This window comes from Sus scrofa, chromosome 13, assembly GCF_000003025.6.
Source record: "Sus scrofa isolate TJ Tabasco breed Duroc chromosome 13, Sscrofa11.1, whole genome shotgun sequence".
NCBI lineage: Eukaryota > Metazoa > Chordata > Mammalia > Artiodactyla > Suidae > Sus > Sus scrofa.
In genome coordinates, this window is record NC_010455.5 from 3,437,939 (window position 1) to 3,726,296 (window position 288,358).

At 44.8% G+C, this 288,358-nt stretch overlaps 1 protein-coding gene and 1 non-coding gene across 2 annotated transcripts; one reads left to right on the plus strand and one right to left on the minus strand.

Moving 5' to 3' along the window:
* On the minus strand, positions 16,510-237,134 carry RFTN1 (raftlin, lipid raft linker 1). The gene is made up of 10 exons (XM_021071357.1): positions 236,823-237,134; positions 217,994-218,146; positions 153,175-153,361; positions 120,356-120,464; positions 86,278-86,629; positions 76,549-76,752; positions 65,275-65,390; positions 29,282-29,385; positions 26,644-26,725; positions 16,510-17,857 (listed from the first exon to the last, which is right to left on the minus strand). Exons 2-10 carry the CDS (start codon positions 218,136-218,138, stop codon positions 17,456-17,458), a joined length of 1,701 nt encoding a protein of 566 aa, XP_020927016.1. The 5' UTR covers positions 218,139-218,146; positions 236,823-237,134; the 3' UTR covers positions 16,510-17,455.
* TRNAE-UUC lies at positions 132,645-132,716 on the plus strand. The gene has a single exon. It is a non-coding gene; the product is annotated as a tRNA-Glu (tRNA).

The following is a 288,358-nucleotide window of genomic DNA, read 5'->3' on the forward strand; positions in this document are numbered from 1 at the left end:
CTTCCATGTGCCACACCTGTGCCCTAAAAAGCAGAAAAAGGAGAAAGCAGGCTGGGGGGTTCCCATTGTGGCTCAGCAGAAATTGAACTCAGTGGGAGGACAGGGGGCCATCGAACTGACGGGAATATCAGAGTATGTTTAGGGAAGTGAACATCACCATTTCAGAGGGTAGGGGAATGTGAGAGGCTCTGGCCTCCTTACAGAGCCCTGGATCATCAGTTGGCCCCAGAGTGTCCAGGCTGGAGATTGGGCTCAAGGGCCGAGCGCTCAAGAGGCAGCGCATCGTAGTATGATGAAATTCAGGGATACGGGAGCAGCAGGGCCTTTCTGTGTTGGGAGTGGAGATGCAGGGGGAGCAGCATATGATGGGGGCCTGTGTGCCTGCTGTTGTCATAGAGCAAGGGCTACCTTTCCTGGAGATCCCAGCTCTGCCACCCGGCCAGCTACTCACTGTCACCAACTTCAGACTGCTGAGGGACCAGGTCATGACCTTTGGACCGTCGCTCCTTCCAGCTCTGTCCTTTCTGGGGCTGAGTGCTAAATGATATTTCTGGTCCATTGGTCAAGAATGTCCTTTGCCCTTGATTGCCCAGTCAGTCTTGATCTCTTTGGTCTTCACATTGAGTGCGGTCAGCCAGCGTGGCTTGGAATTTATAGAGTGGCGGCTGAGAATGTTAACTGGAGAGAGCCCCTGCTTGGTTCACATCTCAGCTCCAGTGCATACTGGGTAAATGCCCTGGAGCACATCACTGACCCTCATGATGCCTCAGTCTGTAATTACAGCCATGTGTGCACATACATCTGCATGTAAAGCAGGTAGCAGTACCACCTTCCCCTTCGGGCTGTTATGGGGATTAAAGGTCTCTGTGAAATGCTTGGCAGAGCAGCACCAGAATGTGAGTTTGTTATTAGTGTGCCGTTCCTTGTCCTGTTCAGAAAGGATTTAGGAGTTCCTGTCATAGTACAGCGGAAACGAATCCAACTAGCATCCATGAAGATGCAGGTTTGATTCCTGGCCTCGCTCAGTGGGTTAAGGATCTGGTGATGCCTCAAGCTGCGGTGTAGGTCACAGATGTGGCTCAGGTCTGGTGTTGCTGTGGCAGTGGTGTAGGCCAGCAGCTGCAGCTCCCATTCAACCCCTAGCCTGGGAACTTCCATATGCTGTGGGCGCACAAAAAAAAAAAAAAAAAAAAAGAAAAAAGAAAAAAGAAAGGATTTAAGCGACTGGATGGCACAGCTTTAGTCTGCCTGCCTGTGGCCTTCCCACTGGTAGGGCTTGTTCAGGCTTGCCTTGGCACATGGTTAGGTCCTTGGTAGATACTTTGTATGTAAGTGAAAGAGTCTGCCTAGAGCTGATAGCTGTTGCTGTGGTTTTCTTTTCTTTCTTTTTTTTTTTTTGGCCATGCCCTCATCATGTGGAAGTTCCCCAGCCTCACGCTTTAGCAGCAACTCAAGCCACTGCAGTGACAGTGCCAGATTGTCACCCTGCCGCACCACAAGGGAACTCTGCTGATGGGCTGTTTTAAAAAGGATCCTTCTGGCCTTATGATGAGTTTGTGAAAGAATGTCTCTTCTCGGAACATGAGACCCTCCCTTTCACAGTCTACTCAAAAGATAGATTAAGTTGGTAAGTGAGTCTTTTTCAAATTTTAAATGTTGGTATGAGCACTAGGGCTCACCAGAAAATGGGTCAAATACCAGTCTTTCCCATATAATGAGCCCCCATTCAGGGGGCTTTCTCTGAGGCACAGGGCACTTCTTCATCCACAGGGTTCCTGCAGGTGGATGTGGAGCTCTGGATGAGGATGTTCCCAGATCCTGGGACCCTGGTTCTGGTCAGTAGACCCAACCTTGGAAAAAGAAAAGTCTTACTATGAAAACTTCCAAGATAGATCAAAGTAAAGAGGACAGTAAAACTAACTCTTAGGGATCCATCACCCAGTTTCACTGATTATCAACTTTCTGCTGTTTGTTTTTGTTTGCCCTCAACCTCTTTGTGTTTTGATGTTGCAGGAGTATTTTGAAGCAAATCCTAGAAATCTTATGTTACCTGTAAATTCTTAAGTAAATAACAGCCCTATCACATCAACATGACCACAACGCCGTCATCATACTCAACACAAGTAACAATGATTCCTTGATATCATCTGAGACCCTTCTGTGTTGTTTCCCCCCCATTGCCCCAAAGTCCACATAGTGCATTCAGTTGAGATGTCTTTTGAGTTTCTTTAAATCCACAGTCCCCTCTCCCCACTCCACTCACATATCCTTAGACACTTTGTTGAAGAAACAGGGGCGTTTGTTCTGGAGATTCCCACGTTGTAAACCCAGCCTATCATATCCCCAAGGTGTCATTGGACATGACCCTTTATCCTCCGCATGTCACAAAAACTGGTAAGTAGATCTAGAGCTTATTTATATTCAAGACTCAAGATTTTGTTTTGCAGAACTGCATCCTAAGTGATGGTATGTTTTTCTGTTGCATCTTGAGGAGGTGCCTAATGTCTTACCCACTTTGAGTGTTTTTAAGATGGATCAAAGTGTTCAGCTTTTTATCAGCCACCTACTATTAAGGACTAATTGTCCATCTCTACCTTTTTTTTTTTTTTTTTTTTGCTTTTTAGGGCCACACTCACGGCATATGGAGGTTCCCAGGCTAGGGGTCTAATTGGAGCTACAGCTGCCCACCTACACCACAGACACAGCAAGGCAGGATCTGAGCCGCTTCTGTGACCTACACCACAGGCACAGCAAGGCAGGATCCGAGCTGCATCTGTGACCTACACCACAGCTCATGGCAACACCAGATCCTTAACCCAATGAGCAAGGCCAGGGATTGAACCCGCAACCTCGTGGTTACTAGTTGGATTGGTTTCTGCTGTGCCACAATGAGAACTCCTCTATCATTTTTTCCCTGCATTTATTACCTAAGATTCTCCTAAAATTAGCTTTCTCTCATTGGCCTTGCCCTGAAATGAATCTGAGTTGGAAAGATAGGATCAGTACTTGCTTCTTTCCCTTTATTTATCACTTAGCCAATTATGAGTTGGTTTCCTAGAAACCTCCAAAGATGACCAGTGAGGTTTTAAGTATCGTTATAACTCTCGTTTTTTTGTTCATTTGACTGTAGCCATTGTGGTCAAATTTTCAGTGTTCAGCTTCCAAATTTGAGGATGCCTCGGCTGTGTTACTGGGTCACACTGTCATAGGGCATTGATGAGGTTTGGGCTATTAGGTTGCAAAAAGTGCTCACATAAACAGGAAGGAGAAAGAGAAGAGGAGTGTGCTGTCAAAAAGCCAAATGAAAGTGTTTCAAGCAGGATGGACTGGTCAGCTGTGCCATGCTTGATACGACAGGAGAGATGGGTTCTCATGAGCAGCCATCGATGTAGCCATTGAAGGTCAGTGGCGATCTTGACAAGAGGGCTGTTAAGAGTGAAACATTGGAATGTGGGAACAACTGGAGGAAAAATTGTGAAGAGTGAGTATAAATCATAATTTTAAAGAATCTTACTGTAAAGGGAAGGAAAAAGACGGGATGGAAGCTGGAAAGGGAAGTGAGGTCAAGAGAACTCTGTTGCTAGTTTTTTTTTTTACTAATTTAAAAAATTTGAAATATCATTGATTTAGTATTATATTAATTTCAGCAAAGTGCTTCAGTGGTATATATATTCTTTTTCATATTCTTTTCCATTATGGTTTATCATGATACTGAATACCCTGTGCTGTACAGTAGGATCTTGTTGTGTATACATCCTGTATGTAACAGTTTAAAAAAACAAAACAAACAAACAAAAAACCCCAAACAATAGTTTGCATTTGCTAATCCCAGACTCCCCGTTCATCCCCAACCCTTGACAACCACAAGTCTGTTCTCTGTATCCGTGAATCTGTTTCTATTTCGTAGATATGTTCATCTGTGTGGTATTTTAGATTCTACATAAAAGTGATCTATGACATTTGTCTGACTTACTTCACCTAGTATGATAATCTCTAGGATCATTGATGTTGCAGATGGCATTATTTCATTCTTTTTATAGCTGAGTAATAGTCTATTGTATATATGTACAATTTTGGCAGGGTGTGGGGGCCACACCTGCAGCATACGGAAGTTCTGGGGCCAGGGATTGAACCCTTAACTCACTGTGCCACCTTGGAACTCCTGTACCACATCTTCTTTATCCATTCATCTCGTGATGGACATTGAGATTGCTTCCATATCTTGGCTATTGTGAATAGGGCTGCAGTGAACATAGGGGTACATGTATCTCTTTTGAATTACAGTTTTGTCTAGATACATGCCCAGGAGTAGGATTGCTGGATTGTACCGCAACTCTAGTTTTTTGAGGAACTTCCTTAATGTTTTCCTTAGTGGATGCATCAATGTACTTCCCCATGAATGGTGTAGGAGGGTTCCCTTTTCTCCACACCCTCTCTAGTATTTATTACTTGTAGATTTTTTTAATGATAGCCATGCTAACTGGTGTGAGGTGGTACTTCATTGTAGTTTTGATTTGCATTTCTCTTATAATTAGCAATATTAAGCATCTTTTCATGTGCCTGTTGGCCATCTGTATGTCTTCTTTAGAGAAATGTCTAGTTAAGTCTTCTGCCCATATTTTGATTGGGTTGGGGGTTTTTTTGGTTATTCAATTGTAAGAGCCGTTTGTATATTTTGGAAATTAGGCCCTTGTCAGTTGCATCATTTGTAAACATTGTCTCCATTCCAAAGGTTTTCTTTTCATTTTGTTTATGGTTTCCTTTACTGTGCAAAAGTTTAAGTTCGATTGGGTCCCATTTGTTTATTTTTGCTTTTATTTTTGTTTCCTTGGGAGACTGACTTAAGAAGATCTAGGTATGATTTATGCCAGAGAATGTTTTACCTATGTTTTCTCGTAGTAGTTTTTTGGTGTTGTGTCTTATGTTTAAGTCTTTAAGCTTTAAGCCATTTTGTGTTTATTTTTGTGTATGGTGTGAGGATGTGTGCTTAACTTCATTGATTTATATGCAGCTGTTCCCATGCAGTACAGTGGGTTACGGATGCAGTGTTGCCACAGCTGTGGTGCAGGTCACAGTTGTGGCATCGGTTTGATCCCTGGCCCAGGAACTTCCACAGGCCATGGATATAGCCCCCCAAAATTTAAAAATAAAATGATTTACATGTGACTGCCCAACTTTCCCAGCACCACTTGCTGAAGAGATTTTTCTGCATTGTATATTTTTGCCTCCTTTGTCAAAGATAGGTGTGTGGGTTTATTTTTGGGCTCTCCATTCTGTTCCATTGATCCATATGTCTCCCCCCCAATACCATGCTGTTTTAATTACTGTAGTTTTGTACTATTGTCTGAAGTCTGGGAGGGTTCTGTCTCCTGCTTTGTTCTTTTTCCTCAAGATAGTTTAGGCCGTTCTTGGTCTTTTATGGTTCCATATAAATTTTAGGATTATTTTTTCTAGTTCTGTGAAAAATACGATATGTGTTTTGATAGGGATCACTTAAATCTGCAGATTGCTTTGGGTAATATGGCCATTTTAACAATATTCTTCCAATCCAAGAGCACTGGGTTTGACTCATTTTTTAATATTTTTTTTAAAGCTTATTTTGAAATAATTTTAGATTTATAGAAGAGTTACAAAGACAGTACAATGTTCCCCTACATCCTTTACCCAGCTTCCCTGAGTGGTCACATCTTGCATAACCATGGTATATTTATCAAAGCTAAGGAATCAATAGCACAGTTAAATTGGTACAGTACTATTAACTAAATTACAGTTAATTTTTTTTTATGATGAGGGAAATAACAGCCTGATCATATGAAAAACTGAAAGAATAATCTAGCAGGGCTCTAGTTGGCTTTTTCTAGAGAATGCTAAATTTTCTAGACAATGCTGAACTTATTTATGGAGCATGTGAAGTCACTGGGCTAGGAATGCAGGATAGGAAAGTATAAGATAAAGGTTATCTGAGGAACAAGTTAAATACTTTGGGAATTTTTTTTTTTTTTTTTTTTTTGCTTTTTAGGGCCACACCTGCGGCATATGGAAGTTCCCAGGCTAAGGACTGAACTAGGGACTGAATTGGAGCTGCAGCTGCCACCCTATTCCACGTCTCACAGCAACACTAGATCCTTAACCCACTGGGCAAAGCCAGGGATCGAACCCACACCCTCATCGGTACTAGTCAGGTTCATAACCTGCTGAGCCACGATAGGGACTCCTGGGAAACTTTTTTGATGACTGAAAGGGGAAATACTTTGGAAAAAGCTGTTTTTTTATAGGTCTATCTGGTTGAAAGATGAACATGGCTGACAGGGCAAGCCACTGGCGTGATGGGGTGGTGGGACAGGGCAGTGAGGCAAGTGGTGTCCACTCTGGAGACCGTCACTGCAGCATGCAAAGCTGCAGGGAGGTATATGCGCGCACGTAGGCACCATTGTGTGGGCACATGCCATGATTCTCAAACAGCATCCAACGTCATGTACTTCTGCCTGAGGTGTTTTTTTTTTTTTTTTCCTTCTTTCTGAGTGGAAAAAAGCAATTTCCTTCATTCCTGGTTATTGCAGATGATCATGTCCTGATAATTCAACTTGAGAGCTGTTATTTAATATTATTTTAAATGAAACTCAAAGAAGCATATTGCTCTCATCTTTAGAGAAGTAGTCAGATGCCTTGTCTTTAATTTTACTCTTTCCTAATATGTGCAGATGCAGCAAGCATAGTGATGACATTTAAAGATAACCTAACCCACCATCAAATCAGGGTGTGCATCTTAAAATATTTTGTGTACAGGCACCCAGATCTTCTTGGTTGTTGAGCAGTTGTCTCCATCCAGTCTGAGCTCTTAGAAACCCTGCAACAGGCCCATTGTCCTAACCCAGTCTCTTCCATCTCATCCCCATATCCCATTTTGCTGTGCTTGAGCGTACCAAGATTCTGTCCATTTCTTTGTTCTTTGTTAATTACCTGATCAATATAATTGTAAAAAGTCAAATAATATAAAATTACATAAACTAAAATGCTGAAGTTTTCTCCCTGCCACCTCCCTTGCCACGCCCTCACCTAGAATGAACTTCTGTGTAAAAAGTTTGCTGGGTATCCTTTTAGACAGTTTATGGTGGATTAACATGGAATACATATGGAATACATTTCCTGTGGATTTCTTTTTTCTTTTCTTTTTTGTTTCTTTGCCTTTTTTTTTTTTTTTTTTTTTTTTTTTTTTTTTGCTTTTTAGGGCTGTACCCACGGCATATGGAGGTTCCCAGGCTAGGGGTCCAATTGGAGCTATAACTGCTGGCCTGTGCCACAGCCACAGCAACATGGGATCCAAGCCGCATCTGTGACCTACCCCACAGTTCATGGCAACACCGGATCCTTAACCCACAGAGTGAGGCCAGGTATCGAACCTGCATCCTCATGGATCCTAGTTGGGCTCATTAACTGCTGAGTCACGATGGGAACTCCTGGATTTCATCCTTTTAACACACTCAAAATTATGGATATATACCAGAATGTACTTAACTGTATCTCTATGACTGACATCTAGATAGTTCCCAATTTGGAATTATTAAAAACAATTCACAGTGAACAAACTTGTTCTTAGGGGTTTTGTTTACATAGTCCTATACAATTGCTAGAATTGTCATTTCTGGATCAAAAATTGACTGGTATTGTCAGATTGCCCTGTAAAATGCATATTTGATTTATAGTCTAACAGAATATGTAAGTGCTCATTTTCCTACCTTCTCAGAAGACCAGGTATTCTGTCTTTAAACTATTTTTCCTAGTCAATTGGCTGAAAGTTCCTGATTGCTCTCTTAGCATTTTTTCCCATTTAATGTTTTAGCCATTTATCTTTCTTAAACATGGTGTTTTCACACTTTCTATCCATTTTGATATCTAATTTGTAACTTTATAAAATAGAATGAATGCTAATACTTTGTTTCTCATTTATTTGTTATACTTATCCCTGAATTCTGTTTTTTATAACTTACACTGGCGTTTTAAATTTATATGTGATCAAATATGTCAGCCTTTTCTCTTGGTTTTTAATGGATATGTTTGGTTCTAATACTTTTGCAGGTCTTTAATCCACTGGGAAATAATTTTGTGCTGGATGAGGGATAGGGCTCTGACTTCTTCCATATGGTTCTCCAGTTACTCAAGTACCATTTATCAAAGATTCCACACTTTCCCCAATGATTTTAAATGCCTCCTTTATCACATACCAAATCCCCCTCATTACTCTGTTTCCTAAGTCTGTTTGTTTCTGCCCTGAAATCAGTCTTCATTACTCTAGCTTTTTACTATATTCTGCCTTGTCTTTACTGCATCTTTTTCATCTTCAGGTTACTTAAACAGAAATAGGTCTTATCCATAGCAACGTAACTACTCTCCCAGGTCAAGTTATAAAGGGAAGTGATGGGAAGCAGTTAACTCAGGGGTTAACTTGAATTTGGTGGTGGTCTGCATTTTGGTTGGAACCCTGTTACCAACTGAACGCTACAGAAGTATGTGGCATTTGATGAGTAGTTTGTTTCATTAATTTGCCCTGCAACCTTTCTGTCAAGTAGGCACTGTGCATGATGCTGTCCCATTTTGCCAACAAGGGAGATGAGGGCACGTGGTCAGATGGCTTGCCCAGGTTCACCTGGGTGGGCATAACCAAGCCAGCGTGTAGGGCTCCTTCCTCTTCCCTCAGAGGACTTGCCTCTCCATAGACTCCATTCTGCCTTGGGCTTGTTCCAAAATCCTCCCCTCTCCTCCATCTTTTTAGGGAGACTCAATTAACCAGACCACCCCATCACCAGAGCAGTCCAGTTTGGAGAGATTTTTTTTTTTATCCCACAAAGCCTCTCTGTTGTTAGGAGCCTAGAGAAAAGAAATGCAGAATGAGGCAGAGCTGGTTGGCTGTGTGGTCTGATGGAAAGAACATGGAGCCAGGCATCCAGAGACTCTGCTTCCTGTGCCACTCGAGCCCTCCCACCCCCCGTAACCTGCTTTCCTCACCTGTCAGGTAAGTGGGCCTATTCTTAAAATCCCTTTCAGCTTTATCGTCCTACAATTTTATGGCGGAAAAACAGGCCTTAAGGATTGGAGGGGGGGTGAGGTTGGCCATTCTGATGAGCAATGACCAAGGAGTGTCTTAAATGTCTTCAGATATTTGATTAATTGCCACAGTGACTGTTGTTTGCATCTCCACTGCTGACAGAATAAGGAGGAATTGCCTTGGACTGAAGCAAGGGAAAAGTTTGGTGTGATGTAGAGGACTTGTGCACTCTACTGCTGATTACATTCTGTAGTTGGGCTCAAGAGAAACGGTGGAATCACCATTAATAAGAAAGAAAACTGACAACATTTGCCTACTGGGGCTTCAGGTGGGCTGGACTGAGACAGAGGCTGAATTGATAGTTCCCCAGCTTCAAGAAAGGGAAGTTTTTAGACAGTAACTTCGGCATTTTGTGGATCCAGAAACCGGCGAACTTGTGGGTTTTCCTTCCTTTAGAGATGATTTTCTTGTTCTTTTTGTTGAAGAATCATATAAGATAGGAGGTACCCAGGACTGCAGGCTCACAAAGACCGAGGTCTATTACAAGAAGCATTTTAATATTCACCCTGAATAAGTGAAGTCTGCTTCCTAACCATCATTGAGGCTTTATATTATTTAGATGCAGCAGAGAAATCCAAAGCCACATTGAGTTTAATTAGTGAGCAACCCTTTTAAATACAGAAGTATAGGTTTTACTGCATTAGTTACAGGGTGAAAAACTTTTCTTTCACCTGTAACCAACATGAGATCTGCATTTTTAAACCATCTCTGGATCAAATGAGTCCCTCCATCCCATTTCTAAGACGCAGTTGCCAGCTGTGGCTGTAATTGCCAGCACCACCATTAAAATCGTTTTGGGGCAGAACTTGGCTCCATCACCAGACCCAGGACAAACAGTTCCCCTCGTACCACATGCCTTACCCGTGGTACCTTCCTACCAGCTGCTTCAGTTCCTTTCCAAAAATTAAAGAGACATTCTCTAGGTCTTAAATATCAAGATTTACATTTTAGTGACTTGTAGAATAATGTTGACTTAGGGGTTCAAATCCTGAAAACGAATCCAAAGAGGTTCTAGAAAAGTTCTAAACAGTCGCAGGATCAGTGTTTATTACTTTGAGGAAATGCCTTTGACAAGGGCAATACTCGCTTGTGTCCAGTGCGACGGGTTGCTTCAGCATCTCTTCATTCTCCCATCAACTGCAAAATCTGGTCAATGTTTGCTAAGTTACTCTCAAATCTGACCCCTCCTCTCCCTCTCTGCTGAGGTGTGAACCACCACACTCCCACCTGGACTAAGGCTCGCACTGCTGCACCCTCTGGGCGCCACTGCACAGCGTTCTCCTTTGACCAGAGAAATCTAAAAATGCAGAGCTGATGTCATTTCTCTGCCAAAGACAGATCAAAGGGCTCCCATTACATTTGCTGTGAGGACAACAATCCTACCTACCGTGGGTCCTGGGGCTTTGCCCAGCAGGCCCTTGTCCATCATCAGCTCATCTCTGTTGCTTTGCTGTCTCACTCATTCTCACACACACACACACACACACACACACACACTCTTGCTCTGCACACACACACACACACACACACACACACACACGAATGCTTTCTCTCGCTCTTCATATCTGCCTTTATGGACTTCTTTCACCTGTGTGAAACGACATTTCTTCCTTCAGCACCTGCGTTCAGATCCCTCCTCCTCAATGCTTGCTCCTCCTCATCCCTAACATTTATGTAGCACCTACTATGTGCCAGCCATTCCCTAAGCACTTTACATGCATTGATTTAAAGCTCACAGCTCTCATCCTTCTGTCACACAGGGTTAAGTAACTTGCCCAAGGCCTCATGGCTGGGAAGTGGCGGAGTCAGGCTTGGCTGACAGCATGGCCCCAGAGTCCATGCCCTTAACTTCCAGGCATGTTTCCTTCCTGGGGACTGCTCCCCTGACCTCAGCCTTCAGATGTTAGCTTCAACACTGATCTCCCCTGCAAAGCCTTCCCCAGCCAGGTGCACTCCACTATCCCACACCCACCTTCACGACACTCCAAGCTTCTTCAAGGTTGGTGTTGGCACAGTCACCACTCGTATGCAACTGCTCAGTGTCTCCTGTGAGCTCCAGGGGAGCCAGACTGGGTCTCTCTCCCCAGCACCAGTGCAGTGGGTAGGGGTTAAAACCTGGACAGTGAGTGAGCTGAGCCCTTGTGCCCATGTGAACACACTGGGGCTTGTTTTGCAGGCCCTGGGAAAGCCAGCACCCACTGAGTGCAGGGGCCAATGGCAGGCCGCCCATTAGCTTTGGTCTGGCCAGAGAAGTGATACTTGGCAACGAGGGCCTGTGGGGAACACCACCTTGCTTCTTACTCTGGTGATAGCCACCTCAGAAACCCAGTCAAAGATTTGTTTGGTCTTGTTCTTGGATCTGATGGGATGCTGTCACTCTGGGAACAGGCACTGGAAATGCAGGCTCCCCTTGTAAGCTGCCTCGCACTGCCCATGCAGTGCCAGCACCTCTAGCAGAGCTGCCGGAAACAGCCCTCCAGGCTGCCTCTTCCCCCAGCCTCTTCTCCCCTCATCAGCCCTCTCATGTTGTCTTTAATCCCAACTGCTGCCCTGGGCCTGCTCAGGTGAGCCCCGCAGGACAGCCCCCCCAGGCCCTGCAGTGGGTGTGGGCCATGTGCCCCTGCTCCCTCTGAGCCATGTGCCCCTGCTTGTCCTGAACTGGGATCATGTGTGATTTAGAATGAGCTGTGGTTAATATGTTTAGAGCACTGATAAAATGTGCTTCATAAAAAAAATGAATTAGAATGTCTCCTCCTATGCTTTCTTGAAGCATGCCCCATCAAGCCTAACTGTAGTGAAGTATGATCCATGTAGAGGTTTGAAAAAATTCAGACAAGGATTAGACTAACATTCACTTTTTGTTACTTCTAAACCCCCAACAAATATGCTGCAGCTTTATCAACATCATCATAATGTTTCTGTTAGTCGGATGGGATCTGCTCCACTTTGGTAACAAACTGTTGGGCGGCACAGTGGTGGTAGCAGGGCCTATGGCAGTTACTTGGGTCCCCACCTCTGTCACCCTCCAAACTCCTCATTCCTTCCAGACCTGCTGTGACAGCTGCAGCCCCCAAACGAACCACAACACACAAGCCTCACGCCAAACCCTGCGAGTCTTTGCAAATGTTACTGGTCACCAGGGCCTCGTCATTGCCAACGACGCCCTTTTCCCCTGTCAGCCACCATGGCAAAGTAAAATTTCCTTCAGGAATCCCCATGTTTACAAGGCATACACAGGATGTAGGGGTTGGGACTTAAGGTTTATTTACCTTCTGTAAAAAGCATTTCATTTCGCAAGGAACAAGCTGTGGTCTGATTCATGGCTGTCCTGTGGCTGTGGGTCTCACCCTTGGCTGTAGATTCCCAGGAGGGTTACAAATCCTGAGGCCCAGGCCACTCCCCAGGACAGCCACCCACAGTTGGGGGTTGGGGAGGGGACCCAGGTGACAGGATTTTTTTTAAACTCCCCCAGTGATTCTAAGGTACAGCCAATTATAGAACTCCATGAGATAGAACTCACCAGATGGCAGCTGGGGTGTGGAGATGCCAGGCAGAAACAGGACCTTCAGACATTTGTTACCTGGCACTGGAGCCACACTCCCTGAGAAATTCAAATCAGGTATGTTCACCTTTAATTTTTTTTCCATGAAAAATTCCGCCAGCATACATGTCATTTAATTATTGAAAAATATCCAACTCTGAGTGATGTAAAGCATCCACCTGAAGGGTGCACCTGGGATCCTGTGCTTTTCACAGTTGCGACTGATGGTTGCTGTTTTTGTCCCAGCCTGCTACTATGGAGCCTCTTTTTCAAGAGTCATGATCCTCTAAGATATGGGCTAAGAGATAATATTTGTATTGAGTCAATATGCTGTATAAATATTTCTGAGTATAACTCTGGAAATATCATTTAAAAATAACTTAAAAACCATCTTATTTACTATCTTCATTTTAAAAAAATATCTTCACAAAATGCCTAGAAATAAGCCAACCTAAGGTGACAAAAGAATTGTATTTGGAAAACTCTAAGAGGCTGATGAAAGAAATCGAGGATGACACAAAAAGATGGAAAGATGTACCATGTTCTTGGATTGGAAGAATCAGTATTGGCAAAATAACTATACCACCTAAAGCAATTAACAGAGTCAATTCAATCCTTATTAAATTACTAATAGCAATTTTCACAAAACTAGAACAAAATATTTTAAAATTTGTATGGAAACACAAAGGACCCCAAATAGCCAAAGCAATCCTGTGGAAGAAAAATGGAGCTGGAGGAATCAGGCTCCCTGACTTCAGAGTATACTGTAAAGCTACTGTCATCAAACAGTATGGTACTGGCACCAAAACCAGAAATACAGATCAGTGGAACAGGAAAGAAAGCCCAGAAATCAATCCACCCACTTATGATCAATTAATCTATGACAGAGGAGGCAAGAGTATACAATGGAGAAAAGACAGTCTCTTCAAAAAGTGATGCTGCGAAAACTGGACAGCTACATGTAAAAGAATGAAATTAGAACACTCTTAACACCACACACAAAAATAAACTCAAAGTGATTAAAACCTAAATGCAAGGCCAAATACTATAAAACTCCTAGAGGAAACATAGGTAGAATGCCCTTTAATATAAATTGCAGTAGTATCTTTTTTTGATCTGTATCCTAGAATAATGGGAGTAAAAATAAATGAATGAGATCTAGTTAAACTTAAAAGCTTTTCCACAGCAAAGGAGACTATAAAATGAAAAACCTACAGAATGGGAGAAAATATTTGCAAATGAGGCAACCAACAAGGGATTAAGTACCAAAATATATAAACAGCTTATACAGCTCCATATCAAAAAAGAAAAAAAAAATCAGCCTAATCAAAAAGTGGGCAGAAGACCTAAATAGGTATTTCTACAAAGAAATCATATAGATTCATATAATAGGTACATTATAGATAAGCCAAAGGCACACGAAAAGATGCTCAACATAACTAAGGTAGCAGGGCACTAAATTAACATACAGATAATGGCTATATTTCTTTACACTAACATGATATATCAGAAAGGGAATGTTAAAAAAAATCTTTTAAAATCACCCCCCAAAAGAAAACTTAGGAATAAGCCTGACCAAGGAGATGAAAGATTTATATGCTGAGAACTATAAAAAATAAAGGAAACTGAAGATGATTCAAAGAAATGGAAATATACCCGATGCTCTTGGGTTGAAAGAGGTAATATTCAAATGGTCATACTACCCAAAGCAATCTACAGAGTTAATGCAATCCCTATCAAATTACCATGACATTTTTCACAGAACCAGAACAGATAATCCTAAAATTTGTATGAAGCCATTAAAAAAAAAAAAAAAAAAAAAAACTGCCAAAGCAATCCTGAGGGAAAAAAAAATAAAGCTGGAAGCATAAGCCCCCAGGATTCAGACAAGACTACAAAACTACAATAATCAAAACAGTGTGGTATTGGCGCAAAACCAGATATGGATCAATGGACCAGAATAGAGAGCCCAGAAACAAACCCACACACCTGCAGTCAATTAATTTTTGACAAAGGAGGCAAAAATATACAATAGGGAAAAATCTCTTCAGCAAGTGGTATTGGGAAAGTAGGACAGCTGCAGGTAAATCAGTGAAGTTAGAACACCATCACACCATACACAAAAGTAAACTCAAAATGGCTTAAAGACTTAAATATTTAAGACAACACCATAAACTCCTAGAAGAGCATATAGGCAAAACATTCTTTCACATATATTGTACCACTGTTTTCTTAGGTCAGTCTGCCAAGGCAATAGAAATAAAAACAAATATAGACAAATGGGACTTAATCAAACTTATAAGCTTTTGCACAGCAAAGGAAACCATAAATAAAATAAGACAACCTACTGAATGGAGAAAATATTTGCAAATGATGTAACTGACAAAGGCTTAATTTCCAAAATAAAGAGCTTATACAACTCAACAACTGTTAAGACAACCCAATCGAAAAATGGGCAGAAGACCTAAATAGACATTTCTCTAAAGACGTATGGAATGACTAGTAGGTAAATGAAAAGATGTTCAACATCACTAATTATTAGAGAAATGCAAATCAAAGTTACAATGTAGTACCACCTCACACCAGTGAGAATGGCCATCATTAACAAGTCAATAAATGCTGGAGAGGATGTGGAGAAAAGGGAACCCTCCTTCACTGTTGGTGGGAAGGTAAATTGGTACAGCCACTTATGGAAAAGAGCATGAAGGTTCCTCAAACAACTAAAAATAGAATAACCGTATGACCCAGCAATCCCACTCCTGGGCAAATATCCGGACAAAACTTTCACTGAAAAAGATACATGCACCCCTAGGTTCACTGCAGCACTATTCACCATAGCCAAGACATGGAAGCCTAAATGTCCATCAAGAGATGAGTGGATAAAGATTTGGTGTGAGTGTACACACACACACACACACACACACACACACACACACACACACACACAGTAATACTACTCAGCCATATGAAATGATATCTTTTGCAGCAACATGGATGGACCTAGAGATTCTCATATTAAGGGAAGTAGGACAGAGAAATACAAATACCATGTGGTATCATTTATATGTGCAGTCTAAAATGTCACAGATGAGCATATCTATGAAAAAGAGACTCACAGGCAGAGAACATGCTTGTTGCCAAAGGGAAGGGAACGTGGGGGAGGGAAGGAGTGGGAGTTTGGGATTAGCGGATGCAAACTATCTACATACAAGGAAGGTCCTACTGTATATGTAAAGCACAGGGAACTATACTCAGTGTTTTGTAATAACCTATAAGGAAAAGAATCTGAACAAGAATACATATAACTGAAAACAAAAACACCTCTCTTCTCTTTGAACAAAGCCTTCAGCCTTTCCAGGTAAGCTCTGGGGCTTGGGTGGGAAGTTTGCTTAAAAATCCAAAGGAAAATGCCTGTAAAATATGACTGTATATAAGGGTTTTCAATTCTACCCTATAAACATGTATTAAAAATGTGTTTTATTTCAGAAAATTTGCAAATGGGAAAAGATACCATTAAATAATTTACTTAAAAGCTCGGAGACATGCTTAGAAATCGATGTGGACATTTTTGTTTTAGAAAGGTACTTGTCTCCACCATCCTGGGCCATGGGGGGTGGCTGCATCCTGACTTACCTGGTAGCTCCTGAATCCCACTTTCTTCTTTCTACAAATGCCAGCCAGGCAGGCAGAGCGTGTTGGGCTGGCTCCACCGTTCCCACAGGAGCCTCGATCACTCCTCCAGAGCCATCCTGCTGCTGCCAGGAGTCAGAAACTTAGGATACGTGAATTGAGGATGTAGGGTCGAGACCCAAGGCTAGAACTTTTCATTGTAGGACGTGACATATATACTCAGTACTCAATGCACTAAACTCAAAAATGATTTATTGCTTTAAGTAACTAAACAAGAAAGAGACAAGCTGTTGTTTGGTCAAGACAGTTGGCACTTTCTCCCCAAGGTCTGCCAGTTGCATCTACTTAAAGCCTCAACAGTACTTTCCAGACAACATAAACACGGGATAGCATACATGGGAAGTGACTTGGCCAAGGAGTCACTGATTAAAAGAGCATGTAACACGGGCTTCCCACCAGTTGGCTTGCCCTTATATGACAGTAAGAACGTGTGTTCATGTGATGAGCTGAATACAAAACCTTTAAAAAATTTGGGGGGGATTAATACTAACACAGAATACATTCTCAGACATTCTGCAGGAGTAGGTACACACACAGAATTACCTCTTCATTTCCAGATTACCAGGATCTATGGGAACACTTTGAGAAAAGCCAGGCAGCAGGGCACCCCTCCTCCCAATGTCATTTTCTTTGCCAAAGCAGCAGGGGCCTAGGTTGGGGTGTGGGGGTCAGGTGCAGAAGGGCAACTGACCAAGAGCCAGGGTTTGTTACAGTCACCAAGTAGCCACACAAGCAGCAGGGGCTGGACACTGCCCTCAAGGGGTGCGGGGATGGACAACTCAGCCTTGATTTGTAGCCAAGAATTTGGCCTGGAGGCCCCAGGGGTTGGGGGCTGACAGAGGCACTGGCTGGTCCATCCCCTCCCAGGAGGAGTGCTGGAGCCCGGGGAGGGCCTCCAACACCCAAGGTCTAGAAATAACCTGCCCTCTTGTATTTTAACACTGGGGCGTTAGGACACATTTCAAATGGATGTGCAGAAACCAAGTCAGGGACCTGATCCTCGTAGGGCCCAGGAAAGCTCACCAAGAGAGGTCAAGCCAAGCCAAAGGGTAACAGGTGACACCAGGGCAAACCAGCCTCCAGCCTGGCCACCAGCACCAGGCCCCAGGTTTACCAGCTCATCAGGCCTCTGCTGCCATGGGCTCTGCAGCCGCCGCCTCTGCACCACCCACTCCAGCATCCTCGCCAGGCTCAGGACCGGGGTGCCCCTCACAGCCTCCTGCTGGGGCCGGGCTGTGGCTGGAGGGACCGTTCTGCACGGCCCCGTCCTCCACACAGAGCTGGCTGTCAGGACACAGCTTTCCTGCTGGGACCTCTGCCTGGACAGGGACCTTCACCTCCTGAGGGGCGCCATCCTGCTGCATCCCTGGCACACAGTTGCCCATGTCTCCAGCTTTGAGCAACTGGTCTTCTAGATTCTTCTCATTTTCTTCTGCTTGCCGCTTGTCTCTGGCACCAAGCTTACTTCTGGGTTTCCGCCTCTGTCTGTTGTGCGTTTCGTTTCGGGAGAACCGCCACTGAAACTAGAAATTGGGGAAGATAGAGATAAATACATGAATCCAGAGATTCCCCTGGACCTTGGTTTGCTTTCACACCTTCACTTCTGGCAGCAAGACACACAACGCCTGGGATCCCTCACACCATGGCACTACTCAGCACCAATCCTAGTCACGACCCAAATATCACACTCACCAAGAGCCTGTCTGTCTCGCCATGGCATGTGTTTTAGATGTGGATTTCAGGGTTTTGTCGGGGGCGAGGGGTATTTCAGTTGGCGCCATACCAAAGGCCTGGAAAGGGAGGTGCTGAAACCCTACTGTTTGGAGAACCAAGATGGGTGAGGAGATGCAGGCCTGCTCTTCCTAAATGCCAGGGCTCTGGCCACTCCCATTCTGAGCAGCTGTGGACGTCACAGACTGGCCGCCCCCGAGTCAGGTCACCCAAGTCAGAAGGGCACACACCTGGGCACCAGGGCCCCTTCCAGGACTGCCAGGCTCACAACCCCTGCTGAGCTCCTCTCTGCTAGAGAGCCCTGCCACCTTGCCCAAGGTCACAGGCCCTTCCAGGGCAAACTGACCCACGACTGGCCCAGGCGGGACAATGACCCATCCTCCTGATTCCAACCTGGGGCAACTCTAAAAGGCCTTCCCCGCTACAGTGCCACCTGGAGCACTGGCTGAGGCCACTGCTGTGACTGCAGGACAGCCAGCATCTCCCTCTGCCCACCCCCCACCCGCCCTCCCCCACAGGTGTTGTTCCTGAGGGCACTCCCCCTGAGACCTCACGCAAATCCATCTCAAGATGCCACTTCCCAGGGAGCCACACCTGTAGCCAAGACAGGGAGTCACACAGCTCAGAAGCACCAAGGGCATGATCAGTAACAAAGCTCAGCAAGGATGGGATCTCATTGAAGCCAAGGAAGACCACTCAGCTGAAGAGTCCCAGCCCCACCCCTACTGGCCTGTGTTCTCATCTATACAGTGGGCAGAGGAACTCTGACTTCAATCAGGGTCAGTAACTTTCTTTTTTGTCTTTTTAGGGCTGCACCTGCAGCACATGGAAGTTCCCAGGCTAGGGGTCGAATTGGAGCTATAGCTGCCAGCCTACACCACAGCCAGAGGAGCAACAAGGGATCCAAGCCGCACCTGCAACCTATACCACAGCTCATGGCAACACTGGGTCTCCAACCCACTGAGCAAGGCCAGGGATCGAACCTGCGTCCTCATGGATGCTAGTTGGAGTCGTTTCCACTGCACCACAACTGGTCCCGTAATTTTAGTGTCAAAACAACTTGAGGCTTAGGAAGGAGGAGGCACTGGTATATCCACAGAGCAGGTCTGGCTGATCTCCAGAAAGAGAAATTGGTTTGAGGAAGAAAAAGAGGAGGAAAGGTTCAAAGTCCTGCTGGGTCTGCTGACAACAGACAGGAGCTGCCCTGGAGGAAGACAGCCTAGGAGCCTGTGTGCCTGGAATAAATCTGGGCAAATGAGCCAGAGCAGACGCGGCAACGTGAAGGGTGGTAAAGTGAAGACTCAAAGAAATGGGTCCCTGTGTTTACAGAAGAGGGATGAGCTCTAGGGCTAATAGCTCCGCAAGGCCTGATCCTCCTTCCACCCCTGAAATGTAAGGGGTCCCCCAGTCGTCCTGAACTTTGCCATCCTGCGTACTCAGGGTGACGGCAGCCTCGGGATGTGCCAGGCCTGGCTGTGAGAGGCACGGAGAACAAGAGTGATGCCACCAAGTATCGAGAGCTCAATGGGTGAAGGCCCAGGTCAGGAGGCCCCGCTGGAGAGACAGGTCTTGCTGGAAGAGAATTGGGGGCCTAGATCGCGGACAAGGGCCTCAGCTGCCCTGCAGGTATAGCTCCGGGCCCCTGGGACAGATGTGGTTGTACTTGAAGTTCCACTTCTTTCATTTCTTTCCACTTGAATTGCACCACACTGATTTCACCAAATATGGGCTTAAATTTAAGCCTTCTGTGACTGAAAGAAAAACAGAGGGAGCCTTCCGTTCGAATAACTTCTCAGGAACTCAGTGGAAAACCATTTTGTAATTTACCACATTGCTGGTAAATATGAGTGCTTTGTTAGGAGGAAACAAAAAGGTGCTATGTAAATTCATAAAGCTCTGCCACCTTTGTGGCATTTCCAGTGGTAAAGATCTACTTCCTCAAGTAACATATTTGCCTTAACATATCCTGGGGTTCATGCATTGAACTCCTTTTTTTGACAAGATAGATAAATTGAAATATTCCGTCAAAGAAGAGGAAAGGGAACAAAGTGCATGCCGAAGTTAGGATTTAGCATTTATCCTGTCTTCCTTTATCCTCCACCCCCCAAAGCCCAAATGAGTTCACCTACAAGGTCAACTGGGTTTCCCCTGGTCATTATTTTTGGGGATTCTCTTGTATGATGGCTGACAGGCTTCCCTCTGGAAGTTTGAGCCTTTTCTACCCAAGCTGTGAGTTTCCCACAATGGACCTCTCTGCAGGTGAAGTGGTGCCACAGACCCCACCCCAAAGGCACCCGTTGTAGCCAAGCACCTCAGGGCTCCACAATCATCAGTGTGGGACCAGGACCTCTGACCTCAGCATGGATGCTGCTGCTTCCAGTGCCAGCCCTGCATGGCTCCTGGGCACCATTCGACCATGGTTCATAACTGCTGCCTTGTCATGTGCAGCAGCTGCTGCATTTTAATTCCAGCCCACATGGAAGAACCTTGTTTGTTTTAAATGGATGTCTCCAGTCCTGCATTTTGCGTATTTTTTTAAAAAGGCCAGTTAAGCCATCCTCTATACAGCAATCTGAGAGGCAGTCAACTCTGAGAGAAGTTGAAGTTTTATTTTTGCCAAAAAAGTGGTGCGACTGCTTTGGCTGAAATGCTAAAACACCAAAGCATTACAAAGTATGGTGACTAAGACCCAGTTCAAAGCACTTGTTAGTTGCCTGTCCTAGGGCAAGTTATTAATCTCTGAAAGAGCTGTGCCCATCAGTGCTATGGGGCACACTGCAGGGGCCCATTCACACTGTAATGCATGGGACGAGCACCCTCTGTAGGTGGGTGGTGTACAGCTGTGACAATTCCACCTGTGCCAGTTTCCATCCTGGATCCTGGTTATTTTCTAATATAAACCTGACATCCCCTCAGAGGCTGCTCTTGCTCAGTAAGCAACAGCAATTCCATGGTTCCTCAGATGCCCAGCCATATTGATCTGATAAAATATGACAGAAGGACACAGGCTGGAAAGGGCCCGTGGCCGGCATGCCAGCCACTTTCTCCAGGACCCTGCTGGAGCTGCTGAGCAGAGATGGCTTTGGGACTGTCCATGCCAAGCTGGATGGGGACTTCTAGCCAACGTTTTTCTATCCTGAATCATTTCGGAAAAATCTGCCAAGCCAAATGCTTTCGAGCAGTTTTCTGTGTCCTCAGATGGGGAATGGTGATGTCACTGATTCCCATGCTGCCTGGGATCCCCAGTGGACCACAACTGGAGACTGCAACCAGGTCACCAGGAGGCTCTCACTTGAGTCTTCCTCTTTCCTTCTCTCCTTTGCAAGGAGGCATTCTCATGAAACAGGGACATACCAGTGGCTAAAACTCAGGGTCTATATAATCTAAAATTAAGCTCTTCCATTTCCCTCAATCCCCAAAGCAGCACTCTCACTAGGCAGCACCATTTTATGATGACCATGTAGAGGTTCAGAGAGGTTAAGTAACTTGCCCAAAGTGACACAGCTAGGAAATGGCAGAGCTAAAATTCAAACACAGGTTTCTCTGGCTCCATACTAACCTTCTATCGGCTTGTTCTTGGTGGGTAAAAGGCTTTAAGCTCATTTTCTGGAAGGAAGGGAGGAGAGGAGGCCAGAGGAGAGGGGCTGCACTTTTGGAATAGCTCTGTCACCTAAGTGCCTCAAGCTTTCAGACTTAACGCTGTTAGATTTCATCTGTTAGGCCAGGCGCTGGAGTCTGAAGCCAAGCGGTCAGCTAATGGAAGCCCAGATTTAACTGCTATGAAAGATGCTTTGGTTTGTCTTACTAAAAACAAATATCCACACTGAAGTCTCCTTGACAGGCCCATTTTTTTTTTTTAACAAAAATCAATAATGATAAAATTTGAATGGAGATTCACAAGGTGAGTCTGGAAGGGGCCCTAAACACGGGCGCTCAGACTTGAGCGGGCATTAGAATCACCTGGCGGGCTCCTTCAGACACAGGTCCCTCCACCCTGTCCTGCAGTTCCTGACTCAAGAGCCTGGGGCGGGGAGGGAGTTGGGCATTTTCAACAAGCTCCAGGGTGATGCTGATACTGCTGCTTCATGGACCACAATGTGAGAACCACTGTTCAGCTAAGAGCAATAGCTGGGCAGGGTTTTAGCGTGTGAAAAGTGTCTCAGGGAAATGAACACACCCCCAGCTCTCGCGAAGCCCCAGCCCTGTATCCACAAGAGAGCCTCCATCCTCGTGCCCGCCTCCCTTCACCAGCAGGCAGCCCTTCCTCTTTTGCTGGGACAGTCACAACATTTAAGGAACAACGAAAATTACAGTTGGCTCTCGGAAATGCAGGTTTGAACTGTGCACTTGTACGTGGAAGGTTATCAATAGTAAAAACCACCGTACTACACGGTCTGTGCCTGAGAACTGGGACCTTAGATAGGGAGGGTCCACTCTCAATTGATTATATTCAGATTAACCTCCGTGTTGTTCAAGGAGTGGCTGTACTTCAGACCCCAAGGTGACAGAGTTTCCTATGTGGAGGCTCTGAGGTCTGCAGCATCCACCTCCCCGAAGCAGGCAGTCCAGCCCAGGTGACGCGTTACGTCTTGCGTCATTGCAGGGCAAGCCTCGGAACTCAGCCAGCAAGCTGCGAGTCGAATAGGATTGATGGGTCTTCCCCAAGCCAGGGTGTCTGCCTTGTGGATGTGGTGCTGGTGTCTAAACTGAAAAAAAAATCCTAACCAGCCGTCCATGCCAGAAATACGTGCAAAAAAAAGGAAAAACTCTCCACTTCATTTAGAGCAGTGTGTGTGTCCAGAATTCCACATCAGCAGGATGAGTGGATTTAATTCACACATTTAAAAAAACTGTCCATACCTGCCTCCACTTCAAGTAGTTTAGCCAGAAGGCAGACTTCTCCTGTATTGTAGAAATCACCTCTTACCTTCCAAGGTTAATATTTGCTTTGAAAGTCACACTCAGAGGTATGCAGAAGGGTTTCTTTCTTTCAAGCTGAAAAGTCTTGATTGGAGAATTTTGTCCACTTGGCTGATCCAAAGAGAACTAAATATACTGCATCCTTGGCATTCCAATCTTGGAACCTCTTTTCTTTTTTTTTTTGTCCAGACCTGTGGCATGTGGAAGTTCCTGGGGGCCAGGGCTCAAACCTGAGCCACAGCATTGACCCAAGCCCCTTCCGTGACAATGCTAAGTCCTTAACTCACTGCACCACTAAGGAACCCCAGGATCTCTTTTCTTACATTTGAACACTAGGAGTTCCCGTCGTGGCTCAGTGGTTAACAAATCCGACTAGGAACCATGATGTTGCAGGTTCGATCCCTGGCCTTGCTGAGTGGGTTAAGGATCTGGTGTTGCCGTGAGCTGTGGTATAGGTCACAGATTCGGCACGGATCCCATGTTGCTGTGGCTGTGGTGTAGGCCAGCAGCTGTAGCTCCAACTGGACCCCTAGCCTGGGAACCTTCATATGCTGTGGGTACAGCCCTAGAAAAAGACAAAAAGACCAAAAAAAAAAAAAAATGAACGCTAGACATACTGTGAATATCCGGGCTCAGGGGTTTGATTAGCCACTCATCGATCCTATAGGTATCTGTTGAGTATCAGTTAAAAGCCAGGCACTGGGCAGACAACAGTGAGGGGGGAAAGGGTTCGTTCTCATGGAAGTAACGTCTGATTCTCTGAGTGGAGGATAAGTTACTGATCACAAAAAATTAGAAATGGAGAGGAGAGGAGTGTGGTTCCTCCCAGTGAATCGCAACAGAGCCTGGCCTGGCCTAAAAGGAGGGAACACCGGCCTGAGAAAATACAAAGGAAGAGAGCACCCCAGGCAGAGGAACCGGCCAAGCAAAGGCCCTGTGGCAGGGAGGGGGCCATGGAAGAGCGGGAAGGCTAGAGCGGCTGGAATACAGAAGTGGGGGCCGGATCCCGAAGGGCCAGGTGACCACAGAACAGGCTTCTACCTTTATCTTCAGAAGAACACAAAGCTTTAGAACCATGGTAATTGTGTCAGTGGGGTGACATGATACAATCTGTTTTTTTAAAAGATCACTTTGGCTCTGGGTGGATTTTTTTTTTTTTTAGGGCCGCAGGTGCTGCATATTGAAGTTCCCAGGCTAGGGTTGAATTGGAGCTGTAGTTGCTGGCTTATGTCACAGCCACAGCAACATGGGATCTGAGCTGCATCTGTGACCTATACTACAGCTCATGGCAACCTTCTGCCAGATCCTTAACCCTGTGATCAAGGCCAGGGATTGAACCCGCATCCTCATGGATACTAGCTGGGTTCGTTTCCGTTTAGCCACAAGGGGAACACCTGGAGAACGTATCTGAAGAAGAGACCTGTCATCAGGAGGCTGGAATAGTCCAGGCCGGAGATGATGGAGCGGAGAGGGGGGTTTCTAGAGTTTCTAGAACTTAAAAATTGACATGCCTGCAGGACAGAGTGCATATGGGGGGAAGGAGACAGGAAAGCCAAGGGTGACCTCTAGGTGGGTGTGAGTCTCGGGCCCCTGGAAGTGCTGTTCCTCTAGGTGGGGGGAAGGGCTATGTCAGGAGCTGCTCTGAGATTGTGGAGCAGCCACAGGGCACCTGGGAAGAGAAGGGAGGGCTGAATGTGCAGAGGTAAGATCTTCAGCACAGAGGTGGTGAGGCTTTCTCCCTCTGGGGGTGGGTGAGATTTTCTAAGGAAGAGGTAGGAGACAACGAGGAGAAATGGGGCTAGAAAACGAGGAAATTGGTGGGACAGGTGAAGGTGGCGGGACAGCCAAGAGGAAAAGGTGCTTAAAGGGGTGGAGGAGACAGACAGTATCACTGATGCAGCGGGGGTCGGGGGTGGAGGGAGGGCTAGGGCCTGATGAGGATGGAGCTACCGCCATCCCCATGGGAGACACAGTCTCCTGGGAGCGGGACAACCACCTGCTAGCTAGGGTGTGGACGATGAGAAGGATGAGATGGTACAGTCCCCTCTCTGGGGCTCCACCAGACAGGTGACCTCCCTAGGTCACACAGAACAGTCAGCCCCTGGAACGAGCAGCAATGAATAAGCAAACACTGTTGCAAGAAAGCCGGTGGCCAGGCGTGTGCCGCTGGCTGGGGGTGGATATTTCTACTGGCCAGAAAAAAACTGACTCCCACCTCTCTGGATTCTCCTTGAGGTATGATGCTTTACTTTCTTACAGCAGCTTTAAAGCCCTGCCTGAAAGTCCCCCGGCCCTCAAGTTTCCACTGGCTTGTCCCCTCGGTGAGATGCTTTGCCTAGACCAGAATTAAGTCACCCATCCATCCTTTGGATCTGCTGGGACCTCCTCCTTGTAAGGGCAGAAGCCGGGCTTCTCCTGGCATCTGGCAGGAGACCTCGCCCGCTTGCTGGAACGCACACGGTCCCGCAGCCCAGGCCAAACTGAGGCTGGTGGCAGCCCAGGGCCATCCGTCTTCCAGCTGGCGGCTGACTGCTCCTGGTGGGTAACAGTGGATTCTGCGGCTGCCTTATGGTCCTCTGCTGCTGTCACCTGTCACACTAGTGTCTCTGAGCCTGGAAAGACCCTCTTCTGCCCGCCACCCCATCTGGCTCTGGAGCCATTTCCTTGGCGTTCCTCCCATGAGTCTCCCCCTGCCCCCCGCATGGATTTGTTGGCCGCAGAGGAGCTGCTCCAATCTGTTCACTTGCTTGGTGCTCCTGTCCAGGCCCCATGTCCAGGGAACAGGAGGAACCTCGAGTGGGGAGCCCAGGGAAGGGGGCCAGGCGAGGGGCTGAATGGGCCTGGTGGGCTATGCCCCGCAGTGTAGCCTTGGTCATCAGAGGGCGAGTAAGCTGGCTCCAGGTGACACCTGACAGGCTTGGAAGGTCCCCTCCACTCACCGGCCTCTTTCTGAGTGACAGTGAGCACCCACAGGAGGAGCACCCATGGAGGCGAAGCGTAGGGCCGTGAAGCATCACAATCATCTCACACAAGGGGAGAGTTTGCGTGCAACCACAGGAAACACGGGGAAATTCTGAGAAGTCATGTCTCTCAGTGCACCTGTGTTTCTGTGTTCGTGTCACATCCAGGGAGGAGGAAAGGCCTCTGGCCATCTCAGGACAGCCTGGCCTGAGGACTCACTCCACAGGGGAGGGCTGCCTGGTGTCTACACCAGCCACTGTCACTCAGAGACCTGGGGGGCAGCGCCTGCAGGAAGCGATCTGACAGGTTCTCTCTGCCAACGTTCCCAAAGTTCCGAGGTCCCAAGGATTCATGGGCAGGCCAGTGCTTCAAGTGACTGGTAATGAGATGAAGGTACAGAGAAGCTGGGTATGAGCGCAACCATCCCAGCCTGGGTCTGAAAGCAGGTGCCTTCACGCCCTACCTTTAGCCTCTTGGGAAAGTGGGGCCTGAGCATCCTGGCAGGAGGAGACCAGGGACAAGGCCCTCCAGCGCCCTCACCCAGCCCACTGCCACAGCCTCAGGCATGATGCATTCTGCCAGGGGCTCAGGTGGCCTGGGCTTTGTGAATCTCCAGAAGTTGGAGCAGGCTGCCTGTCACCCCCGCCCAACCACTGTAGAAAACCCGCATGAAGCTGAAGCAACCGAGATCACTCACCTTTGATTCCTTCTTCTTGATTTTCTGAGGCAGACACGGTCTCTGAAGGAAGACTACCTGCTTCGTGGATACGCTCCCCTCCCTGTAACACACACGCGGGACTGACAATGAGTCATTTATACTCGAGGGAGCCCTGAACCTCACCTGGAGGCCGCCATCCTGAACTTCATCCAGGCTGGCTGCCACGGGAAAGGAAGTGTGCCACCAGAGAGAGGTCAGAGGTCAAGATGCTCCCCACCCTCCCACCCCCAGGCCATCCACCCCTTGCTTCTTGGGGAGCTAGCTCGGGGGCCCAAGAAAAGGTGCAGGTTCCAAGTGCTTCATGGCTGAAACCTCCCTCCCATGACGTGAAATGACAGCTAACACCTTGGCCAAATGAGGACAAAGCAGCCTCTTCAGTGAGTATCAGAGGGGTGGGAGGCCTCTTCCAAGTTGGCCTTTGGGAAAGAGACCATGGAAGGGCCTGGTTGGCTCGGGATGAGCGGGCAGTGAGGCCCTGCTTGATGAGCTCTCCTGTCACCATTACAGGAGCCCGGGCAGTGGGCAGGGACTGGCATTAACAAAGTGGGCTGGGGGCATGGAGGCATTTTTACGGCACAGGGAATGTACTTCCTTCCAGAAGGCAGGACCCCATGGAGCTGCCTTAAAGATGCTAGAAATACTAAGAAGGAGAAATACTAAGAAAGAGATCATTTTTTTCCCTCCCTCCTTTTTGTTTTAATGCTAGTATCTTTTTAAAATTAAAAAAATTTTTTTCACTTTTTTTTTTTTTTTTGGCTGCCCCATGGCACATGGAGTTCCCGGGCCAGGGATCAGATCCGAACTGTAGTCATAATATAAGCTGTGGTTGGGGCAATACCGGATCCTTAACCCACTGTGCCAGGCAAGGGATCAAACCAGTGTCCCAGTGCTCTAGAGAGGCCACCAATTCTGTTGTGCCACAGTGGGAACTCCTGTTTTCTCCCTTCTGATCACTTTCTTAAATCTCTATTTTGGGCACGTTTCTTCTGCCGAGCTGATGTGTCACTACACAGGATGTGAGCGGAGAAGGAGGGAGAGGGCGGACATGTCCTGCTTTGTGCCAGGCTGGGCAACTGCACTCTGTGCTCCAAGCAGTAGGACCACGGCTTTCACCAACCAGACAAGACAGCTCAGTCAAGGAGCAGGCTCAAGGTCACACAGCGGGGATTCAAGCCCAGGTCTGCTTGGTTCCACACGCCCTCCATTCCACTGCGAGGGGGTCATTTAAGGCCAGGAAGGTAGAGGATTGTGGAGGCTCATTTAGAAGGTGTGACAACCTGAGACACAGACAGAGACAGGCAGACCTGTCTGCACCCTTCAGGCTGAGAGCTCAGAGCCAGCTGGGGCTTCAGGTTCAAATACACTCTCACAGGGTTCTTATCATCCAGAGCTGAAGGGGGGCATCATTCTTAGTCACATGGACTAATTAGGAAACTGGCTCAAAGACGCTATGTGTGTACTTGATGAAGGTGCACAGTTAGCAGGCAGCAGACTCAGGATGTGGGTTCAAACCTTGAGGTCACAAGTCCGGGGGTCCCTCCACTGCACCACCTTGTGCCCACAGAAATCTTGGCCAAGAAACAATATGGAGGATCGGGAGGGGTGGGATGGGGGGGCACCACAGGGCGGCTGCAGACTGGTTGCTGGTGAGGGCGCAGAAGAGGCAGAGATGAGCACCAGCACTCATTACCCAGCCTGTGCTCTGGGGCTGCCTGCCATCCCCAGACCCCCAGCCCTGCCTCCTTCTGTCCATCATCCTGCAGGGTGAGCCAGCAGCAGGACCCGGGAGGGCAGGCGCTGAGGGCCCTGGGAGGGCGTCCCCATTGGTCAGCAAAGAGGCAGCCCACTGTCGGAGTGCCTGGGCCTGCAGACGGAGGGTCTAGTCCCAAGTGCTGCCCCTTACTGGCCGTGAGACCTCAAGGATGTGATGCAGCCTCTCTGAGCCTCAGTTTCTGCATCTATAAAATGGGAGCCCTATCTAGGCTCACCACCCCATAGGCAGTTAGGAGGACTAGTTTGATAACAAACTAGTCCTAAAGACAGATGCAAGGCCTTTTAGGGTGCTAAGACTGCAATGAGCTCAAGGGATGGTGAGCAGAGCCGAGTGTGGACAAACGACTCTGAACGTGGAAATGGAGGGAAGGCCTACAGCCTGGCCTCACGCCCCCTTTCGGGGCCACTGACCAGTGCCATGATCTCAGACGAGTCCTCTAACCTCCCTGGCCACACTTTCCTCAGCTGTAAAATCGATTAAATACAACAACAAAAATCCCACCTCAGAGGATTTTTTGAGAACTAAGTGAGACTTGGTCTGCACCATGCCTGCCTAGCCCAGTATGGGCCATACTGTGCACAGTTGTGTCTGAGAGCCCTGCAGCCCCTCCGCCCAGGTGACAGGCCAGGCACCAATGGCTGGCTGAGGGTCCCCACGTGGGGAGAGGGGTGCTAGGGGATGTGTTAAGAATCTGAAGTCCCGGCTCTGCCGCCTCCCAGGTGGAGAGTAGATATAAAAGCATCGGTCTCACACGCTTGTCATGAGGATCCAATAAGTTCCATACATAACGAGCTTATCGGAAACAGAGCAAGTATTCAGTGACAGCGATGATGGTGTTGTTACCTGGTTGTCTTGACAACAGGGGTCGGCAGTACACAGGTGAGCTGCCAGCCATAGGCAGCCAGGGAGTTCAGCAGGGGCACGTAGTCTGTCTGCACCTCGACACCCTGGGGAGAAAGGCCACGGTCAGGGCTGTGGCTGCCTCAAGCCAACGATGTCTAAAGGCAAGAGGGGACCATCCAATCGGCCTGCTCAACGAAGCAGAAAGGGATACCCTGCAGCCTGGGGACCCCACCCTGGCTCTGAAGATGCTTAAAGCCTCTGGAGCCCAATTGCCAACACAGGATTTCTGTACAGCCCTGACTCAGTCTTGTGCAGTCAGCAAGGAGTGAGAGCCAAAGGATTAATCCATTACTTTTGTTTTATTTTTGTCGAGACAAATAGCCTCCTGTGAGTTTCACTGAAGAAGCCTAGGGATTCAGAGCCTGTTCTGGGGAGTTAAATTACATTTGACAAAAGATCGAGTCATCTGCATCCAGTCACAGCGGCACCACACACACACACATACACACACACCCCATGCGTGTGCACACATGCAGGGAGCCTCACCTGTGTTACGTGTCTTGCCATAAAGGAGTGAATGAAAGCTGTTTCATTTCAAATCAGGGAAGGAGGGTGGGGAGGCACTGCCCCTTGCCTTTCAATTGGAAAACCCAGTCTTGCTCCTATGGGGAGGGAATGCAGCTGGGAGGCTGCTGCCGGGGCCTCATCCTGCTTTCTGGAGAGGCTGGCCTAACTTCTGACTCTTGCCCTCACTCTGCTCTGCGTAGACTCTGCACCCCCATCTCTGCTAGGTCAGCGGTCAGGGCGGGTTCCTGGGGCTCAGGGACTGGGCGGAGATGGAAGGCAGGACTGCGGAAGAGGCACTCCACAGGGGACTCCCACACACACAAGTTACGGACCAGATCTTGCTGGGCCTGGAACATCGGTTTGAGGGGGGCGGTGCTCAGCTGGGGAGCAGCACTGCTCCGAGGAGACGATCCATGGGGAGAGGCTGTCCTGCTGGAGGCCTTTTGAGGACAGAACCAGGGGCCAGAAGAGAGATGAGGGAACAACCAGCCCTGCCGCTTCCAACGCCTTGTAAAGCTTCTATCACTGGGCACCCGTCCCAGCATGGCTACTGGGCAACCAGCATACCAAGCGAGCCTCAACCATATGAAATAAGTCTGGGCCTATGTCAGTGGTTCGGTCCCCGGCCAGTGGCATCAACTGGGAATTTGTTAGAAATGAAGAGTCTCTGGACACCATCCAGACCTACACAATCAGAAACTCTGAGGTAGTGCCCAGAAACCTGCTTTTTTCTCCACTCCCTCCCTCCCTTTCCTGCCTTCCTTCTTTCTATTAGGGCAGAAGTTCCCAGGCTAGGGATTGAATCAGAGCTGCAGCTGCAGGCCTACAGCACAGCCGCAGCACCACCACATCTGATCTGCATCTGCAACCTACAGCACAGCTCGCAGCAATGCAGGATCCTTAACTCACTGGGCGAGGGCAGGGATCAAACCTGCATCCTCATAGTAACCAGCTGGGTTTGTTTCTGCTGAGCCATAATGGAAATTCCTTTTTTTTTTCAATTTTACTTTTTAAAAACCAATTATTTAATTTTTTGCCACACCACGGCATATGGGGGTACCAGGGATCAGAGCTGAGCTGCAGTTGTGACCTATGCCACAGCTTCAGCAATGCCAGATCCTGGACCCGCTGTGCCGGGGAAAAACCCACATCCCAGCACTCCCAAGATGCTGCCTATCAGTTGCGCCACAGTGGGAACTCCAGCTTTTTTCTTTAATTGTAGTTGATTTACAATATTATATTAATTTCATGTGTACAACATTCAATATTTTTATAGATTATACTCCATATAAAGTTATTATAAAACATTGGCTACATTCTCTGTGCTGTACATTATGTCTCTGTATCTTATTTATTTTATAACTAGTAATGTGTACCTCTTAATCCCATACCCCTATCTTGCCCACACTCCCACCCCCTCTCCCCACTGGTAACCATTAGTTTATTCTCTGTGAGTCTGTTTCTGTTTTGTTATATTCATTCTTTTTTTTTTAAAGATTCTACATATAAGTGAAAACACACAGCATTTGTCTTTCTCTGACTTACTTCATTTAGTATCATAATCTCTAGGTCCATCTATGTTGCTGCAAATGGCATTACTTTGTTCCTTTTTATGGCTGACCAATATTCTATTGTATCTATGTGCCACATCTTCTTAATCCAGTCATCTCTTGCTGTACATTTGGGTTGCTTCCATGTCTTAGCTATTGCAAATAGTGCTGCTATGAACACTGGGGTGCATGTATCTTTTATAATTAGTGTTTTTTCTCTTTTTTTTTTTTTTTTTTTTTTTTTTTTTCCTTTTTAGGGCCACATGTGGAAGTTCCTGAGCTAGGGGTTGAATCAGAACTGCAGCTACCAGCCTACACCATAGCCACAACAACACAGGATCTGAGCTGCATCTGCAACCCACACCACAGTTCATGGCAACCACCGATCCTTAGCCCACTGAGTGAGGCCAGGGATCAAACCTGCATTCTCATGGATACTAGTCCAGTTCTTAACCTGCTGAAGCACAATGGGAACTCCAAGTGTTTTTATTTCCTTCAGATATATACCCGGGAATGGAAGTGCTGGATGATGTGGTAGTTCTATTTTTTTTTAAAGAGTGCTTCCAATAGTTGAGATGCAGTTAAGTCTGAGAAGCACTGCCTAAGTAATCAATTAGGTTTCCTCTGATGACAGAAAAGAGTCTGCAATTTTGTAGTTGGAATCTATCAGCTGTTACCTCAGATCTAACCCTTCCTTTCATTCTCCATGAGAGGAGAAAAAGCCGAGTTACATATATTGGTGCAGCAGAAAGGAATGGAGGGGGGAAGAGGAGAAGTGGGGGAGAGGAGAAGGGGGGGCAGGAGGAGGAGGAGAGGAAGGAGCTTGGTAGGGGGAGCAGGAAGGGCGGGAGGAGAGCTGGGTACAAGTACAACCAACTGATAGGAGAGGGACAGGAGGGGACCCTATTCTGGCCCCATCCCCGAAGCCCTGACTCAGGGCAGAGATAGTGGTGGATGACCAGGGACCCCCATGTCTGCCGGCACCCTGGGCACACGGGAACCCCCTTTTAGACCAGCACCACCCGGTATCCCTCTCGCTGAGCAGGGTTCTCACCACCTGCTGTGGCTGCTTTATCTCGAGGACCTGTGCCCCCATCCCCACATTCCTGATTGAAAGAGAGGGAGAAAACGTTAAATCCACACTCCAGCTCTGCGAGGTTATGATTACTTGGGCCTATCAAGAATAACCTCCCCACTTTATCAAGCTCTGTGACAAACCCGCCACAATCAGACAATAGCCATGGCAACCAGGACAAGCACGGTGCGCTCACAAAGCCCGAGTGGCAGGATGGAGTCCTTTTATTGGTGCCTGTGCTCCGGCCGGGTTCTCTCCTCGGGCACCCAGTGAGCAGGACAATGGATACCCCGGCGGCAGCCTGACCCACCTGCCCAGATGGGCCTCGCAGGGCTGCTTCTGCTGGGCTCTATTTTATTTCGCTTATTCACCATCTTAAAGAGAAAGACGACAGGATTTCTCCCCAAAGGTATTTCCACCCCCCTCATCGTAGGGGATGTCAGCCAGAGGGTATGGAATCAAAAAGACCAAAAGGAAAAGAGAAAACACAACCAAACATGACCCTGCTTGAGAGAGGGTTCAATCACCGGGCTATCACAGGATGGATTGAAAAGCAAAACACAAATGGTAGGGGGTGAGGTGTTTCACTCTGCCAGACTCTCCCACTCCAACTACTTGGGCTGGTCTTGATTTAATTAACAGTAAATGTGATTTTCCACAAGCACCTATCAAAGCCGGTGTGCACAGTATCAATACAGTCAGAAGATGACATTTCCAAAATATGACATGAGCCCCACGCAGTAGGTGGAAAGAGGCTTTCAAGTCCATTAGCTAAGAAAGGTGGTTGGAAATGCACCGGCTGGAAGGCTCTCTTTGATCTGCTTTCCTGTGACACTACAGTGAGGAGAGAAAAAGCACAAACAGCACTCCAAAGCCAGCCTGCTCATCAAACGAAAAGACATTTCTTTCTGGGAACAGGAGCAGAAATTTTAATTAACTCTCCACTCTCCTGTGTGGCTATGCAATCTCCGATCACACCTGGAGTGTTAAAAAAAGAGAAAGAGAGAGAGAGAGAATGGCCTGTGGTTCTTTGACTTGTATAAAAGGGATTCATTTGTATTTATGGCTCTTTTTCTCTTTTGTTCCCTACAATTTCTCCGGTGGTCGCAAATCCACTAAAGAAACAGGTGTCCAAGACAACCTTCCTTTACCCTCCCAAAACAGGACAACACAAAGTAGAGTTTACTAAGACATGCGCTGGTTTTTTGATCCTTTTTAAGATCCTCTGTGCAGGGAGTATTACGAGGTAACTCACTGGCCCAGTGAGAAAGTTCGTATCCTGTATGTCAGTTTGCTCATTTTCTTCTCGTTTATGGAAGAATCTGGGAGAAAGGCAGTTTAAAAAACAAGACTGGAGTTCCTGTCGTGGCGCAGTGGTTAACGAATCCGACTAGGAACCATGAGGTTGCAGGTTCGGACCCTGCCCTTGCTCAGTGGGTTAACGATCCGGCGTTGCCGCGAGCTGTGGTGTAGGTTGCAGACGCGGCTCGGATCCCGCGTGGCTGTGGCTCTGGCGTAGGCCGGTGGCTGCAGCTCCGATTCGACCCCTAGCCTGGGAACCTCCATATGCCGCGGGAGCGGCCCAAGAAATAGCAACAACAACAACAACAAAAGACAAAAGACAAAAAACAAACAAACAAAAAAAAAAAACAAGACTTTGCTCTTTATTCATGACTGTAAATGAGAGGAATTTGATTTCCATGTCTGAAAAGTGTGCAGGACCTCTGGGTTGGCCTCTACTCCTGAAACAGTGCCGGAGACAGGATGTCTCTGCTCCCAAAAGCCACCAGCTGGGGCCTTCCCTGATTTCCCGAGAGCGCACCTGAAGCAAGAGCCCTGCAAGAGTCTTTTGTAAAATTGCCACCAATCCACTAGCGCCTAACACTTATTGGCAGGCCATGTTTATTACTACTTCCTTACTTATCAGTGTTAGGTATCTTTTGATTTCCCAGCATGGGAAATGAAAGCATAGCACTCCCTTACACATTTAATTTCCCTTTCCTGGTGCCCCAAATGGTTACCACATAATTTTAATTAATCAAGCGTCTGTGTTTATGTTATTACAACTTTGCAAATATTGTTTGTGGTTGGGTCAAGTAATGCCGATGACCACACCTTCGTTTTAAAATGTAACCCTTTATTTTTCCTGGAGTTAACTGTGGCTTCATTTCCCACCCCCCATCTCTCTGGCTGTCCATGAACCCATCACTAATGCATTCCACATATTCCAACGTCTCTATTTTATGCCTATCAATAAATAGCCCATACGCCTAAGTACATTAGTTCTATTTTTTTCCCACTTAGAGACACCATTTCTGGAGCTTCTGTACCTGTGCTCCAACCTGGTGTGGAGGTGTCCCAAGCCTAAGTTCTCCCTCCACTGCTGTCTATGGCTGGTGTTTTTTCTTTCTTGGTTCCTTTCTCATTTTGCTGGAGCACTTCCCTAGTGGCTCCCTAGGAAACAATGCCCTAGAAGTCATTTGTAACTTGAACTCCTAAAAAGTCTTTGTCTTCCCCCTTAGCTAATAGTTTGGGTGCAGAAGTCTAGGCTGAAATTTATTTTTTCTCTAACATTTTTAGAGTATTGCTCCACTAGCTTCTAGATGTCAGTGTCTCTCTTGCTATGTCTATTTGGATTACTAACACTTAGATTGCTTTGGAAAATTTTAGGATATTTTTCTCCATGAAGTTCCAGAATTTCACAATATGCCTCCATGGTTTTTTTTTTTTAATATAAACTTTATTTCATCACATTATAAGGGTGAAAGAACTTTTTTTGTTTGTGTGGGTTTTTTTGTGTGTGTGTGTCCTTTTAGGGTCACATCTTTGGCAGTTTTTTGTTTGTTTGTTTCTTTCCAACTCAAAGGGCTGTACACCTAATGGCTTCACCTCAAAGGATTCTTATCCTTTGGCTCTGAAAAGTGTCCCTTTTTTTTTCTTTGATAATTTTTCTTTCCTCAATTTCCGTTTTCCTTTTTTCTGGACTTCCTATTGGTTGCAATGTAGCATTGATATTTTAATTTTATTGCCTTTCCTTCTGTTTTTTTTTTTTTATTTTACCTTCTGAAAGATATCCTTTATTTTATTTTCCAGACGTTTCCTTATGTTTTAAGATGCTCTGCTGCCCTATTTTCAGACCCCAAAGTGCTTTCTTATCTTTTGACTATTTCTTATTTTTTTTTTTTTAAATAGCATCTTGTTTTTGTTTCATGGATACATATGTTCTGACTCTTTAAGTGGTTTCGTCTGATCCCTGCAGGATCTCCACAGTCACTGGATTACATGAGGCAGAGGTGAGAGTCAGGGATCTTACCACATTGTGTGAGCACTTCAAACCAATGCCCTGATTTTCAGCTCTGAGTTCACATGCCACCATCCTGGAGGGATTTGCTCTTTGAAGACAGGAGCTTCCTTGGTCCCTTCTACATCCAGGTGCAGCTTCCTCCACTTTGCTAAAGCAATCAGTCTTCCCCATGCACCTGCTGTCTTCTAAATAGTAGGTGGAATCACTCATCTTCCACTTTGTTTTCTTTCAATCTTGTTTTTGTGGGTATCTATCTATCTATCTATCTATCTATCTATCATTCTTTTAGTATCAGTTCACTGGGATTTTTCTTTTATTTTGGCCATGCCCAGAGCATGTGGAAGTTTCCAGGGCCAGGGATCAAACCAAACCCATGCCATAATCCTTAACCTACTGAGCCATCAGGGAGCTCCTGGGATGTTTCAGAAGAGAGAAGCAATAGATGCCTGTGTCCAAGCCCCCACATTTAATACAATTTTATTATTTTAATTTGTAAAGGGTTTATTGGAAACCATTTCTAAACAGTTTAGAATCCAGGAGCCATAATGTTAAAATATAATCTGGTGACATAAAACCCCTTCTGCATGGCAGAAGTCAAGGTAAGCAAAGTCAAAAGACAAGTGACATGATGGGAAAATATTTGTAGTTTGAATTATAGTCAAAAAAGAATTCCCAAAAAGTGCTAAGAAAAAAAATTCAGTAATCCCCATTTTAAAGATGGGATGAGGACAGGAAGAGAGTCACAGAAATAGAAACTTCTAAGGGCCATAAAGCACAGGACAATACGCCAAATCTCACAGTAAGAGAAGTGCAGATCCAAACTACCCTGAGATACTATAGTTTCGCCTCCAGTACTGGACAAACACCAGAGTTCGACAACTACTTAGGTGACAAAGCTGTGGGGAGGCAAGAATTCTCATACACGGCTGGCAGGAGGGCAGATTCAACCTTAGGCAGAACAACTGGACAGCAACTCTCAAAATTACAAATACATTTATTACCCTTTGACACAACAATCTCACTCCTTGGATGTGATCTGATATACAAAAAACGACAAGTTCACAAAGTTACTCACTGGAGAACTGTTTGCAATACCCTGAACACCACCTGTATCCATTGACGTTGGGCTTGTTAAAGGAATTGCGTTGTCTCCATCCAATGGCTGGGGAGGGTGTGGGGCGGGGTAATGGCTGTTTATGTGTTGAACCAAGGGATACAGGACAAGGACCAGACAAGAGGGAATGGTTCCATCTCCGACATGGAACCATTCTCAGGGAATGGTTTGAGGACCCTGAAGAAAAGGGTAGGATGGAGTTCCTGTTGTGGGTTAGCAGGTTAAGAACCTAATATAGTGTCCATGAGGATGTGGGTTCGATCCCTGGCCTTGCTCAGTGGGTTAAGAATGTGGCGCTGCCATGAGCTGCAGGGTAGCTCACAGATGCAGCTCAGATCCCTGTGCCTGTGCTGTAGGCTGGCATGTGGCTCCCATTCAACCCCTGGCAAGGAGTTATAGCTCTGCTCTGACCCCTAGCCTGGGAACTTCCATATGCCACAGGTACTGCCCTAAAAAGAAAAAAGGGGTGGGGGGGATGGTAGGAGAGAGCTAGATAAAACGGGGCCCACAGCAGAAAGCCTAATGCCCCCCTCACTCCTGCAAATAAGTCCACATTCTAATCCCTGGGGCCTGGGAAGCTGTTACCTCCTACAGTAAAAGGGATTTGGCAGGTCGACGAAGCTAAAGATCTTGCCGTGAGGAGACGGATCAGGAGGGCGCAGCATAAAATCAAAAGGGTCCTTAGAAGAGAGGCAGGAGGGGGTCAGAGTCAGGGAAGGAGACCTGAGGATGGGAGCAGAGGGCAGAGTGACGGACCACGCGCAGGTTTGGCCTCTAGAAACTGAAAGCAAGGAGCAGATTCCCCCAGACATACTGCACCTCGGCCAACACCGTGACTATAATCCCATTTTGGAATTCAAGCTGGTTTTCAGAACTGTTAAAGAGAACACATTTGTGTTGTCTTCAGCTGCTAGGTTTGTAGTAATTTGTTACAGCAGCGATAGGATGCTAATACACGGTCTAAAGTCAGGGAGAGGTCAGGATTAAAACAAAGACTTAGGGGCGTCGGCCAGCTCAGGGCAGGTGACAACTCAAGGAGTGGTGTGCCTGGCTCAGGCAGGGTCTCCTGGGGCAGGGGGAGCAGAAGATGGTAAAAAGCACTGAGCTGAGAGGAACTGGCCCTGGGGCAGCGCAGGGGAGGAAACAGGTTTAAGAGAAAGATCCACGGCATCTAGTGTCTTGAGAGGGAACCTGAAAAACCTTCTCTGGATGGACGGTGAGGACACTTCAGCAGGGAAGCCGTGAATGGCAAGAGGGCAAGCAAACACATTCGTGGGAAATCTGGGCTTCGTTGCGGTGACTTTTCCTGGGTTCTTAGGAGACCCTGGCCGTGATGGCACAAGAAGAGAGGCGTTCACGTGCTCAGGTGATGGGATAGTAGACCCCTAAGGTGGGGCAGGGGGAACACCAAGCTGGGGAGAAGGAGTGTCCCATCTCTATTATCAAGTGGAAAGTTGACGCAGTAACACTGGGGTGCGTGGTCTCACAGAAAACTCTGCGAGTCCCTCAGTCCCCCAAGGGCCAGGCTATAGTCAGTACCTCTATTCACTTACGAATCTCACTTTCAGTCAACCTGGCTCTGTGCTGGGCACCTGGCAAACACGTGTAAGCCTCTCCTGCTGCAGGAAGCCCTGGTCTAGGAGGGTGGGGGGAGCAAACAGATGGTCCCCCCCCAGGACGGAAGCCACGATGCTGTGTGCTGGAGGGAAGGAGGGAGGAAAGAATGACATGCCCCTCGTTCTCTCCAGGGCAAAGGCAAATCCTGCTGAAACCAGCGGCAGCCGGCGGCCCTGCCTTCCCGGCCCCCATCTTCCCCAGGCCTCCTGCAGGACCACAGGCTCTGCCAGGCGAGGGAGGGGCAACGCCGCTGAGGCCGGCTGGAGATGTTGTTTTCCTCTTTGTTTTACACACAATGCCCCAGAAAAACATTTTGCTGATATGTAATTAGGCCAACATAATAGAGTCTAAGGAAGCCGTCCATCTCATTTTAGACAACTTCAGCTTTCATAACGTTCAAAGAGAATACGTTAAAAAAAAAAAAAAAAAGGCTTAGTGCTCAGATGCAGAAAAGGGGGCAGATGAAAACACATGCAGTGTGTGGAAAGCTTCCTTTCCAGGACTCTTTACCCGCCCCTCTTCTGGTGAATTCACATCTTAGCCTGATTTCCTCTACCACGCAAGAAAGGCAACAAACTCTGTCGCCCTATGAGAGCCCAATAATAATAATGACTATTATCTGAGATCCATCATTTACCAAAAATGGCCTCAATGATTGTCTCCCGCACCCAGGCCTCTTTACAGGATAACTCTGCAGCCCCTCCCATGAAGAGGCAGGACCCATTTCTCCAGCCCCTGAATCCGGGCTGGGCTTGTGACTTGCTCTGACCAACAGATTCTGGTAGATGTGACATCACAGTTGTTCTCAGCCTAGACCTCCAGTGACCTTGCTGCTTGCACCTGCTCTCAGAAACCACACCTACTGTGTGAGCACAAGTCCAGGCTGGCCCGTGGATGGTAAGATCATGTAGCCTAATCAACTGGCAGAACTGAGAGACGCCATCTTCGACCAGTGAGCCACCAGGAGACCCGCCAGGGACACAGAGGCCCTGCTGAGATTAGAGATGCTTAGGCCAGATCAGCAGAATCACCCTGGCTGACCCATTCACTCAGTACAATAAGGGGTGACTATTTAAAATTTTTTTCCTCTTTTTAGGGCTGCACCTGTGGCATATGGAAGTTCCAGGGCTGGGTTGAATTGGAGCTGCAGCTGTAGGCTGACACCACAGCCACAACACCACCAGATCCAAGGCTTGTCTGTGACCTACACCACAGCCCATGGCTATGCTGGGGTCCTTAACGAGCAAGGCCAGGGATCAAACCCAGATGGATACCAGTTAGGTTCGTAACCCACTTAGCCACAACGGGAACTCCGAGGGGTGGTTATTTTAATTTACAAAGCTTTGGGGTGCCTTATTCCATAGCAGAAGCCAACTAATATGTTTTGATTGTTCTAGGAAGAGCCAAATGCCCAGGCAAATCTCTAGGAGAAAATCAGAACAAAAGTCACCTCATCTGATTTGAGGAAATGGAATGTAACAGTTCCTATTGCATGGCGTTCGAGGTTGCTCATTTCTCCCCACGCTCAAAGCTGGCACATCCAGCCCTCATCTCATCCAGGCCAGACACAGTGTGACCTGGCACAACACCTTGCAGTCTCATTTATGACAAGCTACCGTGAGGCCTAGCCTTGCCACCAGTGTACCCTGGGAGGGAGAGATAAAACCCCCGCAGGGGAAGAGCTTGGTCGCTCAAGATGCTTCTTCTCCCCAAGTACCACACACGCCAAGCTGGCAAGGAAACCAAACCTGCACTGCAAGATAACACTCTCCTGGATTCCAGGTTGGGAGGGTGAAGTGGTCCTGGGATGTGGGGCTTGGGGAGAGGGGTTAGGGGCTGTGGGCCAGGAGAGACAGGAAGTGCACGCACGCATCAGGGCTGGATGGAAGGGAGAACCATGCCGGGTGTATGACAACAAAGGGCTCCCAGATTTATACTGGAGGTAATGATGCCTCACGTTTCAAGGTGAAAGGGGCACAGCTGGAGCAGACTCTGACCATGGACAGGAGCAGACGCTGCTGCAGTTTTGAATGCAAACAGTTAAGCAACTAGAAGCCGTTACATCCTGTGGCTGCTCTGCAGGACCACATACCGAGACAGCACGAGGCATGCGTCCTCCAGAAGCTGACATTTCACACACACACTGGTGGCACCAGGGGTGAGCACGTCCTCTCCGGCAGAGTTGGAAAGAGCTTTGTTTGATAACAATTAAACAAGAAACATTTTCTCATCCAGGGGCTTGCCAAGTCCCTCCTACTTGCTTTGAGGATGGAGAGGAAACTCAACTTTCTGGAAGTAAATGGCATTTGTCACCCTATTACTCTCTTTAGATGAGATGAGGTGAATGAGGAATTCCCCACCAGCCCCCGTTTTCTTTTCTTTTCTTTTTTTTTCTTTTCAGGGCCTCATCTGCAGCATATGGAAGCTCCCAGGCTAGGGGTCTAATCAGAGCTTAGATGCCAGCCTACTCCACAACCACAGCGATGCCAGATCTGAGCCACATCTATGACTTACTCCACAGCTGGTGGCAACACCAGATCCTTAACCCACTGAGTGAGGCCAGGGATTGAACCCGCATCCTCACAGTAACTATGTTGGATTTTTAACCCTCTGAGCCACAATGGCAACGCCCCAGGAATCCTATTTTTAAACCTCCTTTCTTATTGTTTCACTTTATCTACCACCTAGAAAAGAGAGGATTTGAAAAGAGCTTTCCCAGTGTATATAATTAAAAGGGATTTACTTTGGAGTGGGAGGTGGGGAAGTTTGTCAGCAAAAATTTAAAACTACATCAAAGTTATCAACTTTAACGACAGGTGACTCCAGACTGCTTACCAATCATAAAATGCTAACCCAGGGGAGGTCCTTGAAGAATGGCTGGCTCCAAATCCTAGCAGAGGAGGAAATGGATGTTAAGGGTTATTCCACTGTCACAGGGCAGGCCAGCAGCAGAACTGCAAAGCACAGTCACTCTTCAAAGAAAGTAAGACTTCTGACACTGGGGAACACTCAACATGTTTTGCCTCCCTGACTTTCTCTACCTGGTAAGTTCAAGGGACCACATTCCCACTTCAGCATTCAGCCAATATTCTTTCCAGTCAATATCCTCTTGGTGGTGACCCAATTGTCAGCCTCTCGTTGCCATGGTTACCAGAATTCTACCTCAACCCTCTCCCTGGACTCAGATGATGTTGCACGAAACCCCAGCATGTGCTCTGAGGACCCAGCTCCTAGGAAAGGGGCTTCTACTAGGGCTCCCGAGGTGCTGGGGAACCACCACCAGGAATAGCCAGCCTTCAGGACAAGTGGGCTGCCAGTTCCCCCGTTCCCAGAGTCCTTTTCTTGTCTCTGGCTCCCTGCTCTCTACAGCCTGGAGATACGTGCACCACAGCCTGGAACAGATGCACTGCTGGGCTTCCATTAGCATCTGGGTTGTGACTCACCAAAGAAGAGGGCTGATGGAGAGACAACCAAAGTCAAGACAATGAGGAGTTCCCGTCATGGTGCAGCGGAAATGCATCCAACTAGGAACCATGAGGTTGAGGGTTTGATTCCTGACCTCACTCAGTGGGTTAAGGATCCGGCGTTGCCATGAGCTGTGGTGTAAGTTGCAGACACGGCTCAGATCTGGCATTGCTGTGGCTGTGGCATAGGCTGGAAGCTACAGCTCGATTAGACCCTTAGCCTGGGAACCTCCATATGCTGCTGGTCGGCCCTAAAAGACAAAGGAAAAAAAAAAAAGCATTGAAAATGGTCTCGGAGAGACTGGCCAACTCTGTGTGGAGGCCGGAAGAAAACCCTATGACCCCCTGTCCCCTGCTCTAGTGCTTCATCATATTGCTCACTACTCAGCACTGACCTGCTTATCTGTTTAGTACTCTCTCCTTTACTGGAATGCATCCTCCACAAAGGCAAGGAGTTTATCTTATTCCCAATGACTCCGAAGCAATGAGGGAAACGTCCGGCATGAAAACAGGTGAGTGAATGAATGAAGACATCTTTTCTAGCATTTCTGGGGTAGGTTCTGCCCCACTGTCTTATATTCTCAAACTCTTATCAAAACTGCCGGACATCACCAACACTAACGAGAAATGAGTCTGCCATTAAAAATGAGAGTTAGTCTGCCAGGATGCTCTGATACCATCCTTCTGACCTTTCTGGACATGGAAGTCAGAAATACATTCATGTATGAAATTTTTTTTACGGCCACGCCCAAAGCGCATGGAAGTTCCTTGGCCCAAGACTGATCCGAGCAGCCGTGACCCATGGCCTCAGCTGCAGCAATGCTGGATCCTTTAACCCACTGTGCTGGGCCAGGGAATAAACGTGCACCTCCACAGCCACCCGAGCCACTGCGATCAGATTCTTAATCCACTGCACCACAGCAGGAACCCTCATGTATGAAAATTAAATGCAGGGTCATGTGGGTCACCGACCACTAAGGCCATTGGTTGCTTTAGCAAAAATCGGTAAATTATTAATTGGTTATTAATTATTATTTGGTCACACGCAAACGTCTTCTTTCCCTGCATCTGTGCCACTGCACTGTGCTACAGATGCTTCTACCAAGCGGTGGTACGTAATTCTCTACCTCTGGAACTGGAACTTAGTTTTGTGACTTCTTTTGGATATGAATAGATATTAATGAGTCAATAGGGTATTTATAATATTTCAATAGGTTACTAACAAATGTGTTACAAACCAAAGCATGACATGAGCTAGCACACTGGGGCTCTTGTGGCTCCTATGACCGCCCTCCTGAGAAGAAGTCTGCGCTAGCATACTAGAGGTTAAGACACACAAGGCCCTGTGGCCCCAGCCAACAGCCAGTCAACTGTTAGACACACGAGTGAGGTCACCCTTCATCCTCTGGCCATCACTTGATGCAAAAGAGAGCCCAAGAGAGGTCAGCTAAGCTGCTCCAGAGCAGAAGAACTACTCAGCTGACCCAAAGAATCATCAGCTCAATAAATGGTTATTTGAAGCTGTGAAGTTTGTAGTAGTTTGTTATACAGCAAGCACGAACTGATACAGACTGTAAAACAACACATTTATCATTTAATAGACACAAGACTACCTGCTTCTTTCAAAGTGATTTTGTCTTCATATGGGAAAGTGACTCTGCACAATCTTGCGGCCTAAGTTTTATCTTTATGATGATACTCACTCCTCACATTCTTGTCCCAAGTCCTCTTCTGAAAAGCATTTTTAAGGGGAAATCAAAAGTAAAATTTGTTTCCATGGGATAAAAAGTAGCTAGCTTTAAAATGTATGGACCTTTAAGCCAAAATGTGATATGAAACACAACGATAAAGCTAAAGAAGAATCATGATTTATAAGAGCAAAAGATAGAAACCATCTAAAATCCAATAGAAAATAAAGTAGATTGTTCATATACCAACATATTCTACAGCATTTAAAATGATGAAATAGAAAGAGAATGAAAAATATAATCCCATTTTTAAAATATATGTAAATGTAGAGAATATATATTAGAAGAATACACACCAAGATATTATATCACTCCCTCATGTATACTGTAGCACAATTCATAGTAGCCAAAATACAGAAGCAACCTGAGTCCACCAACAGATGGATTGATAAAGAAGATGCGGTACATATATGCAATGGATATTACTCAGCCATAAAAAAGAATAAAATAATGCCATTTGCAGCAACATGGATGGATCTATAGATTATCCTACAAAGTGAAACAAGTCAGACAGAGAAAGACAAATATATGATATTGCTTGTATGTGGAATCTAAAAAAAGATACAAATAACTTGTTTACAAAACAGAAAGAGACCCACAGACTTAGAAAACAAACTTACGGTTACCAAAGGGGAAAGGAGGAAGAATAAATTAAGATTTTAGTATCAACAGATACACACTACTGTACATAAGATAGAAAACCAACAAGGACCCACTGTATAGCACAGGGAATTACACTCAATATCTTGCAATAATCTATAACAGAAAAGAATCGGAAAAAGAATATATGAACACTTGAAACTAACACATTATAAATCAACTATACATCTATAAAAATTAAAGTAAAAAAACTTTTTCAAAAATAGGTAAATAGAGGGATAGCTCTATAGATAGCTAAAGCATGATATATATGCTAAGAAGATTTTAATAAAAATTATTAAACAAGGAATTCCTGTTGCGGTACAGTGGTTAATGAATCCAACTAGGAACCATGAGGTTGCAGGTTCGGTCCCTGTCCTTGCTCAGTGGGTTAACGATCTGGCATTGCTGTGAGCTGTGGTGTAGGTCGCAGACGCAGCTCGGATCCCGCATTGCTGTGGCTCTGGCGTAGGCTGGCAGCTATGCTCTGATTTGACCCCTAGTCTGGGAACCTCCATATGCCGTGGGAGCAGCCCAAGAAATGACAAAAAGACCAAAAAAAAAATTATTAAACAAGTATAAAAAGATACTATGTGAATATCTTCTTAGTTATGATGAAAGTGGGATGATTTTTGCTTTCTTTTTCTTATTTGTATTTTCTAAACTTTCTTCAATTACATGTAACAATTTTTCACAACTTAAAATAGAATTGACATGTCTAAAAACTGACTCATTTATAGTACACGATTCAATGGTTTTTAATTTATTCACGAAGTTATGCAATCATCACCATGGTATAAATTTAGACTATTTTCATCACCTCCCACCAAATTCTTGTCCCCACTGTCAGTCATTCTCTTTCCTTCCACTTTACCTCTAGGCAACCACCAATCAACTTTCTACAGATTTGCCTAATTTGGACATTGCATATAAGCGGAATCATACAGCTTGTGGTCTTTTGTAACTGGCTAGTTTCATTTTAGCATAATGTTTTCAAGGTTCATCCACACCATATCATGCATTAGGACTTCATTCCTTTTTACCGCTGAATAATATTCCGCTGCATGCTAATATTCCATAATACATATTTTACTTATTCATCACATAATAGGTATCTGGATTGTCTCTACTTTTTGGATATTATGAATGATGCTGCTATGCAGGTTCACGTATAGGCTTTTTTTTTTTTCCTTTTTAGGGCCACACCTGTGAGATATGGAAGTTCCCCTGGCTAGGGATCAAATCAGAGCTACAGCTGCTGGCCTATACCACAGCAACTCGGGATCCCTGACCCATTGAGCGAGGTCTCATGGACACTGCTTGGATTAGTTTCCACTGTGCCACAACGGGAACTCCACGTATAGGCTTTTACGTAGACCCGTGCTTTCATTTCTCTTGGATATATGCCAGTGGAATTACTGGGTTGGTCATATAGTAACTATGCTTAATATTTTGAGGAACTGTGCATGCATCGTTTTTGCAATAAGAAAAAGAAAGTTACAAAAATTTAAGACCAGATGTCTTGGCCTCGTTAGACTAGCTTCCGAGCCTTCTTGTCTAATTTGCCAAGTGTATTCCTTTCACCTTGGCTGAAGGGGGTGTTTAAGAATTTTGCCTCAGAGTTCCCATCGTGGCTCAGGAGTTAACAAACCCGACTAGGATTCCTGAGGAAGTGGGTTAGCTCCCTGGCCTCGCTCAGTGAGTTGAGGATCCGGTGTTGCTGTGAGCTCTGGTGTAGGTCGCAGAGGTGGCTCGGATCTGGCTTTGCTATGGCTGTGGCACAGGCTGGCAGCTGTAGCTCTGATTTGATCCTATGGACTCATGTGCCACAGGTGTAGCCCTAAAAAGAAAAAAAAAAAAAAAAAAAGAATTGTGCCTCAAAAGGGCCTTAGTAGAGCTGGAAGGGATCGTGGTGGTTTTCTGTCCAGTGATGCCCTGCTGGTTGGATTTTTTTTGTTTGTTTTCATTTTTGGCCACCCTGCAGCATATGGCACTCCTGGGCCAGGGATCAGCTCTGAGCCACAGTTGAGACAACAGTGGATCCTTAACCCACTGTGCCAGGTTGGGGATCATACCCGTGTCCCAGTGCTCCCAAGACACCCCAATCCTGCTGCGCCACAGCAGGAGCTCGTTGGTTGGCTGGATTCTTAATATGCAGATCCCTAGTCCCCACCCCCAGACCTAACTCAGTCTGAATCCCCAGGGGTAACATCTGGGTCTGTGTATTCTCATCAAGTCCCCAGGTACCTCTGAGGATCAGCAAGGTTTGGGAACCGCTTCTCTAGTGCTTCCTGTCCAAAGCAGGAAGGCCATTTTCTGAGAGACAGTAACTAAACAGGAGAATCACTCTGGCACTTGGGAGTTAACAGCCTCATGCCCTAGCCTCTTCCACTGCCAGATAGTTCCACAAGAGCTTTCCAAAGGGACCTAGTTTCCCCCTTGTAATCAAGGAAAACAGAGTCTACCCCCTTTATCAGAGGTTTGCCCTTCAAAGGTGTGGAACCAGCTTCCTGACTGCCACTGTTTTTTCCTCCTCCAACATAAACATGCCCAATTGTTTTCAACCATTTCCAGGCATGTCCTCCACCACTGTCCACTCCCCTAAGCTGCCTGTGTTTCTCATCAAATACGGCAGCGTGGTGGGCACAAGACTCCTAGTCAGCCAGTATCACACTGAAGAACAGAAGGATAACAACCTGCCATGTGCATTTTCATAATATGGCCAGTTTTCTTTCATAGGCAGCAGTAACCTCATGTTGTTCTATATCCACCCAACCAATGTTTGATGAAAACTTGTAATACATAAGGAATTCACTTGGATCCAGGGAACATGAACGTCAGGAATGGCTAGTCTCTGATTTGAGAAGTGGGCAGAGCTATTAAAATATTAAATTAACTCTATGACATATGATGCAGCAATTCCATTCCTGAGCATACGTCTGGACAAAACCATAATTCAAACAGCTATGTACACTTCTGTGCTCATTGCAGCACTATTTACAATAGTCAAGACAAGGAAACAACTTAAATGTCCATTGGCAGATAAATGGATAAAGAAGATGTTGTACATATATACAATGGAATACTACTCAGCCATAAAAAAGAATAAAATAGGAGTTCCCATTGTGGCTCAGCAGAAATGAATCTGACTAGCATCCATGAGGATGCAGATTTGATGCCTTGCTCAGTGGGTTAAGGATCTGGCATTGCTGTGAGCTGTGGTATAGGTTGTAGACGTGGCTAGGATCCTGAGTTGCTGTGGCTGTGGTATAGGCCAGCAGCCATAGCTCCAGTTCAACCCCTAGCCTCGGAACTTCCACATGCCGCAGGTGCAGCCTTAAAAAGAAAAAAAGAAGAATGAAATAATGCCATTTGCATCAACCTGTATGGACCTAGAGATTATTACATTATGTCAGAAAGAGAAAGACAAATACCACACAATATCACTTATATGTGGAATCTAAAATATGACACAAACAAACTTATTTCCAAAATAGAAACAGACTCACAGACACAGAGGACAGATTTGAGGTTGCCAAGGAGTAGAGGAGACAAGGAAGGGATGGACTGGAAGTTTGGGCTTAGCAGGTGCAAACTATTACATATGTTCCACTGTATAGCACAGGGAACAATGCTCATTATCCTGTGATAGAACATAATGGAAAAGGATATGAAAAAGAATGTGAATATATGTATAACTGCATCACTTTGCTGTACAGCAGAAATTAACACACTGTAAATCAAATATATTTCAATAACATAAATTTACACACATTAAATAACCAAAGGAAGGTAGAGCACAGTAAGTGCCAAAAAAAAAAAAAAAAAAAAAAAAAGGGAGAGCAAATCCAGCCAATGGCATCAAAGACGACTTCACAAAGGGTTAGGCCATGAAGGGTAAGGGCCCAGAAGGTGAAGACTTGGGTGGAAAGGGGACTCAGCAGAGGGCAGGACAGAACAAAAATGGAGGGACAAGTAACCAGCGTGTGGTGTGGAAACCCCTCTCTGTCACAGCTCAGAGCACCCGGAGTGTTTGGAGAGGCGTAGTGGGTACGCACTTCACCTGAATTAAACTTATTAGCATTGTTTTCAAATCAAATCACTGCCATTCTGTGTCATTGATTTTTTGTTTTTTTTTTGCACTTAAATGCAATTGATTTTTTTGGATACTTAAATGTATCCTATTACATTGATTTGGGGGTGGTTTTGACTCAACCTTGATAAACTAGTAGATAATGAGATCAGAAGGAGTTTAAAAAGTCAAGGAAAACTACTCAAAAAAAAAAAAGCTGGATAAGATAAGTTCTTTTCAAGGTTTCTTGTTTTGTTTCTTTTCCTTCTTTTTTTCTTTTCTTTTTTTTTTTTTTTTTCCTTTTTTTAGGGCCGCACCTGTGGCATATGGAAGTTCCTAGGCTAGGGGCTGAATTGGAGTTGCAGCTGCCGGCCTACACCACAGCTAAAGCACAAGATCCGAGCCAAGTTTGCGACCTACACCAAAGCTCATGGCAACCCACTGAGTGAGGCCAGGGATCAAACCTGCCTCCTCTTGGATCCTAGGCAGATTCCTTAGCCACTGAGCCATGAAGGGAGCTCCTGTTTCTTTTCCTTAAACAAAAAAGGAGTAGCAGGCTTCCCACAAACATCAATTATAATCTTATTTAGAAGTCCCAAAAATAGGTGACAGCAGACAAAGATTCAGAAAAAGCAGCTCTGGTTACCACTGCCTTGGGTGATTTGTCCAGAATCACCGCGACTCCTCATTCTCAAACATGCCCTCCCCACCCCCCAGGCCCCCTGTGCCCAACTGAAATGTTTTTGTGGAATCCGGAGCATCCCTGTTCTCTGGATCCTGATGGCCAGCCAGCATACTCCACAGCCTCCCAGCTTTGGTCCTTCCACAGGTCCCTCAAGACACTGAGAAAGATGAGAATAGGCAAGGCACAGGACGGCATCACGGGGCCCCTGAAGACGGATCTCATCCCATTAAAAATGTTTTACGGAGTGTAGCCCCTCAACCAATTCACTCTGCCAATAGGCCCTTCGTTCTTATGTACTGTTACTAAAATTCTTGGCCAAATGAATTTAAAAAGAACAAATTCCAAGAAGCAGTGATGAATGACCACTTAACTAAGAACATCCTCCAACCCTTTATACTCGCTGATTTAATATACTAAGTTCTTGGAGAAGCATTTGCCCCATCCTCATCTGTGCCTCCCAGACTGTCTGTGCATTTAAAAAGTTCTTAGAGGAATTCCTATTGTGGCTCAGTGGTTAGTAATCCATGAGGATGTGGGTTCGATCCCTAGCCTTGCTCAGTGGGTTGGGGATCTGGCATTGCCGTGAACTGCAGTGTAGGTCACAGACTTGGCTCGGATCCACCATTGCTGTAGCTGTGGTATAGGTTGGCAGCTGTAGCTCCAATTCAACCCCTAGCCTGGGAACCTCCACATGTTGTGGGTGTGGCCCTAAAATGACAAAAAAAAAAAAAAAAGTTCTTGGACCACATGGAAAGCATGAGAAGGAATGCAAGCAGTTCCCAGGAGCAAAGACCACTCCTTGGCTGGCAGCCAGCGAGGACCTCAGTCCTACAACCGCAAGGAATTGGATTTGGCGAACAACCTAGATTGAGCCTGGGAACAGATTCTTCTCCCAGGGCCTCTAATAAGGGATGCAGCCCTGCCAACCCCTGATTTCAGTCTTCTGGGACCCAAAGTGGAAGACCCGGTTGAGCCCACCTGGACTTCTGACCTCTAGAAACTTAATAAATAGTGTATGTGTTTAAAGCTCTTATAGAATCACCTCCCACTCTAATCCCAAACACATTTGGAAAACCTAAAGATAAAGCTCTTCTTATCACACTGAGGGTTGCCTCCTTTTTGTCATCCTGTGGCATGCACTAGATACATCAAGGCACACTACTTTTAAAAAATGCATTTGTCCCACGATTCAGAAAATGTGATGCTTGATTTCCTTCACTCTTCCTTTGTCAGCAGCCAGGCTCTGAATTCACCAGAACGCACACTTGGCTCTCCCCTCTCATGAGCCTTAAAAGGTTCCTAGTGATTTAGGGCCCCTCGCTGCCCCTCAGGAAGCTTGACAAGGAAGAGATGTTATTTATGGGTGTGGAAAGGCCAAGGGGTGGGCATTCATTTTTAATGCCTGCACTTCTCCCCCATCCCTCCCAGTGAAAGGAATCAATCCTTCCTGCCTGGATTTCCTTCATTCATCATGTTTTCACAGTGGCTGATACATAGTAGGAACTCGATATTTATTTGTTGAATAAATTTTTAAAAGGTCTAACTTGTATAACTAAATTTTGCATAGGAAGTGAAATATGGGAGTCTGAGACAATAGGACCACTGAGTTTATGGAAGAAAAAAGTACAGATAGAGAATAGAAGTCCAATTCTTCCTTGTGTCACCCCACTGTCCGAGCTGCCACCAAGTCTAGTCTTCTTTAAAATACTTCTAGGAGCATCCACGCCTTCTGGCCCCATTCAGGGGCAGATGCTGTTGGCTACCAAAGGTCTCCTGGCCTGGCTGACACCCCCTGCAGCCCCCAACTCACCACGATCTTGACAGTGACGTCAGTCTGTGACCCAGCCCTGACCAATGGGACCAAGGGAAACTCTCCTTGGGAGGTCCTGGGAAAGGTCTTACTTGCTAATAAGAAAGGGCACATGGCAGGAAATGCCCCTGCTCTTCCCAGCTGTCATCATGTTCCCACGCGATGCTCAGACCCACTGCAGCCACCCTGGGACTAGGATCACACGAGGGGAGCAGGCAAACAAGTCAAGGATCAGCATCCCGAAGGTGACAGCCCCAGGGCCTTGCTGATGTCCTAAAGGTATTGAGAAAGAGGACTCTGCATCTTGCCCCCTGCCCAACTTCTGGCCCGGTGAGACGTGATGACAAATCCTTACTGTTGAAGCCATGGCCAGGTGGCTACTCTGCTTTGACAGTGGAAAGCCTCCTGATATTGAGGCCCATGACCGCCACTCTTACTCACTTCCCTTTGGGCCCTCTGCCCCAGGCTTCTACCTGCTTCCCCACCCCAGTCCAGCTCTCCAAACACACATCACTTCAGGGCCAACAGTCTGGGTGCACAGCTCTCTGAAGAGATCACCACACTTCTTTTAACCCACTGCCATGCTGCAAGCTCAGGCTCCCACCTGGACCACAAAGCCCTTTGCAGACCCTCTTCCCATGAGATATGCGGTCAAGTCCATGCCACAGGGTTCCCTTGGAGATACGTGCGGTATCCCTTTCCTAGGGCTGCTCTAACAAGTGACCACACACTTGGTGGCTTACAACACCAGGCGTCTATTCTCTCACAGTTCCAGCGGCCAAAAGCTCAAATTCAGCATCACTGCTCAGAATCAAGGTGCCAGCATGGCCGAGCTCCCTCTGGAGGTTCTAGGGGAGAATTTGATCTTTGCCTCTCCCACCTTTTGGTGGCTGCTGCCTTCCTTAGCTTGTGGCTGCATCCCTTCAACCTTCAGGGCCAGCCAGCATTTCAGGTCTCTCTCTGCTCTGTGTTCGCATCACTGCCTTCACATCTTGTGCGTGTAAAACCTGCCTCTCCGCCTTCTTCTCATAAGGATGCATGTGACTGCCTTAGGACCCACCATATAATCCGGGATCATCTCCCATCTCAGGGGCCTTACTTTAATCACATCTGCGAAGATCCTTTTTCCAAATAAGGTAACATTTACATGTTTCAGGGCTTAGAACCCGACACCTTTGCGGGGGGCGGGGGGGGCTTGTAACACACATGTCTGTGCATACCCACCTCTGTGTACCTCTGGGAGGAGCTGCCTCTGGGAAGGGGAACTGGAGAACGGATGGCCAGAAGTGGGAGAAAGGTTCATTTTTCAAATGTGTATACTTTTGGACTATGAGAATTTTGCTTCAAACGATTAGGAAACTCACAATAATGTTTTATCTCAATTTGCACCACAATTCTCATTATCATCTTTTTTAAAAGATGGCATTTTTAAAAAGACATGTTCTGTCTTAGGCCAGACTCTTCAGGCGCAGATGCTGAGGATTTGCATGTGAGTAACTTATGCAGGCAGGGCTCCTAGTGAGGGGGAAGGGAAGCTGGACAAAAAGCAGAAGCCGTCAAGCAAGGACAAAGGTTAATGCAACAGCCCCTGAACTGCAGCTCAGCCTCACCTGTGAAGCTCTGGAGGGTAGGTTATACTCAGGGGTGTCTCCAGCTGAGACAAGGGAGTCAGGCTCCAGAGCCCCACCCTCCGGTGATGGACAAAGACCCCCCCCCGGGGGGGCATCTAAACCTCTGGGCACTTCTGGCTCCCCCACATCCAAGCGCCAGGCTCTGCAGCCCAGGGGTAGGCATCAGCAAAGACACACAGGAAGTGAAAGCACATTGGTAAAAAGCATCTAAGGTCTAGAACACTGACACCATGCACTACGTCTTCTAATTGTGAAGAAAATGAATGGATGGGCTTTCTCCTCTGTGCTGCTTCTCCTCTTGCCCTTCCCACTAGCAGGAAGCCCTCTTCCGAATGGCTCACCCACATCTGTACCCCACCAGAGCCCACTGTATGCAGGGGGCCTTGGTCAGTCTCTGCTCTTTCCCAGGGCACCTCTTGTCAGCAAGACACCACTCCGTGCTGAACACCTTGCTTCCTATTTTGCAGGAAGTCTTCTTCCCTCCTGGGGGTGGGGAGTGGAGCTTGGTGTTCTTATCGCAAGGCGGCAAAGAACAGGTCACTCACTGGGACGCTCTGGGATTTCCCATTCCCTGAGTGCTCTCTGTTTTGTAACCAGGAATCCCCTTCACCTTCAATTATTTTTACTCTTATGTAATCTGCCACTGAGTGCCAGCCACCTCTTGGACAAGCCGGAGAGCTGGCTTTGATCCAGACCCCTGTCACCTCTGTGTCCTGTCATTGCTGCAATCCACATGACATTCATGACCCCCTCGCCAAGTGGCGGATGCCAAGGAGGAGGCAGAGGGAAAATTCTGACTGAAGAGGATGAAAGAGGGTCACACAGATATCCAGGGCTCCACCACCCCAGCACAGGGTCAGAGTCAGATCTGAAATCAGGTCTTGGGAGTTCACCTTGTGGCTTGGCAGGTTAAGGATCCAGCTAGTATCCATGAGAATGTGGGTTCAATTTCTGGCCTTGCTCAGTGGGTTAAGGATCTGGCATTGCCGTGAGCTGCCATGTAGGTCACAGACGAGGCTCAGATCTGGCGTGGCTGTGGCTGTGTTGAAGGCAAGCAGCTGCAGCTCCAATTCAGTCCCTAGCCTGGGAAACTCCATATGCCCTGGGTGTAGCCCTAAAAATACAAAGGAAGGAAGGAAGGAAGGAAGGGAAGGAGGAAGGAAGGAAGAAAGGAATCAGTTCTCAATGACCTGAGAGTAGCTTTTTAAGTTACAGTTTTAAAATACAATTTCCAATATTCAGGAAAGAGTAATAACTTACCCGGGAACACAGATTGTAAAACCTAAACTGTCCTCCACCAAGTTCCTAGTGGCCAAAGTGGCCCTTTCTAGAGACAAGAAGGATTTCAAAGGTTTAGGCAAGTTCAATACGGCCCCCTGTCTAGCAGCAAGCTGCCTCCAGGTGGAAGTGTTACTCTGGAGCAAAAGCTGGAGGCCACCAAGGAAATGAATGAGTCTGCAGAGATGGATGGGTGTGGATTTATTAGGGCAGAAGGGAGGTACCTGACCTCCCAGGGATGGTGACAGAAGTGAGGCAAAGCCAAAAAAGGGAGAAGGTTAAGTCTCCAATGAGATTAGGTGTACTTGACAACATACACATGCACACATACACACACTTTTTAATGTTATGTTCGATCTCAACGTTCATTGCAACACTATTTACAACAGCCAAGACATGGAAGCAACATAAGTGTCCACTGACAGATGAATGGATAAAGAAGATATGGCATATATGTGTGGCATACACATATATATATATACACACATACATACATATCCATTGGAATACTACTCAGCCATAAAAAAGAATTATGCTATTTGCAGCAACATGGATGCACCTAGAGATTATCTTACTAAGTGAAGCATGTCAGAAAGAGAAAGACAAATATCATATGATACCACTTATATGTGGAATCTAAAAAAAAAAAAAAAGATACAAATGAGCTTATTTCCAAAACAGAAAGACTTGCAGACATAGAAAACAAATTTATGGTTACTAAAGGGGAAAGGGTCGGGGAGGGTAAATTAGGAATTTGGGATTAGCAGACGCAAATTACTTTACAAAAAATAGATAACCAAGAAGGACCTACTGTATAGCACAGGGAACTATACTCAACATCTTGTAATAACTATAATGCAAAAGACTAAAAAAGTGTGTGTGAGTGTGTATAACTGAATCCCTTTGCTATACACCTGAAACACTGTAAATCCACTATACTTCAATAAAAAATTACGTTCAAAACAAGAAGCTGTACAAGAAAAGAATATACGGAAGACAACAGAAAGCGGAATTATTCAACTCTTATTTTACTTCCTTTTCCATAAGAGAAAATAAGTATGTCTGAAGCCTAAGAGAAGAAAGGCTACGAAGGAGACACAACCAGCTTACCTACTAAAACGTAACTTTTTTTTCTTTTTAGGGCCACACCTGTGGCATGTGGAAGCTCCCAGGCTAGGGGTCAAATCAGAGCTGCAGCTGCTGGCTTACACCACAGCCACAGCAATGCTGGATCCTTAACCCACTGGGTGGGGCCAGGGATCGAACCTGCATTCTCACGGACACTATGTAGAGTTCTCCCCCGAGCCACAATGGGAACTCCTAAAATCTAATTCTTAATTACTCTAGCAAAATGAATATTTCTCTATGTAATAATGAAAATGTTACAGACAAAACTGCCTACCCTCTCCCATTCCAAGTCATACGGTAACCACAGCCATCAGCTTGATGGCTGCCCTTCCAGGCCTTTTCCTGCATTTACATATTTCCACAGAATATACATCATCTTATTTTGTGAAGATTTTTTTTCCCCATTAATGGCATTACACTGATGTATTTCCATATTAGTCAGGATTCTCCTGGGTAACAGAACCAATAAATGAAGATATATATATACATGCATATACATATAAGTACATATATACATATATATACAAAACAGAGAGAGGTAGCCATTTATATATATAAAAGATTTATTTATATAGAGATTTACATATATATGAGGTTTTTATATATATAGACATATAGATTTTTATATATGAGATTACTTATATATAAATTTAGATATATGAAATTTACAGATTTTTATATTTGAGATTTATTTATATAGAGAGATATTTACATATATGAGAAATTTATAGAGAACTTTTATATATATGAGGATTTATTTATATAGAGTTATATACAGGGATTTATTTATATGTAGAGAGAAACATATATACAAGACAATATAGAGACATATATATGAGATTTATTTGTATGAAGTTTATATATATGAGATTTATTTGCATAATTTATCTATGAGATTTATTTATATAGAGATTTTTATACATGTGATTTATTTATATAGAGAAATTTTTATATATGAAATTTATTTGCATATATATTTATCTATAAGGTTTTATTTATATAGATATTTTTATACATGAGATTTATTTATATCTATATGTATATATAAAATATATAACAATATAAATAAATATATAAAATATATGCACACATACACATACATACATACATACATATATTTTATACATATATAAAGAGAGACAATAGATTGATTTAGAGGAACTGGTTCATGCCACTGTGGGGCTGGCAAGTCCAAAGTGTGCAGGGCAGGCCCTCTCTTGAGGTCCTTGACTGACTGGATGAGGCCCGCTCACATTATGGAGGACCAGTCATCTATTTCACTCAAAGTCTACTGATTTGAATGTTAATCACACCGAAAAATGCCTTTACTGCAACTTCTGGTGTTTGACAAACAACCGGGTACCATAACCATACCATACCAGGATGACCCATAACACTAACCCTCACAGTTAATCTACAATTTGTTTTTTCACTTACATTTGCTGGAGCTCCTTCTATGCTGCCAGGTGCTGAACGACCACACATCTGTTATTTCACCATTCCCCTCTGGATGGCCATGCACCTTGTTTCCCTTTTCCTAATGATGCTGAAACCACATCCTCTATCTATCTGCCTTCTTGTGAACAATACCCCTGTTTCTCTGGAGGAGATAAACATGAGGTCTGGACTTGCTGGGTCGTGGCAGGGGTGAGCACTGAAAAATTTTCAGAGAGGTTGGCAACCTGCCTTCCAAAGCAAACTTCATATATTTTTTTTTCTTTTAAGGCCGCACCTATGGCATATGTAAGTTCCCAGGCCAGGGGTCGGATCGGAGCTGTAGTTGCCAGCCTACGCCAGAACCACAGCAATGCAGGATACAAGCCGCGTCACAACCTACACCACAGCTCATGGCAATGCCAGATCCCTAACACACTGAGTGAGGCCAGGGATCGAACCCGTGTCCTCATGGATGCTAGTCAGGGTTGTTAACCACAGAGCCACGACCGGAACTCCCAAACTTCAAATTTTTCAATGATGAATTTAAAATCATCAAGCCTAGAAGAATTTCATATTAAGGAAAAGGTGATAAGTACCCTTGCTATCAAAGCTGAGCTGGACACAAGGAACTTGATCAAAGCAAAAGCTCTGAGAGCAGAACCCGGGTCGTTCCTGCCACTCCAGACTTACCTGATCTGGATCTGCTCTGGGTCAGGAGTGGAGTTACCCCCCCGCCCCCCCTGGAGGGAAGGCCTGGTCCTTTCAGGACAGTGATTATTCATGGGAAAACCTTTTATATCACCGGAGAAAGGCCGAGACCTGCTCTCTTTGGCACTAAAGGCTCTGATCTCAGAACCAAAATAATTATCTTGGAGAAAGAGTGGTAATGAAGAAAAAAAGAAAAAGGCCAGACGGTTTAAAAAGAGTAAATATTGGCTCCCTTACTGGAGCAGAAGGTAGTAAGTTTTAGCGATTGAAGCTATTGACGTTCCTCCCTGGCAAATCCCATTGTGATCCGTTACAGAGATGGTTGGGAGCCTTCTGGAAACAGAAGGCTGATTCCTAGAAAGCTGCAGAAGCCCATGCAGAACAAGGGGGAGGACCATGTGGTTGGACCGGGTTGGGGTGTGGAGTGTGCCCCTGAGTAGATTCCGACTACGGAGGTGCCTCTTATCAAGCTTCTCGCTGTTCCTTTTAGACAAGATGGTGACTATTGGGTGAAAAGATAGGGGCATCTGAAACCTCTGCAGAGGGGAACGGGACCACATCAGGATTTGGAGGGGAGATGCTCACAGGATGCCAAAGCGTCATGACACGACATCAGACAGAAGAAATCCTACACAGAAAATGCACAGGGAGGCCAAGGCTGGAGGAGAAAACCATCGTGATCACAAATGTCTCAGCAGGCTGGAGACATGGGCAAAACTAATAGGAGGAGAGGACGTGGAAGTCAGTTCAACAGCAGACTGAACAACACACAGGCAGAGGATGGAGGCAGCACCTGATGACAGTGCCTCATGGGACAAAGCCTAGGGGGATTCAGAGGCTGTAATGGGTGCCCCCAAGGCCCATTTACCTCCAGCTGCACTAGCAGAAGCCCAGGTCCAGCTGTAGGGAAACCAGGTCCTCACAAGAAGAGCAGGCTGCTCAGCACAAGGCCTGTGCCCTTTGGATCCCAGGATGCTGTGCAGGCGAACACATCAAAAATGAGTCTTGGAGCTCCCGTTGTGGCTCACTGGTAACCAACCTGACTAGTACCCATGAGGACATGGGTTTGATCCCTGGCCTCACTTGGTGGGTTAAGGATCCAGCATGGTCTTGAGCCGTGGCTTAGGTGGCAGCTACAGTTCTGATTCGACCCCTAGCCTGAGAACTTCCATACGCTGCAGGTGCTGCCCTAAAAGGACAAAAAAAAAAAAAAAAAAAAAAAAAAGGAAAAAGGAAAAAAAGAGTGAGTCTTCTATGTTCCCACACCTGTTCAGGTCAGTTACATCCACGATCACAGTTGCATGTCTTCATTTAAATTATTTAAAAGGATAAGAAGTGCAAAAGATGTTCTAGGAAAACTAGGTAGAATACTTTAAAGAGACTTGACAAAGGTGAGCAACTATTGCCATTGTGAGGACGTGGTGGTGGTGGGGTTTGCTGGAAAAGATCAGGAAAAAAAACCACAACGACAGAAGGGTTCTTCAGTCAGATCCCTTTGTTATACTTTGAAGGCACTGTCGCAGGCCACTGGCAATTGTGGTTTATAACAGAAGGATGAAGCTGGATTCCAATTAGCAGTCCCCAAACTCAGATTGGCCGGTGGATGTGTATTTACGTATTTTATATTTAAATAATATGTAAGATATGAATATGACTTTCTTTGGTTCTTTTTAACTGACTTTTCTGATGAACTCCCTGGCTCCCACAACCAACCACATCAGCTCAAAATGCTTTTTAATACTGTCATATGTTCCATTCTGGTGGCAAATTTCACAAGAAGCCCTGGAGCTGGGAGATGCCCAGGGAGGAGGATGAGGGTGGAGAAGGCTCTACGGCTCTTGGAGCTCCTGACAGTGTTCACCAACTCTGATGGGCAGCCAGGCTGATGACGTGCGGACAGACAGACGATGGGTGCTGTCTCTGCTTCTCTGTCTCTTATGCTCTACCAATCAGGTCTCTACAGCTTCCCTCTTTACTTTCAAAGAATTACTCTTTGGCTCACACTCTAGATTGTAAACTCAAAGAATGTAAACAAAATACCTGTTACAAACGCCCTGTGGGTGGACGTTCATCTCATTCACACAGTTTTTATTTTAGGCCCTAAGTTTCCAACTGAGAAAAAGGCAATTGTATGCATTCGACTCCACATGTTCCCAAGATCAAGGCAGAAGGCATAGCATCTCTCTAATGGATGATCTCAGGTGACCGATAAAAGGGAGTAGTATTTACGCACTATATGCCAAGTGCTAAATTCACAACTTTTTTTTTTTGTCTTTTGTTGTTTGTTGTTGTTGTTGTTGCTATTTCTTGGGCCGCTCCCGCGGCATACGGAGGTTCCCAGGCCAGGGGTCCAATCGGAGCTGTAGCCACCGGCCTACGCCAGAGCCACAGCAACGCGGGGTCCGAGCCGGGTCTGCAACCTACACCACAGCTCACGGCAACGCCGGATCGTTAACCCACTGAGCAAGGGCAGGGACCGAACCCGCAACCTCATGGTTCCTAGTCGGATTCGTTAACCACTGCGCCACAACGGGAACTTCTAAATTCACAACTTCTTAATACATCATCTTTTTAAATTCTTCTCGGCTTTCAGAAGTTGTTACTCACATCCCCATTTGTACCACTGAAAAATGGAAAAGCAAAGAGGGGGTGGTTTCTTTCACACATCCTCGGTCAGCTAGAAGTAAGAGAGCAGGAGACCCACCCAGGCCGGATGCTAGACTCCACATTCTCTTTCCAACATACCATCTGCTGAGCTGTGAAGATCCAGGTAGGTTTTCCTGTGAAAGTGTGTGTGTGTGTGTGTGTGTGTGTGTGTGTGTGTCCATGCATGTGTGCATGGGTGTGGAGAGAGGGAAGCCAGGAAGACGTTGTGAAATTAGAATGGCACAGCTGCACCCAGAGCTGAGGATATTAAAGTGCATGGGAGGAAGGAGGCAGGAACAGGACCAGTCCATTCCCATTCTGGGAAAAGAGCTGGTCAGAGGTATTTTGTGGTCAGAGCCCTGGGAGGCTGCAGAAGGACAGTGGCTGCCAGAAAAGCAGGGTCAGCACAGGCCAAGAGGCTTGAACAGGGCTTGAACCTACCCAGGGCTTGAACAAGAAAGACCTTCTCTGGGGGCCAAGAGAGCGGGGTAGAGAGGAAGAGGCCAGGTCTCGAGGACAGAGGCGAGGGAGACGGACACCCCGAGGGACGTGCAGAGGAGGAGCCATCTGTGGGCTGGAGTTGGGGTCTGACAGCCTCTTGCCACTGCTGAGTCATGGCAAGCCCACCCCAGACTGGACCCCATGGGCGGTGCTGGTATGGCTGCATCCACGTGGTTCCTCTAGGGCAGAGATTCTCACAGCAGGCTGATAGGAAACTCTGGGGGAAAGCCTGGACATCTGTGTTTTAAAAAGCTCTTCAAGTGATTCTGATACAAGCTCAACCTTGTGACATGCTGACTTATCCCTGGGCTGAACCAAAAACCCAATTCATGAAGCATTTACTGTTGCCTTGGGAAACAAAGATAAACATTCCTAGGCTGAGAAATAGTGAAACAGTGGAGGGAGGCAAGAAGATAAATAAATAATAATGAGTATCAGAGGAGCCCTAATAGGCTTAGTAGAGAGAATTATGAGAAAACAAAGAAACCCGCTTTCAGAGACAGGCTGAAAGGCTTCCTGGAGGAGGTGACCTATGAAGGTTGCCTACACCATTTGCAAGTTCTCCTTTCCCTGTGGGAAATCTGAGGATGCTCCAAAAAAATGCCAGAAGGAAGAGCAAGTCTGAAGACTTGCATGGGGAAAATCGAGGAACAATATCAACACCATCGCTATATGAAAATGAAGAAAATCTGTTTCTGCCCTCTTAGTGGGAATGTAAACTGGTGCAGCCACTATGGATAATAGTATGGAGGTTCCTGAAAATAACTAAAAATAGAATTACCATCTGATCAAGTAATCCCACACCTAGACATATATCCAGACAAAACTCTAATTCAAAAAGATACATGCACTTTTATATTCACTGCAGCACTATTCACAACAGCCAAGACATGGAAGCAACCTAAATGTCCATCAACAGACAATGGATAAAGAACAAGTGGTACATATATACAATGGAATATTACTCAGCCATTAAAAAGAATGAAATAATTCCATTTGGGGCAACATGGGTGGATCTAGAGATTATCACACTTAAGTGACGTAAATCAACAGAGAAAGAAAAATATCACTTACATGTGGAATCTGAAAAAATGATACAAATGAACTATTTATAAAATGGAAACAGACTCACAGACATAGAACACAAATTTATGGTTACCAAAGGGGGAAGGGATAAATTAGGAGTTTGGGATTAACAGATACACACCTCTCTCTATAAAATAGATAAACAACAAAGTCCTACAGCATAGCACAGGGATCTATATTCACTATCTTGTAATAACTTGAAATGGAAAAGAATCTTAAAAAGAACATATATAAATACATATATATTTGTATCACTGAATCACTTTGTTGTACACTTGAAACTAATACATTGTAAATCAACTATACTTCAAAAGAAAGAAAGAAAGGGGGAGAGAGAGAAAGAAAGAGAGAGAGAGAGAAAGAAAGAAAGAAAGAAAAGAAAAAAGAAAAGAAAAGAAAAAAAAAGTAAAGAAAAGAAAAGAAAAGGAAATCTGTTTTTGCCCAGCTGGATGCCAGCTACACCTGTCATCACAGTGTTGAAATGCAATGAAATAAAGGCCCATCCAGTGGTGTGCCAACAACTGCTTACAACTTTCTCCAGGGGAAAACCCCCTAATTTCTAGCACTTTCCAATTTAACAGTCTAATACTCACACCATGGCCAATTTCAAGCTCCCAATCTGGCTGAATCTGTCACTGAACATGGAATTTCGAAGAGATGCAGAGAATTGGCTGTGTGGACCAATGTACAACACTGGGCCCATCACAAGCCTTTTTTTTTTTTTTTTGCATTTTCAAAAAGTTTTATTGACGTATAGTTCAATAAAAGTTCAATATCAGAAGGTTGTGATAAATTCTGCTGTACCATCACAGGTCTTGAAAAATCTATTTCATGTCCCAAGACTCCAGGGGAAAAGCCAAAGCCTTCCCAAAGCGTGTGTCTGCGTGAAGGAGGACCCAAAACTGACATCACCAAATTGATGAACACACAAAAAGAAGGGGTCAAACATCAGTGGAAGAAATAAAATTGGCGAATAAACCTAATGGACACCAATTTGCATATCCAGGAAAAGTTTCTGAATGAACGTTAATCCTTCCTGATCTAATATCTAACCTGTAAAATTCACCTCTTCTGTAATTAATAAGACAACCATGTCCTTACTTTAGTTTGTAACCATATCTCCCTTACATTGACTTTTTTTTTTTTTTTTTTTGGTCTTTTTAGGGCAGCACCTGCAGCCTAAGGAAGTTCCCAGGCTGAGTTGAATCAGAGCTGCAGCTGCTGACCCACCATAGCCACAGCAACACCAGATCCACGACCCACTAAGTGAGGCCAGGAATTGAACCTGCATCCTCATGGGTACTAGTAGGATTCGTTTCCACTGCACCACAACAGGAAGTTTTCCACAGACATTTTACACAGTCAGTCAATATTCATTCCAGTTACCCCCAAGGTCACGTTTTAGAAGTTCAGTATTTCAAAGGCTGAAGAAAGACAAATCCCATCCAGAATATCACACGACCACCGACAGCTGGTGAAAGTGGTGTCTAAACTACCCTTTCAGACACTGATTCTTAAACTGGAGTGAGCTTTAGAATCCCCGAGAGAGCTTGTTAAAACCCAGTTGGCTGGGCCCTCCTGCAGGGCTCCCCATTCAGAAGGTCCAGAGCGGGGCCCAAGAATCTGCATTTCTAACAACCTCCCAGGTCATGCTGCTGCTGCTGGTCCTGGAACCACGCTTTGAGAACCTCTTTTGCAGATGACTCTGGATCAGTGTCATCATCTTGAGGAAACCACAAAGCTCACCTTTAACAGCCATTTTAACATGTCAACAGCAAGGGATTTTACACACGTCCCCGTGGCCTGCCCGTCACATGTATGAAAACACGCGCATGTTTCTGGTGTAGCCATGCATCACCTGCTGACACAGCTCTGTGTCACAGAGCAAACCATGGGCACACGGCAGCCGGCACGGGCTTGTCTAGATGGGGCCCCTCAGACACTCAGCCTGCTGCCCGTTATCTCCCATTTCCCTACCACCTGGAGCCTTCATCACCACACATGGTGGGCAGGTGACAGCATGGGCTGGGTGACAGACTGCCCCTCATCTTAGAGTTGAGCAAGTTGAGGGTCCCCCGGGGGGACATAACCTGCCCACACTGGACTCTGCATTTTATTTTATTTCATCTTTTTTTTTTTTTTTCTTTTTAGGGCTGCACCTGTGGCATGTGGAAGTTCCCAGGCTAGGGAGCCAATTGGAGCTGCAGCTGCAGGCCTACATCACAGCCATGGCAATGCTGGATCCTTAACCCACTGAGAGAGGCCAGGGATTGAACCCACATCCTCACAGACACTATGTCAGGTTCTTACCCCTCTGAACCACAACGGGAACTCCTATTTTTAAATTATAGTTGATTTACAATGTTATGCTAATTTCTGCTGTATCACAAAGTGCCTTGCTTCTACATGTATATATAACTATATATTTTTTTAAAAAACAATATTGCTTTCCATTATGGTTTATCCCAGGAGGTTGGATAGAGTTCCCTGTGCTATACAGTAAGACCTCATTGCTTATCCATTAAATGTAATAGTTTACATCTACTAACCCCAAACTCCTAGTCCTCCCCTCTCCCTCCCGCCTCCCCCTTGGTAGCCCCTTGTTCTCTGGGTCTGTGCTGGACTATGCATTTTAGACAGAGCGTCACTTCCTTTGTAGCCCATTTCCAGTTAGGGGCACAGAAGCCCCCTGGGACCAAGGCTGGGTGGGAATGACTAGAGGAGCCTGACAGCAAACCAGCTCATCGCCTGCTCCCTCACTTTCCTCACTACCTCTGCCCATGGGACTCCCGACTCCTGACCTAACTGGCCCCAGATACAATGATTTTGGAATTCCCGTTTCTGATTATTACAGTTTTTCTGTGTCCTCTGTTGGGTCACATTCATAGGCAGCTATTTTCCATCGCTGCTCAGATGACGGCTGCCCCCAGCAGCCCTGCTCCCCACCTCAGGCCTGCTCAGGAACGGCTTGCAGGCTTAAACGCTGAGCAATGGTGCCTATGGGGCGCCCACCCCAGCTCCAGGCGAGGGACTGACCGCAGGCTGCAGTTCCAAAGGGCGCAAGGGTGCAGCAGGTCCCAGCGCCCCACATGCTTCACAAAGGGCTGCCTCCCTCTGGCACAGAGAGCTGGGGCTGGCAGCGCCCCTCAGAGCAATGCCAACCTGTGTCCTTCCAGGGCCAACTCGCGAGCACTCAGAAATCAGTCCCCTACCTTTAAACATCCCAGATGTCGGGTGGACAGGAGAATGGTCTTAAGAAGCCCATGTTTCCACAGCTGGAGAAATGCCTTTCAATACACACCAGCAAACCTCATTGGCCTTTCCCCAAACCCAGGGGAACATAACATAGTTTGAGGAATTCCCCTGCCCGTAGCCCTTTGGTGGCCTCGTGGCTGAACATTTCCCAAAGACATCCTTCAGCACTTGATGGGCCAAGGACCTAACCTCTCCGTGGCTCAGTTTCCTCATCTGTAAAATGGGGGCAATCACGGTACTCACTCGCGGACTTATTATGATGGTTAAAAGCGCAGGTGCTTATAGATCCCTTCTAAGGATACCCGACAGGGGAGTCACAGCGTTGAGCTCCGATAACAACGTTGCTCTGATTATTACTGAGGCCACAGACTGTGTTTGCCTCACTGCTGCCCCTTAGAGCCTTCAAATTCCTGAAGGAAGAATCTCTCTATCCAATGGTCTGGCACACACATGGTCTGTTTTCTCTACAGAAAGGGAAAAAGCAGGGCCCATCCCCCAACGGTGGAGGGTGGCACAGGAGCGGCACCCAAGGACTAAAGGGGTCCTCATAGGGTCTACGGAGGTCCAACTGCTGTTCAGAGGAAAGCCACATCCAGCAGCAGCCACATTCTGAGGAGCAAGCGGATAAAACAATCACTGTCCAGACAAGAAAAGCCCCGCTGCCAATCCCATACTCACGTCCAGAACCGTCCATTGTTCGACAACAATAGCATCGTAGCCCTGCGTGGTTTTGCTATCTTCTGTGGAAACAGCTTCAAAGATGAATACTCCATCTGTCAAGCCGTGTAAGGAATCTGCGGAAAAAGAAAAGGCAGGCGGGGGGGGGGGGGGTGTCTGTAAACCGTCTGTGGCAGAAGCCTTACAAGCAGCAAGAATTTTCACTGCATTCATTAATAATCCCAATCAGAACATCTTTTCAGCATGTTAATTAAAGAAGGCACACACAGCCATAGAGTCTAGCCCCATCAGAATGAATGAGACTAATTTACCTCACAGTTTTGAATAATATCCTTGATTTTATGAGCCTAAATTTCATTGTTAGCAATCACCATTTGATTTCACGCCTTTACCTTCCTTTTCACGCTCCGGCATCAGGATGTACTGGGGAGAACTTATTCAGGGGAAAACGCAGTCATTTAGAGACAGGTTTTAGAAGACTCTATTGAGGTGGGAGAAATTACTTCGAAGGGGGGATAGATGTAACACAGCAGATCTGGGCTTGCAGACGCCGTCCAGGCACTCGTTCCTGGGTGTTTGTGTGACGTGGGGGCTGTAGTCACACTTTGGGCAGCTCTTGTCAGGAAGTGAAAGTTGGAGGAAAGGGGGAGTTTTTCCAAGTCATTTACTACTGAAAATGTTTTCCTGGGCACTGCTCTAGTCAATGGTAAATTCTGAGTTCTGCACGATTCAACACATCTCTGTCACACACACAGTATGATTCGGAGCTGTCTCAGGCAACGAGGGTGTCAAGAAAAATACAACAGGGTCCTTCAGGGCCTCTGCAGAAGACTTTCAAGGAGGTGTGTTTTGGGGGTTATCAGCTCTAAACACCTTAGATTCACTTAGATAAGGGACAGTGGAACCGAGGCATAGACCCAGAAGCAGGTGGTTTGGGCCCAGGCTCTCTCCAAAAATCGAGAGAAACTTCCAGGGTCTTGGCTTCCTATCTGTGAAAGAGGACTGTGGACAGAGAATTCCTCCTGGTCCCTAGACTGTGACCTACAAATTGCTGTTCTGACTAAACCACATCCTCACCCCCTACCACAATTCCTAGTTGAAGCTCTGACCTCCTATTGGGTGATAGGGACTTTGGGGTGGGTAATTAAGGTTCGATGAGGTCATAAGGGTGGGCCCTAGTCCAACAGGAGAAGAGGAAGGGACACCAGAACACCACCCATCCCACCCCCAGCCTTGCACAGAGGAAAGACCATATGATAGGACACAGAGAAGGTGGCTGTCTGCAAGTCAGGAAGCGAGGCCTCACCAGAAACCAAATTTCCCAGCCCCCTGATCATGGATGTCCAGCCTCCTGATCCAGGAGAAAATTAGTATCTACTGTTCAGGCCACCCCAACTGTGGTGTTTCATTATGGCAATAAACATAAAAATATGTTTAGGGAGACACTATTTTGATTTCAAAAAGACAATTCACACAACAGTATGATCTTTTCTTCATCAGGAAGGGAAGGGAGACAAATTCAGAAAGTTCCCTGCATAACCCTGGATTTCAGGAACCACTAGCACTTTTCAGAAGTTTCAAAGGAAAAGACAGACAGATGCAAACAGACAGCAACTTTCAGCTTCTGCCTTCCAACAGACCTCATGACCAGAATCAAACAGCCAGCAGAATGAGAAAATTATTTGCAACAACAAAAATAAATAACAAATAAATGGCTAAGCCTAACACTCTGTATTATCTATAAAAAGTTTACAGTGCTGAAGAGAATTTTCATGGCCCGGCCTTTCCAGACAACAACTTAACAGTGTCTCAAAAGCCAGCAAAACAGTCCTTCCTCTTTGACTCAGAAATCCTACCCCTTTCAGTCTATTCTGAGCACCTACTATACGCCAAGTACTCCTGTGGTCACTGGTGACAAATGAAGCACCTGCCCCCATGAAGCTTCCCTGCAGTGGGGGAGGTGGATGATACTATAATGCCCAAGGGGATAAATGCTATACAGATATAAATGGGCTAAGAGGGGGAGCGTGGAGGTAGAGGCAATGGTCTGGCTTCTTTGGAAAGAAGCGGTCAGGGTAGGTCCCCCCATTTTGAGTGAAAATATGAACTAATTGCAAGCAAGCCATGTGGATTTGCAGGATTTGAGAGTTCAAGATAGAGGACACAGTTTGAATAGAAAGGCAGAGTGAAAGAGGAGCCACCAAGGACCAGACAAGCAGTAGAACCATGAGAAGAAAGTAAAGTCTAAGATGGCTGCTGGAGAGACCAGTCAACCAGGGGCTTCTCCAAGTGATTGGCCAGTAGGGTCTTAACAGGTTGATGCAAGCAGGGGCTTGCAAAGCACTGGTGTGAATGAACTTGACCTCACACTTCTGCCACCACTTTGAGAGGACATGCCCAGGTGAGCTGCCCAGGTGAGTTTAGCCGAGACCAGCTGACTCAGACCTGAGATTGGGCCCAGCTGCCTTTGTGAACCTGCTCCAGCCAATTTGCAAAGAGGAGAGGATAAATTATTACTGCTTTAAGCCGATGAGCTCTGGAGTGGTTTGTTATACAGAATGATTATGGCAACAGCTGACTGATACGATGCCCAACCAAAATTTAAGAAACATGACCAGTGTGCTTAGCCTGGGAATATTCCTCATTATTCCAGGATGATAGAGGGGACTGACCAGCTCAACAAAACTCAACTGTGAGGTGAATTCCTAAAGCACTCCCTCATCCTGATATTATTGCTACCTTATAAGACAACAGTGCATTTCAAGATCTCTGCCAGTTGGTCAATACAATGCTCCATTTAAACTTTTGTTTCTGGGAGTTCCCATAAAGGCTCAACGATAATGAACCCAATGAATATCCATGAAGAAGTGGGTTCGATACCTGACCTCGCTCAGAGGGTTAAGGATCCGGCATTGCCGTGAGCTGTGGTGTAGGCCTGTGGCTACAGCTCTGATTTGACCCCTAGCCTGGGAACTTCCATATGCTGCAGGTGCAGCCCTAAAAGCAAAATAAAATAAAATTTGTTTCCTATACTGACATTCTTTTATCAATCAAAAATTCTAAGCTTGCCTCTCTCAACTGCTCTGCTAAAATGTTTTTCCCAAGTGTTTGTTCAATGCCTTTCTAAGAGACATTTTACACAGATGACCAGGCGAGAACAGAACTTCTCTTCGGATGGATCACAATGCAAGAATTTTGGGGTCCAAGACAAGCACAGACCACAGTCCAGCTCACTTTTAAAGTTCTGGGTTACATGGAGTTCCCGTTGTGGTGCAACAGGATCGAATCCGACTAGGAACCATGAGATTGCAGGTTCAATCCCTGGCCTCGCTCAGTGGGTTAGGATCCGGCGTTGCTGTGAGCTGTGGTGTAGGTCACAGACGTAGCTCAGATCCATGTTGCTGTGGCTGTGGTATAGGCCAGCAGCTGTAGCTCCAATTGGACCCCTCGCCTGGGAACCGCCATATGCCTCGGGTGGGGCCCTTAAAAAAAAAAAGTTCTTGGTCACACAGATCCAACCAGACCCCTTCCCACAGAAGGCATGCCTGATGGAACCCCCATGAACAAAGATTTCCCATGTCCAGACCTGGGGATCCTTGGGATCAGAAGATACTCATTGATTCTTTCTGTATTATATCAACAAAGCACAGGTTTCTTCTACAAAAATATGTTATACCCAATTCCAAAGTCTCTACCCACAGCGCTCCTGAATGGAAAGTGTCCAAACCCTTTAACAGTGTAGACCACGCACTCTAAGTATCAAGTGCCCATATGACATAAACAACATGATGAGGAGTTCCTGCTCTGGTGCAGTGGGTTAAGAATCCAACTGCAGCAGCTCAGGTCCCTGCAGAGGTGCGGGTTTGATCCTCAGCCCACTGTGGTGGGATAAAGAATCCAGCATTGCCACAGCGTGAGTTAAAACCTGTGGCTCAGATTCAATCCCTAGCCTGGGAACATACATACGCCGAGGTTGCAGCCATTAAAAAAAAATTAACATGATGGTATAAGTGCTGTGTAGCAGAGTTGAGGTCCACAATGGGGAAGGAGACAGGGCAGCCCATCCAGACTTGCTCTCTGACCCTCTGCTGGCACCCCCTTCCTTTGTCCCGACTGGCAAGCCTGGGAGGAGGGTGGTGTGGTCCAGGCTTACAGGCGCCAGAGTAGGAACAAACCAGGTTCTCATTTACCATCCTCTTTCAGTGCCTGCTTCCAGCCTCTCAACCCACTGCTCTGCTCTTCTGCATCCAGAGTGCTGATTCACCCACTTAACTACAGAGCAAGTTCAGAATGGCTGTCAAAATTTGGTCATCTGTAACAGCAAAAAAGTCAATGAACCACAGAGAGCAGACAGCTGGGCTTTTAAAGAGCCCCTTGTCTTGACGGCCTTGTCCACTGCCCGGCTCTTCATCACCTTCTGGCTCAGCCTTGCTGTCATGTGCTCTGAGCTGGTATTAAATAGGTCTATCTCAGAATGAAGTTCCCTGTGCAAAAAGGTTAAATCGCCCTCTATCTATGGAAAACACTCCATTATCACTGCATTTTTTATTAAAGTAAAGATGCTTTCCTACTGTGCACAGAAAGCTCTTTGCCCTGGCATTGTATAAATATTTGATGTTGGCCTTTTGGCAGGAGGCCACCTTAACTTTCCAAGCTTATGCTCTACCAGAAGGATGTGGGAAGGGGAGATTTCCCCTAGGAGGTAAATTCTACAAGGCTCTTCCTCTGCAGCCTCTGGGACATGATGCCTCCGTCTAGCAAGCTAGCCTTTAGGCTCACCCTAGGTGCCATCCTCTTTCAAGTTCAGCCTGAAATGTACACGCCATGACAAGAGGTCGATAGAGGTGGTCTACGGAAAATGTTACTGTTCTTTTACAAGCGAGGGTGGTCTAAATCGCCCACACTGGGGTCACTGATAACAGATGTCTTCAGCCCCTTGAACCCCCTTTTTCCCACCAGCATGGCACTCGGGGCATCACCTTGGTTCTAGGAGTGGCCTGTGCCAACAACATGGTCGTGACTCCAAGTCATACACACAACCCCACTGCAAACGTATTCAGTTGATCTGAACAATGGCGCACTCGGGATCTCCATCACGCCACAGCTAATCTGGTGACATTATCAAGAGCGGAGCAGGCTGGCTGCTTCTCTCGCTTCTCCAGCCCCCGCTGCTGCTTTCAGCCTGCATTCCCTCCTGCAGTCCCTGTTGGATGTGGTTAATAAGCCAGAGAAGGTGGTACTTCATTGGGAGGCTCAGTCTGCAAGTTCAGTGCCATTAACCAAGTGGACTGGGAGGAAACACCCTGATGCTCATAGCTTGCTGGCTACGAGGTCCTTTGCCAGGCACATCGATGGCTTTGCATTGAATCCTCCCCCCAATTCCGCAAGGATTATGGTTCCCTCCTAGAGGTAGGAAAATGGAAGGAAGTTACTGGTGTGAAACCATGTGTGCATGTTCAGGTGCATACAGGGGCCAATCTTGATTTGAAATGTAATTTGTTTGATTCCAAACCCTATGCTCTTTCAACAGCTGACAGATATTTTAGTTTGTCACCATGATGATGTGCCAGGCTCTGTGCTCCAGCTGGGGTGGGCGATTGAGCAGCCTAGGCACCTAGCTTTGGGGATTGGGCACGTTCTGACCACTAGGCTGCTCTCCCTGCCTTCATGTTTTGGTTGGCATCTCAGGGGGACTGTGGCGAGATGGCCTTATGGCTTCTGTTTGGGGCCAGATATACGCAGAGGCCATAGATCATGTGCAGAGGCTTCCTGCATGGGGCAAAACAAGAACAAAAATATGCTTGTAAACAGAGAAGCTGTATATACCTACACAAGGGATAGTATCCAGCAGTGAGAAAAAATGATCGGCAATGACATGTAAAAACGTGGATGAGTCTCACAAAGAGAATGAGGGAAAGAGGTCAATCGCAAGGGCCATCCCACCCACATAAAATCCACGTCCCATCTATGACACTTAGGGTCGGGACTGTGGTTGTCCTGGAGGAGAGGGCCTGTGAGGGCCAGGCGGAGGGCTCTGTTGGGGCTGGGATGTTCCGCTGCTTTATCTGGGGCTGGTTAGGTGGGGGTGCTTGCCTTGTGAAAATCCACTGAGCTATCTCCCCAGGACCTGTGTGGGTTTCTGTACTTGTGTAATACTGCAAGAACAAGTTCACTTACACATGTGCCGTAGATAGAAAATGTACTTCATGGCGTAAGTGAAATCTACGCCCTACATTCTTCAGCAGCTCCTCTGAAACAGAAGCCACGCCTGAACCACCGAGCCAACATGCCTGGAGCCCGTGGAGGGCCAAGGGAGTGGCTGTGAACTGCCTGCAACCTCATCCTTCCTCGCTCCCCCAATCAGCTGGGGTGTGGTGATGCACACCCCAATACCAGCTCCCCCCACCCCATCCCTACGGCATTACTGAGAACTTTACTGGTCTCTCCTATACACAGGGCATGGTGTACACACATGGGACACTAAGAAGCTTAGGAAGGAGGCCCTGCTCGAGGGTTTGCAACTATATCTAAAACATGTGTCCCTACATGTATTTTATTTGAAATATGTACATATTCTTTACATACGGATTTTCCAAATATAAGGTAATCTGGTTTATACTAGGCATGAAAAAGGTGCTATAAACAGCAAATGTTATTTGGATTTACATGAACCGGGGCATCAGAGAGTCTTAGCGAAAGCCTACTCTTTAAAAAGGTAGGAGACGAGGGACATCTAGGTACAACACGTCTGATGTCAGACACATGTCAGACACAACGTCATCTGGAATGTACTCTAGTCCGAAATGCTTAATTTATCAAGGCCTTAGAACTAAATTCCAGGTTATAGGAGAAAGAGGCAAGAGAAATAAGACAACGAGATGAGGCACTGGCCAGACCATGCAGGATGAATGCAGGACATTCTGGGGATAGGAAGCTAGGATTTTTTTTTTTTTTTTTTTGCCACTCCTGTGACATGCAGAAGTTTCCTGGCCAGGGATCAAACCCAAACCACAGCAGTAACTAGAGCCAGAGCAGTGACAACACTGGATCCTGAACCCACCGCATCATAAGGCAGCTCCTGAGGTTGGGTTTATGTCTAGCAGTCAGGGCTCTTTTAGGTAAAAGAGAAGTGAGGACACGGTCACCACACGCAGTGCCTGTTGCAGGGTTGGATTCTGGTTTGGACAACGTGCTGCAAAACACATTTTGGAAACAACCAGAGCATGTGAATACATGCTGAAGAGAGGTGACACTGCTAGAGGTGGAAGGCCTGCCAGGCTAGGAGAGGGTGACAGCAGGGCCAGGGGAGGGTGAGGGGAGTGTGAGGGCCGGGGGTTGCAGGGAGGGGAGAGGGAACGGGAGGGCCAGGACAGGGCCAAGGGCAAGGCCAAGGCCAAGGGAGGACAGAATGCGGGCACAGCAAGGTGGGGAAAGGAGGGGTGGGCGAGGGGAGAACAAGAGGGATGCAGAGCAAGAACAAGGCCAGGGGATAAAGGCGGGCAGGACAGCTGGTGGTGGCCAGTGATGGCAGCTGGGATTCTGCAGGCCTGGAAGCCCATGGTAGGAAACCAAGCTCCCAGTAGGTCTTCCAAAGGTGGGCGGCCAGCTCCACCTTGCCCTTCCCCCAGACTCCTGGTACCTGCCTACATCCTCAGGAGCAGCCAGCTCAGCCGAGGGTCTCTGCACCCAGCCTCTCCCACCCTCCAGAGTGTAGACCGTGGCCTCTGTCTCCCTGGCTGTAGCGCTTCTGTGTACACGTCTGTCCTGCCATGTGAGTGCCCCCGGACTCACCATGCTGCCGGCCGCCACCCAGATCCTGCTATTTCCCACAGGGCAGGCGTGTGGGGGACAGGGAACACCTGCAGCTCCCCCCTCCCCCTCCCTGAGGGCCGAGCTGGGAGCCTTCAAGCTCTCACCAGCATGGCCACCTCTTTTCTCTCCTCCTCTGATCTCTTTTCCCCCCACATCCCCCCCTTTCCTCTGACCACTCACTTGCCACTTAGTAACTGGGAACTGTGGCAATGACTTAATGGCTCTGTGCCTCAGTTTCTACAGCTGTCACAGAGGCAAAAACGACCATACCTCCCTCACTGAGTGGTGGGGATCAGAGGAGTCACTCTGTGTGAGCTGCTCAGACCAGCACCCGCACAGAGAAAATGCTAGCCGTGCATTACTGCCGTTATGCTGCCCTTTGTCTGAGCCTGAGATTTGCCAGAAGCCAAGGACACAGCCTCTCCAGCCCAGGACCTGGATATTCTGAGGACAGGAGGCCGGAAGGTCACAGGCAGAAGCCCAAACTGGAGGACGGTACAAGCATTTCCATGTCTTGGGAGGTAAAGACTCAAAACCAGAAGATGATGTCTTAACTGGATTCCTCAGACTAACCATCACCTTGTTTACAGGACAAAGTTCTCATGCGTTTTATGACTCTGTGGAAAATATGCTGAAGTACAAATGTCTAGTTAAGAGTTAAGACTGGTGCTTTTCCAGATGGCAAACAGCTTAAAGATGTGTTCCCAGCTCTGCCAGGTTTATTTGTAAGGACACTAATTATCTTACTAGAAATAGGTTCCTTTTATAATGATGATTAGTTTGCCTTTTTTTTTTTTTTTTTTTTTTAATTCTAAGAAAAGAACACACGCATATTTCCTCCCTGGCCAACGGAAAGCCTGGGCTTTTCCAGGACAGAAACGCCCCAACCCAGTAAGCCCTACTCCCAGATCACAAGCTCCCTCCCACCAGAAATGTAAGGGTGAAATCGTGTTTGAATTTTGAGTGGGCTTAGATTGATTTGGTCCTGAGAATTTTGCAGCCATCCCCGGAACAGGGATGTGCAGCTGTGGTTGAGCCCGACACGTGGGCAGCCTTGCCGTGGAGATGTCACAGGGTGAATGCGGCTGCGTGGCCACACTTGCCAGGGGAAATTTCATGTTCTGTCTTCAAGGCAGGAAGGCTGGATTTCATGCAGCTAAAGCCAAGGGAGGATATAACAGCATTTCCAACACTCAGGTCAAATCTGATGAAGAACTGTATGAATTATCTGCATTTGGGGACTCAAGGCTGGAGACTGGGGAGGCACTAACACAGCCTTGATTGCCAAAGCTGGAACAGCTAGAGGGACGATGAACGGCAGGGTGGACTTGCAAGCTCAAGGCGTCTCCTCTTGGAGCTCAGCTCGCCCCAACACGCACAGGCAATAGGGCCAAAGAGAAAACGTCCCATTGAAGCCCTAGTTCTCTCAAGGGGGGGAAGTGACCAGTGGCTGCCTGGGGAGCTGCTGCTCTAGCCCCTACCTGCCCATCTCTAAGGTATTGGTACAACCAACCATCAGTTTCCCAGGGAGGTATCTGAGACTATGCATAGTCGCAGGGAGCCTCTTTGGCCCCAAGAGGAGATAACAGGAGCTGTTGTTGCCACACCCGAAGATGGGCAATGGGGTGTCTCTGCAGGAAACAGGGGTTGGGGGGTGAAGGGTTTCTCCCTGCCCCTTAATACTAATGAATGAGGGCTGGAAACATCTGCCCCAAGTACATGCCCCAGAGATGGATGGGGCATCTCCAACAGGCTTCCAGAAACTTTGCAGCCACCCAGGTTGGACTCCTGGTGCAGAGGGAGGTTACTGACTTGCTGCTGGAGAACAGAATTGACTCTTCTTTAGTGGTATTAACGAAACTATGCCACTAGCTATGAGCCACACAGCCTATTGAAATTTAAATTAATGAAAATGACATAAATTAAAAATTAAGCTGCTCAGTTGTACTCACTACATTGCCAGTGGCTACCTGTGGCTGGTGACTCCCTTACTGGACAGCACAGATACAGAACATTCTCACTGTCAGAGTGAGTTCTACTGGATTGTGCTGTTCGAGATGTATTAACAAGCCCTTTCTTTTCTTCTTTTTTTTTAATTTTTCTTTTTAGGGCTGCACCTATGGCATATGGAAGTTCCCAGGCTAGAGGTGGAATTGGAGTGGCAAATGCTAGCCTACACCCCAGCCACAGCAACACAGGATCTAAGCTGCATCCTCAACCTACGCTGCAGCTTGAGGCAATGCCAGATCCTTAACCCACACTGAGCGAGGCTATGGATCAAACCTACATCCTCATGGATACTAGTTGGGTTCTTAACCCACTGAGCCACAGTGGGAACTCCTAACAAGCCCTTTCTTATTTCAATCAGCCACCCACAAGTGGTCCTGGCCCAGTAGCCCAGTTCCTGCTGTTACTATATGAATATGCTAACATTAGATATTGCTACTTTGAGAGTGGACGAGGAGCTTGCATTGTACAAGATGGTTTGTACTGTACAATGTTCTAAAGTTTTGGCCGATCTCATGTAGGTACACTCAGAGTTAAGACTGATGTCTCATCTAAGGATTTTAAGGACTGCAAATAACAGAGGATCCAAGCTCTTTCCTGACTCTGCTAATTTTTGGAGAGAAACAACGAAGATGCATGGGGCTGTCGGTGCCCCTTGCCAGGTTTTGCTGGGATCAACGGATTTGGTGTTACTTTAAGTTTCACTTCCTTAGGAATCCTGCTGACTGGCAGCCCTCAGGATCCACACGTGCTGGCATGTTGGCCCTGCTCCTCAAACTGTCTCCCAGCTTTGACGCATCCTAGTGACTCAGCTTGCCTTCGTGTTAACCTGAAAACCCTTTCTTTGCTTAACACCTCTCCCATCTTCGGGCAAATTTCTCTCCTCCTTAGAGAAGCTGACACCAATAGTGCTACCCATGCAGCCATGCCCAGGGAGAACCCATCACTGTGGAGAGGCCACTGGGTGCCGTGAGACCCAGAAACAGTGTGTATCCCCATGGAGCTTATGGAAACCAGGCTGCTCAATCCGCTTCTCTGCTGATAATTTCAAGGCGCTGCTCCTGTTACTTCAAACTGCAATCGTGTCTACAAACAATTTGCACTTTCAGAGCAGTGTGGTCCTAGGGGGTAATTAACAAACCCCGGGAATAATCTTTTTAAAAGCCTTTAAAAGCAACTGAGATGGAGACCCATCAATGAAACAGAATCGCTCCCCCTTCTGTGTCATTTTAGAAGAGACCTGGCTGATACCTGGAGGGGCTGGGAGCACAGAGGTGGTGGGCGTTATAGAAGATTCCCTCAGGATGCGTTCATTAGAAATCCAATGCAGCATGCTTATCAGCTGCAGAGCTGTCTGAAAGGGGAGGGCTCTGAAGACGGGCGGAGGAGACCCAAGTGAGACACAGAGGTCCGAGGCCCCCCCTCACGGAGAGGGGCGGGCTGTGCCGTCCTTACCATGGACCAGGCTGAGGGAGAAGACCGCGTTCACCAGGACGCCGCCCTTCCGGAAGTGGTCACTCATGTGCTCCAGCCAGTTGGCATCCAAACCGCTCACTGTCTGGCCATTCTTGGAGACCCGGAGTGGGATGGTGACAGGGTAGTACTGCCGGCATTTCTGATGGCTCTTCGGTTTGTTGAAAAGGGCGAAGATTTCCATTTCTGTGGGGTTCGTAAAGGGGGTGGGGAGAGAAGAGGTCAAATGGTGACACACTGTCTCATCGGGCCCCATGGACTCTCACAGGAGCCTGAAGAAATGAAACCAAAGGCCAAATGTCTCTTAGGTTGCATGCACTGTTGTCTAATAAAACTCAATACGGGGAGTTCCCACTGCCAAAACAAATCTAACTAGTATCCATGAGGATGGAATGGCCAGGGGGTTCGATCCCTGGCCTTGCTCAGGGGGTTAAGGATCCAGTGTTGCCATGAGCTGTAGTGTAGGTTGCAGACACGGCTTGGATCCCGCATTGCTGTGGCTGTGGCATAGGCTGGCAGCTACAGCTCCAATTCAACCCCTAGCCTGGGAACTTTCATATGCTGCAGGCATGGCCCTAAAAAGCAGAAACAAAACAAAACAAAACGAAACAAAAAAACAAAAAAACTAACCCCACCAGATCCCAAGCAGTAAGTTAGGGTACCTAGAAAGTGACACGGATCTCAAAGGCCAAGTCCTCAGGGACCTAAGTTTGGAATCTGGCATACAATGAATAGCTGTTAGCTGGGATTAATTTGTATACTTAGGTGCCTGAGAGAAGGACATAGTAGATGTTTCTAGAAATTCATACATAGGTGTGTTTTAGAAGAAAAAGCAGGAATATTTTTGTGCAAGAGCTGGTCTTAAAAAAAAAAAGGAAATGCAGAGGCACATAAAAACAAAAATACTGCTGTAATTCCAGGAACCCCTTGTACAGCCCTGAACTATTTATAAATTGCAGTGGTGTTTCCTGGGGCTGAAACCATAATACTTAATCAAGTACATCAAAAATACATCATTGATATGTAAAAATAATTGCATTCCAGTAAGTGAGGGTTCCTGCCTGGAGTGGTAAGTTGTTCGAACAGCCACGCCAGCCCTGGGAGTGAGGCACTGCTTCCCAACCCTTCTTTTACAGCTCAGTTCTTCAAAAATCAATACTCACTACCACCCAGCAGCTGACCGTCGTCTCCTCTGTACGTGCTCCCAGCCACGAGAGGCCACCACATCGGCCTCCGGAAGCAAATACCTGGAATTTCAATCTAAGTCTGAAGGTCTATTTCTGTGTTACTCATTTAGTCCAGCCAGCAGAGTTTGCCCAGCTTAAAAAGCTTTGCTTATCCAGAATCGTCAAGAACATGCTTTAGTTGCCAAAAATATCTATTTGGAATCTAAGAAAATCCCCACCCTTCTTCCGAAGAAATATGTGAAAGTCCATAAACAATGGTTGACTTTAGCAAAAAGGACAAAGGCTATCCACGCTCCCAGGAGGTGATCCCTCTCCTAGACCCACATCCTGGAACACTGGAGCCCATTTTTCAGGATTTCACAATTTCGGCAATCTCTGAATGTGTTACTTTTAAAAATGGACTCACTTGCTTTTCTCTAAATAAATGCCCTTAAAAAGGACATTTGGCTTCTCGACCAGGGGGAAACCACTACCATTTGCCATCAACAGGAGGGAACAGTGAGACACGTTCACAGGAAAAATGTCCATCCACGTTGCATCTCAAGCCATCGCACAGGGCAACCGTATCCTGGGACAAAGGAAGTCTTCTCACCGCCCACTGAGCAAGCACCACCTGTGACTTCCAGGGAGCAATGCTGGGCCACAGACTGGGTCATGTGCAACAGTGAGGCCAGTGGGAGGGGTGGGGGCGGAGCTTCCAGCTACGCATTGGATAGAACCAACTATGAAGGAGGGGCTCCATCTTTACAGAAGGCCACCTGCATTTTCAACAACCAGCGTTGGCCTGCTCATCATCCCCACCCCAAATTATCTTTCTCAGTCCACTCACTGGACCCAGGCAGCCACCTATTTAAAATCCAGCCAGTCAGGGCTTTTACAGGAGAAATGAGGTCTTGGTCTACAGAGCTCGTGATCCTGAGACTATTTTGTGACTTTCAAACACAACCTTTAGCAATGGAGCCACGAAGAGAAAGGTTTGTAATGGAGGGGAATCGAGCAACAGATTGGAGCCAGGGGTGGGTGGGGTGGGGGTGGTGTTCCAAGGACAGGATGGTGATCTTGGGGACAGGGCCTCTTCCAGTCCAAGGGGCCAGGGGTTCAAATGAGAGCTGCAGTGGCTGGAGGCAAGAGGGTAAGCCAGGCTTTAGTGAGTCTCTGACTTCATTTGGATTTCCTCAAAAGCAGACTCGGTGAGCTTTGGGGTGTAAGTAGTTTCTTTGGAAAGTAATCCCAGGAAACTGATTGAGGGAGCGGGGATGAGAAACAGGGAAGAAAGGAAAGCCAAGGAAAGCTGCATTCCTGAGCTATCAGTGCCGTGGCAACAGGGGCCCTGAGGCACTGTATGCACACCCAGAGCTGCCCCACAAGGGGCAGGAAGCCGGGCATTTGTCTTCAGGGATTGAGGCCACTCCAGAGGCATTAACTCCCCAGTGTATCCGCCTGTTCCAGAGAACATGGCAGGCAGCTTAGAAAGCTGTCCTCAGGTGACCCCGAGGTGGGCCAGGACACCCGTCCACCACGGTCTGCTACCGTCAAGCACAAATGCATACAAACTGGAAAGAAAAAGAAATCACAGCCTCGGCTCTCGGGAGGATGAGAGGGGAATTGAGAAGTGGCGCCAATCCAAAAAGACATGACAGCACTTGATCACAAAGAAGGATCCCCAGTCACGTCGCAAGACAGAACCACAACGTTCCCACACACATAACGAAACAGAAAAAGGGAAGGACAGAAGGAGAAGGAGAGTGTGCTGGGGGTGGGCAGGGGAAGACAGGGCCGTCAAAGTGGATGGCGGGGTGCTGACAGCGCCCCCAGCTTTCCGTCTGGATCCTCCCCAGGGAGAAGAACCGAAGCCAGAGACAGAAATAAATCTTCCAGGAAGGAAAAGGAAAGGCTGTTGGAATTGAGAGCCTCCAAAGCATGAGCAGCAATGAAATATTGGAAGAAAGCTGCCTTCAGGTGCACCGTCCTCCGGTAAACTCCTCCAGCCCGCGGGCTCCTTGGCCACAATCCTTTCTCTGCTCACATGGAAACCAGCCAAGAGAAACTGTCCCCAAATGATTCCCTTTGATGTTTTAATATTCTGACTCTCAACACACATCCGCACATGAGGAGGCACCAGGGAATTCCAAAACGAAGTCCAAGTTTGTTTACTTTGTCTCAGCTGCTCTGTGACTCTGCCATGACCCCAGCTGGAAGATTTTTCCCAGACATGGGACAACAAGTCCCAAAGGACAGGGAAGGCATTGTTTCTGAAAATGTTCTGAGAATGGCTGCAGAACTGGCCTGGCACAGCACCCAAGGAGCTTCAAGATTGCTCTGCCTTGTATTTCTATTTCTGTCCCGTTGTCTTTCTCTTGGCCCCCACCCCCGACATGGGGTGAGGGGGCCTCGTCTTTGGGTCATTTAGATCCTTTGAAGCCATAAAATGTAGTAGTCCAGAAAATATGGCAGGGGCTACACCTGTGTTTGCTGGATTGACCTGAGACACACAAGGAAAAGAAGCTAGGGCAGCAAAGGAGACAGGGGCATGGGCCTGGAGCTGGGGCTGGCGGGTGCTGCCAGCCTGCCAGCCAGGTCTGCTCAGGCCTTGCCAAGCTCCTCAGGAACAAGGAGGAAGAAGGCAGGTGCCAGGCAGTAGGGACTTGGGCACAGGATGGATGTCTGCAGTCTGTCTGCAGGTATGTTCCCAGAGAGGTGGTGACTTGCAGGGAGCAGGTGGGCTGACTGGGTCCTACCTTCCCAGGGGACCTCCAGGCCTCAGGAAAGAAAGAATTCAGAATCCGGCAGAAATCATGGAGCTCCAAGGATTAGACTGGGAGAAGGAGGAGGAGGCGGGCAAGTTAGCTGGGTTGGAAGGAAGAAGTAGGTGATGGACTTGGCCTGGGAGCCAGGCTAGATGGGGCTTGGGTCTGCTGAGGTCCTGGGAGGGGAGCTAAGATGAAACACATACCCTAGGAGGGCAGGGCAGTGGGGGGAGAGAGGGCAGAAGGGCCTCAGGTCCCACCGGATTCCTGAACCTGGGAGGAGGCTGCTTCAGACTTAGAAACAAACAGCAGGGCATCCCTGGGCCTCAGAGAGGCCTGCCTGCCAGGCAAAGAGGGGGGCTGCTGCATGCACAGCAATCCACGGGTCCACTTGTAAGGATGTTAGCAGCCACAGGACACAAATGTATTAACAGAGGCCTTCAGTGCCACCATCTCATGTGACTCCAAACTCCAGGGGGAACTACATCCCTTCTCTGCCCAGAACCCTTAAGTGGCTCCCCTAGAATGACAGGCTGGTAAGTGGCAAAGCCAAGAGTCTTTCAAACCCCCAGCCCTGAGCTGTTTCCCAAATCCAACACAAGGCTGATGTTCTCAGCACACAGAAAGCGGGCAGGTAGAGGGGGTATTCAATAGCCTTTGTTAATGGACTGAGCGAAAGGCCAGGAAGAAAGTGGCAGGTGGCTGACTTGGAGGTGGGGACAGAACCACAGGGAAGAACTATCCCGGGGGCTCCAGGAGGGAAGGACAAGGCCCAGTGAGGAGGGGGCCATGCAGCAGAAAACGTGGACTCAGGGGTCATGACCCCAGGAGGAGCTGCCTGCCAAGGCGGCCTGCTGACCAGAATCCCTCCTGAAGAAAGGCAATGAGCTCCTGGCTCAGGTTTCTGGCTGCATTTCTAGGTGTTTTAAGTGCATACGTGCAGCCTGAAGGGCAACTCTTGGAAGACTGCATTATTATTTTGGTGACAGTGAGAACTGGTTGCATTTGTGTGATCCTGTGGGGCTTTGTCTCTCCTATTGAAGTTGTGGCAACAGAGACAAGATAGGAATGTTGGCGGCAGGGAGACAAGTGCCAGGGGACGTGCAGTGACACCTCCCTAACCTTCTGTGCACTGGCCCTCCTCTCACGCCGGTTTACGGTGAATGAAGGATGCTGCCTCCCGGCCCAGAAAGTATCAGGAACGTGGCACAGGGGCAGGCCTGCTCGGCCCAGGTGCTCTGTGTCTCCCCAGGAGGCCAGGGCAAAGCAGGTGCAAGAAGGGCAGCGTCCTGCAGCCAGGCCCTCCCCCAGCTCAGGTGATGTCTGCAGAGCCAGACATCAAACCAACGGGGACTTCCTCAGGACCAGCAGGAAAACGCCACGTGAAACCCGGCAGGCACGAGGAGCAGAACAGAACCCCTGGACCAGAGCATTTCCTGCCGCCTTGGGGTGGGGGTGGGGCAGCCCGCCCTGTTCCCCAGGACAGCATCAGCCCTCACCGAGCAGGGCAGCCTGCACCCCGCTCCCCTGGGCTCCTATAAAGGAAATAAATTAAACGAGGAGAGGGAGGGGGACGGAGGGAGACTCCTTCTGGGTTTTTTTTTTTTTTTGTCTTTTTGCTATTTCTTGGGTCACTCCCGCGGCATATAGAGGTTCCCAGGCTAGGGGTCGAATTGGAGCTGTAGCCACTGGCCTACGCCAGGACCACAGCAACTCGGGATCCGAGCCGCATCTTCGACCTACACCACAGCTCACGGCAACGCCGGATCGTTAACCCACTGAGCAAGGGCAGGGACCGAACCCGCAACCTCATGGTTCCTAGTCGGATTCGTTAACCACTGCGCCACGAAAGGAACTCCTGTTTTTTTTTAAATTGTCTGTCTGTGATTGCCTATTTAAGCCCACCTGGCAGGAATAAACGTAAAAACACTTCACCCTCCTTGGGGGGCCTGAGAGAAAGGGAGCTGAAAACTGGGCGATCAGTGGGGAGGGGCACTGGAGAGGGGGTCTGGGTGGTGGTGTGTGGACCTTCCAGGGAAGGAAAGGCCAGACCTCCCTGGAGAAACAATTAGGAGAGAAGCTGAGGTCAGGTGAGGCTGTGACCACCGGGGACAGGGTCCCTGGATGGCTGGCCTTTGGGGAAGCTGAACGCTCAAGTTATGCGGTAAAGCTTAACTCTACCAGGGCACAAAAGGTGACTTTCTTTATCTGCGATATGGGTGTAATCACAGAATCTTCTGTCATAAAGCTATCGTGACGTGTAGTCAAGACACACAGAAGAGCTTAGAACGGTTCACTTAGAGGGTTGCCACCTTGATGACTGCTGTCTGTCCATTCCCTGCAAGGCCACACCTGTGCACTTGTAACCACCGTGTGTTCACTGATGCAAAAGATCCAAAGGGTCATTGATTCTAAAAAAGGAGAAACACTAACAGTGAGCTAAGTTTCAGGGGCCTGTGGCCTCCTGGGCAGAAAGGTAAGTGCCAGGCTCATGAGCAGGCGACAGACAGACAGACAGCTGCCTACGTGGCAAGGCTAGGACGGGGTGGTAGGGACTGTGACACCCCCGCAGCTGCAGTTCTCAGGCACAGTTGGGTGGACCACCTCCAGACACACCTTCATCTGTTATTCCCCAGCAAGATCTGGTTTTCTAGTTGAGAACAGGGACTCGAGGAAATGCGATGCAGGCCAAGACTTGGGGTGTCGGGGGGGTGGGTCTCTGTGTGCCCAGTGATGGGGGAGCGGTTCTCTGAGTAAGGGAGGGAATGGTGACACGACAGCAGGAGGGACCTAAAGGGAGGGTCCCAGGATGAGTTAACTCTCCCTAGGGTCAACCCCAGGAGGCAGGAAGTCTGGCAGGAGTCTTGGAGAAAAGTGGATTCTGGAGCAGGGAACATCTGAACACTCCTGAGGGGAGCTCCCTTTCTCAAAGCCAGGGTTCCATGCAGGGCTGGAGGCCAATGGTCAGGACAGTGGAGTCTGTACCTCTAATAAGAAGAGCTCCCCCTTGGGAGTGCTTTCAGCTTTCAACAAGAAACTTTTTTTTTTAAATCCCTATTTTATAGGGTAATTAATTGAGGCACAGAGGGGATCTCGGCCAAGACTGCCAAGCTAGATGGCGGAGGTCTGGCTCTTAATCACTGTGCTCCTTGCCCCTTCTGTGACTCCTACCCCCTCTCCTGGGGCCTTTGCCCACCCCCGCCCTCTTGGATCCTGGATGGTAGAGGAGGACTCCCAGGGGGCCAGTCCTCCTTCTCAGGATTCAGCCCAACAGCAATGCAGAGATGGAGGAGCTGAAATAAGACCGAGACCCTCCTTGGGAGGCACCCAGGGGGTCCCCTTGTGCTCTCAGCTCCTCTGTGGGAGCAGAAGGCTCCATAGTGTGAAAAGTCTCACTGATGAACCTCTACTTCAGCACACTTTCAAGCAGGATCAAGGCCTTGATGATACAACGGGCCTAATCTCTCCCAGAACAGGGGCTGTTACACTCTCCCCCAACCCCAAGTCAACTCTGCAAACAACCAACCCACAATTTCTTTTCAGGAACTACTGACACAAGAGAAACAATTTCACCCTCTTTCCTATTCTCAAAGCATAAATGGTACCTCATCCTTTATAAAAGGCTAACTTCAAGATTTAGTAAATATGGAGTTCCTGTCATGGCTCAGTGGAAACGAATCTGACAAGCATCCATGAGGATGCAGGTTTGGTCCCTGGCCTCCATCAATGAGTTAAGGATCCGGTGTTGCCTGAGCTGTGGTGTAAGTTCGCAAATGCGGCTGGGATCCCATGTTGCTGTGGCTGTGGCATAGGCCTGCGGCTACAGCTTTGATTGGACCCCTAGCCTGGGAACCCCTATATGCAAGGCTGTGGCTCTAAAAAGACAAAAGACAAAAAAAAAAAGATTTAGTAAATAATAAATGCATCCCAACGGTTACTGCAGCACTATTCGCAATAGCCAAGACATGGAAGCAGCCTAAATGTCCATTGACAGATGAATGCATAAAGATGTGGTTACAAATGCACAATGGAATACTACTCATCCATAAGAAAGAATGGAATAATGCCATTTGCAGCATCATGCATGGACCTAGAGACTATCAGTAAGTCAGTCAGAGAAGACAAATATCATATATTACTTACATACAGAATCTAAAAATTGATACAGATGAAATTATTTACAAAACAGAAAGAGACTCACAGATATAGAAAACAAATTTAGTTACCCAAGGGGAAAGAGAGGTGGGGGAGGGATAAACTAAAGAATTTGGGATTAACAGATATACTACTAATATATAAAATAGATAGCCAACAAGGACCTACTATATAGCACAGGGGACTATATAATATATTTATGTATTTTTTTAAATTTTATTTCCCCAATACATTATTTTTTTTCTACTGTACAGCATGATGACCCAGTTACACATATATTTATACATTCTTTTTTCTCACATTATTATTATTATTATTTGCCCTGGCATGTGAAAGTTCCCTGGCCTTGGATCAAAACTGTGTCACAGCAACAACCTGAGCCACTGCAGTGACAATGCCAGATCCTTAACCCACTGTACCACAAAGGAGCTCTTCTCAATATTTTGTAATAACTTAGAAGGGAAAAGAATCTGAAAAGGAACAGATATATATGTATATGTATAACTGTGAGTCGTGTGCTGTATATCTGAAACTAACATGATACCATAAAGCAACTATATTTCAATAAAAAATTTTTACAGTACAGTTTTACAGTTAAAAAAAAAGAATTAGTACATAAATAGTAATATTAACCAGGGAGATAAACCCAGAAAGGTCCAAAGAGAAAGGCCTCCTAAGATCTGGGGCCTCCTCCTATGAGTCTTGTCACTTATCACCTTCCAAAAGCTAGAAGAGGCTGCCATGCAGCTCATACCAGGGCCTGGCTCCCAGAACATGGCTGGACACTACATTTCCTGGAGAAGGAAGATGAAAGGGCATCACAGGGAAATACAAGAGAAACTTTGTCCCCTCAGTCAACCCTGTTCCTCTATTTGAGTCTTACACAGGGAAGACCAGGCAGAGAGCCTGCATGGGCCTCAGTTTACTGGGCTGTAAAATGGGCAATGTCACAAGAGTTCAACCACATCCTAGGAAGAATGAAGAGACAGTCCTATGAAAGCTTGCTGGCACAGGGCCTGGTCCACAGGAAATATTAATAAACATTGGCTGTTATCATTCTTGTGCTGATATTTGAAATCCCCTCCCTAAAGGGCATGCTCCAACGGCCGTGACAATGTGGCTAAGAGGCATCACTTAGTGGTGGCCTCTCTTTGGCAGAGTCCTCGTCACGGTGCTGATCTGTCAACTACACACACTCCCTGAAATCTAGTTGTTTACGGCTGAGCGAGCTGCACGCCCCCCTTCCTGCACAACTTGTCCTCAGCTGGCTTCTTGATTTCCTTCTTTAGGCAGATATTCAAAACAAGCAGAACAAAAGTGGAAGGCCGTTTCTGCATTGGCGCCCAGCATGTTCACACTTCCTGTGTTCACATGGGTCACTCAGGGGCAGCGCAAGGGCCCCGGGGGATAAAAGACCTCGCTAGCGCTCTAGAAGCTCTAGAATCTCCTTTACACGTGACCTTTTGGAGCAATGACAAGTCCCTGCCGTGACGTTCTGCCCCCTGGAAGGCACAGCTTCAGGAAGGAAACTGCGTGACAGTTTCTCCTGTTTGAAGGAGGGTTACTGAAAAGCTAGCAACCCCTCCTTAAGTGGGTCAGAGCTCTGGCGTTGACATACTCACTTCCCGAGCGTGGCTCTCCACGCTCTTCTGACAGGTTGCCGGCTGGTCCATCCTGCGTCCTGCTCATGGAGAGTCCTTGCGATGGAGAGTCCACGCCATCCTGCTCTCCCAAGGGCGGGCTGGGTGGCTGGGAAGCAGGTGCCGCCCCTCTCGGACCTTGACCAGGCTCTGGGCTTCCGTCCATCCCCTCGGGTGCATCTGTAGCCCCCAGGTTCTCATGCCCACACCTGCCAGGCTCCATCGTCACTTCCTGGGCTTCCGTCTGGGGACTGCCGCCTGCTGAGTCCCCAGAACAGCGGTACTGAGGGATGACCCCCACGAATTTCAGGCCCTGACTCGCAGCTTCCTGGATCTGTGAGGGAGACAGAATGATGAGAACGGGGTAAACAGGACATTCTTTCAAAGCGGGGGACACCCAACAACCAAAACAGCTTAAACAGCTCACCCTGTAGGATGTTTCTGTTTGAACTCAAAGTCTCTCAGGCTGGCAGAGGCTCCCTGTCCTCAAGGTAGCACCCACCCCCCAACCCTGGCCCTACTGGGGATGGAGGGCGTGGTTTTTTGGTTTTTTTTTTTTAAGCATGGAAAAACAAAGCACTTGGCCATGAAGGGCTGGGGTGGACTCTATTTGAAATACTATGGTAGCCCTGATTAGTCATTTTTTTCTTAGAAGCTGAAAAAAGGTTCTAAAAGGAGCTGGAACAAAGAGAGATTGAAAAAGGAGGTTCAGGCGTTCCCGATGTGGTCAGCACATAGCACAGCAGAAACGAATCCTACTAGTATCCATGAGCATGTGGGTTCCATCCCTGGCCTCGCTCAGTGGGTTAAGGATCCAATGTTGCCGCGAGCTGTGGGGTAGGTCGCAGACACAGCTCGGATCCCCCATTGCTGTGGCTGTGGTGTAGGCCTGCAGCTGCAGCTCTGATTTGACCCTTAGCCTGGGAACTTCCAATATGCTGTGGGTATGGCCCTAAAAAGCAAAAAAAAAAAAAAAAAAAATGAAAAAGGAGGTTCATTTTGGTAAGAGTTTATGATTTCATTTTTTTTTTTTTTGGATGAATCACCTACTTCCAGCTAATCAGGCTACTATATAACACAATACACCTATATAACCATATACTAACCACCAGATGACATTTTATGACCCAAAGAGCTTCCTCTTTTAAACAACTGTTTTGGCAGAGAAACACAGAGGTGGGAGAACGGTGTAAAAGCGGATACAACCCCCCCACACCCGCAGGAGGGGATATCTGATGACATTAGTCCCCAGGGAAGCCCAAGGACCACACCTGGCCTGAGGGCATCGCTCCGCTAACCTTTGACTCTCCATCTACATCCCATCCAGGTAACAGGTGGCACCGTCTCACCTCCTGAGCCTCAAGATGGGGACAAATGACCACACAAAGTCCTATGCCACTTTGTCTCCCTCCCTAAAAAATACCCCAGGCAATTAAATGTCATAGTCATAAGTGAAAGAAAAATTGAAAGTAATAGCTGAATAAAGTAAAGCAAGAGGAAGCCCAAACAAGAAGACAGGTTTTAGGGGATTTTTCTGGGCAAGAATTCTCAAGTCACTTGACAAATAAATAATAGGCGGTAGAGACATCAGAGCTGTGTGAGTCTTAGTCACCAGCCCCCAAGTGAATGACCTCAGAAAATCTCGAGGCCCCTACAGGGATCAGCCCCTGTCATTTGAGAATTAGTAAGAAATACCAGCATGGAGCTCCTCCCTAAAGAAGCAAGCCTTGGCAGCCCTCCCTGGATGGTCCGCCCTAGCTTAAAGTAGACAGTTATTTTAGTTCAACACTGGCCATTCTAGAAGGTGATCTGGAGCAGTTACGAATATATGGCCCAGCCTATAAAGTCTAGCCTGGGCTAGACATAATGATAACAATAGCAGCAACTGCCACCTAGCACAGACCTACTATGTGTCAGTCCCTGCATTTTGTATAAATTGTTTTGTTTAATCCTTTAACAATCCCCTATGGTATCGTTATCTTCATTTCAGATGAGGACACCAAGGCCCAGAGGCATTTAAGTCATAAAGCAAGCTGTGGGCAGCCAGGGTTCAAAGCCAGGTCTGGCTCGGGCCCAAGATCATTCTCTTAAGCACAAGGTCAAGTGGACACATGTCAAAAAGCATCAAGTACATACATGTTCTTGGATATGGAAGTTCCTGGGTCAGGGACTGAATCCAAGTGGCAGCTGCAGCAACACCAGATCCTTTAATCCACGGAGCTGGGCTGGGGATAAAACCCACATCTCTACAGCGACCTGAGTCACTGCAGATGAATTCTTAACCCACTATGCCACAGCAGGAATTTCTATACTCTTTTATTCTTTGTTCTTTTTACAGCTGCACCGGTGGCATATGGAAGTTCCCAGGCTAGGGGCCAAACTGGAGCTGCAGCTGCAGGCCTATGCCACAGCTTGCAGCAGTGCCTGATCCTTAACCAACTGAGTGAGGCCAGGGATTGAACCTGCATCCTTATGGATACTAGTCCAATTCTTAACCCACTGAGCCACAAGAGGAACTCCCATATACTTTTTTTTTTTTTTTGGTCTTTTTGGGGCTGCACCCATGGCATATGGAAGTTCCCAGGCTAGGGGGCAAATTGGAGCTGACGCTGCCAGCCTATGCCATCCATAGCAACACCAGATCTGAGCCGCCTCTGTGACCTACACCACAGCTCATGGCAATGCCTGATCCTTAACCCACTGGGCGAGGCCAGGGATCAAACCTGTGTCCTCATGGATACTAGTCAGATTAATTTCCACTGAGCCACGATGATGGGAACTCTGGAACTCCTATATACTCTTAATTCTTGATAGAAGGTGGAGACATTATGCTAAAACACAAAGCTTTGTGGTTTTTTTTTTCTAAGACTTTTGAAGTTTTATTATAAACAAACATTCTTCTGCTTCAATTTTTTTTTTTTTTGGTCTTTTTGCCATTTCTTGGGCCGCTCCCGCGGCATATGGAGGTTCCCAGGCTAGGGGTCGAATCGGAGCTGTAGCCACCGGCCTACGCAAGAGCCACAGCAACGCGGGATCCGAGCTGCATCTGCAACCTACCCCACAGCTCAAGGCAACGCCGGATCCTTAACCCACTGAGCAAGGGCAGGGACCGAACCCACAACCTCATGGTTCCTAGTCGGATTCGTTAACCACTGCGCCACGACGGGAACTCCTTCTGCTTCAATTTTATTTTCAGTTTAAGAATTTTTTATTTGTTAAACTAGACTTGATTTACAATGCTGTGTTAGTTTCAGATGTACAACTTCAGACTTCTCCATTATATGTTACTACAAAATACTGATTATAATTCCCTGCACAATACAGTAGGACTCTGTTGTCTATTTTACATATCATAGTGTGTATCTGTCAGTCCCAAACTCCTAATTTGTCCCTCCCCCTTTCCCCTTTGGTAACTGTAAGTTTGTTTTCTGTGTCTGTGAGTCTCTTTCTGTTTTTGAAATAAGTTCATCTGTATCATTTTTTTTTAGATTCTACATATACATCATGATATATGATATTTACCTTTTTCTGTCTGGCTTACTTCACTCAGTATGATCATCTCTGGGTCCATCCATGTTGCCACAAATGGCATGATTTCATTCTTTTCTATGGCTGAATAGTATTCCATTGTGTGTATGTACCACATCTTCTTTATCCATTCCTCTGTTCATGGACACTTAGGTAGCTTCCATGTCTTAGCTATTGTGAATAATGCTGCTATGCACATTGGTCTACAGCACAGATCTCTGAAGGTCTTGCTATCTGGAGCTACCATTAAATCATCCAGGTAATCTGGCAGGTGTGGGCAACTGCAATAGAGGGCAGCATTCTAGAATGTGCCAGAGCCTGGGCCCTGGACCACCTGAGTGCTACCTTCCAAGCTCCCACTGCAGTGGCACGGGATGGCTTTTCTCTAGTCTTAACTGTTTGTGAAATAATGCTGTCAATGTATGCTTCTTCAGAAAGGTTTTGGAAGATGGGCTTTTCATGCAGTTTTGAATACATCATGCAAATTCTCAACGCACTAAACCTGCCGTCAAAAAACTTGGAGTTCCTGGGGGTTCAGCAGATTAAGGACCTAGTGTTGTCACTGCTATGACTCAGGTTTGATCCCTGGCCCAGGAATTTCCATATGCCATGGGTATGCCCCCCGCCCCCCCAAAAAAACCCAAAATAAATGAAACTTCCACAAACTTCTACATTCAAGAAAATCATATTAATCATTTCTAGACACAGCTCCTACAGGTAGGACAGTCAGCTATTTCCCCCTAAACTGCACCTGCCGTTTCAGTTCTCAAGTCCCCCCAACCCTGGTGTGGCTTTGCCCTAATAAACCACAAGTCTGAGCCTTGCCATTTTCTGCAGCACCTGAGAAACAGGTGCACTGCAGGCCCAGGTTTGCACTAATCCTGTTCTCAGTGTGTCACTGCAGAGGAGACAGGGATGGCCACTGAAGCATTTCTAAAAACCAGCCCCACTGAGGGCTGGATCAGAGCTTCTTCTCAACTTGAGTCAATGGGTTTGAAGGCAGACAGGCTGGGTTTGGAGGCCCAGATGTTTGACTGTCTTGGGGAGTCAGGGTATGTTACATGAGCTTTCTGTGCCTCAGCCTTCTCATCTATAAAATGGGGGAGATCATTCTTCCCTTGCAGTCGCTCTGAAGACTGGATACTATACATGGAAAGGGTGCCAGGGAGTGGGCACAGAGAAGGTACTCATGGCCGTCATTATGGCTCTCCCCAGCTCTTTACTGGTCCAGGCTTCTGTGGCGCTGCAGAGACTGCTGAGGGTCATCCAGGGTGAGGAGGCGAGGACCCTGGATGTGGGACAGCATCCCAGCCCTGCCTTCCTTGCTGGGGCTTGAAGAACTGGAAAGGCTTTGGCATAACTCAGACGTGTGCCTTTCTCCCAGGACACACTGGACCACCATATTCCTTTACCCTGCTGTCCTGCAAACTTAGTGTGGGCCCATATGGGCAGCATCAGCATCACCTGGGAACTTGCTGGAAATGCAAATTCTCAGGCCCCCCTGAACCAGAATCTCAGAATCAGAAACTCTGGGGGTAGAATCCAGCGATTTGTGTTTTAGCAAGCCCTCCAGGTAATTCCAAATGCACCTTGAAGTGTGGAAATCACTGCTGTAGAGTGTGCATTTCACGAGGGCAGGGGTTTTGTGTGTCCCCAGTGCTAGAATGATGTTTGACATATTGTAGGTGCTCTATAAGTATCTGTTGAATGAATGAATGAATACATTAAATTATGAGTGGATATGTGTCTCCTCTCCCAGAATGAGCTCCTAGAAGGTAGGGATGGAGACCAATGAATTTTTCAGCTCTAGAAACCATGAGTCCCTGTACCGGCCCAGACCTACATCACACGTAGGTGCTGGGATACAAAACAGGAGTCCTGACCCTCAAAAGATTCAGCCAGTTATTGTAAACAGGCTTTGAAAATAATTACACTAACATGGCACAAGAGTGCTTCTATGATAATGTCCTATTAAAAAATTGATTCCAAACTTTTTAGACATGTTATTACCCAAAAGTTATAGAAATATTTGTATGTAACTTTTCAAAATGTATCTAATAAGCGTGCATACCACTTTCATAATCGAAAAGAGTAAATATTCCAGAAATTTCTCATAGAGGGTGCCAAGTGCAATAATGGATATAAAGGTATGGAAAGTGATTATTTCTGCCTGCAGGGGACAACTGAGACATTTCTCGCAGGTCAAGGCTGTAACAAACCAAATAGTAAATGGTAAAGGTGCTCACCCACCTTTATCCCAAATCTTCAGGGAAAGTATGTCTCAAGAATATGAAGGAGTTCCTGTTGTGGCTCAATGGAAACAAACCCAACTAGTATCCATGAAGACGCAGGTTTGATCCCTGGCCTTGCTCAGTGGGTTGAGGATCTGGCGTTGCCCTGAGCTATGGTGTAGGTCACAAATGTGGCTCGGATCTGGCATTGCTGTGGCTGTGGTGTAGGCCAGTGGCTACAGCTCCAATTGGACCCCTAGCCTGGGACCCTCCATATGCTGCAGGTGCAGCCCTAAAAAGATTTTAAAAAAGAATATGAAGCATCTTTGTGCACCAATCTCTGTCTGCAACTCTCTTTACTCGCTTGGGGTGGATTCCTGGAAGTGGAATGAATGGGTCAAGGGCTATCAGCTTTTCAAAGGCTTCGTACAGGCTGCTAAAGTATTTACCAGAAAGGGTGAGTAATCTTTTTAACCAGAAGATCCATGTTTGCATTTTATAAAGATCAATATCTGGCTAGACCCTAGAGGCCTCAACACTTCTGGGTTTCTACCTTATTCTAGTTCAGGGACTTCCTTTTTTCTTTTTTTGTAACATCCCTTGACTGTAGTTTGTCACACTGAACCCTATTCATTTCTCATTCACTCATTTATTCAGTCACCCATTTGGAACCTTCATCAAGCACATCCCGTGCACATCAGAAAGGCGGGCGCCAGATCACAGGGTTCACCCATGGCCACCAGCTCTCCTCGCTCTACATTTCCCTTAGGAACCTGCTCTCCTCACACGGATTTAGCCACCAGTCATGTGTTACTTATTCCCAGACCTGACTTTCCTCTGGGGCTCAGATCTACAAGGCCAATGACCACAGCTAGTGCATCTACAGGACCTTGTCCCTCAAGCTGGGGTCAAGCCATCTCTTTCAGCTCTTCCTTTTCTGTAACCCTGTGTATCTGCTCACCACAGCCTACCAGGTTTATCCCGCAGTGTTTCTGGAATCCCTTCCCCATTCTCCAGACAGCTAAGATCATTTACTTTCAGGGGCTCATTATCTGCCACTGGACACCACCATTACTTCAAGCTACACCAGGTCTTCAAGAGCATAGAATCAAATCCATACAGATGATAAAATCCTGAATACCCCAGCCTCCTTGGGTAAGGAATTCTCCACAGACCATCACACGCATGCCCACAGAATTTCTCTGACAAATTTGATTAGATCATGGCAAAGCCCAGATCTGACTCTGAGTATCTTAATACAAACTGATGCTCCTTCAAGACACCACTCTTCCAGAGTTCCCTTCGTGGCTCAGCGGTTTACAAACCCAACTAGGATCCATGAGGATGTGGGTTCGATCCCTGGCCTTGCTCAATGGGTTAAGGATCCGGTTGCCATGAGCTGTGGTGAGGTTGAAGACATGGCTCGGATCCCGAGTTGCTATGGCTGTGGTGAAGACCAGCCATCTGTAGCTCTGATTTGACCCCTAGCCTGGGAACTTCCATATGCTGTGGGTGCAGCCATAAAGAGCAAAAATAAAAACCAACCAAACAACAACAACAAAAAAACCCACCGCTCTTCCACATTATACAATCCAACCTGTGTCAAGATGCCCAGTCGGATGCTGAAATACCTCCTTATCTACCTCCTCTCCATGTCTGCTGCATTTAAGAAACTCCTCCCACCCCAATACTTAAAGGAATAACAACGGCTGGTTTAAGTACCAACAAGTAAATAAGACCACTTTCAACTTGAACCCAAGGTATCATTCAACTGCTCAATAATGAGTAAGAACAAATTCAATGGTAAGTATATTTTCCCAACCTAAAATCATAGATCATGATGTGAGAGAGATTTCTTTTTTCTTTTTTAAAAATTTAGTTATATTACAAAGTCTCAATGCATTGGGAAAATGATGTAATCTTTGGTTACATATTTCAAGAATCATTTTTTATTAAAAGTAATGACATTGGGACTGTCCCAGAAAATCCAGGACATACTGTCTGTTATTCTACTTTCAAAATGAATACCATGCTTCTACTGATAAGTGCAAATATGTACTTTGTCTTGTCTTCTACATTTATTTGTGTTTCATTTACCAACTAGGGTAAAACCAGTTAGGGAAATATGGTAACTGGTTGGATTTGGTAAAAAAGAAAGCTATATGGAACATGGGAAAAGGAGCAGAAAAGGCTCATGCTAACCAACCAATAGGAACTGAAATACCCAGGCAAAGGTGAAGGGTCAGGGACTGTCTGGGACCATTTTGTCTGAATCTAATGAAGAAGGTGTCATGGTTAATTTAATTTAATTTAATTTATTTATTTACTTGATGTTTTTGTCCTTTTTTAGGGCTGCACCTGTAGCACATGGAGGTTCCCAGGTTAGGGGTCAAATCAGAGCTGTAACTGTCAGCCTACACCACAGCCACATCAAAGCAGGATCTGAGCCATGTCTGCGACCTACACCACAGCTCACAGCAATACCAGATCCTTAATCCACTTGGCAAGGCCAGGGATCAAACCTGTGTCCTCACAGATGCTAGTCAGATTGTTTCCATTGACCCATGACGGGAACTCCTATAGTTAATTTTATGTGTCTATCTGGAAAAACTATGGCGACTTGTTGTCAACATTTGTCTAGATGTTGCTGTAAGGACAACTTTAGATGTGGTTAATATCTACAATCCACTGACTTGAAGTAAAAAAATTACCCTCTAGGATGTGGGTGGGCCTCACCCAATCAGTTGAAGGCCTTAAGAACAAAGTGTGAGGCTTTCCGAAAAAGAAGGAATTCTGCCTCCAGACAATCTGCCTGAGTTTTCAGCCTTCAGACTCAAGATTGCAACATCACTCTTACCCAAATCTCTAGCTTGCCAAATGACCCTGCAGATCTTGGACTGGCTGGCTTCCCCAATCACATGAACCAATTCCTTAAAATAAATCAATCTCAATTCCAATCTCTCAATATATGTAGATATAGATATATAGATACAGACACAGAGATAGATGGATAGGCAAATAACCCTATGAGTTGTTTCACCTAAGAACTCTCATATAGGAGGAGGCAGGTAAAGTGAGTGAGGGAAGGAATACAGCCCAGGGCAGGCTGGTAGAGGTCTCCAATTCTCAGCCTGATTGGGTGTGAAATCAGGGGATGGCTAAGAGCTCCCCCAAAGCAGTAAGAGAGCATGTGCCCCCAAAAGGAACAAGACCTGGACTGAATCTGGTATTTATTCAAGGTGCCCAGGAGAGGCTGAAGTGTTCAAGAAGGTAGACTGCAGCCACTGCTGCCCAGGTGAAAGAGAAATATCTGCACCATGTTTTGAGGTGAAAGAATTATGTCTTTAGTAGGTTTAATATCTATAAGTTACAGGCAGTTTCTAACTTTAGGATGAACCTATTGGAATCCTTATAACTAACGTGCTAATTAACGCTTGGAATCAGAAACCTACTAACTTTTTGCAAATAGAGAGCTGTGCTATCCAATATGGTAGCCACTAGCCAAGGGTGACTATTTAAATTTGAATTAATTCAAACAAAACAGGATTAAAAGTTCAAATTAGCCACATTTCAAGTGTTTGATAGTCCCTGTGGCTGGTGCAAATATATAATATTTATATAGTATTAATAGTATTGGACAGGGAGTTCCCATCATGGCTTGGCAGAAACAAATCTGACTAGTATCCATGAGGATGTAGGTTCAATCCCTGGCCTTGCTCAGTGGGTTAAGGCTATGGTGTTGCTATGAGCTGTGGTACAGGCTGATGGCTACAGCTCCGATTAGACCCCTAGCCTATGAACCTCCATATGCTGCGAGTGCGGCCCTAAAAAGCAAAAAAAAAAAAAAAAAAAAAAAATGTATTGGACAGTGCAAATATAGAACATTTCTGCCATCACAGAAAGTCCTACTGAACCATGATGCTATGATGCATAATATGGCGTATAAAATACTGGGAAACATAGCTATTGACAATGATTGTAGAGACATATAATAGAGGGTAAAGGCCAAGACTCAGACACACAGACATCTCAAATGGACCCTCGACCAGACCACTGCCCATTCTGACCCTTCCTAACTCATGGGCCACTGTTCCATGACAGCTGACATTTTAAAGTCTTTGGAGATCCATGACATACAAAGGGAACCTACAAACGGAGGCATGTACCATATGTCAAGAACAGGCACAAAAATGCTGTTCTGGGTTGCACGGTTACACATGAGTCTTTGCGGTGAATATTTTATCACATACACACACGCAACCCCTCTCATTTTCTGTCACCTAAACTCTGGTACAGCTTTCTGAAAACAGAGGTCCAAAAATAACACGGGTTTAAGCTCATGTCTGAAGCTACCTTTAGTCCTGACGTGTTAACGCTTAGCTTCAGGAACTGAAACTTTCACCAAGCACTGCTGGGTGGTGAGCTCCATTCTGAGGCCATAAGGAAAGCTCAGGCAGACGTTCCTGTGTTGTGATTTTCTCTTTTAATGACTGAGAGGGCTCAGAATGAGCCAGTCTGAGACCTAAAGCTTCAGACCCAGCCCTGTCACTCACTAGCTATGCTATGGGTCAACTCTGTGGATTTATCTGAGCCTCAGTTTCCTAATCAATAAAATGGGGATAATAATACCCAGACATTCATTCCCTAATTATTTACTCAATATCTACTAGGTGCTGGGGAAGCAAAAGTGAGCCAAACAGGCACTACCCCTGACCTCTTGGATTTAATATATGCTGGTCTAACTCAAGGGGCACCTGGGAGACTCTGAAGAGTCCATATGATCCACCCACCTTTCTCAACTTGCCTCTGCTCAGTTTGAGAGACCACTGCTTGACCGTAAGCCCTTGGCAGGGCTGGGGTTGGGGAAAGAGGGACTCTTTTATCCTCCTCTGCTATTAGGAGCTATCTGGTGGGAAGCTTGGAGCATGCAGAAAGAACCTGGAAAACTGTAAACTCCCTTACAAATGAAAGGAAGAGATGGGGCAGGAGTTCTGTTCAGGGCAGACATTCCTGGCAAAAGGAGTTGTACTGGTCTTCCTTATCTGTGTTAACTGACATGGTTCTTTCACTTGGACAGTACCTGCAATTTCACTGTTCACTGAAAATGTAGTTCCTGGGAAACTGGTAGAACTAAGAGGGGGGTGTGCTTTTAAGCTCCCAACCCTCAAGTATCTTCAACTGGTTATTAGTCCCCCATGAAAAATCAACCCACCAGAAGATCCCAACCTGATGTCAAAAGTCTAAATCAAAGGTGCAAAAGGAAGGTGATTAAGGAGAGACTTATCTGTGGGCAACAACCCAACGGCATCTCAAAGAGCAAGTGGCCAGCAGGGTAAGGCCAGAACAGGATCTTAAGAAGACCTGGGACTATCAGGAAACTTGCTCCAGGTTTTTTCCCTACTTTCCTTTATTTGGCAACATCATTCTTCTTTCTTACCCAGGATGAATTTTCTCCATGTGGCAGAAAATATGTCCATTGACAATTTCTCAGTTTTCTGGCTCATAGCCTAGCCACTGGAGATCGAATGTTTAAATGTCCTGGTAACACATAAATAAAAGATCTCAGGGAAGGGTTCTGATTGGCTCAGCTTAGATCAGGCATCCACTTCTGGGCCAATTAGCTCTGACCATTGTTAGGGTGGCTCCCATGGAAATCACAGAGGTGCATGGTGGGAATAAGGCAGCTTTCAGAAGAAAAGGAATTTCAAGATAGAGAAAAATATTTTTTTTTTTTGTCTTTTTGCTATTTACTGGGCCGCTCCCGCGGCATATGGAGGTTCCCAGACTAGGGGTCGAATCAGAGCTGTAGCTGCAGGCCTACGCCAGAGCCACAGCAACGCTGGATCCAAGCCACGTCTGCAACCTACACCACAGCTCACGGCAACGCTGGATCGTCAACCCACTGAGCAAGGGCAGGGACCGAACCCCCAACCTCATAGTTCCTAGTCGGATTCATTAACCACTGCGCCACGATGGGAACTCCGAGAAAAATATTTAATATCTATCATGTAGATACATCATCTGATGGGAAACAAAATCTGAAACGTGTTCAGTACCCACACGTACTGGGTGAAGAAGAGAACAGAAGATGGCTGATACTTAAGCCAAATGAAATTGAGCAAGTAAAGCCATACTGATCACAACAGTGTTGATATATTTTGGTCAGAATGGCTCCTGTGTCAGTGCTCCAGGTTATTTTGTCTGCACAGATGCAGCATTCTTCTTCTCTCTGGCTATCTTTATCTCCATCAGATCTGCTCAAGATTTCTTTTCTCAGATTTACTGAGATACCACTGAAGATTGTTTTCAAGGAATACTTTCTGGAGTCAGTATCCAACCCCCACCCTTCCCCTGTGCAGAGCAGTCTGCCACGGCGGATGCGCCCAGATCAGGAGGGCACAATGGAGAATCACATGTGTTAGGGGTCACCCCTGGCAAATTTGCACAGGCCAGAATTTCTCTCAATGTCTGCCCATCAGCACAGCTTAGAATGGATGTGCTCCAACCAGGATTCTGGAGCAAAAGCAAAGACCTTAGCATCATCCAGGCAGGTGCTCTAAGGGACACAACCTGGCAAAAGGACCTACATCTCCCTCCAAGGCTGCAAGACCCCAGCCACCCAGGCTTCCACTACAGCCAGGGCACACCCAAAAAGGAAGTGGAGAAATCAAATCTCAAAACCTGGGTCAGCAAAGCCTTTAAAGAGAGACTTTTTCATCAGAGTCTCATGGGAATGAATGTCAAAGGACGTCCATCCTTCACACTTCACAGTCCATCAGTTTTGTGGCTGCCAAAATCCCATGGCCAGTAAAATAACCTGACCCACAGGTGGAATCTGTCTATACAGAAATGGTTCTGGGGGAAGAATCCCAGAAGGTACAAGGCTAGCAAAACCAAAGAGGTAAGAAAGTGTCCTAAGTTATGCAGAGAAGGACAAATATTCTGCACCCAAAATCCAGTCATATGAGTATCCACTTATCAAGAGCTTACAATGTGACAAACACTGTTCCAAGGGCCTTACACAGACTAACTCATTTCATCCTTACATAACAGTAACAATAGTATTCTTTTTTATCCCTCAAAATTATTATAAAAGATAATTATGTATAAAATTATACAAAGATCATTAGACATAATCTGTAACATCAGTTGAGACAGAGGTTGCACAGCTTTCCCAAGGGCACCAACTAGCAAACAGCAGGTAGGATTCAAACCTGGGCAGTCCGACTCCAAAGTCCATATCCCCACCTGTTACATTGCTCAGCATGCTGCAGTATGTCCTATACTCTAAGCTAGACTGTGAAATATCTGGGCTAGATCTTGAGGAGTGCTGAATGTTTAGAGTCTGGACTTTGATTATGTAGGCAATGAGATGCCATGACGGTTTCTGGCAGCAGTGACATAATCAGTCCTTTCCCAAGGAAAATTCCTTTGCACAGGATATGGTACGGATCAGGTGGAGGCTGGTAATAGGAGTGAGTGAATGGGAGGCAAAGAGAATGGCTGAGGACCTGGGGGTCCCGGCAGAGCTCATGGGAAAGGTCAGGAGAAGTTACACTTGCCACAGGAAAGGATGGGTGAATAGATGGGAACCCCAAAGCAAAGATGGCAGGGACTCAAAGGTGATACACTACAAGACTCTGATGTCTTCAACATTTGGTAACCTATCATCTGAACTTTAAACAGGTTGACACTTTTGAAAGCAAAAGATCAAACTATTAAAGATGGAAGTATGCTGTGACGAAAGACACGAACCTGAATTGTCCAAGCAAACCCAAACACAGGGTCACCTTGTTACACCAGCAATGAAGACCCAGAAAGATGCTTTTACATGGGTGAAAGCTCTCCTCATTTGTCCCTGCCCAGCATGCGACCCCCTTCTTTCTGCCAGTCACCCTCCTGCTCTTACTTCCTTGGCTTCCTCTGGCTGGCCTCTCGCGCAAAGGTCAAACCCCTCCCATCCACTCAAGGTCACAACAAGGAAGGTTCAAGTTCTTCCATCTAGACCACCAGGGGACATTCTGCTGCCCTGAGTCCCTCTCCAGCTGGCTTTCCTATCTCGTCCTGTCCCTTCTTCTCTGACCCCCCATGCCTCCTTCACTTCCTCCAACTTTGTTATTTTACACTCAAAGCTCCTCCCTATCCAGGGCTTTGGCACTTGCAGTCCTGTTTGGGATGCTGTTCCCCTCAATCTCCCCATGACTGCATTCTCTTTGTCACCAGGGTCCTCTCTTCCCACATGGCCTTCCCTGCAATCTCAGTCTAAAAATGGTCACCTGGTCACTCTTCAGCACTTCTCTATGTTTAATTTTCATCATATCACTTATTTCCACTATTTTAAATTATGGTTTATTTATTTATTTTTTATTTTGTTCTTTTTAGGGCTGCACCCACGGCATATGGAGGTTCCCAGCCTAGGGGTCTAATCAGAGCTACAGTCGTGTCTTTGACCTACACCACAGCTCACAGCAACGCCGGATTGTTAACCCACTGAGAGAGGCCAGGAATTGAACCTGCAACCTCATGGTTCCTAGTCGGATTCACTTCTGCTGCGCCACAATGGGAACTCTGGTCATTTTAAATTATTGTCATTTCCCAGTGAATGAAAGCTCCATGAGGGCAGAAATGTTGTCTATTTTGTCCCCCACTTTGTCCCCAGCATCCTGATCCTAGTAAGTACTCAGTTAATGTTTATGAAAGAAATGAACAGGCAAGAGATTAAAGTTGCAGAATCTGAGCTTACTTCTATGTGGAAACTTCTATGAGTCTACAATTTTGGGAAATGGCCATCTGGGGCCAATAATGTTTTACAAATACACTCATTTGAGATTGTGAAAATGTGCATACCATTTGCTACTTGTGTCATTTTAATAGCGATGAAAATTGACGCATAGAGAAATTAAAGGGCTGTGGGTCCAGGGGTACCTCTCCTTATTTGCAGCCCCTGGGTTTCCAGTTCATCTCTTAACAAACCAGGTCAATCTTCCCCCCAGGAATAGGAAAATATGCAGAGACAAACGATTCCTTAAAACAGTCCTATCAAGGTTAAAAAAAAAAAAAAAAGCCTCATAACTAGGCATTCTGCTGGGTCTCCTTTCAAAAGGCACTGCCTCCATCAAAAGAATGTATACATGTGTGTGTGACTGGGTCATCTTGCTGTGCAGTAGAAAACTGACAGAACACTGTAAACCAGCTCTAATGGGAAAAAAAAAAATCATTATTTAAAAAAAAAAAAAAAAAGGCACTGCCTAAGACAAGATAGTGCATTTCCAGGAAAGAAAATAGAAGAGAAGAAAAGAAACAGAAAGGAAAGGAAAAGAAAAAGAAAGGAAAAGAGAAAAGAGCCAGTCAGATGCTAGAATCCTGGAGCTGCTGAGGCTGACAACTCCAATTTTCTCCTTTGATGATACTAGTGACCCTAGAATTCGAAGCTTGGAGCAAAGAACTTGAAGGGCTTATTGAGACTCCTGGGAATGTTCTAGAAAACCAGTTTGAGCATCTTCATGGAACTCAGATCTCAACACCACCACTAAGTGACTGAGGCGAAAGAACTGAAGTTTAAAGAAGTTTAACCAAGAGCAGATGTTTCCCTTCACACCAGGCTGCGTTAACATCCAGAATTCGTGGCTTTTTTTTCCCACCCTTCTCTGATTTACATAAGCTTCCAAAACATTAATGAGAGGCACTTTAACAAAATGTTGAGATGATGCGGTTGGACCAATGCTGTCCTAGTTTTAACCCTTGGTTATGGAAAAACAAAAACCCAAACTCTTCTATCCCCATGACTCCAGCCCAACAAAAATGTAACACAGCCCTAATGGCATTTGAAACCCCCACGCTAAACACGGCAGTTAAACTAAGTACTTGGGGATGGTTTTCATTACAATGTGCTAAAAAAATGAAGGTTTTATTGTTCTTTTTGTAAATACCCTGGAGAACCCTGGGATGGTTTTTCTAGAAGATGAAAATGATTTGAGAGTTTCAGATCTCATGAAGATATGTGATCCCTTTAAGTAACAAATATGTGGGGTTTTTTGGGGGGGAGGGTTTCCATTGACGACTGCTGAGAATACACTTAAAAGATTATTTTCAATGCCCAATAACCCTTACATGCAATACTCAACTCCTTATTTCCACTTCTTGCCTTCATTTTTATTTTTTCTGTATTCCATATAAACCCTGAATGGTCTCAACGTCTTCTCCTAGCAGAAAGAACTGTAAATGAACATAGCATTCTGAATTTACGTCTGTGGCAGGTTGTATTTTCCAAAGATGGCTACGACAACATCTCTCATCCGCCACGATCTGCCAGACCCTTGCCGCGCCCCCATCAAGAGATGGAGTCTATACCCACCTCCTTGGACCAGTATGGCCCTTGACCAATGAGTAAAATGAAAAGGATGTTATGGGACTTCTGAGGCCTGGTCATAAAATTTCCATGAACTTCCAACTTGGTTTTTGGGAAGAACCCAACCATATGTTTAGCGGATGCTCAAGCAGTTCTGTGGAGAGGCCAGTAGCCAACCATACTTGCCAGCCCCGTAAGTGTGCTACCTTGAAAGTGGATACCCCAGCCACTGACAGGCCACCAGTGGATACCATATGGAGCAGGGATTAGCTACCTCTGGCAAGTCCTGCCCAAACTGTCCACTGGTGAGCAAAATAAATGACTATTGCTACTGTAAACCCCTGTGTTTTGGGTGGTTTGTTACACAGCAACAGACTTCCTCTTAAGACACAGTAGTCCTCACTAATTCATACCCATGGGAAGGTACAGGACTGCAGTCATTTCTTCAAGTAAAATCCACATTCCTTCATTAAGGATGCAGCTGGGAGCATTCTCAAACATGCAGAAATGGACACAAGGACAACACACATTCTTCCAAGGAGTGGGCCTCTGGGGACCTGCTTTAATAAAGAGGTAAGAGCGATCTGTAATTAGCCTCTTGGTTTGTGATGATGCAGGGACACACAGGCACCCGGAGGTAAGTACCGCCTCTGCAGCGCGCCTTACATTATTAATCAGCTGAGCAAACCTGTAGGCACATGGAGCCTCCCTTCTTGTTTATCACAAGTTACAAATGTGCAGGGCATGAATTAGTGATGATGTTTTACTATTCAAGAATGACACAGAATGATGACCATGTTCCCACACACCAGCAGACTCAGAAAAAGTCACAGAGCGCCCTGCACTTGAGGCTTCTGAAACAATCCCTCTGTATTCTTCAGGCATCATAAAGAGACTCCTCCATTGTTCTCTGGGAGGTGCCTCAGAAGTTAGTCAGAGTGGCAACTGCATCTCTCATTCAGAATGGGAAGTCTTTGGAATAAAGTTTCTATGCTCACTGAATGATGAAGAGTGCCATCAAAAGCTAACGTTATTTCTAGCAGGAATATTATTTAAACATTGTCTTCTCAAGTTTTTCCATCTTGGAGCTCCTGCTGTGGTGCAGTGGGTTAAGAATCCAACTGCAGCTGCTTGGGTTGCTGCACAGGTGAGGATCCGATCCCTGGCCCACTGCAGTGGGCTAAAGGATCCAGGTTTTGCTGCAGCTACTTTTTCAGTACCTAGGAATGCTGCTAGAAGGCTAGCTAGCAGGATGGAGACATAGATTGTGAAGTAATTGAATTTTTTTGGCCACACCCACTGCATGTGGAAGTTCCCAGGCAGGGAACAAACCTGTGCCCAGCAATGACTTAAGCCACAGCAGTGAGAATGACAGATCCTTAACTGCTGGGCCACCAGGGAACGCCAAGAAGTAGTTAATTAGATGGGAAACCTTGGTTTAAGCTATCTTCTCTTATTGCTTAGGCTAGATTTATAATAGTTATTAGCACATCCAAAGTATACATCTGGGGTTACTTCCACAGATTACAGCACAACCCACAAAATGCGATCTTGTTTTTCAGTCTTTGAAATACTTAAGAGGTCTAGGCGAACCATTTAAAGTTTAGATTTTCCTCACAACAGAATTTTTTCCCCCATTGGGATGTCAAAAGGCAATGTTTACTTTTGACTTTAAATAGAGAAAAAAGGAGCTTCTTTGTGGCTCAGTGGGTTAAGGATCCAGCATTGTCACTGTTGCGGCTCAGGTTGCTGCTGTGGCATGGGTTCAGTCCCTAGCCTGGGAAACTCCTCATGCCTTGGGTGTGGCCAAGAAGAAAAAAAAGAAAAAAATTGTGAAAATAATGGCCCTTATATTGAACTCCAATTACAATTATTAGTTAAAGGGGAAGACAAAAATAGTTGTCAATCAACAAACACTGACTTACTGGAAGAAGAGCACAAGAAGTACCAAGACAAGCCCAGCAAAATGCATAAAATGAGGGCATATGAAACTGGAATTCAGCACACCCCCATCAAACCCCTGAATTAATCAAATAAGTTTCTTGGATAATGAGGGAGAGATAATTTTAAATTGGATTGACCATGGAATCACAGAATATTCAAGACGACTGATGTGCAAAAACTCATTTTACAGAGAAGGAAACTGAGAATTTGAGAAAATGATGTGCCCCCTGAATGCCCATGTTTAATGAAGGAGTAAATTCCCTTTACCTAAAATCAGGAGAAAATTCTGAAACTGGGCTTTTAAAGTTTCAGATTTCTCCTCGAGGAGGCCAGCTGGTTTCAGTAATTGAGTATTTAGTATGCAAGTCCATCCCCCCACCTCGCCCCAAGTCCTCCTCAGTACTGCTGACTGGTCCTAAAGGAATCCGGCATTCTGAGTGGGAATTCTCCCAAAAGCAGACTAGGGGGAAAAAAGACTTACACGGGTCATAATCCTGTCACATGGGCTCTCAAAACCCTCCGAAAAGATTCCATGTAATCTCAAGCAATAAGACTGTAAACCTTCCAGTTTGGGGGAAAGAACGGCCTGCCAGGATAAACTCCACCTCTCAGATGAGACACCCCATCCTCCACGTGCCGTGAGGTTAGTCCAAATTCCCACACTTGTTATCTGGGCTGGAGCCCAGACAAATCCGGCAGACAGGAGGTCTAGCTGAGTGGGGATGCTCAGTGCCTCCGAACAATGCAGATGGCCAAGTTCACCCCATGCTGTAAACCCGTCAGCTACCACATGTGTTCACTGACAGTGCATAATTAGCACTCACAACACGGCCCATCCCATAAAATAGATATATTTTGTGCATGCCATCCATGTCACTCTGGAAGCGTCCCTGGTGAGAACAGCAAATTCCTTATTTGTAAACACGCCTGGCAGGAAGAATGAAGTAGCACTGGATGACATTAAAACCCTCCCAAGTCACTTCCAGGGAGGGCTGACTCCACACATTTCAACCACCCCCAAACACGGACAAAAGTTCCTGCAAGTAACAAGAAAGAGAATATACAGGAATGTCCATCTCCTTGGGGTCCACAGCCTCACCTGCAAAAGCATCTGTCCCTATACAATTCTGATACCTTTCAAGCCTCAGAAACCTATGACTTTCTCTGTCATTCCATAAATACTCACTGAGCAGCTACGATATGACCCACACTCTTCTTGGCATGGAAAAAAGAGAAGTGAAATCATAAACATAAGTAAGTAAAAATAGTAAAGTATCTTAGGAGATTAAAAAGAGGTACAGATGCAGAGTTCCCATTGTGGCTCAGTGGGTTATGAACTCAACTAGCATCCATGAGGATATGGGTTCAATCCCTGACCTCACTCAGTGGGTTAAGGATCTGGTGTTGCCATGAACCGTGGTGTAGGTCATAGATGCAGCTGGATCTTGTGTGGCTGTGGCTATGTCATAGGCTGGCAACTGTAGCTCCAATTTGACCCCTGGCTGGGAGCCTTCATATGCTGCATATGTGGTCCAGAAAAGGGAGAAAAAAAAAAAGGTACAGATGCAAGAGAAATAGAGAAGAGTAAAAGGAATCACTGGGGGGGGGAGGTGGAAAAGCAGGAGATAAGCTTTCTCTTAACAGATACACAGTACTGTATATAAAATAGATAAACAACAAGGACCTATTGTACAGAACAGAGGAGCTATACTCAATATCTTGTAATAACTTATGAAGGAAAAGAATCTGAAAAAGAATATATGGTGTTTAACTGTATCACAGCTGTACACCTGTAACTAAGCACTGAAAACAAACTTACTTAAATTAATAAATCTACAAATAAATACATAAATTATTATTATTTTTTGTCTCTTTAGGGCCGGACCCATGGCATGGAGGTTCCCAGGCTAGGGGCCGAATCAGAGCTGCAGCTGCCAGCCTATGCCACAGCCACAGCAACTCAGGATCCAAGTCACGCCTGCAGCCTACACCACAGTTCATGGCAACACCGGATCCTTAACACACTGAGCGAGGCCAAGGACCGAACCTACATCCTCATGGATGACAGTCAGATTTATTTCCACTGAGCCACAATAGGAACTCCTTAATTTTTAAAAAAGTGATGGGCAGGATGGGTGGATGCACTAAGGAGTTAAACTCCTCAAGCAATGATTCGAAGGAAGAGAAAGGGTTAATCAAGCAAATATCTGGGTAGGGGCAGAAGGTCCATCAAAGTGATATTTCCCGCCAAGAGTCAGACCAATTTCAATAAGCAGAACTTGAGGACCTGATTCACAGATCTGAAAGGGGAAATACATGCTCCATACCTAATCACACGTGGCACCTCCTGGATATAATCTGGATATAACCTGGGTTTTACCCACCTCCCCAATGTTATTTCTCAGAAAAGAGGGAATTACTTCATGAATTTACTGAGTTTTCCAAAGTATTTCACAACATAAGGCCTCTCTGTCACGTTATTTTGAACAACAAATGTTGACTGGGGACAGCACCCTAACCGAAGCTGGTGTGGGACACTGACTTGAAGTCATCTGGTGGACTCGATTTTTTTCAAAGGAGGAAAATACACTCAACACAAATTTAAAAGAATTCCTATAGTATGAAACAAAGTTTTGGCAGCCGCAGTAAGCAGGCTTCTTAAAGATCATTTTTCAAAGCAATGCAAGGAAGTCTATACACAAATGCAAATGAATGAAATTAACTATTGGGACATAGATGAATTGCACAGACTGTTCAGCAAAAGGTGCCATTTATAAAGGTTACACTTATGTGAGGTTCAAAACCAGGCGAATCTAACCTATGGTGTGAGAAAAGTGACAGAGGCTGCCTTTGGGGAAGAGAAGGCAGGAGTGATGGGAGTGGCCAGAGGAGGTCCCTGAGCTGTTCGGTTTCTTGAGTTGGGGGCTGGTTACCCAAGCGCATGCATTTTGTGCAGCAAACTCACTGAGCTGTACACTTATGATTTATACACTCTCCTGTATTTGTCATTTTTACTTAAGAGACTTTTTAAAAGAGCAATGCAGAGTTAGTGGTTGCATTATGGAGATTTCTCACTCACATATAACCTGGATAAGAGAAAACAACTATCCTAATGTTAAATGAATGGGCACTTAGGACTTAGAATTGAGTTTCCAGTGATAAAATTCATGAATTTTAAAGGGGCCGAAATCCACACAATGTGAATGAAACTAAACACAGTGAGCTGAAACTAAACACGGTGAGCTTGCAATTTCTGTTAGACATCCCCAAAGGCCCTCCGATGATGACAGAGACACTGAGGGCAAAGGTGTGTGAAAAGTGTAGAAATAAAATCCTCAAAACGTAAACATGGGGGAAAAAGTACTATTTCCAAATGTATGTATTTTTAGAGAACTTAAAATATGCACGAAGAGGACTTCCTGTCATGGCGCAGCGGAAACAAATCCAACTAGGAACCATGAGGTTTCGGGTTTGATCCCTGGCCTTGTTCAGTGGGCTAAGGATCTGACGTTGCTGTGAACTGTGGCGTAGGTCACAGACACAGCTCAGATCCGGCATTGCTGTGGCTGGGGCATAGGCCAGCAGTTTACCTTTGATTAGACCCCTAGCCTGGGAATCTCCAAATGCCATGGGTGCGGACCTCAAAAGCAAAAAAGGAACGCAGCTGTCTGCTGTGAGCACAGTTCAGAGGCAGTGGGAGCTAGAAGCGGTGGCTGTTGCAGCTTGTCCATCTCAGACTGCCTTTGGGGGTTATTTCAGCAGCTAGAGCATCACGACCACAGCAATGTCCTGAAGGAGCAGATGTCTGTCCCTCACCTACAGGGAACTCCCAGACTGGCCTCCAGCCCACCCAAACGTCTCTCCTCAGGTGAAGTAACATGGGTCCTGGCACTTCCAACCTCTCACCAAAAAGTGGGGATGGAGGAGAGATGAGCCTTCGTGAGGCACCAAAAGCAACCCAGGAGGGTAGCATGGTACCCTGAGCAGACAGCCTTATGCCCACACAATTTCTCTATAGAACAAAGCGTTCTTGGCTTAGCCGCTTTCCTTCAGTTTACTCTCTGTCCCCTCCCCTGGCCCCATCAGTCTTTTGTCTGCTCCAGCAGCCTCTAGAATAGTTTCTGATTCCTGCAATGTAGGGCGATTTCTCTGCCGAGTCCATAAAGGAAGGCAGGCCTGTTGGTCAAACCAGGGAGAGCAGGGCATGGTACATGGCCAGCAGGTGGATCGAACACCCCGTCCCCAGACCATATGGCCTGTTGTTGACTGCCCAAAGTCAACAACAGGCCACTCTGTTTTACACACATCGAAATGCCATTTTTAAAAATCCCATGTTGATTCTTTCCCCTGATTTAACTACAAGTTCTGTTATTTTATTTCATGTGATATGTGCTCCAAATGCTAAAAACTACATAGAATGGCAATACTTTTGACATGGCCAAGTTCTAATCCTCAAGTCCAATATAAAGATTCACTTGCTTAAGACAAAATTACATTAAGGAAAACAATGAAAATAATTCAGCAATTCCTCAGAAGTAAGGAAAGAACATCTAAAATTTAAAAGTGAAAAAATGTAGTTCCCACCGTGGCTCAGAGGTAATGAACCCAACTAGTATCCACAAGGACACAGGTTTGATCCCTGGCCTCGCTCAGCAGGTTAAGGATTTGGCATTGCCGTGAGCTGTGGTGTAGGTCGAAGATGTGGCTCGGATCCCGCATAGATGTGTCTGTGGTGTAGGCCGGCAGCTGCAGTTCCGACTTGACTCCTAGCCTGGGAACTTCCATATGCCACAGGTGCAGGCCTAGAAAGACAAAAAGAAAAAAAAACAAAAGTGAAACAAAGAAAACAAAATTTTAGGACCTTCCTAGAAATAACATGGGAGGGCACACATCAAGAACATGAATTCTACAGGGTGTATACGCAGCGGATTTTAATTGTAACTGAAAAACGTTTTGGATCAGGCCTTGTAAAGTATGTACTGGGAGTAGAGAGGCCAAAACCGCTTCCACGAAGATCACCAATGACCTCATGGCCACACTGCCAATGGCTCTTTCTAATTTTTTTCTTTTTTTTTTTTTTTTGTCTTTTTGCCATTTCTTGGGCCGCTCCCGCGGCATATGGAGGTTCCCAGGCTAGGGGTCGAATCGGAACTGTAGCTGCCAGCCTACGCCAGAGCCACAGCAACGCAAGATCCAAGCCGCGTCTGCAACCTACACCACAGCTCACGGCAACGCCCGATCTTTAACCCACTGAGCAAGGGCAGGGACCGAACCCGCAACCTCATGGTTCCTGGTCGGATTCATTAACCACTGCACCACGACGGGAACTCCCTCTAATTTTTTTTCTGATTCTAGTCTTGGGGCACCGACAGGGTTGACCACCCCTGCCCTTGCTGAAGCATCCTCGGCCTCCATCATCTGCACTCCCCTGGCTGCCCTTGGCCCTCTAACCACTCACTTTCTCCCTCCGGTTTCACTGCATTAGCAGTGAATGCTGGAATCCCCCAGGGCTCAGAGAGAGGCCCTCTTTCTTCACACCCCCTTTTTCCCTCGTGATTTTATTCATGACCATGACATCAATTACCATTTGCCAGCTGGTGTCTCCAGCTAAGACCACTGCTCTGAGCTCCTGGACCACCTGTTCCAGAGACTTTCTTATCTCAACAGAGGTCCCCATCCATTCAGAGGCACAAGCCAGACCAGCCTGGTTCCCTCCCTCCCTATCATACTGCTTCCCTATCATACATTCAATCTATAAACAGCCCTGGTGATCCCCTGGCTCCAGTCCTTAAAATCCATCCACCTCCCCACATCTACACCAAGATGCTGCTCTGACTCTAACATACGCTACAACTTAACCATCTACAAAGAGATACTCCAACAGGATCCTAACACATCTACTCCATCCACCCTCTACTCTGCAGCCCTTCTGATCTTTCCAAAATGTAAATTTGGTATCATTCTCTAGTTCCCCCTTAGAACCCTGCAATGGCTTTCCATTGCTTTTGGGAGACAGATCCTGAGGCTGGCCTGTGGGTTATGCACACGTTGAGTCCTAACATTCAACCCTCCATCCTCTGTGGTCAAGTCACAATGGCCTCCTTCCTGTTTTTCCAGCCAAACACGCTCCCTCCCACCCCATGGGCTTTTCCAAGCTGGTCTGGTCCCCACTACCTCCACTCTCTCTCACCTGTTTACCCCTCAGATCTCAGCACAAACATCACTTCTTAGAGGATCACCCTCTCGTCCCACTGCTCCCCTGGGTCAGGGCCCCTCACCATGTTCTACTCCAGAGTACATACCTTTTGTGATGAAACCTCCATCCTGTCCTATCTGCTCTCAGCTGGGCTGTAAGCCTCCTCTGACCAGGGGTGGTCCCAGGACTGGCTCACTAAGGAATCCCCAGATACCTCCTCAGGATATGGTCACAGAAATAGGAAGGAGCCCTGGCCCACTGGTACCAGGTCTTGGATTCAGGCACAGGGAAAAAATGAAGCATAAGAATTTGTCTCCTTTGGGGTGGGAAGTGATCAAGACAAACATACAATGTCCTTCTTACCCTCAGGCTCAAGTTAACTTCAACCAACCTCCCAGGACAGAGCTGGGAGCTCACAGGCCAATGAAAACTGCAGGAGGACAGAGAAACCAGAGAGGCTGGGGTGGAGAGGAACTGTAGAAGCAAACAAGCATCCAGGCAGCAGGTCCTGCATTATTTCCTCCACTGTGAGCATCTAAGCCTGTGAGGGTTTCCCACCTCCCCTACCAGCCTCAAGGGAAAGGGTGCCCAGTCCTCTGTGTGAGGCTCAGCCCACCCCCAATCTGCCTCTGCTTTTTCTGTCTTTTTAGGGCTGCACCTGTGGCATATGGAGGTTCCCATGCTAGGGGTCAGATCGGAGCTGCAGCTGCCAGTCTATGCCACAACCATAGCAATGTGGGATCTGAGCCCCATCTGAAAGCTACACCACAGCTCAAAGCAATGCCAGATCCTCAACCCACTGAGCAGAGCCAGGGATCAAGCCTGCGTCCTCATGAATACTAGCTGGGTTCATTACTGCTGAGCCACAATAGGAACTCCTGCCTCTGCTTTTTATCACCTCTGATTTCCATTAATTTTTACTTCTCTATTGGTACCTTTCAGCTTTTAAAGAGTTTCTGCTGTGGCACAGTGGGTTAAGGATCTGGCATTGCCACAGCTGTGGTATAGGTCGCAGCTGTGGCTCAGATTCCAGCCTGGCCTAGGCACTTCCATATGCCGCAACCAAACAAGAAGAGATGCTCAAATCTCATAGGCAAAACAAACAAGCAAGGATTCCTTTGACCTGTACCCTGTCTTATCCACTTTCTTTCTCTCTTTCTAAATTTACTTACTCTTCAACCCACTGGTGGTGAGGGGGTTGGGGGAGGCTCTGCCTGCTCACACCTTGAAAATTGTTCTTCTAAGATTTATCTGTGGCCTCTGGTGGCCAGACCCAGGGGCCACCCCTCAGTGGTTTTCACCTTGTCCTCTCTCCTGCTGTCATGGTGTTCCCTGGTCTCTTCCTGCAGATTCTGTAACATCGTGCTCCTCCCGTCCCCCTCCTGCTTCAAAAGCTGCCTCCTTTTCTCCTTCTCTGGATCCGTTTCAGAGCTCTTCCCTCTCCCCTCTGCAGGAAGGATTGAGTTCTCACAGGATGAGTTCATCTTGTCCATGGCTCGCCCAGGGGCTACTCAAGTGTGGTCCTCGGTCCACTGCTGGTCCACAAACTTGCTGTTACCAGTGTGTGACAAGATGGGTACAGAAAGTGAGAGGGCACATCTAGATACTTTTCTAGCTCCTCAACATGCCACCATGTTTCATTGTGTTCTATGAATGTTTCACTCCTTAAAGGACTGGAAACAAACGAACAAAACCCAGTCCTTCACCAGAGATGATCTGAGAAACACAGGTGCAAATCTTGTAGTTCTTTATTGATCTACCCGCTTACATTGAGAAACTAGAAGGGAATTCCTCTTGTAGCTCAGCAGTAATGAATCTGACTAACATCCATGAGGACTCAGGTTAGATCTTGGGCCTCGCTCATTGGGTTAAAGATTTGGCATTGCTATGAACTGTGGTATAAGTTGCAGATGTGGCTCGGATGTGATGTTGCTGTGGTGTGGCATAGCCTGGCGGCTATAGCTCTGATTCAACCCCTAGCCTGGAAATGTCCCTATGCCATGGGTGCAGCCCTAAAAAGAGAGGAAAAAAAACAACAACAACAAAAAAGAGACTTCCCAGTAAAAAACGTTATCACTTTCTAAAACAAAGCCAATCGACCAGCCAACCAAACAACAGAAAACCTTGGGATCCTGGGTCCGTGTTTTCCAGGCAGCAAGGATATTAAGTGGTGCCTGCTCCTTTGAGATGGGGACGTACCCTCCAGAAGGCCCCCTGAACCACTTCCCCAATGTCTGACCTGCACCTCAAATAGCCACATCTCCTCCCAAGTTCTAGCACATCCACAATTGCCTTCTGGAACATTCCCCTTGAGTGTCCCACTGGCCCTCGGTCCCAATGAGTCCATCACCAATCTTATTTCTTGCTCCCAAATGGCTCCTGGGGCTGTGTGTTCCTCACCCTCACAAATGACCTCACCTGACATTTCAGTCACCTGAGGGTCATGTTAGGTTCCCTGAGGTTTCTCATCCATGATGACGTCTTAATAATTCTCCCTCTGCATTTTGCTTTTTTTTTTTTTTTTTTTGGTTTTTTTAGGGCCATACTTGTGGCATATGAAGTTCCTGGGCTAGGAGTCAAATCGGAGCTGCAGCTACCAGCCTACGCCACACCCACCAAAATGCCACATCTGAGCCACATCTGGCAATGCCAGATCCACAGCTCATGGCAATGCCAGATCCTTAACCCATTGAGCAAGGCCAGGGATTGAACCTGAGTCTTCTTGAATATCGGTCAGGTTCATTACCAATCAGTCACAGTGTGAACTCCTGCATTTCACTTTTAATTTGTCTGTTCACCCAACAAATATGTATTAAGTTCTAGAGACACAGACATGAACAGGACACCCCATTCCCCAGCAGCACCTCAGCCTCTTCTCTGCCCCAGCCTGCTCACTTCCTTCCACATTTCGGGCACCCTCACTGCTAGAACTACACACCATTTTGCCTCAACTCCCTACCCACCTACCAGAGCAGTTCTCTTGGTTTGAGAGTAGGTGGGGGTACAGTAAGGAAGACTTTTAAACACAATTTCCCTTTCACTCTGAGCCAGCACCTTGCACTAATTAAAATTAGACTCCACACTGCACTTGTGGAAATGAAGCCCCAAATACTCAACAATCAGCCAGAATAAACGATGAGTCACTTAGACACCACAGGCAAAGTTCCATTATCCTGGGGATTTGAGATATTCTATTTCATTAAAAGGGAGCCACTGAGATTGAAAATATCTGTCGGGTTCCTTTCTTTCTTTCTTTTTTTGTCTTTTTAAGGGCTGTACCTGTGGCATATTGACGTTCTCAGGCTAGGGGTCAAATGGGAGCTATAGCTGCTGGCCTACACCCCAGCCACAGCAGCGCTGGATCTGAGCCACATCTGCAACCTACACCACAGCTCACAGCAACTCCAGATCCTTAACCCACTGAGGAAGGCCAGGGATCAAACCTGTGTCCGCATGAATGCTGGTCAGATTCGTTTCCGCTGAGCCACAACAGGAACTCCCTGTTGGCTTCCTTTCTTTAGGATAATACATAAGCAGTATTATTTGGTTTTAGGGCAATGCATGTAGTTTAATCCTGGCCACTGAGTTTCTGACCATGAGCTGCTGCCTCCCCCTCACAGGACAGGGCAGGGGGTCTGCCTCACCTTCTGCCTACATTCAGCCTAAGACAAACCCAGTTCTGAGTGGATTGGGCAGGTCCATCATAAAAGGAGTGAATCTGAGAAAAAGAGCGCAGAGCTGAGGGCCTGAAGGTGAGGCCCTGAAGTCTCACATGGACAATGGTAGGAAGTGTGACTTTCAGGCCTGGAGCTCCAGCTTCCACTGTGGGAGGGGGGAGGGCCTTCCAGGTGCTCCAAAATCTGTCATCACATACCAGACGTGGTCACACCCATTTGCCTCCAGGCCCAACCCGCCCAACCCAGCTTTCTGGCTCAGACAGTCCCCTCCCTGTCCCTGGGGCTCTGCAGACTAGGCGACTAGGCTCAGTGATCAGGAATACGGCCTCTGGGCCAGACCGGCTGCATTTCTACCCAGTCTTCCCTTTCCTGGGTGTAACTCTGGACCAAATGCATAGTGTCTCTGTGCCTCAGTTTCTTCACCTATAAATGGGGATATGCCTTTAGACAGGTGAGATGAGGGTTAAGGGTACAGTGCTCACAGGGAACTATCCTTAATATCCTGTAATAATCCGCCATGGAAAGGAATGTGGAAAAGAACGTGTGTATGTGTGTGTGTGTGTGTATACATATATATACTGTGTGTGTGTGTGTGTGTATATATATATATATATATATATATATATATATATATATACTGAGTCACTTTGCTGTACAGCAGAAATTAACACAATGTTATAAATCAACTATATCTCAATAAAATAAATGTTGTACAAGAGAGTATAGTGGAGTTCCCTGGTGGCTCAGTGGGTTGAGGATCCAGCGTTGTCACTGCTATAGCTCTGGTTACTGCTGTGGTGTAGGCTCAATCCCTGACCTAGGAACTTCCACATGCTGTGGACAACCACCAAAGGAAAAAAAAAAAAGAAAAAGAAAAAGAGTATAGTACTTGGAAAGCCATTTAGCACAGGGTCTGGCATCTAGTGGGATTCCTTCCGTGGAATAAAATCCCATTTAAAATTCAAATTAATCTACAGATGCATAAATGTGAGTCAGCAGCACATAATACAGACAGACCAATTAATTCCACCCCCCCCCTTCTATATTACTGCCCCAGGGGAATTCCTGCCCCTGGAGCCTGAGGCTCCAGGCCATTTCCTACATGTTTATAATAAGTAAACCACCTGGAACAAGCTTTCCCCTCCCTTTGTCCGTCCCACACTTCAGCCAATCAGGATGAGGCTCTTTCTCAGCCTTGAGCCTTCCTTCCACACCAGGAACAGCACTGTCCACCAGCCCCCTCCACCTCTGCAAGCGCCCACCACTCACTGTTCATCCTAGACCACACTCTCCAGAGCCTTCCCCCCACTCTCCAGGATCTTCCTGGTCCTGCCCAGTCCCATGGCCCCCCACTGGAGTGCACCCTCCCTACCATGGAAGGACCAGCCAGGCCCCATCATTCAGGAGTCCCAGCCCCTGGAAAAGCCCGCCCCCCTCCTCTCTGAGTTGCTTCCTCTGGCCTAGAAGGGAGACACCACTGCCTCTGGCATGGAAATTCTGTGCAGCACAAACCAGAAAAATGTGTGCAATGACTCTGCAAACTTTAAAGTGCTTTCCAAACAGCCAGACACTTTCCCAAGAAGCTCCAAAGAATGTCAAGTCATCTGAAGATGAACATATAGGCTCTTCATTCTCTATTACCCTGACTTCTTCACAATCCTTTGGGATCTCTGAAGATTAGGAAATTCCAAGGGGTCCCACAAACCCACCAACCACACAAGACAGGCTCTGGGCGTACCTGGTGGGCTGGACTTTTGTCTCAAAGGGACAAAAGGCATCAGCAAAGCTCTCCCACAGCCCTGCAGCTCCGTCTTTTGAGCATTCAGCTCTAGGGTTTGGAAAACATATTTTCTCCAAGTCTGCACATAAATCTGCATCTTAAATGTTCTGTGGTCCCTAATAAATAATTTACAGAAAGGGCCAGTTGGATGAAGCACAGCGGGATACAAAAGGGAGAAGCACAATGCAGTAGCCCAGATTTAATTTGATCAGCTGAAGTGCCCAGAGAATCACCAGGCCACACTGAAAGGAAGACAGCCATCTTCCTACAGCACCCTGCACCCTCTGGGAGGAATGGGGATGGGAAACGGCTGGCATCTTCAGCAAATTTTACATGACACAGATACAAATTACTTTATTTTTTCCTAATTGTGGAAAATAACAAAATCTCCTTCTCTTCCCTTTAAGCATGTCCTCTATCCAAAGGTTCTGCTAATTTACAACATTTGGTGGGAAAATAATACTGGGGCATTGTTTTTAAGAAAAAAAAAATCTCATCACTTTGAGCTTAATTCTACTGTGCGGAGAAGAATAGGAGCTGATCCTGCACGATGGCACAATGACAAAATGAGTTAATTACCATCTCATCAGAAGATGGATCTACTTGTCATAGAAACAGGAGCCATTATTTCACACAAAATAATGACCCAGATAGAAAGCAATGTCTGTAGGCACTAGCCGGCAGTGACACAGCTTCATCTTGGCCTAAGTGAATGGCAATTAACAAGTGTCACCACCATATACATATATGTGTGTGTGTGTGTGTGCACGTGTGTATCTATATATGTATGTGTGCATATATATGTATGTATGTATGTATGTATCAAGCTATTTAAGCACTTATTTACTGAAAATACACAGGTAATTTTTATTGTCTTCCCAGTGATGATAAAAAAATTTACACACATGTGAAATCCTGCCGTCAGCTGGAACAGCTGCTGACCTTGCAGAGATGCCTCCAGTCCTCTCTCCCCTTTGCACCAGAGGAGGTGTTTTCTCCAGAAATCATGTCCAACAATAGAAACGAGGAGCAGAGGAAAGGGGCCCAGTTCCATCATCTTGTCCCTCTTCTCCGTGTTGTCATGGCCACTGGCCTAGAACTAAAGCCATGAACAACAGTGATAGACAGAAATGCTGGGTCCTCCCAGGTTGAGCCCCCAGCCACTGACAGGGCAGGGTCCAATGGCAAGGCCACCTCAGCACCCCTGGGTTCTCCAGGGTAGGAAGCTTCACTTCCACTTTGCTGACCATGACCATGACCTGCTTCTCTAATGAGAGAAGCAGAGATGAGTGAGTACAGGGTTCCTTTCTGGAGACCAACTTTGGCTCAGAAATCTCAGTGCCACCCAAGTGTGTATGTCATGTAGACTGCCTGAACCCAGGAATTTTTACCTGAAAACCAGGGTATAGGTAAGACAGGGGCAGCATGGCACAGTGGGCTTTAAAGTGTATCATTTTCAAAATGTTAAAAATAGAATGCTTATATAAACAGAACAAGCAGGTGGAAATAACTGATCTAATTATTGAACAAATAATTCATGAGATACTGATATACACACACACATACAATCAGTGGGGGGAAAAGAATGGTGGAATAAAATAAGTTAACATGAAAGTGGTGGAGTTCCTGCTGTGGTGCAATGGGCTCAGCGGCATCTCTGCAGCACCAGGATGCAGGTTCAATCCCTGGTCCGGCACAGTGGGTTAAAGAGTCTGGTGCTGCAGTAGCTACAGTGTAGATGGCAAATGCAGCTTGGATCTGATGTCCTGACTTGGGAACTCCATATGCCACAGGGCAGCCAAAAAAAGAGAAAAAAAAATACAAAAGTGGCCAATGTCCTTACAGGGCCTACAAACCATAACTCTGAGGTTCTGTCCTCTGTTGGAGAGACACCCAGCTGCACTGCATCTAACACTTGGCGTTCGAGTATCCTCTCATCAGGCTGCTTACAACCTGATATGGGTCAGTCATGCAATGGTCTGGTTTGGTTAAGACAAAAGTACCAAAGTACATTTTTAAAAGAGTATGTTTGACAGTATGGCTAGAGCCTAGGCTTTCATCTTAGTAACTCACTCCCCAAATATTCCAATCATCTGAGCTTTAATTACAAAACCATTTCTACAGCTATCTTCCCCCAGCGCTTAGATCATAGGGTAAATCCCACCTCTAGAATGTCCCTACCGAGTATTTCAAAATTTTTTTTTATTAAAGTATAGTTGATTTATAATGTTGTACCAATTTCTGCTATATAGCAAAGTGACTCAGGCATATATTCCCTTTCTTATATTATCTTCCACCATAGTCTATCCCGAAAGATTGGATATAATTCCCTGTGCTGTACAGTGGGATCTTGTTATTTACCCATTCTAAATGTAGTAGTTTGCATCTGCTAACCCCCAATTCCCAGTCCATCCCACTCCCTCCCTGTCCCCTTGGCAACCACACATCTGTTCCTATATCTGTGAGTCTGTTCTGTTTCATAGCTCGCCAAGTGTATCTGTTTTTTTTGGCCACGTCTGTAGCATGTGGAAGTTCCGGGGTCAGGGATCGAACCCTTGCCATAGCAGTAACCTGAGCTGCTGCAGTGACAATGCCAGATTCTTAACCGCTAGACCACAAGGAAACTCCTGTCCCTACCAGGTTTATGAGAACATTTGATTTGCATCAATCCAAAGAAGATGGCCCTATGTCTACAGACAACTCCCCTAAGTTATGAAACCACCCATGTTCTCAGGCATTTGTGAACAAAAGCTGCTTTTCCTCCCATTTCTTAAGGAATGATCTGAATTCTACCAGAGCAGAAAGAGTCTCCATTCTCCTAGTAAACTCCCCCAATATTTGATTTTTCTTTTTGGACGCACCCTTGGCATGTGGAAGTTCCCAGGTTAGGGGTCGAATTGGAGCTACAGCTGCTGGTCTTCACCACAGCCACAGCAACACGGGATCCAAGCCACACCTGCGACCTACACAGAGCTCACAGCAATGCCAGATCCTTAACCCACTGAGCAAGGCCAGGGATCGAACCTGCATCCTCACAGATACTAGCCAGACTCATTTCCGCTGAGCCACGATGGGAACTCCCACCCCAATTTTTGACCTAAGAGGCATCTGAGTCCTGGGCTACAGGTCTTGGCCCCCAAACTCTACCTGGGGGTTATTCCCCGGGGCCTTGTAGAGTCTGAACACTAATAACTGTAGAAGGGAGGGGGCAGGGAGTGAACAACAGTAACAAAGAAGCACTGGCTGTTTAAGGGGACCGCTCAGTGTTTTCACTCTTCTTCAAGATTTCTCTCTACAGCCTCCCGTTGCTCTTGTAGCCCTCACCTGCCCTTTCTCGTCGAAGCTCCTTTGATCTTCTTTTGATTCCCCTTGCTGCCAAAAGTCCTCGTGCAAGCTGCTCCCTCGTTTTGGAGGGGTCCCAAGCTACCTCACCGCAGCCCCATTAGGCCTCACCCTTCTGTCTCAGCCGGAGGCGCCTCACTAACGCCCAGACCACAGCATCTGTTGGCTGCTTCCCCCACCACTGCTCACGCTCAGCACACGGTCAGGAGCACTTTCCCACTGTGAGGACATGCGGGCAGGGACCATAGCTACTTGTTCCCTGTACCCCAGCACCTAGTACAATTTCTGGCCCAAAATGACGGCCAACAATATCTATTCAGGAATTCACTAATTGATTGACTGGCTCACAAACAATCATAATCACCTCTGTAGGACAGGGACTTGCCAGCTATTGTGGAACACCAGGGAGGGGAAGACAAGGCAAGTATCCAGCGATGAACTTAGGCCTCGTTTGGGCAAAGACATTCTTCCTGCCGTAAATGTCAGCATATCAAAACTCAGCGCACCCTGCAATTAGGCAGGAAACCTCATACGGCTCAAAGAGAAGTTCAAAACCAGACACATTTCTGGGCAGAAAATGAACCTCCTGCAAAGAGGCAATTTTCCCTGGTATGATCACACGCTAGTGGTCACTGGACTGTGGCAGCTCCCACCCTAGGAAAAGAAGGGGGCTCATGGCAAAGAAGACCCACAGTGTAAGCGGAAGGTGGGACTTGGGGGGCTCACACATGTCATTGACGGGGTCCTGGCAGTGGGCCCACAGACCTGTCAGCTGTTAACACGACTCTAGCCCTAAAAGACAGGGTCTACCATCCTGGGAGGAGGGGAAGCCACCTTGTTCCAGAGTCAAGGCCAGCCTGAGTGGGAGGGGACCGCCCTCTTTGGGGTCACCCAACGTCCAGGGCAGGGCTGGCCTGTGAAGTGCAGCCCACTGCCTGCAGGCAGCCCCCAGCCTGGGCACTCAGGTGAGCTCTCTGCAACCCCTTTCAATGGCGTCCCGACTGCCACGCTCACCTTCTTGATGAATTCTGGGATGATTTTTTGGCCTGTCAGATGCTCTAGGGAAGAACAGCAATCTAATTCCAAGATGTAGCCTTCATTTTGAAGATCTGTGTTCTGAGACCTGAAAAGGGAAACACACACACACATAATTAAGATTTTACACTCTATATAATATATACATTATATATTAGCTATGTATAGAACTGTTGGGTGTTTAATGAAATCCTAAATTCCTTTCTGAAAGTAATTGCCAAAAAGGCAGTCCTGAAAAAATAATTTATGGTAAACAAGTCAAATACTATGGCGGGATCTACATCATGGAAAGACCTCCAAGACATATCATCAAGGAAAACACATCATTATGAATGATGAGTTTAGTACAATGTGGCTTATACATTAAACAAACACACACATACTCCAGTAACATATATTTCCACTGGTTTATGTCTGCCAGAGCATGGAAAAAGAACTAATAAGACACAGAGCAAACCAATAACCGCAGTGACCTCTGGAGATGGAGAGGGCCTGTGTGGGAACCGGCTTGGGATGATGATGGTGAGCTAAAGCGACTTTGGCTGTATGTCTAATTTTTCACTTTTCCAGAAGAGAATATCTTAATATATCACTTAGAAAATTAAAAATAGGAGTTCCCATCTCAGCGAAGCAGAAACAAATCCAACTAAGAACCATGAGGTTGTGGGTTTGATCGCTGGTCTCGCTCAGTGGGTTGGGGATCCAGCGTTGCCGTGAGCTGTAGTGTAGGTCGTAGATGCGGCTCAGATCTGGTGTTGCTGTGGCTCGGGTGTAGGCCAGTGGCTACAGTTCCAATTAGACCCCTAGCCTGGGAACCTCCATATGCTGCAGGTGCAGCCCTAAAAAGACAAAAGATTAAAAAAAAAAGGAAAGAAAATTAAAAATAAATTTTTATAACTTTTAAGGGGTTCAACCTCTACAGAGGGCAATCTGGCAAAGGCCATGAAAACTAAAGACACATGAAAGAATAGTCCATCCACAGATGAATGGATAAAGAAGATGTGGTGTATATATATGTGTGTATATATATATGTATGTATATGTGTTATATACACATATACAGTGGAATATTACTCAGTCCTAAAAATGAATGAGGAGTTCCCTGATGACCTAGCAGTTAAGGATTCAGTATTGTCACTGCTGTGGCTCAGGTTCGATCTTTGGCCCAGAAACTTCTGCATGCTGCAGGCATGTCCAAAAAAATGGATTAAATAATGCCACTTGCAGCAACACGAGTGGATCTAGAGATTATCATACTAAGTCAGAAAGAGAAAGACAAATATCATATAGTATCACTTATATGTGGACTCTAAAATATGACAGAAATGAATTAATCTATGAAGCAGAAACAGACTTACAGACATAGAGAACAGACTCGTGGTTGCCAAGGAAGAGTGGGGTATGGAGTGGAGTTCGGGGTTAAAAGATGAAAACTATTACATATAAGATGGATAAACAACAAGGTCCCACCATATAGCACAGGGAACTATATTCAATATCCCATAATAAATCATAATGGAAAAGAATGTGAAAAAAGTATACATGTACTGAATCATTTTTCTAAGCACTAGAAATTAAGACAACATTGTAAATCAACTATATTTCAATAAATTTTTTAATTTAATTTTTTTATTAGAGGATAGTTGATTCACAGGTTTGTGTCGATGTCTGCTGTACAGCATAGTGACCTGGTCATATACACAAATTGTTTTTCTCATACTATTTTCCATTGTGTTCTACTCCAAGAGAAAAAAAAGAAAGATAAGGCAACTGAAGCGGAAATTCTGGGAAAAGAGCAGATGTGAAGGGCTATCTGAGGCAAACACCTTTGGTCCAGTCAAGGCAGAGGCATCCAGCATGTCCCACCCCTTCCCCTCACAGGTGGTGGGGCTGCTTCCCTGTCCCCACCATACAGATGTGCAGTGACCCACTGCTGGGTGCTCTTGGGACAACCAGCAGCAAGTGGTCACCAGAAGGAAACCCCACCACTCCACGCCACTACTTTGAAGGGCTCCTGGACAACACTACGTGAGCCAATGGACACCTGGGAGCCACGCATTTGTCAGAAATTGAAGGTGACTGGTTGGTTCAATGGGAAAGTTGACAAAAGTGGACAGCAGCCAAGCCTCCAAGACCATGCCCTTTCCCTGTGGGGAGCACGACCTAGAGACCAGGGGCAGGCTCTCCCAGGCTCACACCACATGTCCAGCAACTCCCCACTGCCAAGTACAGAGCCGGGCCCTCCCGGCCCCGTTAGGGGCATCCTGGCCAAGCAGCAGGGACCCCTAAAGCCCCCCTGCCCCTCCTTCCCCAGAGCAGGGGTAGCCAGGATGGGCACCTTCACACTGTACTCCTGAGACATGTACATCCCATCAAATAAACACTCTCTGAATGCCTATTTGCTATCATATTTCAAAGATGAATTTCTAGGAGTCTTATATATCACTCAAAGCCATCTATGCTGCCATCAACCATCTGGGTATGATTCACATGAAATTCCAAAGAGGATTCGGAGTTCCCGTCATGGAGCAGTGGTTAACAAATCCGACTAGGAACCATGAGGTTGTGGGTTCGGTCCCTGCGCTTGCTCAGTGGGTTAACGATCCGGCGTTGCCGTGAGCTGTGGTGTAGGTTGCAGATGCGGCTTGGATCCCACATTGCTGTGGCTCTGGCGAAGGCCGGAGACCACAGCTCCGATTCGACCCCTAGCCTGGGAACCTCCATATGCCGAGGGAGCGGCCCAAGAAATAGCAAAAAAAAAAAAAAAAAAAAAAAAAAAAGAGGATTCGTTTCTCCTAGGTGTGCAACTGTGATTGGGTAAGCAAATGTCAACAACTTACTTTGATTTTATCTTTCCCTCTAACATATCTTTTCAGGGGTAGGGATGGAGGTGCCTACTTTTGAAATGTAAACAAATCTTTCAAGGGCCAAACTGGAATAAACTCATTCCAAAAGAAGTAACCAATGCTGAAGCTCAGCCTTCCCATTTTAAAACTTCATCAGCGACTACACTCACATTCTCATTTTCCCCACACATTCCTATTCTCACCCCAACCTAAATAAAAGACATACTAAGAGGAACTAAAGCAGAAGATCTCAGGCTTCTGCAAGAGAAGACTTAGTCAAGATACTGTCATATGCATCGTGAGGGATCTCGAACAATAAAGTCAGGAATAGGAGGAGGGGAATCCTAGGATGTGAAATCCCAGCCGCTGTCACGTGGGAACTAACACGAGGCTGCACAAGGATATTTGTGAATACCTACTGACATTTTAAATGATTAGGTTGAAAAAATAGCATTCACTGAAAATAAGTCAAATAGACATTTCTCCAGAGAAGACAGACAGATGGCCAATAGGCGCAGGAAAAGATGCTCAACATTGCTAATTATCAGAGAAAAGCAAATCAGGACTACAATGAGGTATCACTTCATACCGGCCAGAATGGCCATTATCAAAAGTCCACAAATAACAAATGCTGGAGAAGGTGTGGAGAAAAGGAAACCTTCCTACACTGTTGGTGGGAATGTAAGTTGGTGCAGCCACTATGGAAAATACTATGGAAGCCACTATAGAGGTGCCTTAAAAAAAACTAAAACTAGAACTACCATATGATTCTGCAATCCTACTCCTGGGCATATATTCAGACAAAACTACAATTCAAAAAGATACATGCCTCCCAATGTTCCAGCAGCACTATTCACGACAGCCAAGACATGGAAGCAACCTAAATGTCCACCTACAGAGGAATGGATACAGAAGATATGCTACAGTGGAATATTACTCAGCCATAAAAAAGAATGAAATAATGCCATTTGTAGCTACATGGATGGACCTAGAAACTATCACACTCAGTCAGAAAGAGAAAGATGATAATCACTTTTATGTGGAATCTAAAAAAAAATGCTACAAATGAACTTATTTACAAAACAGAAATAGACTCAGAAACACACTTACAGTTACCAAAGGGAGAAGGAGAAGAGGGATAAATTAGGAGTTTGGGATTAACATATACACACTACTATATATAAAATAAATAATCAAGAAGGCCCTACTGTATAGCACAGGGAATTCTACTCAATATCATGTGATAATCTATAATGGAAAAGCATCTGAAAAAGAATTATCTTTTTATCCATCTATCCATCACTTTGCTGTACAACTGAAACACAACACTGTAAATCAACTGTACTCCAATAAAAAAATAAATCTTTCAGGAGTTCCTGCTATGGTGCAAGGGGATGGGCAGCATCTCTTCAGTGCCAGGATGCAGGTTCTACACTGGGCCCAGCACAGTGGGTTAAAAAGGACCTGGCATTGCCACAGCTCTGGTTCAGGTCGCAAATGTGGCTCGGATCTGATCCCTAGCCTGGGAACTCCATATGCCATGCTGAGGAGTGGACAAAAAAGAAAAACAAGTCTTTCAATAAGAAACCAAAAAATAAATAAGTCAACACTGTATCCATTTAGTAAAACACCCATAAAATGAATGGAGGGAATACATGTCTCTTTTAAGTCACTCATAGCCCAGACTCATAAGGGATAATCATGAGCACAGGATCTAACAACTCCCAGCTTTGGTTCTAAAAACAAGAAGAACTCTGAGAAAGAAGGCAGCTCTGGTTCATTTCATCAGGTAATTAACTCAGTTACATCTGAACTGAAAGGCATATAAAATATTGACAAAAATAGGCATTATTACAAATTTTCTAGATGAACTATGAAAACTCACATCTTGGACTATGGTCACTTGGAAAGCAAATCCATGCATATTAGAGGAATGGATGAGCAACCAATATATCTCCCCTGCCTTCAGCAATCACCACCACAGTTTAAAATGAAAAGGCTGGGGAGCTCCCATTGTGGCTCAGTGGTAATGAATCCGCCTAGCATCCATGAGGACACGGGTTTGATCCCTGGCCTTGCTCAGTGGGTTAAGGATCTGGTGTTGCTGTGAGCTGTGGTGTAGGTCACAGACGTGGCTCAGATCCAGCGCTGCTGTGGCTGTGGTGTAGGCTGGCAGCTGTAGCTCTGATTAGACCCCTAGCCTGGGAAATTCCATATGTCGAGGGTAAGCCCTAAAAAAAAAAAAAAAAAAAAAAAAGCCAAAAAAAAAATGATAAGGTTGGAACACAGAATTGTGGCTGAAGGGGAGGAGGGGGAGTGGCAAGGACCCCCGAATCCTCTGAGGACAGATGTTGGCTGACTTGCGGGCTCGGACACAGTCTCCCAGAAACCCTCTCCCTGTCCCAACAAAGCTTGCCTACAGGGCAGCCAGAGGTAGTGACAGGCTGGGGGAAGGGAAGAAACATGGTCGCTCTGGGGAACGTGCCCTAAGGTGACCCCTAGTGACAGCCCCCTTCTGGTACTCATGCCTTGGTACAATCCCTCCTGTGAGTAGGGGCAGGACCTACAACTTGCTTCCAATCAACAGAACGAAACAAAGGGATGGGATGTCAGTCCTATGATGACATGACACCATGAGACCCCACATTAGCAGATGAGAGTAGACTCCCCTTGCTGGCTGCCAGGCTGTGAGAGGGCCATGTGGCCGGGGACTTTGGGCAGCCCTTGGACGACTGCCAGCAAGAAACAGGGATCTTGAGCTTTAGGAGATGATTCTGGCCATAACTGAAGGGAGCTTGGGAGCAGACCTTCCCCAGTCGAGCCCCTGATGGGACTGCAGCTCTAGTTCACATTTCTACCGAAGCTCAATGACACCTGAAGCAGAGGACCTGGAAAAGCTACAGAAACTGAGCTAATTAATGGCTGAGCCACTAAGCTTGTGGCAATTTATTACAGAGCATAGAAAATTCATATGGTTGCTGAGGAGGAAAACATGAGCGATTCAAGCTCAAACCAGGTCTCCCGCTGGTGGCCAGGTCTAGGCCCATGCCCCAGGATCCCCCCAGACACCTGAGAACAGCCTCTAACAAGTGATGAATGTTTCATGTCCCAGGGGACAAAGACCACCCTGGCATCAAGAAGCCCACATACCCCAGAAGTGACTCCAGGAACCATGGCCTGGCCAAAGGACCACAGCAAAGGGGAGCAGATACCCTGAAGTCAGTCAAGTTCCTAAGAATTCTTAAGCTGAATCATTGGCTATGTAGGCATCTGTTTCTCCAAAGGCCATGTCCTTGTGTCATCCTGGAAAAGGATACTGGAAACCACCAAACTTTCCCTGGACTGAAACCCACATGGCTTCCACTTCCAGAAAGAATAGCAAGATCTGGGTTTAAACACTAAGGGGAGGGGAAAAAGGAACAGAATGCATTTCTGAAGATGTAGTTTATCTACCAGCAAAAGCTTCCCTTAACTAGAAATTAATATCAAATATGCTGAGATCAAATGTAGGCACTCTGAGGAGTCCCCTGGTGGCCTAGAAGTTAAGGATCCTGCGCTGTCTCTGCTGTGGCTCAGGTCACTGCTATGGGGCAGGTTTGATCCCTGGCCTGGCAACGTCCACATACTGTGGGCACAGCAAAAAAAAAAAAAAAAAAAAAAAAAAAAAAAGGAGACACTCTGAGAAAGCATCATTAACAACAAAATATGCTTCCTCATCTCCTTCACACCTCCCCTTCAGCGTTTCCTCTAGGTATATTAGTTAGAGGCTACAAGTTCTAAAGCTAACTAGAGGTGGGACATTTCCCAGCCATGTGCCTTTGGACAATTGATTGAAACATTCTATGCCTCAGTTTCTTTCACTGTTAAATGGGAATATTATGAGTAGCTATCTCTTAGCATCCTTGTAAGGATTAAATAAGACAAAAGCAGGTAAAGCCCTCAACAAAGGGCATGGCAAGTGGTCCTGGCTCAACACATATTAGCTGTAGCCAACTTATTCCGACTATCTTTAAGTGCACTTCCAGTCTTTTTTCTAGTTCCTACTTACTCATTTGTTCAATGAATACGGACCACTCTATTGATACAGAAATAGCCTGGAGGGAACATTAACTAAAAAGGGCTCTGACCCGACTCACGTCTTGGGGCCCCCACTTGCAAACACCAGACAGGTGAGAGGGGTTTACTTCTAGCCATTCCAAAGGGAGTTTCTGAAAAGAAGAGGAAATAAAAGGATCTAACAGGGGTAGAGAGGCAACGTCCTGAAAGCCAAGAATAAATAAGAAAATGAGTTCAGATTCTCAAAAGGCAGCACCGGATGTCAACACAGCACATTAACATAGCAGTCTTAACCACTTAAGAAGGAGCAGTCATGCTGTGGTACCTGGACTAGGTCCCAGAACTGGAAAAGGACATCAATAGAAAAACTGATGAAACCCAAATAAGATCCACAGTTTAGTCAACAGTAATGTACCAATGGCAATTTCTTAGTTTTGACGAATGTACCTTAGTAATGCAAGATAGTAATTAATGAGGAAATTTGGGGAAGGGTGTAAGGGCAGACTCTGTAATTTTTTTTTTTTTTCTTTTTAGGGAACATGGAAGTTCCCAGGCTAGGGGTTGATCGGAGCCACAGCTGCCACCCTACGCCACAGCCATAGCAACTCAGGATTCAAGCCTCATCTGCGACCTACATCACAGCTCATGGCAACGGCAGATCCCTGACCCACTGAGCGAGGCCAGGGATCAAACCTGTGTCCTCACTGGTACAAGTGGGGATTGTTTCCACTGCACCACAACAGGAAGCTCCAGTCTCTCTAATTTCTTTGTGACTTTTCTGTTAAATATAAAATCAACCTCAAATAAAATGCATTTTAAAGAAAGAAAGCAAGCCCTTAGGTACTTTGGGGGAGGGGTATGTTTGTTTGTTTTTGATTCTGTAACATTTAGTCTTAGAATCAACGTTTCTCATCCTTATCTACCCCACCAACACCCCTGCAATGACTATACTTCTCAGAGAGAGGTCCCTCCACTCACATGAAGGCAATGGCTGAAATTATTGAATCTGGGGGAGAAAAGAAGAATTTCCTTTTCTGTTCCCTACTTTAAGCACTGGGACAGCAAGCAAGCAAGCAAACCTTGGGCTCTGTGAATCAGCCCGAGAGTCCCATGGGGCAGACATTCTCTACCCCAGCTGCGTTCAATCCTAGAATCAATGGACAAGCTCCTGTAAATTTCGACTTAACTGGTATGGGGTCTGGCCTGGACCAAGGGGCTCTGGAAACTCCCCAGTGATTCTAATGTGCAGCCAGAGTGGAGAACTGCCATCTAGGTGGGCTGTCTTGTTAACCCCACTCTCCTGGAGAGTTTCCTTGGCAGTAACTGAGTAAGTCCACAGAAAAGAGAAAACACATAAAGAAAGACCTGTACAGACCAATGATGTAGACTCTGATCCCTCAGAAGAAGACAAACCTCCCGGAAAAAAAAGACCAGACCTGGAGTTCCCAGTGTGGGTCCGTGGGTGAAGAACCCAATAAGGTATCCGGGAGGATGTGGGTTCGAGTCAATCCCCGGCCTCACTCAGTGGGTTAAGGATACAGTGCTACCACAAGCTGAAGTGTAGGTCACAGATGTGGCTCAGGTGGAGTTGCTGTGGCTGTGGCACAGGCCTGCAGCTGCAGCTCCAATTCCACCCCTAGCCCGGGAACTTCCATGTGCTGCAGGTACAGCCATAAAAAGAAAAAGGACCAGACTTTCAGGCATATAGAAATCGAGAACTTTATCTGTGCCTCTTTCTGCCAGAAAAATGTAAAAATACTTTCCGCTCCTTGCTTCCTTCACTCTTATTTTTTACTGTGACAATAACATCTCATTGACCATTTGAGCCATTTCTAAGCAGACAATCGGGGTCATTAAGTACATTCACAACACTGTATAACTGTCACCGTGATCCATTCCAGAATTTTTTCATTATCCCCAACAGTCCTCTCTCCCTTGACACCTTATAAAATGGACATGGGCGAACACTGAGAGTGAACATGTAGGAAAACTTAGATAAAGGCTTTCAAACAAACAGATGGAAACAGATTCAGGAGCTGAGCATTTGTGCACCAACCCTTCCTAACTGCAGAGCTGGGCAGCAAAGAATCCATGAGCAGAAGCACCTGAGAGGTCAACACAACTGGCTCCAGACATCAGAGTTGTTTTAAGACCATAATAAAAAACCACCTCTCCTGTGTCATGCTGACCTTATTACTCATACACAATCTTCAACTATCATGAAAACCATGTACAATCTCACTCATGTCAAAACTATCACAACTGCCAAGGGTTGTATGGTCATTCCCCAGATAGCTGGAAGGTCAGCAGGTCAAACAAAGGTATGCAGACTCAAAGGTCCACAAACAGGGAGTGAAAGAGGGTATACATATTACCAAAATCCATAATCTAGACATTTCATTCTCATATAAAAGATCCAGGAATGGGGAGTTGCCATTGTGGCTCAGTGGGTTAAGAATCCAACTAGTATCCATGAGGATGTGGGTTCAATCCCTGGCCTCGCTCAGTGGGCTGAGAATCTGGCGTTGCCATGAGCTGTGGTGTAGGTGACAGATGTGGCTTGGATATGGCATTGCTGTGGCTGTGGTGTAGGCCAGTGGCTGCAGCTCTGATTTGACCCCTAGCCTGGGAACCTCCATATGCTGCAGGTGTGGCCCTAAAAAAAAAAAAAAAAAAAAGATGCAGGAATGGTCTTCACACCCACCAAGAAATACGCTCTCTCCTATTTTTCTCCAAACACAGACTTCCTTCTACATCCCCATTTCTGAGAGCAAGGTGGCTACAGAGGAACTTGACCTACCAGGAGAAAAGTCACAGTTCACCGGTGATGTTGAGTGGCAGGGCCAAGTCGCCATGGCATTGGGTTGATGATGTGAGCAAGAGACACCACAGTGAGTTGGGCTGTTTCTATCCCAGCCATCACGAGGAATTCCAGGCCAGAGTTCCCATATCTTCCTTTTTTTTTTTTTTTAAAGAAGTCATTACACTGTTTTTATGTCAGCTACAACTGTCAAATTTTGGCTCCAAGCAATGTTCATTAATATTATGGAGGCCAACATCATTGGGGTCATCTGACCTTTTGGCCACCAGCCCCTGGCCTCTGGGTTCCATATGTTATGCTCCAATGGGGGTCACAGAAGGCTGGGTGCCAAGGAAGACACAAGAATGAATAGGTTCTCTGTCTGGGAAAAGCATCTTAAGACCTTGTTTGGAAACCAGCGATTTCAGAACAGTTCAAGAGCCATTCTACCGATCCTGGACTTGAGCTGCAACAGCCCCCCGCTAACCGGATTCAGACTGGCCCCCATCTTGAATCGGTTCTTTCCAATACTCTTGCTGTTGGTCCTGAAGTCTGTTTTTTATAAGCGGACAAGACTGCTTGGTGTGTCTTATCTGAGGTCAGCAACCAAGGGCCCGACTCCTGAGACTCCTGAGCTTTTACCCTGCAGGGCTTGTCCCCCATACAGAGATAGTTATACTACCCCTTAAATTTTGCTGGTATGTTATACTGTTTCACCTTATACCCTTAAACCTCTTAGAATTTAGCAATGTCAGTGAATATAATAAAAATAGTGTTATACCCCTAAAAAAAAAAAAAAAAAAAGAATGAATAGGTTACCTAACTATATCATGATTGGTAAACCCAGACCTGATGGTTCACCCTTTATAATGACTGGGCAGACGCTTCTCCCTCCACACCCTCTGCTCCCTGTGACCATGGCCAGGACATGGACACAGCCCCTGCCTGCTCTCACAGCAGCTGGGACATACCCTTTTCAAACCCATTAAAAAAGAACATGTTTGCAATCAAAGATTGTAATGCTTACGCATGCTTTAAACACTATAAACTGTTGCAAGCAAATCTGTAGCAATATAGATGGACCTAGAGATTATCACACTAAATGAAGTAAGTCAGAAAGAGAAAGACAAATACCATATAATGTCATTTATATGTGGAATCTAAAATATGACACAAATGAAACTATCTACAAAAGAGAAACAGACTCACAGATGTGGAGAACAGACTTGTGGTTGCCAGGGGTGGGGAGCAGGTAGGGATAGATTGGGAGTTTGGGATTAGCAGAGGCAAACTATTTATATATAGAATGGATAAACAACAGGAGTCTTATTGTATAGCACAGGGAATCATATTCAATATCCTGTAATAAACCATAACAGAAAAGAATATGAAAAAGAATATATAACAGTCACTTTGCTGTACAGCAGAAATTAATACAACTACACTTCAATAAACTACCTACTTTACTCAACTACACTTCAATAAAATGAATGTTTAAAAAAATTATCACAGGGGAGTTCCCGTTGTGGCTCAGCAGTTAGCAAACCCGACTAGCATCCGTGAGGACACAGGTTCAATCCCTGGCTCGCTCAGTGGGTTAAGGATCTGGCATTGCCGTGAGCTGTGGTATAGGTTGCAGACTTGGCTCGGATCCCACATTGCTGTGGCTGTGACGTAGGCTGGCAGCTACAGTTCAGATTGGATCCATAGCCTAGGAACCTCCATATGCCATAGATGCGGCCCTAAAAGACAATAAAAAAAAAAAAAAGAAAAAAAAATTATCACAGGCAAAAGGGTTAATCCTCAAATTACTCTGATGAAATGCCAAGCAGTAAGCTGAATTCCCATTTTAGTCTCATGGGAAGATCAGAATCAGGCCACTAAAAAGCAAATGCCTATTGAAAAACTATTCTAAACTATGCTTTTAAACAGTAAACATGTTAAGAAAAATGAGTATACACACTTCTTTTAAATAATAATCATGTAACAGACCTCACTTCAACTCATTAATCCCTTAGAAAGCTTCAAAGACCATGAGTTGAAACAACATCTTCTTTTTCCCAGGACATGAGGCCCAGTTTGAACTTTAGTTAGGAAAAGAAAGGACGAGAATGTGCAATTCATCAACAGGGCTATTTTTGCTTCATTAAAGAACAATCAGAAAGAAGTGGTGACAAATACAAACTTAGATTACAAGGCACTTCTCCAAAGAGAAAACATCACTAAATGTCAGTTGACAGAAACAAATTCTCTCTCTCTGGGAAACAGGAAGGAATTTTAAGATATTTCCCTCAAGGCAACACCAGGTTCAAGTGGAATGATCAGAATGGTTTTTTTTTTTTTTTTTTGAAGGACTAGTAGGGAGGGAAGTGAACTACAGATCTGAACAAAATCTGTCAGTGAAAGGAAAAGAAGGCTTCTTCTAGTTTCATGTGCTTTTGTAAAACTAATGACAATAAAGAGATCTACTCACTCATTCATCTCATCACCTGACCACTGACCACAGGAAGGGCAAGCGTTAGATCCTTCCCTCAAGACACTTATAGTGTTGGCCAAAAAAGGGAGTTCCCTGGTGGTCTAGGGGTTAGGATTTAGCACTTTCACTGCTACAGCCCTGGTTCGATCCCTGGTCTGGGAACCAAGATCTCACGTCAAGCCATGGCATGCCATAGCCAGAGGGAAAAAAAGAAAGAAACTTAAAGTCTTGTATTATGCTTAGTGAAAGACGGAGAAAGATAAATCCTGAAAGTCATCACTTAAATGTAGAATCTAAAAAATACAACCAAATAGTGAATAAAAAAAAAAAAAAAAAAAAAAGAGAAAGACTCACAGATAGAACAAACTAGTGGTTATCATAGTGGGGAAAGGGAAGTGGGGAGGGCAATACAGGGGTAAGAGATTAAGAGGTACAAGCTAGTAGGTTAAAATAAGCTGCAAGGACATACTGCATAACATGGGAATATAGCCAATATTTTATACTAACTATAAATGGAGTATCACCTTCAAAGCTTGTGAATCACTATGTTGTATACCTGAAACTTAGATAATTTTATAAATCTACTACACTTCAATGCTTAAAAAAAAAAAAGAAAGAAACTTAGATTCGATGGGCATCTAACTACCCAATGCTGCTATTTATTCTAATCATATAGGTGTGCTATGAATGGTCAATTATTTCCAGAGTCAGGGATCAGGGAGAGTTTTAAAAAGCAAGGTGCATGTATGCTGAGCCTTTAAAGCCGTGTGCAAATTAGCCATGGGACAATGCATAAAACGACATTCCAGGCACTGAGAACAGAAATTAGTAAGGATCTAGATGAAAAAAAAGCACGAGATACCTGATGGAAATAATGAATAAGTCAGTTTGGTAAAAGATACGTTAAGGCGAGGTTTGCTTATTACAATTGAATTGGATCAGTAAGCACGAGCCTGACAAATATACAGGTGAATTTGCTGTTGGAACAGATCCCTGATAAGGGTTCTGCAGTGGCTGCAACAGAAATGTGAGAAGTGGTTAGAAAGAAAGATTGGGGGGCGGGTGTTGCCACAAGATGGACTGGCCTTCATTCTGAGGATACAGGGAGTCATGGCTGGTCTTAGAAGAAGATACAAAAATACAGATTTAAGGAAGATTAAGCAAGTAGCATTGCATATGATGGAGGAGGAGAGGAAGAATATTTTAGGAAAGCAGAAATGAGAGCTAAGATATTTCTAATTGAGGTATAGTTGATTTACAATGTTATGTTAATTTCTGCTGTGTAGCAAAGTGATTCAGTTATACATAGATGTATATTCTTTTTTATGTTCTTTTCCATCACAGTTTATTACAGAATATTGAATACACGGTCCCTGTGCTATGCAGTAGGACCTTGCTCTTTATCCATTCTGTATACACTCGTTTGCATCTGCCAGTATCAAACTCCCAACCCACCTCTCCCCCACCCCCTCCTCCTTGATAACCACAAGTCTGTTTTCTATGCCCGTATGCTCCTATTTCAGAGATAAGTTCATTTGTGTCACATTTTAGATTGCATATATAAGAGATACCATACAGTTATTTTTCTTTCTCTGTGTGACTTCACTTAGTATGGTAATCTCTCCTTCCACCCATGTTGCTGCAAATGGCATTGTTTTGTTGTTTTTATGGTTGAATACTATTTCATTGTTTACATGTGCCACATCGTCTTTAACCATTCATCTGTTGATGGATATTTAGGTTGTTTCCATGTCTTAGCTATTGCGAATAGTTCTGGAGAGCTAGGATTTTTGAGGAATGGGTGGCTGAGAAAGAGATTTTAAGTGTTTCCTGTCTCTGCAGTTGGTGGTGGCTGGGATGACGGAAGGGAAATAAACTGCTGCTCCTCAAAGATGTTCTCAGATCAATGGGGAAAAACAGTTCCAATAACCTCTATGACCTCCTCTTTGCAAAATGAAACATTTCTACCAAAAAAAAAAAAAAAAAAAAATGAGGCTGCTGGAGTCCAAAGTCTCCAGCAGCTTCCTAATAGGGAAGCTTAAATGCTTCAGGGGAAAATAAGCCAGGTAAACAAATCCCAGTGACTCTTGCAACAAAGCACCTAACTACAGAGTTTTCACGGGCACCCTGAGGTAAGAAGTAGGAAGAGAAAAGAATGAACTCATACATGGGTCACTGCCCTTTCTTCTCCCTTTTTTTTTCACCAACGGAATGTACCCCCATCAGTGGATAAGGGTTTACTTTCCCCAGGGAATATTCCAGAAATGATGGGGGGATGTGCAAATGATACCCATACACTCTCTAGGGAGCTGTGCACTGACACGTGGGCACCTAACAAGCCAAGGCTGCTATTTATTCTAGAGAAATCTTGCCACATCCTGTGTCGCTATTTACAGCTAGAGACGGCTCTCTGGTAGATAAGCCATCAGCAAATGCGCAACACAAGAAGTTCACCTTTAACCTTAAAAGGCAAGAATAAAAGCCAACAAACAAGCTTAACCCCAGCGGTTCCTATATAATGTAGCTGTGAAGGAAATTCAATCCCCTACACACTGGATGACAGCAAAGAGAACCACCACCACCACGAGAAATGGGGTCTGGGGCAGGGTCCTGCTTCCTCATGAAGCCTGCAAGTCTCCTCACACTAACTTTGAAAGATGTGGGAGAACTAACAGCAGTATTAATGCATAAATCACATTTTATCACAAATATGCCACGGAATAAAAGGCAGGTCTGCTTGATATGTAGTGGTTCAGCAAAGTCACATTATCTGCAAATAGCAGTAGCCACACACACGAATGCCCTTCATAGGACTCTCCTCGGCCATTGTCCAGCTGAGTGACAGGAAATCCCTTCTTTAGTTACATTTAAACCACATGCTCCAATTCAAGTTTGCATATTGTTTCCTTCTTTTCTAGGTCTTCCTCCCTGCACCCTCTAGCCTGTTGGGTTAGAGGACAGAAGGTCCATATCTTCACCGTCCAATACAGTAGCCATGACCCACATGTTGCTGCTGAGAACCTAAAATGTGGCCAGTGCCACTGGGGAACCAAATGCTTTTTTATTTAATTTTGATTAATGTTCATTTTAATGGCTGTTCATTCTAATGGCTAGTGACCCCCTAGCAAAAAAGCACAGTTAACTCTGTTCTCAAATTTTGATGTGCACACAGATTCCCTAGGATCCTGTAAAAATTCAGATTCTGAGTCAGCAGGTCTGGGTGGGGCCTGGGAATCTGCATTTCTAAGGGGTTCCCAGGCAAGGCTGATGCTATCGGCCCCTGGATCACCATGAAGACGCCAACTGCTGCAGGCATCACCCATGCGACCTGGAAGCTTCGTGCATCAGTGGTCTCCAAAGCTTCTGATCACGCAACCCGTCAGTAAAAGTCTCCTGAGTACTGCTGTACAACCTCCTACATGTGTCAGAAAACAAGACTCACAAAACAAAAAACTGACACAATGAGAAACAGATGAAATAGGCCATATTTAAAAAGTATAACCACAATAGGTTCATATGATTAATAATTACTATTCCAAGGCATAATATACACTTGAAATGAGATTCACTATTAATAACCAGTGGAAGTAAATCCACATAGCAGAATGTCTTCTTGATGAGTCTATAAAATTTCTTTTTTTTTTTTTAAATGACCATACTGATGACATATGGAAATTCTGGGCCAGGGACTGAATCTAAGCCACAGCTGTGACCTACTCCACAGTGATGGCAACACTGGATCCTCTAACCGTCTGCACTGGACCTGGGATCAAGCCCTTGCCTTCATAGTGAACAGAGCCACTTCAATCAGATTCTTAACCCACCGTACCACAGTGGGAACTTTGAGTCTAAAATTGCTCTGGCCATCTTCTGTCATATTGGAATAGGTAGGTAATTCTTTTTTAGTCGTACTAAGAAAGACTTTTCACACAGTGAGAGGAGGGTCTGTATGGCCATTTCTGTGTGTATTGTGTGTGTGTGTGTGCGTATGTGTGAGAGGGAGAGAAAAGGAAAGACAGAGAGGAGAATTTCACATTTACATTACCAGTGTTCTGTATTCACCTCAACCTGCAATCACTTTACAGGAATTTTTTTAAAGCCATGTGTGTATTTCGTCACGGCTAACTTACTTAAAATCACAAAAAATAATCCACAAATCTACTTCTCAGGGTTCTCAGCTGAAAGCCTTTCCCTGAACCCAGCTTCTTCCACACGCCCTCTGCTCTGTATGCACAGGGGCCCTCTGACATTTGCACCCAGCCAGGCTGCCACCTTCACCCTGAATGCTAAATATCAGTAATGCATAATTTCTCACTCATTCTACAATATAAACAAACATACATAGAAGCCTCAGTTCTCCTTCAACATGGGTATGTGCTATGTCTATTCCTTTTGGTAACCACTAGTCTAGACATGCATAGAATTTTCAGAATGATCACAAAGCTCTAAAATAAAAAATTTACCTCCTATAATAATATTGAACTTTATGTTCTTAAAAACACTTGGCAGAGGAGTTCCCTGGTGGCCTAGTGGTTAAGGATCCAACACTGTCACTGCTGTGGCACAGGTTTGAGCCCTTGCCTGGGATCTGTATGACATGGGTGCAGCCAAAAAAAAAAAAAAAAAAAAGGTAGAAAATCTTCTCAGATTAGTCTGTAATGAAATTACAATTTTAGCAGGGCTCACTGGGAACCAGAGAAAATAACTTTAGAGTACATATGGAAAAAATAGATAAATATGCAAAAGTTGCCAAGATCCTGAAAAAGAAGTGTGGCTAAGTATTAATATATACTACAAATTTATTGTAATCAAAATAGCATGGGATTAGCACAAAAGTCAATAAATCAATCAAAGGAACAATCAAGAATTGGGAATAGGGGAAGGGGGGAGGGAGTGGGAGGGACTGGGAGTTTCAGGTTAGTAGATGCAAACTATTACATTTAAAATGGATACGCGATGAAGTGCTACTGTACAGCACAGGAATCTGTGTCCAGTCTCTTGGGATAGACCATGGAAGATAATATAAGAGAATGTATATAAATGTATGACTGGGTCACTTTGCTGTACAGCAGAAATTGGCACAACACTGTAAATCAACTACAATTAAAAAAGAAAACTGGAGTTCCCGTCATGGCGCAGTAGAAACGAACCATGAGGTTTTGGGTTTGATACCTGGCCTTGCTCAGTGGGTTAAGGATCCAGCGTTGCCATGAGCTGTGGTGTAGGTCACAGATGCATCTCAGATCTGGTGTTGCTATGGCTGTGGCGTAGGCTGGCAGCTGTAGCTCCGATTAGACCCTCAGCCTGGGAACATCCATATGCTGCAGGTGCGGCCCTAAAAAAGCAAAAAAAAAAAAAAGACCCGCCCCAAAAAAAGAAAGAAAATTAATGTACAGCCACTATAGAAAACAGTATGGAGGTTTCTCAGCAAACTAAATATAGAACTACTATATGACCCAGCAATCCCACTCCTGGGTATATCTAGACAAAACTTTCATTCCAAAAGATACGTGTACTGATGTTCACTGCAGCAATATTCACAATATCCAAGACATGGAAACAACCTAACTACCCATTGACAGATGAATGGATTAAGTAGATGTGGTACATATAAACAATGGAATATTACTCAGCCATAAAAAAGAATAAAATAATGCCATTTGCAGCAACATGGATGGAACTAGAGATTCTCGCACTAAGTGAAGTAAGTCGGCAAGACAAATATGCATATGATGTCACTTATACATGGAATCTAAAATATGGCACAGATGAACCTATCCATAGAACAGAAACAGACTCACAGACCTAGAGAACAGACTTGTGGTTACCAAGGGGGAGGGAGAGAGAGTGGGATGGACTGGAAGTTTGGGGTTGGTAGATGCAAACTATTATATCTGGAGTGGATAAGCAATGAGATCCTGCTATATAGCACAGGGAACTATATTTAATCACTTGTGATAGAACATGATGGAGGATAATGTGAGAAAAAGAATGTATATATGTGTGTGTGACTGGGTCACTTTGCTGTGCAGAAGAAATTGACAGAACATTATAAATCAAGTGTAATTAAAATTTTTAAAAGAAAACTAAAAGAATTGTGAATAAATCAGGGTATAGGCAGGAATCCAACTTATGATAAAGGTGGCATTTCATCCTGTGGCAAAGTTAGGTCAATATAAGAAATGCTGTGGACAAAGGCAGAAGAAAGCCCAGTAGACCCCTTACCTCATGTCCTTACTCTAATCCAATGGTTCTCAACTAGGGGCAGTTTTCCCTGTCAGGGCATTTGGTAAAGTCTAGAAACTTTTTTTTTTTTTTTTTTTTTTTTTTTTTTTGCTTTTAAGGGCTGCAGCCACTGCATATGGAAGTCTCCAGGCTAGGGGTCCATCCAATCGGAGCTACAGCTGCCAGCCTACACCACAGCCACAGCAACGCCAGATCCGAGCCTTATCTATGACCTACACCACAGCTCACGGCAATGCAGGATCCCTGACCCACTGAGCGAGGCCGGGGATGGAACCCTCATGGATCCTAGTCACATTCATTTCTGCTGAGCCATTAAAGGAACTCCCTGGAAACATTTTTGATTATCAGAATTGCAAGAAGGAGGGGGGTTGCTACTGGCATCCCATGGGCAGAGGCCAGGGATGCTGCCAAATATTCTACAATTGACAGGACAGTCCCTGGCCTGAAATGTCAAGAGCTGAGGAACTATATAGGTCAGGATATCCTACGCTAACCCTAACCCTAGTAATAGTAAAATATTTAAAGAGGAACAGTGTTAGAAGTACCCAGCTCCTGATGGGAATCCTAGACCCTCCCCAAATTGGAAGGGTGACTCTGGATAAGCCAACACTTTATCCAGAAAACAGGGTAAGTTCCATTTTCTTCATCTTGGCTTTCAGGAAGAAAGACAATGCAATCAATGAAGCAAAGAGCCAGGACTCTGGCCACAGCAATAACAAGTGGTAGCTATTATGGCCAATAACGTAAGTGGTAAATCATATTAAGGAGTAAGTGCCTGTGAATCTAAAACATGACACAAATGAACTTATCCATGAAACAGAAACAGACTTACAGACATAAAGAACAGATTTGTGGTTGCCAAGGGGGCTGGGGGGAGGAGTGGGAGTTTGGGATTAGCAGATGCAAACTATTACACATGAAACGGATAAACAACAAGGTCCTACTGTATAGCACAGGGAACTGCGACAAACCATAATGGAAAAGAATGCGAAAAAGAATGTATGCACATATGTATAACTGAATCATTTTGCTGTATGGCAGAAATTAACAACATTGTAAATCAACTATACTTCAATAACATAAAATTTTTAAAAAAGAAGTACCTGCAAACATATAAATGAGCTTCACCAGAAAAGTGGGCTTTGCATTCCTTTTTGTTAAGATCTGGGTTGTCGGACAGAGCAATTTCAGGGGCTTGAACTACAGAAGTTGAGGATGAAAATTTCAAGTTGGATCTGTTATAAATCCTCTTGGAGTGAGAGAGTGTTCACCTCATTCTCTCTAACAAAGGTCACTACCTTAGAAGACACCTAATACTTTGGGGTGGGGGTGGAGGGCATGCCTACAGCATGTAGAAGTTACCGGGCTAGGGATCGAATCCATGCCACAGCAGTGACAACACTGAATCCTTAACTGCTAGGCCACCAGGGAACTCCATAATACAATCCGACTTTGTTTTTAGGGACCAGAGGGAAATAACGCAGGAATGACCTTAGACCCATCATTTGCACAGAGCTGTTTAGTGCAGAAACTGACAAGGTCCAGCCAGCCTGCTGAATGGAGCCATTTGGGGAGTTCCAGATGTGTGAAGCAGCAGCCCTATGTCCTGAAACCCGCTTGGGGATAACCAGGCCTCAGGTCCCACAGTGTTGCTATAGGGACCCAGGACAGTGTAAAGTCCAGAGGATTCTGGGAAGTCTCTGAGGACCCTTATACAAGGTCCAGGCCTGTGAGCTGAAAGATGGTGTATTTCTGAGCCATGAGCCTCAAGATGGAATATAAGCCCCATTTTCACCACACACTTCCGCTCACTGACTCCACACCTGAGTACTGAGAAGTCACTAATAACATAGGTATAATTTTCTTAGGATATAAAATAGGAAGTGAGGGATAATGGAAGATAATAGTATCTCTTACTACTAATGAATGCATAATGTTTTCACAAATATTAACCAAAAAAAAAAAACAAAAACAAAACCCAACAATTATTAGGATGTAGTGAGAATAAATTATAACATTTAACATATACAGGAATGAAGCAAAAGTGCTCTCAGGTCCTCAAAAACAGGTGTGATATGAATATGAGTTACGAATTTGGTTTTTAAAGTCTCTGTAGCCATTTTAAGTTCCAAGCCAAGTGGTCGCTGAATAGGAAGCAAATGAAATGATGTACTCCACTAAATCATATTATAGCATTTACCTCTTTGTAAAATGGTTCCATCTTTCAACCCTTTAAAAAATTACAGAAAACTGCTAGACAGATCATAGAGATAATATTATTTCAAAATCTCAAGAACACTGCAATCACTAATAATGTACTTCTATGGATCTGGGAGTTATTCTTTCTCATCTGCTGCTGAATTCAGAGCTAAAAACACAAAACTGAATGAGGACTAGTCTTTTCCAGGCCTCAACACTGCCCATTATATCTTTCTTACTTGAGAAACATACACATTCCAAGTTACCTCTGATTGATGAAGAGCGAAGATGAAAAAGACTAAGAAGCCAATCTGAGTTTCTAAATTTAGCATAGGATAGGCAGAGAAATACAGAAATCTAACACCTTAGGCTCAGCGTTGTGGTTCAGTGGGTTAAGAACCCAACTAGTATCCATGAGGATGCAGGTTGGATCCCTGACCTCACTCAGTGGGTTAAGGATCTGAGCATCGCCATGAGCTGCAGCTGCAGACGGAGCTTTGGATCCTGAATTGCCCTGGCTGTGATGAAGGGCAGCAGCTACATCTCTGATTCGACTCCTAGCCTGGGAACTTCCATAAGCCACGGAGGCAGCCGTAAAAAGAAAAAAAAAAAAAAATCTGGGTGTGCCCGTAAAAAGAAAAAATAAATCTAACACTTTAATAAAACTCTTTTGCCACTAAATTGCCTGCATTGTGTGCATATGGCCGTCGGGTAATAGCAAGTGTCCCTACAGAACACCTGCAATGTCAGAAAATAAACCTTCTGAGAGTCCATTTGAATTTAAAGATTGTATGTACGTGTGGGAGGAGAGGGCTTTGATTTATTTTAAAATAAATACAGACATTTCATGGTACTGTGGTATTTGCATAGGTTTTAAGATCAATGGGAAATTTCAAAGAAATCTAGTATTTGTGCTTCTGTTTGGGGTACCTACTTGCTGTTCTCCGCCACTCCAAATGACTTCCAAGAAAGACTAGAAATCACTGACTGGTATGCTAATCTCTCTCTCCGAGGAGACAAAAAAATAAATAAAATATGATACATGGAGAAAGACACAAGCAATCAAGGACAGCCATCAAACAGAGGAGGAGAATGAGTTCTCACTTGAACCATGCACGACTCTCCTCTTCTCTCCATTGGGATAAAGGCTGACACTTGGGACACACAGAAGAGTTAGTAGGCAAGCCATTAAGGGTTGTGGATTGGGAAAAACTCTTCCTTCCCGAAGAGAATGAGGCTTTACATCGGCATATTAGATGGGAAAGTGCAAACACAATAATTAACAGTGAATCCTGAAACTTCAACACGCCAGAAAAGGGTGTCACTCCAGAGTGAGATGGGAAAATGGGAGGAATACATTAAGGTAGTCTGTGGTGAGGCTGGACAGCTCCTCGGCAGGGCAAGGTGGCAGCCCCGAGAGCTAATCAAGTTCTCCCGACACCTCGGGAAGCTTGAGAAAGAGGATGCTACCGTACCAGCAAGGAGGGGCAGCTTCGAGCAAAGAGTGGGCTCTTCCCAAATCTGAACCCCAAATAACGACCTCCACACTTTAGCATATTCCTTTCCTGATTCAAAAGAAAAAAAACTCTGAACCTCCCTTCCTCAATTTCTGCTCTCTGGAAATAAACCAGCTGCTGTGGTTTCTCCATCACAGTAACACCTGTCAATCACCACTAAGCCCAGCGTTACTTTTCCTCCCCACGTGTGATTCCAACAATCAGACACTCCAGGCTGAACCCCAGCCTCGCGTGCGAGCGTTTTCTAGGGCACATCCCAGAAGGCTCTCCCACCTCCTGTGTATTTCATTTAATTACGAAACCTCTTACTAGAAGCCCCATAATTCTCCCAAGAGTCAAAGTAATTGGTAGAAATTAGACATGAAGAGACACAGGCCACTTAAAGAGGACACTTTCGACTATAATTTTAAAGAGAATTTTCTTTTCAGTTCCAGTATAATTTCGTACTTCCCCAATTCTGCCCTTTTCAAATGCCAAAGAAAATGTTCCTGTTATCTCAGGGGCTAAAAAAAAAAAAAAAAAAGGCCATTGTTGGCACCCTGCTGGCCCACAAGCCTGCACTTGCTCCGCTTTAAGATCGAAGAAAGACCCAGAGTCAGCAACAGGGACATCAGTGATTTAGGGATGGGGGAGCTTACATGCCTGAGGCAAGATCCTGGAGCAACCATGTGCAGCAGACAGCAGGCAGGAGAGGGTGGCCATCCTCGCTGGGTGGGGTGGGGCAGAGGGAAGACTGCCAGTTATAGGGGGAATTGATGTCAGGTTGGCTCATTAGTTAGCAGAAAAACCAGCAGACAGGCACACCCCTCACTGCCCCTTTGATAAGAACCATCACTAGCTGGGGTGGGGCAAGCATACAGGAGGGTCATCCTGTGAGTAGGTGGAGGTGAAGCAGGCATGGGTCAAGCAAGGGATGGACAAGGAGCAAGAGAACAGCCCTCCTGAGTAGCCTGAATACTCAGTAATGTAATGCATTTGAATTCCACTTATGGTCCACAAAGATTTCCCTTCCTTTGATGGGCACCCTTTGGATGTCTTTTAAAAAGAAAAAAAAAGTGAAAAATAACATACATATACCCTAGTGGCAAATCATTGCTATCTGGGCAATGAAAGGATCCTGTGTGTGTGTGTGTGTGTGTGTGTGTCCTTGTTTTCCATTACTTGGGTCCATACTGTGTGGCTACATTAACAAGATGCACTTTTGGCGGTTAAATATGTAAACCAAAGACAGATCCATCTTTTGATGAATTTATGGTCGTGTAGTGAAAGACAGCAAAATTCTAGGGCATGGTTTTATTCCACTCAATTCAGAAAAATTCTATTGAGCACACCTACTCAGCACCTGGCACTCTACGTAAGTAATTGAAATCTAAAAATGAAATACTAGGCGCAGTGGTTAACGAATCCGACTAGGAACCATGAGGTTGAGGGTTCGATCCCTACCCTTGCTCAGTGGATCAAGGTTCCGGTGTTGCCGTGAGCTGTGGTGTAGGTTGCAGACGCGGCTCGGATCCTGCGTTGCTGTGGCTCTGGCGTAGGCTGGCAGCTGCAGCTCCGATTAACCCCTAGCCTGGGAACCTCCATGTGCTTCAGGAGTGGCCCAAGAAATGGCAAAAAGACAAAAAAAAAAAAAAAAAAAGAAATACTTAGCGAGGGGGAGGGGAGGTGGACAGATATATGAAAAACAGTATTGGGAGGAGTTCCCTGTTGGCTCAGTGGGTTAAGGATCCAGTGTTGTCACTGCTGTGGTATGGGTTGATCCCTGGCCAGGGAACTTCCACATGCCACAGGCGCAGCCAAAAAAAACAATAAAAAAATAAAATAATAAGAGAAGTCTGATGATGTGTGAAAGGAGAAGCAGCAGCTCAAAGGATGGAGGATGGAGGCATTACACAGAAATCTTAAAGGCTGCAAGACAGCAGCCAGTGGGTAGTGTCAGGGAGATCCAATGTTGTTTTGTTTTTTGGGGTGTTTTTAGGGCTGCAGGTGCAGCATATAGAAGTTCCCAGGACAGGGATCGAATCAGAGCTACAGCTTCAGCAACTCGGGATCCAAGCTGCATCCGAGACTCACACCACAGCTCATGGCAACGCCAGATCCCCAACCCACTGAGAGAGGCCAGGGATCGAACCCACATCCTTATGGATACCAGTCGGGTTCGTTACCACTGAGCCACAATGGGAACTCCCACCAGTGTTATTTTGAAAGAGTGAAGCAACAGCTTAAATGAGAATTTGTCATGTAAAAATCCAGATTTCTGGTTTTTCTTTAAAAAAGTACAAGATCTGGCAATGCTTGGCAGCAATGGGGCAGAGTTAGGCATGGGCTCTCCAATACCTACACGCCCCCACTTAAGGTACCTGGCCCCACAGACATCTGGGTTTGTAAGCCCATCTTAGAACAAAGGCAGAGTCTTTTCAGATTCCTACCTCAAGAGGGAAAAGGTGAACATTCTCTGAGATTTGCTTTCCTGGAAACAAAACAGCAAGAAGCCAAACGACTTGTCTCTCTCTGCATCACCTGACACTGAGCGGCCAGACTGACACTCAGTTCAGACTCTGTGCTGCTCATAAGTCCTTGGTGTGATCAGAGAGGAAAAACTTCTCAGGCTCCAAGCATACAGTCAGTTTGAAACAGAGCAAACTCAGGACAGCTCTGTGTATCTCTTCTAGGAATCACTGGAAGCATCTCTTCTAAGAATAACTAAGCAAATGAGGACCCAGCAGCCAGGGCCTGGTCAGTAACAGGGAAGTGGGCGGGTTCTCATGGGGTCACCGACTCCCACGGTTTCCCACAGCTTCACCTTCTCTCCTGGCTTCTGGCTGCCCCATGAAGTACGGATGTACTGATGAAAGGGTCCTCCATCACCAGCAGCAGCCACTAATGTGATGCAACCAAACGGATGCCCTTCATCTCCTGCTGTGGATGTGGTCCGTTTTCCACTCAGGTCCCCTCCCCTCCTCCTCCTGGTGCTGTGCGTCCCCCAGCTTCTTTGGCTGCTGGAGCTGCTACTTTGCCTGGATGTGCCCCAAACCTGGAAGTGTCCTGGGGCAGCTCTCGGCCACTAGCTCCTGGAGGCAGGAGTATGAAAACCCATTCGCCAGCCTCAAATGGACCCCCCACCCCCTGAAGGACCAGCTGGCTCTTCCCCTTCCCTGCCCCTATCCCCCATTTCCACCCTAACTGATTCCTCCTGGGAGCGCTTCCTTAATAATCACTTGCATGTGCAGCCTCCTCTGGGGTCTGCATCTGAGAAAACCCCACCCAGACACATCCCCTCCCCTCCCCCACCCCAGGCCCTTCCAGTTACCACTCCCAGCCTCAGAGTCAAAAGCTCACTCAGACTTTGATTTGTCCTCTTCCTCCATGCTGCCTCTTTCCAGCTAGACATTAAATCCGCTGTTTCCTCCTATGGGACATATACTTCACCCTCTTACTCCCACTGACTGTAGCTACCCATCCTTCCCACTGGGACGGATGCCATGTTTTCCCATTTTCTTTCCCTCTTCGGCCTTTGAAAACACAGCACTTCTAACAGTTGTTCCTTTAAAACAAAACAAACATATTGCAGTGCTTCCCCACTGACTTCAGGATCAAGTTCAAACTCAGCTCCCGCCACCAGAGGCCTCCTGATCTAAGCCCCTGGGCTTCTCATGCCTTTTCCCCTCATTTCTCTCTGGACCTCATGCTACAGTCACCTCACATCCTCCGTGGTCTACTTTTCCAGGCTCCAGGCTGCCCTGGGCCAGTCTTGCTTCCTGGGAGGCCCTTCCCACCACTGGTGCACCTGTTCAAAATTACCCATCCGTCCAGACTTAGAGCAAATGGAAGCCACAGACCCTCTTGTTCTAAAGTCCCTTCATTAATAAATTTCAGGTGAGACGTAAAAACCAAGTCACATAGATTTGGCTGGGCATTCACACAATTTGCATATAGACTTTACATCCTCCTAGCAGATAGGTTTCTTGAGAGCTGGGAGCTCTTTAGAGTCATCTTTGCATACTTATCTTAGAAAAATCTAACCGAAAGGGCGGAAACGTTTACCACTTAAAACGCTGCCAGTTATTCGCAACAAGCAGATGTTGCTCCAGAATGGATGTGAGACGGGGGGTGTGGCGATCCTGTTCCCCCAAATGCCTCTCTGAGTACAAGCATCTCACCATCCTATGTGTGATTCTAATGAACACTCACTATAAACCTGAACCGCCTTACTCCCCACAGGGCTCATTGTTGCAAACACCAATCTGATCTGGTCCTAAAGGAAAGCCTGCATTGTCAGATACAGAGATGCTGCAGGATTACATTTCACGGGCAATTAAAGAGATTTTCAAGGGCAGCTTTGATTATATGCGTTTTTCACCCTCCACAAGGGTTTCAGCATCCCACTCCCTGCACTAGCTGCAGCTCCTCTGTGTGCCCCACTCCCTGACCCTAAGCCAAAAGGCACCTGGTGAATGCCAACAGAGGGCACAAGTGCCCTGGTTCCCTGGACCATATAAGGCGTTATTCCAGAGAACCTGGACCCAGACGGCATCAACCCATTAGTGATGAAAAAACACATCCATGACACTTCGAACTAGCTTTGTGTGTGAACAACGACAGTTCAACAGCTGAAAAAGGGGGCGACACAATGCATTTCTGTACTTATGTCTACAAGCAGAAAACGACCTAGAATTAAACCCACAGTCATGAAACATCAGAGTGACATTTTAATAACTGACTTCCCTTAGCCATCAAGTATGAAGATCTTTGGCAGTTCGTTCCGAGGAAAACTGCCCGAAAAAAATGAAAGACAGTGTAACTGTACTTAGAAATCAGAGTAAATGCAACTATACTGTCTGTTAAAAATCACTTCGTGTTCCCAAGAAAGAATTGAGAGAAGGAAGTACAAACGCTCTTTTACTTACTCACCAAACATCTCATATTTGGCTATTCATTCCTGAGTCAGTTTTCAAAGCCACTGGCTGACTCAATTCAACACATTTAGGATCAAGAACAATTGAGTCAGATGTGTGGCCTCTTAAAACGAAATGGCAGGTAACAAAATTTTCAGAAGAAAAGATCAGGCAATTTTTCATGGATTGAAGTGAAATCACATTCCTGCACTGTGCTTTGGGAATAACTAATAATACGGTTAGCCTGTCAACGATGCCCTCAATTACTCAAACTCCTGGAGAAACATTTCATTCTAAGATTTAAATAAACTCTTCCCACTTCATACATATTACTCCTATGTCTACACCAAGGAAATGTTCCTACTGAAACATTTCCTTAGTTTCTTTTCCAGTGAGAGGTGACTTCTCTTTTTTCCAAACTCCCAAGGCATGAGGGAAATCTTATTTGCTCAGAAACCTGGAAGGCAGGCCCCAAATGCAGCTGAACTATGCAACTGCGTCCTCCACCTTCCCACCAGCTGGAGTTCCTAGCAAGACACCTTACAAAGAACACCAGCGAAGTGTCTGCAAATGAATCAAAGAGTGACTGAGCCAGTGAGTGAATGCAAGCGTGTATGGTCCTGTTTTTTTTCCTGGCCTTACTGCAGACCCCTAAGGCTAGTTATTTGCTAAACACTTTATGTTTATCTTTCAGACACTTTAAGGTTAATATCCAAGTTTCCAGTAGTCATCACATGGTCATTCTTGCAATGAACTTGATTTGGACTGGTAGTCTTTTAGAAGGTCGCACAGCATTATCAACAAGGTCTCCTTAGAAAATATGAACCAGGCATTTACCTCCTCTTTGAAAGCTCATCATTCCATTTACCAGTATCCAGAGCTGTCGGAACACTGGCAGACTTTGTGAAAAACATCATTCACTGCCCATGTTAAAAATTAATCACACAAGGTTTCCTTCGTTTCATTTTTGCCACTTAAACTCCCTACTGATACGGAAAATGTTCTGCTGGACTTTGTTTATCGTGGGGCCTTTTCCCCATGGTGGAAAGGCATACAGTTATTGCATTTGCTAGGAGAGAAAATGCCTGAAATTGTACAATGACTCTGCTTCCCACCTAATGCTAGTGGGAACAGGAGTGGGGGGAATATTCTTAGTCATTTTTGCCTTGAGAATGGCAAATTACCATTCTCATTACCATACATGGCAAATTACCAAGCTTTTGCAACTTCTTCTAAAAGGGCAGAGGGGCAGTTTCAAAGACCTGGCACCAAGTCATCCAAGAAGCTCTTTCTCTGTATCTGCTTATTAAGGAGCTGGAATGGTCATTCAAGTCATCCAGGCAGGTGGTCCAGACACTCGGTATTAGAGCAAACTCAAACCTAAGGGGAATGTTATCTTCTCTTTCTTGAAAACACTTTATGCCTCCTTCTCCTTAAGAGCTTGACCCATTTTCTCTCCTGGAAAGTGAGCCCATTAGCTCAGGGCCTGTCCTATTGAATGCCCCTCCTCTACCACTGGCTGGTAAGAAACTATTCTCAAAGTGGAATCATTTATTTCTTACTCCTGGAGAGAAGCTTTCTTGCCCAACCTCATCCAATCATGAAAATTTAGAGTTGGTGTAAGTCTTACAAGTCATGTAGTACAAATCCTTCATCCTGCCAGCTAGAAGACAGAGGCCCAGAAAATTCTACTGATGTGGCGCCCACACTACACATGCCAGAAGCCAAGTGCAGTGCAAAACACAGGCCCTCCAGCCAGGCATCTTATGTGCTTTCTCCCCTTTTCTTTTCCTGGGGTTCAAAATTCTCCCTGGGAGTCAAGTGGTGTGGCTGAGTGTCAGACAAGGAGCCAGACGAGAAGCAGCCAGGTCCTTCCATCCTTGCTACTTTAAATGTGGTCCACAGACCAGCAGCATTGGTTATCATCTGTTAGAAATGCAGATTCTCAGGCCTCACCCCAGACCTAGTGAATCAGACTCTGCATTTGTACACCATCCCCAGGAGATTCACCGGAGGCACATCAAAGTTTGCCAAGTGCTGCTCCATGGCAAGGGAAAAAAGACGCCTTCATGTTTAGAATCAAGTTCATTTCTGATACACTGACTTCATAATCACCTCTAGTGGAATTATACTGAGGGGATACTCCTGTGACCTGAACAAAGTGGACTTGTCCCCTCCACATGTCAAGGCCAATGTAATGGCCTAAGTACAGAAACACTGGAGGCCAATGAATGCCTTGGATAACCAGGAAGGGAAGCATGGTGAGTCGGTTTTTGTCTCTTTTCTGAAATTCTTATTTATTTATTTGAAGATGGTTGAGGGGTAAGATGGAGGAAAGGTAGAGTATTGAAATTACCACCTCATCTAAAAAATCAAAGATGCCCTCGTCCACTTTTTTTTTTTTTTTTTTTTGCCTTTCTAGGGCCACACCTGCAGCATATGCAAGTTCCCAGGCTAGGGGTCTAATCGGAGCTGCAGCTGCTGGCCTACACCACAGCCACAGCAACTTGGGATCCGAGTGGCATCTGCGACATACACCACTGCTCACGGTACTGCTAGATCCTTAACCCACTGAGTGAGGCCAGGGATTGAATTTGCATCATGGATACTAGTCGGGTTCATTTCTACTGAGCCCACAATGGGAACTCCCTGCCCTCTCCCACTTTTTTCATAAAGGAGTCGTCCTCAAGGATCACGAGGGCAGGACCAAGGCAGATGCTTCACATCAGGGCTAAGACGCAGGTTCGAGAGTCAGCCTGCTTGGGAAGATGCTTGCAGCCACCTGCCAACTTCATAACTAACTCCATGTCTGGGCCTCATCTTCCTCGTATTTAAAATGGAAATAAATATATCCCTTTATTCTTGTGAGGGGCAAATTAGGAGCTTGGGATTAATAGATACACACTGCTGTATATAAAATAGGTAACCAACAAGGACCTACCCACAGCACAGGAAACTATACTCAACATTTTGTAAAAACCTATAGGAGAAAAGAATCTGAAAAAGATTCTCTAGTTACATATTAAAGATACTAAAGATTCTTTAGTTACATATACATGTAAAAGAAAAGATTTTCATATATATATACATATATATATGTATATATATATAAACTGAATCACTTTTCTGTACACCTGAAACCAACGCAACATTGTAAATCAACCATACTTCATTTTTAAAAAATGAAAATTAAAATAGGACCTATTTCACAGGCTGATTCTGAGGATGCCATGACACTTACAAAACCTGGACTCAGTGAGCGCTCAATAAATGTGACTTATTGTCATCCTGCACATTCTGTATCAGTGGGATCTAAAACCACTAGGGCTCCCAGAACAATTTCCTCTTGCGATTGACAAGAGATTGATCCACAGCCACTGGACATAAAGAAACCAATATGCAAAAAAAGGCAGACACTGAGAAAAGTTTCACTCTACAAAAAGCGTGGAAATTCTGGGCTTCAGCAAAGGCGGACACGCGACCTTTCACTTCTATTCCTAACGCAGGTTGACACAGGCTGAGTGCCCAGAGCTCCATCGGCTGGGGAGAAGTGAAGAGCTCCCCTTGCCAGGAGAAAAGGTCCGTCTCCGCCACACAGCCCCACGCCCCACAGCCATCCCCCCCGAGCTCACCAGCCAAATATCTGTCCAGTTGTCAAAGCGAGAGAGAAAGAAGGGCAGTTGCTCTATTCTCTATTTTTTTAAAACAGAGCACAAGCTGTCATTTCTGTCATGATAACTGGCCAAAAGACAGATCTGATTTCCATTGCCAGGCTCTCATTTTTTTATTTTTTATTTTTTTAAAGCTTTAATGACATATAATTGACGAATATAACTGTGAGATATTCAAAGTACACAACATGATGATGTGACACACAGACGTACCTCAGAGATACTGCAGGTTCTGTTCCAGATCACCACAAAAAGGAACCATGGCAATAATGTGAGTCACAATTTTGGGGGGGTTTCCAGTGTGTAAAAAATTTATGTGTACACTATACTGTAGTCTATTGAGTGTGAATAGCATTATATATTTAAAACTTCACATACTTTAATTAAGAATATTTCATTGCTCAAAAGTGCTAATAATCGTCATTTGAGACTTCTGGGAATCTTAGTCTTTTTGCTGATGGAGGGTCCTGCCTCCATGCTGATGGCTGCCGACTGATCAGAGCTGTGGTTGCTAAACTGCACTGGCTGGGCAACTTCTTTTTTTTTTTTTTCTTTTTAGGGCCACACCTGCAGCATATGGAAGTTCCCAGGCTAGGGGTTCAATATGAGCTGCAGCCACTCTCAATTTTTATTTTTATGAAAGCAGCAGAAACATAATGTGCTTTCTATGCCACTGTCATTGTTTTTGTGTTTTAAAATTTTTTACGTTGAAGTATTGATTTACAAGGTTGTGTTAGTTTCAGGTGTACAGAAAAGTGGTTCAGTTTTATCTCTATGCAAAATAGATTATTGTATATATTCTTTTTCAGATTCTTTTCCCACATAGGTTATTACAAGCTATTGAGTACGGTTCTCTGTGCTATACAGTAGGTCCTGTTGGTTACCTATTTTATATATAGTAGTATATATATGTTAATCCCAAACTCCTAATTTATTTCTCCCCCCACATTTTTTTTGTCTTTTTTTTTTTTTTTAGGGCCCAACCTATGGCATATGGAAGTTCCCAAGCTAGGGGTCAAATTGAACCTGCAGCTGCTGGCCTAAACCACAGCCATAGCAATGCATGATCTGTGCTGCATCTGCGACCTACACCACAGCTCACAGCAATGCCGGATCCCCAAGCCACTGAGCAAGGCCAGGAATAGAACCTGCATCCTCGTGGATACTCGTCAGATTCGTTTCTGCTGACACAACAGGAATTGCCCCCCACATTTTTAAAACTATTTTTTGTATTGAAGTATAGTTGATTTACAATGTTCTGTTAGTTTCAGATGTGCAGCAAAGTGGTTCAGTTATACACATACACACACATACTCTGAATTTTTCAAATTATTTTCCCATATAGGTTATTACAAGATATTGAATAGAGTTCCCAGTAGGTCCTTGTTGGTTATCTATTTTATATATAGTTGTGTATATGTTAATCCCAAACTCCTAATTTATTCTTCCCCATTGTTTTTTTCAAAACCGTTTAAAATTAATATTGTTCCTTCTGAAAAACCAATATCCATCTCTTTTCCTAATTAGACCCAATAAAAACATAAGCATAAGCATTCAGCTGGGCAAGCAGTACTGAAACATATCATCCAAGCCTTGAAAATCACAATTAAGACCAAATCAATTACAGCACTTGATTCAGGTGAGTTTTGTTTTTCCTCCCAAGTGATAAGATGGGTTCGAAATTTTCAAGTATTTCTGGAGCTTGGGGACAACATTAAGTTTGTATGTAGCCTTTAACCATAATTAGTGTGTTTTCTGGCCATGCTTTTCAGATTAACAGTATTATATTTTAATAGCTTCTTCATTCTGAGAATATACCTCCTCAAGGAGACATTTTTCAAGCTGAGTGTAATCCAGCAAATTAAAGGAAGAAAGGATGTAAATGCACTCTATGTATCCCATCCTGTGTGGACAGTCTCAGGACACTGTGAAACTACCTATCAAAGGGCAGAGACCCTGGGAACAGATGCAAACCTCTCCCCCCACATCCCCCTCACACACACTCCACCCTAACCCTCTCCTCTCCCCTCCTCCATTCAGCACACCTTAGGCGCCTCCTGATGCTAAGCCAACCCACCCCCAGGGTCCTTACCTGTCAGTTTTCTTGATCAGGATGGCCCTGAAGATGTGCTCGAGGGGTGTCTTCTTCCACTCATGGGTCGGCTGCACAAAGGGATGCAGAGCCACCAGCGAGAAGCCCTGCTGGTACAGCTCCAGCAGCTGGGCGGGCAGGTCCCTAAGGGAGGCAAGCCTCACAGCCGAGGCCCGTGGGAGCTCCGCTGGGAAGGCAGAGAGGGGAGGCTTGTCAGAGATCCACTCAAACTGGTACCCAGCCCCATCCGCATCTCTTTCCTCTTGCACCAGCAGAAAGATCTCTAGGTCCTCTCTTACTAAAATGAGTCTGTTCCCCGCCTAACTGCTGTGCTTAAGGCAACGTTAATTTCCTCAAGCTGGTTGATTTCCAATTGATCCATTGGTACTAGTGACCGGGAGGCTTAAATTTAGAGCCAATCTCAGAGATCATAGTGGAAAAATCACTTCCACCCCCTCAAAAAAGTTAAAAAAAGAAAGGAAAGAAGAAGAAAGATCAGAAGATAATGACAACTGCAGGCAAATGTAAAACTGTCAAGTGTGGCGTTCCTGTCGTGGCTCAGCAGAAATAAAGCTGACCAGTATCCATGAGGATACAGGTTCAATCCATGGCCTAGCTCACTGGGTTAAGGATCTGGCGTTGCCATGAGCTATGGTGTGGGTGGCAGACGTGGCTCAGATCTGGCGTTGCTGTGGCTGGAGCGTAGACCAGCAGCTACAACTCCACTTCAACCCCTAGCATGGGAACCTCCATATGCCACCAGAGCAGGCCTAAAAAGACAAAAAATAAATTAAATTAAACTTCCAGGTGGCAAAAAGCAGCAGCAACAAAGGCCAAAGACAAACCGGATCAGCATTTCTGTGCCACTTAAAACAAAAGGGTAATTTCCTTAATTTGCAAAAAAGACAAATAAAAAGTAGAAAAATGGGCAAAGTGTAGGACCAGGTAATTGTCTAAAAAGCATAAAAGGCTAATCAATATTTGAAAGGGTACTCAAATTAACTCAGCATTACAAATATGCATATCAAAACAAATCAATGTTTTTCACCTACTATTTTTTTGTGTGTGTCTTTTTGTCTTTCCTAGGGCCGCACCAGTGGCATATGGAGGTTCCCAGGCTAGGGGTCTAATCGGAGCTGTAGCCACCACCCTACGCCAGAGCCACAGCAATGTGGGTTCTGAGCTGTGTCTGCAACCTACACCACAGTTCATGGCAATGCCAGATCCTTAACCCACTGAGCAAAGCCAGGGATCGAACCCGCAACCTCGTGGTTCCTAGTCAGATTCTTTAACTGCTGAGCCATGACGGGAACTCCCACCTATTATTTTAAAATTTGGATTTCAAAAAACTTTTTAAGGGCAGGCAAGATTCAAAAGTCAAAAGATTCAAGAGTTGGAGTTCCCATAGGCCGGCGGCTAAAGCTCTGATTAGACCCCTAGTCTGGGAACCTCCATATGCTGCGGGTATGGCCCTAGAAGAGGCGAAAAGACAAAAAATGAAAATAAAATTCAAAATTCAAAAACCTGTGTCTTCTTTCCAGACTGATTCCCCATCTCTCAGGCTTTTCCCCTAGAGGTGATCAATATTATCTATTTTTTGGTATACATATTAACTGAATTTGTACACAAATAAGTTTATACATCTCCCTCCCATTTATAATAATACTGCAATGAAAAATACCACCACTACATGATTTCACATGTGTTCACATAAAATATAGTCTACCTAAAAAAGTTAATTTTTAGATGTAGAATTGCCGGGCTCAAGAAAAACGCACCATAATTTTTTCAGATATTAACAAATTTCCTTTACAGTACAGTCGGGTTTACTTCCCACAATAAGTTACAAAGGTATTTCTTTTCCCATGCCCTGGCTAATCTCACTGTAAAAAAAAAGATCCTTGTGAGGTGCTAATTTACATTCCTCTTATTTTGTATTTTTTTCTTCTTAAACACTTTATGTTTAAATGCTTTTGTTTTGCCAACTGTTCATAATCTTTGCCTAGTTTTCTACTGGGTTGTAGGTTTTTTTTTTCTTATTGGTTTGTAGGAACTCGTTATATATTAGGAAATTCAGTTCATGTGATAACAATTGTAAATATCTTTTCCAATTCATTGTTTGTTTTTTGACTTTGTATAACATGGATTTCCCCATGAAGAATTTTTTTTTTATGACATTGAATTTATCAATCTTGCCTTCATTGGCTTCTGAGTTTTGTCACTGAAGAGAGATCTGGATTATAAAACAATTCTCCTGTGATTTCTTGTAGTATGTTATGTCATTTTTTTTGCATGTTAATCCTTGGCCCATTTGAATTTATTTATTTATTTATTTATTTTGCTTTTCAGGTTCACACTCCAGGCATATGGAAATTCCCAGGCCAGGAGTTGAATCAGAGCTACAGTCGCCAGCCTACACAGCCACAGCAACGCCAGATCCAAGCAGTGTCTGCAACCTACACCACAGCTCATGGCAAGGCCGAATCCTTAACCCACTGAGAAAAGCCTGGGATTGAACCTGCAACCTCATGGATCCTAGTCAGGTTCATTAACCGCTAAGCCATGAAGGGAACTCCCCCCATTTGAAACTTACGTGATATGAATTCGACATTTCCCACCTTCTCCAGTTTATCCATTTTGTCCTCATTGATTTGAGACGCCACCTTTATCATCTATTATATTCCTGAATATATTTGTATATGTGATCTATTAATCTACTCTAAGAATTTTAGTTTCATATTATGTTTTAATATCTGGTCAGGCTATTTCCTGAATCTTCCTGCTTATTTTCTGAATCTTCCTGTTTATTCTTAATTTCCCCCCAAATGGTCTTTAGAATCAGCTCATCAAATTCCCCTGCAAAAAAAAAATCTTGTTGATATTTTATTGGGAGTGCCCATTGTGGCTCTGGTTAACGAATACAACTAGGAACCATGAGGTTACAGGTTCGATCCCTGGCCTTGTTCAGTGGGTTAAGGATCCGGCATTGCCGTGAGCTATGGTGTAGGTCGCAGACACAGCTCAGAACCCACATTGCTGTGGCTCTGGCGTAGGGTGGTGGCTACAGCTCCGATTAGACCCCTAGCCTGGGAACCTCCATATGCCATGGGTGCGGCCCTAGAAAAGACAAAAAGACAAAATAAATAAATAAAAATAAAACATATTTTATTTGATCATGTTCAAATTATAGCTTAACTGAAAGATAATGGATATTTTCATCATACTACAAGTTTCCATCCAGGAACATGGCATGATGCTCATTTATTCAAGACTTCTCTGGAGTCGCTAGGGTGCATACTAAATTTTTCCTCACATAGATATTGCACATTTATGATGTTGATTCCTAGTTATTTTATATTTTATTGCTATTTGAATAGACCTTTTTTTCTCCTTTTACTTCAATGATAACCTGCATGAGCAAGAATGTTGGGGAAACAGTCATACACATTGTGGTTGATGGGGCTGATGGGTGTTTGCCTTCAGTTCTAAAAATGCAAATATCTTTTATCCGGCAACCTTGTTATTGGGTACTTTTGTCTACGGCTGGACTCATAAATTGTTTCTCAAGATATACGGGCAGAGGTATTCACTACAGGGTCACCGCAACAGCAAAAATCTACAGTCAAAGAGTTCTTCATTGCTGGAAGGCTAGCTAAACACTGGGACACCCCAGGGATGGATCCTATGAACTATTAAGAAGATTAAGGTAAATACATTACATACTGATGAAAACGTGCCCCAGATCCATTACTAAGAACAAGGTGCCTACAAATGAACTTATGTATGAAACAGAAACAGATTCACAGACATAGAGAACAGACTTAGAGTCATCAAAGGGGGTGGGGGAGGGCTGTATTGGGAGTTTGGGATTAGCAGATACAAATATATCTAGATGGATAAACAACAAGGTCCTACTGTATAGCGCAGGGAACTAGATTCAATATCCTGTGACAAAGCATAATGGAGAAGAATATGAAAAAGAATATATATGTATGTATAACCGAATCACTGCTTTACAGAAGAAATTTTAACACTGTAAACCAACTATATGTCAATAAAATAAATTAAAAACAAAAAACAAAGTAAAAAGAGACAAAGTGTCTACCAGTGTTTATCACTGAGACTCGTATAAAAAGTTAGAAGGATAAACATGAATAAAATTTTTTTTCTGGAAGAAATTACAAAAACACTAAGATTGGAGAGACTGGAAGGGAGACAGGAGGATGGGAAGGTGATTTTTACTTTATTTTGTACTTTCAGTACTAACACTAGCAACGGCAATCATTTGGGTGGAGGGTTTATGAGACATTTTTTACTTTCTTCCTTATATGTAAAAAATATTTAAAAGTTTTGTGTACTTTTTAAAAATAATGCATTACTTTAACACAAGCTTAAAGAAAATCTAGGGGTGCTTAAGAATACTCTTAACATCAGCTACTATAGCTCTCATTTCTATACATCAGGCAACAAATGTACAGGAAAAAAATTCTATAGCAATGATTCAGTCTAAAGCAAGTGTCCAGCATCCTGGAGAAAGCTCTATGAAAAACAGTGACAAAAATAAAGGCTGGCCAGGAGAGCTGAAAAGTATGCAATCTTTCCTTGAAGAGTACATTCTAGATATGCTGCCAGGTAAGTCTGGAAATACCTGAAGGTAAGTCTGGAAAGAATGCTGACACCCTCCAACAGGCACAGAAACTGGTAGCCAGAGGGGCCCCTGCCCTGGACCCCTTGCTTTGGAGAAGGTTCCTCCAAGCCTGCCGCCCTGTCCAAAACCAGGGGTGGCACCAGGAATCCTTAGAAATGGAGACTCTTGGGCACCACCTCAGAGCTACTGAATCAAATCAGGGCCATCTCTGTCTTCACAGGCCCTCCAGGAGATTCAAAGCCTGAGGACTACTTTCTAGACAGTTTCCCTTCTCCAGGGAAACTCTGGATCTAAGAGCATGTGCCCACCTGTGACCAAGGCTGTGGATGTCCTTGCCCTGGCAGCTCAGGCCCACTGTGGGGGCGTGCACAAGCTTCTTCCCCAGTGAATGTACCACCAGGTTCAAGACTAGGGGGAGGTAAGTGAGGAGACATTGCTGCAGGTGCAAAATGTAAAAGATGCTAAAAATTCAGTAACCAAGACAAATCAATATTTAATGCAAAAGGTTAAAAAGTGAAAACTAATGCCAAAAGTCCCTCATGAACAAACTGTCAAAAAGTTTAATAAAGATTGATTTTTTGACCGGGAATCTGGGGTTAACAGATGAAAACTATTGCCTTTGGAATAGATAAGCAATGAGATCCTGCTGTATAGCACTGGAAACTATATCTAGTCACTTGTGATGGAGGTTGATGGAGGATAATATGAGAAAAAGAATGTATATATGTATGTGTGATTGGGTCACTTTGCTGAACAGTAGAAAATTGACAGGACACTGTAAATCAGCTATAATGGAAAAAATAAAAATCATTAAAAAAATTGATTTTTCCTTTTGCCTCAAGCTTGAATATAGCTGGCATAGCACTGTTACTCATCTCCTGTTTATTCTTTTAAAATGTTGCCTCACCCTAGTGCCAGCCCAGTCTAACATCTCTTGCAGTCTCATCCAGGGCACTGCAAATGACAGGAGTAGGTATGCAGGTTGTGCCACCAGGACCAGGGCCAGGAAATTAAGCAGCAACAGAATCAAAATGGCACACCTTTGTGTGGCTCAGATGCTGGTTGTTTTATTTTAAAAACTGAATGGATCTTTCATAGGAGTGTAAACCTTTCCGGAGGGTAATTTTATAATATCCATAAACCCCAAAATACTATGCAGGAGTTCCCTCTGTGGCGCAAAGGAATCAGTGACATCTCTGCAGCGCCAGGATGCAGGTTCAATCCCCAGCCAGATACAGTGGGTTAAAGGAACTGGCATTGTCACAGTTGCAGCATAAGTTGCAGCTGTGGCTCGGATCTGATCCCTGGTGTGGGAACTCCACATGCTGAGAGGCAGCCAAAAAAAGGAAAAAAAAAAATACTATGCAGCACAAATATCCCTTCTCCTTTAATAAAACTGTATATCTATCAGCCATCAAATATGAGACCCTAAACTCAGTCTCACAATTCTATTCAAGCTTGAGGCAAAAGGAAAAATGTTTCAAATATTTCAGACTCTTATTGCTACCATAAAATAAGTCTGTATCAAGATTTTGGTAATTTGTATATTGTTTCCCCTGATGCATCATCTTACAAATAAAAAAATATGAATGAAAGCAATCAATGAGTTTAGAAGACTGGATTCCAGAAGCAGCTGTGTTCCTCACTGGCATCAATCCTGGCATGAGAATGGTCAGTTTCCACATCTAAAAGGAGATAACAACATGGCCTGTCTTCCATCACAGAGCAGTTGTAAGAATCAAGAGATGATGCACGTGCAATCAATAAAGCTCAAAACAACGGAGCTCAATGGCACCAGCCATGGGGGATGGAGCACTGGTCACGGGGGGACTGGTCAGCTGCAGACACTGATGACAATACTATGCTGTCCATCCAATCTTCCCATCCCCACCCAGACCCCTTGGCCTCCCCGCTCCCAACTGGTGCTCTAAAAATAGTAGCCAATCAACCACTTTATAGCTAAATGCTTCCTGAATAAAACATAACATCTTTTAAATTTTTATCTTAAAATCCAAAGATGTATTTCCTGTCAAAACTCAGCGATTTTATGGCTTTAATTTTTGGTACGCATGCTGTCAAAGTAAGTTGAACTTCACAGTTAAAAAAAAAAAAAAATGAATCAACAGTCTTATCACAATAAAAAAGGTACCCCATTGTAAATATGATTAAAGGACTTAATTTCATGTTTCTTTTGGAATCTTAACCTAAAAAAAAATCCTGGATCTTATAAAGTGAACAATCCCCAAATATTATTACCAAGAAAACAAATGAGGGAACAACTTCTCTGTTTAGATGAACATACCAATTGTGGCTTCTTGGTTATTTCTCACCCATCCATTAGAATAACCTCTCTGCTATTTTTGTTTTGTAATATTTGCCTGATTTTACAAATTACGTAACCTTGGGCAAGTCATGTAACTCCCACCCCATCTCTTGGGTTCCTCATTTTTATTTTTTTTAATTTTTTAATGATTGTTATTTTTTCCATTATAGTTGCATTAGTGTTCTGTCAATTTTCTACTGTACAGCAGAAATGCATGAACTTGGAGAGCAGACTTGTGATTGCCAAGGGGGAGGGAGTGGGATGGACTGGGAGTTTGGAGTTGACAGAGGTTCCTCATTTTTAAAATAAAGACCCTGAGCAGGCAACTCTGAAAGCAACCTCCAACTTTAAAAAGCAATGTTTTTATTATTTCAAGTTGTAGACTGAGGTACCAGCTTCTCCCTAAAAAGCGTCCTTGGAGAATACGAAGGAGCTGAAAGAGCTCCCCCACACCAGAACCAAAGTGAGAATAAAGAACAACCACACATGCAGGTGGGTGGAGAGGTGGAAAGAGAGGCAGGAACAGAATCTGTTGCTGGTTGGCGGGATAAAAATCAGTGCTGAAGACAAGGGACATGGATGAGGCTGCCTTGGCCAGTGTGACTCTCCTGTCTGAGGAAATGTCAACCGTTAGGGCCCCGAACCCATTTGAAGGTCACACATTTTTCTACTTTCCAAACTGCCATGTTTCACACACTTCATTCTAGTGATCAGTCTGCAATCCTGGGTCCAGACTGGACACCCCCATCCACCCACTCGGGACACTGTCTTCACCCCACATGGGGACGTATCTTGCTGTCTGCAAAGCCCAGTGCTCCAGCTGGCTTCTCCCACCAGCCTGGACGGGGACAAGGTGTCATGTCATGACCTGTACAGGGTCCAATACATATCCCAAGACCAGGAACTGGTGCCCCAGGGCCCAGATGGATAAAGTAAGCAAGGACAGAGCCAGAGGAAGAACAATGAACATGGAAGGTGCATTTCACTAGGAGGTAGCACCGAGTCCATCTAGACAGGTTAACTGCCAATGGGCACACAGGCCCAGTGGTGCCAGAACTTCCCACCTTCAAGAAGACAGACATATTGATCCTAACAGAAACCCTTCTAATCTTTAGATTTGGCAAGCAAATCCAATTTTATTTTCAACCCCGTATGACCCCTGGTAGGTTGCAGAGTCAGGCTGAGGCATTTGATAAATGTGGGAGAATGGATGCCTCATGCCTTTCCCATTCCTGGTGGCGGCAAGGTCCAGGGATGGCGTGACCATGGCTCAGGCGTTGCAGAGTTTGCCAGTGTATTCACTCCCATATCATCATAACTTATGTCAAATCTTCAAGGATACATCTGAAGGTATTTGACACAGGACTTTGTTTTCTAATTTCAACCCCCTCACTCCCACCCTCGCCTATACTGATGTAGTCATGAGCAAAGAGTTTAGAACCACATAACTAGACTTCAAATCCCCTGGAAATCTTATTTTTTCATTCAGTGACCAATAGGAGACTTTTTTTTTTCTTTTGGCCATGCCCACAGCCTGCGGAGTTTCCTGGGTCAGGGATCCAACCCACAACACAGCAGTGACCCAAGGCACTGCAGTGACAATGCCGGATCCTTATACCCATTGAGCCACCTGGGAGCTCTCAAAGGAGGCTTTTTAAAAATCAAAGCACGAGAGTTCCCATAGTGGTTCAGTGGTTATCGAGTCCTACTAGGAACCATGAGGTTGCGGGATAGATCCCTGACCTCGCTCAGTGGGTTAAGGATCCAGTGTTGCCATGAGCTGTGGTGTAGGTCACAGACACGGCTCGGATCCCGACTTGCTGTGGCTCTGGTGTAGACTGTCGGCTACAGCTTAGATTAGACCCCTAGTCTGGGAACCTCCATATGCCGCAGGTACAGCCCTAGAAAAAGACCAAAAATAAATAAATGAATAAAAATCAAAGCATGGAAAGTAGTGCTGGAAAGGTATTTTGGTGAGCGTGAGAGTTCTAAGGTCTTTCAATATAATCACTTTGTTTTTCTTTCAGAAAATAACTCCATATAACTACATAAACCATTATTCTAGGAGATTAAAAAAAAAGAAAAGAAAGGAATGAAAACAAGGGGAAAAACATAATCCACAAAACCACACATTTCTTAACACTGCTGGGATTAAGTACATTTTGCTTTTGCTATGACTGTATTTGTTTGGCAAAAACATTCTATTCCCTAGAAACGAAGCCTTTCAGATATCTGCAGAAGAGCCAAAGCAATGCTTCTGCTACTTCAAACTTCATCTTGGGAAAGGTACTAGCTTCCAACACAAGAACGAAACAGTGGTACACAGTGACTTTACATCTCACTCAAATCTCTACAACAAGCGATGTATGCAGAACAGCAACAGCTACTAGGATTTTCCCCAGCAATCATATGTGATTTTAATCTACTTATTCAAAGTCGGACTGTGCTTCTCTAATTGCACCCACTAATGGCTCTGTCAATACACACAAGCCCAACTTGAGACAGGAAGACACCATCTTTCCCCTGGGGCATTTCCCTTCAGGTAAAGCTGATAATAACTGTTCAGCCAGATCTTTTTTTTTTTTTTTTCCCTTCAAAGTTCCTTCAAAGCCACCATTTCTATACCATCAATCTGCCTGGATTTTGCAATAGAACCAATTTAGCGAAACCCTAAAATCAATCATTTTTCCATGTGCGGTTTTTCATTGAATAAGTAAGGAAGAGGAATTCACTTTTCAAATAATGTTTGCAGTCCAGGTGTTCTGTGTTGTTTCTCAATCTGTGGAAGACAACTTTCATTTGAGGGCTTTTCAAATTCCGATTTCTGTCATCTTTTTATCAAATTAATTCATGTTTCAGGAACTTAAAAAAAAAGGAAAACATATCCAGGCTCAGGCCATCAAGTCATTAAAACACTATTTCTTCTTTTTTATTTTGTTAATTGGAGTGAAATTCACTTAAAATAAAATCAGTCATTTAAAGGTGAATGATTCAGTGGCATTCAATACATTTACACACAGGGAATTAAAGGCAATATTTTGTAATGATGTACAAGGGAAAAGAATCTGAAAAAGAAATGCGTGTGTGTACATATATATAAAACTGAATCACTGTGCTATTTATCTGAAACTAATATGATGCTATAAATCAACTATACTTCAATAAAAAATAAAATAAAATACATTCACCTCTATCTAGTTCTAAAATAAGGAAACCCCAAATCCATTAAGCAGTTATTCCCATTCCCCTCTCCCCTGGCCCCTGGCAATCACCAATCTACTTTTATAAAACACAATTCTTAACACTTTAACTAAATCCTGGATAAACTCAAGAGGGAAAGCTCAGTAAGACTAAAAGCGCTTCCTCAAGCTTCCATACACCTAAGATTCTACAGGTCAATCAGGCAGTAACTGACAAAGCAAGAGATGCTCATCAGATGAGTTCCTAAGATGCAGGCTGCAGGACCACAGATGCTTGGGAAGCATCAGACTTTCAAACTGCTGGGACAAAAGGGGAAGGGGAGGAGTAAAGTTATTACTGGTTTGCTTGTGATTCCAAAGGGTTATACCCAGTTACTGAATTACACACACACACATTAACATACTATAAAAAATTCAATGAAGAGGTGTTTGCAAGGAGAGTGAGTGCTCGAATAATTCCTATTGGCGATACTCATCGATCAAACCCCAGAGACAGCATGATTGCTTGCCTCATCCACCAGTCCACTTTGTCAGAGAAGACTTAGGCTAAGAGTCATCTAGAAAGCTTTTCAAGAGACAGCAGGCACCACGCTGCTTAGAGCTCACAGTGAGGGTACCCAAATACTAAAAAGCAACCAGCTAGAAACTGAACCCAGAGTATTAATAAAATATTTCACCCCTTAAAGGTACTTTTGATAGAGATGAGAGACATGCAGGATGACCAAGTCTTCAGAATTTCTAACCAAACTCATCCACGCCAAATCCAAGACGAGCTGAGTGTGAATCGGAAGGGAAGCTCGTGATGAGCATTTTCTGCCGTTCTCCTAATTGAGCAAGAGAGCGTGAGAGCTGACACTCCTGGAAGTTCTCTTTTGATTTTGAGAATACAATAAACTGATTGCATCAAAGACCAGCCGCTAATGAATATGTGCAAACAATATGGAAATGAAACTATTTAGAATGTAAATGGGACCCTAGATGGATTTCTATGATCAAGTCTCAAGACTCTGTATAAAAGTAATCAGCACTGAAAATACTCAGCCCTGGAGATGTGGCTAGTCCACACAGCATGAGCCAGCAGTGTACAATGTACACCAGATTTCAAAGATGAGTGTGAATATAAGAGTATAAACTATCTAAGTGAAGATTTTTTTTATTGGTAACACATTGAAATGCCAATATTTGGGATAGATAAGGGTTAAACAAAATAGATAAAAATTAATTTTACCTGTTTCTACCTGTTTTAAATGTGGCTAATGGAAAATTTAAATATCTGTGTATGAGGCTCACATATATTTCCACTGGACAGCACTGTTCTTACAATTACCAATCGCTTGTTTCATAGCATTTATCACAATTTTTAATTACACAAATTATTCTTTTAACTTGTTCTTTCCTTCCCAAGATATGTATGTTCTTATTGCCATTTTATTAATTGCTTTGGATTTGTTTTTGTTGCTCTTTTTTCTTCCCTTCTTCTCTTGTTCTCTCCTCTTGTGGTTTGATGACTATCTTTAGTGTGTATTTGAGCTGATTTTTATTTGTTTGTGTATCAATTGTGTATTTTTGGTTTGCAGTTATTTTGAAGTTTTGATATGATTCTCTCTATATATATGAGATTGTTTTAAGTGCATCTCCAGTGTCCTGCATTTGTACCCTCCACTTCTCACGATTTCTGATTTTGGTAGGATGATTGCCATGGATGCTTTCGTATTTTTACTGCATATATATCTTTACTGGTGAGCCTTGTCATTTGTGATATTTTTGTTTCTGGTTGCGGCCTTTTCTTTTCTGTCTAGCGAAGTTCCTTAAGCATTTGTTGTAAGGCTGGTTTAGTGTTGCTGAATCCTCTTAGCTTTTGCTTATCTGTGAAGCTTTAGATTTCTCCTTCAAATCTGAATGGAGAGCCTTGCTGGGGAAAGCAATCTTGGTTGGAGGTTTTTTCCTTTCTTCACGTTAAGTATATCATGCCACTCCCTTCTGGCCTGCAGAGTTTCTGCTGAAAAATCTGCCAATAACCTTATCAGGGTTCCCTTGTATGTTATTTGTTTCTTTTCCATAGCTGCTTTCAATATTTTCTCTGTCTTTAATTTTGGTTAGTTTGATTAATATGTGTCTTGGGGTATTCCTCCTTGGGTTTATTTTATATGGTACTTGTTGCGCTTCCTGGATTTGAATGAGTGGTTCCTTTTCCACGTTAGGGAAGTTTTCAGCTATTATCCCTTGGAATATTTTTTCTGTCCCCTTCTCCCTCTCTTCTCCTTCTGGCACCCCTATAATACGAATGTTGGTGTGTTTAACGTTGTCTGAGTTCTCTGAGACTCTCTTCATTTGTTTTCAATCTTTTTTCTCTTTTCAGTTCCACATCTGTGATTTCCACTAAACTGTCCTCAACCTTGCTTTTTCGTTCTTTTGCCTCCTGTATTCTGCCGTCGGCTGCTTCTAATGAATTTTTTATTTCAGTTATTGTATTTTGCATCTCTTCTTAAGTTTTATATCTTATATCTCTTTGCTCAATGTTTCCTGTAAGTTATCCATCTTTGCCCCCAGTTTATTTCCAATGTCTTGCATCATCTTCAGCATCAACAGTCTAAAGTCTTTTTCCTGGAGGCTGAGAATCTCCTGATCACTTAGCTGATTTTCTGGGGTTTTTCCTTTCTCCTTCATCTGAGTTATAGTTCTCTGTCTTTTCATTTTTATAGGTTTTTGGTGTGGTGACCTTTTTACAGATAATAGAGTTGTAGCCTCTCTTACTTCTGGTGCCTGCCCCCCTTGTGGCAGAAGTTGGTACAGGGGCTTGCTGTAGGCTTCCTGATGGGAGGGACTTATGCCTGCCCACTGGTAGGAAGAGCTGATTCCTATCCCTCTGGTGGGTGGGGCTTTGTCACTGGGTGAGATTAGGGGTGCTGTGTGCCTGGGGGGTCTTTAGGCAGCCCGTTTACTGAGGGATGGGGCTGTGATCCCACCTGGATTGTTGTTTGGCCTTGGGCTTCTCAGCACTAATGGGATTTTCCCAAAATGGCCACCTCCAGAGAAAGACACACTGATGAATATTCCCCAGAGCTTTGCTTCCAATGTCCTTCCCCCACAACAAGCCACATTCACCCCTTTTTTCCCAGGATGTCCTCCAAGAACTGCAGTCAGGTTTGACCCAGATTCCTATGGAGACCTCACTCTGCCCTGGGATCCGGTGCACGTGAAAGTCCGTGTGCGCCTTTTAAGAATGGAGTCTCCAGTCCCGTGGAGTCCTGCGCACAAGCCCCACTGGCTTTCAATGCCAGATGCTCCACGGGCTCTTTCTCCCAGTGCCACATCCCCACTTGTGGGAGTTTGATGTGGGGCTCAGAACTCTCACTCCTGTAGGTGAGTCTCTGTGAACCAGTTACTTTCCAGTCTGTGGGGCTTCCCACCCGGGAGGTATGGGGTTGCTTATATCGTATAATCACTCCTTCCACCTCTTGATGTGGCCTCCTCTTTGTCCTCTGGAGTAGGATATCTTTTTGAAAGTTTCTGGTCCATTTGGTTGAAGACTGCTCAGCATTTGGTTGTAAATTTTGTTGTTTTTAGGAGAGAAGTTGAACTCTAGTCCTTCTATTTTGCCGTCTTAATCCCATCCCCCTCTGTCCTTCCCAGGCAATAAATCCACCAGGCCAGAGCCAATACTGGAGTTACTCACTAAGAAACTGGCCAACCCAGAGTGCCTGGAGAAGGCTCATCAACAATTATGAAATGAACACATTCTCCATTGATTGATATGGCCACAGCCTATGTCACGACTGCACCTGCACTTTCTCCATCAGAAAAAGCCCAATACACAGATGGCAAAAAAAAAAAAGATGCTCAACATCACTAATTATTAGATGAATGAAAATCAAAACTTCAATGAGGTATCATCTCACACCAGAAAAGCAATTATCAAAAAGTCTACAAAAAACTGGAGATGTGGCTCAGATCCGCTGTTGCTATGGCTGTGGTGTAGGCCTCAGCTGCAGCTCCAATTCTACCCCTAGCCTGGGAACTTCCATGTGCCACAGGAATAGTCCTAAAAAGAAAAAGAAAAAAGTCTACAAATATAAAAATGCTGGGAAGGGCATGGAGAAAAGGAAACCCTCCTACACTGTTGGTGGGAATGTAAATTGGTCAACCACTATGGAGGACAATATTGAGGTTCCTTAAAAAAATAAAGATAGAACTACCACATGATCCTGCAGTCCCACTCCTGGGCATTTATCCGACTCTAATTCAAAAAGATACACAGACCCCAATGTTCACTGCAACACTATTTACAATAGCTAAGATATGGAAGCAACCTAACTGTCCATTGACAGAGGAACAGATAAAGAAGATTTGATAAATATATACAATGGAGTCCATCAACAGATGATTGGGTTAAGAAGATGTTGTATATATACACAATGGAATACTACTCAGCTATAAAAAAGAATAAAATAATGCCATTTGCAGCAACATGGATGCAACTAGAGACTCTCATCCTGAGTGAAGTAAGCCAGAAAGAGAAAGACAAATACCATATTATATCACTTACATCTGAAATCTAATATACGGCACAAATGAACCTTTCCACAGAAAAGAAAATCATGGACATGGAGAACAGACTTGTGGTTGCCAAGGGGGATGGGGGGAAGTGGGATGGATTGGGAATTTGGGGTTATTGCCTTTGGAATGGATAAGCAATGATATCCTGCTGTATAGCAGAGAACTATATCTAGTCACTTGTGATGGAGCATGATAATGTGAGAAAAAAGAATGTATATGTGTATGTGTGACTGGGTCACCTGGCCAGAACACTGTAAACCAGCTATAATGGAAAAAATAAAAATCATAATAAAAATAAATAAAAATAATTATGACCATATTAAAATTACAAATATATACACTGGAATATTACTCAGCCATAAAAAGAATGAAATAATACCATTTGTGGCAACATGGATGGACCTAGAGATTATCACACTAAGTGAAGTAAATCATACAGAGAAAGACAAATACCATATGATATTACTTATTTGTGGAATCTAATAAAAATGATACGAAAGAACTTACTTATGTGTAAAACAGAAACAAACTCATAGATTTCAAAACCAATCTTAGAGTTATCATAGGGGAAACCATGGTGGAGGGGAAAGAATTAGGAGAATGGCAATAACATACACACACTATTGTATATAAAATAGATTATTAACAACAACCTGCTGCATAGCACAGGGAAATCTACTCAATAGTTTGTAGTAACCTACATGGGAAAAAAGAATGGATATATGTATATGTGTAACTGATTCGCTTTGCTATATACCTGAAACTAATACAACATTGTGAATCAACGATACTCCAATAAAATTTAAAAAAGAAAGTCCAATACAAACTGCCACCTACAGCTACACTGGGGGATAATTAACTCCAAGGTCTCCACACACTCTGAGCTCCAAAGTAAATTAGCCATGACACTAAGATCAAAGAAACCATAATTGGTCCTAGAAAACCATCACCTAGTATAAAACCCAGAGGAAACTTTTTTAATTATGGCAAAATACGCATAACAAAAATTTACCATTTTAACCATATTTAAGTGTGCAGTTCAATGGCATGAAGAACATGCACACTGTTGTGCAACCATCTCCACCAGAAAGCTCCAGGAAACCTTTTAACCAACAGTGTTGGCTGCACCTCCCACCCAACCTTTTACCTAAGCAACCCAAACAGAAAGGATACCTCACCTCCATGACTCCATTCTTCCTTTCTTCTCTACCCTCTGGTATAAGCAGGAGACACAAGAGAAGCAAGAAGAAAAAAGAAGCCATAATAATTCCCAAATGTGAAAATCTGCCCCAGGGGGGAAGAAAATAAAAGGTTGATAGGACAATGGAAGCAAAAGAAGAATGTAAAAATTTCACTTGCAGAGATGGCCAGATGACAGGACAAAGACAGTGTATCTTAACTTCAAACAGCATAAAATGGAAAAAAAGAACAGAAAAAGAAATTTCCTCCGAAGATGGTACCTCCAAAATATAAGTGCGCTTCAGTTTGGCATTTACACAGGACGTGAGAGAATAGTACTATTTCTTTTCATCCTGAGTCACTATCTTAAGCGTCTCAACTCCATAGCAGAGTTTGACATTGGTAGGTCAATAAAGTCTTTACCTCAGAGAGTTTTTTCAACTTTCAGAATATAATAATATAAAATAATACACTATGGAAACTTTTGGAAAGCATAAAAATTCACCATGCCCAAGACTAGTTTTAAGAGCTTATGACAGAATAAATCCAACTCTCTCTGGGCTTAGCACTTCTGCCCACAAAGGAAGCCCACTCATGAATTCAAAGGCACTATCCCCCAGACATGCCAGCAAATGCACATCAGTGGACTCTCCTTTCCTTGCTGTAGTGGAGCACACCACATATTCAGTGGCAGAGTCAATAAACCATTCCCAAGACTTAACAAAAAGTTCCATATACTGTAAATACATCTTAGTAAGTAAAATCCTTCTGTGTATGACATCACAGAAAATTCCACAGAACTCAAATGAGACGGTACTCACGCTCTAAAAAAGGCTTCACACCTGCATTTTCAGCTTTGCATGAACAATTACTGCCATCATGCACACACAGGTTCTGCAAACCAATTTGCATGCAAGATTGTCATCAGTTCTCCCCGGTTTATATTTTGCCATGTGAGACATGGGGGTCTCTGATGACTTGGGAGGCTGATTTTATGAAGTATTTTGTTTCCCATTTGAAAAAGTAGCCCCTAATGGTGTTTGGAGGTCTAGTCACACACTTAAGCCCCTCCTGGGTACCGTTTCATATAGTCCAGGGGAAAAGAGGAAAATCTTGAGAAGGAGATAAAGGAGAATAAGAAGGTGAGAGGCAATGGGCCACAGATACTCTTCAAAGTGATAGAACAGAAAAGAAACACGGCAAAACAAAAACAAAAACAAAAACAAACTTGTATTTAACCCTGGACAAATCATTGACAGTTGGCATAAGAAGGGAAAAATGGCTATTAACCAGGAAGGAAAAAGGACTTTCTTGAATCAGCCAGGGATTCTTTACTGAAATGGACCACTAGGAGACTTGGCCTTTGAGGCTGCCAGTGAGGGCCAGATAGTCATGCAGGTGCTTCTAAGCCATAATAAGTTTTCCCTGATACTTCCTGCCTCCCTTGTTTCTTTCCCATTTTCTACTTGAAATGCAGCTAGTGTGAACCAAGATGTTCTGGAAGTGTGAAAAACACACACGATTTCAAAGACTTTGTATAAAAAAAGAAAGTAAAATATCTCAATAAGAATTTTTATTGGTCGCATGTCAAAATGATATTTTGAACATATGGGGTTAATTCATATATATTATTACAATTAATTCACTCATTTTATTTTTTTAAATGTGGCTACAAGAAATTTTTTTTTTTTTTTGCTTTTTAGGGCTGCACCTGCGGTATATGGAAGTCTCCAGTCAAGGGGTTGAATCGCAGCTACAGCAGCTGGCCTACACCACAGTCACAGTAATGGATCTGGATCTGGAGCTTCATCTGCGACCTACACCACAGCTCATGGCCATGCCGGATTCTTAACCCACTGAGCAAGGCCAGGGATCGAACCTACAACCTCATGATTCCTAGTCAGATTCATTTCTGCTGGGCCACGATGGGAACTCCAGAAATTTTTTAATAGGATCCATTATATTTCTTCTGGACAGATCCATTCTAGAAACTTCTGCTTCAAATTTATCTATTTTAAACTTATTTCAGTCCACAAAATATGATCCCTTCTCTACTTTTATTTGAAATTAGATCCATGGCTCACACTTTATTTCTACTGGACAGGTCTGTTCCAGAACCTTTGTGTCTTAAATGCATTTATTTATTTAAATTGATTTATTTTAAACTTATTTCAGTCCACGAAACATGATCCCTTCTCTACTTTTATTCAGCTGCCAGTGTAATTCCTTACGAAGCATCACTTAGCTACAGCCATAAGTAAGGTCACTTCTTTTCCCAAAATAAACCTGGAATTCCAAGGAACCGGGCAAAGTTGCCAAAATATTTATTTTGTGGGATGAACGAGTAACCCACCTTCAAGCACATTTAATCTTTTCTTCTGGCTAGTTATCACTACTACAGATTGGAGGGGAAAAGCAAACTTCTTGCAATCTTTGCATTCACGGCTTTGGTCCCTGAGGCTCTTAAATACCTGCTCTTGGAGAATTTCTAGTAACACCATCACACTAGCTTCTAACATGTTTACCTCTCTGGAGCATGTGGGTTCACAACCTTTTTCTGTCACTACTCTGTTGGCAGGTCCAAACACCCTCCTGCTTTTCACCTCCCACCCCACGCAGGGAGCCTCAAGCTGAGAATCTCGCCTGCAAATCACTGCTCTGGCAAAACAGAAATAGCTGCAAGAGGCCACCAGCTGGCTGGCATCGTGGCTGAGATTATTCATATTAGAAACATCAACAGACAGGAGACCCTCCAGTCTGTTTTGTTGAGTCCCTGGAAGTGCTTTGAGCTGGATTTGCTGGTGATTTATGTTACATCCCAGAAACACAAATTCTTCCTCACACGCTTAATAAACACACCCCTGTAGTCTCATTTCCACTTAACAGAGCTGTCTCCCTTCCTGGGTCTCCTTGCCCGGCTCCTTTGGGGGTGGGATGGGGGCCTAATGATATTCTGAATTCCCGCCTATTAGTGAGAAGTAAGTATTACTATTACTTTGTTATCATCGCGGTGCAGCTTTTCTTAATACTAAATGACTCAGGCAAAACGAGAACAAAAATCTGGAATAGAACGATAGGGTAGAAAGCTGGTAATATATCAAAGCTGGCTAAAGCAGAGAGAAGGGTGGTATAGTGGCCAAGGCTGCAGTTCTGTGGTATGATGGAAAGAGCACTGGGTTGGGATCCAGGGGTGTTTTAGAGTCTGGATTCTGCTGCTGGCTGTACATCCACAGCCAGTTGTTTAACTCCTGGGGACATCACCTTAGGATCTGTAAGATGAGGGGACTGGTGTAGGTAATGAGGGAGACCTCATAGTGTTGAGGTTAAAGGCCTAGGATCTGAGCACCTGGGTTTAAATCTTGGGTTCACCACTGACCAGCTGTGCAACCTTGGGAAAGTTACTCAACGTCTCTGATCCAGAGCTTCCTCACTTTAAAAATGGAGATGATAATACATGGCTCAGGGGTTATCTGAGTTGAAATCATATTGCCTCCCCTTACTAGCTCAAAGACCTGAAGTCTGCCAGCAGCCTGGTCAGGTTAATATCTATCTCTCCTATCTCTGCCTCCAGGGACTTCCATGGGAAATCAGTTTCATTGAACAATACCAGGTAGACACTGACTTGCTGCTAACTGCTCCTGAAACAGGACAGGTACTCTTTTTTTTTTTTCTTTTTTTTTTCTTTTTAGGGCTGCCTCTGTGACGTATGGAAGTTCCCAGGCTAGGGATTGAATCTGAGCTGCAGCTGTGGGCTTCCATCACAGCCACAGCAACACAGGATCCCTACTGCGTCTGCAACCTGCACCAGAGCTCACGGCAGTGCTGGATCCTTAATCCAGTGAGCAAGGCCAGGGATTGAACCTGAGTCGTCATGGATACTAGTCGGATTCGTTTCCATTGTGCCACAACAACAGGACAGGTACTCTGAACCCAGGATTAACAAATGCTAAAAAATGATATGTGGTATCTCTTCCACATCAGTCAGAGGAGGCAGTATTTGCCTTCTCTCACCTCCTCAGATGACCTTATTTTCAAGCCTCTTTCTTCTTTTCTTCTCCCATAAGAAAACAAAACCAAAGAAAGATGGCTAAAACAGCTCCTCGGTCTCTGTTCTTCAGGGGTCTGAATGGATGGCGGTGATGGTCACTGCTGGGCTTTGGTCATGGGGCTCCAAGGGGATCGGGGCATCTGAGGGGATACAGCAGGGAGACCATTGGATACAGGTCTGCAGCCTAGGAGAACTCAGCATTGGAGACAGAAGCTGGAGAGTCATCCACTGAGCATAAATTCTCACCGAGGCCCTGGGCTGGGGGAAGCTCTCATGAGACACCATGTAGCAGGAAGAACAGGCCTCCAGGCAAGATGGCCAGTCTCTCCACACTCGCTGGCCAAGTGGAGATGGAGAGATCTGCAAAGGAGACAGAGGAGCAGCCAGAGAGGTGAGGGGAACACCAAGCCAAGGGAAGAGAGAACAAAAGAAAGTGACCTCTCTGGGAGCTCCCATCGTGGCACAGTGGTTAACAAATCCGACTGGGAACCATGAAGTTGCGGGTTCGATCCCTGGCCTTGCTCACTGGGTTAAGGATCCGGTGTTGCCGTGAGCTGTGGTGTAGGCTGCAGACGCGGCTTGGATCCCCGTGTTGCTGAGGCTCTGGTGTAGGCTGGTGGCTACAGCTCCGATTAGACCCCTAGCCTGGGAAACTCCATATGCCACGGGAACGGCCCAAGAAATGGCAAAAAGACAAAAAAAAAAAAAAAAAAAAAAAAAAGTGACCTCTCTGTCCCAGGGCCAGGTGAGCCTCCAAGCACTGTCTACACCAACAATCTGGGTAAAACACTGGGCAAAACCCCCACCAGCTCATCAATCTACCCAGTGCTTCTCACAGGGGATAACTGCCTCCTAGGAAATATTTTAGAAATAGGGTGGGGGATACTGTTAGTTATCACAGTGACAGCAGAGGCCAGGTAAGCTGGACACCCACAATGCACAGGGCAGCCCCACAAAGAACTGTCCCGGTTCCTACACAATTTTTGAAAGTCCCACTGGACCTTCTGTGTAAATGAAAAGCCTACCTATAATGGCCAAAGCCTAGAATGTCACTTTGCTCTACATATAAACAAAAAATAGTTCTGTTAAGGTTACACTGACTCTTCCAGGAATGCACTCCCGCGTAAATCAAGGGAGATCAATGGCCAGAAACCTGTTTCTCAACATGGTTGCTAAACACTCCTGCATCAGGACAACCTGATGGTGAGCACCCCTGGGGGCGGGGAGGAGGTTTGTTTAAGAATGCAGATTCCCAGGCCATATATTCCCCAATCTGCTAAGTCCAATCTGCACCCCAACAGCCGGGGCCATGCCTTCCTTTGGCCCCTCAAGTTTGAGGAGTGTGTGAGGGGCTGTCAGGAACCACACTGTGGAAAAGACCATGGAGCCAAGGGTGAGAGCATCAGGAAATAGTTCCCAACTGATTAGTGATGCCTGCAGGGTGGCAGAATGGGGGAATCCACACAGACAGACCAGATCTCAGCCTCCCCTCTCTCCCCCAGCCCAATCCTTCTCTGTCTGCTTTAGCAAATCCCTATCATCCTTCACGACTCCTTCTAGAAGGGGCTTCCTCAACACCCCCGCCCCCCCACCCCCTCCCAGGCACCAGCTAGCATTTTCACGTGAACACAGCAGTTTCTAGAGTCTCTCCGGAAAGGCTGGGACTTCATCTTGTCCACTTTGTCGCCTCACAGCTGGCCTCCTCTTTGCCCAGCTAATAACCAGAGTTCAATAAACATTCAGCAAGCAAACAGAGGGTTAAAAAGGAGAGTGAATACAAAGCCAGTTACTGGGAAGTACAAGTCTGCACCATGCTGCCTCCCATAAGGTCCCTGGTCCTCCAAAGAGGAGGTAAGGCAGGCTGACAGATGAAGGCTGGCAGCCAGCAAAGGCCCCGCTCTGGCCCCATCTGGCCTGGGTGAGTGATGCAGGCTCCAGGCAGGCAGTCGGGTACTACGGGCTTAGTGAACAGCTGTAGGAGCACCTCCAGGAACCACCCCCATTTATGCAGGTGGTGCGTGGTGTGAGAAAAACTTGCTCTGTGTGTTTTCTGTAACTGTCACTTGGAGGAATGATGTTATTTTTAGGGGCCGAGGAACACCAAGAGGCTTGTTTGGCCATTGAACACAATTTGTTTGCCTGAGCTTTGCCTGCCGTGTGTGAAAATCCTCATGCTAGAAGCCAGTGGTTTTTCCAATCCGCAGGGAAGAGACTCCACAAACAGGTCAGGGGTGGGAAAATAAAACTCCCGGATAACAAGAGTGCAAATTAACCCTGGAACCAGGCAAGGAACTGGTGATGACACAGACAACAATGAAGCTGGATATACATAAGGGTGAGGAAAATCTGAAGGGAGCCTCCTGCCCCAAAGTTTTATCAGGCGAGGACATTAACACGAGGCATTTATGGTCCTCACAGCCCAATCTGTTAGCACCAGTGGGGGGATGTGTCCACTGTGTTTAAAAGGACCAGTGACACTGAAAATTATGGACCCAGAGAGATCCACTCTCCTCTGAGCCCACTCCCCCAGCTCTCAGACAATCAACTAATAGAGTCCAAATAATCTAATCACGAAGTAATAAATGCACATGGCAAAAACACAACGCATATCCTACTCAACAGAATTATACATCAGCTGTTCTGTCAAGATGATAATGAAACATCAGACAATCTGTGAGAATACCATGCCAAGGAGGAGAAAGACAAATTGGGCTCCTCCGCTCCTCATGGAAATTAGAAGATTCTAAACTAATCAATTAGCTCGACATCCCCCTGCCTCCCCCCGCCCCACCTCCACTCCATCTCGGCATTATCATCCCTCTCCATGAAATTTCCCAGGAATCCACTTCCTAGTCTGCGATCGCAGATATCAAATGAAAATCAAGTCCTCTGCTGAATGGGAGAGAAACTTCACATTGTAATGGAAGGCAACCTGATTAAGGGCCCTTCATCTATGAACAGCTAATTCTGAAAACCCCAAAGTGGAGTGGAGGGAGTGTCAGGAAGGAGCGATGCAGCTTAGTTTTGATCACACAGTAAAGTGGATTCTGACACTCTGCAGGCTGCCTTTTTAACAATTACAGTAACCAGGGCCGTGCCCTCTGCAAGCTGGGATGAAGACCTGGCCCTTGGAGAACCAGATGGAAGGAACACCTTCCTTTTAGGCAATAAGTTGCTCAGGGTTATTAGAGTATCCTTAGATGTGAGGCAGCACAGAGAAAAATGGATGGTCTTTCTAAGGCAAATTCCATTTTGCCCAACTTCTTACACATTGGAAAGGGATTGCAAACTCAGGTACATTTGGAAGAAATCCGTTACTAAAAAAAAAAAAAAAAAAAAAAAATAGTAGGAGTTCCCGTCGCGGCTCAGTGGAAATGAATCTGACTAGCATCCATGAGGACACAGGTTCAATTCCTGGCCTTGCTCAGGGGGTTAAGGATCCAGTGTTGTGAGCTGTGGTACAGGCTGCAGATGCGGCTCAGATCTGGCGTTGCTGTGGCTGCGACGTAGGCCACAAACCACCCTCCAGTGACCATCTTACTCTCTCTCTCTCTCTTTTTTTTTTTTTAAACTTTTTAGGGCCACACCACAGCATATGGAAGTTTCCAGACTGGGGGTCCAATTCAAGCTTCAACTGCTGGCTACACCACAGCCACAGCAATGCCAGATCCAAGCCTTGTCTGTGACCTACACCACAGCTCACAGCAACACCGGATCCTTAACCCACTGATCGGGCCAGGGATCAAACCCTCATCTTCATGGATACCAATCGGGTTCGTTTCCACTGAGCCACAGTGGGAACTCCCAAGATGTCAATATTATTTTGACAATAGCTTTGCCTTTAGGGACTCCCAGGGGTCTCCAGACCTCGCTCTGAGAACTGCTGGCCTCTGGCTGACATAGAGATGATAACTGTTCCAAGAGTCACTTCTGTTGTAAAATCTGAACCCTCCCTGTGTACAACCCAGGATGACAGATGCCAGCTCTAAAAAACTTCAACAAGTAAACATGCAACTTTCTGGGAGATGACAAGAAAACTGGCTCTTCCATCTTTCATAGTTCACATCATTTGTTTTATGGCCTCTGGTAAAGATGACGTACTGTTTCTACACAGGGTTTCCCAACATCTCCACTAAGGGACAGGCCTGCCTGGGTAAATGCAGTCCCTTCAACAAATACCTCCTTCACTCCCGAGAGGCAGACCCCCTTAGCGGTTAGGAGTGCACCCTCTATGGTGAAACTTCCTGGGTTCAAATCCTCACTTGGCCACCTGCTGGGTGGCACTGGGTGGGCTTCCTGGTGCTTTGTTTCCCCAAGTATAAAAAGGGATGATAATAATAGAATTTACCTGAAAGGATCTTCATTGAAATCCAAAGGGTTAGCTACCTAAGACTTAATAATACTCAACGAATACCAGTTATTATTACACCTTTGACCCATACGTTTCGACCCATAAGTTCTATTTACATATCGTAGTAACAGCCTCTTATTTAGATGTCAATAGATTAGGCACCCCAAAAGTCTCAAAGCGATTTTCAGCTCAAATTTCAGAAGCATAAGCATTACAAACTTACCAAAGTCATGACTGAATTCTGGGAATTTTAAATAATAAAATTTTCATTTTGTGTTTCAGTTCCTCTGATTAAAAATGGTAAATGCTGCCTAAAAGAAAAACTACAACTCTCACAGTGGGATGGAGAATAAGATGAATATATAAGTTATTCTCATAAAAAGGTGTGATTTTTTGGCCGTTAAGACGTAGTCGTTTAATAGACATTTACTGAGCACCTACTATGTGCGAGGCTTGTACTAGTGCCAGGGAGCTAAAAAGAAACCAGACAAGGTGTCCAGCCAATGCGGACCTAACAGTTGAGTGGGCAGGGATGGAAACAGACTGACAGAGCATGTGTCTGCTGTAGAACGACAGTCCAATTATGCTCAGGTGGGTCCTGGGGCCTCAGGAAATAGAGTCTTCAGCCCAGGTGAGGGCAGAGAAATGGTGAAAAGTACTGTCTTTGCAGACATTTGGAAAATATCTTCCCTACCAGAGAAGTGAATTTTCCTTTTCACTTGTCATCAATTCTGTTCATCAGCCAGAAGCCCATCTATCTAATCAGCTTTCCTATCACACTGGCTTTTCAGTATGGATCTGCATTGAGCTTTTCCTTCTCTGTAAATCGTAAATTGTCCTCTCAACATCCACAATGACAAGCGTTTCGACCCATATGTTCTATTTACGTATCATAGTAACAGCCTCTTATTTAGATGTCAAATTCCGGTAACTAAAAATTCAGGTGCATACAAAGCAAACCAAAAGCACGAAGCAGCCAAAATAATTCTCAAAACCATGGTGACTTTCCATCAATTACAGTCCCTTTTGAAGAGTGTCTCAGGCCATAGTTATTCTTACTTTACACACATTTAGAAAGAATTGGTTCATCTCTCTTCTAGCAGATTAAAAGTATGAAAATCTGAAGAGTACATTGAAAATAAGATGCTCGCTTCATGAATTTTCTAAAGTTACAAACCAGTACTATTTGATTTTTACTGAATGAAATTAGTCTTAACAGAACAAAAAAAAGGACTAAGTACTGTCCAAAAAGTATTTCGGGTATCAAAACCCTTAGATGCCCTAGTGAAAGATTATTTTTCATTTCTCATATGTCAAAAGACTGAAAATGAAAAGTCAAACTCAAGTCTACACTCAAATTTTCCTTAAAAATTCTAGTTTTTCTAGAAGTCACTTGTCTGAATAACTATCACTCATATCTATAATGGCCTAGCCAGTATCATCGTGTTATTAAAAAAAAGATGAAAAATGAATATATTATAGAAAGTTGACCATTATTATTTGTTTAAATTCTAAAAAAAAATAAACTGTAAGTTTAAATACATTGAGTTTTGTAAAAAGGTGATCTTTTTTTGTTTCTATAACTTTTAGCTATTTGACACTGGCAGACTAAAACAGAAAACTAAGAAATTAAATGTGATGTTCTCTTCTCTGATAACAAAATCCAAGATGTGTTTGAGGGCACGAATTTTCCAAATGATTGGTTGATTTCAACACTGTATGTGGACACAGCTTTGGTTTGAATTTTTAGGATTTCTGGTGGTGATCTACAAATCAAACATGAACATTACATATCATCACACAATGCAGGATGGAGTAAATGACATGGAATTACCTGGCCCTGAAAAATTAAGAGCATGGTCTCAATTTCTCTTTTCCAATGCGACTTTTTCCTGTTGTGTGTTATTTTTGATATCTGTACATTTATTGGAGGCTGGTGGTATGAGGTGCACGTGGGGAGTTTTTATAGTAATCATATTTGTTTTCATTCTAGGAACAAATCCCTCCTCTCCCCTCTTCTCCTTCCCCGAGGCCTATCGGGCTTAGAAATAAACCCACAGCCCAGAGGAAAGCCGTGGGGAGGCCCAGGTGGACATTAGAGCTGAATGTGCCGAGCCCAGTTGTGTGTGAACATCCCTCTTACTTTATGGACCACATCTGGACCAGCAAAGTGAAGCAGGAAACAGGACACTCAGATCAAGGATGTCAGCCACCCACAGTACTGGCCAAGACCAGAGCCGCAATTTCAATCAGAGCTTGGGTGGGGAATTTTTTTTTTATTTTAATTTTTTCCATTATAGTTGGTTTACAGTGTTCTATCAATTTCTACTGTAAAGGGAAGTGACCCAGTCATACATATATATATATATTCTTTTTCTCACATTATCCTCCATCATGTTTCACTGCAAGTGACTAGATATAGTTCCCTGTGCCTGACAGAAGGATCTCATTGCTTATCCACTCCAAATGCAGTATGTTTTTTTTAAACTGACATTTTCTTCCCAGTTTTCTCCTTTTTTGGCTAAGGTAAAAGTATCATATCAGAGGCCTATTACACAAACCACTAATGTGAAAGACATGAGCAGACATCACATGGACCTCATTTTTCCAGCCTAAAGTCAGGACGGATGCCCTGAAACCAGAAAGAATCTTTTAGAACCAAGATGACGTCAGAACATCTGAGACAGATGGCCTCCGCAGCTGTGACATGGTCCTTCCCATCAACTCCCAACTCCCCCACCCCCAGAATTTTACCCTTCATGGGGCAGCCCCTACCCTTGAATGGCCGGATTTCCAAAACAAAATGACAGACAAAGCAGGCTCGGCCCCAATATACGATGGACATGTCTCAGAGGACACCAGTCGTTGTAGAAAATGAAATGGAAAGGCCCACCCAGGCTTCCCAGGCAGCCCAGGTGCTGTGACAACATGGGCCAGCATCAGGCATGGGAAGGATGGGGGGAAATGTGCATACCCACCACCAAATCTACAACACAGACCCCATTAGGCAGAGATCCGAACAAACCGAACCGAATTTTCCTTTGAGCATCTTTGACAAGGAGTAATCTCTGCTATATTCAAATACAGACATTATGATAAGGGGTCAATGAAAAAAAAAAAAAACCCTTATAAAGAGGAGTCAATCGCCTCAAAGAGACTCTAAGGTGGTTTACCTTGGAGGCAAATATTTCTTTAAAACTCTTACATGAATTATCAGCGATAATCAAACTTTAAAATACCCCCTGTATTCTCATTTTTAATTAAAAATAGATACACGCACACACATATATAAATACATACACGTATATGTATGTATTTCTCACTAGGAAAGCCAAGCTAAGTACCTGGGATTTGTCTATAATAATCTAACACGCTATAACCCAATGGCCAGGCCACAGACAATAGCAGATGCCTCAAGAGAAAGAATAGAGCCCTTTCAGCCAATTATACAATTACACAATATGACCAGGTTTACATTATCAAAGGGAGGCAGACCCAATTACCTACCTACTTCAAATTAATAACCCCATTTACCTCCATTATCCAGCAGGCAGGGTCTAAATAATCTGAGTAATTACCACAATTTACTCAGATGGTATAGAAGTGGCCAGTGAGTCGAGAAGAGATTTTTCCTTCCGGAACACCTCCACCATCAGCAAATATCAAAATGTGCAACAATAAACGCGGATCAGCTTCGTCTGTAAGCAGTGTAAACAAATTATCTCTATTCCCTGGCAGATTAAAATTTGTTATATCCTTAATCCAGGCTTGATGTTTTGTTTGTTTGGTTTTTTCCTGATAAAAACTCATAGGACCATAGCATTTTAGAGCTAAAAAGTACCACCCAGGTTTAAAGCCAGCTGCTGGCAGCAGTCCAAGCAGAAACCCAGCTTACTGACTCATAGCAGTTTAGGGAAGGAGTTCCAAAGCCCAAATGCTTGGGTTCAGATCCTGACTCCACCACTTACTAGCTGCAAGGTGATTTTGGCAAGTACTCACCTCTCTGAGCCTGAGAGTTTTCATCTGTACAAAGGTGGTTATGAGGGCACATATCTTAGACAGATGGTTCCAGGGCTAAAGAGGTGATGCGTGTGAGGCGCTTAGTGCAGTTCTAGGCACCTACTCCCATTTTAAAGCACTCACTATGATTATGACAACCTCACCTTTTTTATTTTCTTAATTTTTAGGGCCACACCCGCAGCATATGGAAGTTCCCAGGCTGGGGTTGAACTAGAGCTACAGCTGCTGGCCTACACCACAGCCACAACAATGCCAGATTGGAGCCAAGTCTGCCACCTACAACCACAGCTCAAGGCAACACCGGATGCTTAACCCACTGAGTGGGGCCAGGGATGGAACTCACATGCTCATAGATCCTAGTTGGGTTTGTTTCCTGTGTACCACAATAGGAACTCTCTCCTTTTTAAAATTAGTTACTTTTATTCTTTTTTATTGAAGCATAGTTGATTTACAATGTTGTGTTAACTTCTGCTATAATGTATGTATATACACATGTACATACACAGTCTTTTTCATATTCTCTTCCATTAGGGTTTATCTTATCTCAGGAAATTGAATATTCCTATATAGTAGGAACTTGTTGTCTATCCATTCTATACATAATAGTTTGCATCTGCTAACCCTAACTTCCAATCCATCCCTTCCCTGCATCCTCCTCCCCCTTGACAACCACAAGTCTGTTCTCTATGTCTGTGAGTCTGTTTCTGTTTCACAGATAAGCTCACTGTGTCATTTTTTAGATTCCACATATAAGTGATCTCATATGATGTTTGTCTTTCTCTTTATAACTTACTTCACTTAGTATAATAATATCTAGTCCCATCCATGTTGCTGTAAATGGCATTGTATCATTCTTTTCATGGCTGAGTAGTATTCCCTTGTATGTATGTACCACATCTTTATCCACCGGATCTGCTGATGAACACTCAGGTTGTTTTCATTTCTTGGCTATTGTAAATAGTGCTGCTATGAATGCTGGGAGGAGTGTATCTTTGAATTAGAGTTTTGTCTGGATATATGCTCAGGAGTGGGATTGCCAGATCATAAGGTAACTCTATTTTTAGTTTTTTGAAGAAACTCCATACTGTTTTCCACAGTGGCTGAACCAATTTACATTCATACCAACAGTATAGAAATAACCTCATCATTTTTAATGGGCTCAGTGGTGGTCCCTAAAAAAAAAAAAAAAAAAAAAAAAAAGACGTCCACCATTAAATCCCCAGAATCTGTGACCATTGCCTTACATGGCCAAAGACATGATTAAATAAAGGACCCTAAGAGAAGGGGTTTATTTATCCTGGATAATTCAGGTGGACCCTAAATACCATCATGTGCAACCTTAGAAGAAGAGGCAGAGGGAGTTTTGAGAGAGACACACAGACACAGAGAGCAGAGGGCAATGGAAGACAGAGCCCAGAGAGATGGAGGCACAAGCCAAGGGGTGCTGTCAGCCCCAAGGAATGGAAAGTAGTAAAAAACAGATGCTCCCCGTAAAGACTCCAGAGGGAGTATGGCCCTGCCCACCTTTATTCCAGACTTCTGGCCTCTGGCACTGAGAGAGAATAAATTTCTGTCATTTTCAGCTACCATGTTTGGGGTAGTTTGTTACAGCAGCCTTGGGAAACTAATACCCCATCTTAATGAACACAGCTCTTGTTTGGCCCAGTTTAAAAACTGTGTCTTGAGGATGTTAAGGGTGATAATGATAAGGCCAAAGGTAAGGCTACCTGGAAGTGGAAAATGCCAAGGGCTGATGTTAAGGGCTGAGCTTGACAAAAAAAGCAGAGAGCAAGGAAAGCAAGTAAATGGATTCAGGTAGATGCTTGGGGAGGTAAATACATGAGCATGAGCCTGGAGGTTCACCCTGTGATGAATAATACCCAGGGGTAATAGAAATCTAAATGCCAGGGTGTTGTGTGCTTTTAGCAGCATCTTTACCCATTCAGAACTGTTTTTTTCTTTATATTTATCATGCTTGGAGTTTACGCAGCTCCTTGAATCTGTGGGTTGATTTTTCCTACAAGTTTGGGAAAATTCTTAGCCATTAACTCTCCAAATACTGCTTTTGTCCCATTTTGTCCCTCCCTTCTCCTTCTGAGACTCCAATTATACAAATCTTCAATTTTCTTTTTTTTTTTTCTTTTTAGGGCCACACCTGTGGCATATGGAGGTTCCCAGGCTAGAGGTCGAATTGGAGCTGTAGCCACCAACCTATGCCAGAGCCACAGCAACGCCAGATCCAAGCCACGTCTGCCACTTACACCACAACCCACGGATGCTTAACCCACTGAGTGAGGCCAGGGATCAAACTCACAAACTCATGGTTCCTAGTTGGATTCGTTAACCACTGTGCCAAGATGGGAATTCCTAAAATTTTTTTTTTTTTTTTTTTTTTTTGCTAAATCACATTAGTTAATTCTGGATCACCTGTGAGTCTGTTTCTATAATCTATTTTTTCTCTTTGACATGACAAAGGCAAACTAATAATTCTGATTAATATAAGACATCATGTATAAAAATATTCAAGAGATTTCTAATGAAGTCATCTTCCTCAGGAGATGACTTTCCCTTTCTTCCATTAGGCAGACAGAGCTGGGGTGGAGTGGGGCTGATCCCCTGAACCAGGGAGGGAGTGGTTTACCTCTCTTCCTGGGACTTGGCTTTCAGCCGAGAATCTCAGGTGTTCACTATGCCCTCACTCCCCCCAACCTCCCAAAGCAGGTCCTGACTCAAACCTGAACTCGGCACCAAGACTGTGGAACATCCCTTCTGTTTTCCAGAGGCTTTCTGATTAGCCTTTTGAACCTCCCATCCCATGCAGCTTCAGGATTTAGTAACTGTCTTGAGGGGAACAACCGTGCACTGAAACTCCTCAAGTCCTCAGTTTTATCTCTCCTGGACGGTCCCATGAGACCACCAAAAGCTCTGTTGGCTTCTCTCTGCAGAGCAGCAGTGCTCCATCTGAGCAAAGCCTGGATTTCCAGTCTTGTGTCAGCACTCAGAACCAGAAATGCCCCCAGGGATACAGGAGCTAGAGAACATCAGCACAGTGCCTCATAGTTTCCCTTCCTGACATCACAGCACTGTTGAGTTCTCATTGTTTCAAGGCCTCTCAGATGCCTTTACACAGAATGATTTTTTTTAATATATTTTATAGGGATTTTCTAGTTTCTGGGATGATTAGTTGCTTCAATCGTACCCAGAGGCAGAAATACCTTCTTTATATTTTCCAAAGTGCTCTCATTACAATTTAATCTTCCCCATATAAACCCTTAAGGAAAAATAAGGCAATATTCACTACCATCTTTGAGACCAGGAGCTGGCCAACTATGGCCCAGGGGCCATGTCTAGCCTCTTGTACGTTTTTATTGGAACACCACCACACCTATTCATTTACATAGGCTGCTTTTGCATGGTAAGGACAGAGTTGAATTGCTGTAAAGGAGACCATATTGCCCCCAAACATTTAATATCTTTCCCTTTCCAGAAAAAGGGTGCCAGCCTCTTTGGTATGGATCCGGGAAACTGGGGCTCAGTTTAGTGACTTAAAGTCAACTTTGGAGCAAAGACTGCATCCAGGGTCACCTGGTTTTTAGTCCAGGTGTCTCCCCATTCTTCTAATTTGATTCCTATCACAATGATTTATTATAATCATTTTTTAAGATTAACACAACAAGGAGAGAGGGATGATTTTAAAACAGGCAGTCCTAATATGGAAAAAGGAGTCCCAGCAAACACAAGGACGGGCACTTCTATCTTTGGAATATTCGGGGAATTTCAGCAGTCACCTTGGAAATCTGCTGAAACAAATAAAAGAAGGCAAATATTCAAGGATGCTACTGAGGTAAGAAAGTCTTGACATTTCACAGAGCTTTTCTTTTCTTTTTTTTTTTTTAACTGTTCTGGTCCAGAAAATAAACACTGTAAGGCAAAACAATGAAAAGAATCTGGACGCATGTATTCAGTTTTTACCCATTTGATTGCCGAAAGCCTTCATCAAGGCAGTTCCTGATCTGGGGGAAAAATGTCCCCACCAGAGGATGGCAACTCAGAAGAACACACACACACACACACACACACAATATGTGATTAAACAAAACAGGAAAAAAATCTGATACGGTTCCAAACTTAACAATGACTTTAAAAAAAGGCTATCTTCCTTTTCCCCTCCTCAGCTTAATACAAATACATGACAATTTGTTTCTCTTTAATAAAACTGTACAATCTAATGAGTGGTGCAATTTAGCATCTCATGTCAACAATGGATGTTAAAAATTTCAGAATCATGAAATCACCAAAATTACTACACACACACACACACACACACACACACACACACACACACCCCTACCTATCAGGGCTGCCAGCCTTTTTGTTTGTTTGTTTCACTACATCTTCTGCAGAAGCCTAAACCGAGCCTGTCTGCAACCTGCCATCTATGGAGCCTCATTTTCCCAGGACAACTGCATTATGGCTGAAGACTGAAAAGCAAGGTAAAAGGGTCATGTCCTTATAAATAAACACAAACTCTTCTACGAGGTAAGAAAAGCAAAATCAGGAGAAGGGAAGGGCCCTCAAGGCCACCTGGAGAGCCCCCAAGTTGGTTCTCCGAGTACTTGCGTTTTTCCAGAGACAGAAAGGCAAAAGCAGAATTTAGCTCACACTCCCATGGGGGAGCCTGGCACTCTGTGACACTCTGCTCTGAATTCCTCAATGGCTTCCCCAGGCCCAGTTCTGAGGCTCCAGCCCCTAAGTGCAGCCTACACAGGGCTCCACAATCCTGTGTCTCTTCCCAAACTCATCTTCCAGCCTGTCTGCCTCAGCTGTTCTATTCTTCAAATGAAGAACCCCTTCAAAGCACATCATCCCACCATCCCAACCAGCAAACGAGTGACTCAAGACCACACTCTTACTTCAGAATTCGTCATGAAAAAGTTACAGTATTTTACTCCATTTTAAAGATGCGCTATCTATAAACAGCTCTACAGTCGTTTACTTCTGAGAGTAAAACTACTACCAAAATGACTGAATCACAAAATTTGAGGAGACCTCTGACATCATCGACTCTTAATTTCCCCACTGGTGGTTCAGAAAGCCCAGGAAAGAACGCACCGGCTCCTTCCTTTCTGCTCACAGATAATCACCGCCAAGAAGGCAGTTTCTAGGGAATCAGCCATGCCCTCCTTGCTTTCTGAGCCTGACCTCAAGCTCATTCCTGATTTTCAAATGAAACCCCATCCCCCTTCAGAAACCAACCTTCGCTCTAGGCAGGAGGACCAGAGCTGTTCCCAGCTAACAGAGCAGGACCTGAACCACAGAAAGGGGCTGTCAAATGCCCTGCCCTGCCCCTCAGTCTCCTCCGTTCCCACGTATCAGCAACGCTGGTCTGCAGATCACACTTTGGGGGAAGAGGCTGGGAGGGGCTCACCTTTACTCCTCCCAACTTAATTCCTCAGCCCCTTTCCCATTCATGATGGCCACATTTTCTTCATAAATCAAGCCCACCAGACTCAGAGACCAGAGCGTTCAGGAAGTGCTTACACAAAAACATCAATACGGAGACTCCAGCCCTGGAATGATAACCGGCTGAGAGGTATTTCTACGCCCCAGTGGGCGATGCCTCAGCACACTTTCTAGAAATTCTGTCAGCTTAATTTATGTGGCTCATACTTCATCCCCTTTCAGGCAACAAGCTTTTTATCTCCTTCATTGCCAACTTATCTTCAGGATTTTCCAAATCCTCTCTGTTAACTTCTGATGTGCTGAGTTCTGTCCAGAATTCTTGCAAATAGATAAGCAGGGCTCCTTCAGATGCTGTCTGTCTGGATCCCATGGCTGTTGAATGTGCCCCTAACTCCCAACCCCCTGTGATGGTGTTTTCTCTTCGAAGCTACAAAAACATTTCAGATGGTTTTTGTATCTTTATTATCTTTCAATGAGAGGCCCAATGCCTAAGTCAGCCCAAGGAGAGTGATGAGATAGAGAAAAAGACCGAAGTACTGTTTCACACACAACCCAGCATTTGGAGTTTAAAAACAAATGTAACTTGATTCAGAAAAAAGATAGGGCTAAAATAAGATCTCGGATTAAAAATGGTAAGGAAATTGCGACAAGCTGAAGCCAATTCCGGTGGAGCTCATTTTCATGAATCGTCAAAGATGACTTAAAAAAGACCCCAGTGCCCAGTACCCCGGGGAGCAATTAAATCTTTATGACTGAGGCAGAAAATGCCACCTCATCGGATGCAGCCAGAAAAGGGTATATGAGCTTCTTCTTCCGGGGGCTGACCTGTGCATGCAGCCACCTCTGTCCTGGCAGGAGGCCAGCCTGAATCGCATCCAACAGCAGGCCACTAAGGTGGAGTTTCCTCTGGCAACATGCCACTCACAATCTTTGAGTTCCTGGTCTATTCCCGGTCCAAATAAGTAAAAGAATAACAGTGTCCCTACCCCGCAGGTACTCACCCAGCTACATGTAAAAAAAAAACATCTAGCTATTTAGAGAAGTGGCCAAGGGCACAGCTTCTAGAGCTGGGCACCTGGCTCCAATCCCAGTTGTGCTACTCTCTAGCAGTTTTCTCATCTATAAAATGGGTATAAGCATGGTATAGTCGTAGCTCCCTGAGTGTTCTAAGGATGAAGCAAGCTAATGCACATGAACGGTCTTGATCAGTGCCTGGCACACTGTAAATGCCTTATGAGGTGGCAGTTGCTATTGCGATTATCAAGTATTCCATGATTGTACCATGATCATTACGCATTTCACAAGAGCAGGAGGCCAGCAGCCGCCAGCTTCAAGACTGTTATACGTATTAGGCAGGACAAACGTGGGATACTGGTCATAGGGACAGGGAAATAAGCCAACACTGAGAGCCACAGCAAAGGTATGTCCAGAGCCTTCAACACAAGCCTGGCTGGCCCAGGAACCAAGGAATGGAAGCCTGACTCCAGGGAGAGTGGGGGAACAGGGTCCTCAGAGGGAAGCTCAGGGCTGACACCAGGTCTGGGGTCCCCCAAAACTTCCAGGAAAGATGGCCTTGGGCCTGGCTGGTGCTTGCTTACCTCAAACATGAAGCTTTTCCTTCCTTATTCCCATATCCACAACACCTGGATGCAGAGCCAAGGCCAGCCCCTTAGGAAGATGGATGATAAACTACAGAAAACACACCCCCAAGGACACTTTCTGTCCACACAGAGGCATTTCCTGGCGGTCTACTCTGTACCAGGCCCTCCAGATGAAGCAGCTCTTTGCATCCTAACAGTGACCCCACATTGCTGTGGGCTCAGAAAGGTGACATAACTTGCTCAAGATCACGGGTTAGCAAGGAATAGAGTGAAATTTAAATAAGGATCTATCAGAGACCTGAAAACATGCCCTATCCATTGCATGCCACAGTGCCTGCCCGTATCAGAATCAGTCGGAGGGCCTCAGGTATATTTCCGATGGCACTGAAGTAGAAAAATTTCCCCTGGACAACTGCAAGCCAAGGCACATAAGTAGGAGGTGGATGGGAAGTGATGGACAAGAAGAAGACCAGGCTACAGACCCAAAAAATTGTATTTAGTCACATTAACAAGCTCAGAGATGGGATCCCTCAGTGCCTTTACTTGCCCATCTTTAAAATTGGGGGTGTTAGGATTTATTTTCCCAGCTCCACTTTTATAAGGCTGAGGAGGTTCCTATCAGATCAACTTTCCTGAAGATGCAACTTTATAAGCTCTGGAGGAAACCCAAAAACAAAACCCCCTATCTCAGGACACTGGAGAGTGAGCCAAGGCAGGCGGATAGTGGAGGGAAGTCTATACTTAGAAGAAAGTTCTTGTTATTTATGGCTTAGCTCAGGGTCAAGTCCTCATCTGTACCAGAAGGCTAATTAAAATTCAGAAACCCAGAGTCTCCCTGGCTTGGAGAAACAGAAGACAGGATCCAGGAATCAGCTGCTGGAATATGAAGAGGGAATCACAGAAAGGAGAGAGCCAGAGCAAGGAAGCCTCAAATTCTGAGTATAAACTCTGTCCATGTCTCTGGCTGAATCCTGGACCACCCACACATGAGGTACTCTCTGACTAGCCTAATTAAGGCTAAAAAAAAAACTGAGACTTGAGCCACCACCCAAGAAACAGAGTTCACAGTTCGAGTCCAATCAGGTAAACTGCCTGCTAATACAAACAAACAGAAAAATCAACTCTATCAGAGGAATATAACAGAATTTAGAGTCTCCACAACTGCTTAGAATCTAAACAGTCACAATGTCCAGGAAACAATCCAAAATGATCCAGACCAACAATGATAAAAAAAAATGTTGTTCATTCTCAAGAAAAAAGACAATCAGTGAAAACAGATCCCACAGTGACTTGGAAGTTATACAAGAATTTTAAAGCAGCTTCCTAACTACACTCAGTACCTGTCCAACCCAAGAGACAGAGTTGTTCAAAGATGAAGCAGGGTCAGGCAAGAAAAAGAGCTTTGAAAAGTGTCACATACGCTACACCTACAATATAAAAAGACAGGTGACCCCCCACTTTGCAGGTCTGTTCTCAGAAACCACACGTTAAAGAAAACCATTTTAATATGCATGACCTTTTCTCAAGGAACAAGTTATACCCAAGGCTGAATTTATGATCAAAATGATATTTTTAAATAAATCACAAAGACAAATAATAATGTGTTACTATAAATCAAAGCCTATAATGGCCATATCCCACCATAACTCATTTTAAAAAGAAAAATTGAGTCACACATCATAACTTATTTTGTGCAGAAGGAGGGATCATATGCACAGTAGTTACCACTGTGAGCTTAGAAGTCAGGACAGCCTAGGCTCAAACTACAGCCTCACAACATAAAAGCTGGGTCTCCCTCCACACGTTATGTAGCCTCTCTGCACCTCACTCTGCTACTGGAAAATGTTGACGGTAATAGTACCTGCCTTACAGGATTAGTGCGATAATCACATTCAGATCCTATGTAGTGACTTGGCACAGAGTCAAGTGCTGAATAAACAGGAGGTAAGAGGGGAGGTGACTCAAGCAGGATCACCAGGAGCCAGGGCAGACATGGGAATAGGACCCGAGTTGTTCTTCCATCACTCCTTCACAAAAGTTGTTCAGACAGGCACAATGCATGGTAAATTGGCTACCCCAAGCTCCTTAAGAATCACAAAATGAGGAGTTCCTATTGCGGCTTCAGCTGGTTAAGAACCTGACATAGTGTCTGTGAGAATGAGGGTTCGACCCCTGGCCTTGCTCAGTGGGTTAAGGATCTGGCATTGCTGCAAGTTGTGGCATGGGTTGCAGATGCCTCTTGGATCTGGTGTTGCCATGGAATGGCATGGCAGAGGCTGGCAGCTGCAGCTCTGATTCAATCCCTAGCCCGGGAACTTCCATATGTCACAGGTGCCACCATAAAAAAAAAAAAAAAAAAAAAGCACAACTCTGCCATGTCACAAATTTGATCCAAAAATTATATCTAAAAAGTAGAATATTTTACTTTTAAACATTTTCTTTTAGTCCTTTGAATTTGAAAGATCTTAAGATGTAGTTTAGAAAGAAACCATCCTTTTAAAGAAGTGATCCTGGGAAATTTACCTGAGTACTTTAAAAAAATTTTAAGCACAGCTGAAGTATATTATTGAAGAATATTTATTGAAATATACTTGATCTGTGATATTGTGTTAGTTTCCAGTGTAACAGCAAAGGGATTCAGTTATACACACACACATACACATTCTTTCTAATTTTTTTCCATTATGGTTTTTGAATATAGTTCCCTGTGCTATACAGTAGGACTTGCTGTTTATCTGTTTTGTATATAGCAGTTTGTAAGGGCCTTTTCTTCAGCCATTTTCATCAGTGCCAATAGAGAGCCTCAGAATTCACCTCACAGCATCTTTCTACAAGGATCTCTTCTACCGGCTTTGGTTCTTACCCATGGCTCTTGCACTCACTGTTTTTCTTTTCCTTTCCTTCCCACGTCCCTAACAGCTGATGTAGCATTAAGAAGTGTAATATTTGGAATGGATAAGCAATGAGATCCTGCTGTATAGCACTGGGAACCATATCTAGTCACTTATGATGAAGCATGATGTGAGAAAATGCATATACGTATGTGTGACTGGGTCACTTTGCTGTACAGTAGAAAACTGACATAACACTGTAAACCAGCTACAATGGAAAAAAATAAAAATCATTTAAAAAATAATTTACAGGGAGTTCTCATCATGGCTCAGTGGTCAACGAATCCGACTAGGAACCATGAGGTTGTGGGTTCGATTCCTGGCCTCACTCAGTTGGTTGAGGATCCAGCGTTGCCATGAGCTGTGGTGTAGGTTGCAGACGTGGCTCGGATCCCGCGCTGCTGTGGCTCTGGCGTAGGCCGGCGGCTACAGCTCTGATTAGACCCCTAGCCTGGGAACCTCCATATGCCGCGGGAGCGACCCCAGAAAAAGGCAAAAAGACAAAAAAAAAAAAAAAAAAGAAAGAAAAAAAATAATTTACATACCATAAAATGCAAAAAAAGAGGTGTAATGTATGTATAACTGGGTCACTTTGCTGTTCAGCTGAAATTGACAGAATACTGAAATCAACTATAACAACAATTTTTTTAAATTAAAAAAAAGAAGTGTAAGCTGTAAAAAACAAAAATGAAACAAAACTGCCTAGGAAAATTGTAGAGGGAAAGACACATTTTTTTCTTTCTTTCTTTTTTTTTTTTTCCTTGCCTGAACGATGTGAGGAGTGTTATGATTGTTTATGAAACTGGGGATTTTGCCTTAAACGAAAAAAAAAAAAAAGGTGTTGGGACCAGGCGCCACAGAGTGAAGCCACATCCTGCCCCACATAGTCCTTTGCTTCTCTGTGACCAAGAAATGAAACCCAGGAATTCATTAAACGCTGAATCTATGGAAGCAGCAGAGAAGATCTACTTGGGCAGATACAACCGGAGCCCAGTTTGTGAGAAGAAATTAGAACCTTAAAAAGTCTCAGAATAAGACACCAAACGATGGAGGCTAGAAAGAGATGGGAGAACTGACTGAAGCCCAAAGGGGTCCAAAACTCTGTCAAGGGTATGGTGGGAGGCATGGATGAGATTTGGCTGGAATGTTCTGGAATTACAGGGACACCCGGCCTGACCAGGTGGGCATGCTCAGCAAGGCAGGGACAACTCTGTAGGGTCAAACTCCAGGTGGCTGTGACATCCCGTCTGAAACTGAGGCAGGCTTTGTCCCAACACAAGATGACCTCCACAAGCCCCCAGTCTGCTCTCCCAATTCCAGGAATTACAGGAGAGGCCATCTGAAGCCAAAGTAACTAATGCAATATTGATGACCAAAAGCTGAGGAATGTGGCCAATGTGGGGCCATGGTGAGACCAGAAGTTGCCATGAAAGCTGGCACCACCAGCTTGACTGGGCCTGGATGAGCTTTCTCCACCAACAGCCTCAGTTTCCTTATCCACCCAGGACCACACTTGGGTGGGGCGACCTTACAGGCTTCTCCCCCTCCTAAATGTTCCTGGGAAATAAATCACTGTTGGCCATGAATGTTCCCATTGATAACACCCATTTCCTATCACCTGTGCATGGGCATGCGCAAAGGCGTGCATATATACACACACACCATAACTTTAGATGCAACGACCCAGACTGTTCGTTCAGCAGAGACTGTTCATCATGGTTGGCCAGAGTAAGAGACCTCAGCTCCCAAAACTGGCCAAGATGCTGTGACAGTGGCTCACCAGGGGTGACGAGGCACCAGATTTCTAAAAAATGATCATTTGTTTATCATGCCTATGATAAATCCAGGAAGGTCCACTTCCTAATTATCAAATGATTAAGTAAGACAAGGTCCACAAAGGCACTATGCATTCTTGCAAGCACTCCACTAGTATAAAGCATCACTAGTTTCTCCCACCCAGAGGCTTCCACCTCACAGAGGGGCTTCTCCTTAAAGTCTTCCTGCTTTTCTCTACCCATCCTGTCCTCAGGGGCATCAAGCCCTACACCTCTGGGCTTCCTCAACCTTGCAAACAGGGACCTCCCTCGGCCATGGAAGCCTGTGGTCATTGTGGCCTGGGGTGCACCACACCCACACTGCTCTATCTTATAGTCTCCCACCCAAGGTGGTAAACCACCAACTGCCATCATCCTAAAGGTGGATGGCACCCGGACAGGGGTCAACCTCATTTTGCAGATATGGGAGGAAAGTCCAAAAGATCATTTAAATCATTTCCATCTTGGGCAATAAATCCTATCAGGTTCACCTGGACACTATATTCTTAATGGACTCTCTGCATCAATGTGATAAAAAAAAAATAGCTGCCATGTACTATTCACAATAGCCAAGACATGAAAACAACCTGAATGTTCACTGACAGAGAGATGGATTAAGAAGATGTGCTACATATATGGAATACTACTCAGCCATAAAAAAGAACAAAATAACGCCATTTTTGGCAACATGGATGGAACCAAAGACTCTTATAGTGAGTGAAGTCAGTCAGAAAGAGAAAGACAAATATCATATGATATCATTTATATGTGGAATCTAAAGTATGGCACAGATGAACCTATCTATAGAACAGAAACAGACTCACAGATATAGAGAACAGACTTGTGATTGCCAAGGGGGAGGGGAGAGAAGGGAAGAGATGGGGAGTTTGAGGTTAGTAGATGCAACATTTAGAATGGATAAGCAATGAGGTCCTGCTGTATAGCACAGGGAACTATATCCAATCACTTGTGACAGAATGTAATGAAAAATAATGAGAAAAAGAATGTGTATATGTACATATATATATGTACATACACACACATATATACATAACTGGGTCACTCTGCTGTACAGAAGAAATTGACAGAACATTGTATATCAACTATAATACATTTTTTTAAGTGGCTGCCATTTCTTGAGCCTTATGTATGGAGCTACCGCATGCCTTATCTGATGACTTTATTCAATTCTAACAGCCCCAGGGAATACATCACCATTTTACAGATAAGAAACTGAGACCCTGAGGGGCTAAATAACTCATTCTGGTCGCAGGAAATGAGAGACAGCTCTCCCACTATGTCTTCAGCCTCACTCCCAGATCTGTGCCCCCAAAGCCCACGCTTTTAATCGCTCCACCAGTGATATTCCCCGATGTGCAGGGTGATGGACTGATAAACATCCCCCAATTAATTAGTTAATGGCTGCTGCTATTTACCCCCTTGTTCCAAGATAAACATAGGCTGAGCCTGGGGCCCCAAGAAAGATGCCAGCACACCCGCGGGAATCCAGCCAGCCCCAGGGGTGATGAGTGATGATGGGACAATGGACTGGACATCTACGGGTGTCTGATGGCCACTTTATTTTTTTTATAATGATTTTTTTTTTCGTTATAGCTAGCACTCAAGGAGAACTGAGGGAAAAGAACAGGCTTCCATCCAATGTAATTTTTAAGCCACTGATTCACCACACAAGGCAGTGAGATCAAAAGAGTCTCAGCCACCACTGAGTTTGCAAAATTCTATACTTAAAAAAAAAAAACCCACAAAAACAAAATGCCATTTTTTGGCCCAACATTCCCTGCGGAGGCAGGCTGGAGACATCTGGACAAGCTAGAGTTCACAACTGCAGGATGAGGAATATAAACGGAATCGGTTGTATTTTGAGCAGTCAAGCAGTAGGAATGGCCGTTCTCCTGTTAAATCTAATAAATGCAGAATTTTTGCCTCCTGGTCCCACATCTTTGGACCTGGTGGTTCGGAGGTCTCAGTTCCCAAGGGAGGAAAGCTTCCACCAGACAACACAGCAATGGTTTCACTGAGCTCGAAGTTGAGACACGCCCCTTGGCCACTGTGGATGACAAATGCCATTGAAACCAGAGGCAAAGAAGTGGTCACTGCACTGACCAGAGTGAGTGATCCTGATTTCCAAGGGGAAACTGGATGCTGCCCAGAGAAGTTTCTGGAGTTTCTCTTGGGACTTTCATGTCCAAGAGCAAATATTAATGGGAGACTAAAACAACTGAGGAAAAGGAGAACCAGTAAGGATTTAGATTCCTAGGTGGTTCCACCAAGCAATGAACCCCGGCTAGGGGAAGTGTTGGCGGAGGGCAAAAGGCAGGTGCCAGCAATCACAGTATCCACATCTGAGCAATACTGACTCCTCTTCTGGTTCCACCAGTCCCCACTGAATATTCTGTATCCTGCAGACTGAACTAGAAAAATAATCCCCAACACCCAGAGAAGGACACCGTCCCAGAAGTGCATCGAGTCTCTTCACATGGGTGAAAAAGTGAGATACTGTATAAAGGACACTTGCATCTTGCTGGGTAGAAACAGTTGTTTTATTGTACATGGAGTTAAAAATGTGCAGAAGGACGTATAGATGCTGAGAATGGGAAGGCATGGACTCTGCTGGTCATTTAGGTCCAAACCCTCCTTCTAGACCCTGCTCCTTCTTGTGAGCTAGGTCTCTACAGAGAGCATGCCTCCTTTGCAGCTGACTTTCTATCAGGGTCAGCCAGTGGAGGCTCTAGGTGGGGACTAGACGGCAGTCAAGGGGAGAAGGGACCTCCCTCTTTGGTTTGTGGCACTTCATTCCCAACCGCCGGCATCTTTCATTGCTCCCCGAAGCAGCCTCTTGGAGCTCAGTGGTAGACGCTGAGGACAGAGCAGTTAATGAGACAGAACTGGCCTCTATCCTCCAGGCACTTAAACTCAGCTAGGAGAAGCCACTGAATGAATAAGGAACTGTGATCACTACCGCAGAGACATGCAGGGTCCTCTAAGAGCACGTCACAGAAGTCTGGGGGTGCTGCCAATGGCAAGGTTACATTCTGGGACTTCAGGCACAGATATATAAGGATAATGGCACCAACTCACATTCAGAGGATCAGCTCAGACTGTGCTACCTGCCTGGAGTCATTAAAACTAAGGAAGGCTGCTGGAGCTTTTTTTTTTTTTTTTTTTTTTTTTTTTTTTTTTTTTGTCTTTTGTCTCTTTTGTTGTTGTTGTTGTTGTTGGTGCTACTGGGAGGCATATTACTAAACGACTGAGGCTTGCCAAGGCGCGATCTTAACCACTAGGCAGCGATTTATATTCTTTCCACATTGAATCCATTCATTTCATTCATTCATTCATTCCACAACTGCCCTCAGCATGAAGGCTCTGAGGCTTAGTAGTGAACGAGACAAAGCCATGCCCTCAGGGAGCCTACATTATGGTATGGCCGGGGAACCCCATAAATAACAACAAACAAGATGAGTAAAGCTTCAGATGATGACAAGTTCCTCAAAGGAAATTAAGCAGGTGATGGAGGGTGAAATCGAATGGGGCTAAGGGAGGGGCTGTGTTAGGCAGGATGGTAAAAGAAGGACCTTCTGAGAAAGTGGCATTTAGCAGACACTTGGATGAAGGGAGGGAACCAGTTCTAAGGAGATGTGGGAGCCAGCCCTCCAGGCAGAGGACGCCACCAGGTCGTCCTCATTACATGAGCTGTGGACAGAGACGGTCCATCCCAGGGGACCTGCCCTCTTCCCTCCAGTGAATCCTACAAGCCAGACCTAGCTTGGTGGCTGGGTTCACATCCCTGCTCCGGTGCGAGGTTATTTTTCCCTACTTTCAATTTATATTGCAAGCTGGAGAGAAATGGATTACATCCCCCTGGGTTTCTCTGTTCCGTACAATTAAGAAAAGCTATTTCTTAGTCACAAGGCAGATGACGACACCAAGATTTCCCATTTTCTCTCTGCAGGGAGGCTGTCATCACTCAATATTAATTGATCCTACGTTTTCATCCACAAAGCAAGGGTTGAAACAAATTTTGGGTCACCAAAATGGCAACTATTACATTATAAAGGTAAATTATTAATGGCATCTCCATTAAAGCACACTCACTCCTCCTGTTACCACGGTATCCACTGCTTCAACTCTTACGGCGTCTCCTTAATGGGGAAAAAATGAGCAAATTATTATGTTCCTTCCTGATCTGGCATACATTGCCAGAGCCTTTCTCGTTTAAGGTTGCCAGACACCTCCCACCATTTCATCACAACCAGGAGCACACAGAGAGGGTGGAATAGATCTTGGTTCCTAGCAGGAGAGCCTGTCAATCGAATGCAATTTTATTTTCCTGCTAGAGAGCAGATGAAATGAAAACAGCGAGAAGACTTAAGAAACTCTCAAAAATTCAAAATTGAAGAGAGCTAGTCTCATTTATATATATATATATATTTGTCTTTCCCTAGACAAAAACTTGATGCTGATTTTTAGAGTAGGGAGGAAGAAAGAAAAGAAGGAACAGAGGGAGAGAGGGAGGGAGGGAAGGAGGAAAGAGGGAGAAAATAGAAAGGAAAAAGAGATGGGAAAAAAAAAGTCTATTTCTGGAGTTCCCCTTGTGGCACAGTGGAAGGGAATCTGACTAGGAGTCATGAGGTTGCAGGTTCAATCCCTGGCCTAGCTCAGTGGGTTAAGGATCTGGCGTTGCCGTGAGCTGTGGTGTAGGCCGGCAGCTGTAGCTCTGATTCATCCCCTAGCCCGGGAACCTTCATGGGCCATGGGTGTGGCCCTAAAAAGCAAAAAAAAAAAAAAAAAAAAATCTAGTTCTACATACAAGTTAACAACCCACAGTAAACTGGGGACCTTTGGGAAGAGCTGACCAGCAGTTATAGTCACTGCAGTGAGGCGCAATTCTTCAATTTGGATAGGGCTTTTCTCTGTCGATAATTTATCTAAGTGCTGCGGCCTTGAGGAAGGGTAACCACAGGGCATTTGTGTTTCATCAATAGGCTTAAATGCCTCAAATCTTGACTTTCACAGCTGGGTGCCAGGCTTAGCGATTTCTATCTAGGCTGATGGATAACTGAGTGAAAGCAGAAGCTTTTCTTCAACTCAGAATCTAGTCTTGAGAAAAGATGCACTCTGCTCAACAAGGCCTAGGGCACGAACTTAGAGATGCTATGGACACAGTTTATGGCATCAAAGAAAAGACCAGGATGGAAAAATGAACGTGGTCATCTGCCTCCAGACTAGCAGATCACTCATTGTAGGCATCATTCCCGTTGATGGCCTTTATTTAAGGGACTCATGAGCCCATCCCCCAGGTGCTGTGTGTTGGTTGCCCCCTCCCTAGAAAAACACCCTCAGCCCGCCCAGTGAGAGCCACTGGGCTATTAACATGGCCTGTTCTTCTACTCACTGTGGCAGAAATTGTGTATTATGTCAGATAAAATCCATGCACCCCATTCAACTAGCCTTCCTAGAATATAGAAGCTAGAAGCCAAAAACTATGTTTCCCCTTTATAGATGAGGAAACTAACAGAGAGGTTGAGTGACTTTCCCAAAGTCACACAGCTACTCAGTGACATAACCAGAATTTGAAGTCCAGCTCAAGAGCCTGTGCTCTCAACCACTCACAATGCTGTCTCTCACAGAAAAGCAAGACTTTTAGTATAAACTGACTATTATAGTTATTTAATGACATGTGGCAAATTACCCCAAACATCGTGGCTTAAAACAACAGATATTTATTACCTCACAGTTTTTCTGAATCAGGGATCTGGGGCAGCTTAGCCAGGTGCCACTGGCTCAAGGCTCCCATGAGGTGGCATGAGGACATCAGTCCAGGTAGAAGGGATCTAAAGGTCCACTGGGGAGAACCTACCTCCAAGTTCATGTACATGGGTGCTGGTGGGACTCAGGTCCTCCAGGGCTGCTGGACAAGGCTGTTAACAGGAGGTTACCCACCATGTGGGCCTCTCCACTGGACAGTTTTCAGCATGGCAGCCAGCTTCTCTCAGAAGGAGTGAGCAAGGGAGATCCTGCTGTGGCCCAGCGGTAACAACCTGACTAGATCCATGAGGATGTGGGTTCGATCCCTGGTGTCACTCAGTGAGTTAAGGATCTGGCATTGCCATGAGCTGCAGTGTAGGTTGCAGACACGCCTTAGATCCTGCATTGCTGCGGCTGTGGCGCAGGCCGGCAGCTATAGCTCCAATTCAACCCCTAGCCTGGGAACGTCCATGTGCTACAGGTGCAGCCCTAAAAAGCAAATAAAATTTTTAAAAATTAAAAAAAAAAAAGGAGTGAGCAAGGGAGCAAGAGAGAGACCGAGATGGAGGCAGCTGTCTTTTTGTACCCATCACCTTCACCAGCAGCAGGTCACCAGGTCCTCCCGCACTCAAGGGAAGGGATTACACAAAGGCGTGAATACCAGGAGGCGGGGATCACTGGGGGCCACCTTGGAGGGCCAATGCCATATGCTGCCCAATATCACACAACGAATAAGCAGAAATGTGGAGCTTTGGTTTCACCTCCATTAACTTGGCTCCCAACTCCAAGCTCTGTCTAGGACTCCAGATTCCGCCTGATTCAGAGAACAAGCCCTTGCTGGCTCACTTCTCTAGGGCTCTGCCCCCCTCACCTGGCTTCTCATTTTCAGCAAAGAAAGTAAAGAGTGTTAGGAGAAAAGTTTTCTTGGATTTTAGCTATTCTGATCATTTATACAATGTCCAGAGTAAGAAACCACCAGGTAGAAATAAGAATAAGCTCTTGGAGTTCCTGTCGTAGCTCAGCAGTTAATGAACCTGACTAGCATCCATGAGCACATGGGTTCGATCCCTGGACTCGCTCAGTGGGTTAAGGATCCGGTGTTGCCGTGAGCTGTGGTGTAGGTCGCAGACATGGCTCGGATCCTGCGTTGCTGTGGCTCTGGCGTAGGCCAGCAGCTGCAGCTCTCACTCAATCCTAGTCTGGGACCCTCCATATGCCGCAGGCACAGCCCTTAAAAAGCTAAATAAAGAAATAAAGAAATAAAATAAGTATTCATTCTAATTTATAGTCTCCAGATTGGCAATATGAACTGGAGATTGGCACCTGCCATTTGCTTCTACAAGGATTGAATCATGAGCCGCTGCTCCAGCTGCTGACTTTCAACACCCCTGAAAGGAGATCAGGAGTGAGGCTCTCTGTGCTCTGGGAAAACTTGGAAGAATAGGTCTTCAGACTGTTCGATATTTTCAGGAGATTTTAGGAGCCCAATTCTTGAATCTCTTCATACCAAGAAAAGCACTATAATCCTTCATGGTGATGTCTGCTACTCACGACTAGCAGTAATGTTCGCAAGACTAGCAGCAATGTTATGCAAAAATGTGTTTGATGCATGTACTTCCCCCTTCACTCAAATTACATCTATACAGACCTTCCCCCACCTCTTCAGAGTGTTTTTCAGAGCTGTCGGAAATGTTGCCTCCCAGGCTATAGTTCTCATTATGCTCCCAAATAAAACTCTCAACTTTTAGGCAGTGCATATTTTTTCCTTCTTTTTAAAATTACAGCTGATATTATGCCAATTTCTTCTGCACAGCAAAGTGGTTGTATGTATTTTTTAAGCTGACCGCAAGAAACAGTGGTGGACAAGGAACCGTTGGGCCAGCAGTCTGAGGGATAAAGCAAGATGATCCAGAAAACCTCCACGCCCTTCTTCCTGCCCTTAATCGTGTTTCCGGCATTATCTCAGCCCAGGCAGTTGGAAGAAGCAGCAGTAACTTTTCCTTCACATGGCTCAGCTCACTCTAGCCCAACATACCATTTCTCACTAAGAAAGCCGTAAGGAGGAGTTTCCGTTGTGACTCAATGGGTTAAGAGCCCTACAAGGTGTCTGTGAGGATGAGGTTTGATCGCTGGCCTCATTCAGTGGGTTAGGGATCCCAGCTGCTGCAAGTTGTAGCCGAGGTTGCAGGCGAGGCTTGGATTCCGAGTTGCTGCGGCTATCTCATAAGCCGGCAGCTGCAGCTCCGATTGGACCCCTAGCCTGGGACCTCTATATGCCGCAGGTGCGGCCCTAAAAAGACAAAAAAGGAAAGCCATAAGGGACTGAAGCCTGGGGGCACAGGCCCAAGGCACCCTGAATGCATCTCTGAAATGCCCCAGAGCTCAGCCTGTGGGCACAAGCAGCCCAGAAGAGTCCTTCAGCTTTGGGAAGCTGGTTTGATTGAGGCACTAACCCAGGGGGTTTTCAAGCTGCAGGTTGGTGGGCCCAGGAATCAGGCTGGTCTAGGATTTCCAGGGCCCTCCGGCACCCACCAAGAGGTAAACAAATCCCCAGCCATGCAGGGCACACCAGGTCAAAGATAAACCGTGGTAAGTCAAGGCAGATGCTTTTTGAAGGTAACACACAGAGTCTGTTAAGGCTAACACACATGGGAGTGGTTTCCAGATACGGGAGAACAGACACTGGGCTAGGACATTAATAAGGTAGAGCTGGATGCGGATGATTTAAACACTGGTTCCTACATGAAGAGACCTTGCCATCTTGTTCACCTTTGCATGCCCAGCCTGGAGCCTGAGAAATTGCAGGTAATCAATAAATATCCAATGAATTAATTTTGTTGAATAGCCCTGTCATGCAGGACTGCTTTCCCCATTAAAAAGCCCACCCACCAAGCATGCCAGCTCCCTTAGGAATATATTAGCCATCTCTCATCCAAGGCAACACACATTCCATATGTCGCCATACTATGTCCATGCTACCAAGCAACTCTGAATTTCTACCCAGCATGCCCAGCTGAAATAATCCTCTTCCTCCTTTAAGAGGACCCAATAAGGCCATCACACTAATGTACCTTCCTTATAATGAATCATATATATGCACCTGAAAAGCATGTTTATGCAACAGAATGGGGGAAAAAAAGGAAACCTCAGCTGCTGCTAACTCAAGCAAGTACTGGCTTCTTACCTAATTTTTATTTATCAGCAGATCTGACCTGTAAGCAAAGAACAGCTTAAGGCATGTCTGAAACACAGAGCTAAGGAAATGACTTTCCAGACTTAATGACAGTGACAAGCAACCTGAAGGCAGTCACCTACTTTTTCACACTTCCTGAAAATACTGCATAGATAAAATTCAACAGGCCTCCTTCCTTCTGAAGCATCAGTGAAATCCGGCCAAAGCATGGGATAAAGCCTCTTTCTCAAAATTCTCTAGAGCAATATCGCTAATAACAATAATTAGTAGGGTGCACAGAACATTAACTTGTTTTCTGTTCCATTTTAACCAAATTAGATAAAAATTATTACCACTACCACAGTGCTGCTTTTATGAATCTCTACAGAAAAATAATTTGGTTTTGCTTTGACAGATCACAGTCGTCACCAAGGAATTTCATTTTACTGAAGGCGGTCTTAAGTTGCTGAAATTTACTGCTTGCACACACACACATGCGCACACACGCATACACACACACACACACACCCTGAGCCCATTTTCACACAAGACTGAGTGTTGTTTCTTGGTCTAGATCTGGAGTAGCTGGGAAAAGAACAAGAAGAGTTTTTATTTTAAGGAAGGAATGCAAAGAATGCCTTCCTTCCTCTTAAATCTAATCTTATTACCTCCATTAGTGAATATTTAACAATAACATTAATACTAACAGCAGGCTTGGCTGCATTATCTAAAGCAACAACAATACAGAAGATGTATTTAGCAGCTTTGCTCAGAAAAGCTTAAAGCCATGTCACACATATTATCTCATTTATCTTTAAAAATCCCCACAGACTCTGTAAAAGTGTATTTCTCTGTGATAAGACATGTTTTATGGGAACCTATTTCCTTACCAGTCTGTGTATCTTCTGTTTAAACACAGGGTCTGTTTTTAGTACACCTCCCAACCAGAACCTCAGCTCATAACTCATGCAACTGACTTCCTTTCATGAGTCTCAAAAACAGAAAATACCACCGACTCTTAGCAATTGTAGAAAATGAAAACAAAAAAGAAACACGAGTAGGAAATCAAATACATTCACAGTGCCCAACAACTGCTGCTGCCCACGATGAAATTAAATAAATCGACACACACCCTCTCCAGGAAAACTCTGCCACACAATTTATTAATGAAAAGTGAAAGGAAACAGAAGCTACAAGCGGGGCAGGAGAAACTGTTTAATCTAATAGCCTGGAAATTATACTGGAAGGAACAGATGGTTTCACAGAAGTCAATGCAACCAAGAGGCACAAGGAGCGAATTTTCTAGGAAAGAAAAATATTTCCCTACCTACCGCCCAGACTATTTTCAGCAAAGGAGGAGTCTACATTCAGCACAGGATATGCTCTGAGCCTGGCATGCTGACAAGCCTGGGACTATGTGGCAGCCATCCACATGCACCCTGGCTCAGATACGGTCTCCAAGTCTGAGCTAGAGGTCAAACAGCCCAGTTTTAAAACCAACAATAAACAGCATGCAATGCTCTACTCCAGTGGGCTATGAACCATCATTCGAAATCTTGACAAATAAGAACAGTGGCAACTCTCAACAGGTTACAGGCAGCATGATCTTAAGGTGGCTTCTGACTTCTAGACCCTGAGGGTCCCAGAGGGCAGGGAGACCACCCTGTGACTAAGCCTCCCCATCTGTACACAGGACTGAAAGTCACCTACAGAGTTGTGAGGAAGTCGACGGAGCTGTAGGGCCACCCATACAGCATAACACTCAGTTGCTATTTTCACCCCCACTACCTATGAGTCACGGAACCATATGGGTAAGTTCTCCCTAGAGCCAGCTCAGTCAAAGGGAGGGCCTTTGAATGGCAGCTCAGAGCCTGCAGAGCCTCAAAGCTGTACCTGAGAGTCCTGTGTACAGCCAACATTGCTTAAGACTAAGAGCAAAGGATTTTTTTTTTTTTTGCTTTTTAGGGCTGTACCCAGGGCATATGGAAGTTCCCAGGCTAGGGGTCAAAATGGAACTGCAGCTGCCGGCCACAGCCACAGCATTGCAGGGTCCAAGCCAAATCTTCCACCTACACCACAGCTCACAACACTGGATCCCCGACCCACTGAGCGAGGCCAGGAATTGAACCCCCATCCTCATGGATACGAGTTAGATTTGTTTCTGCTGTGCCACAACGGGAGCTCCCCAGGAGCAATGGATTTTTCTTTAAGTTTATTGAAGTATAGTTAATTGACAAGGGTGTGATCATTTCTGCTGTACAGCAAAGTGACCTAGTCATCCATATACACACATCCATTCTCTCTGAGTCTTTTCCCACATAGATTATCATAGAATACGGGGTGGAGTGCTCTGTGCTGTATAGCAGGTCTCCTTTGGCCAATTGTTCCACATACTTCAGTGTGCATAGGTTTGAAGAAGGCAAGTCTGAGTTCTGATTGTAGCCCCATCCAGTATTTGCTGTGTGACTGAGGGCAAGTTGGGTAACCTCTCTGAGCCTCCTTTCCTCATCTCTAAAATCAAGATCCCCTGGGGTTTAACTTACACCAAGCATGATGTGTGGCTCATTAGCTGGCATTACCATTGTTACAGTTACCAATAGCATCACCACCACCATCATCATCCAAGTCTCTTGCCCCCATCACACCTCACCATCTGCAGGGATCTTCAGTAAACCAAGAGAGGGCACAGAAGCAGACAGCCCTTCTGCCATTAAGATTAAGGGCTGCAGCAGGAGGACGCTCCCCGGGGAGAGGCTTTATGTTTGGGAGACATAAAATGCCAACCGCCCCCGCCCCCAACTCAGGCGGGAGACCCCCTGTTTACGCTGTACCAGCATCAGAGCCTTGAGCCTTCCTTCTATTCATCCACTTCCCCTCTTTCCTGCCTTCTGACATTTTGCTTCAAGGTTTGTTTGTTTGTTTTCCCTGAAAAAAACATGCCATCAACATCAGTGGCTTTATGCTCGATTCTGCTGAAGAGCTGCAAATGTTAGAGATGAATCTGTTATATTCTAAAGCTGCAGGTATCATATTTAGAGAGGTAATAAATACCTCGTTATGGGTGGCAAAACAAACACTTCAGGGCACTCGAGGCTCCAGGAAAGGAACCCCATGGTGAAACCCACTTTAGACCTAGAATCCTCATGTAGAGCAAATCACCATCCCATCCTCTCACTTTCTTCCTCACCTCCCTGAGCTTCCTACCTTGGGCTTCTCTGAAAAGGAGGACCCACACCTGCAGGTACCTGCACCAGGTGTCAAACTCCTGGCCAATACCCTGATTCTTCACAGACTCAAACTCAGAACGTCAACACTGGCTCCAGGCTGTCACCCCTAGGTCATTTCTTTTTTTAAACTTATTTTTTTATTGAAGTATAAATGAAGTATAATATCAGGTTAGTTTCAAGTGTACAGCAAAGCGATTCAAATGTATATATTCTTTTTTCAGATTCTTTTCCCTTATAGGCTATTACAGACGTTAAGTAGAGTCCCCCGTGCTATACAGTAGGCTCTTGGTTATCCAGTAGTGTGTAAATACTAACCCCTAACTCCTAAGATATCCCTCCCTCGCCTTTTCCCTTTTGGTAACCATAGTTTGTTTTCTGTGCCTGTGGGTCTCTTTGTTTTGGAAGTAAGTTCATTCGTATCTTTTTTTTTTCTTAGATTTCACATATAAACTATATCGTCATATTTGTCTTTCTCTGTCTGACTTAGTTCACTTAGTATGATAATCTCTAAGCCCATCCATGTTGCTGCAAATGACATTATTTCATTCCTTTTTAAGGCTCAGTAGTATTCCATTGTGTACACTTACCACATCTTCTTTGTCCATTCATCTGCCGATAGACATTCAGGCTGCTTCCATGTCTTGGCTGCTGTGAATGGTGCTGCTCTGAACACTGGGATGCACAAATCTTTTCGAGTTATGGTTTTCTCTGGATAGATGCCCAGGACCTAGGGCATTTTTCTGGAGTCTGGCCTGACTGGCAAGAGCAAGGCAAAGAAATAGAAAAGATGTGCAGGGAACAGAGGTGGTAGAGACCTCATCAAGGCAACGGCTTCCAGAAAAGGGCCAAGGAGAAGGCTGGACCACATGACCACTGGAATCCAAATGCAGCCTACAGACCTGCTACTCAGGTGGAGTGTTTCGAGCTAATGTGATGAGCTGTGTAAATGAAAACAAAGATCTATCTAAATGTTCAGGGTGTAACTGGGTGCCTAATACGCCCGGCGTGTGCTGGTCCAGACATAACACTGACTGTCCCCCAGCTAGGCTATGCCTCCCCCTCCAGTCTGGACCAGCAGGAAGGGCGCAGACACTCCCCAGTCAAGCCGCCTGGACTAAGAAGGGACTGTCCTCAGGTGCCAGACCACTGACAAGACGCCTGTTAGCGAGCGGAAACTGTTCCCCAAACCCACCTCTCACTCTTCTTCCTTCACCTGAGCCCAGAAACCTCCCTGCAAACACCCAAACACACAGGCTCTCATCCCCAAATGCATCCTCCTCCTCTCCCTCTCCCCAGTGCCTGGTCATCCCCCAAGGGCTGGGCTCTCAGGGAAGAGAACCTGGAGGAGGCGAAGCTTTTTTAGGATCTTGATACAAATGCATTCCCAGTCCTGCCCTTAATGAATCAGATAGTCTGGGGCCTAGGATTCTGGGTTTTAAAGAGCTCTTCAGAAATGCAAATCAAAACTACAACGAGGTACCACCTCACACCAGTCTGAATGGCCATCATTAAAAAGGCTACAAATAACAAATGCTGGAGAGGGTGTGGAGAAAAGGGAACCCTCCTACACTGTTGGTGGGAAAGTAAGTTGGTACAGCCACTATGGAGAACAGAATGGAGGTTCCTCAAAAACTAAAAACAGAGTTGCCATATGATCCTGCAATCCCACTCCGGGCATTTATCTGGAGAAAAACCATAATTTCAAAAGACACATGCACCCCATTGTTCATAGTTGCACTATTTACAATAGCCAAGACATGGAAGCAACCTAAATATGGAGAGGAACTAGTAAAGAAGATGTGGTATATAATAAATATATTACATTGTGGTATGTAAATTGTGTATATATACAACCTCTGTATGTGTGTATACACACGTACACACGTACACACACACACACACACACACACACAATGGAATATGACTCAGCCATAAAAAAGAACAAAATAATGCCATTTGCAGCAACATGGATGGACATAAAGATTAGCATACTAAGTGAAGTAAGTCAGAAAGAGAAAGGCAAACACCATATGATATCGCTTATATGTGGAATCTAAAAAATGACACAAATGAAGCTATCTGCAAAAACAGAAACAGACTTGTGGACTTGGAGAACAGACCTGTGGTTGCTATGGGGAGAGGAAGGACTGGGCATTTGGGATTAGGAGAGGCAAACTATTATATATAGGACAGATAAGCAAGGAGGTCCTACTGGATAGTACAGGGAACTATACTCAATATCCTTGATAAATCATAATGGAAAGGAATATGAAAAAGAATACCTATGTGTAACAGAATCATTTTGCTGTACAGCAGAAATTAATACAACATTGTAAATCAACTATACTTAAATATAATACATTTTTAAAGAAATAAAGAGCTCTTCAGGTGATTCTGACTCACCATCAAGTTGGAGAACCACTACTTTAAGGAAATGATTGGTCTTTCTCTGGAGGTTAACATCATTTTGGATAATATCTTAGAACTCGCTTGTCACCTCCCTTGATGACCCATGAAGTCAGGAAGGCTAAGGGTAGCAGGATTTATCACTAGCCATTAGGTACCCAAGCTCTTAGCCCCAAAACACTTTAACCTGTTGGTTTTTAGATCTTAATATAAATTAAGATCCAGGAGTTCCTGTCATGGCTCAACAGAAACGAATCTGACTAGCATCCATGAGGATGCAGGTTCGATCCCTGGCCTCGCTCAGCAGGTTAAGGACTTGGTGCTGCCACAAGCTCTGGTGTAGATTACAGACACGGCTCAGATCCCGCATTGTTATGTCTCTGGTGTAGGCCAGCAGCTACAGCTCCAATTCGACCCCTAGCCCGGGAACCTCCATATACCGCAGGTGCGGCCCTAAAAAAATAAAAATAAATAAATTAAGATCCATCCTTCTAGGTTAGTCCTTTACCCAGATGTGAAGAGAGATTAAAATGACGACTTAAAGAGGCAATGATCATCAGCTGCTTCTGCAGTTGTGTTTAGGGATAAGGTTACCCAGACTAGAACCGAAGTAAAAACTAGACCCTTAAATGATTCATTGCCCAATACACATGTTTTGGATAATGAATGTCACCCTATGTTATTATCATGACCACCCAAAATTGATATACAGGGCTTATGGCTACAATGCTGACAGCCAAAATGCAAGTATGAGCGTGGTCAGCACAATGTCGAAGAAAAAAATCCCAGAGGTCAGCTCTTCAAGACCTCTTAGACAGGAAAACCACAAAGATGGGAATTTGAAAAATGTGGCAATGTGAGCTGATCCTAGAAATTGTAATGTGTGTCATGGGAATGTTTTACAAGCAAGCATTTAAGAGGAGAAACAGAAGATAAACTTGCAGGAGTCGTGCAATGGAGCATGAGGTGCTTTTCAATTTTTTCATGTTGAAGCCCTTCCATTTAGTTTAAACCCAGCAGTGTGTGCAGAGGGATCCAGGAACAAAGAGACCCCAAAGTGAAGGCTCTGCTGTTCTGGAAGATGATGGAGTGTTACAAGTCTCCAGCAGCTTAGTGGCCTAGGACAAATTACTTGAATAACCTCTCCAAACTCAAGTTCTCAATTTATCCTTCCATACCAGGGAGGTAACTCCACCCACCTCAGAAGACTGTGGTTAGTTCATTTAAAAGTGATTGTTACAACACCAAGTGCTGAGTAAACAGCAGCTGTAATTATCACATGTCAAAAATGAAGCTACCACGAGTTTTCTGGGGGCACAGTGGATGGAGATCCGGTGCTGTCAGTGCCATGGCACTGGTTCGATCCCTAGCCTCTGAATTTCCACATGCTGTGGGCACAGCACCCCCCAAAATGAAACTACCAACACTCATCCAGTGTTGCTGAACTGTAAAACGACACACATCCTTTAGAAAACAGTTGGGCCGTTTCTTATAAAGATAAACATACATTTACTGAACAACCTGGCAATTCCACTCCTACATATTCACCCAAAAGAAATGAAAACATATGTCCACAAAAGACTTGCTCACAAATGTGCAATAGCAATTTTTTTTTCTTTTTTGACTGTGCCTGCAATATATAGAAGTTCCTGGGCCAGGCCAGGGATTGAACCCATGCCACAGCAGTGACAATGCCAGATCCTTAACCCACTGGGCCACTAGGGAACTCCCAGAGCAGTTTTTTCAATAACAGCTCCAAACTGGAAACAGCCCAAGTGTTGAACAGGAGGATGATTAAACAAATTATGGCACCACCAACAATGGACTATTACTCAGAAACACAAAGGAGTGAGCTTTTGATCTATACAATGGTGTGGTCGAATTCCAAAAGCATCATGCTATGCTAAAGAAGCCAGACACAAAGCACACATACTGTAGGATTCCGTTCCTATGTTATTCTTGAAGAAGCAAAACTCATCTACAGTGACAGAAAGCAAACCAGCAGCTGTCTGAGGCAGGAATTGGGGACAGGCATGAGGGAATCTTCTGGAGTAATGAAAAAGTTCTTTATCTTGAGTGTGGTGGTAATTACATGGGCGTTTACATTTAATGAAACTCATCAGGCCATACACCTCAAATGGGTGTATTTTATAGTATGTAAGTTATACCTCAACAGGTTTCATTTTTTGTTTTTTGTCTTTTTAGGGCTGCACCCATGGCATATGGAGGTTCCCAGGCTAGGGGTCAAATTGGAGCCGTAGCCGTTGGCCTACACCACAGCCACAGCAATGCCAGATCCGAGCCATGTCTATGATCTACACCACAGCTCACGGCAACACTGGATCCTTAATCCACTGAGTGACGCCAGGGATTGAACCGGCTCTTCATGGATGCTAGTCGGATTCGTTAATTGCTGAGCCATGACGGGAACTCCTTAAAGTTATTTTTTTATACTGAGACAATACCACTCAGCAGGCCTGGCAGGGTGGCACTGAGCCCTCCCTAAGGTGCAGTAGGAAAATCCTGTGCGAAGAGAGTCCACACAGAGAATACTGGATTCTGATTCCACTTACTACCCACTGTCTGTTGAGGCAACTTCCTCATCTGAAAAAAAAAAAAAAAGAAAAGAAAAGCTACCTTCCCTCTGGCTCTCTGGGCTGCTTGGATGATGGAGTGAGAGCGTCATGTAAAAAGGCTTTAAAACAGAGCATCCACCTGTGTAGACACCATGCCAGCCAGCCAGCTGCCCAGCAAACTCACTTCCTCCTCCACCCTCCCCGCCTCACTCCCTCCCCTGCCAGTCAGTCCCCCCACCGCTTCCTGATCTCTCATGACCCCGCCCACTTCCCTGGTCCCTAAGGCCACCCCTTCAGCTGAGGCTACCTTCACTCCTTGCCTAATTATTGCAATGGCTTCCAAATGCTTTCCTTCCCCCCCGCCTTTTTTTTTTTTTTTTTTTTTGCTTTTTAGGGCTGCACTTGCAGCATATGGAAGTTCCCAGGCCAGGGGATCGAATCGGAACTATAGCTGCCGGCCACAGCCACAGCCACAGCAACGCAGGATCCAAAGCGAATATGTGACCTACACCTCAGCTCACGGCAGCACCAGATCTCTGATCCACTGAGCAAAGCCAGTGATCAAACCCACATCCTCATGGATACTAGTCAGATTCGTTCCCACCGAGCCGCAACAGGAACTCCTCCCCCAGTTGTTTTGTTTTTGGCAGCACCTGTGGCATGGTAAAGTTCCTGGGCCAGGGAGCAAACCCACATCCCAGCAATGACCCAAGACAGCAGCGACAATATCAGGTCCTTAACCCATCAAGCCACCAGGGAACTCTATCCTCTCTCCTAGTTTTATCCCTACCATCCTTTTTTACTCTAAACCCAGAGCAGGCTTTCCAAAATACAAATTTGATCACATCACCTACCCTCTTCCCACCTTTAAGGCCTTCAGGGCTCTTTAGAGAGCCTAGACTCCTTAGTTTAAGGCCTAAGACCTTTAGTCATCTGGCCCCAACTTACTTTTCCCAAAGGCCACACTCTAACGAACTTGAACCACATACAGCTTCCCATTTATGCCATGTTGTCTCTGTGTTCTGGCCCCTCCCACAGGTTGACCCCTTTTCCTGAAAAGATCACCTCTTCCCACCCTCATTCTCCTACCTGGCTAACTCCAAATCCATCTGTCCTTGACGCACATACCACCCAACCAGACTGTGGGCCACGACATCCCCTCTGTCACCATCACTCTCACATCAAGTACTACAGTCACATGGTTCTTCACCTGTAAGATTTTACTTTTTCCATTTTTTTGAAGTTTTATTGAAGTATAGTTGATTTACAATGTTGTGATAATTTCTGCTGTACAACAAAGCGATTCAGTTATACACACATTCATTCTTTTTCAGATTCTTTTCCCACATAGATTATCACAGAATTTTGGGTAGAGTTCCCTGTGCTCTACAGCAGGTCCCCCTGGCCAGTCATTCCATATACCTCAGAGTGCATATGCCCATCCCAAGCCCTCAGTCCATCCCTCCCCTTCTATCTGTCCTCTTTGGCAACCATAAGTTTGTATGAAATCTTGAATTTTTTTTTCTTTTGCTTTTTAGGGCTGCATCACTGGCATGTGGAAGTTCCCAAGCTAGGTGTCGAATTGGAGCTGCAGCTGCCACCCTACCCTACAGCCACAGCAACACAGGAACTGAGCTGCATCTGTGACCTGCCAAATCCTTAACCCACTGAGTGGGCCAGGGATTGAACCCGAGTCCTTGTGGATACTAGTCGGGTTCGTTACCACTGAGCCACAGCAGGAACTCCTGAAACCTTAAATTTTATTTCATGTTTTCACCTGTAAGATGTTGAAACGATGTAGACCAGTGGGCTAGACCAGTGCTATGGACTGAACTGTGTCCCTTCAACATTCAAATGTTGAAGCCCTAACCTTCTGTGTGACTATATTTGGAGTCAGGAAGCAACGAAGGTTAAATGAGGTCATTTATGAAGGTTAAAGGAGGTGCTCTATTCCGGTAAGACTAATGTCCTTATAAGAGGAGACCTGAGAGGGGTCACTCTGCACTCTCTTAGACGTGTGCAGACACAGCAAGAAGGCAGCCGTCTGCAAGCCAGGAGGAGACCTCTCACCAGAACCCGACCAGGCTGGCCCTCTGATCTTTGACTTCTGGCTTCCAGATGTGTGAGAAAATAAGTATGTGTGGTTTAAGCCACGTGGTCTGGAGCATTCTGTGATGGCAGCTGAGCTGAGACAGAGAGAGCACGCGTGTTGTCTGGTTCACCCTTATGTCCTCAGGACAAGACATCAGGCTCTGATAGACTCCCACAGTCAGTAAATATCTGTGGAATCAGAGAATTACCATCCTGTGGTCCCTAGGGAACCCAAGGCCCAAGGTCCATAATAAAAATGGTACATTAATCTGCATTCGAGATGCAGAACCAGACCTGGGACGGAGTTATCGGAGCAGCACTGCCCAACAGAACTTCCGCAATGGTGAAAGCGTTCTCCATCTGCAACACCCAACATGGGAGCCTCCAGCCACACGTGGCTGTGGAGCACTTGAAGTGTGGCCAGAGGAGGATCTGAATTTTAAATTTTATTTGCTTTAAGTCATTCATTATACTCAGTAGCCATGTGGCTTGTGGCTCCTGTCCTGGACAATGCAGGATGACACAGTTCCAGCAAGGCTCATGCCCTGGGCGCTGACTTCATCCTACAGATTGCTGACTATGCCAGCTGCCTCTGCCCCAAACACATATAAAAATACAGTGGATTCTCATGGAGCTGACACAGGTACCTTTCAAGTGGTGTCAGAGTGGCCTGGCACAGAGAAGCTGGCAAAATGCACACATAAAGGGGATAATGAGGCACCGTTTTGCAGAAATTGTGATGCTTTATGGGCCTCCGTCTGCGATGAAACTCATCAAAGGGCAGGTTCATCCCTCGGTGACCAGAGTTAATTGAAAATTTAAGGCCCAATCAAATCCCCCGGCATTGAGATTTTTGGCAGCTTATGGGCTCCACTGTGAGTTTCCTGCTGCGTTTCACCTCTGCCAGCCCCACAAGCCAGGCTGCATTTCCAATATCATCCTCCACAGCACCGAGCTCCAAGCAAGGGACAAGTAAAACCGTGTTGACTCTGATCTTGGTTTCTTTTTAAAATGCACGTGGTCCCTCCCTGCCTAGGCCAGCAGGTGGAAGTAAGCCAACACCCTTGTCCCAACTCAAAAGTTATTAAAGAATCAGATGAGCACTTTCTCTATGAAAAATAAGCATATCAAGTGCTCCTCCAAAAGCTCCTATGGTCAAAACCGTATGGCAAAAGAATGTTCTTACGCCCCTCATGGTATGTTACATGGTAACACAAGTTTTCTAGCCTATTTGTCTGGCACCTTGTGGTTTCTAAGGCACAAGGGTTTTGATGCCCAAGAAATCCAGGTTCAAACTCTGCCCCAGTCACTTCCTAGCACTGAAATTTTAGAAAAGTTACTTAACCTCTCTGAGCATCCATTTCCTCTTCTGCAGAAAAGGGATGAGTAAACCCAAACACCTCACTGGGTTACTATAACAATAAGATGACATAAGAAGCCACACAAAGATGCATGGTTACAGCAACCTAATTTGTAATAGCCAAAAACCGGAAATGACCCAAATGTCCATCAGAGGTGAGAGGAAAAACACACCGTGGTAAAGCCATGCTACAGAATAGTACTCAGTGAAAACCAGGAATGACACACCAAACAACAGAAATGAATCTCTAAATAAGTAAGCCAAGTGGAAAAAGGCCAGACTACATACTGATTCCATTTAAAGAAAATTTTAGAAAATAAAAGTGAAGGAAAGTAAATCACTGTCTGGGGACAGAGGGTTGGGAAAAAAAGGAGAGACTCCAAAGGACACTTTTGGGGTGTCCTGCCTCTTGACGAGGGAATGGTTTCAGAGACACAAACATTTTCAATCTGCTTGGTGTAGGGTGATTAAGTCATACTTCAGTGCAGTTGAAAAGTTTAAAAAAACAAAACAACAACATCAGGGATCTAAAGTCCCATCCTAGGGCACATAGTAGGGTCTCAGCAAATGCTGGCTCTGTTCTGGAGCAGTAATAAATGATCTCATAAAAACTTTTAGAAAAGAAACTTGAGAAGCTGCCGAGGAAACCTGTCAACAGATGTAACATTGACTTTGAAGGTTTACTTGAACCCAACTATTCCTGACACGCTGTTCTCAGCCAAGAAGCATGAACAAGAGAGATGAACAGAAAGACGGGCAAGGCTTGGTCCAATGAGTTTACTATACAACGGAATAAGTGTCATAAGGAAGGTGCTGACAAACCAGAGCTGTGCAGAAAAGAGTCATTCTGATGGGACGAATGTCCAGAAAGGACAATTCCAGGTGGGAGGGATTCTGGCAACATGGCAGGCCCTGTGCAGGGAGGCTGAGAGGGAGGGTCCCGGCGGGGGCAGCTGCAAGGCCCAGGATCCAGGCACACAGTCCCCCTCAGACGAATGAGGGGTTCCCGAAGAGCCTGAGTGCCAGCCAGAACCTCCCCGGCATTTATCCAAGGACCTAGTCAAAGGGTTCCGCACAATCAGATTTGCGCTTTACACCAGCAGGTTCCATCTAGAGGACAATGTGGCAATTTATCAAGAGTCTCAACATCCATATCTTTCAACTGGGTCATTCCTGAGCAAAGAATCACAAATCCACACAAAGATTTATGTACGACATCGCTTATCACAACACTGTTTATAACTGTCCAAAGCCCAAAATAACTTAAACGTCCAATAAAAGGGGACCCTAAATAGACTACAGTACTCTGCATGAATAAAGCATCTAGAGCCATTATATCATATTTTCTGAATGTATGGAATGACAGGGTGTGTGTTTCATGATATAATGTTAAGTTGCAAAAAAAAAAAAAAAGCAGGATTATACAAAGATATATATGGAATATTCACTCATAAACATTCATGATCTCCTATGTGCACTGTTCTAAGCACCAGCAGAGGATAAAAGAGATATAATCCTTCACTCCTTAGAAGGAATTCCATCTTTTGGTGAAGGAAGGCAGACGGCAAATAAAGTAACAAATAATAATACACAAAATATATAGCATGTTGACAGCAGGGAGTGCTGTAGAGAAAATCAGAGGGGGAAAGGATTAGGGGTCAGGGGAGGTAGAAATTTTAATTAGGTAGTCAGGGGTTCCCGTCGTGGCACAGCAGAAACAAATCCGACTGGGAACCATGAGGTTGCGGGTTCAATGCCTGGCCTCACTCAGTGGGTTGAGGATATGGCTCTGATTATACCCCTAGCCTGGGAAACCTCCATGTGCCGTGGGTGTGGCCCTTAAAAAAAAAGGACAAAGGCCAAAAATAAATAAATAAATAAATAGGTAGTTAGGAAGATTTCCCAGAGAAGGAGGTAAGGGTTTGAACCAAGGGTATATCTGGGAGGACTTCCAGGCAGAGGCAACAGGCGGTGAAAAGGCCCTGAGGAGGCCTTGGTGGGGGTGGGGGGTGAAGAGGCAGAACACACAGGACAAAGAGCAGGACAATGAGGCAGAGGGAGGCTGGTGCCATTGGCAGGGGAGCTTTGAGCAAAGGAGTGATGTGATGCAGGGAGCTGCTAAGGGGAAGAAGCAAAGGGATCAGCGATGATTTTTCCAGTGTTCTCCTAACTTTTCATAATGGACATATGCACACTTTATAATCAGAAAATAAAAGGTAATTCAACCAGAGAAAGCAGTGTAGATACTATGAATGGAGCACAGAGCAGCAGAGGAACAAAGAAGGAGGTCAGGGAAGTGGTTCAGATGGTGAGGCATGCAGCAGTGGCAGGCAGGGGGCACGTGGAAGTTACTATTAAGGCAACAATCACTCCTTTTAGCAATAAAAGAAATACAACCATGATGCAAAAAAAAAAAAATGTGACAAGAACTCCCTCATCATATCATTACCCTAACAATCATTATTTAACATCGTGTTGTATTTTCTTTCCATCTTTTTTCCTCTGCATGATTTGGGTTTTTTGGTTTTTTTTGTTTGTTTGTTTTTTGTCTTTTAGGGCCGCACCGGCATCATATGGCGGTTCCCAGGCTAGGAGTCGAATAGGAGCTATAGCTGCCGGCCTACATCACAGCCACAGCAACTTGAGATCCAAGCCGGGTCTTTGGCCTACACCACAGATCACGGCAATGCCAGATCCTTAACCCACTGAGCAAGGCCAGGGATTGAACCTGAGTCCTCATGGATACTAGTCAGATTTTTTTTCCACTGAGCCAGGACAGGAACTTCACATGCTTTGGATTTTTTTCTTAACCATTCTACAAGGCTCACAATACTGAAAGCGCTCAAATACTTGCTGAACAAATACTGATGACAAAATGCTCTGTGTTCAGATTTGTCCATTTTACATCAGCTACATCACAAGCATGAAGCATCACAAGCAGAAGTACTTTTAAGAGGCTTGGGTGGTGGAATGGAAATTGTGGGGCATGGCCAGGATGACGAAGGTGTCAAGCCGGGCCCTTTAAGAGGATGATGATGGGACCTTATTCACCAAGGACACCAGCAGGAAGCAGTCTGCTGAGGAGGAGGCTGGGCCCAGTCTGGGGGACTTGCGGGGTGCACAAGATGTACCTGTCCAGCTGCCCATCCCTCTGGGGGCTCAGCATGGAGGGGGTCAGGCAGAGGCGGTGGAGTGTGGGGGAGGAGAGAGAGTGATACCAGCACCCAATGCCAGCCAGACTTCGCTCTAGACCCTGACACGGGGGCCCTCTCCGCATCCCTGGTGCTGCCCTGGGGGGCAGGTCTGCCTAGTGACTCGCCCAGGAATTCAAACCCACCACAAGGAGGGCTTTTCCCATGATTTCTCTTTTCTCTTATTAGAAGCTTAAAATATCCACAGAAGCCCAAGGAGAAAGTGTCTGAAGAAGCCCTCATTAAGGAACACTTGGTTTAGGCTCACAACTTCCAGGAACCCCCCACCTCCTCCAACAAAGACTACTGTCTTCCTTTTCCAAAACCACAGTTTACATGTTTCCAACTTGCAATTACAGCCTGTTGAGTTTTCTCACATGCACGAGTCTCCTCTCCCAGCAGGTAGGAAGTTTCTGGAAACCAGGGCATAGGGCACGACTGTCCCCCAGCACGACCCACCTCTCTGCACACAGTTGGCACTCAGCAAATGTTTGGGATGAAAACACTGACCCTCACTTGCCAGCTGCACCGGGGCAGCTGGGGTGAGGCAGGGTCAAGCCCGGTGGTCGAGCAGTTTGGAAAGACGCCAGTGGACAAGGGGCAGGGGATCTGGGTGGACCGTCAAACGGTCCTTGGCATGCCATGGGAATCTGCAAACAAGTGTGCCCGTGGGCCAAGTTCAACCCACCCACTTGTACTATCTGGCTCACACCTGGTTTTAATTTATCACAATTGAGTTGCTGGCTTTCAAAAAGCAAAAGATTTCGCCTAAAAATCTGGCTTTCTGAGAGCTGTCCCTTCTCGACAGGCCCACCCTTTTCAGTGCCCCCTCCCTACCCAGCCTCCCCACCCGCGCCCCCCAGTGTCTCCTAGGCAGACCCCTCCAGCACTGATTGGGCCGCAGCCCCGGCTGAGGACCCTGCCCCTAGCCTCACCAGCACTCAGGGTGGTGAAATCCAGGAAGCGGTACTCATAGGACACATCTATCTTGGTTTCCACCTGAGGCCTCTTCAGTGTCGAATAGATATTTCCAGGCCGTTTGTCATCACGTTTCTCCAACTTGTTCAGTCCGCAACCCATTTCAGCAGCTGTCAGCAAAAGAAGAAAAGGGGGGATGATTTTTTTTTTTTCCTGACATGTCGCTTTTAAACATTATAGTATAAAAGACCCCATCATTTCCCTGAGGAATACACAGAGGACCCCAGCCTTGCTGAAATCTAGAGCACAATGTAATCCATGACCTGTAGGTCAGAGGCTCTAGGCTCAGCACTCAGGCTGGCTTCTCTGGCTGATAAGATATCATTACCAGCCAGTCTGTGACTCTGAAATGACACCAAAAACATACCTGTTTTATATCATTTTTCCCCTATCTAAGGCAGATAATACCTCGGAGTGCCTTCGTTCCACTGTAATCTGTATACATGATTAAAAAATGGGCTCTAATAAGCAATACAGTGCATCACGGTGTCAGCCCATCTGAAAAAACCCAGACAGGCATCACTTCGCAGGGCTTGCTAAGAGGAGATAATAAGTTGTCATTACAATTTCCAAACTCCAGAGTCCTTTCTCCCCTCCACAGTAACTATTTAGACCAGAATTTACATTCATAGAAACACCTCTCAAAGTAGATGGCAGTACTTTTATGGGCCGTGTCTAAAAGTCTCCCTTTATTCCCTTTTAGACGAAGCCACAGAAACAGAATACACCTCCACATTTTTAAAAGTCATTTTAGTTTTATCAATTTTTTTTTTTTTGTCTTTTCTAGGGCCGCACCCATGGTATACGGAGGTTCCCAGGCTGGGGTCGAATCGGAGCTGTAGTCTCCAGCCTATGCCAGAGCCACAGCAACGAGGGATCCGAGCCAAGTCTGCAACCTACACCACAGCTCACGGCAATGTCGGATCCTTAATCCACCGAGTGAGGCCAGGGATCTAACCTGCAACTTCACAGTTCCTAGTCGGATTCACGATGGGAACTCCTCTTAAAAGTCATTTTAGACTAAAATGAAAACTTGCTGAATTCGAAGGGCAGGGCTGGAGAAACTGGCCCTAACAGGAATCCGTGTGTGTTAGAGTAAAGATCTGTGGCTTAAGTTTGGAAAGAAAACAGAGAGATGTTAAAACAATGTGCATGTGAGAATGGGCTGAGCTTCCATCTTCCAGGGGTTTAAAAACAATGAATGGCCTCTGTTGACTTAGGCAGAATGACATTCACCAAACGGCTTTTTATCCACTCCCCAGACTTGAGCAGGAGATGTTTTCCTTTTGTGACTGAGCCTGGCCAATACTTCCCTCCTCTCCGGGGGCACTGGTGCTGCCATCAGAACATAATTCACACAAATATTAATTGGCCAAGAATATCACCAACAGAAACGTGGTGGCCACTTCCTTTTAGAGATAAGAATTTCCTTTGGCTCGATCCCTTCACGAGGTACCCGGCTTCCTATGGCAATTTGGCAAGCTCCAGGAGAAAAACAAAACAAAACAAAACTGAACCTCACAAACGCAAGGAGGCCCAAGAGGGAGGGGAGTGGAGAAGGCTGGGGGAGCCACAGCCAGGCTCTACTTTTCAGTAATTAAAAAAAGTCTGGAAGGATGGATGAGAACAGGAAGGCTTACTTATGCCTTAATAAGGGAACATTAGTGTCCAAAGGGCCAGAGCAGACGTGATTTATGTGCAAGCTGCATGAACTGATTACTTGTAAAATACTCTGCAGTTCTGCAGATATAATAGCTGATATGTATAGAGGCTGCATATTTAACTGCTAAAAAAGCAAGTCGGCTGGCATCTGCTGGAACACAGTAGAAGTGGACAGGGAGGCCCCTAAGTGCTGGAGGACAGGTGGTCCAGTGAGATGAGCACTATCGCCACCAGTACAGAACTGGAAATAACCCAAAGGCTTACCAGCCACTCACTCACTCATCTTCCTCCTTGTGAAGGAGTGAGTGTTTGGGGACCTCCAAGGAAAAACTCCTTCCTTAAAAACCTTCCCATTTTGCTATCTTACTAGGTAAATTCTAGCATTAGAGGAGTTCCTGTTGTGGCTCAGAAGGTTAAGAACCCGGATAGTATCCATGAGGATGTGGGTTCAATCCCTGGCCCTGCTCAATGGGTTGAGGATCTGGCATTGCTGTGAGCTGTGGTGTAGGTCAAAGACATGGCTCGGATCCCACATTGCTGTGGCTGTGGTGTAGGCCAGCAGCTGTAGCTCCAACTTGACCCCTAGCCTGGGAACTTCCATATGTCACAGGTGCGGTCCTAAAAAAACCCCCAAAAAACTAGCCTTAGAGATTCACTCCTCTGATAAGAGCCTCCCTCAGCATTGCCTTTGAAATGACAAATATATCCCAGGGAAGGGCAATAAACCAAGCTCCCAGTAGCCACTAACGCTTTAGTATGATTTAATTTCTTCTCTCAAGGACAGGCTCTTTGACATTAGAAAAAAAAGGAGGAGAAAGTTAGCAGGACGAGGAAGAACGACTCAGACAAATTTGAAGAGGGGGGAGGTGTGCCAAGAAATATTACAGAAACTACCAATTCAGAATTTTGAATTTAAGGTTTTAATCAGACTATCCAGAACTTGAGGTCTCTGCCCAAGTTTACCTCAAAGGGCACTGTGCTTGTCTCACAGGACACAATGAGGCTTTGCACAAATCACCTATGTAATCAGACATAATACCAGCCAAGGGTACCAGCCAGGAGCATAATTAGAATATCAATGAATCCTTGAGGTCTCAAACTTTAGGGATTGGTTTCTTTGAGGTGCACGCAACCCTGCTTAAGTAACTGCTTCTGCAGCACAGCTCTCTCTGGGAAAGGCGACCCATTCACTGGTAATGTGAAGCCATTGCCAGTCACCAAAAGCTTAGTTTGAATGTGTTGCTCTTTCTAGTTCGTGTTAGGGCCCTACCTTACTTGCTACTGGGTCACCTGATTCCTCCTCGTTCCATCCTGCATTCTTCCACCAACCCCGCCCCTTGTCAAAACAGGAAAGACTTATATCATTCCAAAACTATCTATTATAGTCCCTACTATGTTCAAACAAGTCACAAAATCTAGTTTATAAACAGAAGGGAGGCGTTCCCGTCGTGGCTCAGCAGTTAACGAACCAGACTAGCACCCATGAAGACGCAGGTTCGATCCCTGGCCTCACTCAGTGTGTTAAGGATCTGGCGTTGCCGAGAGCTGTGGTGTAGGTGACAGATGCGGCTCGGATCGTGTGTTGCTATGACCGTGGCTGTGGCGGCTACAGCTCAGATTCAACTCCCAGCCTGGGAACCTCCATGTGCTGCAGGTAGGGCCCTAAAGAGACAAAAAGACAAAAAAAATAAATAAAATTTAAAAAATAAAAGGAAGGGAAACTAAGATAGAACAGTGATATAATGTTAGAATATGCTGTCTTGTAAACTTGTTTCCTATGCCAGGTTCCCAAACCCTGCTCGCACTGAACCCCACAAGAAGCTGAGGCAAGGGCTGGATATGAGCCTTCAAGGGCAGTGAAAGGCAGAGGGAGAAGGAAGAGTGAAGGGCACAGCCTCGCCAAATGCAGGCAGATGGTGCTCGGCGTGGCTACATACCCCGCTCACAGACATTCAGGGAGTGTCTCAGTGGAAGCATGGCAAGCAGGGGTTAAGGGTAAGGGAGGAGGTAAAAGGTCAGTGAGATGGTTTTTAAATGTGGCCCCTCAAATCCTCAGGCTTTCGTGCCATCGAGAGGTGGGGCCTGTGTCACCACCCCTGAATCTGGGCTCCATGACTTCTCCCCGTAGAAAGTGTCAAAATGACACAGTGCCCATTTCTGGACCCGAGCCTTAAGAAACTGGATGCTCTCAGCTACTGCCTGACTCCTGGAACCTAGCCACCATGCCATGAGGAAGCTCAAGCAGGCCAAAGAGAGGCCCATGTAGGGAGGAACCCACTGCCAGCAGCGACTTGCCAGGTATTGTGCCAGGGAGCTGCCCTGGAAGGTGAGCCTCTGCCTCCACCAAGCTGCCAACACCACGTGGTGCAGAGACGAGCTATTTCCACCAAGACTTGACAAATCGGCAGACTCCTGGGCAAAACACACCATTGTTTTAAGCCTCATGTTTCATCATGCAACTGGCAACCTACACACCAAGTTTGCTCCAAATGACCATGGCCAGCTGCCTCCAGCCGAGCACCAGTAAGAAGGGCCTGTATAGTGAGGGGCCTACTTTAGCCATTTACCCTGAGAGGTGTTTCCAGTTTGGGTTGATTCTATTTTTTTTTTTTTTTTTTTTTTTTGCTTTTTAGGGCTGCCCCCATGGCATATGGAAGTTCCCAGGCTGAGGTCAAATCAGAGCTATAGCTGCCAGCCTATACCACAGCCACAGCAATGCCAGATCCGAACCACGTCTTCAACCTACACCACCGCTCACAGCAACGCTGGATCCTTAACCCACTGAGCAAGGCCAAGGATCAAACCTGCACCCTCACAGATACTAGTCGGATTTGTTTTTGCTGCACAACAACAGGAACTCCCTTGAGCGGATTCTAAATCAAGTGGCTAAAAACATTCCCGCAGAGGTTTTTCTGTGGACATAGGTTTTCACTTCTCTAGGGTAATTCCTAGGGGTGGGATTCCTGGGTTGTACAGTAGGTGAAGGGTCTTGTTAATGAATAACATGCTCAGGGTGGTCAGCTGCTGACCCCAAGAGGCATAGTGGATGGTGAGACCCTCTGAGAGACCATGCATTAGCCCCTCCACTTCCTGCTCCCCTTGGGGTATCAGCTTACCGGTGGGATCTTGACCAGCCATGCTACTCATAGCCATCTCTCTTTCACTGCTGTGTGTTTTGGTAAAGGACACTTGCTAAAAATCCCCTGGGTGTGATGATATTTTTCCAGTACTTTGCTATGGTCCATGCAACCCCTATAGCTCTGCCCCTCCAAATTCCTACTGTCACTTCACATTGACCCCTAACGGAAACTGGGTCTCTTGTTTTACGTGTGCGTTGATGGTTGAATCAGCTTTGATGATTTGACAGTCATGCAGGAGGATGTTTTTCTTCTTTTATGTCTTTATCTTCCCAACAGATATCCCTGCACCCATGTGTATGGGTCTCTCTAGCATCAAGGCACCAAGAAGAACCATCCAAGAGGTCTTCGAAGGTAGAAAGAGAGAACTTTCCCCACTCCTATGGCAAGACAGTGGGGAAAGAGCCAAAATATCCTTACAGTTTGAGCAGAAACTAGCTAAATGTCATTAGGAACTGGAGGCTGACTAGGGAGGAAATAAGGTGATCACAGGAGGGTTCTGAGAGCCACCAACAAGAAGAGGACATTAGCATTGCAAATGACGAGGAAGCAAAGATCCCTCAAATGGTGACATCCTGGAAAATCAGTTCTTTCTGAATTAAATCTAGAAGGAGGTGTGTCTTTGGTATCTGAGGAACCAGCTTCCTGAAGGAACTGTCGGCTCCATGAGGGAAGGGATGTATGTTTCAAGGTCATTCATTATTCAACCCACGTTGATTAAGGGCTGCATTGAGCCACGCCCTCAATTAGGAAATACAGAAATGGACAGAGAAGGCTCTGTCCTCAAGGAAATCACAGGTGACAATGAACAGATACAGATGGTGCAGTGAGTCTGGCTGTTGGAGAGGTCCAGGCAGAGTTCAGGGCACTGGGTGAAAAGCTCTGGGACATAAAACAGAAGGCACATTCCCATAGACTTGATTCCAGAGAAAGCTCATCAGCAGTGGGGCATGATGGTCCATGTCATTTTAAATGCTGAAATATCTAATTTTTTTTTCTTTTGTCCTTGTAGGGCCACACCTGTGGCATATGGAAGTTCCCAGGCTAGGGATCCAGTTTCTCGGGATCCGAGCCATGTGTGCAACCTACACCACAGCTCACAACAATGCCAGATCCTTAACCCACTGAGCGAGGCCAGGGATCAAACCCAAGTCCTCATGGATACTAGTCGGGTTCATTACCACTGAGCCATGACAGGAACTCGTGAAATGTCTAAATTTTTATGTAAAGGTTATTCCTAATTTGTTCTTGAAATACTCCCCCAGATGCCCATGAAACAGTGGAAAACCACTTCAAAAAGGATCATCTCCTGGGAGTTCCCTGGTAGTGCAATGGGTTAAGGATCTGGTGTTGTCACTCCTGTGACATGGGTAGATCCCTAGCCCAGGAACGTCAGCATGCCATGGGTGGGGCCAAAAAAATTTAAAAAAAAAGGATCACTTCTTGAAGAGATTATTTTCAGTGAGGGTTAAAAAAAAAAAAAACTCAGCTGAAACTGAGAGCACCAACTAGCATGCATAACATTTTTAAAATGGGGGCAATAAATGGAGTTATATTTTCAAATACAAATTAGTTTCATTAAGAGTGAGCCCTCACTTACCACACTTGCTGCTAATCCAAGGCAGACTGTAAAGCTAATTTTAACAACTGTCAACAGCTCATGACAAGCAACCAGAGACAGGACAATTATCTGCAATGATGCCGGATCGGCTGGCAAACTCAGTCTTTATTTCTCTGCTCGAATTCTGTATCTGAAGACTCGAACATCATTCAGGCACTCAAAGTAAGAAAGAATGATCCAAATTAAGAAATTTTTACATGATAAGAACATCTCTCTCCACCCAGAAACGTCAACTTGAAAATCCAATCAGCTGTTCAGATGTTGTCAAATCTTAATTTCCTACAAACAAAGACACCCAAGCATAACTAAAATTGACCCAGTGAAAGTGTTCCTGATTAGATGCCAAGGCAAAGAACAGTCTCCTTTCCTAACTGGCAGGACAGAGACCACAACGTTCACAGAGCTTTCCTCTGGGGCATGAGGTTATGGGTGACCTTCTCTTTATGGTTTTCTACATTTTTCACATATTCTGGGTTTCACATGCATTACTTCCCTAGTTGAAGACAAGGAGTATCATAGCCAAGACGGCCCTCAGTAATCCTGCTGGGGTTCACCAGGGGTCCCCTCCCCCACACACATGGCTGACCTGTGCCAGTACAATTTGGCAGAAGGACCAATGTGTCTGGGGGAAGCCAGCTGCCATATTATGGGACACGCCATTAACCCCATGGAACTGAGGCCTCCACCCAACAGCCACGACCGACTCAGCACCAAGTGGGAGCAGATCCTTCAGCTCCAGAACAGCCTTCAGCCCAGCCAGCATCTTGACCATGACCTCATGAGAGCCCCTGAGTAGCTGCTTCTGGATTTTTAACTCACGGAAACCTTGTGAGATAACAAACGTTCATTATTGTTTTCGGTTGTCAAGCAAGGGGGTGATGTGTTACACAGCAAAAGATAAGGCTTACGAGGGGTATTTACATTATCAAAAGAAAACAGGGAGTTCCCGTCGTGGCGCAGTGGTTAACGAATCCGACTAGGAACCATGCCCTTGCTCAGTGGGTTAACGATCCGGCGTTGCCGTGAGCTGTGGTGTAGGTTGCAGACGCGGCTCGGATCCCGTGCTGCTGTGGCTCTGGCAGTAGGCCGGAGACTACAGCTCCGATTCGACCCCTAGCCTGGGAACCTCCATATGCCGCGGGAGCAGCCCAAGAAATAGCAAAAGGACAAACACCCCCCCTAAAAAAAAACCAAAAGAAAACATTTACTCACCACCCAACCCCATGTCGAGGAGGAGTACGATCCAGACCCCTTTCTGCTCTCCCACTAGCCTCCATCACAACCCCCCTTAACTAAAAACGGCCCTGCTCAAAGAGTGGTCTTTGCACTCAAAGAACTTTCTACTCAAAGAGTGGGCCTCATACCAGCAGCACTGGCACCCCTGGGAGTGGCCCACTCATGTCTGCTGAATCAGAATCCACATTTTCACACATGCTACATTAAAGTCTGAATCAGAGTAAAACTGTTGGAAACTCTGGGCCATGGCAGTGGTTCTCAATCTTGGCTGCACGCTGGAATCACCAGAGAGCTGCTTTGATGTCCTGATGCTCAGGCATTTGGGGGCGAGGCCCAAGCAACATTTTTGAAAGACTTCCTAAGTGATTCTGACATCCAGGGCTAAGAACCACAGTCTGGAAGAACACGGCCTGGCCAATCTCCTTGGTTCCACTCCTGCATCTCCTGAATCTCTCTAGACCTCAAACCCTTCCTTCCCAGGCTCCCTGCTGTCCTCCCAGACACAAGTGCACCCCAAATTTCTCTCCCCAGCCTCCTTCTGTCTTGCTCTCTTAGAATTACTTTCACTATCAACCACAGCAAAAATATGGATAAGAACAGAAAATGAGACATTCACATGTCCACTACCCTGATTTAACCAACGCTTACATTTTATTTGTTCATATCTTCTACTGCTGAATATGACTTTCAGGATGCAGCCCTCATGCCCCACCCCTTGTCCCTATCTTTCTGCCCCTGCTCTTACTCTTATACACGTTACATCTAATATCCAGAACACACAGGGCAAAGGTTCCCAGACTTTCAAGTTCATGGCGCCCCTGGCATCTCCATTCACTTTTCATAGCACTCTTAAGCTAAAAGCAATACTTGAGTTCAATTTATTAAGTAGTCAGGTCCAAACAACTGATAATTATGTCTCAACAACTTAGCAGCCTTTGGAGAGAATACATACACTGAAAGAAAAAAAATCTTTCTCCTGCATCCTTAAATTACCAAAATTTCTTACTACTAGGATGTGTGCATCTGTTCGCACTGGGCAACTTCTCAAACCGTCTCAGCTGCACTTGCTGTTCCACAATGATTTTCTTAGCAATGCCCACAAATTCAGCTTCGCAAAGATATGACATCATCAAAAAGAAATGTGGTGTCCTTTGATGTCCGATACTGTCAACTACTCGTAGTCAACTAGTAGTGAGGGTGACACCTAATATGGCAAGTCCCTCAAAAACTGTGTTCCCCTCAAAAATCTAAAAACATTCCTTGCTGGGAGTTCCCATCGTGGCAAAGTGGAATTGCCATGAGTTGAGGTGTAGGTCGAAGACTTGACTCAGATCTCGAGTTGCTGTGGCTGTGGTGTAGGCCGGTGACTACAGCTCCAATTAGACCTCTAGCCTGGGAACCTCCATATGCTGCGGGTGTGGCCTTAAAAGGACAAAATAAATAAATACATACATACATAAATAAATAAAATAAAATGAAAATAAAACATTCCTTGCTGTAGTACCTTGGGATGCCTTGGCACAGAGTTTGAGAACTCCCAATATAGGGACTTGTCAGGTAGAATGGAAAAAGTTCCATAACTCTACTCCCAGCCTGACTTCTCTCCAACTTAGCAGACAGGCCCACAGACCTATTCCAACTTCTTCAGCTGGAGCTTTCCAGGCACTTCCAGATACATGTGCCCTAAAGAGAACACAACATCCTGCCCCCAACACCTGTGTTTCCTCTTGGGTTTCTCATATGTATGTGAGTCTACATGCAGATATCTACAGTGAGAGACATTGGGAAAGATTTGTTGTAAAGGACTTGTTTTTGGACTTGGAGGCTGGTTAAGTCTGAAATCTACAGGGCAGACCAGCAGGCCAAAGACTCAGGAAAGAGGTGATGGTGCAGGGCAGAATTCCTTCCTCCTGGAGAGACCTCAGTCTTACCTCTTAAGTCTCTGAATTGGTTGGCCTGTATTATGGAGGCCGATCTACTTTACTGATTCAAATGTAGTTTTTTTTTGTTTGCTCCAAGCTGCACCCTTGGAGCTCTAAGGAGGTTTCCAGGCTAGGGGTTGAATCGGAGCTGTAACCACTGGCCTATGCCACAGCCACAGCAACACCAGATCCGAAACATATCTGCGACCTAACCACAATACCAGATCCTTAACCCAATGAGCAAGGCGGGGGGTTGAACCTGCGTCCTCACAGATGCTAGTCAGATTCGTTTCCACTGAGCCACGATAGGAACTCCTCAAATGTTAATACCCCATCTAGACAGACTGCTGTTTGACCAAAAACTAGGGACCACAGCCCAGCCAACTTGATCATAAAATGAGCCATCATACCCTCCCTTACTGAGCCCCCGGTATGTGCAAGTCACTGTGCCAAAGGCTGGGGATACCGAAGTGAAATAAAAACAAAATAAAACAAAAGACAAAATAAAACAAAACAAAAACAACCCTGCCCTCCTGGACCTTATTTTCAGAAGCAGAGAAACAGACATTATACACACAGAAACAATGAAGTTCAGGTTTAAAAGTATGTCACATAGAGACAAGTAAAGCAGGGAGAGGGGGTTAGTAAGTACAAGTGAGGAGGCATGATTTAAAAAAAAAAGAAAGAAAGAAAGAAAGAAAAAAGGAGATCAGGGAAGGCCTCTCGCAGAAGGTGACGACAGGCAAAACCCTGAGGAAGATGACAGTGCAAGCGGTGGGATAAGGGGCAGCGGGCATGGTAGCCACGGGTGCAAAGAGGCTGGAATGTCCCAGATCTGCCTGGAGAGGCAGCACAGCCTAGGTGGCCACAGTCAAGATGCTGGTTTTGTCTCAAGGGAGATGAGCGCTCTGGGAGGGTTTTGAGCCCAGAAGAGACATAATCGCTCTGACCTTGGAAAAGGGGAGACCGGAGGGTGATGAAGTGTGAGCACAGTGTCATCACACTGTGGATAGGTTTTGAAGGTAGGAAGTGGGATTCTTGGTAGTCTGGAACAGGGCAGGAGCAAAGGAGGGCATCCAAGAGCCTCTAGGGTTTGTGACATGAGCACCTGGAAGGCTGCAGTGGCCACCTCTTCAGATGGGAACGGCGTAGGAGCAGCTGGGCCAAGGGAGACAGGGGTCTGTTCTGGATGCGTTACCTCCATCCAAGTGGAGGCAAGGTAGGCGGCGGGATGGACCAGTCTGAAAGTCAGGGGAGAGCTCTGGAGCTCCTGGTACTGCCCCATCTTCCCACAGGACGGCAAACTTCTCAGAGGGCAGTCACATCCTCATCCCCAAGAGCCGCTGCCCTGATGCTGCCCCATCAGATGCACAATAAATACCTACTCAGTCCTTCAAGATCAGGAAAGATGCCTATTATTCAGAGAAGGATGGAAAAGGGTCTTTGGGAAATTTGCCTGTCGCCTTCAACTCTCAAGTTCACTTTCTTAACAGCATGGCACAGGGGGGTTGGAGGAAGCTCTGGAGCCAAACCAACCTGCATTCAAGTTCCAGGGCCCCCTACTTCCCAGCTGAGTGACCTTGAGGAAGCCACTTAACCTCAGGGTTCTCAACTGTCAAATGGGTATGACCCCAGAATCCATTGGTAGGGTCAGGATTAAATAAACTAATATCTGACAGGGCTTAGAGAAGCTCCAACACATGGAAAAGATTGTCTAAATGCTACCCACTGCTAGTGCTATTACTTGTTATCCATGATGAAGATCTCTGTTAACCTGCCATAATTACCCCACACTGAAAGTGCGTTTAGAAATTGTCCCAAGACACTGGGGAAAATCCCCAACAACCTCTCTAAATTAAGTGTTTCAAAGAACAGTCTGATTTCTTGTACTCTGCATTTCCAAAATTTGGTAATACACAATACGGTCACGTTACATTAACCAGAGTCTGTGATGAATCCAATCTCTTCTCATGGCTAATCTCTTTTCTGAGGAATTTGGGAGCTACTTCATAAAACTTGAAAGCTTCCTCAGAAGTATTTCCTCAGAGTGAAATAGGGAGTTTCAACACATACACACAAGAATGGAAGCTGATAATCCTCTGCAAAGAATAACTGCTGTCCATGCAGGAAGACTGCCTATGGGACAACACAATGGGACCGTTTAGTTATAAAAGCCAAAGAAAGCTGTCAATAAAGTACAGCTGGCCTCCTGGTTGAAAAAGAGTGGAAACATCCAACATGCTTCATAAAGTAGCACAAGAATTGGTGAACATCAAACAAGCTGAGCAAACATAGCTGATATGGGCTTTTCAGCTCTGGCAGGTCTGGGTCCCCCACTGACACCTGGTGGTTAGCACCTGTCTCCTTTGAACCCATCCTCAGGAGTGGACACCTCATAAGAGAGGAGAGCAGGGCACTGCCCTCCCATCCTTGTACCACCAGGCACGATGCTGCGGCCCCTCCAGCTCTCCCTACACCACAGGGGCAGGCCAGAGCCAGGAAAACCTCCAAATGAAGCCCTCAGCTCCCCTCAGCTCCAAAGGATGTCTCCTCCACCTCAGGCTTGGCAGGTAGCCATCACTCACAGAATAGGACCTGATTTTCTCACTCTTTGGTTCTGGCCCCGCTGAGAGAGCTTTTTCTTCCTGAATTCAGCCCAGGTAGGGAGTAAGTCACACAAATGCATATTTAAAAGCTGAATTGAATTATTTGGAGAGCAAGGAATTAACAGGGCCCCAAGCCGGGGCCGTCACTTGCCCGCTGTACTGATCTTTTCAAAGAAAGCATCTTGGTAAAATACACAGTGATAACAACGAAAGCCCCTTTGGGGGCCCAGGAGAAAAGGGAAATTCAAATTTATGTCAAAAACGAAATGTGAATGGGAGGAAAGATCACACACACACACACACCCTTTAAAAGGTAAACATAAAAGAAATGTCTGGCTAAATTTATCTCTTTGTCAGTGAAAAATAGCCTAAGCCTTAGCCAAGAGTGTGGCCAATTCTTTAACTGCAAGAAAAAAAGAGGAACGCTCACTATAGAGTCGCCCCATCAAACAACTTTCAGCGAGCATGAAACTACATCTGCTCTAATTCGGTAGCCAATAACCACATGTGGCTCTAGAGCCCTTGAAAGGTGGCTGGTGAGGCTGCACAACTGAATTTTTAATTTTACTTCATTTTAATTCATTTACATTTAAATGTAAATAGCCACATGTAGCTCGAGGCTACTGTATTGGACAGCTCAGCTACAGACACTCAGACCAAACAGCTGGCAACATCTTTCTTTCCCTCCAGTAAAATTATAATCATCATAACCAATAATATCTTTTTTTTCAAAAACCGGAACAACAGAACTTTATTACAACATAATAATGAGCATGTGGGAAGAAAAATATCTGTCCACTGCAAGAGTTTCCAAAAGCGGTGCACCAGGCAGTGTTTCAAGGCAGTTATTCCACTGGATGGGCAAAAAGGAGGTTGTTTAGTGTGAAGAATTCAAATACCTGACTTTAATTATTTTTTTAATCTATAAGTTTTATTACAGGATAGTTGACTTACAAGGTTGTGTTAGTCAGGCATACGGCAAAGTAAATCAGTTATACATATATCCATTCCCTTTCAAATTTTTTTCCCATGTAGGTTGTTACACAGCATTGAGTAGGTTACCCTGTGCTATACAGTGAGTCCTTGTTACCTATCCATTTTACATACAGCAGTGTGTACATGTCAATCCCAACCCCCTAATTTATTTCCCCCCCAACATTTTCCCTTTGGAAACCATAAATTTGGTTTCAACATCTTTGCATGTGTTTCTGTTTTGTAAGTTCTTTTGTATCATTTTTCATTAGATTCCACTTTTTTTTTTTTCTGTCTTTTTGTCTTTTGAGGGTGACACCCACGGCATATGGAGGTCTAATTGAGATCTAATTGGAGCTGTAGCCACCAGCCTATACCACAGCCACAGCAACGAGAGATCCAAGCCACATCTGCAACCTACACCACAGGTCACGGCAACACCGGATCTTTAACCCACTGAGCAAGGCCAGGGATCGAACCCACAACTTCATGGTTCCTAGTCTGATTCGTTAAGCACTAAGCCACGATGGGAACTCCAGATTGCACTTAGTGATCTCATATGATATTTGTCTTTCTCTGTCTGACTTACTTCCCTTAGTATGATAATTTCTAGGTCCACCCATGTTGCTGTAAATATAACCAATAATATCTTAAATTGTCACCAAAATCAGTACTTCTCTCCAGGCCCCAGGCTCCCCAAATCACAGAAAGCCGACACAAACAAACAAACAAAAAAAGCCAAAAGACAGGAAAGTGATTCCAGCATGTTATTTCTTGCAACTCTGCTCCCCCCACTCAGTTTACATTTCTGTTCTACCATGGTGTCTGGTGTCACGTATTTGGAAATCTCTGCTTGTAAATAGAATCTGCGTTTACAAAACTAGAATGCCACAATCTCTTCACTCAGTGTCCAGGAAACATGAAAATGTTAACTTGGGCAAGTTACTTAACCTCACTAAGCTTCAGTTTCCTCAAGGCCAAAGGGCAGATACTAATAGCACTCGCCTCTCATGAGGAATAAGTTCAGAGATGCATATAAAAAGCCCAGTGGGGCCTGGCAAAGCATGGGCACTTGGCAAAGGGTAGCTATAATCATTATTTTCTTGATATCAATAGTAAAATCTGTAATAAAATAAGAACAGTGCTACTAGAAGGGAAGTTTACAGTTGGCAGAGTAACTTGTTTCCCGGGCTATAGTAAAGTGGCCTCTAGTAAAATACATCTGAGGTCCTGACATCTCAGCAATCCCATTCAACCTCCAGAGAGGCAGTTGCCTGCATAGGTACCATGAGCCACAAGAATGACACAGTGCCTATGGTCTGGGGCAGGCACAGTACTAGGCTTGCAGATGAAGCAAAGGGTCCCCAAACACAGTCCAGTGTCTTAAGACTCTGTACCATCCATTGTCACCTGACCCCAGTAAGATACCTTGGCAAGATGTAAAAACTTCATCCTGGCTCCCACACAGGCAAGAGGCTCAACTCCTGTTTCCTGGATCAGCCACGCCCAGGCTTGGCTATGGGCCCACAGACAGAGCCTAAGGTGTACGGGGATGTGAGGGGGAATGGCCCGTTTTCTCACCGGGGACAAAGAGAGGGGTGATGACAGGCCGTATTTCTCACTGACAGGCCAAATCACTTTAACAGGAAAAGCTGTTCTTGGGGCCTTCAAAAAACCAAATCTGATCTGCCTCCCAAAGCAAACACAACTGCTTTCAACAGCCAGCTGCCCAGGCCGGTGAAATCCAACGGGAATCTTCCCCAGGTTCACAGCAACTAGACCAATACCCCAGAAATCCCCTAGGCGTTTCGAAGCAGAAGTTTAGTGGAATTCTGTGGGGTTTGGGGGGTATTTTTCTTTATGTAGAAAGCACTCAATCTGCTTTCATAACAAAGGGGACATCCCCCTATGGAATTCCCTTCTCTGAAGATCTCTAAAAATAAAATATTTGTCTGATCGTCTGCAATAATTTAAGAGCGAGCCTAGTTACTGGCAGAGTCAGGCATTTCTCTAGCTACTTCACCTATGAAAACAACACGCTCCACACTGTCCCAGGCAGTCCCAATTTCTAACTCCCTCTGGCCCCACAAGAACACTGGTCAACCACACTCTTGAATGTGCAATGGGAAAGTGAGCTGTCGTATCTGGAATCTCCCATTTGTATTCTCTACTGGTGAGAGTATAAAATGGTATAACCATGTTGGGAGAAGGTCTGGCAGTTTCTTCGAAGGTTCACATGCATCTCTTTTATGACCTAGCCCTTCCATTCCATTTACCCACGAGACATGACAGCATATTCCCCATATTCCCCAAGGAAGACTTGTATACAAATATTCATGGTAGCTTCATTCACAATACCCCTGAAACCTGGGAATAACTCATGTGTTATAACAGGGGAATACATCAACAAACTGTGGTATAAACAGATCTTGGAATATAAACTCAGTAATAAAAAAAAGACTGAATTGGTACATAAAACATGGATGAATCTCAAAAACATACCGAGTGAAAGCAGCTTTACATAATACTGTAGAATTCCACTTACATGAAGTTTAAGAACAGGCCAGGAGTTCCCGTCGTGGCGCAGTGGTTAACGAATCTGACTAGGAACCATGAGGTTGCGGGTTTGGTCCCTGCCCTTGCTCAGTGGGTTAACGATCCGGAGTTGCCGTGAGCTGTGGTGTAGGTCGCAGACGCGGCTCGGATCCCGCGATGCTGTGGCTCTGGTGTAGGCGGGTGGCTACAGCTCCGATCAGACCCCTAGCCTGGGAACCTCCATATGCCGTGGGAGCGGCCCAAGAAATAGCAAAAAGACAAAAAAAAAAAAAAAAAAAAAAAAAAAAGAACAGGCCAAACTAACTTTGAGTGAGAAACAAAGGACTTTCTGGGAGTGACAGGCAACATTCTCCATCTTTTTTTTTGTTTTTTTTGTTTTTGCTTTTTAGGGCCGAACCCATGACATGTGGTTGGCATATATTCAGCCCAGGCTAGAGGTTGAATCGGAGCTGCAGCTGCCGGCCTACGCCACAGCCACGGCAATGCTGGATCCTTAACCCACTGAGCAAGGCCAGAGATCCAACCGCATCCTCACGGATATTAGTTGGGCTTGTTACCACTGAGCCATGATGGGAACTTCCAACATTCTTCATCTTGATAGAGACTAAGGTTACACAGGTGTACATATCTGTCAAAACATTATGCAAATGTTACTCTCAAGGTTTGTGCCTTTCAATATCTGTATATAGATATGTGTGTATAAATTCACCATATGTATAAATTTCACCTTAGGAAAATTATGAACATATATTGAATTATAAATTATGTGCATTGGGATGTTTATTTTTTTATTTTTGTCCTTTTAGGGCTGCACCTGTGGCATATGGAGGTTCCCAGGCTAGGGGTCTAATTGGAGCTATAGCCACCGGCCTACACCAGAGCCACAGCAACGCCAAATCCGAGCCTTGTCTGTAACCCACACCACAGTTCACGGCAATGCCGGATCCTAAACCCACTGAGAGAGGCTAGGGATGGAACCCGCAACCCCATGGTTCCTAGTGGGATCTGTTTCCACTGTGCCACGTGTTTAGAAGAGACCTGTACTGATGTCTGTAATTTCATTTCAAATGCATAAAACAATGAGTTGCACTGATGGAGAGAGGAACAAATAAATGAACAGATGTATAATAAAGCCAATATTGTAAAATTAGCTAGATACTGGTATTTGGGTGGTCATTGTTCTTGCAACTTTATCTATATTTTTTAAAACAAGATGGGTGGGGGAAAGAGTCACAGCGCCCACTCCCTAGCCCACCTCCTTAGAAATTTAGCAAGACATTCATGACTACCAAGTCATGAGCCCACATAATTTCAATTCTGTTAAAAAGTTAAGACTGGAAGAATACAAGTAGCTTTACAGGAACTTACATCACTCATGCCAAAGATTTTCTGCCTGTTTCCCTATAGACAAAGCAATGATTTGAATGCAAGCCAAAAATTCCTGCTCAAGAGGGAGAAAAAGAACTCACTGACTTGTATTCCCAATTTATTCTCTTTCAGTTCCTGCACCAAATCTATCAGCTACTGCACAAGAGCCCACTTCCATGTGCACCACATCCATGTAGCCAAAAGACAAACAAAGAAAAACCAACCCAGCAACTTGTTATACAAACGCAGCCAGAGGATGACGTCCCAGCTCTCAGGCCAGAAACCCCACTGAAGGCAAAAGAGGATGCAGAGCTCCCTCTGAGGTTAAAGTGATTTCACTGAGGTTAGAACACACGCACCAAAGAGCCCCAAACAGCTTGTCGCTAAACCCCCCTGTGGAGCCTGGTGACATCTGGGGTCATTTGAACTTGGTAGGGAATTCAGCTGTTCAGAGGTACAAATTGGGAATTCCAGACCAGGGACATGTGGAGTGCAGAGCAAGCCCTACCCACAGACCTAAAGGTTGCTCACATTACGCCTGCCTTCCTTCCTGGCAGGGCCTCACTTATCCTGAGATGACACACGATGGCAGGGGCTGGAAGAAGCCTCGCCTGACTGCGCCCAGCATCTGAAAACAGCTGTACCAATTACAACAAGGGACTGTTGCTGGAAACAGGGCAGCCACTCAAATATAGGGATTGGTGCCAGACTTTTTTTTTTTTTTTTTAATACTTTTTGTTTGTTTTTAAAGCCCCTAACAAACTCGCTGACACCATCCAGCGTCCCTGGGGACCACCCACTAGCACATTGGGCAGCCAAGTGCAAGCAACAGGGAGGCAGCAGCATGCCTGGGTACAGCACCTTGGCCTCCAAGCCGTTCTCATTGCCAAAGACAGCGCCACACCAGGTGAAGGGCATGAGCCCTGACCCAGGAAGGGGGTGTGCATGCCTGATCACGGGGCTTCCTGAAATAAACGCCACCACCACCCCTCCCTGACCCAGGTCCACGCTGGCTTCCCTTAGCCTAGGAAATAGGTGAGGACGAGAGAAGAAACCCTCTCACAGAAGGAGAGATGCCCGTTTTTAGTGCTGGGACCCACACACACCCTGCGCCCCAAGTCTCTGAGCCTCCCGTGGCCCTGGCGCTTCCTCTAAACGCGCGGCACGTCTGCTCCCGCCGGTCCAGCACCCCTGTCCGGGGAACCGGGAACAAACGCACCTCCCAGGGCGCACGCACAACGGCAGCAGGAGCCGTCTCCGCCCCGCCCCGCCCCAGCCCACCCCGGCCTCGCGCCCTCAGCAACCCGGACTCCGCGGCCAGCTCCCGCCTGATCTTTGCCGAGGACCTCGTGCAGCAGTGTCCTAGACCCACCTGTAGCCCCCTCGGCTTCCTTCCTCGGCGCCCCGAGCATGCGGAGCCCACGGCCCTCAACAGACTGCTCTGGGGTGCCTCTCTCCATAGCGCGCCAGGGAGGATTCCGCGCCCCCCCCCACCCAAAAAAAGTTGGCCCAATACCGCCGCGTCCCACGGATCCGGCCCGACCCCATCCAATCCCGGCCAAAGGTGCGGGGAACAGGGGTGGCAGCCCCGACGCCCGAGAAGCATGCCCAGCCCGGGCAACCTCCAAGGAGGCGCCCACCGGCTCCCCCCTCGCCCCGTCCGCCGGGTCCTTCCTCCACCCCGAGTTCGGCAGGCGTCCACCTACCGTTCTGGACCAGGCGAGAAGAAGGCGCGGGCGCGGGCTCCCGAAGACAGCGTGTTCCGTCCCGGGAGGAAAGTTTGTGCCATATAGAGGAGGCGGTGCGGAGAAGGCGTGGGCGCCAGGGGGTGGGAACGTGGCCGGCTGCGAGGCGTGCTCTTGGGTCTGTCCCTCCTGCGATCTGTGCGCCCGTCCCTCCGCGGAGCCCGCGGCCGCCGCGCTCCCGCTCGCTGCGCCCTGAGCCCGGCGCGCTCCGGCTCCAGCCCCGACGCGCCCCCGTCGCCGCCGCGCGTCCGCCGGCTACACTTCCTCTTCCTCTGAACTCATGTGCAAAATATGCTGCGCCGCATCTTCTGGGGAGCCGCGCGGCCCCTAACAGCAGCCGCGGGAGCGACGAGCGGGCCCCGCGCCCCCTCCACTCGCCGCTCCGTCGCCTCCACGCAGCCCGCAACCTGTGCGCTCCCCGCTGCCGGCGACCCTAGTTGCCCCTCCTCGCAGAGGTCAGAGGTTCACCCGCCCACCGTCCCAACCCGTTTTAACCTAGGTTGCGTGCGTCAAGAACGCGCGTGGGGCTGGGAACCCTCAAATTTGGAGCTGGATACTGGAGGGCGACTGCCACCGAAGGTGCTCGTTTGGGGGCTGGGAGGACCACAGAGAAGAGAGGACCGTTCCTCCTCATGCCACAGGTGGGCCCATCCCCAGGCATATGCGTTATTTCTTAAGAGATTGTGCTTAGGGAGTGGGATCATGCCACTGTCCCCCGTGCCACACCCTAGCCCAGTTACTTCAGGTGCCCAGAAGTTTTGAGAAGATCTGGGGAACCGTCTTAGCCTGCAACTTGAGGCTGCCTGAGGAGGCAATTAAATAAATAAAAACGCCAGGCCAGGCCCACGTTAGTGAATCAAAGATGTGAGGCAGTGAGCCCATTATAGAAATCTTTCTTCTTGGAGCTTTTTAGACAAAGTAAAATTACAGTGTAAGGGTTAATAGCGGGAGCCCTAGAGCCAAATCATCTGGTTGGGCCTGCTGGCCTCCATCCATATTTACTTTGTGTGACTTGGGCAAGTGACTTAACTGCTCTGGGCCTGTTTCTTCCTTTCTTAAATAGCACTTTCTCATGGGTTCTATGTGTAAAGTGTTTAGGAAAGCACCCTATAACGTAGCTCTTATCCTTGTTATTATTGTTATTAATATTATTATAAGGAGACTGAAACAAGACAGGGGACATAATCTGATTATCTACATTTTCTGGTTGGGCAAAGAGGGGCCCTTAGGCATTGGAGCCCACAGGATGGAGGCCCCAACGGTGCTTTAATGATGTCATTCTGATACTAATAACACTCCCCAGGGGTAAAGAAGCACTATTTCGTTTTCAGGACTTCCTCTAACCACAGCTTCTGAGATATTTTCTTCCTAGTTTGCCTTCTCTGTAGCCATCCCAATTCTGTGTGCCTTCCCCCTCCTCCACTGCCATTTTGTTTCTGGTTTTTGCCCCTTTCCATTCCCACTTCGCTGCCTGCTGGTATCGCTCACCACCAGCCCCTCTAGTCTCTCTCACTCTCTCCCCTGCTTGGCTTTACCATCTAGGAGAAAACAAGATCAGATGACAGACCAAGTTCAGATTCAGACAATATTATATGTGGATAAGTTGTACAAGTGTCCAGTGGTGCCCAGTGGTGGTTTTGAACACCCACTTAGGAGGCCAAAAGAAGGAATGTTTGTTATTCATATGCCCAAGTTCTTGAGTCATTGCAAGGCAGGGCCCATCTGAACTCTTTCTGATCCTTACATGGGAGAAAGGAAATAACATTTAAAGGTTTTACCCAGAAGTTCAAAAGTAAACACAGAGTATTTAAAAGAAGATAAAGAGAAGCAGGGGAGGGATGCAGCATAACTTGGTGTGTTTGGGGGAGGAGGTTGATTTCTTTTAAGCAATGCAATTTTTGCACATCATTTTTTTTTTTAACACCAGGTCCTTGGGGTTAATAAGTTATTCTGATTGTTTTCATTTTTTTCCACGCAACACTTTCCTGAGTACTAACGGTGTGTAAATGTCATAAATGTCTTTCTTTCCTGCTTGGATCTGCATTTTTTTTTTTTTTTTTTAAGAGTTTTCTAGACCTGCCAACCTTTCCCTCTAGATAATCTGATGCCTCCTACCTGGTACATAGTAGGTGTTTAGTAAACATATGTAGACATATATGGAATGAATGGGTGAATCAATCTTATCCAGATCTTTACTGGCTCTGTGTAACCTACACACTATCTGGAGTATTCTGATTCTCCTTCACCTGGAATAGCCAATGAAGAGACAAGGGTGGGTTCATTTGTGTTTTGTAGAGGTCAACCTTCATTTTTCCACTTGACTGCCATGGACCGGCCAGCCAGGGGATACACCCTGGGCACCTGGACCTCACCTCTAACTGACCTTGCCTACCCAGCATCAACCCCAAAGATGCTGGAACTATATCCTGGTTACCTTGGCAACCTCACAATGTCATCTGTTAGAATGTCCTAGGGCGGCAGCTTTTAATTCTATCACAGCAGTCTCATCGGGGGTCATGTAATAGTGCTGTTTTTCCTCTGTTCACACTTCCTCCCCCCATGATTTAACACTAAGTACTCGGGGAGGGGGCCGAACACGGGGAAAACCAAGCTATTACAGCACGACAGGTCACAGATGGCCCCAGAACTAGGATCCCGAGTGTTCTCAGTCGATAAAACGCAGGCCTCAAGTTAATGGGGAAGCTGGTTCTCCTCACACCCCCCGCAGAAAGGAGAGGAGTTAAGCCAGCCTAGGCAGCCAGCTGTGGCCAGACTATAATTCCTGTAAAAGCTCGGTTAAAGGAGCCCCCCCCGCTGGAGCAATTCTCTCTCTTGGCCTCAGCAGCATCACCCCACTCTGGAGATGATTAAGGCCATGGGCACCAGCAGCCCAGGGCAATTGTGCATCCCAGCTATGCTGAGGCTTGGAGGGGAGAATCCTGGCTAACCGTCTGTTCTGCCCACGTCCTTCCCACCCCTCCTCACCCCACCCCTTGATTTCACCCCACTCAGCCCCTCTCTCCCAGCTTTAGCTCAAAATAACTCAGTCTCTGTTATTCTGTAGGGAGCAGTAACAACTTAGGCAGAAAACAGACCCATCAAAAGCTGCAGAACCTGAAGAGCTACTGACCTAATTGTTTATTTGCAGGATCACGAAAACCAGATCTTCTACAGGGCGGCCAAACAGCAACACTGCAGGGCTGACGGGAGAGATAAGTAAACTCATACGCACCCTGGAGACACGGGAATTATTCATCTTTATCATCACTGTTTACATTTTAAGTAGGTTTGCAGCCCCAGTGAGATCACAGTTTGGCTGGCCATTCCCATACTAACTGACTGCAGAAAGCTGGCCCCGTGGAGGGTGACACTTGTTCCTATGAGGAGGCGTGGTAGCCCCAGAGCCAGCAGTTTGAGAGGAGCCCCTTGGCCTGAGTTCACTGTGATGGGCACACCCTGGTAAATCCATGGTGCCCTTGGCCAGAATGGAGACAGCCTCATGCTGGTGTCCAAACTCGCCCTGTGACCCCCTCAGCCATGTGGGCATGTGAATTGGGGTGGAGCAGGGAGATGGCAGGATATTTTGTATGTTTGCATTGATGGGCCAAGGCTAGGGATTTTTGTCCAAAGTGTAGTCCAACTAATACTTTGCAAATGCTACCTGAAGACATTGCCAATTTGAGGACATGTTTGGATGATGGCCAAATGTTTCATTCACCACAATTTAAAAAAAGTTACTGTTTTTCTGCTCCTGATTCCACTCCTCCTCCTACCTTTGAATTCCCAATTTGTCAGACAGGCAGTTCAGGGGAGCAGAGGCCCTCCTGTGGCCGAGACTGAATTTGTTCTCTGGAGCAAAGAACCCTGAGAGATTAAATTGCAGTAATGTAGTATGAAGCACAGGGCTGTTGGCAGCCTGAGGAAGCCTCTGGCTTTACCAAAAGCCATCCACGTCTGTACCCCTTCACTGGTTATTCCATACCCCTCCCATTCACGGGACATACCTATTAACTTGCATTTGTAAACAAACTGTATTATTGGAGATAGAAAAAAAAATACATATATATATGAATACATAGGAAAGCTGTATATTCCACAAAGGAAAAAATATAAAGGAGATTGTGGAAATAACTCATTAAATAAAGATGAGATATTTTAACTGATAATATTTTAATGATAATATATTAACTGATCTGATTTCCCTTCCCCACTATATTTCTGTCTTTATTTTTTTTTAACCTTTTTCCCCTTTTTGAAAATTGAAGTATATTAGAGACTCTCAGACTAAGTGAAGGAAGTCAGAAAGAGAAAGACAATTCCCATATGATCTCACTTATATCTGGAATCTAATATATGGCACAAATGAACCTTTCCACAGAAAAGAAACTTCTGGACATGGAGAACAGACTTGCGGTTGACAAGAGGGAGGAGGAGGGAGTGGGATGGTCTGGGAATTTGCGGTTAGTAGATGCAAACTATTGCCTTTGGAATGGATAAGCAGTGGGATCCTGCTGTGTAGCACTGGGAACTATGTCTGGTCACTTGTGATGGAGCATGATAATGTGAGAAAAAAGAATGTATACATGTATGTGTGACTGGGTCACCTTTCTGTGCAGCAGAAAATGGCCAGAATACTGTGAATCAGCTATAATGGAAAAAATAAAAATCATTATTAAAAAAAAAGAAAATTGAAGTATAGTCGATTTGCAATGTTGTGTTAGTTTTTAGGTGTACAGCAAAGTGATTCAGTTACACATATTTTCAGAGTCTTTCTGCTTATAAATTATTATAATATATTGAGTATAGTTCCCTGTGTATATATATGTTAATCCCAAACTCCTAATGTATTCCTCCCTCCTTTTCCCCTTTGGCAACCATAAGTTTGTTTTCTATGTCTGTGAATCTACTTATGTTTTGTAAATAAGTTCATTTGCATCATTTTTGTTAGATTTCACATGTAAGCAATATCATAGGATATTTGTCTTTGCCTGGCTTATTTCTCTTAGTATGATAATCTCTAGGCCCATCCATGTTGCTGCAAATGGCATTGTTTCTTTTTATGGCTGAGTAATATTCCATTGGGCCCCACCATATTTCCTGTTACACTGTACCAACCCTCTTCCCACCAATTCAGGCAGCTAGAGAAGATTTGCCACAAGGTAGAGTTATCATTGAAAGCACCATAAAAAAAAAGCCCAATTCTTGGCTTTGGGGTTTCCAAAGTCAAAGTCCAAATATGAACTGAAAAAGGTATGGAAAACATGAAATCAAGTAGAACCACTGTCCCCTGTCATATGTCCTTTCTTTCCCCTATCCATCAACCCTCCCCCCCCGACCCCCACATACACACACACACACCCCTTCCAGGAATAGATCCAAGTTGCCAGACCGGGGCAATGGGAGCAGGCAGAAGCAGAGAGGATGTATCAGTAATGAGCAAGGACTGATGAGAGTCAGAAATCAGAAACCCACCTCCCTCTACTCAAATAAGAATCATCCATTCATTCCCAGAGTTCACTTGGGAACTCTGGACGCAACTGGAAAACATTGGAACTTGACATCTGGCAATGAACTCCCATCAGTGTGGTCAGAGAACAACCTGTGGGTCATCCATAAAGATGAACTCTTAGTCCTTGAGTGCAACCCTGATTTAATAGCCTAGGATGCTGCAAAGCCCTTGAGATGGTGAGTAGAGCCCTGCAATTCCGAGGAAAGTGAAAAGACCCAGGAGTGTAAAAGATGCTCCCACCTACTTCCCATCAGGCCCGTCCTTAGATGAGCTTGAATGGACCAGCTCAGGATCTTCCTTACAAGGCAGGACTGGGGTGATTATCAAGGGCTATTGCCCAATACCTCTGGTCCTGTTCTTTTGGTCCTATGGTAGAATTGCTGTCTCTGCCTCCTTGTGGTTGGGAGAGGCTATATGGCTAGTTCTGGCCAATGAACTCTGAGCAGAAGTGATGTGTATCATTCCACAGCAATTTTATTTTTACTTTTAATACTTTTTTCATTTTTTAAAGTTTTATTGAAGTACAGTTGATTTACAGTGTTGTGATAATTTCTGCTTTACAACAAAGTGATTCAGTTATACATATACACACATCCCTTCTTTTTCAGATTCTTTTCCCATGTAGATTATCACAGAATATTGGGCAGAGTTCTCTGTGCTATACAATAGGACCCTACTGGCCAGTTATTCCATATACCCGCAGTGTGCACATGCCAGTCCCAAACCCTCGGTCCATCCCTCCCTCCCCCACCACACCTGTCCCCTTTGGTAACCATAAGTTTGTTTTCAAAGTCTGTAAGTCTCTTCTGCAAACAAGGTCATTTGTATCCTTTTTTTTTTTCTGCTTCTACATAGAAGTGATATCATATGATGTTTTGTTTTTCACTGTCTGACTTTACTTAGCAATTACTTAATTGTTAGGAAGAGACCCTCCAGAGCTCTCTCTTCTCTCTAGAAACATTCCATATGGTGGCTCTTTACCAGTCTAGGTTCGTGAATGGTTGTGAGAAGCTGAGCCCTCCATCAAATCAGTAATGATTCTGTAACATGAACAAGAAATGACCACTGAGACTACAAGTTGTTTGCTTCCCAGCACACTATTCTACTTGATTAGTGTCTATTAGAATCCATCAAATGTTCTGGAAGGCATCACGAGCATGTCTGGGAGCTAGAAGATGGATCTGATTAGAGGAATGTTTCCCACATTAATCTGGAATCTTAGTACTTCTCAAGATGTCCAGCTTGAAAAATCCTTGATCAAAAGAGTCTTACTTGCTCACCTAATGTTAAAGTATTTATTGAGAACCTAACTTAATATGTGCCAACACCATGCTAGGATACATTAGGGAACAGGTAGTGTTTCTTTTCTCAGAAAACTATCAGTCTAGCAACATTCAAGAGTTAATAATGACTGAGAATGAAAGTTGGATCCAGAGAAATTGAGAGATTTACCAGAGGTAGTACAGTTAATAGATGGTGGATTGGGAGTTCCCGTCGTGGCTTAGCAGATACAATCTGACTAGTATCTGTGAAGACACAGGTTTGACCCCTGGCCTCGCTCAGTGTGTTAAGGATCTGCCATGAGCTGTGGTGTAGGTCACAGTCGCTGCTCAGATCTGGTGTTGCTGCGGCTGTGGTGTAGGCCGGCGGCTACAGCTCTGATTAGACCCCTAGCCTGGGAACCTCATATGCCGCAGATGCAGCCCTAAAAAGACAAAAAAAAAAAAAAAAAAAAAAGATGGTGGACTGGGACTTAAACTTGAGCTTTTTCAATCCAAATTTTGTGTTCTCTTCACTATCCCAAACGACTTAAAGATTATAGGGTCAGTTTTACTTCAAGTTTGCCTGAAAGAGCAGGTGAAACTTAATTCTAAGATTTCTTATGCCTCCCTCCTTAATGTTTCTGATACTTGAAATTTCTTTAATAAACACAACTTTTCATTTCATAATTAGCACCTAGCACAGAGCCTAACAAATAATAGGCACTCTCTAAATGTTTATTTTAATGAGTGATGCATGCTTGAATGGATACATGAATGAAATAAGAGGCTTAAATACTTACAACTATTGATTTAAATATCAGACACACTCAGTCTCATTTGTACTAAACCACAACCAAATGATCACTCAACAGAGGTGTCATTCCTGATATGGAGAAATAATTTTTTTAAAAATACTGATGCTCTTTTCAAGCCCAATACTTGCTGTTATCTCTTCCCTTTTCTTTGATTTGGGAACAAGCTAAACTATGTGGCATCTATAGTCCAGGGAATGGTGGTCTCAGCAAGAGGACAAAAAGTTATGCGTTTCAATTATCCAAGAGGATTTAAAATTTAGGGCAAAAAAACCTTAAAGAGGCAGAAAAACGTCTCCCCAACTTCTCGGAGTGCATAATATAACCCTAGGCTGCAGGAAGGGAGAAAAAAATGGGAGGAGGGGCAGGATGAATGGACATTGTTAAGTCCCTGAGAAAGGGAGACTCAATATCCTGCTCCTACAGTGTATTTGAAAAAAAGAGCAGCAAATTCTACTCCAGCATGATAAAGTTGCTTGTACTGAACTGACTCTCCTACAGATAAACTCTAGACAAAATCTAAAAAACAACTCTCTGAAGGCAGTAGAAAGCAACTAAAAATAGGCAGAAACTGAAAGGGAGCTGACACCTGAAAAATGGAAACATCTGTTGGTGGGTTTTCTATTCTTTCATGGGTTTTCACCTGAGGCCAGGCCCCACTTAGTGCCCCACAGGGCATCCAAAACTTGGACAGAAAACCCACAATCATACCAGCTAAGGAATCAAAGGATAGAGTTCAGAGTGACCACAGCAGCTGGACAATGAGAGACAGAATCCCCAAAATGAGTGCCACAGATGGGGAGCACCAAACTGTGAATAACCACTGGCTGACCCCTGAACTAGACTCCAAGCAGTGCCCACTGCAAAGGAGACTACATTTGGAGTTTTAGCTCAGCAAAGTTAACTGTCTGCGAACATGTTTTAAAAATAACATTCTTGAGGAGTTCCCACTGTGGCTCAATGGGATCAGTGTCGTATCTGGAGAAGTGGGAACACAAGTTCAATCCCCCACCCAGCACAGTGGGTTAAGGATCTGGCATTGCCACAGCTGCAGCATAGGTCACAATTGCTGCTCAGATCCAGTCCCTGGCCCTGGAACTCTATATGCTGTGGAGTGGCCAAAAAAAGAAAAAAAAAAAATTCTTGAGAGTAACATAGCAGAATCCTGAGTCTTGACAATATATCCTTCACAAAGGTCCGCAGTAAAATCCAAAATTATTAGACATTTTTTTAAAAAAGGAATATATAACCCATATCCAAGAGAAAAATCAGTCAATGAAGATAAACCTCACAATGAGCCAGGTGCTAAAATAAGAATAGGATGTTAAAGCAGCCTATACTCAAGAATATAAAGGAAAATATGTTTGAAATGAAGGAACAGATAGGAAATCTCAGCAGAGAAATAGGAACAATAAAAATGAACCAAATGAAAATCCTAAAACTGAATATCTGAAATAAAAGTGAATAGTAGTGGTGGATGGTGTAATAGAAATTTGAGATGTGTTTGGAAGAACCCAAGTATGGAAGGGACTAATGGCTTCTTCCCCAGGTAGAGCTCAGGGTGATACCTATCGAGGTATGTCTGGGCAGATGGGTCTGAGGAAGCCCAGGACGGTACCATACTGTGGAAAAGAGAGAAGGATTCCCGAGCACCTGAGGAAATCACAGGAGTGATAAAGAGCTCTCAGTAGTCCCACAAAGACCCTGTAGTGAGTGAAGGCACAAAAGCAGCTGAAATGCTCTCAGGTACTGAAAAAACCAGAAGAGTTAGCTGAGATACCTGGACCAATAGGAGCCTTGTGACAGATCTTAGGGATAATACATTAGAGAGTGGTATAAAACAGTAGGCAGCCAGAGGATGTGAAGTGGCCCAACAGATGTCATCCTGGATGTAGATGACACCAATCAGGTTCACTAATCCTGCTCAGGCTCAGGTACAGTGTGAGCCCCAACCCCACCCCGTGGAATTTATGCACAAGTCTCGGGGAGCTGCAGCCAATTCTGAAATTGACTGGGAATGTTTCTGCTACCTCTGCCACACTCTGAACCGTTGTTATAGAGACAAGAGTTTTATTTTTAGCATATCTGAGTACCTACTATGCTAACATGAGATAAGTGTGTGTGATATAAACAGGGAGGTTATTAGATGCTTGAAGGCTGACATTGATGATTAGCAGACAAACATAAGGTTCTCCTCCCACCCCTCCCAGTGCTGCATAGCATATGGCTCAGGCGCTGTGCTGTGAGCCCAGCTTCTCAAGATAGCTGCTTTTTTAAAAAAAAAAATCTTTTCATTTTTCCAAATATGATTTCTTATAAAGGGGCTTCCTTCAAGAGATTTTGTTAACTGAGATTTAGTTGCATTGCCTGATATGTAGCCATTTACTCCTCTATTTCCCCAACTGCAAGAGGGGTCTCCTGGTTCTGATCTAGTCACTTCATTACCTGGGATGCTCTGGCTTATTAAATCATATGATGAATGAATGGATAAACAAAGAAATGAATAAATATCCTTTGTCTTAGTTCATTTAGGTTGCTATAATGAAATACCATAGATCAGGTGGCTCATAAACAACAAATATTTATTTCTGATCGCTCTGGAAGCTGGGAAGTCCAAGATCATTCCCTGCCCCTACCAGACTCACTGTCTGATGAAGGCCCACTTCCTAAATAACCATCTTTTTTTTTTTTTTTTTTGTCTTTTAGGGCCCCACCTGTGGCATATGGAGGTTCCCAGGCCAGGGGTCCAATCGGAGCTGTAGCCGCCAGCTGCACCACAGCCACAGTGATGCGGGATCCCAGCTGCATCTGTGACCTACACCACAGCTCGTGGCAATGCCTAATCCTTAACCCACCGAGCAAGGCCAGGGATCAAACCCGCATCCTCAAGCATGCTAGTGGAGGTTTTTTGTTTTTTTTTTTTTCTTTTTGCTATTTCTTGGGCCGCTCCTGCGGCATATGGAGGTTCCCAGGCTAGGGGTCGAATCGGAGCTGTAGCCACTGGCCTACGCCAGAGCCACAGCAACGCGGGATCCGAGCCACGTCTGCAACCTACACCACAGCTCACGGCAACGCCGGATCATTAACCCACTGAGCAAGGGCAGGGACCGAACCCGTAACCTCATGGTTCCTAGTCGGATTCGTTAACCACTGCGCCACGACGGGAACTCCGCTAGTGGAGTTTGTAAACCGCTGAGCCACGACGGGAACTCCGATAACCAATTTTTTTATATATATATATATATATATATATATATATATATATAACCACACATTGTGGAATGGACCAGGGAGCTCTCTGGGCCTCTTTTGTAAGAGCACTAATCCCATTCATGAGGACTCTATTATCATGACCTAATCACCTCCCAAAGTCCTCACCTTCTACTGCCGTACCTTGGGGATTAGAGTTTCAACATGTGAATTTTGAGGGGATGCAAACATTCAGACCATGGCACCATTCATATTGGGAGCTAATATAGTACCTATATGTTGGATTTATAATGATTCTTGAAAGGGAACCCTCCTACACTGTTGGTGGGAATGTAAATTGGTGTTAGCCACTATGGAGAACATTATGGAGGTTCCTCAAGAAACTAAAAATATGCCATATGATTCAGCAGTCTCACTCCTAGACATATATCCAGACAAAACCATAATTCAAAAAGATACATGCACTGCTGTGCTTATTGCAGCACAACTCTCAATAGCCAAGATGTGGAAGCAACCTAAGTGTCCATCAACAGCTGAATGGATAAAGAAGATGTAAATACATTCAAATGGAATACTACTCAGCCATAAAAAGAATGAAAATAGTGCCATTCGCAGCAACATGGATGAACCTAGAGATTAATATACTAGGCGAAGTAAGTCAGAAAGAGAAAGGCAAACATATGCTATTACTTAAATGTGGAATCTAAAATGTGACACAAATGAGCTTATCCATGAAACACAAACAGACTCACAAACATAGAGAACAGACTTGTGATTCCCAAGGAGGAGGAGGGGCAGGGGAGGGATGAATTGGGAGTTTGGGATTAGTAGATGCAAAGCATTTTATATAGAATGGATAAACAACAAGGACCTACTGTATAGCACAAGGAGCTATATTTAATATCCTATAATAAACCATAAGGGGAAAAATATATTCTCTTTTTTTGGGGAGAGGGGCGCACCGAGGCATATGGAGGTCCCCAGGCTAGAGGTCAAATTGGAGCTGTAGCTGCCAGCCTATACCAGAGCCACAGCAACACAGGATCCGAGCTGCATCTGCAACCTACACTGTGGCTCACGGCAATGCCAGATCCTTGAGCCACTCTGGGAGACCAGGGGTCGAACCTGCATCCTCATGGATACTAGTTGGGTTCATTAACTGCTGAGCCACCATGGGAACTCCAGGGGCTATAGGACCACTTTCCTGTGTCCCATTGTCTGTGTCTCTCTACTCAGCTGATGTGAGAGTTAGACAGACCTCGCTGTCAATCACCACTGAGGTCTTTTCTCTCAGCCGTGGCATTTCCAGGCCCAAGTATCAAAAGTCAGGCTGACAGCCCTGGCAGCTTGGGGAAAGAGCGCAAGAGGCTTTTTAACAGGCTTAAGCCCTGGTTTTGACATGCAATCTCAGCTAAGCAACAGCTGGATGGCTATAGACCAGACTCAAACATCTGCCTTCTTCTCTAGGTATTAGCACAAGCTTCTTTGCTAATACTATTATTAAGGAATTATCAGTATTTTGCAAGTGCTGTCTCTTCCTAAAACGATGGCTAAAGTCATACAGGACAGGACCTCAGTAGTCAAGACACAACAAGGCAAGGTCTTATTCTCACCTCTCCTCTCCTCTCAAGGTCATTATACTGATCTGATTATCTTAAGGAAGCAAATTCTGGTTTCAAAAGCCACCTCTGCTCTGTCTTTGCACTAACTCACTTAGAGGCTTTAACCCAGAGTCTATAAGTAAACCACTTCAAATACCTGAGAGGGTGCCAGGCAGTGTTCTTGTTGTACACTAGAAACCTGGGCTCTGGTTACCTTATGGTATAAAGAAAATTAGAAAAAGGCTTTGGGGAGTTCCCATTGTGGTACAGCAGAAATGAATCCAACTAGGAACCATGAGGTTGTGGGTTAGATCCCTGGCCTCACTCAGTGGGCTAAGGATCTGGTGTTGCCCTGATCTGTGGTGTAGGTCGCAGACGCAGCTTAGATCTGGCATTGCTGTGGCTGTGGTATAGGACGGTGGCTACAGCTCCAATAAGACCCCTAGCCTAGGAACCTCCACATGCCACGGGTATGGCCCTAAAAAGACAAAAAAGAAAAGAAAAAGGCTTTGGGGTAGCTCACAGAATTGATGGGAATACAGAGAAACCAGGCTTGGGCAGTGTGGCTGATTGTATTTTCCAAAGATGGCCTGCAACCATATCTCCTGCCCCACCTGCTCTTCCAGAACTTTGCCATTCCCCCATTAAAAGGAGGAGTCTCCCTTCTCCTTACTGAGCAGTTTTTGACACACTTGTAACCAACAGATTGTGGCATAACTAAAGCCATGTGACTTCTATGGGTGGAAGGTAATGCAGCTTCCACTCAGTTGGAGTTCACTCATAAAGCATTCAGCTACTGTGCAAGCAGTCCAGCTGCTTTGACACAGCCATGTTGTGAGGAAGCCCAAACTATCCCACCCAGAGGCCATACAGAGAGGACCTGAGAGCAAGTGAGGAGAGATGAGATGCCCAGCCCACTCTGGCTCCTCACTGACTTACACTGTCAGGACCACTCAGCCTAGCATTCTTCAAATCCTGACCTACAAAAATCATGATAAAAACTAAATGGCTGTTGTTTTATTCATTAGGTTTGGGGGGGGTTATTTGTTACACAGTGGTAGCTAATCAGAACAATCAGGACTCTCTCTCTAGCTTAATTACCTCAACTTTCCCTAGACTTTTGCATTGCTGAGTTCCTGGTGCTATAGAAATGTATGAGGAAATGAGCAATGAATGAATGGAAACCTTGAAATTTCAGTGGCATGCAGATAAATTTCTTAAGCGTAAAGTTAATAGCCTGAAGCAAACCCCTCAATAGTCTCTTCATCACCCCCTGCATTTCCTCCTCATGCCTACTGCAAAACTATGCCAAAGGTATAAGATGATGTTTTGTCTGGGGAGGCACCATTTTGTGACTCTATTTTCTTTTTTAAAATGGGGTTATATTTTTTAGATGCTAATTTTCCTATTTTAAAAACATTGGTTAGGAAATTCCCCTGTGGTGCAGAGGGTTAAGGATTCAGCATTGCTGCAGCTGTGGCAGGTTGAACTGAGGTGCAGTTTTGATCCCTAGCCTGGGAACTTACACATGCTATGGATGCAGACAAAACAAAAAACAACAAAACCAAAAAAAAAAAAAAAACCCACACTGGTTGCAATATGCAAGAAAAAGACTTCTAAGCTCTTGAACACACACAGACACACATACATGCACACTTTGTGGGACTTGCATATTAAGACTAATTCAGTAGTTCCCATTGTGGCTCAGTGGCTTAAGAACCTGACCAGTATCCATGAGGATGTGGGTTTGACCCCTGGCCTTGCTCAGTGGGTTAAGCATCCAGCGTTGCCACAGCTGCAGCAGAAGGTCACAGATGTGACTCAGATCTGGTGTTGCTGTGCCTGTGGTATAGACCAGCAGCTGCAGTTCCAATTCTACCCCTAGCCTGGAAACTCCCATATGTCGAAGGTGCAGCCAAAAAAAAAAAAAAAACAAAAGTCTTATTCAGTCTTCAGATCATTTACAGAGGAACACTTTGGTCCACAAGGGGACAAAAACAATAAGCATTCCTGTTACTTTTCGAGAAGACCTAGCTTATCTCACCTGTAAGTTCCTGTTTTTGGCTCTCATTATAACACTCAGAAGAAAAGTTCGTTGGTGTTTTTACTTAAACAAAACCAAGACGCAATTAACAGCTGCTTCAGGATTTTCAAATCTTGACACCTGGGAATTTCCCAGAAAGCATTATTAATATTACAAGTAAAATGTGTTCAGGAGGGAAAATATAGCTCCTGACTCATCCGTCTGACCACACAATAAGCAGAAATTCATCTGTTCCTGATGCATGAACCTCCTGGGTGCTGGAATGACAATGATAACCCACAAATGATGCTGTTGTCCCATTGGTGTCCCAGACGGTGGAATCCTGGAAAGCCACAGCTTTTCCAAGTGTGTCTTCCAGGAGGACTACCAACAAATATTGCCAGAACTTGGCTTGTCTGGGCTGCCAAACAGGACCAGGTAAGATGAGGCCATCATACACATTTGCACAAAGGCTGAGGATTGATGTCTTACATCTCCAGATTCTGTCACTGAACAAGTCACACCAAAGTGCTGAAGCTTCTCTGTCTGTTATGACCTTGACTGGGACTCACAAAGTAACATTTTCACCACACTCCTTTACTCAAAACAGTCACACATCCACCCAGATTCAAGGGGAGGGACTCGGACCCCATCTCAATTAGAGAAGTCACATGATAAGAAGAGCACTTGGACAGCAAAGACAACTATAAACAGAATGAAAAGACAACCTATAGACTGGGAGAAAATATTTGCCGATGATGTGACTGACAAGGTCTTAATCTCCAAAGTATCAAACAGCTCATATAACTCAACAACAAAAACCAAACAACCCAATCGAAAAATGGGCAGAAGAACTAAACAGACATTTTTCCAAAGAAGACATACAGATGGTCAACAAGCAAATGAAAATATGCTCAGAATTGCTAATTATTGGAGAAATGCAAATCAAAACTACAATGTGGTACCACCTCACACCGGTCAGAATAGCCATTACTTAAAAGTTTACAAATAACAAATGCTAGAGAGGGTGTGGAGAAAAGGGAACCCTTCTGCACTGTCGGTGGGAATGTAAGTTGATGCAGCCACTGTGGAGAACAGTATGGATAGTCCTCAAAAAACTAAAGTTGTCATATGATCCAGCAATCCCACTCCTGGGCATATATCCAGACAAAACTCTAATTCAGAAAGATACATGCATGCCTATATTCATAGCAGCACTATTCACAATAGCCAAGACATGGAAGCAATCTAAGTGTTCATTGACAGATGAATGGATAAAGAAGATGTGGTACATATGAACAATGGAATACTACTCAGCCATAAAAAGAATGAAATAATGCCATTTGCAGCAACATGGATGGACCTAGAGATTATCATACTAAGTAAAGTAAGTCAGAAAGATAAAGACAAATATCATATTTGTCTATCGCTTATATGTGGGAATCTAAAATGTTACCCAAATGAACTTAACTATGAGACAGAAACAGACTCACAAACATAGAGAACAGACATGATTTCCAAGGTGGGGGAGTGTGTGGAGGGGGATGAATTGGGAGTTTGGGATTAGCAGAGGCAAACCATTATATACAGAAGGAATAAACAACAAGGTCCTACTGTACAACATGAGGAACTACATTCAATATCCTGCAATAAACCACAATGGAAAAGAATACGGAAAAGAATGTGCATATAACTGAATTACTTTGCTGCACAGCAGAAATTAACGGAGTATTGTAAATCAACTGTTCTTTTTTTTTTTTTTTTTTTTTTTTTTGGCTGCCCCAAAGCATGTGGATCTCCTGGGCCAGGGATCAAATCTGAGCAGCAGTTTCAACCTAAGCCACAGTTGCAGCAACACCAGATCTTCAACCCTCTGTGCCCGGCAGGGGATTGGACCTGCGTCCCAGTGTTCCCAAGACACTGTGGATCCTGTTGTGCCACAGCAGAAACTCAACTGTTCTTTCTAAAAAAGAATTTCTTCACTCTTTTTAAAGAAAGAAAAAAAAGGGCATGTGGAGTGAGAGACATTGTGGCTGCCATCTTTGGAAATTACAAATTGTCATAGGTCACTTTGTCAAAAGCAAAGCTTGAAATAGGGATTCTTTTTTGTTCTTTTTCTTTTTTTGTCTTTTTGTCTTTTTAGGGCCACACCCTGGGCATATGGAGGTTCCCAGGCTAGGGGTCTCATCGGAGCTATAGCTGCTGGCCTACACCACAGCCACAGCAACTCCAGATCCAAGCTGTGTCTGTGACCTACACCACAGCTCACGGCAACACTGGATCCTTAACCCACTGAGCAAGGCCAGGGATCGAACCCACAACCTCATGGTTCCTAGTCGGATTCGTTTCCACTGTGCCAAGACGGGAACTCTGAAATAGGAATTCTTGTGCAAGTTACTTATGAAGGAACAGGGAAAGAGAAGATGCTGAGCAAGGATGTGGAGCCCCATCTTGGGAGAGCTCTGGAGCACACATTTTCCTGCAGCATCTGTCCCACACTGAGGCAAGGAAGTAGGGCTCTTGTGCACCCATGTCAGTCAGCCACCAGCTCAGAGAAGCCCAGGTTAGGAGTTATAACTCCCAGGTACCTCACAGAGTCAACTCCAGTTTCCCAAGGGCACTTCTCAGGTAACCATTGCCAGGCAAGCCTTTAGCAGAAGCCAGTAGAAGAATCACTGGGACTCTGGGTGAGGCACAAGGGCCTCTGAGGGCACACTCAGGGGCAAATTTCTACAAAGACTAGCAGGAAAAGGACCTGAGTCTCAGATAAGGCCAGGAGGTAGGTCCTTAGGATGGGAGATGCTGAAGTGTTGAATGGGAGGTGCATTCATGCTGCATCCAAGGTGTCTACTCCAAACAGGATTTGGGGACCCACTCAGAAGATATGTACGGTTCAGGGCAGGAAATCTACTTAAACTGGCTAAAAGAATTCCCTTAAGCTAAAAAGGAAACGTTTGGGCTCATGAAATGAGAAAGTCAATAGAAAGTGCTGATCCAGGCTGGAGTATCTTCAGGATCTGGCTTTCTCTCTCTTCTTCAGATCTTCCTGCTTCTTTGTGGGGTCTCGTCTTAGGAGGCTTGTCCTTGTTGATGGCAATATGGCTTCCAGTAATGCCAGGCTCTCTATCCTCTCCTCCCAGCTCCCAACAACCCCTATGGGGAAAGGGTTTTCCTTTCTCAGTCATTCTTAGAAAAAAAAAAAGGCCCGTCATTGAGTTTCATTGGCTTTGAGCAGCCTGACTTGGTCACACAGCCATCTCTGAACCAATTACTGTGGCCAAGGTGGTGTGATGCTCTGATTGGACAGCCTGAGTCATGTGCTCACCCTCCAGCTGAAGATGGCATCAATTTCACTAGAACCACAAGAATAAGGAGTAAAGGTGAGGCAATGTCACAGGGAAAACAGGGAACAGGTGCTAGAAGAAGAGGGCTAAGACCAAACAAGGCAATACCCCTAATGGAGGAAATGAAAGACCACGTGGGAAATCTAGTCACTTGGTGAGCTAGGACAATAAGGTTAAATGATGGTGGAAGGCCCATTCAGAGTCAAGCATCTCTCAGCCTAGCTCTCCCCAGGGACAATCTTGATTCCAGAATTTAGAGCCAGAGTCACCAATGAAGATTTAATCATCCCGGAAAGGCTTTGTGGCTATGGAGGGATTTGAAAGCAGGAGGCCAAGAAGTCTTCACAATTTTATTCTCCAGCTTGACCTAAAGATCCTAAGTGACCACACACATGTTTAAAAACTCTAGCTGTAGATTTTGTTTGATCAAATCTCACATAAAGATTAGGAGTTTGAAAAATAAGATCTATGAAAAAAAATCAAAGAACTTGGTGTTAATTAACTAGGGAAAACAAACTGAAACACACACACACACACATCACAGAGATGGAAGTGTATTTTTAATTAAGTCATCTTCCTTATTTAAAAAGATGGTAACTAGCCATTCTTAAACTCTACTGAGGATGAAATAAAAAGCAAGGGCTTAATTGCAGCATTTGGGAATTAAACATGAGAAGGAATTCTTTGTTCAACACTGGCCTAAATTTTAAGCTCTATTTAATTGTAAGCTTCCTCTGGGTAAAAGAACTGTGTCTTCTTCATGTTCTCCAAAGTTTGAAAGGATGGATAACTGAAAACTCAAAGAGTAAAACAAATAGAGACACAGACCTATACCAGATTCTATAATTTTTAAGATTTTATTTATGGCTACAAATGAATCTGATTTATCCATTGCACCAGTTAGGAATATTTCGGTTGCAAATATTAGACAAACTGACTTTAGTGATTTAAACAAAAGTATGTTTTTCTTACATAATAAAAAGTCTTAAGGTAACAGCTTGTTGGCCCTGGTTTGCAGTTCATGATTCTTTTGAGCTTTTCCTTCATGGTTGCAAGATGGCTGCTGCAACACCAGGTATCACACCCATCTTCCATAAGAAAAAAGAAGGAAGAGGGAAGGAATATCTATTTGGGAGAAGTATATGCTTTCCCAAAAACCACAGAGTGAAAACAAACTTGTGTCTTATTGGTCAGAATTATGTAACTTGGTGACCTCCAGCTAAAAAGTAGCAACAGGAAAAGGGTTGAGAATGCGAGATAGATCAGCCAGATTCATGGCATTGAAATATTTTTACAAATGCATACCTGTGATCATGGTGTAGACAAGCAAATATTTGTCCCAGGCAAGGACTTCATTCTTTGAATTTAGGCAGACCACTTGTCTCCCATACACAGTCTCAGCTTTCTAAGTCAATTTTTTCTAAGTGCTTTTACTGATGATACTTAATCATCAGATTCTAGTGGGACTGTTGTTCCCAGGAGAAGAATGCCCTCGCAACAAGTATGTAGGCACATAACCTAGGATTAGCCGTTCATCATAACTCAACCACTTTGTCCCAGTGATTGGTCTACAGGTGGTCATGTGACCCTAGCAGAACCAATCAGTTATTCACTACGATCATTGATTTAGAGTTAGAGAAAAAAAAGTTATAATTTTTGGTGGTAGAACTTGAAACAGGCTGCTAGCAAAAATCTTCCCCAGGTGAAGAAAGCATATCTTTAGAAGGAGAAAAGGAAGGCCACAACCCCACAGAGAGGTGTAGAGTTTAGAGAGCATGAGAAAGCAAGGGAAAAAGAACTAACTACACTCTTCTTTAAGCCTCTGAATACAATTGTGAGTGGGCTTCCACTTATGTAAACCATAAATCCCCCCACTTTTTGTTCAAACTGGTTTACTTGGATTTCTAGCCACTGCACCTGAGACTTGATTAATTAAGAGTTTGGACAAATACCCAATAATATAAATGCCACTTATTTAGAACTAAGGAAGAAGTTTGCCAAACAGAAATGGGAGAAATGTTTCATGTACTTATATTGAGCTTAGAAGATTTTTTTAAGCACTTAGAAATGTCATAGTATGCAAATATTGCTGTTAAACAATTACAATTTCTATAATTTTTTCCTGTCTTTTTTAAGATGCCATTTAAAGACCTCTCAGGTGAGTATGTGTGCCTTCTGCCCCTCTACTCTGATTACTTTATGTGCTGGAAGGTACTGCTATAGCAGGGACCCTAGAATGACAACCTGGTCAGGTGGGAATGGGCTGAAATAGGAGCTAGACATCTTCTGACTTCACATGTGTGCTGTGTGGACTAATAAAAATTATTTGGGGAATTCCCGTCGTGGCGCAGTGGTTAACAAATCCGACTAGGAACCATGAGGTTGCGGGTTCGGTCCCTGCTGTTGCTCAGTGGGTTAACGATCCGGAGTTGCCATGAGCTGTGGTGTAGGTTGCAGACGTGGCTCAGATCCCACGTTGCTGTGGCTCTGGCATAGGCCGGTGGCTACAGCTCCGATTGGAACCCTAGCCTGGGAACCTCCACATGCCGCGGGAGCGGCCCAAGAAATAGCAAAAAGACAAAAAAAATTTTTAAAAATTAAAAAAATAAATAAATAAAAATTATTTGGCCTCTCTGAGCTTCAGTTTCTTTGTCTGTTCAACCAAAGACATAATTAAAGCCTTCTGAGACCCACTTTTGCCTCTACTGTCTGTCACTTAGTCTGACACCTGATTTTATCCATAAGGTCCAGGGGCTTCCCCATTCTCCACAGCAAGGACATAGTATAGAACCGAGACCTCCCAACTCCCAGATTGTCCTCAAAGACAGACTAAGCTCCTTGCCAATTATAGGTGAGCAGCAGGTTCTGTTGGGCCAATAGGAACACTTTCATTTGCTGAGAGCGCCTGACTATTTAACTCTGTGTCACCAAGCATGTGGAATAAACCCAGGTTACAGCTCAGTGTCCACATGGGCCACTTAACTTGCCTCTCTTCATGGCCCAGGAGTTACCCCAGGAACAGGCCACTGTCTTGCAAATGCATGCACTTGGCACAGAAGGGCCAGGGGTGAGAATGCAAATGCATCCTGGGGGCCTATTGGAGAGTAATGGGAAAAGCCATTTGATGTCCTTGTCCCAAGTGGGTCTCTGAGTGTATGAAGAAGCTGCATGCAAAATCATCGTCTGAGTGGGAGCTCAGATGTCAAGGGGTGGGGGTCAGCCTCCTCCCTGGCAACCCCATCTCCCCAACAAGGAGAGTATGGTAATCCATGGAGCAGGGGATGAGCTGGGTCAGTGTCTCTCCAGGGTTGTGTCTAGGGAGAGAGATACAGGTGCTCTGCGATTCAGCAGAAAAGAGGGAGGAGGCATTGAGTGCTCAAACTTGTTTAAAAAGCCCTATATTCCGTAGACTTGATGATGCAGACAGTCTTTAAAGCCTCTAAGCCCTGTGAACCTCCAAGAAGATTGAGGTCACCTGAGGGGACTTTTCTCTCCGTGAGTCTGTGATCTGCTCCAGGGGGTCCTAGCAATTTGCCTAGGACATCCCTTTGTTTGTCTGTTTGTTTGTTAGTCATACCCCTGGCATGCAGAAGTTCCAGGGCCAGGAATTGAACCTGTGCCACAGCAGTGACGATGCCACATACCTCACCCACTGCTGAGCTACGAGGGAACTCCCTTAGGAAATCCTTTCGAAAGGAACACTTTGGTTGATAAGTGTGTCCTGGAGAAATGCTGGACTAGCCAATGCCAGTATATCAGTGTTTTCCAAGCTTTTTTTTTTTTTTTTTTTTTTTTTTTTTTTTTTTTTGTCTTTTGTCTTTTGTCTTTTTAGGGCCACACCCGCAGCATATGGAAGTTCTCAGGCTAAGGGTCCAATCGGAGCTGTAGCTGACATCCTACACCACAGCCACAGCAACGTGGGATCCAGAGCCATGTCTGTGACTTACACCACAGTTCACGGCAACGCCAGATACTTTACCCAATGACCGAGGCCAGGGATCAAACCTGCATCCTCATGGATACTAGTTGGGTTTGTTAGCCACTGAGCCACGATGGGAACTTACTTCCAAACATTTTTTACCATGACCCACCATCGTTAAGAAATATATTTCACCCCACAACCTGGTACAAACACGCCTATCTGTAAAAACTGAAACAAAATGCCCAGATCACAGAATTGACCCCTTCTTTCTGTGATACATCCTGATACATACACCTTGTTCTGCTCTGTTTGACTCAGTTTCTCTTTTTTGGGTTTCTTTTTTTTAATTTCTTTTAATGGTGGTTGAGACTCACTCAACTGACCCAGTAATGGGTCACAAGCTACAGTTTGGAAAACAGTGTTTTTCATCCTTTGTTTGGCTGTTTGTTTGAGGGCCCAGGACTCTGCTTCCTCTATGGACAAGGCGTGGTAGGTGCTGCTTTCCTGTCCTGGAAAAGCCAAAACTACATAGCACATTAGCCATGCCTTCCCCCTTCAGGAAGCTGACCATGGAGGCAAGGCACTGAGATGAGAAAAACGAGAATTACAATACAGAGCCACATAAGGTGGCCACTAGAAGTTGCTGTCACCATGAAGCAGTAGGGAGCTTTTTGGAGGTCTGGCTTCCTTCCTTACATGTTCGTCCCCTCCCTCTCTGTGAACCTGCATCTTCGTTTCCTTTTCTTTTTTTCTTTTCTTTTTTTTTTTTTTTTTTTGCCTGTTTAGGGCCACACCCATGGCATATGGAGTTTCCCAGGCCAGGGATCAAATTAGAGCTACAGCTGCTCACTTGCGCCACAGCCACAGCTAAACCAGATCTGAGCTGCGTCTGCAACCTACACCACATCTCATGGCAACAGCAGATCCTTAACCCACTGAGTGAGGCCAGGGATCAAACCTGCATCCTCCTGGATACTAGTCCGATTCGTTTCCACTAAGCCCTGATGGGAACTCTGAGCTTGTATCTTCCGAAAAGTAGATGCCAATATGGGATGCAACTGGTGAGGTTGAGGAAATTCCTGCTGGAGAAAATGGGGATGAGCTGGGAAGGATTTGAAGAGTGGGCACCTGGGGCTGCTGGTCTGACCCAGTGAAGGAGCAAGGGAAGGAGGGAAGAATGGAGGTGTACTAGACGGCCTCTAGGACTCTCTACAGGGCAAAGTCCAAGCAGTTCCATCTCCTAGGAACAGGACTGGCTCAGATCCTGGCTGAACATGTCCCAACCTGGAGCTGTACCTCCACCTCCAAGCTCAGAGCCCTGATCCCCTGTGCTCCCCATGCCTGGAGGTCAGTTGGGTCAGCCAGGTTGGCCTCAGGGCCACCCCACCCTCTCCTCTCCTTCTACTTCCTTCCATGAACATTAAGTGGTATCTGGCCAAAGCCAGCTACTGTGCTTGGGACTAGAGAGACAGTGGTGAGCCACACCTTGTCTCTGGCTCTAGGGACCTGCAGTATGGTGAGGACACAGATGTGAGGAAAGAATTCTACCATACATGCAAAGTAAGAAACTCTCCCAGGTGAAGGACTCTGGAACATTCCAGAATGCTCCCTCAAGTCCCTTCTCAGTCACACCCTGCCCCCACCCTCCAGATGCAATCACGCTTCTGTTTTGTTTTGTTTTGTTTTCCCACCACAGATAAATTTTTCCACAAATATGTGGAGTCATACATTATGTCCCCTTCTGTGACTGGCTTCTTTTCACTCAACGTAATGATTTGGGATGTGTCCCCATGGCTGCAGACACGAGTCACTCCTTGCTTTTGATTGCTGAGCTTTGTAAGAACAGGCTGGAGTTTGTTTATCCACTCTGCTTGATGGAACAGGCTGTTTCCAGTTTGGGGCTATTATGGATAAATCTGCTATGAACAATCTTAAGTATTTACTTTTTATTTTAACAAAAGCTGAAATGTCATGAACGTGAAGCGTCAGTAAAAATCTCCAACTAAGCCTGATAGAATTTTGCATAAAAAATAAGCAAATAAAAGTTACCCTCTGTGGTGGATGTACAATGTGCTGGGTGTCTATGGAGAATTTTTCTTCCATCAGTCCTTCCTTGTCAGCCTCAGTCTTGTTCTCCAGATTACCACACTGAGGCTTTGAGCAGGGACTTACATGCCAAAGCTCTAATAGCTCGTATGTAGCAGACCTTATTCACCTTTTGGGAAGTGGCATGAACATCAATAGTGATCTCAAGGCCAAGAAAAGATCAACACAGTGTTTTGTTTTTCAATTATCACACTTTTTTATGACACTGACATCATTTTTTAAAATTTGAACATAGATTTTTCTAAAATTTGTGATTTAAATATAGTTGATTTGCAATGTGTTAGTTTCAGGTATACAGTAAAGGATTAGTTACATACATATATATATATATTTATTTATTTATTCTTTTATTTATTTTTTCTTTCTTTCTTATTCTTTTTTTTTAGGGCTCCACCTGTGGCATATGGAAGTTCCCAGGCTAGGGGTTGAGTCAGTGCTACAGCTGCCAGCCACAGCCATAGCAACGCCAGATCTGAGCCACAGCTCACAGCAATGCTGGATCCTTAACCCACTGAACGAGGCCAGGAATCAAACCTGCATTCTCACGGATACTATTAGGGTTTGTTACTACTGAGCCACAATGGGAATGCCTACATATGCTTTTTTTTTTTTTACATTCTCTTCCATTATAAGTTATTATAAGATATTGATAAACCTGACCAAGGAGGTGAAAGACTTATATGCTGAGAACTATAAAACATTAATCAAGGAAATTAAAGAGGATTCAAAGAAATGGAAAAACATTCTATGGTCCTGGGTTGGAAGAATTAATATTGTAAATATGGCCATACTACCCAAAGCAATCTACAAATTCAATGCAATCCCTATCAAATTACCCATGACATTTTTCACAGAAGTAGAACAAACAATCCAAAAATTTATATGGAACCATAAAAGACCCAGCATTGCCAAAGCAATCCTGAGAAACAAAAACCAAGAAGGAGGCATAACTCTTCCAGACTTCACACAATATTATAAAACTATAGTCATCAAGACAGTGTGTTACTGATACCAAACAGATATACAGACCAATGGAACAGAATAGAGAACCCAGAAATAAACCCAGACACCTATGGTCAATTAATCTTTTACAAAGGAGGCAAGAATATAAAATGGGAGAAAGACAGTCTTTTCACCAAGTGGCGCTGGGAAAACCAGACAGCTGCATGCAAATAATGAAACTGGAACACACCCTCACACCATGCACAAAAAGAAACCCAAAATGGCTGAAAGACTCAAATATAAGACAAGACACCATCAAACTCCTAGAAGAGACCACTGGAAAAACATTCTCTGACATCATCTATACAAAGTACAAATGTTTCCTTAGGTCATTCTCCCAAGGCAACATATATAAAAGCAAAAATTAATCAATGGGACCTAATCAAACTGACAAGCTTTTGCATAGCAAAGGAAATCATTAAAAAAAAGACAACCTACAGAATCGGAGAAAATATTTTCAAACAGTGCAACTGACAAGGGCTTAATCTAAAATATACAAAAACTTATGCAACTCAACAGCAAAAAAAAACCCAACAACCCAATTGAAAAATGGGCAAAAGACGTGAATAGACATTTCTCCAAAGAAGATATACAGATGGCCAACAGGCACATGAAAAAATGCTCAACATCACTGATGATTAGAGAAATGCAAATCAAAAATACTACGAGGTACCACCTCACGCCAGTCAGAATGACCATCATTAACAAGTCAACAAATAACAAACGCTGGAGAGGGTGTGGAGAAAAGGGAACCCTCTCCTACACTGTTGGTGGGAATGTCAATTGGAACAACCACTGTGGAAAACAGTATGGAGGTACCTCAGAAAATTAAATATAGAACCACCACATGACCCAGAAATCCCACTTTTGAGCATATATCCGGACAAAACTTTCCTTGAAAAAGATACATGCACCTGTATGCTCATTGCAGCACTATTCACAATAGCCAAGATATGGAAACAATATAAACGTCCATCAACAGATGAATGGATTAAGATGTGGTATGTGTATACACACACACACACACACACACAATGGAATACTACTCAGCCATAAAAAGGAACAAAATAATGCCATTTGCGGCAACATGGATGGAACTAGAGACTCTCATACTAAATGAAGTAAGAAAGAGAAAGACAAATATCATATGATGTCACTTATATCTGGAACCTAATATATGGCACAAATGAACCTTTCCACAGAAAAGAAACTCATGGACTTGGAGAACAGACTTGTGGTTGCCAAGGGGGAGGTAGAGGGGGAGGGAGTGGGATGGACTAGGAATCTGGGGTTAATAGATGCAAACTACTGCATTTAGAGTGGATAAACAATGAAATCCTGCCGTATAACAGATGGAACTATATCTAGTCACTTATGATGGAACATGATGAAAGATAACGTGAGAAAAAAATATATATATGTGTGTATGTGTGACATATGAAGAATGTATACTTGTGTGTGTGTGAGACTGGGTCACTTTGCTGTTTACAGTAGAAAATTGACAGAACACTGTAAACCAACTAAAATGGAAAAACTAAAAATCATTTTAAAAAAAAAGATCTTGAGTATAGTTCCCTGTGCTATACAGAAGGTCCTTGTTAGTTACCTATTTTATATATAATACCATGTTTGACTTCTGTTATGGGCCTTAATTATAATAAGGGAAAATAGAGAGTCAAGGATTACAGCATTAGAAAGTAAGAGCATCCCTTTTAATAAATCTTCAGAAACAGCAAGGAACTTAAAAAGTTTTTTGCATTAAAAAAAAACTTTGTTGTACCAGAATTACATAAATTAGAAAAGAGTAAGAGCTCCAAAAAGTAAGGGTTTGATCAGCTTTTTGTTCATGTATAAAAGCAAATTGGACTGTTTTGCAAGAATATTTTATAGGAAACCTATAAAGGAAGGAAGGAAAGATTTATGACTGGTGTTTGTCTGGTATATCCTAAGTGCCAGGAAGATCCTTTGCTGGATAGCTTACCAACATTTAACTCATTTCATCTTCCAAGCAACCTCAATATCCATTCTCCCCAGCTTTCTTAGTAATGGAACTCTAGCTTCTTAGCTGGACAAGTGACTTCACAGAAGGAAAACTCGGCTTCCTTTGCAGCTAGGTTTGGCATTTGCTGAGTTCTGATCCAGAGATGTAAACAGAAGAGGCATGTGCACTTCCAGGAAGAGAGCGACCATAAAGAAAGGTGCCCTCTCCTCTGCCCCTTCTTCCTTCCTGATGAATGGAAGCAGATGTAATGGCTGGAGCTCGAATAGCTATTAGGACTTTGAGGTGAAAGAAATGCAGTGAGAATGGCAGAACAAATACACAAAGCCTGGATATTTGATGACAATCGCGCCACCAAATGACTTCTGGATGGTACATCTCCAGAGTTTGTTTATATGAGAGGAAAATACACTTTCCTTGTTTAAGCTACGATTAGTCATTCTAGATGAATCTAATCCTGATAGAGGAGTTATTGTCATCCCCATTTTACAGAAGAGACTGAGACTCAAGTTTACACAACTGGGGTACGTACATTCTGGTTCCTTGAGAACAGATGCCTCACTCTTGAGGTTGACTGATTCCCTGGCTCCCAAAGCTGATACCATGGAGGTGCTGAAAATATCCTCTTTGGGTTTCACTCATTGGAGCCAGGCCATGTGCCCACAAATATGAGCTGCAGGCCACACTTTCCTTAAAGGTTAGTCCTGAAGAGGCTTCCACTCACTGTGGGAGTGAGGCCAGGTCTTCAAGAGCAACAGACCTGGGTATGAGACTCTGAAAAATTTATTTAACATCTCAAACCTCAGATTCTTCTGTGACGGATATGACAGTACAGAGTTGTTAGGAGGACAAAGCGAAGGAATACACTGTGCCTGCCACTGACTAAGTGATCAGTAGAGGCTGGCTCTCATTATTAGTCCCTGGGGCTGACCTGGAGTCGTAGCATAATTATTCCTTTTTCCGTGTCTCCCTTTCATTTTGGGGCTGTCATCTTAAATAATATAATAACCAGCTATGTTACCAGCAAAAGCGAGTTTATTCAGGAATAGCCAGAGGAATTGCAATTCAGGATGTGTGAAATAATGGTGGACCACAGGCAAATCCAGAGAACCAAGATTTGTCTTTAAAGCCATCCTCCAAGTCTTTTATAGAGAAAAAGGGGGAGTTGGCAGGATTGAGATAACAAAAGAGTCCATTGGAGTTGCTGGGGGTCCAAAGCATGGAGGCATCTCATTGGTTGGGGGGGAACAGTCTCTGATTGGCTGGGCTACCCTAGGGCAGAGGGTAGATTTATCTTGCTGGATAGTAAGTAGAGGCATCTTCCTGATGGAAGTCCTAGCAGTACATTCCTTCCTGTTTGGAGTGATGAATGATGTGCAATGGGGCATGAGAGCTCCCCCTACAGGTCTGTCCCGACTTCAACTTTAGCTGAGGTTTATCCCCAACAAGCAACACTTTTCTCCCCACAGGGGTTACGGGGAGGGGCCCGTAACCCCTGCAAAAGCTAATCCCTCATACAATCAACTGCATCTTAGACTCAACCAGAACCCAAACATGCAGGGTTTGGTTGCCAAACCCCAGCTGTGGGCTCAAGTTTTCAAGCACAAGGCAGTTTTAGTAAGAAATTAATGTTCCCAAAATCATGACTTGTACTTGCTATGTTTCCACTGTTTGTTCTCATATAGTTGCTCAAGGAACCCCCCCCCCACTCACACAAAACATAAGGCAGCAATATTTGTCTTTAAAGCCATCCTCTAAGTCCAACACCCTCTCAGAGGTGCCTATAGAACCCATATCCCTACAGGTCTGCCTAGCAGGGTAACACAAGCGCTGCTTCTCTGTGATCCCTGCTGTCTGATGAATGAGTCCTTCTGATGTAATAACAGACACTGCATTGATTATCATGCAGCTTCCCCACCTGTAGGCCATGTGGCTTTGGGAGGTGGGGTGTACAGAATGTGTACAGGAAATCCTCAAATCCATCTGCATCCTTCACGGTCCATGAACTCAGTCTTTTACGTGTCTCCCACACGGTTAGACCCCTATTATTCAGATGTATATATGTGCTGTTGTGAGGAATAATATTTCATTTAAAGGCACGATACTAATATTAGATAATCGATAGGCACTAAATGCATACCCCTTATCATGCAAGAGTTAAAGCCCTAGGAGTTCTGTTGTGGCTCAGCAGGTTAAGACCCCAACTAGTATCCATGAGGATGTGGGTTCAATCCCTGGTCTTGCTCAGTGGGTTAAGGGTCTGGCATTGCCACAAGTTGCAGCATAGGTCACAGATGTGGCTTGTATCCTGCAATGCTATGGCTGTGTCTGTGTCTGCTGTGTAGGCAAGCAGCTGCAGCTCCAGTTTGACCTCTAGTCCAGGAAGTTCCATGTGCCACAGGAATGGCCCTAAAAAGGAAAAAAAAAGAGTTAAATGAATCCCTAGCTTAGTGCTACTCAATGAGAACTTGCAGAAATAGTCCCACAGCTAGGGATTCTCACGTGGAGTTTCAGCTGCAGATCGTGGAGACCACCAGACCCTCTGGTCACCCTCAAGTCACATTGGACAGGTATGCTGAGAAACACAAATCCATGGCCTTGAACAGGGGCAGGTGCACTCAGATGGCACAGCATGCACCACCTCCTTCCCTCTTTTCATGTGCATCACACACCCAGTGCACAAAATCATAACCACAGGCAGCAAAGAGAAGCAGCAGAAAGACTGAGGGACTCACATGGGAACAAGTGCAGGCAAGCTCCAAAACAAAAAACAAAAAAACAAAAAAACCCAACTCTGGACAACTTAGGCCAGAAAGTAAGTAAAAGCTTAGAAGAATCAGGCCATTGAAAAGATAGAAGGGCGGATCATGGGAGCAGATAATTTAGGAGGACCCCAAACATCTTCCATCCGTACAGTGCTTTAACAAGATTGGGATTCTTTGGAAAGAGCATAGCATTGGTTAGAAGAGAGTAGACTACTATGGGTGGTAGCCTCCTCCCAAACCCATACCAGGACTGGGGAAGTCATGTCCCTCAAAGAAAACCAGAAACAAAGAGGAAGGATGCTGAGTATGGAGGAAACAGCATGTGTCTTCTCTCTAAGACTCCATCTCTCTATCTTTAAAATGGGAACAACCATAACCACATTATAAAGCACAGACCATAGTGTGGCTTATGGGCAGTGCCTAATATGTAATGGTCTCCAAACCTTTTCTCCAGGTTTGGAGGAAAATAAAGGTGTTGTCTTTGGCTCTGTAGAGAATGTAGCCCTGGCACAGATAGAAGAATTTTCGAGGCCAACCATGCCATTTTTATAGATCTCCTAAACATCAACTGACAGCAAGGAGTGGATCTCTGCAGGTTGAGCTATCACTTCTTGCCAGGGGAATGAAAAATTAATAGAGTTTTGTGTGAGTCTTTTCTTGTAGACAGGCTGGGTCTCTAGAGGAAGCCACACAATGGCCAATTCATCTGAAGTCAGGGCCTAGGAGAGATGTTTGTTTCTGATATTAAAGATCCCAGGATTCTTATGATGTATGCTCACTGCTGCAGCCTGAACAATTTCATTCTAAAATCTTATATTGGGAGTTCCCACAGTGGTGCAATGGAAGCAAATCTGATTAGGATCCATGAGGATGTAGGTTCGATCCCTGGCCAGTGGGTTAAGGATCCAGTGTTGCCATGGGCTGTGGTGTAGGTTGCAGATGAGGCTCAGATCTGGCATTGCTGTGACTGTGGTATAGGCCAGCAGCTACAGCTCCGATTTGACCCCTAGCTTGGGAACCTCCATGTGCCATGGGTCAGCCCTAAAGAGCAAAGAATAAATAAATAAATAATAAAATCTTTTATTGTTTTTATTTCTTACACACACACACACACACTCATTTCTCTTAAAATAAAAAGTGACACTAATATGGATTAGCAGATGCAAACCACATATAGAAGGGATAAACAAGTCCTACTATATAGCACAGGGAACTATATTCAATATCCTACGATACAGCATAAAGGAAAATAATATTTTAAAAAGAATATATATGTGTGTATAACTGAATCACTTTGCTGCACAGCAGAAAGTACAACATTATACTTCAAGAAATATAGTAAATCAATATAGCAAATCTACTATACTTCAATAAAATACATTTTTAAAAACTTTTTAAAAGTGACACTAGCTCAAAGTTCCTTTTTGCTCACACATTTTCCAACTTTTGGGGTTGCCTGTTCCAGTCTGGATGTGGGCGCTTACCAGGCACTGCCTGAGGGATGGACTTGGCCATTTTTTTCCACTTGGCTCTAATTTTTGCCAACTTAAACATTTTTGCTTAGTTTCAACATCTTCTTTCCATCAAACCAGGCACTTCTGTTGCTTCACCATTTCAGAGTTGTTTTTTTTTTTTTCCTTGTCAAAAGCATGAAATTTGACAGATTTAATATGCTGATAAAGAGTTATTGAAAGATGGGGCTATAGCAAGTTATGAATTTAAAAACCCAGGTCTTTGTGAATTTGTTTGCAAATAATGACCCTTTCATCTTTCAGTGTTTTTTTGTAATGCTAAAAATAAAGTGATAATGTTGGCCTTCTCAAGCTGTTAAGGATTTTGTTTTTCATCCTAAGAACAATGAAAAGACATTGAATGATATTTGACAGAAGATAAAATGACCAGATGTGTGTGTTTAGTAGATTTCTCCAGCTATTGAAAAGGGATTGGAAATTGGGAGTGGGAGGTAAGAACAGAGGCAATGAAAGCAGATAAAAGGTTGTGTTAATATGGGAGGAAGATTTTAAAACCAAATTTATGGCTACCAGAGGGGAACATGGTAGGGGAGGGATAAATTAGGGAGTTGGAATTGACATGTACACGCTACCATATGCAAAACAGATAGTGACAAGACCTACTGCATAGCAGCACAGGGTAATCTACTCACTACTGTGTAATAACCATGTGGGAAAAGGATCTGAAAAGGAAGGGGTATATGTATATGTACGACTGGTTTACTTTGTTTTACATCTGAAACTAACACAGCTTTATAAATCAACTATACTCCAATAAAATTTAAAACAAAATACGGTCAGAAGGTGGCAGCGGAATTGGAGAAAAGTAGGTAACAGGGGAAGCGATCCAGCTAGTTGATCAGCACCGACAAAGCTGAATCAAAAATTAAGAAGATAAGGTAAGGCGTTCCCATCGTGGCTTAGCAGAGATGAATCTGACTAGCATCCATGGGTACACAGGTTTGATCCCTGGCCTTGCTCAGTGGGTTAAGGATCCCGCGTTGCTATGGCAGTGGTCTAAGCAAGCAGTTACAGCTATGATTCGACCCCTGGCCTGGGAACCCCCATATGCCACAGGTGCAGCCCTAAAAAGACAAGGAAAAAAAAAAAGAAGGTAAGGTAAAGAATTCCATTCACAGGAGTTCCCGTCGTGGCGCAGTGGTTAACGAATCCGACTAGGAACCATGAGGTTGTGGGTTCGATCCCTGCCCTTGCTCAGTGGGTTAACGATCCGGCGTTGCCTTGAGCTGTGGTGTAGGTTGCAGACGCGGCTCGGATCCCGCGTTGCTGTGGCTCTGGCATAGGCCAGTGGCTGCAGCTCCAATTTGACCCCTAGCCTGGGAACCTCCACATGCCGCGGGAGCGGCCCAAGAAATAGCAACAATAACAACAACAACAAAAAAGACAAAAGACAAAAAAAAAAAAGAATTCCATTCACAAAAGGACAGAACTGCGTTCCTAGTTATCGTTTCTTCTTCACAGCAAATATCACAACCAAAGCATAGCCATTGGTGTTATGTCAATTTTCTTTGGATATACCTCTAACAATAAGAAAGTCAACCTCAGAGTTCCCTTATGGCTCAGTGGGTTAAGGATCTGGCATTATCACTGTAGTGGCTTGGGTCGTTACTATGGCCCTGGCCCAAAAACTTCCACATGCTGTGGGCATGGCCAAAAAAAAAGTTAACCTCCAGAGATCTAAATTCTTAATAATTTCATATAATAAAAGTCATTGAAACTAGACAGTGTTGAATAATAAGCCTCTCAAAAGTTTCAAGGAAAATCCATCCTCCCCCTTCTCCACCACGTCCACACTTTAAATTGAACAGTAAGCACATTTGGGAAAGAAACCTTCCCTTTATGTTTTTTTCTGCCAAGAAAGATGGTGTTCTTATTCAGAGTCACAAGTGTCAGAATAAAGAATGCCCATGAGGTTTTAGTAAAGTGAGATAAACATTCTCAGAAGCATGATTATGGTTTTAAAAAAAAAAAAAATCAACAATTTTCCATAGAGGAGCTCTCCTTTGGGAAGAGAAACTTTTGTTTATAATTTTTGCAGCCACACACAGATGAAGAATATGAAAAAGGTATATAAATTATGGAAATATGACTACATTTTAAAAGCACACAGACTTTTTCCAGATACATGTTAAACCTTCAACTCAGGAATTCTCAATCAAGACAGGAATGAGTGCTCTTGGTTTGAAAAATCCCTTGATTTTTTCCTGTTAAACAGCACCAATAACACCTTAAATAAGCTCAAAAAGTATCTGTGGAAGAAAAACTGTTCAAAAAAGGGCATCATAGTAGCTAGGCTATCTTTGTTTGTCTATTTATTTGTATTTGTTTACAAATTATTTTAAAAAAAAAACAATTCTGGGAGTTCCTGTTGTGGTTCAGAGGATTAAGAACCTGATATAGTTTCCATGAGGATGAGGTTTCGATCCCCGATCTCCCTCAGTGGGTTAAAGATCAACTGTTGCCGCAAGCTGCAGCATAGTTTGCAGATGCAGCTAGGATCCGGTGCTGCCATGGCTGTGGCATAGACCTCAGCTGCAGCTCTAATTTGAGCCCTAGCCCCAGGAACTTCCATATGCCACAGATGCGGCCTTAAAAAGAAAAACAAACAAACAAAAAACCCCCAAAAACTAATTCTGGCTTTCTTGGACAGAAAGACATCAGTAATTGGAAGGATATCTGGGGTTACTGACTTGAGAGTAGGTTGCAGTCCCAGAACCAAGGGGGTTGTGAAAAGGATCATGTCCCCGACACAAGCTGGTGCACACCCCTCCTTAGTCTGCAAACCATCAGGATCACCACCTGCCCCAAGGACTGTGGGTTTTAAAAGCCTGGAGGGGAGGTGGAACCCAAGTGGCGGAGCCTCATCTGCTGACTATGTTCCCACCTCCAAGGCCTCACACGATGGAAAACCCCTCAAGAGGGAATGGTCGGAGAGGAAATGGATGTCAGACAGCCCTGGATGACCGAAGTCTGGTCCAGGCTTCTCCCCACTCCAGGGCCACTACTCAGATAGTTCTTTCCTGGGTTCCTTGGATCTGATTCACTGATCCAAAAATGGTTATGAAATCAGATCCTACTGATCTGATATTATAAAAGCTCACACAGGATTTTTTTTAAAGGATACAGTGAACTTATTTATAAAACAGAAACAGACTTTGGAAACAAACTTATGGTTACCAAAGGGGAAGGGATGGACTGGGGGTTTGAGATTGGCAAGTGCACACTTTTGATATGGAACGGATGGCCAACAGGGACCTGCTGTGTAGCACAGGGACATCTACTCAATGTTCTGGATACCTACATGGGAGTGGATATGTGCATCTGTGTGGCTGACTCACTTTTCTGTACAGCAGAAATTCACACACACTGTACATCAACTATACTGCAATAAAATTCTTTTCAAAAAACTCACACATGGGGTGGAGTGGATTTTACAATGGTATTGACAAAGAAAAAAAGTTTTCTAATAAATGGAAGGTATCAATAAGACAGAAGATTGCTTAACTGCTTAAGAGAATCAAATGTTTGGAACCCTTATAAATTTATTGGTAGTCATGTCACATAAGTAGGTAAGCTGTTGTGGCTGGAATTTTGCTTTCAAGGGATAGGTGATTCTTTACCAGTTAAAACTTAGCCACTAAGAGTTCCTATTGTGGCTCAGCAGGTTAAGAAACCCACATAGTCTCTGTGAGGATGCAGGTTAAATCCCTGGCCTCACTCAGTGGGTTAAGGATCCAGCGTTACTGCAAGCTGCGGCATAGGTCACACACATGCAGCTGGGATAGGATTCAACATTGCTATGGCTGTGCTGTGGGCCTCAGCTGCAGCTGCGATTCAACCCCTAGCCTGCAAACTTCCATATGCTGCAGGTGCAGCCTTAACACAAAGCAAAACAAAACAAATAACAACAATCAAAATAGCACCCTTAGCTACTAAATGGCAGTGTATATCTGTTTTTGAGCAAAAAAGGTTGATTTTTACAAAAAAGAATGAACTTGATTATTTAGACTCTACACTGACTCAGGCTTTCCTTTTGCTGGGCAAGCCCCTTTTAAGATAATCTTTGAGTTATTAGTATTTTCATAAATGTTACAGTAATGAAGACTACTTATATATATTATACTCCTCAGAGTATTTTCATGATTATTACTTTATCCAGTTTCCACTACCATAAGGTGTATAAGGTGGATAAATAATTCCCATTTTATAGATGAGGAACCGGACATTCAATGAACTTACCCCAGGTCAAATGACCAGTGAGTGTCTGATCTTCTTTCCCTTATGCTGCCCATGGCTCCTTTACATATATATATATATATATACACACACACACAAAATATACAGACATATTTTTTATAACCCACTTCCTATTTTATTACTGTTCCACAAGCAAATCCAAAATATGAAATTATAGAGGAAATCAATGCCAAGTATATTCATCAACAAATGATGGGAGTTCCTGTTGTGGCTCAGCGGAAATGAATCTGACTAGTATCCATTAGGATGCAGGGTCAATCCCGTGCCTCGCTCAGTGGGTGGAGGATCCACCCACAGGCATGGCTCGTATCCCAAGTTGCTGTGGCTGTGGTGTAAGCCAGCAGCTGTAGCTCAGAATCGACCCCTAGCCTGGGAACTTCCTTATGCTCCCAGTGCAGCCCTAAAAAAAAAAACCCTAAAAAAACAAAAAAACCCAAATGTTTACTGAGCCCTTCCGAGTCAGCAAGGAAACAGGCTGAGCTGCTATAACAAAGCGACCCCAAGTATGATGGCTCAAACAAAATAAATTCCCCAGTCTTCTTGTTTCACTGCCCCCTTAGCATCTCAGGAATTTTTCATGTGCCAATAGGTTGAAAGAAATACCTCAAAGATTTATTAGTTTCAATAATTTCATAATTATGTCTGTCTTAACAACTTAGTACCTATTTGAAACAAATAATGCAAATAGGTCAAAATAAGAAATATTTTAATATCCCATGACAATTTCTTAGTCATGGGAGATGTGTGCCTGTTGGATGCTTGCAGGACTCCTCAAACCTTGAACTCAGACTGGATACCAACACTGTCATTTTCTATTTCTCACTGATTTTTGCCTAGTGCCTGCTTTTAATCAAAGTCACCGTCTAAAACCCAGCTTCCCAAACATGACGTCATGATCTAATGTTGAAATGTGAGCCATCTTGAGATAGCAGTTTTATTCAGTATCTGAGAGGTTAATGTGTTTCCCTCAAAAACTGGAACTATCCTGCAGGGTTCCTATGCATTCGCAGAGGCGTCTCATGGTGTCTTGGCATGTAGTTTGAAACCCACTGCCCTAGAGAGTTGTCCTTGTCCGTCTGATTGCACAAGTCACTGCACGGCACCTAGATATGGCTTCTTCTGGAGGGGCATTACCTTCTGACCTTCCGATGGCTCAGGCAATCACCTCCTCAGCTCTTCCCAAACTCCTCACATTACACATCACCCACCAGAAGGCAGGAGTGCTAATGAGCTTACCAGCAATGTCCTTGCTACCATTCTGCAGCCAGTGGGAACCAAGCTTCCCCACCCCCGCTTGCCTTACCCCCTAGTAGGAAGCCTACAGCAAAACTCACCCCATTTACAATGTCAAGGTGATGACTTACAGGCTCCCTCTTGGAGTCTGAAATGACCTACATCCCTCTAATCCTGTACTCACATATGACACAGATAAGACTTTCAACTGGATTGAACTGTAAAAGGGAGAATGCGGTCTCTCTGCTCTGTGCATGCTCCTTCCGAAAACAGGAAATGGTGTGCTGTCTGAAATGGCAGGTTGTGCAGGAGAATGAATCCATTCTAATTAGAGCTAAATGTCTTGGAGACGTCCCAGGCTCCCCCCTGGAAAAGGAGATCTGAACCACTGGGCCTCTCAAGAACTGCTTGGTGTCAGTGGGTGAGCAGCACAGCCCCTACGCAGGGGGAAGTCCAAATGTCTTTGTTTGACTGAGACTGAATTTGATTTCCATTTCAAACCCCGCTTCTGCTGGGTGATAGAAACTCAATCTCAGGCAGTTCTGGGGTTTCTATGACATTACACAGAACAATATGAAATCGCTGCTGTTTGATCATCTCTAAACAAAAAAATGGAAATTGTGTGTGACTTTAGTATATTTCAGCAGCATCACTCCCAGGGCTGGGGAGATGCTCCAGGGGCTGGTGTGCCTACTATGCGGGGGCATGCAAGGAAGTGGGGGGCTTATGTGCGGTGGGTCGGGGGCACCTGGTCCCGGGTCACTGCACACTCTGCATGCCCCTGAGATGTCCTCGCTGTCCTAGGTTTCTGTCCCTGGTCCACGAAGACCTCTCTTGCATCTTCAAGGACAGACACTCTGAGGCATGGGATCCCCACATGCCCCTCTGGTGTGTGTGAAATGTGTGTGCCAAGCCCCTTCTCAGTAGATGTTTGAACACCCCGACTCTTCTGGTCCTTAAGCCTCTCTCTCCCCCACTTTCTGCAACCTCACTTCTTCTTCCAAATCTATTGTTTTTGGCATAAACTTTGGGCTTTAATTCCTTCAGAGCTCTGATTTTTAAGCTCCTACATCTCTAAAGCCCTGGTGTGGGAGAAGGAAAGCATTTGCTTCTACTTCTATTTCTGAGCGTCTCTGCTCTGAGCCAGCAGGTGCCTCCAGAGGAATCTGAGTGTGGGAACGCCCTTGAGGTGAAATAATTACAAAAGTTAGTATGGATGTATTTATCCTGCTTTGTACGGGGTTGTCTGGCCTCCCCCATGCCCTGACTGAGCGAGAGTCCTGACTTTACATTCCCAAGCTGTGCATCCCTGAGCAAGTCACTGAACCTCTCTCAGAACATCAGTTTCCTCAGGTCCTCAGTGTCAGAAAAAAGCTTATACTGTGTGGTCAAAGCTATTTAGGCAGAGGGAAAAAAAACTCTTCGAAGACTCAATGAAAATGGAACTACCTCCTGGTGTTTTAGGAGTAGCGAGACTGAAATTTTTTTCAATCCAGAGCTATTATATTTGGAGCAATTTGTCTATACTTTATTCCCCCTCATTTACTCCCACTGGCCAACCCAAATGAAAAAAGATACAAAGCACATTTGTGACTTGACTACTGCCTGTTTAGGTACGACGTGGGGAGAGACGCCCACTTTCCCACTCAGCTGTATTCCTGTTTATTCCTGTGAATGCACCGTCTCTAAAATTGGCTATGACTTTCTCTTTGTTATATTTACCTTCCTTTCGGGGACCAGCCCAGACTCCTGGGTGGATTCATTTCCCATTGTATTACGAGAATAGGGCAAAATCTGATAGGCAAAACTGCGCGGAAGAAAGCTCTGTTCCCAGGCCCTTACACAAGGGGGTTTGTCCTCCCATTTGGCCAGGGCATGGGGGCTGTGGGGGAACTGAAGAGGACATCCTGTCCCCTCCCCCAGCATTCTTTCCCCACCAGGCAGTGGCATTATCCTTTGTGCTCTCACAATCTGGACTAGGTGGAGTGGCCGTGGTGGCAAGGCTGCAAAGACCCCACTGAGCAGAAATGTCCCCTCTTCCTACACTGAGGGTACACCTGACAGTCCCCTGCTTAGGGTACCTCTGTCAGTGGTCCTTTTAAAGAGAAAATCCTGAGTTCCCATTGTGGCTCAATGGTAACAAACCTGACTAGTATCCATGAGGACGCAGGTTCAATCCCTGGCCTTGCTCTCAGTGGATTAAGGATCTGGTGTTGCTGTGAGCTTTGGTGTAGGTCGTAGACCCCACTTGGACCCTTCGTTGCTGTGGCTGTGGTGTCTGGCAGCTGTAGCTCTGACTAGACCCCTAGCCTGGGAACTTCCATATGTAGCAGGTGTGGCCCTAAAGAAAAAAAAGTAAGAAAGAAAAGAAAAAACAAAGAGGAAATCCTCCAGGAATGGGCTGAAACACCCAGCAAGTTTAAAGCCTGGGCTTCACAAACTCCACTGCTAAGGAAACAGGCAGCTCCAAGCTATGTAACTGACAAAGAGTCCCTAAGGGGCCCCGAGGATATACAGCTTTGCTGAGGACCAGCCTGAGGGTGCAGGAGAAAGGGACATTTCTCTGGACCTCAATGTGGCTGCCCACTGTCCATGCCTCAGCAATGGGCCAGCCTCACCCCTGCCCCTTGTTCAGATGGTGGCTGAATCTCTGACCCCAAGGTCCTAAGATCCACTACCTAAACGTGTGAGCCTGGGAAAATCACTTAACCTCTATTTGAACTTCGATTTCTCTATCTCTAAAATGAAAGTAATAAACCCACCTACCGAACAGTGTTGTTTTGAAGCTCAAATGAAATAAATAAAATGTGTGTCTAAAGGTTTTATGATTTGTAAAGCACCATATGAATATGGAGTTCTTCCTGATTCATCGTACAGAATCCTTAGGAAGAGATCCTAAATTCTTTATGTTCAACTTCTCTGAATTCAGGAATCCTGGAGAAAAGGTCAACTACTCTCTGCTTGAATCTTTCTATGATGGGAAACTCACTACCTTTCCATAATGAGAAATTCTCTCCCACGAGCTTTCTGACTTGAGTTTGCTGTTTATGAAATCTGTGAAATGGCAGCCACCTCACAGAAGCTCCAGAGTCCTTGCAGAAGGATCATTGTGTAGACTGGGTGACCAGACAGCTACAGATATTTGTCTGATCCTGAAGAAGTTGGCATTTATCATCCTTTTTGAAGGTTAAGTGTGTTTGGTTTTGTTTTCATTTCCAGAAATGCACTAAAATGGGCTTAGGCCAACAAGCGTATGAAAAAATGCTCAACATCACTAATTATTAGAGAAATGCAAATCAAAAATACTATGAGGTACAACCTCACGCCAGTCAGAATGACCATCATTAACAAGTCAACAAATAACAAACGCAGGAGAGGGTGTGGAGAAAAGGGAACCCTCCTACACTGTTGGTGGGAATGTCAATTGGAACAACCACTGTGGAAAACAGTATGGAGGTACCTCAGAAAATTAAATATGGAACCACATGACCCAGAAATCTCACTTTTGAGCATATATCCGGACAAAACTTTCCTTGAAAAAGATACGTGCACCTATATATGCTCATTGCAGCATTATTCACAATGGCCAAGACATGGAAACAACATAGATGTCCACTGATAGATGAATAGATTAAGAAAATATACACAATGGAATACTACTCAGCCATTAAAAAAAACCAAAATAATGCCATTTGCAGCAACATGGATGGAACTAGAGACTCTAAGTGAAGTAAGTCATAGAGAAAGACAAATACCATATGATGTCATTTATAACTGGCATCTAATATATGGCACAAATGAACCTTTCTACATAAAAGAAACTCATGGACTTGGAGAACACACTTGTGGTTGCCAAGGAGGAGGGGGAGGGAGTGGGATGGACTAGGAATCTGGGGCTAATAGATGCAAACTATTGCATGTGGAATGGATAAGCAAGGAGATCCTGCTGTATAGCACAGGTAACTATATCTAGTCACTTGTGATGGATCATGACGGAGGATAATGTGAGAAAAAGAGTGTATATACGTATGTGTGACTGGGTCACTTTACCGTATAGTAGAAAATTGACAGAACCCTGCAAGCCAGCTATAATGGAAAAAATTAAAATCATTTTCAAAAATAAATAAAATGGGGCTTAGGGGCAATGTGCAGAAAAAGGAAGCAAAAGGTAAAATCACAAATGTTCCAGGCAGTGTATCCACTATATGAACATGGAATTAAATGATTTGTCCCAGGATTACTTCGCTTTGGCCACTTGGAGTGGTTGTCACAACCCTTGTAAATGTGGAAGAAAGTTTTCTCCTTTTTAGCCAGGAGAGTTTGATGACACTTGAAATATCAGGGAGATCCCTAACTTAAATCCCTGCTATGAGGTGCTGCCCAGGACACCATGAGTGTCCCCAAAGCTAAGAGCTTTGTCGGGCTTTAGTTTCAGCACAAAAGTAAACTGGCTTTTGCTTTTGGATTTAGGATTTGTTAAGCATGTTAAGCACTACTTTGGGGAATTTTTACATAGGGAAGTGAGGATTTTTGTGAATGTTGGGGCTTACAGTTTAAATTTGTAATCAGTGTGAACACGCAAAGGGCAGGCTAAAGAAACATGTGCGCCTGGGCTTGGCAGAGGGAAAAGGAGGCAGGAGAAAAGTTGGCAAACGGGGTGTTGCAAATAGTTGTGAGACAGAGGTTCAAATTCTCCTGCATGCGTTGCATTGGTGGGCTAAAAGGAATCAGACAAAGGGCTCAGGAGAAATCAAGAGTGAAGAATCACCAGCTCACAGAGAAAACATCACTGACCTTGACCTTCAACGAGGCAAATGACAAAGCGACGGAACAATGGTCACCAACCCAAAAACCATGATGTACTACTCCTTGGTTAACAGAAAACCAATTCTGTTCAGGAATTGAGCGGCAGATGATTCTGGGAGCCTGGACCTCACTGGAGTGTCCTGGCACACATCCTGGTTCATCTTTGTTCTAAAGTGTTGTTCTATTCCCTTTGTCAGTGACTGGTTTAACATGGGGCAGGTGACACAATGCTGGCCAGTGGGAAGTCTGCCAGAAAGACTTCTGGGAAGGTCTTCCTCTTAAGAAAGAAGAAACTAAAGAGACCTTCTATTTCTGGTATTTGGATGTTCCTGGAAAGAATATGATGCTTAGAGCTGCTGAAGCGATTTTGTGACCACAAGGGGACATTCTTAAGGCAAAGGCAGCAAGCTTAGGACAGCCTTTTTCATGACAAGAAAAAGCTTAGGACAGCCTTTTTCATGATTCCTGAATTATGTTTCACTGCTAAGCCAATCGGGCTGGTACCACTGCCCCAAGGACTTATTATTACGTGAGAAAATAATCTTATTTACCAAGTCACTCAGAGATGAGAAAGTCAGACTTCCCAGGTTCAAACTCTTATTTTATTGAAGTATAGTTTATTTACAATGTTGTGTTAATATCTGCTGTACAGAAAAGTGATTGAGTTATACGTACATACATACATTCTTTTTCATATTCTTTTCCATTATAGTTTATCACCCGATATTGAACATAGTTCTCAAATTCAAATTCTAACTTTTCCAGTTGGGTGAATTTGGACTTCTCTGTACCTCTTATTCCTGATTTGTGAAATGGAGATACTGATAGTAGCTACCCTGTGGTGTTGTTAGAATTAAATGAATACATGGAAAATGTTAGAACCATACCTGGCATATAGTAACCACTCAAACATTTTTTTTTGAAAAATGTTATGATGATTTAAACCATTTTGAGTTGAGTCTTCTAGTTTTTGCTTTTGAGACTATTCTACATGAAACAGCAACTTTCAGTTAGCTGTGTTTCCTGTCAAAAGTTGGGAAATCAACAAAAAAAGGACAAAAAATTCCTTAACAAATAGACAAAGGAGTTCAACTGACATCTCTCCAAAGAAGATATAGAATAGCTTGTAAAAACATGAAAAGATCCTCAACATCATTATTTGTCAAAGAAAAGTAAGTTAAAGCTACAATGAATATAGGAAAAGAATCTGAAAAAGAATGGATACGTGTATATGTAGAACTGAATCACTTTGTTGTACACTTGAAACTAAAACAACATTGTAAATCAACTATACTCTAACAAAGTTTAAACACACACACACACACACACACACCACACACACACACACACAAAGAAATGCCACTTCAGTACCTGCTAAGATGGCAATTAAAAAAAAGCAAAACAGAAGTTCCCACTGTGGTGCAGCAGGTTAAGGATCTGGCATTGTCACAGCTGTGGCACAGGCAGCAGCTGTGGCTTGGATTTGGTCCCTGGCCTTGGAACTTCCATAGCCATGGGCATGGCCAAAAAAGGAAAAAAAGAAAAGAAAAACCAGCATTGGTAAGAGTCAGAGAAACTGGAACTCGTACATTGCTGATGGGAATGCAAAATGGTTCAGGTGCTATAGAAAACAGTTTGGAGTTCCTCAAAAAGTAAACATAGAATTATCTTCTGACCCTGCAATTCCACCCCCAGGTACATGCTCAAACGAGCTGAAGACAGGGACTTGTAAGCACAGCACACATGTTCATGGCAGCATGATTCATGAAAGGTAAAGAAACAGTCCAAATGTCCACCAATAATGAATGGATAAATAAATGGAGGTACATGCATGCAATGGAATATATTCCGCCATAAAAAAATGGGAAATATCTCATACACAGAAGCCACAAAAATCATACAATACTCAGGACCAAACACAGTGGAAATACAAAACCTGGACAGAAAGAAGACTGGAATAGTGCAGGGAAACATCCTGCATCTGAGTGAGAAGGCTCAGGGCTGTCAAGGTACCAATTATTTCCAAGTCAACCCGTACATTTAAGAGGACTTTTTTTTTTTTTTTTTTTTTTTAGGGCTGCTTCTGCGGTATGTGGAGGTCCCCAGGCTAGGGGTTAAATCGGAGCTGTAGCTGCCAGCCTATGCCACAGGTACAGCAATGCAGGATCTGAGCCATGTCTGCAGCCTACACCACAGCTCATTGCAACACCGGATCATTAACCCCCTGAACGAGTCCAGGAATCGAACCAGCATGCTCATGGATGGTAGTCAGATTCGTTTCCACTGAGCCACAACGGGAACTCCGCCAAACTGATTTTTAAATTCCACTGGGGATACATTTGCAACTAAAAACACTTTTTATTTTTACTTATTTACTTATTTTTTCCCTTATGGCTGCACCCATGGCACATGGAAGTTCCAGGCTATGGATGGAATCTGAGCTTGTGGCTGCTACAGTTGCCCCAGTGCCAGATCCTTTAACCCCGGGCTGGGCCTTGGATCAAACCTACTCTTCACATTGACCTGAGTCACTGCAGTCAGATTCTTAACTCACTGTGCCACAGAGAGAACTCCTAAGATAACTTTTTAAAATTAAAGGGGAGGAGTTCCCATTGTGGCTTAGTGGTTTAAGAACCCAACTAGTGTCCATGAGGATGTGGGTTTGATCCCTGGCCTTGCTCAGTGAGTTGAGACTCTGGCACTGCCACAAACTGCAGCATGGGTCAAAGAAATGGCTCAGATCTGGCCATTGTTGTGGTGTGGGGTAGGCTGGCAGCCGCAGCTCCGATTCAACCTCTAGTCTGGGAACTTCCACATGCCGCAGAAGCAGCTCTAAAAAAAAAAAAAAGAAAAAAGAAAAAATTAAAGGGGCCAGGCCCTACCAGATGGTAAAATATATTTCCAAATACTATAATTTAAGAGGTTCGTTAGCAATGTAGGAATGAAAAATAGATTACTAGACCAGAAATAAGAATTTACCATGTACTAGATTGGCAATTACAATAGGTGGAGCAAAGGTAGACTAATTTTATAGTCTGAGAACAACTGGCTAAAAACTAACATACCAAAATAAATTCAAATGAATTAAAAGTTTAAATGGAAAGATGAAACCACAATAGAACTAGGAGAAAATACATTTATGTCACATTAGGGTGGGGAAGGCTCGGCTAAGCATGATCCTAGGGAGAATTACAAAAAAAAAATATATTGCTAGATACATTTTACTATATAAAATTTAAAAGAGAGGCCTGTGTATAAGAAATTAAAAGGCAAATGAAAAATTGGGGATATATTTACAATATACATAATAAGGAGTTAACATCCAAAATATGTAAATAGCCCTTACAAATCAATAACAAAACAGTAAAACTTCAACAGAAAAATAGAACAAACATATGAACAAAAATAATTAGAATAAACATATGAAAAAAAGCTTTACTAATAGATTTACTAACAATTAAAAAATAAACAGTGCAACAGTAAGGAGTTTTACCAAGATGGAAATATTTTAAAAGATATAATACTCTCCAAGAATGCAGGGAAATGGGCACTTACATTCTCTAATTTGGTAGAAGCTTTCTGGAAGGCAATTTAGCATTATGTATTAAAAGTCTTTAAGATGTGTCTTTTTATTGACCCAGAAATTCATGCTTAGGGTTATTTCAAGAAAATAACAAACAATACAATATAGGCAAAGATCTCATAGATTTTTATGATATTTAACAAATATAGAAAAATGTGAAATGTTCATGTAGCTATAGAATGGAATATTACAGAGCTGCTGAAGTAGTGTTATAGAAATATGTTTGCTCATAAAAAGATTTTCTTATATATTCAGTGGGGAAAAAACCCTTGATTTTAGAATATTTATAATATGGGAGAGTTCCCATCATGGCTCAGCAAAGCCAATCTGACTAGCATCTATGAGGACACAGGTTGGATCCCTGGCCTTGCTCAGTGGGTTAAGGATCTGGCATTGCACAAGCTGTGGTGTAGGTCACAGATGCGGCTGGGATCTGGCATTGCTGTGGCTATGGTGTAGGCTGGCAACTGCAGCTCCAATTTGACCCCTAGCCTGGGAAACTCCATATGCCACAGGTGTGGCCCTAAAAAAAAAGACAAAAAATGCATAAAAAGATATAATCTTCACAGAAAGATATGAACCATGTTTTTCTCTGAGCTTGGGGATTGTGGGGTTTTTTTTTCCTCTTTGGCCCATATGTATCTTTCGGTTATTTTTTTAATAAATACATCATGCCTTTGAAATAAAATCATTATTAAACTTGAAAACACTTTCCTGAATAAAAGAAACCATAATTAAATTATTACATGTACCTCATCTGCACATTTTGACCAAATAGTATGTCACAAGACAAAAGAGAAGAAAATTTGAAGAGTTATCTAATCAGGAAAAAATACTCCAGAACAAGAGAGAAGGAGAAAGACAGAGAGACAAATGTTAACATTTCTTGAATGTCTTATGCTAAGCGGAAGTCTTAGTTAAAAATGGCAATCCCCCACTCCACCTAGCTGACCAAAAAGGAGTTATTTGAGAATACTGAAGTATTTCAAATAATCTAAGGAAAGACTGTCAAAACAAGTCATGTGTTCTACAAACATTTCTCAAGTCCCTACCAAGGGCTCAGGCTCCAATGATCAAAGGCACAGTCCTACCTTTTTGGATGGGACAAGTCATGCCACAGTAACAAATTAAGCCCAAATTTCAATGGTTTAACACAGCCAACACATCTCTTGTGATATATCCAATGCAGTCAGTGAAGGGGTTTTGCTCCTCAGTCTCTCCACCATCCTGGAGGAACACCGTTTGCAGCACATGGCCTCCAGAATCTCAAGGTAGGGGAAAAGAAGACGGAAGAGCCACGCTGGCTCTTTTTAAAAATTATTTTATTGAAGTATGGTTGATTTACAATGTCATGTTAGTTTCAGGTGTACAGCACAGTGATTTAGATATGTATCTCTATATATTCACACACACACATATATTCTTTTTCAGATTCTTTTCCCCATAGGTTATTATAAAATATTGAGTACAGTTCCCTGTGCTCTACAGTAGGTCCTTGTTGTTATTTAATTTTTCATTTTTATTGAAGTATAGTTGATTTAACAATGTTGTGTTAATTTCAGGTGTACAGCAAAGTGATTCAGTTATAAATATACATATAGATCCATTCTTTTTCTGATTCTTTTCCCATATAGGTTATTACAAAATATTAAGTAGAGTTTACTGTGCTATACAGAGGTTTTATTGTTTATCTATTTTTTGTTTGTTTGTCTTTTTGCCTTTTTCTAGGGCCACTTCCCGCGGCATATGGAGGTTCCCAGGCTAGGGGTCTAATCGGAGCTGTAGCCTCCAGCCTACGCCAGAGCCACAGCAACGAGGGATCCAAGCCGTGTCTGTGACCTACACCACAGCTCATGGCAATGCCGGATCTTTAACCCACTGAGCAAGGCCTGGGACTGAACCCACAACCTCATGGTTCCTAGTCAGATTCGTTAACCACTGCGCTACTATGGGAACTCTTATTGTTTATCTATTTTATATACAGTAGGGTATATGTGTTAATCCCAACCTCCTCATTTATCCCTCTCTCCCTTTTCCCCTTTGATAATCATAAATTTGTTTTCTATGTCTGTGGGTCTATTTCTGTTTTGTAAATAAGTTCATTGGAATCTCTTTTTTTCAGATTCCATATATAAACAGTATCGTAAGATATTTGTCTTTTGTTGACTTATTTCACTTGGTATGATAATCTCTAGGTCCATCCATGTTGCTGCAAATGGCAATATTTTGTTCTTTTTATGGCTGAGTAGTATTCCATTATATACATGTACCATATCTCCTTTATCCATTCCTCTGTCCTCAAGTGCCTCAGACTGCAACTCATCACTTCCAATCTAAGGCCCGTTTGTCCACCTCAGCTGCAGGGGGTGCTGGGAAAAGTGTATGGCTATTTGTGAAGCACTGATTGCTACAGTCATAGACACCTAACCTAATTATAGTGATTAGGAAAAAAAGGAAACAGGATTTGAAAGTGAAGGGCTTTTTGCCTATTCCCACATTCATCAAAAAATCCCAATACCACAAATACCCTATTCCATAACTACAATTTTGGTTTTATAGGGAAAGTTTGATGATCCTTTGATGATCTTATTATACCTTTAAAAGCCCACATGGATGGACCTAGAGATGATCATACTAAGTGAAGTCAAATAGAGAAAGATAAAAATCGTATGATATCACTTGTATGTGGATCTAATAAAAAATTATACAAATTAACTTATTTACAAAGCAAAAACAGACTCACAGATTTCAAAATCAAACCTATGGTTACCAAAGTAGAAACATGGGGCAGGGGGACAATTTAGGAGTTAGGGATTAACACACATATATATATACTACTATATATATAATAGATAACTAACAAGAACTTAGTATATACCACAGGGAAATCTACTCAATATTCTGTAATAATCTATATGGGGAAAGAATATGAAAAAAATATATATCTGAATCATTTTGCTGTACAACTAAAAGTAACACAACATTGTAAGAAAACTACACCCCAATAAAATTTAAAAAACAAATTTTAAAGTCCTAGATTGTTAACTGATATTTAGGCTGCATATTGGGACTATGTCTGCTCTCATTCTCCTTTTAATAATAAAGCTTGAATAACAGGGAGCAAGGTTAACTCTGAAGGGACTGGTTCCAGATTCCTTACTACTGTAAAATACAAAAGAACTAATGTCTATTGATTTAAGAATAGATTTCACCTTAACAACATGCTGATGGTTAAAACTGACCTTGCCGCTCTTAGTGAAGTTCCTCATATTTTCTTATACTTTGCAAAAAAAAAAAATAAAAAAGGAGCAGGTGAGGAGGGGAAGGCCTGCTCTGTGACCTATTTGCCTGAACCCAAACAGAAGGGATGACCTCCCAGAGCCCAGGTCCATCCACCCTCTGCCTTTTTCCTCACTAGGGCTTTCAGCAGCACTTGCTGGGGAAGAAAAGGTGCTTGTTTGATTCCTAATTGTACAGAGCAGCTGAGCAGTGTCCGCACGACTTCTTGAACAAAGAGTGTGTTTCAGACCTTCTTATTGCTTGCTTCCTTCATTTAAAATTTAACAGATGTCAATTGTGACACAGAAACACTTTCTCCCTAGGCGATGGATTAAGGCAAATTTCGTTTTATGCCTGGCACGAAAGCCATGCTCTAGTTTGTGCTGAAAGACCTTTTCTTAAAAAGAAAGAGAGAAAGAGAAAACCCATTCTAGCTTAAAATTCAGTAACAATGGAAGAAAACCAATTTCCACAAAGACATTGTCCTGGGAAGCTTTGCTGGTTTAGGTCGCCCCCTAATGGGCATGTGGAAGCTTACACAGAGCTGTTCAGTCACGTCGCACCCTCACTTGTATGTACAATGAACACAAAGGCATGATGTGGCAGCAAATGCCATTTATGCAGATTTCCATGCCAGTTGAGCTGTCTTAAGATGCTAAGTCTGCTTTCAATTGTTATAAAGCCTTGGGTAAGCCCCTCAACCTCTCTGAACTGCAGGATCCTCACCTGAATGGAGGCTCTTGAAGCCTTCCTTGTAGGATTGTTGAGAGGGCGTATTTGAAAGTGGATGTAAATCAAGGCTCTCAGACTCATACGACTACCAATCATGATATAATACGATTATGAATACCTGCATATTGAGCTTTTCTCCTTTTGATGGAGATAGGGGTTCAGAGGTGTGTTTCTCAACAATAAGAAAAATAATAGTGTGGGCATGAAAGTGAACACCAGGTGAGGACTGTCCTTGAGATCAGAGAGGTGATAGGAGGTTGTGGAGACTGTGGTGACCTGGACACAACACTCGTCTGGTCTCAGGGGGCAGCCAGAAGGGAGTGTGGGTTTGTGTGGCCAGATTTCCCTCTTTGCCAAAAGAAATCAACTACCCATGTGAATCTGCTTTGTTAACTGGCCCACATTTTAAAACACTGAAGGAGCTAAACAAGCCACCCATGGGGACGGCATTCAGCTTCTGCGTCTCTAGCTCGCAGTCTCTGCTGTTCATTTTTATAGACATGTAAGAAGGCGGGGATGCTAGGAGTCAGCCTGAGCTCTGGGGGCACACTGGGTCTGGGGGAGGGGCCCATGGGCATCTGTTGACAGGAATGGGGTTGGGGGGTCCTCTGATGTCACCATGGCCTTGGCCCTGAGGGGGAGGCACAGCCTGGTAGCAGCCCAGGTAAGCCTTCCCCTGTTATCAGTTGCCCTTCCCGCTCACCCTCCATTTCCCTCCTGTTCCCTGGGACAGTTCTCCCTGAAGCCATCAGCCTTCCCTGCTGAGACTACCCCTGCCCCCGCCTGCAGAGCCCGGCAGTCACTGGCAGCCATAGAGAAAAGCACCAGACAGGGAATCAGACCCTGCAGTAACATCACTTGCAGTGTGACCTGGGATGGGCACCTCCACCTCTCTGAGTCTGTTTCCTCATCCGTAAAGTGAAGAGAAGAACACCTTGCCTGGCTACTTCTCAGGATGGTGTCTGGGTCATATGAGATGACGTGTGAGGCAGTGCTTTTTGAACTTGAAAGTGCTGAACATTATTTGATTATTTTAAAACCATGCCGATCATCTATGCACCCCAGGGTTCACAGCAGCACTCTTCACAATAGCCAAGACATGGGAGATACCTAAGTATTCATTGACAGATAAATGGATAAAGATATGGTAGATAGATATACAATGCAATATTAGCCATAAGAAGAACAAAATTTTGCCATTTGCAGCAACATGGATGAACTGGAAGGGTATTATGTTTAGTGAAATAAGTCAGAAAAAGGAAGACAAATACCGTATGATACCACTTATAAGCAAACTAGTGAATGTAACAAAAAAGATGTAGATTCACACATACAGAGAACAAAGTAGTGGTTAAGAGTGGAGGGGGGCAATATAGGGGTAGGAGAGTGGAAGAGACAAACTACTGGGTGTAAGATAGGCTCAAGGATGTATGGTACAGCACAGGGAATACAATCAATATTTTGTAATAACTGTAAATGGAAAGTAGCATTTTTAAATTGTACAAAAAATTTAAAAATTAAAGAAAATCTATATTATCTACTTTGAATAGGTCTTAAATCCTGGAGTATAGAATTAAAAAATGGGTCATTCATTCATTCTATAAATATTTACTGACAAAAGAGATTAGTAAAACAGAATCAAGAGCCCAGAAAAAGACCCACAAATACACGGACACTCATTTTTTTCCCAAAGGTACAAATGCAATTAATGGAGAAATGATGGTCTTTTGAACAAATAATTCTAGACCAATTGGATATTCAAATACAAAAATAATAATCCATACTTTACATCATGAATAAAAATGAACTGAAAATGGACCAAGGACCTAAATGGAAAACCTAAAACGTTAAAACTTCTAACATAGGAGAAAATCTTTATGACCTTGGGTTAAGAGAAAATTTCTTAGCTATCACACCAAAAGTATGATTAATAAAAAAACAAACTGATAAGTTATATTTTATCAAAATTTAAAACTTCTGATCTTCAGATAACACTATTAAGAGAATGAGAAAATAAGCCAGAGATTGGGAGAAAATATTTGCACAGAATATATTTGATAAGAGATTTGCATCCAGAATACATAAGAACTCTCAAAATTCAGGGATTAAAAAAAAATGATTTGGAGTTGCCCCTGTGATGCATGGGTTAAGAATCCTACCGCAACGGCTTGCTGCTGCAGAGGTTCGAGTTCAATCTCTGGCCTTGCACAGTAACTTAAGGGATCCAGTGTTGCTGCAGCTGGGACATGGGTTCAATCTCTGGCCTGGGAATTTCCATATGCCATGAGTGTGGCCATAAAAAAAAACAGTTCAATAAAATGGGCAAATGATTTGAATAGGCACTCCCACAAAGAATATGGATGGCAAATAAAAACATGGAAATATGTTCAAAATCATTAGCCATTCAGGAAATGCAAATTAAAACCACTACAATATAATTAAAAAGCTAAATGCTGACTATACCAAGTGTTGGTAAGAATATGGAGGAACTAGAACTCTCACACTGCTGGTGGGAATGCA

Bases quoted from the DNA above. Each gene is read 5' to 3' on its own strand.
- RFTN1 (XM_021071357.1), bottom strand. From the start codon at position 218,138: ATGGGTTGCGGACTGAACAAGTTGGAGAAACGTGATGACAAACGGCCT. The intron at 76,753-86,277 runs GTGAGTATGTCA...CGAACCCCACAG, and splicing joins TGGAGAGCCACGCTCGGGAA to AAATGGAAATCTTCGCCCTT. The intron at 17,858-26,643 runs GTGAGTGATCTC...CCCAATTTCTAG, and splicing joins TCAAGAAGAAGGAATCAAAG to TTTCAGTGGCGGTTCTCCCG.